The sequence below is a fragment of the Aquarana catesbeiana genome, linkage group LG04 (genome assembly GCF_042186555.1).
Source record: "Aquarana catesbeiana isolate 2022-GZ linkage group LG04, ASM4218655v1, whole genome shotgun sequence".
Taxonomy (NCBI): Eukaryota; Metazoa; Chordata; class Amphibia; order Anura; family Ranidae; genus Aquarana; species Aquarana catesbeiana.
This window is the reverse complement of record NC_133327.1, coordinates 296,914,566-297,158,358: the sequence shown is the minus strand read 5'-3', so window position 1 is coordinate 297,158,358 and position 243,793 is coordinate 296,914,566. Positions and strand designations below refer to the sequence as shown.

The 243,793-nt window shown below is 43.3% G+C and overlaps 3 protein-coding genes across 8 annotated transcripts; 1 reads left to right on the top strand and 2 right to left on the bottom strand.

Moving 5' to 3' along the window:
* Positions 1-1,126: 1,126 nt before the first annotated feature.
* PTP4A1 (protein tyrosine phosphatase 4A1) lies at positions 1,127-18,827 on the bottom strand. 3 transcript variants are annotated; one of them, XM_073626728.1, is made up of 5 exons: positions 18,399-18,827; positions 15,198-15,290; positions 14,109-14,239; positions 9,170-9,244; positions 1,127-2,400 (listed from the first exon to the last, which is right to left on the bottom strand). In XM_073626728.1, the coding sequence occupies exons 1-5, from the start codon at positions 18,501-18,503 to the stop codon at positions 2,280-2,282; spliced, it is 525 nt and encodes a 174-aa protein (XP_073482829.1). In that variant the 5' UTR covers positions 18,504-18,827; the 3' UTR covers positions 1,127-2,279. The 3 variants fall into 3 exon arrangements, with proteins under 3 accessions (XP_073482829.1, XP_073482827.1, XP_073482828.1); XM_073626726.1 differs by having other exon boundaries at positions 1,127-2,404; positions 18,399-18,818; XM_073626727.1 differs by lacking the exon at positions 1,127-2,400 and adding an exon at positions 3,227-3,293 and having other exon boundaries at positions 18,399-18,822.
* Positions 18,516-32,211, bottom strand: LOC141140015 (uncharacterized). Its single transcript, XM_073626729.1, has 2 exons — positions 31,862-32,211; positions 18,516-18,978 (listed from the first exon to the last, which is right to left on the bottom strand). The coding sequence occupies exons 1-2, from the start codon at positions 31,898-31,900 to the stop codon at positions 18,883-18,885; spliced, it is 135 nt and encodes a 44-aa protein (XP_073482830.1). The 5' UTR covers positions 31,901-32,211; the 3' UTR covers positions 18,516-18,882.
* Positions 32,212-33,090: 879 nt separating this feature from the next.
* On the top strand, positions 33,091-162,074 carry LGSN (lengsin, lens protein with glutamine synthetase domain). 4 transcript variants are annotated; one of them, XM_073626722.1, is made up of 6 exons: positions 35,510-36,348; positions 36,509-36,605; positions 87,736-87,791; positions 140,728-141,556; positions 154,752-154,942; positions 160,529-162,074. In XM_073626722.1, exons 1-6 carry the CDS (start codon positions 35,890-35,892, stop codon positions 161,726-161,728), a joined length of 2,832 nt encoding a protein of 943 aa, XP_073482823.1. In that variant the 5' UTR covers positions 35,510-35,889; the 3' UTR covers positions 161,729-162,074. The 4 variants fall into 4 exon arrangements, with proteins under 4 accessions (XP_073482824.1, XP_073482826.1, XP_073482823.1 ...); XM_073626725.1 differs by lacking the exons at positions 35,510-36,348; positions 36,509-36,605 and adding an exon at positions 35,381-35,494; XM_073626723.1 differs by lacking the exons at positions 35,510-36,348; positions 36,509-36,605; positions 87,736-87,791 and adding an exon at positions 33,091-35,494.
* Positions 162,075-243,793: the final 81,719 nt, after the last annotated feature.

Here is a 243,793-nt window from a genome sequence, read left to right as displayed (position 1 = left end):
ACACCTATGATAAAAATTATAAACCCTTCATTTCTTTGTAAGTGAGCAAACTTACAAAATCTGCAGGGGATCAAAATAATTTTCCCAGCTGTATCTGACTCATTACCTGTATACATGATCCCATACTTACTGATTACACCCAATAGCCAACTGGGCATATTTAGTAGGATGTATAAACCTAGGGATAGCTTTTAAGAAAAAAAAAACTTTACCCTTGATTCCATCTAAACCGTCTACCAACCCAACACCTCAGTTTCTCCACCCTGCTCTATAGTGGCGCCAGCAAGCACTTGATGGGTGAAGTCTCAACTTAAAGCTCCATAGTGTTGCTAGTTAACTCGGTAGATCCAGAATCTGGGCTTTCAAACAAGCAGCTTGCTCACAGCCTGGACAATATTCACCCTTGGAACAGCTTAAAACACTTAACTAGCACTGCATTCAGCCACAGAAGGCATTGAACAATTATAACAACTGAATTGAGATATTCAATTTCCATATGTTGCAATCTGAAACCAAGCTATAAATTTAAATCTTGGCAGTGCCTTCTCTTTTGTTCTACTGCTCTTGTGCCCTTGCATTGGAAATATGCACTGAACTCAGCATGTACTTTACAAAGCACTCAGGACTTATGTTTGCACTGCAAATATGTAACAGCAGCCCACAGAGCCCTGCCTAGCAAGAGGAGAAAAAAAAAACAAAAAAAAAAACTGATTTTTTTTCTCTGCTGAAGTTAAGATTTAGGCTGGGTTCACATGTTTGCAGCTGCAGGTTCATGCATGTGGACTGGAGCGCATGTTCACCGGTTCAGGTGCGATTCAGATTAAAATTTTTGCCTGAATTCACACCTGAACTGACCAACGTGCACCGGACCCTTTTTCAATCCAGAACGCAGCCACCCCAGATGTGTGAACTGGCTCCATTGATGAGTACTGTAATAAGTAAGACTCCATGTATGGCAACACAACAGCTAATTGAACTGGTTCCCATGGTTGGATCTCAGCTGAAGCAGGGACTGGAAAAGTGCAAAACAAAGTGAAATTCAGATACATCTCGCACTAGTATATTAAACCTAACAGTGAAAAACCAAGCTGCATTCAGAAGAAAATCCAACCCAACACCAAGAACAGCAGATTTAATATCCTTTATTTAGAGGTTTTTGCTTTCATACTACATTTTACAAGCTGGTGAACACTGGTAACTTTCTCCCAAAGTACTAACACCACACATTCCCAAGACGGTATAAATATATGGTTGAGCTAACATTAATACAGAACACCATTTTTTTTTAATAATCAATTACATATTAAAACAAATCAAGTATCCAAATATTAAGTTACACAGCTCAAAAGGCATACAAAATATTACAGACATTAAGCTCTGCCTTGGCAAAAGCAGAACCCTAGGGAAGGGTAAAATTAAAGTCACAAAGCAAATGTCGGAAAACTGTCTAAATGTACAGTAAAAGGACCTTTAAGAATCCAGCAACGTTAAAGCATCTACATTTTAAAAATATTTACGGAAGAAAAAAAAAAAAAAAAAAAAAAAAAAAAAAAAAAAAAAAGGGGGCATATTCTATACTTCCTGCACAAGACAAAGGCAACATTTTACTAGAAATAAAAAACACACTATAAAGGTCCTCCAATATCAAGATGCACCACAAGGTGCACACATTAAATTCAAACAGTAAGGCTTTGTCTGGAGAAATACTATGTTGTCTGTGTGCTTCTATAGAACAGAAAGATGGAGAAAAGGATACTAAGATGTATATGGCATTAAGCCTACTTAATGTCTGAATGATTGGCAATTTAGTAAAGGAAAAAAACAAAACAAAAATAATTCACCTGTACACCATAAATGTGTGCAAGTTCTGACATTGTGAAAGATGTAAACATACAGTGAGCAGCCAGCAAATACTGAAACCCTTCTCTTTGAAATTTGTCAGATGTAGTTTCTGGCAAGAATTAACAGGAAAGTGAAGTTGTGAGATGTGCTAAATCTTTTGGCATTATCAGCTGACACTAGCCTTAGGAAACCAAAATGACAATTTTTTAACTGCATGATTATACAGAATTAGGGACATCAATAAAAAAAACCCACAACAAATACGCAAATTCAAGCTCAGTTACATGATTTGACATCAGCAGTTTTTCAACTGCTATGGGCAGTGTCTCCTACACATTTTCCAAAGCATTACTTGACCTACAATACATTAAACTGGATGTTAGCATTGGATTTTGCCCAGGTTTTCATTTCTCATTCAGTTTTTCTGCAGCCAGAAGTTAACTTCTACTGAATGCAACAGTTATTCCGATGACCATTGGAATCTTTAAAACGTAGCCGCATCTTTGGACGATACTTCTCCAGATAGAGCAGCTGCTTGCTATTAAACGCTCCACGACGCTTTCTGTTAAACCAGAAAAACAAACATTGCTAAAACAAAAAAACGGAGTAGATTTAAAAAAAATAAAACCACAAGTGACATGCATTATGACTATGAATGCAACAGCTACAAGAACCAGGGTTGTAGATATTTTAAAATAGCCAGGAATCATGTTTCAGCACCTATTTGCATGAGCACAATACCAAGATGCCATAAAATCCTCAGTACACAGTTTTAATACATATTATATATTAACACTAAACAAGGGAGTGGCCACCCCTGCCATGCAGACTTCCACAAAGCACACACTAACATTCTTGCACTGAGCCCGATCAGGCCAACAGGGGCGCAGGCAGGTAGGCTGCACATGCAATTTCTAGTGTTCACATTATATATCTCCCCTCATGTCTGGGGCGCAGTGTCAGAAGAGTTACCTTCTACACGGCTGCAGATCTTGCCACCTGCATAGTTCTGCCTTCCGGCAGGAGGTCTGGCTGCAGACTCCTCACCCCAATGCAGTTGGAAGCGGATTGGTCTGCTGCCCTGTCACTCAATGCGGCACCTACGGCTTCTTTAACTCAGGGCTGTATATAGGCAAGCAGTAAAACGTCCAGCCTTGAAGAATAAATTGTTTTCTCCAGCAAGTATTGTAACATGCATGCAGAGGGGTACAGTGATGGGGTGAGCCGACATCTTAAGGCACAGGAACTGGGGTGATCTGAGGTCTAAACCAACCCAGTTGGTGTGTGCATCAGTAAAAAGGTTTTACTTTCCATTCTCTATGGCAACTTAGTACAAAAATTTTAAACTATATGACCACAGCATGCCATTGATCACTGGCACGCAGGTTGTCTAATGCTTTTAAAAATGGCACTCACTATGGAAAAGGTTGCTGATCCCTGAACTGATAAAACTGTAATAAGAAAAAGTTGAATTCACAAAATCAGAAGATCTAGAAAAAGAGCTGAAGTGATATGCAATTTAGCAACACTTGATGCAGCTCATTCCTTTAACTCCCAACCAGTCAGGTCAATTAAGACACTCACACTAAAATGTGTACTTATGAGGCAGATACACTTGACCAGTACAGGAAAAGTCAATGTTTGCATATACCTTAATCTTAGTTAGTTACTGGACACTGACATGTGTTTACTGAAGTTGGACTCCTTTTATGCATTTGTTTGGGCTGCTTAGACAACAGGTCAAGGATAAAAATTCTTTGACAAAACAAAATTGTTCATAGGGGGTTCAGTTTTAGAGAAAATCTTAAGTAGGTTTCTGGTGTTCTACTTCCCATCTGTTAAAGCCTGTGGGATTACATTTCAGAGTATTACTAGCAATAGGTTCACATTATCAGCTTTAAAAAAAAAAAAAAAAAAAAAAAAAAAGGAAAAATGCCAGCTAAAGCAGGTGGACTGCAGCAACTTGATAAACCGGCAACTCTGCAATATCAGAAGCAGAACGAATTCCACCACAAGAATGTCAAAAGGTGAATGCTCAGTGTACTTAGTAAATTATAGGTAGCTGTCAAAGCTGAAAAAAAAAACAAAAAAACAAAAACAAAAAAAAAAACAAAACAAACAAAAAAAAAAAAACAAAACAAAAAAAACAAAACAAAACAAAACCTAATGTTGCAATTGACATACCACTGAATAGGATTTTTTCTTATCATACTTACCTGTAAAATCCTTTTTATTTGAGTACATCATGGGACACAGGCTAATATTCTTTACCTGCTGGGTTATACTTAATCTCCAGGTGAATGGACACTGGTAGACCAAAGGTCTTTAAACAGGAAGTGATCAATTTAACCCATCCCATACAGGAAGTACTTCAGTTTTGTAGCAAGCACTGAATCCTCAAAAAGAGGGAGGGACCTCTATGTCCCATCTGAGGATTTTACAGGCAAGTATGCTAAAAAAAAAAAAAAAAAAAAAAAAAAAAGTGTTTTTATTTCATACATCATGGAACACAGAGTTAGGCTAAAATTCATTACCTGCTGGGACATCTCAGAGCAAAAGCCTTGAGGGGAGGGAGACACCCTGCCAAACAATAGCCAGACTTCATACGGCAACCCACAATACACTGCGGGCGAAAGCCAAATCCTCGGCTGCTTGAACATCCACTTGATAAAATTTAGTGAACGTATGCACTGAAGACCAGGTGGCAGCATTACAAATCTGAGCCACAGATACCTGATGATGAAAAGCCCAGGAATTTCCTATACTCCTGGTAGAATGAGCTCTCACCCTAAAAGAGAGGAGCTTTACATTTCAGACCATAGGCCTGAATGACCAGTTGACAGACCCAATTGGCAATGGAAGCTGCCTGCCCCTTGTGTCCTTTTGGTAAAACAAAAAAAAAAAAAAAAAAAAAAGAAGAAGAGGAGTCTGATTCTTGGATCTCTGCAGAGCTAGACAAACCTTGACTGCCCGAACAACGTCTAGGGCTGAAACAACTAATCGATTAATCGACAATCAATCATGTAATTAATCGATTACTATTTTCGATTAATCGGCCAGTAAAATAATGAACATAACATAAAACTAAAATGAGTCCTTTATATTGCTACTGTAAAAATTACTTTCACAGTTCTAAAGTAAAAAAATATGAACCCCTTACAGTAGTGATTATCTGCTTTTTTTGTACTATAAAGGGCTAATTTTCGTTTTTTTAACCCCATTATGTTACTAAATGTAAAAGCAAACTGCATAGGTGTCCAAGCCTTATGCTGGCCACACGAATCAATTTTCAGGCGAGAATATTCAGACGAAAAATCTTTGTACATTCGCTGAATGAAAGAATGTTTTCTGTTTTTAAAAAAAAATGTAAATGTAACCACATACACTGTCTGAAAATTCCTTTGACCAAGAAGTTTTCTATTTTCCCATCACTGTGGTTGAAAACGAATGTCGATTTGACCCCACTAACGATTAGAAAATCGAATGAACGTTCTTAAAATTAAATTTTTTTTGAAGGAAGACATTGTTTTTTTAATAAAAAAAATTTGATCTGAGTCTGATGATATTTACCAGATTCACCCTCTAATAGTATATACAGTATCTCTCCTCTAATAGTATATATCCCCTCTAATAGTATATACAGTATACCCCCTCTAATAGTATTTACAGTATATCTCTCCTCATAGTATATATCCCCTCTAATAGTACATCTCTCCTCTAATAGTATATAGAGTATATCTCCTCTAATAGTATGTACAGTATATCTCTTCTGTCTGTTATGCTCAGAGTGGATTCGATATTTTGCTCCCTAACCATATAGTTGGTTATTTATATTTACCACAGCATAGTGATATTTGAGAATAAATTGCCTTTTTTTAAAACTTTACATATTAACTAAAATTACACACTTTTAAAGGTTATTAACCAATTAATCGATTCTACGACACAATAATCGGCCAACTAATCGATTATGAAAATAATCGTTAGTTGCAGCCCTAATAACGTCCAAAGAATGTACTCTTCCGCCAAATGAGGCGGAGAAAAAAGGCAAAATAATGTCCTGATTTAAATGAAAGGCCGACACCACTTTTGGCAAAAGGGATGGAACAGGTCATAACACGACCCTGTCATGGCAAAGGATCAAGTATGGTTCCCTGCACAAAAGGGCCGCCAACCTTCTAGCCGAGGTGATGTCATCAGGAAGGCTAGCTTGTGTGACAGCAAGTCTAATGGAATTTCCTTGATAGGCCCAAATGGTTGTTTCTGTAACAGACAGCACCAAGTTCAAGTCCCAAGAACACATAGGTAACCTAATGGAGGGAAGCAAACGAGTTGCCCCCTGCATAAAGGTTCGGATCAGTGAATGGGAGGCTAGAGGCCTTTGGAAGAATACCGATAGGGCCAAAACTTGCCCTCCGATTGTACTCAAAGCCAAAATTTGATCTCCACAGCTGACTGTAGAAAAGAGAATTCTCTCAATCATATATTAGTGACAGTTTTTCTAGCATTTACTAGGGTAGACACCAGTCCTGTAACACCCTGGCTTCAATAGCCATGCTGTCAAATTTAGAGACTGTACATTGGGCTGTAATATAGGACCCTGAGACAGTAGATCGGACGATGTGAAAGCATCCATGGCCTATCTATTGTCAGTCTCACAATATCCAGGGACTTCTGGGCCAGGCTGGTGACCACCAGAATGACTGGATGAGCCCTCTCCGAATCCTGTGCAACAAAATGTGTAAGGAGAGGGATCGGAGGGAAAGCATAAACCAGGGAATACTGGTTCCATGAAACTACCAGAGCATCTGCTCCGACTGTGTCCCAAACAAGATCCTCTGGCAAACTGCTGTAGCTTCTTGAACCTGGATGCCAGTAGGTCAACCTCCGGCCATCCCCAATATTGGCACATTTCTTGGAACACCCCTGGGTTTAGGGACCATTCCCTCAGCAGATCTGCTGGCGGCTGAGACCATCTGCCTTCCAGTTCTCTACTCCTGGGATATGGACTGCCAATACAAAACCGGCACATGTCCCTCTGCCCAGGCTAGTATGTGGTTCACCTTCTTCAGAGCTGAACGACTTTGGGTACCGCCCTGGTGGTTTATATAGGCCACTGCAGTGGCCTTGTCAAACAACCCCGATATGGCAGCCCTGAAGCGACGCTGTCCAGGATCGTAGGGCTAGACACGCTGCCTGTAATTCCAGGATGTTAATGGGCAGGATCTGTTCTTGACCAGTTCCCCTGAGCTGTGAGCCCTTCTAGGATCGCTCCCCAGCCTGGGAGACTGGCATCTGTAGTCGAGACTCCCAGTTACTGAGAGGAAGGCTCTTACCTTTCGCAGGTGTTGATCCTGCAACCACCAGTTTAAGCATGCCCAGAAATAAGAACATTGGCTAATCCAGGGCTTGTCCTCTCCCAAGCCAACAAGAGGTCTTGTTGTAGAGGGCTGGAATGGAACTGGGCATAGGGCACTGCCTCGGAGGATACCATCCTCCCTAGAAGACTCAGAGCCAAATGGAGGGTTGTCTGGTGCCCCTTATGAGGCACCCGATCCCTCAGGGTAGCAAGAATACTCTTGCTTGGACCATATCTAGGATCAGAACTAAATACTTTGAGCTGGTCTCAAGGTTGACTTTTCTGTAATTATGATCCAGCCCAAGCTTTCCAAATATTGCACTGTGCATGTTACGCTCTGTTCTAGAGCCTGTAGTGAGTGATCTCAGAGCAGGAGGTTGTCCAGATACCCGAGCACCAGGATCCCTTGGGCCCTTAAAAGACCCAGTACTGCTACTAGGACCTTCGTGAACACCCAGGGAGCTGTCGCAAGCCCAAAAGGGTAGAGCCACAAACTGAAAAGGACGTTCCTCTACTGCAAATCGCAGGAACCTCTGAGGCTGAAAGATGTGTAAATATGCATCCTTTAAATCAATGGAGGCTAGAAAGTCTCCATCTGGAGTGAGGCCACTACTGAGCAGACAGACTATCCAAAAGAACTGAATCAGTAGATACTGGTTCAGGGATCTTAGGTCCAAAATGGGCCTTGTGTCCCAGTTTGGTTTTTGAACCGTAAATAGGTTTGAGTAAAACCCCACGCCCTTTTGGGTACAGGAACCTCTACAATCACTCCTTGATGCACTACATGATGTAGTGCCTGAAGTAATAAGTCTTTTGAGGATCCGAGGGAATGCTGGATCTTAAAAACCTGAGGGAACCCCCTGCAACTCCAGAGAGAAATGCATGCCGTTCCCAAAATACCAGGGTTATGGCAGCTATCCGCTGCCAAACCCGCCAAAGTACTGAAGTACAGGTACAGCAATTTGCATGAAGTTGTTAAAGCCTCAATCGACTGGGATTTAGTCACTGTCAGAGAAGAAATGGATGTGGCTGTAGAGCCACTGGGATCACATAAGAAAGCCAGCTGCAAATTTTCTTGACAAGAACGTGTAAATACACACACTTACGTCAGTCAGCAAGTGATTAAGACTACCAGTAGTCTTCACCTTCAAAGAAGTTTAGGGTGGGATTAGAGAAAACCATATACATGTTTTAACAGGGGTAGTTGGTGGATGGGTGCTGGGGGAATGACAGACCTACTGTAGAAGGTCTAGCAAGTGGCTATAGGTCACTAAACAAAAAAGGCACACACACACACACACACACACACACCTTGATGGTGCTCAGAGCCAGATGCTGGTACAGACAGCAGCAGAAAGAAGGAGTCCCATTGAGAAGCTCCTGGGGTGGAAGTGCCCCCACTCCAAAAAAATATAAAAAAAAAAATAAAATAAAAAATAAAAATAAAATATAAATATAAATATATATATATATATATATATATATATATATATATATATAATTAAAAAACCCAAGTGAAGTATGCCTTCCATGTTTACAGTATATTTACTAGCTTTAAGCAGCAAAGAAAGTCAGACTTGTCCCTCAAAACATGGGCTTCAAGAACAATGCTGTTAAAGCTAGAGACTCGATGGACAATGGGTCTTTGGGACAGAAAATCTGTAGAACACATAGCACCTGCCAGGAGTCTTACTAGGGTGGTTAACCACATTTGCCTGGGCCAGTCCTGAGCAATGAGGTTCACTTGTTTTGCCTCTTCGGCATGAGGAGATGAAGTTTCAAAGGAGGAAATGCATAGATCAGGGTGTTCTAATGCCCACAAAACCAGCATTCACCGCTGTAAACTGGACATCAAGAATTACTTTCAAACGTTGACATGAGGTCTGAAAATAGTGCACAATTTATTAACAGACACCTTGCACTTTTGCTTGAGCAACTGGATAACAATGCAGAGCACCACAAACTTACTGTCTTATAAATTGAACCGCATCTTCATATTTCATCCCACATTCAATGAGTGCAAGGGCGACAAGTACTGGCGCTCTGGAAAAGAGTTAAGTACACCACTGAAAATTTCAGCATAAGGATAATATACACATAAAATTATGATACTAGCAGTGCAAATTATAGTATATGTTCTAGACATAAACCAGACAGCTAATTGTGCCAGTAGTATTTTACTCCAGGTTAAAATAAATGCTGCACTACCAGTAGAAGACAGACTTAAGACAAACATTTTAAATCATAGTCTGTCACTTCATAGCACTGGCATTAAGTGTACAATATTAGGAGCACAAATATGGTTACTTCACCTCTAAAGAAAAGCTAAAGCTTTAGGCTGCAAACTAAAAAATGTGCCAAACACTCAATGAAGATTTTAGCCTAAGGATCGGTTCATACCTGACTCATTTGAATGGGCTTAAAGTCACACCAAATGTGGTACAGGCACCACATTTTCAAAAACACTCTCCACCACATGGCACTGCATTAGTAGTCTGGATTTCAGGCATCGTTAGGATTCTATTGACACCCACAGCAAAAAAAATATTATATATATATATATATATATATATATATATATATATATATATATATATATATATATATATATATATATATATATATATATCACACCCAGTGCGCTTTGAACATGGTGCAAGAAACTTGGTGTTTCCGGCAAAACAAGATGTTCCTGGTGTAAATTAGCCCTAGGAGATCATCATATGGAGGTATATCTGCAAACATGTTTATTAGCTGGGCAATCAGCATTTAAAAGCAAAAAGCTAGAGTCATTGTTTAGTTTACACTACAAGTTTAAGCAAGGCCATTAGCATGGGAGTTGCCACAAGAAGCTCATTCAATACTATGTTAGGGCTTGGGGGGAAAAAAAAAAAAAAAAAAAAAAAAAAAAAAAGATTTTTTGGAGAAAATCGCCCAGCTCTATGTGTAGATAAAAAAATTGGTGCTGTATATTTGACCATTTGGTTGTAGCGATCAGTATTCTAAAATGTGCCATCCAATCAGGTCTGCCTTTCAGTTTCAGGCGATCCTGATCGGACCCTTCAATCTTTTATAGAGAGTGGCGGATGTCAGCAGAAACATGTCCATTGACACCCGACGCCATCTGATCCTGTCCAGCAAAACAGCCCCCCAGCAGAGCGCTCCTCCACTGATCAAACGGATCCCACTTCATGGAGGCACCCATGTGAAATAGGCCTTAGTCATCTGCAATATCCTGAAAAGATGTATGAATAAAATGCTATACAATCTATAAACTCCATTCGAACAGTCATAATGAAAGACTAATATGCAAGGCAAATATTTTTCCATTGCATTTAGTAGATTGCAAAATTAGTTATTAAAACAGTTTACAGTGGAAAAAAAGTCCAAGGGCTTTTACATGTCAGGATCACTTCCTTTGATAAATTGTGAGGAAAAACCCCATACCACACAAAAATTATCTATATGGGTACACAAGTTCCCTACAAAAAAGGTAAATACAAGTATTGTACAGAAAAAAAAAAAAAAAAAAAAAAAAAAAAAAAAAAAAAAAAAAAAAAAAAAAAAGATAGTTATGTGTTAATATGCATCGCATACTAGCACATAACGTTAAACGTACCTGGAAATGAAGCCTTCCAGCACCACGCTGTCACCGCTGCAGGTGCGCCCATCTATACCTGGTCTTCCTTATGGGTTTGCTGACTCCAGCTGTGTGCCTGGCTGGAGCCACAATGACATCACTCCCACGCAGCTGCTGTTTACAGCACAGGACTCTAAACAGCCGGTTGACCGTTCCTTCAGAGCACATGCGCCAGTGACGTCACCAGCTGCATGTACAGTAAATCTCCTAAACAGTGCACGTTTGGGAGACAGTTGTGCTCACAAGTTTACATACCCAGGCAGAATTTATTATTTCTTGGCCATTTTTCAGAGAATGAATGATAGCACAAACTTTTCACTCATGGTTAATGTTTGGAGCCATTTATCAACTGTTTATTCAGAGGGCCCTGCTTGTTAGAGCTTACAATCTAGAAGGGAGGGTAACTGTGGGGGATGAGCTGATGGAAAAAGTGAAAATACAGTTGTTGTTAGGTGTGGGTAGGATAGGCTTCTCTGAAGAGAAAAGGGTTTTTAGGGATAGTCTGAAAGCTAATAAAGTAGGAGATAAGCGGACAGATTGGGCATTCCATAGGATTGGAGAGGAGCATGGGAGGAGGTGACGAGGGAGCTAGAGAGCAGGAGGTCTTGAGAGGAACGAAGAGAGCGAATAGTTTGGTATTTATAGACTAAGCTAGTGATGTAGCTGGGGCGAAATTGTGGATGGCTTTGTACATAGTTAGAATTTTGAATTTAATTCTTTGGCCGAGCGGAAGCCAGTGGAGGGATTGACAGAGAGGAGTGGCAGACAGAGCGATTGGTAAGGTGGATGAGTCTGGCAGCGGCATACATAATGGATTGAAGAGGTGATAGACTATGTAGAGGTAAGCCAATGAGAAGGGAGAAATCATAATGGCAACAGAAACTACCCAAATGACCCTGATCAAAAAAGTTTACATACCCCAGTTCTTAATACCGTGTATTGCCCCGTGTAACAGCAATGACAGCTTGAAGTCTTGTGGTATTTGTGGATGAGGCTCTTTATCTTCTCAGATGGTAACACTGCCCATTCTCCTCTTGGCAAAAAGCCTCCAGTTCCTGTAAATTGGGCTGTCTTGCATGAACTGCACGTATGAGATCTCCCCAGAGCGGCTCGATGATCTTGAGGTCAGGAGACCACAACGACCACTCCAGAACCTTCACTTTATTCTGCGGTAGCCGATGAAAGGTAGACTTGGCCTTGTGTTTTGGATCATTGTCATGTTGGAATGTCCAAGTACATCCCATACGCAGCTTCCTGGCTGAAGAATGCAAATGTTCCTCCAGTATTTGATAAAATTACTGCATTCATCTTGCCAACAATTTTGACCAAATTTCCTGTGCCTTTGTAGCTCACACATCCCCAAAACATCAGCGATCCACCTCCATACCCATCATCATAGGCCTTGTTGACTCCTCTCCAAGTGTAGCATTTATGGTTGTGGCCAAACAGGTCAAATTTGGTCTCATCACTCCAAATGACTGTGCCAGAATGTTTGAGGCTTGTGTGTGCTGTTTGGAGTTAAGCAGAATACTTTGTGGCATTTGTGTAGTAAGGGCTTTCTTCTGGCGACTCAACCATGCAGCCCATCTTTCTTCAAGTGCATCCTTATTGGCCATCTTGAAACAGCCACACCACATGTTTTCAGAGAGTCCTGTATTTCACCTGAAGTCATTTGTGGGTTTTTCTTTGCATCACAAACAATTTTCCTGGCAGTTGTGGCTGAAATTTGTTGGTCTACCTGACCGTGGTTTGGTTTCAACAGAACCCCTCATTTTCCACTTCTTGATTAGAGTTTGAACACTGCTGATTGGCATTCTCAATTCCTTGGATCTTTATATCCCTTTCTTTTTTTTATACAGGTCAACTACCTTTTCCTGCAGATCCTTTGACAATTCTTTTGCTTTTCCCATGACTCAGAATCCAGAAACATCAGTGCAGCACTGGATGAAAAATGCAAGGGTCTGTCAGCAGTCCAGAAACTCATTGACCTTTTATATACACACACAGCAAACAAATCACAGGTGAGGATGGTTGCCTTTAATAACCATTCAAACCCCTTTGTTTCAACTCATGTGCATGTTATCAGGCCAAAATCACCAGGGTATGTAAACTTTTGATCAGAGTCATTTGGGTAGCTTTTTTTTTTTTTTTTTAAATCATAATGGCAACAGAAAGTGTAAACAGTTGATCGATAAATTGCTTCATCCAAACACTGACCATGAGCAAAATAAAGGTTTGTGTTATCGTTCATACTCTGAAAAAGGGCCAAGAATTCAAATTCTGCCAGGGTATGTAAGCTTATAGGTACTGTAAATACAGTTGTGCTCCCACTTTAACCACTTGCCGCTTGTCATAGCAATATGACAGCGGCAAAGTGGTTTAGTTATCCTGATCGGACATCATGATATGATCAGGATAATAAGCCGGCGCTCGAAGGTGCTGTGTGTCAGTCTGCAACACCGCAACGCCGATCGTGGTATGGAGCCCGACAAAGGCTTCTTACCACATGATCATCTGTGACCAATCACAGCTGATTGCATGAACCAGGAAGTGCTGGTAAACTGCTTTCCTCAGTTCACACCGACAGGGAAAGCCAATCGGCAGCTCTCCCTGTCGGAGGGGAGAGGGGGGTCTGCACTGATAATCAGCACATTGATTACCAGTGCAGTCTATCACCTGCCAGCCTGTGCCCCACAGTGCCCATCAGATTTTTTTGCTTAAAAAAAAAAAAAAAAAAATTTAGAGAGCAAAAAATAAAAGCCGCAGAGGTGATCAAATACCACCAAAAGAAAGCTCCATTTGTGGGAAGAAGTATATAAAAATTTTGTTTGGGTACAGTGTTGCATGACTGCACAATTGTCATTCAATGCGCGACAGCGCTGAAAATTGTCCTGGGCAGGAAAGTGCCTGATACTGAAGTGGTTAAAGAAAAGATTTGGGGTACACCAAAAAAAACCCACACATTAGTAAAGATCCTCTGCATGGGTATAGAATTCCTGAAAACTCATCTATTCAGAGAAGCCTATCCTGCCTTCAGCTAATAACTGAATCTTCTATTTCTCCCATCAGTCCATCCCTCATTACTTTGTTCCACCAACCCCTCCCTATTAGGCTAAGCCCCCAAGAGCAGGGCCCTCCAAACCCCTTTGTATCGTCTCCCTTTATATTATAAAGTGCTGCACAAACTAAGGCTTTATTATACAGGATTTATATAGAGCCAACAAAGTGCTTCCATTAACACATACCAGGAATCCCCACACAGCCTACCTTCCAAGTCCAGCTACGCAATGTACAGCAATACAGCAGCCAGGTTCTTCACGAAATTTAGCTTTAAGTAGGTTTAGCCAATCATCTACGATCTGACTGGATGGTGGGGCTCCGTCATCAAACGGCCAGTCCTTTGAGAAGAGAAGAAAAACTCAGATTCTGAAGCATAGCATGACCAGAGCTTTATACATATAAAAAAAAATAGTACTTTGTGGATAAAATAAAGAGGGCTTTGCATTAAAAGTCAGTCTGTAAATACAACTTTAGTCAAATAAGCACACACCTATTAGTACTAGATTTGTTCAGATAGAACTGATTCTTTTGGTGCAGTGTCATACTGTAGTTAGCTACAACTCCAGTCCCAGAAATCGCAGACATCACTGCAGCCTAAATCCAGCGAGACTGCTGAGAAGGTGTGGTCAGCAGACCCAAGGCCCCTTGCCATTTCAACCAGTCAGCATATAGGATTTCCTTACAGGCAGCAGTGCATGTCACACATGCCTGCTGTAGCATGTACTTTTATAAGAAAGTATCCTGTTTTGTATTGCTTCTTGTATGTGAAATCCCTGGTGTTCCTGACAGTCCCTCTGCTTTCCTATTTAAAACTGACCACACTAAGCAGAACACTGGTCAGTTCTCTAGCTATGCTCTCCAATGAGCAGATTTGTTCTGACATGCCCCACACTGCACAGACATTCACTGGGAATCTCAGTGTGCTGCTGCTTCTCCCCCCAGCTTGTACGCAGCTGAGTAAAGAGGTAAAGTGATCAAAAATGAAAATTTTTATATCTATACACAAGTTTTGGTTTAATTTTTATTTTAAACTGAATGGGTTGTTTTACAAAGGTGATTGTTTACAATCACTTTAATATCCCACTGGCAGTCCATCTATACATATCTATAATATTGGTGGTAAAGTCCTTACCATCCTGTAAGTTTATCAACCAACATCTGCAGAAAAGCAAAGAAGAAATGCCAGGGGAGAGGAGCCGAAATATACTGAAGACCTTGTTCCACAGTACCACTACTCAGGGGCAAAGATTAGAACACCGACAACAATGCCTCAAAATGATCAATTCTCAGACTTACCAAAACCTGAATTCCTTCTTTTTCCACTAAAGCAGTGTCATAAGTAGCTTCACAAACTCTCACCACCGTAGTAACACCATACTTTTTAAGTTCCTGAAATAAATAAAAGTAAGTAGCAGCAAAATAAGCCAGAAAAGCAACAAGCATTTTCAGATGTTCAGAAAAGAGTCTTCTCTTGGAAATGTTAGAGAATGTGCCTCTTTAAACTTTCCAAGTACCATAAGCTGCCATTACCTTTACTGTCCCCCCTCCCCTAACCCCTTTGTTCCCTTTCTTGGTTTAGTCTGTCACCCATGTTTACTTCCTACAACTTGGCACCACCCAGTGAGCAAGGTGAGAATGACCAAAATCAGACAGTTCATTAACCACTTGCTGACCAGCTCACGCAGATATACTGCAGCAGGATGGCTCTCCTGTGCGAACCAACATACCTGTAAGTCAGTCCCTGCAAGGATAGCAGACGCCTGCCCCGCGGACTCCATGTCCGCCAGTGACCCGTGATTGCGGTGAGGCAGAACGAGGAACTGCATATGCAAAGACGATTCCCCATTCTGCCAGATGACATGACAGAGCTACTGTTCCCAGTGATCTGTCATTTTCCAGTAAGCCCATCCCCTCCTACAGTTAGAACACACATAACCCCCTTGATCGCCTCAGAGTGTTAGCCCCTGCCATTTTTACATTGATAACGCATTTTATAGCACTGATGTAATAATGTCACTGGCCCCCAAAGTGTCGTTTGGGGTCAGATTTGTCCTCTGCAATGTTGCAGTCCAGCTATAAATCAGATCACCAAACAAAAAAAAAAAAGTCCTTAAATCTATCCTGTAGTTTGTAGACTTGATAACTTTAGCAAACCAATTTACACCTATTGCAATTTTTTTTAACCAAATATAATATATACACACACACACACACACACCAGAAGAAAAAAAAAAAAAAAAAAGTTTAAAAATTGGTCTTTTGTTTATAGCACAAAAAATAACTGCAGAGGTGATCAAATACCACCAAAAGAAAGCCATTTGTGGGGAAAAAAAAAAAAAAAAAATCGTTTGGGTACAGCATTGCATGTCTGCACAATTGTCAGTTAAAGCGACAGTGCAGCATCGCAAAACATGGCCTGGTCATTAAGGGGGCAAATCCTTCCAAGGCTGAAGTGGTTAAAGCAGGAGTGCCAGCGTTTTTTTTTTTTTACTCACTACCCTGTTTCGACCTAAACCCATATCCAACAGGATTGGTGGGGAATGTAGGTTTTGAAAAGGGTAGCACCAATACCACTTTAAGACTGAGTACAAGTAGGATACTTTTGTCACGTGACAGTGGCACCAATATGCAGCACTGATGAGGCGTGGACTGTCAGTAATATTTAATTTGCAATGGATTTTTTTTGGAGGGAATGGATGGTGTGTTTTTTTTATCTATCATTTTTACAATCTTACTTTTAAATATCCATCTATCAACACTTTTATTTTAGGTCAACCCTGTTGAGGGGGGCGCTTTGCTGAGATATCAGGGATCCAAACAGACCCCCTGACATCTCTCCTTTGAGACGGAAAGGGACTGAGGGCAGAGTCTCCAGTCCCTCTTTGTGCAGCCTCGGCTGCACCAACGATGAATGGATAGGAGAGAGGCTCCGGTTCATTCATAAACTGAAGCACAGTTTACAATGCTCAGTTATGAACGGACAGAGACCGTGATCACTGACTGCATTTAGAAAAGGAAGGAGCCAGTAAATTACAGATTTACTGGCTCCTTCCTCCGCTCTCCATCCTGACAGATCCAGGTTGAAGGGGTTCTTGGTCTATTTTTTTGACTTGGCCACTTAGCAACAGTCTAGAAAATGGACATGGCAGCAATTGCTCGCTGCAAGGCTGGACCCTGCACAAGCAAATAAGATCCATAAAATTATTCAACAGAATCCTAAAAGCTGGTCCAAAGTAAAAATTGTTTACTTAATGGTCCCTGCATTAAAGCAGACCTATACTCAGCAGAGTAGTAACGTTCTTTCCAGGAAGTCATTTGATTCACAATTTGATTTTTAGCAACAGTTGTTTTAAAGGACTAATTCACACCACTAAAGTAAAACAGATTTTTGCAAAGCAGCACAACACACATGTATGTCACCACAATGTACTGATACACATTTTGTTAACCCCTTCCGGACCAGCCACTGCAGTTTTACAGTGGCAGGTTGGCTAGGCAAAAATCAGCGTTACCTTACGTCGCATCGCCTCTCGGCTACTTAGGGCGCACGCTCGCAGTGTGTGCCCTGAGTCGATGCGAGTGACCGCCAGGCACCTGCAATCGTTTGTGACAGAGCGAGAACCAGGATCTGTGTGTAAACACACAGATCCCAGTTCTCTCAGGAGAGAGGCGACAGATCGCGTGTTCATACATAAGTATGAACACGGATTGCTCTTTTGCCCCCCCTAGACAGAACACACCTAGGGAACACAGTTAACCCCTTGATTGCCCCCTATTGTTAACCCCTTCCCTGCCAGTGACATTTATACAGTAATCAGTGTATTTTTATAGCACTGATCGCTGTATAATTGCCAATGGTTCTAAAAAAAAGATAAGAATGCTATACATTTTTTTTTTACCAAAAATACATATCGGCCTAAACTGAGGAATACATTTTTTTAAATTTCTCAAAAAAGTGGGATATTTTAGCAAAAAGTAAAAGATGCATTTTCAAAAAATTGTCACTCTGGATTAGACCCCTTTCACACCAAGCTGCCTAGGGCATCAGCGGTAAGGCGGCGCCATTTTTAGTGTCGCTTTAGCGGCGCTATTCAGCCGATAGCAGGGTGGTTTTAACCTGCCGCTAGCAGCAGAAAAGGGGTTAAATCCGCCCACAAAATGCCACAGCAGCGGCGAGTTCACCGCTCCAAAGAAGCTGCTGACAGGGCTTTGACGCCCTGCCAGCACACCGCTCCAGTGTGAAAGGAGCCGTTTTTTTCAGGCGCCATTTTTAGCGCTGTAGCGCCTGAAAAAGGCCTGCAATGAGAAAAGGGGTCTTATAGTGCAAAAAATAAAAACCGCAGTTGTCAAAGTGGCACAGTGCTGTATCGCAAAAAATGGCCTGGTCATTGAGCAGCCAAATCTTCTGGGGCTGAAGTGGTTAACATGCCTCACTGTATAACAGGTTAGCATGCTGCAAGACAGTGTGACAACCAATAAAAAAGGGATTTAACTTACCTCTATGAATTTGTTTAAGGTTGCATTGGTGGGGTTGTGGGTAATAAGAAACCTCATGTTCTTGTAGGTTATCTCCACAGGAGCTGGGCGGTTCATTCGTGCCATTTTTATTAAAAAAAAAAAAAAGGAAAAAACAAAAAAACAAAAACAAAAACGTGCAATACTCAAAAGCGAACCAAAACAAAAAAGTTAATATGAAAAGAAATTATGTTGAACTGAAGTCAACTTCACTCTACTCCACATAAATTTCTCAGTGCTTGCATGGATGGAAGCAATGGATGTGCAATGAGCCTCCCCAAAAGTAGCAAATCTTCAATCCAGTAATACTGAGGCAAAAGAAATGCAGTGCACTGAGGTTTACCCCATCCAGATATCAGCCCCTTACATAAAGTGCGCTGCCAAATTAAATCCAACACTTCGTGAACAGGTTGACAACTCTTTAGGGGGGTTTCTTGGTGGAGTAGTAATGAATTTCTTCTACAGTTCACTTGTCTGCATATAGGTCATGCTGTGCCTGGCAGTAGTCTCCACTGCCCTTCAGAAACTCCATAAATGTGTGACCAAGAACACCACAGAACTGCTGTTGAAGACAAAAAACAAAGAAAGCAAACTGGAATTAGTATCAGGTTAATGCCCAGCTAAAGAAAAATGATCATAAATCAGTACAGATAATCTAAAGCAATACCAAAACCTCAAACACATTTTGGGAAAAAGAACACTAAACTTTTCCATCCAAATGGTAACTCATTTGGGCCTTGTTCATCAGAGTAACAATGGTGTGTTGACATCAACCTGCAAGATTGTACAGTTAGGCCTCATGCACACTGGGTGTTTTTACAGCTGTTTTTGGATTCATGAGTTTTTCTACAGTCAGTAAATGCATGTTAACCTATGTGTCAATGCACACAGGCTATTATCAGCCTAGAAATTGGTGAGTTTAAGAAGAGTTTTTTTAGCTGTAAAAATTCCAAAAAACAGTTAACATTTGAGCCATGAGCTTTTGTGGGAGTATTCCCCCCCCCCCCCAAAACTAAACACACAAGTGTCAAATTACAAGTGCTAAACGGGATTTTTAAAACAGCTTACCTGTAAAATCCTTTTCTTTGAGGTACATCACGGGACACAGAACCATAGTAATTACTATGTGGGTTATAGGCCACCTTCAGGTGATGGACACTGGCACGCCCTAAATTAAGAAGTGCACTCCCTATATAACCCCTCCCACTACTGGGAGTATTCAGTTTTGTAGCCAAGCAATACACGTGTATACCAAAGGGAGGGACCTCTGTGTCCCCGGATGTACTTCAAAGAAAAAAGGATTTTACAGGTAAGCCGTTTTAAAAAATCCTGTTTTCATACATCAGGGGACACAGAGCCATAGTAATTACTATGTGGGATGTCCCATAGCAATGGCAACTGAAGGGAGGGAGACAACAAAACAAAAAAAAAAAAAAACAAAAAACAAAAACAAAAAAAAAAAAAAGTAGGGCATTAAGAGGCTAGAGGACTTATACTGCAGCCTGCAGTACACTACGCCCAAAGGCAATATCCTCATGACCTTTAACATCTATTTGATAGAATCTGGTAAATGTATAGACTGAAGACCAGGTTGCGGCCTTGCAGATCTGAGCCATAGAGGCCTGGTGATGCACCGCCCAAGAGGCACCAACAGCCCTGGTGGAATGCGCTTTGACATGAGGAATTTTCTTCTTTAGACCATAAGCTTAAACAATCACTTGACGAATCCATTTGGAAATGGTAGATTTCAATGCCGCTTGTTCTCTTTTAGGACCTTCTGGCAATACAAACAAAATATCTGTTTTGCGAACCTGAGCGGTCGCCTTTAAATGTATCTTAACCGCTCTTACTACATCAAAGGAATGTAGTGCCTTCTCTTCCCTAGATCGAGGCTTTGGGAAGAAGGCAGAATATCCTGGTTCAAATGAAAACCTGTCACCACTTTCAGTAGAAATTCAGGATGAGGCCGCAATACCACCTTATCCTTATGCATGACGAAATTACAAGACAGAGCCGCCAATTCCGATACTCTTCTGGCAGAAGATATGGCGACCAAAAAGACTATTTTCCTTATCAAAAGAACTAAGGGAATTTCCCGTTTAGGTTCAAAAGGCCGAGTTTGTAAAGCCGATAAGACTAGATTCAAATCCCAAGGATTAAGAGGTGTCCTGACAGGGGGATTAATTCTTGTTACTCCCTGAATAAAACTACACACCAGAGAGAAGCAAGAGGCTGTTGAAAAAATACCGCTAAGGCCGAGACCCGGCCCTTGATAGTACTCAAAGCCAGCTTCATCTCTGGATCCACACCAGGAAACATATGCCTTCCAGACTATAATAAATGACTCTGGAGGCCGGCTTCCTAGCATTAACCAAAGTAGTCACTACTGAAGGAGATAACACACGATTCCTTAGAATGTGGGTTTCAATAGCCAAACCGTTAAATTTAGCGTTTGTAAGGCAGGATGGAATACCGGACCTCGAGCAAGAAGGTCTGGCCACAATGGCAGGGTCCAAGGGACTCCTATTGCCATTTTTATGATCTCGGCAAACCAAGATCTTCTGGGCCACCAGAATCACCTCTTTCCGTTCCTGCTTGATCCTGCGGAGAAGGCGCGGAAGTAGCAGAACTGGAGGAAACGCATAGATTAGTGAAAACTGATCCCATGGGAAGATCAAGGCGTCTGTTCCGCACGCTAGCGGGTCCTTCATCCTTGACACAAAGCTGTCGATTTTGTTGTTGAATCTGGACGCAAACAGATCTACGTCCGGAACACCCCATCTCTGACATATCGACAGGAAGATGTCGGGGTGAAGAGACCATTCTCCCGGAAACAACTGCTGGCGATTCAAGCAGTCCGCCTGCCAATTCTATCCCCAGAATAAAAACCGCTGACAGACAAGGGATGTTGCTTTCTGCCCAAGCTAGAACATGATTCACCTCTTTTTGGGCTGCACGACTTCTCATGCCCCCCTGGTGATTGATGTAGGCCACTGCCATGGCATTGTCGGATTGAATCCTGACAGGACAATTCCGCAGCCTGAACGTCCAGGATTCTAGGGCCAGACGTACTGCCCGAATCTCTAGATTGTTGATGGATAAGGTCCACTGACTTGGACCATCTCCCCTGGACAGAAGCTTCTTCCAGGACTGCTCCCCAACCTAGAAGGCTGGCATCCGATGTTACCACTTTCCAGGATACTGGTAAAAAAAGACTTCCCCTTTTGGAAGCATCTGGAACCACCAATTGAGGCTCAGACGCACCTGGGGGGATAAGAGCATTGGAAAGTCCAAGGCCTGAACCTTCTTGTTCCAGGCCGACAGGATGGCTTTTTGTAGCAGTCTTGAATGAAACTGCGCATAAGGGATGGCCTCGAAGGAGGCCACCATCTTCCCTAACAATTTCATGCACAACCGAATGGAATGATTTCTTTGTTCTGACAAGATGAATTTGTTCCTTTATGGAACTGATTCTTGCCTGGGGTAGGAATACCTTCTTTTGCACTGTATCTACGATTAGCCCCAAGTACTGTAATCTCCTTGATGGTGTCAAGGAAGACTTCTCTAGGTTGAGTATCCAACCTAGGCTTTCCAGGTAGCTTACAGCTGAGATTAGATTTCGGTTTAGACCAGAAACTGATTGATTAAAAGCAGATTGTCTAAATAAGCTAGGACCGTTATGCCCTGGGCCCTTAACCTGGCTAAGGGAGGTGCCAGGATCTTTGTGAACACCCATGGTGCAGTGGCTAGACTAAATGGCAGAGCCAAACTGAAAACGGCGATCTTCTACCACGAAGCACAGAAATTTCTGATGAGCGGGAAATATATCGGTACGTGGAGATATGCATCCTTGATATCGATTGATGCCAAACACGCTCCTCCTAGTAAAATGGAAACAACCGATCGGACTGACTCCATTTTAGATAACGAGGAGGTGGGAATTCTTGGAACTCTCGTTTGTAACCTAGAGAAACTGAGGAAGCCACCCATTTGTCTTGACATTGTTGCTGCCACATCCTTGAAAACTGCAGAAGCCTTCCCCCCACCCGCGCAAGCGGGGCGCCCCTTCATAATGAGGCTTTGTTTTGCAGGCTTTCTGCCCCAAGACCTCTTTGGGCCCTGGAACTGCCCCTGAGGTCTACCTCTTGAGCTCGATGGTGGAGGCCGCCGTGACTGCCTAGAGGCAGACATTCCTGGCACTGGAGAAGAAGCATGCATAAAAAGGAGAAATGTTTGAATTTCTTCTTTACCGGTAAAAGAACTTTTCCCATTAGAAATCCTTTGGATATATTTATCTAGATAGTCTCCTAAGAACCGTTCACCATGAAAAGGGAAACTTGCTAGAAGCTTTTTACACGGTGCTTCCGCTGACCAATTTTTCAGGCATAGGACTCTGAGTATGTACTAGTCCCAGCATAAGTCGTGAGGCTTGAATGATAGAACCTTTCATAGCATCCACCGTAAAACATAGTGCATCTGATACGCCAGCCCATTGCTGGGCCTGCTGATCAGGAAGAATCTTAAGTATCTCCACAAACTGGTCCTTTATGGACTGAGATACCCCAATTGCCGCAAGAACCAGCTGCACTACTGAACCTGCCAGAGACATGTTGTTCTTAAAAAGAAGTTCCAATTTTTTATTGGTTGGATCTTTTAACATTTGTGCATTGTCTTTTGGACAAGTGAGATTCTTATTCACCGAGGCGATTGCAGCATCAATTGCTGGAACCCCCCCCCCCCATATTTCTTATAGAATTCCTCCTCCATAGGATATATAGTGTAGAAAATTTCCTTGGAGGAAAAAACAGCTTATCCGGTTGTTCCCATTCCGAATACATCAGCTTTTTTAGCCAAGAATGGATAGGAAAAGCATCCCGAATGGGGTGGCTTTAGTGATCCCAAACCAGAGGTGGGCTCATCACTAGACTGCGCTACAGGCAGCAAAAAGGTTGAGCGAACCAATTTAGTAAGGGAGTACTAGATGGGGATCTGCTATGCTTGGACCTACTATGGAGAGTGATCATACCATCAATCTTCTTTTCCAAACTAGAAATGGTAGAAGAAAAAACCTCCTGAAGTGTCCAGAGCTGCTGCAACACCAGTCCTCCCTGATGGCTCATTCTGACCGACCACATCACTCTCAGAGGAGGATGACATTCTTTTTTTGGACATGGATTTAGGTTGTTGTAAAACACTCGGACCCTTAGAACCCTTTGAGGAGTTCCTGGTCCCTCTTCCACTCATAGCTTTAATGTACAAAACAGAGGAGATAGCAAAAAGAATACATACACTGCTAGGTTATAGTCCAGCAATATAATGCTGCTATTAACGCCCAGCCTGAAGCACCTCTTTGCTCTTGTGTCCCTCCACAGCCTGCAGTAGCACACAGTGTGCTTTTAAACACTTCATCCACGTGTTCCTGGCGTCGGAGGACGCGCCCCCCCCCCCGCGTTGCCTACGGCTCTCCCTCCCTTCAAAAAGGACAGGATTTCCCACGCAAGCAGCGGACTACAGGTACCTTCGGACCTAGAGCCACACTTGGGGTAAAAAAAAGGCTCCAGGCAGCCACAGCGATTTTTTTTTTTTTCTTTATTATTTTTTTTAAATTGAATCCGGGCTTAACCCCCCCCCCCCCCCGAGGGGGGAATCCCAGCATAGGGGCCACTGACGGGGAGACAATTCACCCCTTTTCTTACCAGAAGATCTGCTGTTTTGGCTGGAGGAGAAGGAGGAAGTGTTCAGCTCCTGACACCGTTTCTGTTTCCACCATGAGGCGGTGAGTGCTCAACACAGCCCCCAGTGGTGACACATAGGCATGACAACATTATTTAGTTAAAGGAGACTTTACATGAAAAATTTCAAAAAAAAAAAAAAAAAAAAAAAAAATCTCCACTTACCTTTTCCCCCACCGCAGGGTTATCTGTGGTAAACCATCAGACCCAATCTTCACCCTTCACGGTGGGCCCAGTAAAGCCTTCAGGAACAGGGGAACCTTGAGGTATCCCACAATCCTGGACCTGCAATAGCACCCTGCCAGTAAAACTTTATTGGCCTAACTATCAAAAGTACTGGATCCCAGGGTCCAGCTCTCTAGAAAGAAGCATTTGCAAGCAAAAAAACTCGTTTCTTCGGATACGAGGCCCGGGTACCATTCAACCTGGTCTAAAAGACACTCTGAATGGATCCGTCAGCATGGCTAGCCCCAGCAAGGATTGTTCCAGTGGAGCTCAGCACAGCACATCTTTACTCGTGACCAACACCTTAGACACTGGCGAAAAAACTGAATACTCCCAGTAGTGGGAGGGGTTATACAGGGAGTGCACTTAATTTAGGGCGAGCCAGTGTCCATCACCTAAAGGTGGCCTATAACCCACATAGTAATTACTATGGCTCTGTGTCCCCTGATGTATGAAAAGAAAACCTTGTGTTTTTAATGAAGCATTCTACAGCTAAAGCTACTGGCGTTTTAAAAAAAAAAAAAAAAATTCAGCGTGCATGAGGCTTTAAGATTACATTTTGAGAATGAGAATGTATGGCTGGCAACATACAAGTCTTAACCAAGAAGCTGATGAGGTGTCGCAGATCTATTGCCAGTGGAGTTTGCTTCATATCACTTGGACCCCTTTCACATTGGGGCCTTGAGCACATTAGCACTAAAGTGCCTCTCGCTTTAGGGCTGTTTAAGCAGTGCTTTTTGGCTGCTAGTGGGAAGCTTTTAAGACCAGGGAAGGGGTAAAAACTCCCGTGTTGCGGCGCTATTCATTGCAATTGGCAGGGAGTTTTGGCACCAAATACAGCCCTCCCAAACTGCCCCAAAGATGCTGCTTGCAGGACTTTTTGGAACATCCCGCAAGCGCACCACCCCAGTGTGAGAAGTCACACTTGAATGGGAGGCGCTTTGCAGAGGCTATTTCCAGCGCTAAAGCGCCTGAAAACCACCAGGGCCTTTTCTGGCACTTTGCTTACATGTACCAAATCAGTATTTTTTGCCATTAAATTTTAAGACACACTTAAAGTGGTTGTAAACCCTTATAGACCACTTTCACCTACAGGCAAGCCTAGATTAAGGCTTACCTGTAGGTGCTTGAAATATCTCCTAAACCTACACGGTTTAGGAGATATGTACTATGTCCCCAAACAAAGCTGTCTTCTGCACATGCGCCGATGTATTTGGCGCTTGGGCACTCTGAAAAGGACATGCTGTGCCGTTTCAAGCTGGGGTCATGCCGTGACTTGCAGATCCCGCACGCATGCGCGGAAGTGACGTCACACGACTCCAGCCAGTCAGGGCTGGAGTTCGCGGCCGCCGGAAGGAAGAGGGGTGAAGAATGAATGCTTCCTGCCAGTGAGAAAATCGGGGACGTCGCAGGCTTCGGTTTCAGGTAAGTGACACATAATGGGCTACTATGCGATGCATAGTAGCTTATTATGCTTTACCTTTGCAGGGAAACAGAGGAAGTAAAACCCATATCGGTCAACCTCTACTCACCATTGTGTGCACTCGACTGTGATAATGTGAAGAAGACTACCCTTAATCAGGGCACTACTATATTCTCAAAGATTGAGATCTCACAATAGCTTGGGGGTTAAGGACAAACAAAACAAACAGCTAAAGAGAAAAAAAAAAAAAAAGTCGAACCTTTAAAAGGATTAAGAAACAGACATCACAGATTGAATCAACTACACTAAAATTATTAAGCCCTAAAAACACTGCTGGGGCACTTTCACATGAGCCAATGTGTATCCATCCGTCAGGTTTTCAGATGGATCCAGACTAAGAACAATGTCTATAGGCAGAAGGCTGTAAATAAAATGTACATCTGCGTATACCCCAGTGAGTTTATGTTCAATAAAAAAAAAAAAAAAAAAGTGCATACAATTGGGTCATACTGGTTAACTCCCTTTTGTTGAAAAAAATATAGCAGTAAAAGTTATAGAACACAGAATTACTACACAAGCCATATTGGAATTTAATGTTGCAATTTGAAAAGGAAAGGTCATTTTTTGTAACACTAAGGCTACATGTACACTAGCCTACCCTGACCATGGCCGTGAGAAAATGCAAAATACAGCAAAAATGTAAAATGCGTTTTTCCGCGGCTGGTGGCCAAACCGGTTTTATCCTAAATGCAATTCTTCTGTGTCCAGGAGAGAGGTTAAAGTGGATGTAAACCCTATACTCAGTGAAGTGAACAGCCTCGGATGATACAGAGATTAAACATACCTCCCTACATAAGTTTTACATGTATATCTGCTCTCTTCCGCTTTCTACATTCTTTAGAAAGTGCACATTTCAGCAGTGGGAGGTGAGTCTGAGCATATACTGAGCTGATTGGAGGAAAGGCACACCACCACTCCACATAGGCAGAGGAATGAAGAAACATGCAGAGCTGTGAATAGACCATCTCTCTGCATCTCTTGTCATTAAGTTACCTCTCCAACACAAATTTCCAGCTTTTATCTCATGTGTCAGAAGTTATCATGCTGACAATAGAGCAGCAGAAAGACATGGGACTTAGGGCTTTGGAAAGAGATAAGTAAACACTGCAGATATATGTGCCCAGGTCAGATTTCATGAATGGGGTTTACATCCACTTCAAAGCTCACCTAAACACGGCAGCTCCTAAACTCTGCTAAAAGCCTATAGGGTTGATTTACTAAAAGCAAATCCACTCTGCACTACAAGTGCAGTCACTGAAAATCAGAAGGGAAGATCTGAATTGAGGGGAAGCTCTGCTGATTTTATCATCCAATCATGTACAAGCAAAAATTTGATTTTCCTTGCATGTCCCCTACGGATCTACAGCAAGTGCACTTGTAGTGCAAAGTGGATTTGCCTTTAGTAAATAAACCCCCATGTGTACATGGACACAGGCTTTTATGGAGTGGAGTTTGGGGGGGGGGGGGGGGGTAAAAGAGTGCCTAAACTCAAGTTTAGGAGCTGCCAGTGTGCATGAAGCCTAAGATAAAACAACTTGGATGCCTTCTGTACACAGTTGGAAGGTTGGTGTACAGAACGCCCACTGAAAGGCAATTTTCTGCTTGGGTGATATTGCACTATGATACAGATCTTATTTTCCATAAAAAAAAATAAATAAATCTGTTAAGGGAGCACAGTCTGCACTTTTCTTTGCCTGACAAAAGTGATAGCCCCAAAGCATCTTGGAATGGGGTATGTGGAATGCACTGCATATGCAGAGGTGGATCATTAGGGTAGTGGGGTGCTAGGACCCAGAGGCTTGATTTACTAAATATGTGTTTTGAAGAGAATTCAGGTAAGAGGAAAACAATTAGGATTGTGCACTGCAAGTTACAGAGCAATAGACACTGCCTATAGAGTTAAATGTATAAAACTAGGGATGCACCGAATGGGTTTTTTCGTGCCGAAATATTTTTATACAGGAGATGTCAGAGACTGGGGACATGGTACAGAAGATCAATGCAGCCTCACCAGTGCCCGTCAGATGCAGCCAGCCTGTGTCCCCATTGCAGCCAGTGAAGGGAGAGGAGAGCCGCCACCGCCTGTTTAATTACAGCTTTAATTTCAATAGCTGCGTGTTCCCCGCTGCGTGCCGTCACATACAGCCCCTCCCCCTTGTCCGCGGACTTTGATAGACAGATCACCCGTCCCATTGGACGGGTGATCTGTCTATCAAAGTGCCTGGACAAGGGGGAGGGGCTGTGACAGCACGCAGCAGGGATCACGCAGCTATTGAAATGAAAGCTGTAATGTTCCCAGCGCTGTAATCAGACAGGCAGCAGCTCTCCTCTCTTCTACGATATAGGAAGCCCCCGATAGGCGGCACCAGCGGCGGGGGCGGAGCCCCACCCCCACCCCATTCGGTATTGGCAAAAATTCTTTTGGCTTTTTGCAGAAAGAGCCATTTTCGGCCGACATGTTTCGCAGGCCAAAATTTCGTGGGAAATCCCTATATCAAACTGCTCCAAATAGAAAATTAAAAAATATTTTTTTTTGGTAAATCAATGGAGCAAACAGAGGAAATTTCTCAAATGTGACTGAAAAGATGCAAATACACCAACTACAACATGAGCAAAGTATTAGGCCCCTTTCACAAGGGCGGACCGTTGGGGTTCGCCATGTCAGTTTTTAGGTGGACCTGAACAGACGCTCCACGCAGGTCTATGGAGTGATGGATGCCAGCTGTGACATGTCCACTGACATCCGATCCGCTAAATTCGGAGGGATGGAAACCCTATTTCAGGGATATGCAATTAGCGGACCTCCAGCTGTTGCAGAACTACAAGTCCCATGAAGCATAGCAAGACTGACAGCCACAAGCATGACACCAAGAGGCAGAGCCATGATGGGACTTGTAGTTTTGCAACAGCTGGAGGTCCACTAATTGCACATCCCTGCCCTATTTTTTCCCCCATCTGTCCGGCGGATCGGATGAAGACAGGCAGTTCGTTTTCATCTGATCCCCCATAGAGGAGAGCAGCGCTCTAACAGGTCCGCCCCTGCAGTGTGCAGAGACGGACCTGTCATCCGCCTGCTCAGCAGGGATCAATGGAGCAATCCCTGCTGAGCAAAGCAGAGTCTGTGCACAGACACGTCTGTAAGGGACCTAAGAGGAAACAGACTCGTGTTAAAGGGCAATGCCACTCTCGCAGGAAAAAAATATAGCAAGAAAATTTGATATATAGTCAACACAATATGACACAAGTCATATTGTAAAAGGTGGTTAAAAATTGCTCTTCCTTTTCAAACAGCAGCTGCTGTAAAGTCAAAACATGGCTCCTGGAGGCATTCTACCCACAACGCCTCCAGGAATTTCATTTACTGCTTGCGTGAAGAACTCTACAAGATACAAGTCAGGTTTTTAGGCATCCTCCGCAACAAAAAAAAAAAAAAAAAAAAAAAAAAAAAAATAATTTTTGGTGGATTATCCTCAAATTTAAAAAGGGATAAAGACAGACATTGCAGCTTTCTGGTCAGATCACTAGCTTGTTAAATTTAGTTACTCACTCCTAGAAATACACAATCCTAAAGACAGTGGTCAAATCACAAAGCTTTACCGCATGTGATAAGGGTATCAGATTACTCATTTGCATAAATTGCATGCAGTAAATAAAATCCAATTCACAAAAAAAAAAAAAAAAAGTTATGCGGTATTCGTCAGAAAAAAGGAAATTGTGTCTGTAAATATCGCATAAAAAGCTCATAAGTCCAATTCAAAACAGACCAAAGAGCAAAAAAAGCATGAGATAACCAGGGTTTTGTGGGTGGTATCGCAAGCTGTATTTGTCAAAAACAGTCTGGGGGTCAGGGGACCTCCAGGCTGTTCTGACAAATAGCTGGTTGCCAAGCATCGGGCCGGGAAGCCAGCTGCCGCGTCCTTAACAACCGATGACACATCAGCTGTCACTAGCTTACCCACTAAAAGCCGATAGTGAATAGTGGCTCTGCCTCTTCAACAACCCTGGTTGGTGGTTGTCAGGGACTGCAGGTGGAGGGCTTATCGAAAACTTGAAACCCCCTACTGAATGCGTAGTAGTACCCTTACCCATTCAAAAAAGTGCCAAAGAAATACCAAGACCGTGACAATTCCTTTATATATAAAAAAGTCCGCTCCCAAAGACAGCTGGCTAGCCAAATGCCTCCTTCACAGTTTGATAGTTCTTATATCGGGAAGGGTGGAGCCACCTGGTGGTCCTACCCCCTCGCGATGTCAGCGACCTAGCATGCACCAGTCGGTAACATGAGGGAGTGAAGCCACTAGGTGACTCCGCCCTTACCTATATAAGAACTGTCAAACAGCAAAGGAGAGATTCAGCGGCCAGTTGTCCTCAGGAGTGGACCCCCCTTTTTGCTTAGTTTTTGGGTGCCAGCAGTGCGCAGGCGTCATGATTGATGGATTTACATAGGGGGACACTATTTTTATATCAAGGATTTGTCAAAAAATGTCTCAGGGTTTCTTACTTTTTGGTGACTGGGTAGCCATACTCACATTTTGGGGGGTCTTACTGAGAGCTGATTGAGTCAAAGTGGAGGTCCGCCCACCACTGCAAAAATTAAAAGCCAGCAGCTGCACATACTGCAGCTGCTGACTTAATAATGGGACACTTACCTGCACTGGAGCTGATGTTTCCATCAGCTGTCGGGTGCATGCCGCCTCCATTGCACGTAAAGGAACATGGCAGTGAAGTCTTACACCTTTACGCCGGGAACCCTAACTGATTTACCACATGTGGTATTTTAACACATTCTTCTGGCCATTAAAACTAAGTGAATCAACTCCTAAGTGGGACAAACAGCAGTTTCTTCCAAGCAACAAAAAAAAAAAAAAAAAAAAAAAAAAAAAAAAAAGTGTAGCACTTGGGGGGGGGGGATCCCAAAACCTGAGATGTACTGAAAATTTCAGCAGCTGAAAATGGTGTTATCACTATTTTGCTGAGAGAGAACACGATTTTACTGTGCTTATGGTGTGTTTTTCATAGGCCATGTGACTCAAAAACTGCAAAAAAAAAAAAAAAAGTAACTTGCGTTGAGGCATTCTTGCCGTGTTTTCAATGCATTTCAACTAGGTGCGTTTTTTTTACTGACCAAAAATGCAAGCAAGATTTACACAACAGAACTGCAATGGTCCAATTGCGAAAGCACATAGAATTTAAAGGAATGCATTTTTAGTGAATCTTTCTTGCGTTAAAAGGTGCCAATAACAGCCATGATACATGATATTTAAAAGTCAAATACAATTACATATTAAAATAGAAATATTTTAAAAACTCAATTGGACAAGTACATCTTGAATTTTCAGCACCAAAACCATTTGATGGGAGAAGAAAAAAAAAAAACCCCACACCTCACACAGTTCCCCAACCCAAGCAAAAATCTTGTCGTCCCCCGTCCAAGCCAAATTGCAAAACCTGGCGGCCCCTCTCCCTATAATCCCAGCCTGACTACAATAATTGAAATCCTGACAAGAGGCTCCACGGAATACTCAAACAGCAGCAAGAGGCAGGTTTAATTAGCAGTGGAATGTGGCCACTAGGAGACACGACCTTCCTATACACAATGGCGGTAATAGGTGTATGTACCATGGTGATCAGAACAGATAAATGAAGCAACAGGCAGAAGGAAGCCGCAGCAGGCTGTGAGGGCGAGGTGCTGACCTCCAGGAGGAGATCGGATTGTCCAGACAAGACCTGACATGTTCCAGGCACTCCATCATCCCCCATACACCGCACTGAGCTGGAATGGCTGAGCGATGTGCGCAACACCTCCCCCAGCAGTCACTAGGACATGGAAATCCCGACTGTGCCCCCCTTCATCACTATCACCATGTCGCATCGGATGAGATGTTATCAGCTGAAAATGGCCCCGGCGAGACACCAGAAAATGGCAGCGTACAGATTGCAGCCCCACAACGTAACACGACCAACACACACAGTGACTCCTGAGACCACAGCGCCGCGATACTTACAGGGCTATGCTTACTCATTGAAGATTGTATCTTAATCATACAGCCGGTCCCTAGGAAGAATCGCTGGAGCAACCAACGGGCGGTCGGTGATGTAGCATACAGCAGACGGCTGTTTCCCGTGCCTAGGGTGCGGTGTTGTGGGCTCCACAGACGGCTTGGACGCGGTCCCTACCTCCTCTCTCTGACTTCTCCTCAGTAACCAGTAAACAGCATGGGACGCAACGCACGCACACCATACAGCGACGCCGGTCTGCCTGCGTCACCCGACCTAGATTATATATGAGCCATGACGTGTCCAGCCCTTCCACCAATCTCCTCTCAGTTCGCGGCCATAATATGGAAGATGGGAGGGGTTACGGCGAGAGACGTGCTTCATTGACGTCAATCCGCTAGAAGCCGGTGCGAACCGGTTGATCAATCAAAGAACTCAAGTCGGGAGTGCTGAGGAGGCGGGGTGGGGCGCTGCGGAGGTGGCGGATCGCATTGGGCGAGTAGCAACCACAGTGGGGCTCTTGTGACCTATGATATTATTGACACGGGCATACGCTTCCCTCTACCATTGGCGTCCCTGTTCTCTCCTCAGACTGGATGGGGCGGGAATAAGCCGGTTGGCTTCATGGTTTGTTTATAAAGAGCAGGCTGTAAGAGGATTTTCCTTTGTCCTCAGCCTCACCTCTCAAAACTCTGTGAGGAAAGGTTCCCAGGCCCAGTAAAATACATAGACAAAGAGTATAATTTATATTTGGGTCCCCAGCCTGCTTTTCTAACCCCTTGGCCAGTTCTACAAGAGCTCGGTTACACCTCTACGGTTTGTTAACGCACTGGTGTGAATGGGCACGTCAGGCTAGTTTACACCTCTACGGTTTGTTAACGCACTGGTGTGAATGGGCACATCAGGCTCGTTTACACCTCTACGGTTTGTTAACGCACTGGTGTGAATGGGCACGTCGGGCTAGTTTACACCTCTACGGTTTGTTAACGCACTGGTGTGAATGGGCACGTCAGGCTCATTTACACCTCTACGGTTTGTTAACGCACTGGTGTGAATGGGCACGTCGGGCTAGTTTACACCTCTATGGTTTGTTAACGCACTGGTGTGAATGGGCATGTCGGGCTCGTTTACACCTCTATGGTTTGTTAACGCACTGGTGTGAATGGGCACGTCAGGCTCATTTACACCTCTACGGTTTGTTAACGCACTGGTGTGAATGGGCACGTCGGGCTCCTTTACACCTCTACGATTTGTTAACGCACTGGTGTGAATGGGCACGTCAGGCTCGTTTACACCTCTACTGTTTGTTATAGCACTGGTGTGAATGGGTGCGTCGGGCTCGCTTACACCTCTACGGTTTGTTAACGCACTGGTGTGAATGGGCACGTCAGGCTCGTTTACAGCTCTACGGTCTGTTAACGCACTGGTGTGAATGGGCGCGTCGGGCTCGTTTACACCGCTATGGTTTGGTAATGTACTGGTGTGAATGGGAGCGTCGGGCTCGTTTACATCGCTATGGTTTGGTAACATACTGGTGTGAATGGGCGCGTCGAGCTTGTTTACACCTCTACGGTTTGGTAATGCACTGGTGTGAATGGGCGCATCGGGGTCATTTACACCGCTATGGTTTGGTAACGTATTGGTGTGAATGGGAGCGTCGGGCTCGTTTACACCGCTATGGTTTGGTAATGCACTGGTGTGAATGGGAGCATCGGGCTCATTTACACCGCTATGGATTGGTAACTCCAGTGTGAATGGGAGCGTCGGGCTCGTTTAGACTGCTGTGGTCTGGTAACGCATTGGTGTGAATGGGCGCGTTGGGCTTGTTTACACCACTATGGTTTGGTAACGTACTGGTGTGAATGGGAGAGTTGGGCTTGTTTACACCGCTATGGTTTTGTAACGTGCTGGTGTGAATGAGTGCGTCAAGCTCGTTTACACCTCTACGGTTTGGTAACACACTGGTGTGAAGGGGCGTGTCGGGGTCGTTTACACCGATATGGTTTGGCAACGCACTGGTGTGAATGGGAGCGTCAGGCTTGTTTACACCGCTATGGTTTGGTAACATACTGATGTGAATGGGTGCGTCGAGCTCGTTTACACCTCTACGGTTTGGTAATGCACTGGTGTGAATGGGCGCGTCGGGGTCGTTTACACCGCTATGGTTTGGTACTGCATTGGTGTGAATGGGAGCGTCAGGCTTGTTTACTCCACTATGGATTGGTAACTCATGTGTGAATGGGAGTGTCGGGCCCGTTTAGACCGCTATGGTTTTGGTAACGCATTGGTGTGAATGGGCGCGTTGAGCTTGTTTACACCGCTATGGTCTGGTAAGGTACTGGTGTGAATAGGCGTGTCGGGCTTGTTTACACCGCTATGGTTTGGTAATGTACTGGTGTAAATGGGCGCGTTGGGCTCGTTTACACCGCTATGGTTTGGTAACGCATTGGTGTGAATGGGAGCGTCGGGCTCGTTTACACCGCTATGGATTGGCAATGCACTGGTGGGAATGGGAGCGTCGGTCTCGTTTACACCGATATGGTTTGGTAACTCACTGGTGTTAATGGGCGCGTCGGGCTCGTTTACACCATTATGGTTTGGTAACGTACTAGTGTGAATGGGCGCGTCAGGCTCATTTACACTGCTATGGATTGGTAACGTACTGGTGTGAATGGGAGCGTCTGGCTTGTTTACACCACTGTGGTTTGGTAATGTACTGGAGTGAATGGGCGCGTCGGGCTAATTTACACCGCTATGGTTTGGCAACATATTGGTGTGAATGGGCGCGTCGGGCTCGTTTACACCGCTATGGTTTGGTAATGTACTGGTGGGAATGGGCGCGTCAAGCTCCTTTACACCGCTACAGTTTGGTCACACACTGGTGTGAATGGGAGCGTCGGGCTCGTTTACACCGCTATGGTTTGGTAACATACTGGTGTGAATGGGCGCGTCGGGCTTGTTTACACCTCTATGGATTAGTATTGCACTGGTGTGAATGGGTGTGTCGGGCTCGTTTACACCTCTACGGTTTGGTAACGCACTGATGTGAATGGACGCGCCGGACTCATTTACACCGCTACGGTTTGGTAACGCACTGGTGTGAATGGGAGTGTTAGGCTTGTTTACACCGCTATGGTTTGGTAACATACTGGTGTGAATGGGCGCGTGAAGCTTGTTTACACCTCTACGGTTTGGTAACGCACTGGTGTGAATGGGCGTGTCAGGGTCATTTACACCGCTATGATTTGGTAACGCACTGGTGTGAATGGGAGCGTCGGGCGGAGGAGGACACACCCAAGGAGCTCTCTGTGAGAACCAGCCTTTTTTCAAGCCTGGGCGTTGCCTGCTAGCTTGGGCCAGGAATAATGCCTGATCCTGGGGGAGGTCCTGGGAGGGATTCCCCTGATGATACGGGGCCTAGTGAGGAGGAGGTGGAGGATCTGATTGTGGGTCCAGGCCCTGTTGAGAATGTGGATGTCTACAGACAGAAGATCATTGACCGTTTTTGGGCAATTGGAAGGGCTGAGGAGAAATTTAAATGTTTAAAAGCTGAACATAAAAACTTCAGGGCCAAGTATTGCCAGGCCTGGAGTAAGAATCGTTTGGCCATGAAGCCAGAGTTACAGCAGATGGAAGAGAAGGTAAAGAAACAATGTTTATTATTGGATAAATTGAAAGATAAAAGTGGAGCTTTTGCAGAAAAGTTTAAAAATGAGAGAAGATTTGCCAGCCAGACATTGGTGAGTTCTGTGGATCAGCAGCTGCAGGTAACAGACAACCCAGCTTCATCTGCCCATGCATCTCTCCCCCCATGTCAGGCTGGGGAATTGCCAGGGGGTTGAGCGTGAACATGGCACCCTAAAGTTCATCCAACAGATGGAGTTACCCATAAGAGCAGACAGGTCTGTTGGTGAACCATTGGAAGTCCCTGAGCATGAGCAGAGGGGTTACAGACTGGCAGAGCCAGCACTGGTGGAAAAATCCCAGTGCGCTGTGCTGCCTCTTTCCAACATGTGTGCCCCACTGGCTGTAGTGGATGGTAGAGAAACCTTCTGCAGACATGGAGGGAAAACCCCTGGTAGATGTGTCATTAGCTCACCAGAGCAATGTGGATGGATCTGCATCATACACCCCAGACATGGATTTTGCTGCTACTGCTGAGACCTGTAGTTCTACAAACAAGATGGCTGCCAGCTCCAAAGAGCCTGTTTCACCTTCACCTGGGCTGATTGATGCAGGTGGGGGAGGGGATCAGCACAGTGCAGCATGTGAAGTGGAGACAGCCATGGAAGTCTCTTGCAATGATTCACCTGTTGCTGTATCAGAACAACCTTCACTCTTCTCAGCTGAAAATCCTGTCCTGATGGAGGAGAAGAGTCTGCCTGGAGGTGAAGTGTGTATGGGGACAGCAGTGAGTGAGGGCATGGCAGGAACTATGAATGTGCCAGAAAATAATGACAGCAATAAAACTGATAAAGTAAAAGATGTGTTAGTGGTGAGTGGTGGTGAAGGGGTTAATGTGGCTGCCATAGGTAATGACATTTCTCCTGCTCAATAGAGCTGCACAATTAATTGTCAATCGTTATTGTGTTTAATCATCAAGAATCGTTATCGCGATCTTGACTAAGTTGTTTCACAATTCTTTCTATGCAAAGAATTCTCTCTGCTCTTCTGAAGCCACAGCCCTCAAAAGAAAGGAAGAGAAAAACCAGACAGTCTGCCAAGAAACAAAACATTATTTATCAGTTGAACGTAAGTATAAACATTGTAACAATTTGTCAATGGAATAGACTTCTTGTGTAAGTGAAAAAAGTTTAACCACTTAAACACAACCTTTTTCTGACATTTGTTGGTTTCAAGTTAAAATCATTTTTTTTTGCTAGAAAATTACTTAGAACCCCCAAACATATATATTTTTTTAGTAGACAACCTAGAGAATAAAATGGTGGTTGTTGCAATATTTTATGTCACACTGTATTTGCGCAGCAACCCTGTTCAGCTTTTCTGGGGAGGGATAGGCTGACCATTTTCTACCAGGGTCAGCCTAAGGTCTGTAATAAATGTGGAAACAAAGGCCATTTTGCATCAACCTGTACTCTCAAGAAGTGCTCACTATGCCAGCATTTGGGCCATTTGGCCAAAGATTGTACCGAGATTCGGTGCATTTTGTGCCAGAAGCTCAGTCATGCTTATAGTCAGTGCCTGGAGGCATTACATAACTTGCCAGGATTGGCGGCTGAGCTACAGAGGCTCGATAAAGAGGATGAGGCCGCTAAAGTTAGGGAGGAAACTGTTATTGCCCCTCCTGTGTCTGTTACATTTGTTCCAGATTCTGTTTCCCCTAGTGATGTGGTCCCTGAGTCTGTCCCTCTTGTGTCTGTTACATCTGTTGTTTCAGATTCTGTTTCCCCTAGTAATGTGGTCCCTGAGTCTGTCCCCCATGTGGTGGTCCCCAATCCTACTGTACGTATATCCTCCAGACTGCTGCTGGGGGGGGCAGGTTTAGCGGATCTTCCCTCTCGGCCTCCAGTCCCTGTCCCTCAACAGCGCAAATGAGGTCAAGGGAGTGTGGGGGTGTTGGATGGGGGAGGGGTTGAGGGAAAGGTGTCCATATCCTATGTCTCACCCTCTGTTGAGGGGGATTTGGATGATGAGGGGTGGGAGAAGTTTAGGAGGAAGTAAAAGAAGAAGAGGAAGACAAGTAAAGTGGTCATTTCTTCCTCAGAGTCAGACCCAGGAGGGGTTCCTCTTGGTAATACTTTTTCAGTTTTGTCAGGTGATGAGATGTCTGATCTATCTTTCTCTTTATTATCCATGGATGAGGGGCAGTCAAGTAGTCTGAACAGAGCTGTTTCTGGTGATGAGAGTGAAGCAAAGGTTAAGAAACGACTACCCCAATCATCCTGATGGCAGTTCCCACTCTGATAAAGGTTGCGACCATTAATGTCGCCAGCATTAAATCTGCAAGAGCTTGTGATATTGCCTTATTTTTGCTCAGCGAGTTTGGTGCCGAGATTTTATTTTTGCAAGAGACCTGGCTCAATACTTTGGCCGATGTCCATTTAGGGAGTGAGAAAAGTGAGTGGAGATGTGGTCCCTCCTTTTGGTCTCTTGCGGCTGAGCCCTGCAGCGGAGTTGCGGTCCTTTTTAAAACCGATATGGTAACATGCCAGCGGGTAATTGAGGTAGAAATGGGGAGATGCATGGTCTTAGACGTCTCTGTTAGGGGGCAGGACCTGCGCCTGATCAAAGTCTATGGACCGCAGTCAAAATGGGGCAGGAAATGCCTCTTCACAGAGATCAAGCCCTTCCTTTTTACGTCCCAGCAGGTTGTCTTTGGAGGTGATTTTTACACCATAATTAGGCCTGAAGACAGGAGAGGCTCCATAGACAGGCTGGGTTACGATAGCGTTTTTCTTAGAGATATGGTGAGACAAGCAGGAATGGTAGATGTGCATATTAAGCACTGCCCTGGCAGCACGGCATTCACATTTCAGAGAGGGAATAGTCAGAGTAGGATAGATAGGTATTTTTTTAAAGGAGAACTCTGCTTTCTCAGCTCCTGAGTTGAGGGCGGTGGAGTTCTCTGACCACTGTATGCTGTCTGTGACTCTGAATGCCTCAGACACTCCACGCAGGTGAAGGGGTACCTGGAAACTGAATTCGGCTCTCCTGGAAGATGTAGAGGTAAGACAATCCTTTGAGGATTTTTTTTTAGGCGCAGGTTTCTATTCTGGACTTTTGCAGCAGTAAGTCAGAGTGATGGGAACTTGTGAAACAAAGGACAATTGGACTTTTAAAGGCCATAAGCAAGAAGAAGCAACTTGGTATGTACATTGCCTACCAGCATTTGCAGAGGAAGCTTGATCGTCTTGTCTCGTATAGAGGAGATCCAGGGGAGATCTCTGAGGTGAAGTTTCTTCTTAGGAAGTGTCAATACGACTGGCATGCCTCCTTGGTTCTGGAGAGGGATTATGGAAAATATCACTCGCCTGATCCTTACCAGAACTGTAAGCAAGGCATAGCAGTGAAGACTGTCATAGGCCTGAGGGATAGTACGGGTACCCTGGTGAAGTCCAGATCAGGGATCCTGGAGATTTTCAGATAATATTACGCAGACCTTCTGGGAAGAAAGGATCTTTGTCGGGACAGAATGGAAAGCTTTCTGGATTCTACTCCAGGATTGGGAAATGGTACGTTGACTTTGATGGATTTGACAGAACCAATTTCAGTGGATGAGGTAGTTCATGCTATAGAGAAGCTGGCTACCAAAAAATCGCCTGGGCCAGATGGATTGACAGCTGAATCCTACAAGTGTTTTAAGTCCATTCTGGCTCCCTTTTTAGCAGAGGTTTATAACAGCTGTCTAGAAGAGGGTTTGCTCCCTCCCTCCATGAGGCAATCCGCTGTGATTCTTCTGTCAAAAGGTAAAGACCCCTCAATTATTGAGAACTGGCGCCCCATCAGTCTTCTCAATGTTGATAGAAAGCTCCTGGCAAAGATTCTTTTTTGGCGCTTGTCGTCAGTGGCAGGCGATTTGTTGTCCAGTCATCAGCACTGCTCGGTCCAAGGTAGAAGTACCTTTTCAGTGGGTTTAGCTGTCCAGGAGGCTTTGGAACGATGCAGGGCGGCTGGATGGAGAAAGTACTTGCTGGCATTGGATCAGGCGAAGGCTTTTGATAGAGTCAATCACGAGTACCTGTATTTGCTACTTGGTAGGGGAGGTTTATAGATTGGCTGAAGACATATAGAGGGGCTGAGAGCTTCCCACTGGTTAATGGTTGGGTTGGATGGCCTTTTGAGGTTGGCTCTGCTGTGTGCCAGGGATGTCCTCTGAGCCCCCTGTTATATGTATTCTTATGACCCCTTCATAAGAAGGCTAGAGAGTGGATCTTTGTGCAGGGTGCCTTCGGGCATTGCTGGTGTGCCGCCTTTGAAGGTCGTGGCCTATGCCGATGATGTGTCTGTTATTGTCTCTGGGACGGAGGAGGCGCAGGAGGTGGCCTCTATGATAGCGCAGTACATGGAGGCTTCTGGTTCTAAAGTCAACCGTGAAAAGAGTGAAGTTTTCTGGATGGGTGAGGAGGGTGAAAGCTTCGAAATTCCAGATGCCTTCCCAGAGCCCCAGCAGGAAATTAAAGTGTTGGGCATCAAATTTGGTCCTGGTGACTATGGTCATCGAAATTGGGAAAGCAGGTTGGTGTGTGCCAATGCCAAAGTAGCAAGCTGGAAGAAATGGAAGCTTTCCTTGAGGGAGAGGGTTGACTTGATCAAAATGTACCTGGTCCCAATCTTTTTATATGTCAGCTTCGTCTGTATCTTGCCAGCATCTCTCTATGCAAGGGTGTACAGCTGTTTTTTCCAACTGTTATGGGGAAATAGGCTGAACCTGATCAAACGCAATGCAACTTACCTGTCTAGGCGGGAGGCTGGCCTAGGAATGGTCAACCCAATAGTTTTCTTTTCTCTGCACGTTTTAAAGTACAATCTTGGTAACATGCTAGCAGAGAACCCGCCGGGATGGGTGGGCATTTTTCAATCTTGTTTTAGGCCTTTTTTGCAATGCTGGGAAGATGGTGGTGAAGTGAAAAGTCTGAGAGTCCGACATGGCAAGCTCCCGGCTTATGTTGCCCCGTGTCTGAAAATACTTCGGCAGTGGCAGGTGACAGTGGAGGATATCAAGTCCCTCCCCAGGAAGCTTCTGGAGAAGAGGATTTTGAGCTCTGCTTTCAGTGTGTCACTGGCCTTAAGGGATTGCCCAGGCTCTGTAATGAGGGAGAGTTTGCATTTAATCAATTTAGAAAGAATCCCCTTGAAGTTTAGGGCTCAAGCCTGGCTTGCTTTCTATGGAAGGCTTTATGTCAGAGGGAACTTGAAGCATCGCCCTGTGGATGATTAGGATTGTCCTAGAGCGGAGTTTGTTGGTAAAGTGGAGTCTATGGACCACTTTTTGCTGCCCCTTTAACATAGAAGTGTATAAAAGGGTGGGGAGGGCTCTAGGCATCCCCTTTTTCTATCTCATGAGTTATGCGGAGTGGGTGTACGGGGCATTCCCGACTCACTGGGATTTTGATTTGGATACACTCTTTTTAGTATAGTTGTCTGTTACTTCATGTGGAATGCACGGTGCCAGATTACCCTGCAGAAGAAAGTCCTCACTGTTGAGGTGGTGGTGCACGATGTTCTGGGTGAGGTTAGGAAAATTCGGGGTCTTGAGAAGGGCAGGGAGCCTTGGGCAATCTGGAAAAGGGCGTGGAGGAATATCAGACTTGCCTTTGGTGAACTGCCCATATCTGGGTGATGAGCTCTTTTCTTTTTCTGTTTGTTTCACTCCCTTAGCTTTTGTTGGTTAGTATCTTCTTTTTGAAGGGATGCATGTATAATGGGTGCGGGTTTGTTTCTTGACCTCACAGGTTTGATGTCTGGTGTAGTGGTGTGAGTGGTAGTAAGATTATCCCCAATAATGACATGTTCATGATGAGTTTTGTTTTTGCTGTAAAGTAATTTTTTGTTAGAGAGCAGATTTGCTATATTTATTTTAATTTGTGTAAATATGTATATATTTATGTATATTATATATAGTGATTTTATGCTTCTTAAATGCAAGACTTTTAATAAAGAAAAATTGGGAGCATCGGGCTCGTTTAGACCGCTATGGTTTGGTAACGCATTGGTGTGAATGGGCGCGTTGGGCTTGTTTACACCTCTATCTTTTGGTAACACACTGGTGTGAATGCGAGCGTGGGGCTTGTTTACACCGCTATGGTTTAGTAACGCACTGGTGTGAATGGGCGCGTCAAGCTCGTTTACACCTCTACGGTTCGGTAACGCACTGGTGTGAATGGGAGTGTCACGGTCGTTTACACCGCTATGGTTTGGTAATACATTGGTGTGAATGGGAGTGTCGCGGTCGTTTACGCCGCTATGGTTTGGTAATGCATTGGTGTGAATGGGAGCATCGGGCTCGTATACACCGCTATAGTTTGATAACACACTGGTGTGAATGGGAGCGCCGTGTCGTTTACACCGCTATGGTTTGGTAACGCACTAGTGTGAATGGGAGCGTCGGGCTTGTTTACACCGATATGGTTTGGTAACACACTGGTGTGAATGCGAGCATCGGGCTTGTTTACACCGCTATGGTTTGGTAACACACTGGTGTGAATGGGAGCATCAGGCTTGTTTACACCGTTATGGTTTTGTAACGCATTGGTGTGAATGGGCGCGTCGGGCTCGTTTACACTTCTACAGTTTGGTAACGCACTGGTGTGAATGGGTGTGTTGGGGTCGTTTACACCGCTACGGCTTGGTAATGCACTGGTGTGAATGTAAGCGTCGGGCTGGTTTACACCGATATGGTTTGGTAACACACTGGTGTGAATGGGCGCGTCGGGGTCGTGTACACCGCTATGGTTTAGTAACGCATTGGTGTGAATGGGAGCGTCAGAGTCGTTTACACCGCTATGGTTTGGTAATGCACTGGTGTGAATGGGAGCGTCAGGCTCGTTGCCACTGATAAGGATTGGTAACTCACGTGTGAATGGGAGCGTTGGGCTCGTTTACACCGCTATGGTTTGGTAATGCACTGGTGTGAATGGGAGAGTCGGGCTTGTTTACACCGCTATGGTTTGGTAACGGGCTGGTGTGAATGCGAGCGTTGGGGTTGTTTACACCGCTATGGTTTGGTAACGCACTGGTGTGAATGGGAGCGTTGGGCTTGTTTACATCGATATGGTTTGGTAACGCATTAGTGTGAATGGGATCGTCGGGCTCGTTTACACTGCTATGGTTTGGTAACATACTGGTGTGAATGGGCGCGTCGAGCTTGTTTACACCTCTGCGGTTTGGTAACGCACTTGTGTGAATGGGCGCGTCAGGCTAGTTTACACTGCTATGGTTTGGTAACGCACTGGTGTGAATGGGAGTGTCGGGCTCGTTTACAGCGCTATGGTTTGGTAACGCACTGGTTTGAATGGGAGAGTCGGGCTTGTTTACACCGCTATGGTTTGGTAACGCATTAGTGTGAATACGAGCGTCGGGCTTGTTTACACCGCTATGGTTTTGTAACGCACTGGTGTGAATGGGCGCGTCAAGCTCGTTTACACCTCTACGGTTTGGTAATGCACTGGTGTGAATGGGCGTGTCAAGCTCGTTTACGCCTCTACGGTTTGGTAACGCATTGGTGTGAATGGGAGCATTGGGCTCGTTTACACTGCTATGGTTTGGTAACGCACTGGTGTGAATGGGAGCATTGGGCTTGTTTACACTGCTATGTATTGGCAACTCACGTTTAAATGGGAGCATTGGGCTTGTTTACACCGCTATGGTTTGGTAACGCACTGGTGTGAATGGAAGCGTCGGGCTTGTTTACACCGCTATGGTTTTGTAACGCATTGGTGTGAATGGGAGCGTCGGGCTTGTTTACACCGCTATGGTTTTGTAATGCATTGGTGTGAATGGGCGCGTTGGGCTCGTTTACACCGCTATGGTTTGGTAACCCACTGGTGGGAATGGGAGCGTCGGGCTCGTTTACACCGCTATGGATTAGTAACTCACGTGTGAATGGGAGCGTCGGACTTGTTTACAACGCTATGGTTTGGTAACGGGCTGGTGTGAATGCGAGCGTCGGGGTGGTTTACACCGCTATGGTTTGGTAACCCACTGGTGTGAATGGGAGCGTCGGGCTTGTTTACACCGCTATGGTTTGGTAACCCACTGGTGTGAATGGGAGCGTCGGGCTCGTTTACACCGCTATGGATTGGTAACTCACGTGTGAATGGGAGCGTCGGACTCGTTTACAACGCTATGGTTTGGTAACGGGCTGGTGTGAATGCGAGCGTTGGGGTGGTTTACACCGCTATGGTTTGGTAACCCACTGGCGTGAATGGGAGCGTCGGGCTCGTTTACACCGCTATGGATTGGTAACTCACGTGTGAATGGGAGCGTCGGGCTCGTTACCACTGATAAGGATTGGTAACTCACGTGTGAATGGGAGCGTTGGGCTCGTTTACACTGCTATGGTTTGGTAATGCACTGGTGTGAATGGGAGAGTCGGGCTTGTTTACACTGCTATGGTTTGGTAATGGGCTGGTGTGAATGCGAGCGTCGGGGTTGTTTACACCGCTATGGTTAGGTAACGCACTGGTGTGAATGGGAGCGTCGGGCTTGTTTACATCGCTATGGTTTGGTAACGCATTGGTGTGAATGGGATCGTCGGGCTCGTTTACACCGCTATGGTTTGGTAACATACTGGTGTGAATGGGCGCGTCGAGCTTGTTTACACCTCTACGGTTTGGTAACGCACTTGTGTGAATGGGCGCATCGGGGTCGTTTACACTGCTATGGTTTTGTAACGCCTTGGTGTGAATGGGCGCGTCAGGCTAGTTTACACTGCTATGGTTTGGTAACGCACTGGTGTGAATGGGAGTGTCGGGCTTGTTTACACCGCTATGGTTTGGTAACGCTCTGGTGTGAATGGGAGCGTCAAGCTCGTTTACACCTCTACGGTTTGGTAACGCATTGGTGTGAATGGGAGCATCGGGCTCGTTTTCACTGCTATGGTTTGGTAACGCACTGGTGTGAATGGGAGCATCGGGCTTGTTTACACTGCTATGTATTGGCAACTCACGTGTAAATGGGAGCACTGGGCTTGTTTCCACCGCTATGGTTTGGTAACGCACTGGTGTGAATGGAAGCGTCAGGCTTGTTTACACCGCTATGGTTTTGTAACGCATTGGTGTGAATGGGAGCATCGGGCTTGTTTACACCGCTATGGTTTTGTAATGCATTGGTGTGAATGGGCGCATTGGTGGTGAATGGGAGTGTCGGGCTCGTTTACACCGCTATGGATTGGTAACTTACGTGTGAATGGGAGCTTCGGACTCGTTTACACCGCTATGGTTTGATAACGCATTGGTGTGAATGGGCGCGTCGGCTTGTTTACACCGCTATGGTTTGGTAAGGCACTGGTGTGAATGCGAGCATCGGGCTTGTTTACACCGCTATGGTTTGGTAATGCACTGGTGTGAATGTGAGCGGCGGGCTTGTTTACACCGCTATGGTTTTGTAATGCATTGGTGTGAAGGCATGTCGGGCTCGTTTACACCGCTATGGCTTGGTAACGCACTGGTGTGAATGGGCGCGTCGGGCTTGTTTACACCGCTACAGTTTGGTAACGCACTGGTGTGAATGGGAGCGTCGGGCTCCTTTACACCGCTATGGTTTGGTAACATACTGGTGTGAATGGGCGCATCGGGCTTGTTTACACCTCTAGGGTTTGGTAATGCACTGGTGTGAATGGGCGTGTGGGGCTCCTTTACACCTCTACGGTTTGGTAACGCACTGGTGTGAATGGGCACGTTGGGGTCGTTTACACCGCTACGGTTGGTAACGCACTGGTGTGAATGGGAGCGTCGGGCTTGTTTACACCGCTATGGTTTGGTAACATACTGGTGTGAATGGGCGCGTCAAGCTCGTTTACACCTCTACGGTTTGGTAACGCACTGGTGTGAATGGGCGCGTCGGGGTCGTTTACATCGCTATGGTTTGGTAACGCATTGCTGTGAATGGGAGCGTCGGGCTCGTTTACACTGCTATGGTTTGGTAATGCACTGGTGTGAATGGGCACGTTGGGCTTGTTTACACCACTATGGTTTGGTAACGCACTGGTTTGAATGGGAGAGTCTGGCTTGTTTACACCACTATGGTCTGGTAAAGCACTGGTGTGAATGCGAGTGTCGGGCTTGTTTACACCGCTATGGTTTTGTAATGCACTGGTGTGAATGGGCGCGTCAGGCTCGTTTACACCTCTATGGTTTGGTAACGCACTGGTGTGAATGGACGCGTCTGGGTCGTTTACACCGCTATGGTTTGGTTACGCATTGGTGTCAATGGGAGCGTCGGGCTTGTTTACACCGCTATGGATTGGTAGCTCACGTGTGAATGGGAACATCGGGCTCGTTTACACCGCTATGGTTTGGTAATGCACTGGTGTGAATGGTAGTGTCTGGCTCGTTTACACCGATATGGATTGGTAACTCACGTGTGAATGGGAGCGTCGGGCTCGTTTACACCGCTATGGTTTAGTAACGCATTGGTGTGAATGGGCTCGTTGGGCTTGTTTACACCGCTATGGTTTGGTAAGGCACTGGTGTGAATGGGAGCATTAGGCTTGTTTACACCGCTATGGTTTGGTAACGCACTGGTGTGAATGCGAGCGTCGGACTTGTTTACACCACTGTGGTTTTGTAACGCATTGGTGTGAATGGGAGCATCGGGCTTGTTTACACCGCTATGCGTTTGTAATGCATTGGTGTGAATGGGTGCATCGGGCTCGTTTACACCGTTATGGTTTGGTAACGCACTGGTGTGAATGGGAGCGACGGGCTCATTTACATCGATATGGATTGGTAACTCACGTGTGAATGGGCGCGTCGGGCTTGTTTACACCGCTACAGTTTGGTAACGCACTGGTGTGAATGGGAGCGTCGGGCTCCTTTACACCGCTATGGTTTGGTAACATACTGGTGTGAATGGGCGCATCGGGCTTGTTTACACCTCTAGGGTTTGGTAATGCACTGGTGTGAATGGGCGTGTGGGGCTCCTTTACACCTCTACGGTTTGGTAACGCACTGGTGTGAATGGGCACGTTGGGGTCGTTTACACCGCTACGGTTGGTAACGCACTGGTGTGAATGGGAGCGTCGGGCTTGTTTACACCGCTATGGTTTGGTAACATACTGGTGTGAATGGGCGCGTCAAGCTCGTTTACACCTCTACGGTTTGGTAACGCACTGGTGTGAATGGGCGCGTCGGGGTCGTTTACATCGCTATGGTTTGGTAACGCATTGCTGTGAATGGGAGCGTCGGGCTCGTTTACACTGCTATGGTTTGGTAATGCACTGGTGTGAATGGGCACGTTGGGCTTGTTTACACCACTATGGTTTGGTAACGCACTGGTTTGAATGGGAGAGTCTGGCTTGTTTACACCACTATGGTCTGGTAAAGCACTGGTGTGAATGCGAGTGTCGGGCTTGTTTACACCGCTATGGTTTTGTAATGCACTGGTGTGAATGGGCGCGTCAGGCTCGTTTACACCTCTATGGTTTGGTAACGCACTGGTGTGAATGGACGCGTCTGGGTCGTTTACACCGCTATGGTTTGGTTACGCATTGGTGTCAATGGGAGCGTCGGGCTTGTTTACACCGCTATGGATTGGTAGCTCACGTGTGAATGGGAACATCGGGCTCGTTTACACCGCTATGGTTTGGTAATGCACTGGTGTGAATGGTAGTGTCTGGCTCGTTTACACCGATATGGATTGGTAACTCACGTGTGAATGGGAGCGTCGGGCTCGTTTACAACGCTGTGGTTTAGTAACGCATTGGTGTGAATGGGCTCGTTGGGCTTGTTTACACCGCTATGGTTTGGTAAGGCACTGGTGTGAATGGGAGCATTAGGCTTGTTTACACCGCTATGGTTTGGTAACGCACTGGTGTGAATGCGAGCGTCGGACTTGTTTACACCACTGTGGTTTTGTAACGCATTGGTGTGAATGGGAGCATCGGGCTTGTTTACACCGCTATGCGTTTGTAATGCATTGGTGTGAATGGGTGCATCGGGCTCGTTTACACCGTTATGGTTTGGTAACGCACTGGTGTGAATGGGAGCGACGGGCTCATTTACATCGATATGGATTGGTAACTCACGTGTGAATGGGATCATCGGGCTCGTTTACACCGCTATGGTTTGGTAACGCACTGATGTGAATGCGCGTGTCGGGCTTGTTTACACCGCTATGGTTTGGTAATGCACTGGTGTGAATGCGAGCGGCGGGCTTGTTTACACCGCTATGGTTTGGTAACGCACTGGTGTGAATGGGAGCATCAGGCTTGTTTACACCGATATGGTTTGGTAGCGCACTGGTGTGAATGCGAGCGTCGGGCTTGTTTACACCGCTGTGGTTTTGTAACGCATTGGTGTGAATGGGAGCATCGGGCTTGTTTACACCGCTATGCGTTTGTAATACATTGGTGTGAATGGGTGCGTCGGGCTCGTTTACACCGTTATGGTTTGGTAACGCACTGGTGTGAATGGGAGCGACGGGCTCGTTTACACCGATATGGATTGGTAACTCACGTGTGAATGGGATCGTCGGGCTCGTTTACACCGCTATGGTTTGGTAACGCACTGATGTGAATGCGAGCGTCGGGCTTGTTTACACCGCTGTTTTGGTAACACACTGGTGTGAATGCGAGCGGCGGGCTTGTTTACACCGCTATGGTTTGGTAACGCACTGGTGTGAATGGGAGCATTTGGCTTGTTTACACCGCTATGGTTTTGTAACGCAGTGGTGTGAATGGGCGCGTCGAGCTCGTTTACACCGCTATGGTTTGGTAACGCACTGGTGTGAATGGGCATGTGGGGCTCCTTTACATCTCTACGGTTTGGTAACGCACTGGTGTGAATGGGCGCGTCGGGGTCATTTACACCGATATGGTTTTGTAACGCATTGGTGTGAATGGGAGCATCGGGCTTGTTTACACCGCTATGGTTTTGTAATGCATTGGTGTGAATGGGCGCATTGGGCTCGTTTACACCGCTATGGTTTGGTAACCCACTGGTGTGAATGGGAGTGTCGGGCTCATTTACACTGCTATGGATTGGTAACTCACGTGTGAATGCGAGCATCGGGCTTGTTTACACCGCTACAGTTTGGTAACGCACTGGTGTGAATGCGAGCGTCGGGCTTGTTTACACCGCTATGTTTTGGTAACACACTGGTGTGAATGCGAGCGGCGGGCTTGTTTACACCGCTATGGTTTGGTAACGCACTAGTGTGAATGGGAGCATCGGGCTTGTTTACACCGCTATGGTTTTGTAACGCATTGGTGTGAATGGGCGCGTCGGGCTCGTTTACACCGCTATGGTTTGGTAACGCACTGGTGTGAATGGGAGTGTCGGGCTCGTTTACACCGCTATGGTTTGGAAACGCACTGGTGTGAATGGGGATGTGGGGCTCCTTTACATCTCTACGGTTTGGTAACGCACTGGTGTGAATGGGCACGTCGGGATCGTTTACACCGCTATGGTTTGGTAACGCACTGGTGTGAATGGGAGCGTCGGGCTTGTTTACACCGCTTAGGTTTGGTAACATACTGGTGTGAATGGGCCCGTCAAGCTCATTTACACCTCTACGGTTTGGTAACGCACTGGTGTGAATGGGCGCGTCGGGGTCATTTACACCGATATGGTTTGGTAACGCATTGCTGTGAATGGGAGCGTCGGGCTCGTTTAAACCGCTATGGTTTGGTAATGCACTGGTGTGAATGGGCGCGTTGGGCTTGTTTACACCACTATGGTTTGGTAACGCACTGGTGTGAATGGGAGCGTCGGGCTCGTTTACACCGCTATGGATTGGTAACTCACGTGTGAATGGGAGCGTCGGACTCGTTTACAACGCTATGGTTTGGTAACGGGCTGTTGTGAATGCGAGCGTCGGGGTGGTTTACACCGCTATGGTTTGGTAACCCACTGGTGTGAATGGGAGCGTTGAGCTCGTTTACACCGCTATGGTTTGGTAACCCACTGGTGTGAATGGGAGCGTCGGGCTCGTTTACACCGCTATGGATTGGTAACTCACGTGTGAATGGGAGCGTCGGACTTGTTTACAACGCTATGGTTTGGTAACGGGCTGGTGTGAATGCGAGCGTCGGGGTGGTTTACACCGCTATGGTTTGGTAACCCACTGGTGTGAATGGGAGCGTCGGGCTTGTTTACACCGCTATGGATTGGTAACTCACGTGCAAATGGGAGCGTCGGGCTCGTTACCACTGATAAGGATTGGTAACTCACGTGTGAATGGGAGCGTTGGGCTCGTTTCCACTGTTATGGTTTGGTAATGCACTGGTGTGAATGGGAGAGTCGGGCTTGTTTACACTGCTATGGTTTGGTAATGGGCTGGTGTGAATGCGAGCGTCGGGGTTGTTTACACCGCTATGGTTAGGTAACGCACTGGTGTGAATGGGAGCGTCGGGCTCGTTTACATCGCTATGGTTTGGTAACGCATTGGTGTGAATGGGATCGTCGGGCTCGTTTACTCCGCTATGGTTTGGTAACATACTGGTGTGAATGGGCGCGTCGAGCTTGTTTACACCTCTACGGTTTGGTAACGCACTTGTGTGAATGGGCGCATCGGGGTCGTTTACACTGCTATGGTTTTGTAATGCCTTGGTGTGAATGGGCTCGTCAGGCTAGTTTACACTGCTATGGTTTGGTAATGCACTGGTGTGAATGGGAGTGTCGGGCTCATTTACAGCGCTATGGTTTGGTAACGCACTGGTTTGAATGGGAGAGTCGGGCTTGTTTACACCGCTATGGTTTGGTAACGCATTAGTGTGAATGCGAGCGTCAGGCTTGTTTATACCGCTATGGTTTGGTAATGCACTGGTGTGAATGGGCGCGTCAAGCTCGTTTACACCTCTACGGTTTGGTAACGCATTGATGTGAATGGGAGCATCGGGCTCGTTTTCACTGCTATGGTTTGGTAACGCACTGGTGTAAATGGGAGCACTGGGCTTGTTTACACCGCTATGGTTTGGTAACGCACTGGTGTGAATGGAAGCGTCAGGCTTGTTTACACCGCTATGGTTTTGTAACGCATTGGTGTGAATGGGAGCATCGGGCTTGTTTACACCGCTATGGTTTTGTAATGCATTGATGTGAATGGGCGCATTGGGCTCGTTTACACCGCTATGGTTTGGTAACCCACTGGTGTGAATGGGAGTGTCGGGCTCGTTTACACCGCTATGGATTGGTAACTCACGTGTGAATGGGAGCTTCGGACTCGTTTACACCGCTATGGTTTGATAACGCATTGGTGTGAATGGGCGCGTCGGCTTGTTTACACCGCTATGGTTTGGTAAGGCACTGGTGTGAATGCGAGCATCGGGCTTGTTTACACCGCTATGGTTTGGTAATGCACTGGTGTGAATGCGAGCGGCGGGCTTGTTTACACCGCTATGGTTTTGTAACGCATTGGTGTGAATGGGCATGTCGGGCTCGTTTACACCGCTATGGCTTGGTAACGCACTGGTGTGAATGGGCGCGTCGGGCTTGTTTACACCGCTACAGTTTGGTAACGCACTGGTGTGAATGGGAGCGTCGGGCTCGTTTACACCGCTATGGTTTGGTAACGCACTGGTGTGAATGGGAGTGTCGGGCTCGTTTACACCGCTATGGTTTGGTAACGCACTGGTGTGAATGGGCGTGTGGGGCTCCTTTACATCTCTACGGTTTGGTAACGCACTGGTGTAAATGGGCACGTCGGGATTGTTTACACCGCTATGGTTTGGTAACGCACTGGTGTGAATGGGAGCGTCGGGCTTGTTTACACCGCTATGGTTTGGTAACATACTGGTGTGAATGGGCGCGTCAAGCTCGTTTACACCTCTACGGTTTGGTAACGCACTGGTGTGAATGGGCGCGTTGGGGTCGTTTACATCGCTATGGTTTGGTAACGCATTGCTGTGAATGGGAGCGTCGGGCTCGTTTACACTGCTATGGTTTGGTAATGCACTGGTGTGAATGGGCACGTTGGGCTTGTTTACACCACTATGGTTTGGTAACGCAGTGGTTTGAATGGGAGAGTCTGGCTTGTTTACACCACTATGGTCTGGTAACGCACTGGTGTGAATGGGCGCGTTGGGGTCGTTTACATCGCTATGGTTTGGTAACGCATTGCTGTGAATGGGAGCGTCGGGCTCGTTTACACTGCTATGGTTTGGTAATGCACTGGTGTGAATGGGCACGTTGGGCTTGTTTACACCACTATGGTTTGGTAACGCAGTGGTTTGAATGGGAGAGTGTGGCTTGTTTACACCACTATGGTCTGGTAACGCACTGGTGTGAATGCGAGTGTCGGGCTTGTTTACACCGCTATGGTTTTGTAATGCACTGGTGTGAATGGGCGCGTCAAGCTCGTTTACACCTCTATGGTTTGGTAACGCACTGGTGTGAATGGACGCGTCTGGGTCGTTTACACCGCTATGGTTTGGTTACGCATTGGTGTGAATGGGAGCATCGGGCTTGTTTATACCGCTATGGTTTGGTAACGCACTGGTGTCAATGGGAGCGTCGGGCTCGTTTACACCGATATGGATTGGTAACTCACGTGTGAATGGGAGCGTCGGGCTCGTTTACACCGCTATGGTTTAGTAACGCATTGGTGTGAATGGGCGCGTTGGGCTTGTTTACACCGCTATGGTTTGGTAAGGCACTGGTGTGAATGGGAGCATTAGGCTTGTTTACACCGCTATGGTTTGGTAACGCACTGGTGTGAATGCGAGCGTCGGACTTGTTTACACCACTGTAGTTTTGTAACGCATTGGTGTGAATGGGAGCATCGGGCTCGTTTACACCGTTATGGTTTGGTAACGCACTGGTGTGAATGGGAGCGACGGGCTCATTTACATCGATATGGATTGGTAACTCACGTGTGAATGGGATTGTCGGGCTCGTTTACACCGCTATGGTTTGGTAATGCACTGATGTGAATGCGTGTGTCGGGCTTGTTTACACCGATATGGTTTGGTAATGCACTGGTGTGAATGCGAGCGGCGAGCTTGTTTACACCGCTATGGTTTGGTAACGCACTGGTGTGAATGGGAGCATCAGGCTTGTTTACACTGATATGGTTTGGTAGCGCACTGGTGTGAATGCGAGCGTCGGGCTTGTTTACACCGCTGTGGTTTTGTAACGCATTGGTGTGAATGGGAGCATCGGGCTTGTTTACACCGCTATGCATTTGTAATGCATTGGTGTGAATGGGTGCGTCGGGCTCGTTTACACCGTTATGGTTTGGTAACGCACTGGTGTGAATGGGAGCGACGGGCTCGTTTACACCGATATGGATTGGTAACTCACGTGTGAATGGGATCGTCGGGCTCGTTTACACCGCTGTGGTTTGGTAACGCACTGATGTGAATGCGAACATCTGGCTTGTTTACACCGCTATGTTTTGGTAACACACTGGTGTGAATGCGTGCGGCGGGCTTGTTTACACCGCTATGGTTTGGTAATGCACTGGTGTGAATGGGAGCATCGGGGTGGTTTACACCGCTATGGTTTGGTAACCCACTGGTGTGAATGGGAGCGTCGGGCTCGTTTACACCGCTATGGATTGGTAATTCACGTGCGAATGGGAGCGTCGGGCTCGTTACCACTGATAAGGATTGGTAACTCACGTGTGAATGGGAGCGTTGGGCTCGTTTCCACTGCTATGGTTTGGTAATGCACTGGTGTGAATGGGAGAGTCGGGCTTGTTTACACTGCTATGGTTTGGTAATGGGCTGGTGTGAATGCGAGCGTCGGGGTTGTTTACACCGCTATGGTTAGGTAACGCACTGGTGTGAATGGGAGCGTCGGGCTTGTTTACATCGCTATGGTTTGGTAACGCATTGGTGTGAATGGGATCGTCGGGCTCGTTTACACCGCTATGGTTTGGTAACATACTGGTGTGAATGGGCGCGTCGAGCTTGTTTACACCTCTACGGTTTGGTAACGCACTTGTGTGAATGGGCGCATCGGGGTCGTTTACACTGCTATGGTTTTGTAACGCCTTGGTGTGAATGGGCACGTCAGGCTAGTTTACACTGCTATGGTTTGGTAACGCACTGGTGTGAATGGGAGTGTCGGGCTCATTTACAGCGCTATGGTTTGGTAACGCACTGGTTTGAATGGGAGAGTCGGGCTTGTTTACACCGCTATGGTTTGGTAACGCATTAGTGTGAATGCGAGCGTCAGGCTTGTTTACACCGCTATGGTTTGGTAATGCACTGGTGTGAATGGGCGCGTCAAGCTCGTTTACACCTCTACGGTTTGGTAACGCATTGGTGTGAATGGGAGCATCGGGCTCGTTTTCACTGCTATGGTTTGGTAACGCACTGGTGTGAATGGGAGCATCGGGCTTGTTTACACTGCTATGTATTGGCAACTCACGTGTAAATGGGAGCACTGGGCTTGTTTACACCGCTATGGTTTGGTAACGCACTGGTGTGAATGGAAGCGTCAGGCTTGTTTACACCGCTATGGTTTTGTAATGCATTGGTGTGAATGGGAGCATCGGGCTTGTTTACACCGCTATGGTTTTGTAATGCATTGGTGTGAATGGGCGCATTGGGCTCGTTTACACCGCTATGGTTTGGTAACCCACTGGTGTGAATGGGAGTGTCGGGCTCGTTTACACCGCTATGGATTGGTAACTCACGTGTGAATGGGAGCTTCGGACTCGTTTACACTGCTAGGGTTTGGTAACGCATTGGTGTGAATGGGCGCGTCGGCTTGTTTACACCGCTATGGTTTGGTAAGGCACTGGTGTGAATGCGAGCATCGGGCTTGTTTACACCGCTATGGTTTGGTAATGCACTGGTGTGAATGCGAGCGGCGGGCTTGTTTACACCGCTATGGTTTTGTAACGCATTGGTTTGAATGGGCATGTCGGGCTCGTTTACACCGCTATGGCTTGGTAACGCACTGGTGTGAATGGGCGCGTTGGGCTTGTTTACACCGCTACAGTTAAGTAACGCACTGGTGTGAATGGGAGCGTCGGGCTCGTTTACACCGCTATGGTTTGGTAACATACTGGTGTGAATGGGCGCATCGGGCTTGTTTACACCTCTAGGGATTGGTAATGCACTGGTGTGAATGGGCGTGTGGGGCTCCTTTACACCTCTACGGTTTGGTAACGCACTGGTGTGAATGGGCACGTTGGGGTCGTTTACACCGCTACGGTTTGGTAACGCACTGGTGTGAATGGGAGCGTCGGGCTTGTTTACACCGCTATGGTTTGGTAACATACTGGTGTGAATGGGAGCATCGGGCTTGTTTACACCGCTATGCGTTTGTAATGCATTGGTGTGAATGGGTGCATTGAGCTAGTTTACACCGTTATGGTTTGGTAACGCACTGGTGTGAATGGGAGCGACGGGCTCATTTACATCGATATGGATTGGTAACTCACGTGTGAATGGGATCGTCGGGCTCGTTTACACCGCTATGGTTTGGTAACGCACTGATGTGAATGCGCGTGTCGGGCTTGTTTACACCGCTATGGTTTGGTAATGCACTGGTGTGAATGCGAGCGGCGGGCTTGTTTACACCGCTATAGTTTGGTAACGCACTGGTGTGAATGGGAGCATCAGGCTTGTTTACACCGATATGGTTTGGTAGTGCACTGGTGTGAATGCGAGCGTCGGGCTTGTTTACACCGTTGTGGTTTTGTAACGCATTGGTGTGAATGGGAGCATCGGGCTTGTTTACACCGCTATGCGTTTGTAATGCATTGGTGTGAATGGGTGCGTCGGGCTCGGTTACACCGTTATGGTTTGGTAACGCACTGGTGTGAATGGGTGCGACGGGCTCGTTTACACCGATATGGATTGGTAACTCACGTGTGAATGGGATCGTCGGGCTCGTTTACACCGCTATGGTTTGGTAACGCACTGATGTGAATGCGAGCATCGGGCTTGTTTACACCGCTATGTTTTGGTAACACACTGGTGTGAATGGGAGCATCGGGCTTGTTTACACCGCTATGCGTTTGTAATGCATTGGTGTGAATGGGTGCATCAAGCTAGTTTACACCGTTATGGTTTGGTAACGCACTGGTGTGAATGGGAGCGACGGGCTCATTTACATCGATATGGATTGGTAACTCACGTGTGAATGGGATCGTCGGGCTCGTTTACACCGCTATGGTTTGGTAACGCATTGATGTGAATGCGCGTGTCGGGCTTGTTTACACCGCTATGGTTTGGTAATGCACTGGTGTGAATGCGAGCGGCGGGCTTGTTTACACCGCTATGGTTTGGTAACGCACTGGTGTGAATGGGAGCATCAGGCTTGTTTACACCGATATGGTTTGGTAGCGCACTGGTGTGAATGCGAGCGTCGGGCTTGTTTTACACCGCTGTGGTTTTGTAACGCATTGGTGTGAATGGGAGCATCGGGCTTGTTTACACCGCTATGCGTTTGTAATGCATTGGTGTGAATGGGTGCGTCGGGCTCGGTTACACCGTTATGGTTTGGTAACGCACTGGTGTGAATGGGTGCGACGGGCTCGTTTACACCGATATGGATTGGTAACTCATGTGTGAATGGGATCGCCGGGCTCGTTTACACCGCTATGGTTTGGTAATGCACTGATGTGAATGCGAGCGTCGGGCTTGTTTACACCGCTATGTTTTGGTAACACACTGGTGTGAATGCGAGCGGCGGGCTTGTTTACACCGCTATGGTTTGGTAACGCACTGGTGTGAATGGGAGCATCGGGGTGGTTTACACCGCTATGGTTTGGTAACCCACTGGTGTGAATGGGAGCGTCGGGCTCGTTTACACCGCTATGGATTGGTAACTCACGTGCGAATGGGAGCGTCGGGCTCGTTACCACTGATAAGGATTGGTAACTCACGTGTGAATGGGAGCGTTGGGCTTGTTTCCACTGCTATGGTTTGGTAATGCACTGGTGTGAATGGGAGAGTCGGGCTTGTTTACACTGCTATGGTTTGGTAATGGGCTGGTGTGAATGCGAGCGTCGGGGTTGTTTACACCGCTATGGTTAGGTAACGCACTGGTGTGAATGGGAGCGTCGGGCTTGTTTACATCGCTATGGTTTGGTAACGCATTGGTGTGCATGGGATCGTCGGGCTCGTTTACACCGCTATGGTTTGGTAACATACTGGTGTGAATGGGCGCGTCGAGCTTGTTTACACCTCTACGGTTTGGTAACGCACTTGTGTGAATGGGCGCATCGGGGTCGTTTACACTGCTATGGTTTTGTAACGCCTTGGTGTGAATGGGCACGTCAGGCTAGTTTACACTGCTATGGTTTGGTAACGCACTGGTGTGAATGGGAGTGTCGGGCTCATTTACAGCGCTATGGTTTGGTAACGCACTGGTTTGAATGGGAGAGTCGGGCTTGTTTACACCGCTATGGTTTGGTAACGCATTAGTGTGAATGCGAGCGTCAGGCTTGTTTACACCGCTATGGTTTGGTAATGCACTGGTGTGAATGGGCGCGTCAAGCTCGTTTACACCTCTACGGTTTGGTAACGCATTGGTGTGAATGGGAGCATCGGGCTCGTTTTCACTGCTATGGTTTGGTAACGCACTGGTGTGAATGGGAGCATCGGGCTTGTTTACACTGCTATGTATTGGCAACTCACGTGTAAATGGGAGCACTGGGCTTGTTTACACCGCTATGGTTTGGTAACGCACTGGTGTGAATGGAAGCGTCAGGCTTGTTTACACCGCTATGGTTTTGTAACGCATTGGTGTGAATGGGAGCATCGGGCTTGTTTACACCGCTATGGTTTGGTAACCCACTGGTGTGAATGGGAGTGTCGGGCTCGTTTACACCGCTATGGATTGGTAACGCATTGGTGTGAATGGGCGCGTCGGCTTGTTTACACCGCTATGGTTTGGTAAGGCACTGGTGTGAATGCGAGCATCGGGCTTGTTTACACCGCTATGGTTTGGTAATGCACTGGTGTGAATGCGAGCGGCGGGCTTGTTTACACCGCTATGATTTTGTAACGCATTGGTTTGAATGGGCATGTCGGGCTCGTTTACACCGCTATGGCTTGGTAACGCACTGGTGTGAATGGGCGCGTCGGGCTTGTTTACACCGCTACAGTTTGGTAACGCACTGGTGTGAATGGGAGCGTCGGGCTCCTTTACACCGCTATGGTTTGGTAACATACTGGTGTGAATGGGCGCATCGGGCTTGTTTACACCTCTAGGGTTTGGTAATGCACTGGTGTGAATGGGCGTGTGGGGCTCCTTTACACCTCTACGGTTTGGTAACGCACTGGTGTGAATGGGCACGTTGGGGTCGTTTACACCGCTACGGTTGGTAACGCACTGGTGTGAATGGGAGCGTCGGGCTTGTTTACACCGCTATGGTTTGGTAACATACTGGTGTGAATGGGCGCGTCAAGCTCGTTTACACCTCTACGGTTTGGTAACGCACTGGTGTGAATGGGCGCGTCGGGGTCGTTTACATCGCTATGGTTTGGTAACGCATTGCTGTGAATGGGAGCGTCGGGCTCGTTTACACTGCTATGGTTTGGTAATGCACTGGTGTGAATGGGCACGTTGGGCTTGTTTACACCACTATGGTTTGGTAACGCACTGGTTTGAATGGGAGAGTCTGGCTTGTTTACACCACTATGGTCTGGTAAAGCACTGGTGTGAATGCGAGTGTCGGGCTTGTTTACACCGCTATGGTTTTGTAATGCACTGGTGTGAATGGGCGCGTCAGGCTCGTTTACACCTCTATGGTTTGGTAACGCACTGGTGTGAATGGACGCGTCTGGGTCGTTTACACCGCTATGGTTTGGTTACGCATTGGTGTCAATGGGAGCGTCGGGCTTGTTTACACCGCTATGGATTGGTAGCTCACGTGTGAATGGGAACATCGGGCTCGTTTACACCGCTATGGTTTGGTAATGCACTGGTGTGAATGGTAGTGTCTGGCTCGTTTACACCGATATGGATTGGTAACTCACGTGTGAATGGGAGCGTCGGGCTCGTTTACACCGCTATGGTTTAGTAACGCATTGGTGTGAATGGGCTCGTTGGGCTTGTTTACACCGCTATGGTTTGGTAAGGCACTGGTGTGAATGGGAGCATTAGGCTTGTTTACACCGCTATGGTTTGGTAACGCACTGGTGTGAATGCGAGCGTCGGACTTGTTTACACCACTGTGGTTTTGTAACGCATTGGTGTGAATGGGAGCATCGGGCTTGTTTACACCGCTATGCGTTTGTAATGCATTGGTGTGAATGGGTGCATCGGGCTCGTTTACACCGTTATGGTTTGGTAACGCACTGGTGTGAATGGGAGCGACGGGCTCATTTACATCGATATGGATTGGTAACTCACGTGTGAATGGGCGCGTCGGGCTTGTTTACACCGCTACAGTTTGGTAACGCACTGGTGTGAATGGGAGCGTCGGGCTCCTTTACACCGCTATGGTTTGGTAACATACTGGTGTGAATGGGCGCATCGGGCTTGTTTACACCTCTAGGGTTTGGTAATGCACTGGTGTGAATGGGCGTGTGGGGCTCCTTTACACCTCTACGGTTTGGTAACGCACTGGTGTGAATGGGCACGTTGGGGTCGTTTACACCGCTACGGTTGGTAACGCACTGGTGTGAATGGGAGCGTCGGGCTTGTTTACACCGCTATGGTTTGGTAACATACTGGTGTGAATGGGCGCGTCAAGCTCGTTTACACCTCTACGGTTTGGTAACGCACTGGTGTGAATGGGCGCGTCGGGGTCGTTTACATCGCTATGGTTTGGTAACGCATTGCTGTGAATGGGAGCGTCGGGCTCGTTTACACTGCTATGGTTTGGTAATGCACTGGTGTGAATGGGCACGTTGGGCTTGTTTACACCACTATGGTTTGGTAACGCACTGGTTTGAATGGGAGAGTCTGGCTTGTTTACACCACTATGGTCTGGTAAAGCACTGGTGTGAATGCGAGTGTCGGGCTTGTTTACACCGCTATGGTTTTGTAATGCACTGGTGTGAATGGGCGCGTCAGGCTCGTTTACACCTCTATGGTTTGGTAACGCACTGGTGTGAATGGACGCGTCTGGGTCGTTTACACCGCTATGGTTTGGTTACGCATTGGTGTCAATGGGAGCGTCGGGCTTGTTTACACCGCTATGGATTGGTAGCTCACGTGTGAATGGGAACATCGGGCTCGTTTACACCGCTATGGTTTGGTAATGCACTGGTGTGAATGGTAGTGTCTGGCTCGTTTACACCGATATGGATTGGTAACTCACGTGTGAATGGGAGCGTCGGGCTCGTTTACAACGCTGTGGTTTAGTAACGCATTGGTGTGAATGGGCTCGTTGGGCTTGTTTACACCGCTATGGTTTGGTAAGGCACTGGTGTGAATGGGAGCATTAGGCTTGTTTACACCGCTATGGTTTGGTAACGCACTGGTGTGAATGCGAGCGTCGGACTTGTTTACACCACTGTGGTTTTGTAACGCATTGGTGTGAATGGGAGCATCGGGCTTGTTTACACCGCTATGCGTTTGTAATGCATTGGTGTGAATGGGTGCATCGGGCTCGTTTACACCGTTATGGTTTGGTAACGCACTGGTGTGAATGGGAGCGACGGGCTCATTTACATCGATATGGATTGGTAACTCACGTGTGAATGGGATCATCGGGCTCGTTTACACCGCTATGGTTTGGTAACGCACTGATGTGAATGCGCGTGTCGGGCTTGTTTACACCGCTATGGTTTGGTAATGCACTGGTGTGAATGCGAGCGGCGGGCTTGTTTACACCGCTATGGTTTGGTAACGCACTGGTGTGAATGGGAGCATCAGGCTTGTTTACACCGATATGGTTTGGTAGCGCACTGGTGTGAATGCGAGCGTCGGGCTTGTTTACACCGCTGTGGTTTTGTAACGCATTGGTGTGAATGGGAGCATCGGGCTTGTTTACACCGCTATGCGTTTGTAATACATTGGTGTGAATGGGTGCGTCGGGCTCGTTTACACCGTTATGGTTTGGTAACGCACTGGTGTGAATGGGAGCGACGGGCTCGTTTACACCGATATGGATTGGTAACTCACGTGTGAATGGGATCGTCGGGCTCGTTTACACCGCTATGGTTTGGTAACGCACTGATGTGAATGCGAGCGTCGGGCTTGTTTACACCGCTGTTTTGGTAACACACTGGTGTGAATGCGAGCGGCGGGCTTGTTTACACCGCTATGGTTTGGTAACGCACTGGTGTGAATGGGAGCATTTGGCTTGTTTACACCGCTATGGTTTTGTAACGCAGTGGTGTGAATGGGCGCGTCGAGCTCGTTTACACCGCTATGGTTTGGTAACGCACTGGTGTGAATGGGCATGTGGGGCTCCTTTACATCTCTACGGTTTGGTAACGCACTGGTGTGAATGGGCGCGTCGGGGTCATTTACACCGATATGGTTTTGTAACGCATTGGTGTGAATGGGAGCATCGGGCTTGTTTACACCGCTATGGTTTTGTAATGCATTGGTGTGAATGGGCGCATTGGGCTCGTTTACACCGCTATGGTTTGGTAACCCACTGGTGTGAATGGGAGTGTCGGGCTCATTTACACTGCTATGGATTGGTAACTCACGTGTGAATGCGAGCATCGGGCTTGTTTACACCGCTACAGTTTGGTAACGCACTGGTGTGAATGCGAGCGTCGGGCTTGTTTACACCGCTATGTTTTGGTAACACACTGGTGTGAATGCGAGCGGCGGGCTTGTTTACACCGCTATGGTTTGGTAACGCACTAGTGTGAATGGGAGCATCGGGCTTGTTTACACCGCTATGGTTTTGTAACGCATTGGTGTGAATGGGCGCGTCGGGCTCGTTTACACCGCTATGGTTTGGTAACGCACTGGTGTGAATGGGAGTGTCGGGCTCGTTTACACCGCTATGGTTTGGAAACGCACTGGTGTGAATGGGGATGTGGGGCTCCTTTACATCTCTACGGTTTGGTAACGCACTGGTGTGAATGGGCACGTCGGGATCGTTTACACCGCTATGGTTTGGTAACGCACTGGTGTGAATGGGAGCGTCGGGCTTGTTTACACCGCTTAGGTTTGGTAACATACTGGTGTGAATGGGCCCGTCAAGCTCATTTACACCTCTACGGTTTGGTAACGCACTGGTGTGAATGGGCGCGTCGGGGTCATTTACACCGATATGGTTTGGTAACGCATTGCTGTGAATGGGAGCGTCGGGCTCGTTTAAACCGCTATGGTTTGGTAATGCACTGGTGTGAATGGGCGCGTTGGGCTTGTTTACACCACTATGGTTTGGTAACGCACTGGTGTGAATGGGAGCGTCGGGCTCGTTTACACCGCTATGGATTGGTAACTCACGTGTGAATGGGAGCGTCGGACTCGTTTACAACGCTATGGTTTGGTAACGGGCTGTTGTGAATGCGAGCGTCGGGGTGGTTTACACCGCTATGGTTTGGTAACCCACTGGTGTGAATGGGAGCGTTGAGCTCGTTTACACCGCTATGGTTTGGTAACCCACTGGTGTGAATGGGAGCGTCGGGCTCGTTTACACCGCTATGGATTGGTAACTCACGTGTGAATGGGAGCGTCGGACTTGTTTACAACGCTATGGTTTGGTAACGGGCTGGTGTGAATGCGAGCGTCGGGGTGGTTTACACCGCTATGGTTTGGTAACCCACTGGTGTGAATGGGAGCGTCGGGCTTGTTTACACCGCTATGGATTGGTAACTCACGTGCAAATGGGAGCGTCGGGCTCGTTACCACTGATAAGGATTGGTAACTCACGTGTGAATGGGAGCGTTGGGCTCGTTTCCACTGTTATGGTTTGGTAATGCACTGGTGTGAATGGGAGAGTCGGGCTTGTTTACACTGCTATGGTTTGGTAATGGGCTGGTGTGAATGCGAGCGTCGGGGTTGTTTACACCGCTATGGTTAGGTAACGCACTGGTGTGAATGGGAGCGTCGGGCTCGTTTACATCGCTATGGTTTGGTAACGCATTGGTGTGAATGGGATCGTCGGGCTCGTTTACTCCGCTATGGTTTGGTAACATACTGGTGTGAATGGGCGCGTCGAGCTTGTTTACACCTCTACGGTTTGGTAACGCACTTGTGTGAATGGGCGCATCGGGGTCGTTTACACTGCTATGGTTTTGTAATGCCTTGGTGTGAATGGGCTCGTCAGGCTAGTTTACACTGCTATGGTTTGGTAATGCACTGGTGTGAATGGGAGTGTCGGGCTCATTTACAGCGCTATGGTTTGGTAACGCACTGGTTTGAATGGGAGAGTCGGGCTTGTTTACACCGCTATGGTTTGGTAACGCATTAGTGTGAATGCGAGCGTCAGGCTTGTTTATACCGCTATGGTTTGGTAATGCACTGGTGTGAATGGGCGCGTCAAGCTCGTTTACACCTCTACGGTTTGGTAACGCATTGATGTGAATGGGAGCATCGGGCTCGTTTTCACTGCTATGGTTTGGTAACGCACTGGTGTGAATGGAAGCGTCAGGCTTGTTTACACCGCTATGGTTTTGTAACGCATTGGTGTGAATGGGAGCATCGGGCTTGTTTACACCGCTATGGTTTTGTAATGCATTGATGTGAATGGGCGCATTGGGCTCGTTTACACCGCTATGGTTTGGTAACCCACTGGTGTGAATGGGAGTGTCGGGCTCGTTTACACCGCTATGGATTGGTAACTCACGTGTGAATGGGAGCTTCGGACTCGTTTACACCGCTATGGTTTGATAACGCATTGGTGTGAATGGGCGCGTCGGCTTGTTTACACCGCTATGGTTTGGTAAGGCACTGGTGTGAATGCGAGCATCGGGCTTGTTTACACCGCTATGGTTTGGTAATGCACTGGTGTGAATGCGAGCGGCGGGCTTGTTTACACCGCTATGGTTTTGTAACGCATTGGTGTGAATGGGCATGTCGGGCTCGTTTACACCGCTATGGCTTGGTAACGCACTGGTGTGAATGGGCGCGTCGGGCTTGTTTACACCGCTACAGTTTGGTAACGCACTGGTGTGAATGGGAGCGTCGGGCTCGTTTACACCGCTATGGTTTGGTAACGCACTGGTGTGAATGGGAGTGTCGGGCTCGTTTACACCGCTATGGTTTGGTAACGCACTGGTGTGAATGGGCGTGTGGGGCTCCTTTACATCTCTACGGTTTGGTAACGCACTGGTGTAAATGGGCACGTCGGGATTGTTTACACCGCTATGGTTTGGTAACGCACTGGTGTGAATGGGAGCGTCGGGCTTGTTTACACCGCTATGGTTTGGTAACATACTGGTGTGAATGGGCGCGTCAAGCTCGTTTACACCTCTACGGTTTGGTAACGCACTGGTGTGAATGGGCGCGTTGGGGTCGTTTACATCGCTATGGTTTGGTAACGCATTGCTGTGAATGGGAGCGTCGGGCTCGTTTACACTGCTATGGTTTGGTAATGCACTGGTGTGAATGGGCACGTTGGGCTTGTTTACACCACTATGGTTTGGTAACGCAGTGGTTTGAATGGGAGAGTCTGGCTTGTTTACACCACTATGGTCTGGTAACGCACTGGTGTGAATGGGCGCGTTGGGGTCGTTTACATCGCTATGGTTTGGTAACGCATTGCTGTGAATGGGAGCGTCGGGCTCGTTTACACTGCTATGGTTTGGTAATGCACTGGTGTGAATGGGCACGTTGGGCTTGTTTACACCACTATGGTTTGGTAACGCAGTGGTTTGAATGGGAGAGTGTGGCTTGTTTACACCACTATGGTCTGGTAACGCACTGGTGTGAATGCGAGTGTCGGGCTTGTTTACACCGCTATGGTTTTGTAATGCACTGGTGTGAATGGGCGCGTCAAGCTCGTTTACACCTCTATGGTTTGGTAACGCACTGGTGTGAATGGACGCGTCTGGGTCGTTTACACCGCTATGGTTTGGTTACGCATTGGTGTGAATGGGAGCATCGGGCTTGTTTATACCGCTATGGTTTGGTAACGCACTGGTGTCAATGGGAGCGTCGGGCTCGTTTACACCGATATGGATTGGTAACTCACGTGTGAATGGGAGCGTCGGGCTCGTTTACACCGCTATGGTTTAGTAACGCATTGGTGTGAATGGGCGCGTTGGGCTTGTTTACACCGCTATGGTTTGGTAAGGCACTGGTGTGAATGGGAGCATTAGGCTTGTTTACACCGCTATGGTTTGGTAACGCACTGGTGTGAATGCGAGCGTCGGACTTGTTTACACCACTGTAGTTTTGTAACGCATTGGTGTGAATGGGAGCATCGGGCTCGTTTACACCGTTATGGTTTGGTAACGCACTGGTGTGAATGGGAGCGACGGGCTCATTTACATCGATATGGATTGGTAACTCACGTGTGAATGGGATTGTCGGGCTCGTTTACACCGCTATGGTTTGGTAATGCACTGATGTGAATGCGTGTGTCGGGCTTGTTTACACCGATATGGTTTGGTAATGCACTGGTGTGAATGCGAGCGGCGAGCTTGTTTACACCGCTATGGTTTGGTAACGCACTGGTGTGAATGGGAGCATCAGGCTTGTTTACACTGATATGGTTTGGTAGCGCACTGGTGTGAATGCGAGCGTCGGGCTTGTTTACACCGCTGTGGTTTTGTAACGCATTGGTGTGAATGGGAGCATCGGGCTTGTTTACACCGCTATGCATTTGTAATGCATTGGTGTGAATGGGTGCGTCGGGCTCGTTTACACCGTTATGGTTTGGTAACGCACTGGTGTGAATGGGAGCGACGGGCTCGTTTACACCGATATGGATTGGTAACTCACGTGTGAATGGGATCGTCGGGCTCGTTTACACCGCTGTGGTTTGGTAACGCACTGATGTGAATGCGAACATCTGGCTTGTTTACACCGCTATGTTTTGGTAACACACTGGTGTGAATGCGTGCGGCGGGCTTGTTTACACCGCTATGGTTTGGTAATGCACTGGTGTGAATGGGAGCATCGGGGTGGTTTACACCGCTATGGTTTGGTAACCCACTGGTGTGAATGGGAGCGTCGGGCTCGTTTACACCGCTATGGATTGGTAATTCACGTGCGAATGGGAGCGTCGGGCTCGTTACCACTGATAAGGATTGGTAACTCACGTGTGAATGGGAGCGTTGGGCTCGTTTCCACTGCTATGGTTTGGTAATGCACTGGTGTGAATGGGAGAGTCGGGCTTGTTTACACTGCTATGGTTTGGTAATGGGCTGGTGTGAATGCGAGCGTCGGGGTTGTTTACACCGCTATGGTTAGGTAACGCACTGGTGTGAATGGGAGCGTCGGGCTTGTTTACATCGCTATGGTTTGGTAACGCATTGGTGTGAATGGGATCGTCGGGCTCGTTTACACCGCTATGGTTTGGTAACATACTGGTGTGAATGGGCGCGTCGAGCTTGTTTACACCTCTACGGTTTGGTAACGCACTTGTGTGAATGGGCGCATCGGGGTCGTTTACACTGCTATGGTTTTGTAACGCCTTGGTGTGAATGGGCACGTCAGGCTAGTTTACACTGCTATGGTTTGGTAACGCACTGGTGTGAATGGGAGTGTCGGGCTCATTTACAGCGCTATGGTTTGGTAACGCACTGGTTTGAATGGGAGAGTCGGGCTTGTTTACACCGCTATGGTTTGGTAACGCATTAGTGTGAATGCGAGCGTCAGGCTTGTTTACACCGCTATGGTTTGGTAATGCACTGGTGTGAATGGGCGCGTCAAGCTCGTTTACACCTCTACGGTTTGGTAACGCATTGGTGTGAATGGGAGCATCGGGCTCGTTTTCACTGCTATGGTTTGGTAACGCACTGGTGTGAATGGGAGCATCGGGCTTGTTTACACTGCTATGTATTGGCAACTCACGTGTAAATGGGAGCACTGGGCTTGTTTACACCGCTATGGTTTGGTAACGCACTGGTGTGAATGGAAGCGTCAGGCTTGTTTACACCGCTATGGTTTTGTAATGCATTGGTGTGAATGGGAGCATCGGGCTTGTTTACACCGCTATGGTTTTGTAATGCATTGGTGTGAATGGGCGCATTGGGCTCGTTTACACCGCTATGGTTTGGTAACCCACTGGTGTGAATGGGAGTGTCGGGCTCGTTTACACCGCTATGGATTGGTAACTCACGTGTGAATGGGAGCTTCGGACTCGTTTACACTGCTAGGGTTTGGTAACGCATTGGTGTGAATGGGCGCGTCGGCTTGTTTACACCGCTATGGTTTGGTAAGGCACTGGTGTGAATGCGAGCATCGGGCTTGTTTACACCGCTATGGTTTGGTAATGCACTGGTGTGAATGCGAGCGGCGGGCTTGTTTACACCGCTATGGTTTTGTAACGCATTGGTTTGAATGGGCATGTCGGGCTCGTTTACACCGCTATGGCTTGGTAACGCACTGGTGTGAATGGGCGCGTTGGGCTTGTTTACACCGCTACAGTTAAGTAACGCACTGGTGTGAATGGGAGCGTCGGGCTCGTTTACACCGCTATGGTTTGGTAACATACTGGTGTGAATGGGCGCATCGGGCTTGTTTACACCTCTAGGGATTGGTAATGCACTGGTGTGAATGGGCGTGTGGGGCTCCTTTACACCTCTACGGTTTGGTAACGCACTGGTGTGAATGGGCACGTTGGGGTCGTTTACACCGCTACGGTTTGGTAACGCACTGGTGTGAATGGGAGCGTCGGGCTTGTTTACACCGCTATGGTTTGGTAACATACTGGTGTGAATGGGAGCATCGGGCTTGTTTACACCGCTATGCGTTTGTAATGCATTGGTGTGAATGGGTGCATTGAGCTAGTTTACACCGTTATGGTTTGGTAACGCACTGGTGTGAATGGGAGCGACGGGCTCATTTACATCGATATGGATTGGTAACTCACGTGTGAATGGGATCGTCGGGCTCGTTTACACCGCTATGGTTTGGTAACGCACTGATGTGAATGCGCGTGTCGGGCTTGTTTACACCGCTATGGTTTGGTAATGCACTGGTGTGAATGCGAGCGGCGGGCTTGTTTACACCGCTATAGTTTGGTAACGCACTGGTGTGAATGGGAGCATCAGGCTTGTTTACACCGATATGGTTTGGTAGTGCACTGGTGTGAATGCGAGCGTCGGGCTTGTTTACACCGTTGTGGTTTTGTAACGCATTGGTGTGAATGGGAGCATCGGGCTTGTTTACACCGCTATGCGTTTGTAATGCATTGGTGTGAATGGGTGCGTCGGGCTCGGTTACACCGTTATGGTTTGGTAACGCACTGGTGTGAATGGGTGCGACGGGCTCGTTTACACCGATATGGATTGGTAACTCACGTGTGAATGGGATCGTCGGGCTCGTTTACACCGCTATGGTTTGGTAACGCACTGATGTGAATGCGAGCATCGGGCTTGTTTACACCGCTATGTTTTGGTAACACACTGGTGTGAATGGGAGCATCGGGCTTGTTTACACCGCTATGCGTTTGTAATGCATTGGTGTGAATGGGTGCATCAAGCTAGTTTACACCGTTATGGTTTGGTAACGCACTGGTGTGAATGGGAGCGACGGGCTCATTTACATCGATATGGATTGGTAACTCACGTGTGAATGGGATCGTCGGGCTCGTTTACACCGCTATGGTTTGGTAACGCATTGATGTGAATGCGCGTGTCGGGCTTGTTTACACCGCTATGGTTTGGTAATGCACTGGTGTGAATGCGAGCGGCGGGCTTGTTTACACCGCTATGGTTTGGTAACGCACTGGTGTGAATGGGAGCATCAGGCTTGTTTACACCGATATGGTTTGGTAGCGCACTGGTGTGAATGCGAGCGTCGGGCTTGTTTTACACCGCTGTGGTTTTGTAACGCATTGGTGTGAATGGGAGCATCGGGCTTGTTTACACCGCTATGCGTTTGTAATGCATTGGTGTGAATGGGTGCGTCGGGCTCGGTTACACCGTTATGGTTTGGTAACGCACTGGTGTGAATGGGTGCGACGGGCTCGTTTACACCGATATGGATTGGTAACTCATGTGTGAATGGGATCGCCGGGCTCGTTTACACCGCTATGGTTTGGTAATGCACTGATGTGAATGCGAGCGTCGGGCTTGTTTACACCGCTATGTTTTGGTAACACACTGGTGTGAATGCGAGCGGCGGGCTTGTTTACACCGCTATGGTTTGGTAACGCACTGGTGTGAATGGGAGCATCGGGGTGGTTTACACCGCTATGGTTTGGTAACCCACTGGTGTGAATGGGAGCGTCGGGCTCGTTTACACCGCTATGGATTGGTAACTCACGTGCGAATGGGAGCGTCGGGCTCGTTACCACTGATAAGGATTGGTAACTCACGTGTGAATGGGAGCGTTGGGCTTGTTTCCACTGCTATGGTTTGGTAATGCACTGGTGTGAATGGGAGAGTCGGGCTTGTTTACACTGCTATGGTTTGGTAATGGGCTGGTGTGAATGCGAGCGTCGGGGTTGTTTACACCGCTATGGTTAGGTAACGCACTGGTGTGAATGGGAGCGTCGGGCTTGTTTACATCGCTATGGTTTGGTAACGCATTGGTGTGCATGGGATCGTCGGGCTCGTTTACACCGCTATGGTTTGGTAACATACTGGTGTGAATGGGCGCGTCGAGCTTGTTTACACCTCTACGGTTTGGTAACGCACTTGTGTGAATGGGCGCATCGGGGTCGTTTACACTGCTATGGTTTTGTAACGCCTTGGTGTGAATGGGCACGTCAGGCTAGTTTACACTGCTATGGTTTGGTAACGCACTGGTGTGAATGGGAGTGTCGGGCTCATTTACAGCGCTATGGTTTGGTAACGCACTGGTTTGAATGGGAGAGTCGGGCTTGTTTACACCGCTATGGTTTGGTAACGCATTAGTGTGAATGCGAGCGTCAGGCTTGTTTACACCGCTATGGTTTGGTAATGCACTGGTGTGAATGGGCGCGTCAAGCTCGTTTACACCTCTACGGTTTGGTAACGCATTGGTGTGAATGGGAGCATCGGGCTCGTTTTCACTGCTATGGTTTGGTAACGCACTGGTGTGAATGGGAGCATCGGGCTTGTTTACACTGCTATGTATTGGCAACTCACGTGTAAATGGGAGCACTGGGCTTGTTTACACCGCTATGGTTTGGTAACGCACTGGTGTGAATGGAAGCGTCAGGCTTGTTTACACCGCTATGGTTTTGTAACGCATTGGTGTGAATGGGAGCATCGGGCTTGTTTACACCGCTATGGTTTGGTAACCCACTGGTGTGAATGGGAGTGTCGGGCTCGTTTACACCGCTATGGATTGGTAACGCATTGGTGTGAATGGGCGCGTCGGCTTGTTTACACCGCTATGGTTTGGTAAGGCACTGGTGTGAATGCGAGCATCGGGCTTGTTTACACCGCTATGGTTTGGTAATGCACTGGTGTGAATGCGAGCGGCGGGCTTGTTTACACCGCTATGATTTTGTAACGCATTGGTTTGAATGGGCATGTCGGGCTCGTTTACACCGCTATGGCTTGGTAACGCACTGGTGTGAATGGGCACGTTGGGCTTGTTTACACCGCTACAGTTAAGTAACGCACTGGTGTGAATGGGAGCGTCGGGCTCGTTTACACCGCTATGGTTTGGTAACATACTGGTGTGAATGGGCGCATCGGGCTTGTTTACACCTCTAGGGATTGGTAATGCACTGGTGTGAATGGGCGTGTGGGGCTCCTTTACACCTCTACGGTTTGGCAACGCACTGGTGTGAATGGGAGCGTCTGGCTTGTTTACACCGCTATGGTTTGGTAACATACTGGTGTGAATGGGCGCGTCAAGCTCGTTTACACCTCTACGGTTTGGTAACGCACTGGTGTGAATGGGCGCGTCGGGGGCGTTTACATCGCTATGGTTTGGTAACGCATTGCTGTGAATGGGAGCGCCGGGCTCGTTTACACTGCTATGGTTAGGTAATGCACTGGTGTGAATGGGCACGTTGGGCTTGTTTACACCACTATGGTTTGGTAACGCACTGGTTTGAATGGGAGAGTCTGGCTTGTTTACACCACTATGGTCTGGTAATGCAGTGGTGTGAATGCGAGTGTCGGGCTTGTTTACACCGCTACGGTTTTGTAATGCACTGGTGTGAATGGGCGCGTCAAGCTCGTTTACACCTCTATGGTTTGGTAACGCACTGGTGTGAATGGACGCCTCTGGGTCGTTTACACCGCTATGGTTTGGTAATGCACTGGTGTGAATGGGAGTGTCTGGCTCGTGTACACCGATATGGATTGGTAACTCACGTGTGAATGGGAGCGTCGGGCTCGTTTACACCGCTATGGTTTAGTAACGCATTGGTGTGAATGGGAGCATTAGGCTTGTTTACACCGCTATGGTTTGGTAACGCACTGGTGTGAATGCGAGCGTCGGACTTGTTTACACCACTGTGGTTTTGTAACGCATTGGTGTGAATGGGAGCATCGGGCTTGTTTACACCGCTATGCGTTTGTAATGCATTGGTGTGAATGAGTGCATCGAGCTAGTTTACACCGTTATGGTTTGGTAACGCACTGGTGTGAATGGGAGCGACGGGCTCATTTACATCGATATGGATTGGTAACTCACGTGTGAATGGGATCGTCGGGCTCGTTTACACCGCTATGGTTTGGTAACGCACTGATGTGAATGCGAGCGTCGGGCTTGTTTACACCGCTATGTTTTGGTAACACACTGGTGTGAATGCGAGCGGCGGGCTTGTTTACACCGCTATGGTTTGGTAACGCACTGGTGTGAATGGGAACATCGGGCTTGTTTACACCGCTATGGTTTTGTAACGCATTGGTGTGAATGGGCGCGTCGGGCTCATTTACACCGCTATGGTTTGGTAACGCACTGGTGTGAATGGGAGTGTCGGGCTCGTTTACACCGCTATAGTTTGGTAACGCACTGGTGTGAATGGGAGAGTCTGGCTTGTTTACACCACTATGGTCTGGTAATGCACTGGTGTGAATGCGAGTGTCGGGCTTGTTTACACCGCTATGGTTTTGTAATGCACTGGTGTGAATGGGCGCATCAAGCTCGTTTACACCTCTATGGTTTGGTAACGCACTGGTGTGAATGGACGCGTCTGGGTCGTTTACACCGCTATGGTTTGGTAATGCACTGGTGTGAATGGGAGTGTCTGGCTCGTGTACACCGATATGGATTGGTAACTCACGTGTGAATGGGAGCGTCGGGCTCGTTTACACCGCTATGGTTTAGTAACGCATTGGTGTGAATGGGCACGTTGGGCTTATTTACACCGCTATGGTTTGGTAACGCACTGGTGTGAATGGGAGCATCAGGCTTGTTTACACCGATATGGTTTGGTAGCGCACTGGTGTGAATGCGAGCGTCGGGCTTGTTTACACCGCTGTGGTTTTGTAATGCATTGGTGTGAATGGGAGCATCGGGCTTGTTTACACCGATATGCGTTTGTAATGCATTGGTTTGAATGGGTGCGTCGGGCTCGTTTACACCGTTATGGTTTGGTAACGCACTGGTGTGAATGGGAGCGACGGGCTCGTTTACACCGATATGGATTGGTAACGCACTGATGTGAATGCGAGCGTCGGGCTTGTTTACACCGCTATGTTTTGGTAACACACTGGTGTGAATGCGAGCGGCGGGCTTGTTTACACCGCTATGGTTTGGTAACGCACTGGTGTGAATGGGAGCATCGGGCTTGTTTGCACCGCTATGGTTTTGTAACGCATTGGTGTGAATGGGCGCGTCGGCCCCGTTTACACCGCTATGGTTTGGTAACGCACTGGTGTGAATGGGAGTGTCGGGCTCGTTTACACCGCCATGGTTTGGTAACGCACTGGTGTGAATGGGCGTGTGGGGCTCCTTTACATCTCTACGGTTTGGTAACGCACTGGTGTGAATGGGCACGTCGGGATCGTTTACACCGCTATGGTTTGGTAACGCACTGGTGTGAATGGGAGCGTCGGGCTTGTTTACACCGCTTAGGTTTGGTAACATACTGGTGTGAATGGGCGCGTCAAGCTCATTTACACCTCTACGGTTTGGTAACGCACTGGTGTGAATGGGCGCGTCGGGGTCATTTACACCGCTATGGTTTGGTAACGCATTGCTGTGAATGGGAGCGTCCGGCTCGTTTAAACCGCTATGGTTTGGTAATGCACTGGTGTGAATGGGCGCGTTGGGCTTGTTTACACCACTATGGTTTGGTAACGCACTGGTGTGGATGGGAGAGTCGGGCTCGTTTACACCGCTATGGATTGGTAACGCACTGGTGTGAATGCGAGCGTCGGGCTCGTTTACACCGCTATGGATTGGTAACGCACTGGTGTGAATGCGAGCGTCGGGCTCGTTTACACCACTATGGATTGGTAACGCACTGGTGTGAATGCGAGCGTCGGGCTTGTTTACACCGCTATGGTTTTGTAACGCATTGGTTTGAATAGGAGCGTCGGGCTTGTTTGCACCGCTATGGTTTTGTAACGCATTGGTGTGAATGGGCGCGTCGGGCTCGTTTACACCGCTATGGTTTAGTAACGCATTGGTGTGAATGGGCACGTTGGGCTTATTTACACCGCTATGGTTTGGTAACGCACTGGTGTGAATGGGAGCATCAGGCTTGTTTACACCGATATGGTTTGGTAGCGCACTGGTGTGAATGCGAGCGTCGGGCTTGTTTACACCGCTGTGGTTTTGTAATGCATTGGTGTGAATGGGAGCATCGGGCTTGTTTACACCGCTATGCGTTTGTAATGCATTGGTTTGAATGGGTGCGTCAGGCTCCCTTTACAACGTTATGGTTTGGTAACGCACTGGTGTGAATGGTAGCGACGGGCTCGTTTACACCGATATGGATTGGTAACGCACTGATGTGAATGCGAGCGTCGGGCTTGTTTACACCGCTATGTTTTGGTAACACACTGGTGTGAATGCGAGCGGCGGGCTTGTTTACACCGCTATGGTTTGGTAACGCACTGGTGTGAATGGGAGCATCGGGCTTGTTTGCACCGCTATGGTTTTGTAACGCATTGGTGTGAATGGGCGCGTCGGCCCCGTTTACACCGCTATGGTTTGGTAACGCACTGGTGTGAATGGGAGTGTCGGGCTCGTTTACACCGCTATGGTTTGGTAACGCACTGGTGTGAATGGGCGTGTGGGGCTCCTTTACATCTCTACGGTTTGGTAACGCACTGGTGTGAATGGGCACGTCGGGATCGTTTACACCGCTATGGTTTGGTAACGCACTGGTGTGAATGGGAGCGTCGGGCTTGTTTACACCGCTTAGGTTTGGTAACATACTGGTGTGAATGGGCGCGTCAAGCTCATTTACACCTCTACGGTTTGGTAACACACTGGTGTGAATGGGCGCGTCGGGGTCATTTACACCGCTATGGTTTGGTAACGCATTGCTGTGAATGGGAGCGTCCGGCTCGTTTAAACCGCTATGGTTTGGTAATGCACTGGTGTGAATGGGCGCGTTGGGCTTGTTTACACCACTATGGTTTGGTAATGCACTGGTGTGGATGGGAGCGTCGGGCTCGTTTACACCGCTATGGATTGGTAACGCACTGGTGTGAATGCGAGCGTCGGGCTCGTTTACACCGCTATGGATTGGTAACGCACTGGTGTGAATGCGAGCGTCGGGCTTGTTTACACCGCTATGGTTTTGTAACGCATTGGTTTGAATAGGAGCGTCGGGCTTGTTTGCACCGCTATGGTTTTGTAACGCATTGGTGTGAATGGGCGCGTCGGGCTCGTTTACACTGATATGGTTTGGTAACGCATGGATGTGAATGGGAGTGTTGGGCTCGTTTGCACTGCTATGGTTTGGTAATGCACTGGTGTGAATGGGAGTGTCTGGCTCATTTACACCGCTATGGTTTGTTAATGCACTGGCGTGAATGGGAGCGTCGGGCTCATTTACACTGCTATGGTTTGGTAACACATTGGTGTGAATGGGCGATTCAGGCTTGTTTAGGTCCTGTTCATGCAGGCCTTAGAAACAGGCATTTGAGGCACATTTTTTGCTGCTCCTTAAGCCTAGGTTCATACTGAGTGCAGGTTTGAAATCGTGTGGGTTTTAAAACTGGCAAATTTAGCTGAACTCTCACAGTTTCATACCCGCATTTCAGTCCAACTTCAGGGGTGATTTGAGAGACATCTGTGCGTGTTCATGCACAGATGTCTATTGAAATCGCTCCCAAAGTCGCCAAAAGTAGTGCAGAAACTACTTTTGGGAATTGTTTGGTGCCGCAAAGTCGGCGTTGCAGCGTTTTGAATGGTGCAGTTGCTGGCAATAGATTCCAATTTGGCATGCAATTTGACCTGATCAGACTCTCCAGTTTCTTCTATGGAGCGGCTAATGTCAGCGGACACATGGGCACTCATTGTTCATCCGATTCTATCCGCCAAAGGCAGACAGATGGTGGTCCTATTCCCTATCTGGCAGATTGAATGGAAATGAACAGGCGGTCGTTTCCATCTGATTTCCCCATAGAGTAGAGCAGGACTGTGTCTGTGTCCACGCTGCATAGTGGAGGACACGGACCTGTCGCCTGCCTGCTCAGCAGAGAGATCCCCCGCTGAGCAACAGGACTCCGCTTAGAGGAGGTGCCCATGTGAAAGGGGCCCAAAGCAGGAACCTTTTCCCTGTGTTTTCAGGAGGCAAGGCAGTTTATTCAGATGAATAGGCCCACCCAAAGCGTGAACCTAGAGTAAAGCAGCCTGCAATGGATAATATGGACAACAGACGGAGCTGTTTACATTTGAAGAATATGTATAGTGACTGTGCGCCAAAAATGAAGCTTCATGCTGGAGTATTTGAAGCTTGTCACCTCCTTCTACTCAAGTCTATGGTAACATGCCTGTACTGTTTACTGCATGTTCGGCAAGCATTACTCAAATAACAGTGAAGTGGAATTTGGGATATTAATGAGGTGGGAAAAAAATAATTTGGAGGGCGTCTTGGGTAACACTATAGATGTGTTTCTTTGCGTCACTGTCAGTGTTAGTATCTTTAGCAACTCTTTTTAGCAACTGACTTTTTTTCTTTTTAACTTTATTGAATTGTCCCAAAATGACACTTTATTCAAATTTATGAACCTCAGCATTGTGATGAGGTGCAGTGCCTTGAGTACGAATGCAGTTTGCATTTTTTTTTTTTTTTGCAAACTGCCTCAACGCAGTTTTGGTATGAACAAGACACGCTTGTTTACTACAGTGCATTCATAAAGTATTCAGACCAACTTCACACTTTTTTCAGTTTTGTTATGTTACAACCTGTTACTACAGTTGTTTCATTGTTTTTTCATTAATCTACACTCAGTACTGACAGTCACCAGCTCTCTGCTCACAGAGGACTGAGCGATCAGTGGTGTTTGATCGCTCAGTCTCAGAACTTGTGATTGACAGATGCAGCATCGGATCGATGCGGCATCCACCTTGATAAGTATGATTCTTAAAAAAAAAAAAATAGCAAACTTCTCTTTTTAAGCCTTTTTATATTTAGACAGACTGACATTTCAAAGGGATTGAGCAGGCATCTGGAAAAATGTCTATAAAAAGATTACAGATTTGCACCATAGACAAGCTGCACTTTTTAAGCATTTGAGCTGCATATGGAAATAAAAATGAGTGTCTTTTTGTGTTAAATTGCAAAGAAAAAATATTTACAGATTCGCCAAATAACTTTTGAAGCCTATATTGGATAGACCTTCAGTTTAGAGGGAGCAAATAGATTGCATGTAGACATAAAAAAAAATAGTGTCTTGATTTAGAGACTGACAAGGGAAAACATTTTGAGTGTTGCGCCACAGATATTAAGCCTGTAATGTCAGGCTGCGATTTCTGAGCAATTCAGCAGGCATATTGCATTTGTAGATAAAAAAAAATGTGTTTCTTGATTCAGTGATTGACTAGGGGGTCTTTTACACTTGCTTCAAAACATGGCTTCAGACACGCTTTTTTAAAGCTCTTTGAATGCCAATCAAAGCTCCCGTCACTAAATAATTTGGTTAGTTTACAGTCCTGTTTACACCTTGCGTTTGCTTTGCTGCGCTTCAAAAATTTTACCCCATGTCACTTTAGTGGTGCTTTAAAGTGTCTTCAAAGCCTCCATATAAGTCTTTGACAGCTCCCTTGAAGCACCTGCAGCTTTTGAGAGGCTTTATTCAGCTTTAGCTTTGCTTTGTTTTGGAGGCATTGCAGGTATAAGATATCAACACACATTCAGGGAATCTGGCAAGCTTTATGAAGGCATCAAAACTGCACCACTGAAGCATCATCGAAGCACAACCGAAGCATCAAAAACACATAAAAAAAGCATGTTGATGTGGTAGACACTTTAATGTGTGTTGTAGTTGATAGGGTAAATGAAATAGCCATTTTATTTATCAAACATTTATTTATGATTAAGCAGATATATTGGATATATATTTTGTCAGAAGTCGTATTGCGTAAGAGCTGTATTGCTTGTGTTAAAATGCTAATTTACATCGCCAGCTGTGAAGATCGCTATCTTGGTCTTTGAAGACCTTTCCCCCCAAACAGCCACAGGAAGTGGCAATAAGTTCCACCAAAGACACATATAGAACTTGAAACAGAGTCAGATAGCTAGGTCCCACCTATCTTAGGCAATATAAATTGTATTAGATCTCCCAACCAGTTAGAGCAATACTTTTTGAAAACAACACTATGGGGTTATTTACTAAAGGCAAATCCACTTTGCACTATAAGTGCACTTGGAAGTAAAGTCGCTGTAGATCTGAGGGGGCCATGCAAGGGAAATAAAAAAAAGCATTTTAGCTTGCACATGATTGGATGATAAAATCAGCAGAGCATCACCTCATTTCATAGCTTCCCCTCAGATCTACAGCGACTGCACTTACAAGTACACTTTCAGTGCACTTGTAGTGCAAAGTGGATTTGCCTTTAGTAAATCAACCCCTATGTATTATGCTGCTCCCCCTGCGTGTAGCAGGTACAGCTAATTGCTTGTATAATAAATACATCTACTTTTCATTCTGGCTTCAGCAGTCAAAATGTTACTGAAATCTATAAGTTTTGGGGTTTCCCCTACAAAGTCGAAGCAAGTGTAAATGAGTTCTAAAGGAAAGAATGACACAGCTGTTAAGGCTTTATGGACAGGTTGCAATTTCATAAGAATTCAGTGGATATATTGCACCTGGAAATAAAAAAGTTATCCTTTCTTTGATAGGGCACAATTTCACAAAGTGAAAGAGCAAGAGCATTACAGCTTGAGAAAAAGTGTTACAGATTTGCACGCAGATATTAAGACTGTGTGGACAGGCTGGAATTTCTAAGTGACTGAGTGGGCATCTTGCATCTGGAAAAATAAATTCTTGATTCAGAGATTGATGATGCATTTTTTTTACAGTTTTGAACCACAGGGATTGAGCAGGTGTCAGGAAAGACGCATACATGTGCACAGGCGCATGGTTGCCGGAAGCTCTGTTTGAAACCATTTAGCAGGTGTGTGTATGCATTGGCGCCAGGTGGGCTATTAAAATTGCGCTAGTTCTTTGTGTCAGTTCCATTTGGTCTGTTATGTTCCTGAAGCATCTGTGTATCTGTTTCTGATATGCTCTTCCGTTGCTGACCCAATCTGCTCCTGACTTTGCCTGAACTCTGCCTGTAATGACCCCGGCTTACCTCTCGACTACGCTTCAGTCTTACCCTTCTGTTCATCTGCCTTGCTGTTACTGACTCCGGCGTTACTCCCGACTACTCTTCTGTCTGGCACCTGTGTCTGATCTGCCTGCTAGTTGCTGACCTGGACTGTCTGACCTTGCCTGGCTCTCTTACTACACCTGAAGCAGCCGTAGCTGTGCCTGACATCAGTTCCTGTTCTTTTGCCAGCGTGCCACCAGCCAGTTGCTCTTGCAAATCCCGATGCACATTAGCATTCTCCAGCAGAAGTCTTACCACGCACTCCTGCCACTCTGCTCTGGCATTCCCTGTTACTCTGTCAGGGCTCCTGAGCCAGAGCTGTAAGAGAGTCCTTCCTCTAAGCTTCGGGCACCAGGTATGTTGCATCTGGAAATAGAAAAATATATCTATAAAAAAGGTTAAATATTTGCAACTTAGATATTAAGCTTGTAAGTAGAGGCTGCACTTTTTGAGTGACTGAGCAGCAGTACTAAAAATATTGACTCTTTATTAGTATTCAGAGACTGACAAGAAAAACATTTGACACTTTTGCACCACAGATTCTAAGCCATCATGGACAGACTAATTTCTGAGTGACTGAATCTTTGGAAATTAAAAATTTGTGTCTTTTTATTTAGAGACAGTCAGGGAAGTCATGCTCAAAGGAATGCCTGTACTTAAATGAATGTGCATGCACCCACAGTCCATAGAATTGTACACCGCATTAGGACCCTGCACGCATCTCTACGGGTATGTGCGTGTGAGCATTAACATCATGCTCATGTGCGTGAGCATGTTTGTTTGATGGTCTTATTTAAAATCTTACAGGACTCAGGTTCATTGCTGAGTGGTCATCAGCTCCTTCTGCTTGTGGCCAGATGCTATGCTCATCTGTAACCTGACTAGGGATGAGCTTCGAGTTTGAGTCGAACTCATGTTCGACTCGAACATCGGCTGTTCGCCAGTTCGCCGAACAGCGAACAATTTGGGGTGTTCGCGGAAAATTCGAAAGCCGCGGAACACCCTTTAAAAGTCTATGGGAGAAATCAAACGTGCTAATTTTAAAGGCTTATATGCATGGTATTGTCATAAAAAGTGTTTGGGGACCTGGGTCCTGCCCCAGGGGACAAGGATCAATGCAAAAAAAAGTTTTAAAAACGGACGTTTTTTCGGGAGCAGTGATTTTAATAATGCTTAAAGTGAAACAATAAAAGTGTAATATTCCTTTAAATTTCGTACCTGGGGGTGTCTATAGTATGCCTGTAAAAGGGCGCATGTTTCCCGTGTTTAGAACAGTCTGACAGCAAAATGACATTTCAAAGGAAAAAAAGTCATTTAAAACTACTCGCAGCTATTAATGAATTGCCGGTCCGACAATACACATAAAAGTTCATTGATAAAAACGGCATGGGAATTCCCCACAGGGGAACCCCAAACCAAAATTTAAAAAAAAAATTACGTGGGGGTCCCCCTAAATTCCATACCAGGCGCTTCAGGTCTGGTATGGATATTAAGAGGAACCCCGGCCAAAATAAAAAAACAAATGGCGTGGGGTCCCCCTCAAAATCTATACCAGACCCTTCAGGTCTGGTATGGATTTTAAGGGGAACCCCGCGCCAAAATTTAAAAATGGTGTGGGGTCCCCCAAAAGTCCATACCAGACCCTTATCCGAGCATGCAACCTGGCAGGCCGCAGGAAAAGAGGGGGGACGAGAGAGCGTCCCCCCTCCTGAACCGTACCAGGCCACATGCCCTCAACATTGGGAGGGTGCTTTGGGGTAGCCCCCCAAAACACCTTGTCCCCATGTTGATGGGGACAAGGGCCTCATCCCCACTATCCTTGCCCGGTGGTTGTGGGGTCTGCGGGCGGGGGGCTTATCGGAATCTGGAAGCCCCATTTAACAAGGGGACCCCCAGATCCCGGCCCTCCCCCCCTGTGTGAAATAGTAAGAGGGTACAAAAGTACACCTACCATTTCACAAAAAAACTGTCAAAAATGTTACAAATGACAAGAGACAGTTTTTGACAATTCCTTTATTTAAATGCTTCTTCTTTCTTCTATCTTCCTTCGGTTTCTTCCTCCATCTTCTTCTTCTGGTTCTTCCTCCGGTGTTCTCACCTGGCATCTTCCTCCGCGGCGTCTTCTTATCTTCTCCTCGGGCCGCTCCGCATCCATGATGGCATGGAGGGAGGCTCCCGCTGTGTGACGCTTCTCCTCTTCTGACCGTTCTTAAATAATGGGGGGCGGGGCCACCCGGTGACCCCGCCCCCCCTCTGACGCATGAGGACTTGACCGGGACTTCCGCGTAGCATGCCCCGTGACGTCAGAAGGGGGCGGGGTCACCAGTTACATAACCCCGCCCCCTTCTGACGTCACAGGGAATGCCACATGGAAGTCCCCGTCAAGTCTCCGTGCGTCAGAGGGGGGCGGGGTCAAGATTGGATTGATGTGTTTTATTTGCGATATCTAGATCACCTTTAAGCACTGGCACTTTGTACGTTGTGCACCATTTATAAGGATATGTTTTTGATGGTTATTTCTGATTTATTCTATGTATTTTTATTTAGAATTATTCACATGAAGTAGTGTTTATGTCCCTTTGTGCACCTACACATGATTATCTAGATTTATATGTTTTTAGTGTCAACACTTATTTATGCGATTTTACATGCGATTTTTTTTTTTTTGTCATTTAGTATATACCAACTGAAAAGGATTTTTTATGCACTTTTTTTCACATACACATGATGCTGATTATTAAGACTTGAATGTTTTTAGTGTCAACACCTATTTATGCGATTATTATGCGATTTTATGTCATTTTATTAATTGACCACAGACAGAGATTTACAGCTTTCTTCTGGTTAGCGCAGCACCTCCCCCCTATACCTTTGTATGCACTACAGTTGCACTTTATTTATTCAGGCTCTCCGCACTGTGGTACTTATACCCTTTTTTTTCCAGAGCAATAGGGGTGCTGAAAATAATCGTAGCATCCATGCATCGTGATTCAGCCATCCATGATTCTGCATCGATGCTACGACTGGCTAAATCGATCGGCAGATGACATAATCCGGTGCGCTGCGCCCTGCCTCTCCTTACAGTAAGAGGAGCGCTTTGAAAAAGGAGCCGGAGGCTCTCGCTGATGTCATCCCAAGCCGCCCAACGTTGCCATGTTGCAGGCTGCTGCGGGAGACCCAAGCGTCCCGCACTTTGGGCCCAATTTTGACATTTTCACTTAGGGGAGTATTCACTTTTGTTGCCAACGGTTTAGAAATGAATGGCTGTGTGTTGAGTTATTTTGAGGGACAGCAAATTTACACTGTTATACAAGCTGTACACTCACTACTTCACATTGTAGCAAAGTGTAAATTCTTCAGTGTTGTCACATGAAAAGTTATAATAAAATATTTACAAAAATGTGAGGGGTGTACTCACTTTTTTGAGATACGAGGGGTTATTTACTAAAGGATAATCCACTTTGCACTGCAAGTGCACTTGAAAGTGCACTTGGAAGTAAAGTCACTGTAGATCCGAGGGGGGCATGCAAGGAAAGTAAACAGCATTTTAGCTTGCACATGATTGGATGATAAAATCAGCGGAGCTTCCACTCATTTCAGATCTACCCCTTTAGATTTAGAGCGACTGCACTACCAAGTGCACTTTCAGTGCAAAGTGGATTTGCCTTTCGTAAATAACCCCCACTGTATATCATCTGGAAATAAACAAGTCTTGCCTACTTGTTTAATATTTAAAAGAAAAAACATGCATTTGCAGCCAAATGTTTAAAGTGGTTGTAAAGGCAGAAGTTTTTTTTTTCTTGATGCATTTTATGCATTAAGATAAAAAGCCTGTGTGCAGCACCCCCCCTTAACACTTACCTGAGGCCCCTCTCTGTCCAGCGCTGTCCACAATTGTCTTGGCCATCCGAGATTCTCCCTCCTGAATGGCTGAGACACAGCAGTGGCACCATTACCTGCTGCTGCTGTCAAAGTCAGCCAGCCAGTCGTTGGAGAGAGGGCGTGGGGTCGGGGCCCAATGTCTGAATGGACACAGAGAGCTGTGACTTGGCTAGAGTGCCACCATAGCAAGCTGCTTGCTTGTGGGGGCACTCAACAGGAGGGAGGGGCCAGGAGCACCAAAGAGGGACCTTACAAGAGGAGGATCTGGGCTTCTCTGTGCAAATCCACCTCAACAGAGCAAGAAAAAAAATAGACTTTACAATCACTTTAAGCTTTTTCTTGGATAGCCCTCAATTTCTAAGAGAGAGAGAGCAAGCGCTTTGCATCTGAAAATAAATAAAAATAATGAATTTTTTTAGGAGACTGAAGACTGCAAAATACTACAGATTTGTACCATAGATATTAAAGTATAACTAAAGACAAACTGTTTTAGTTTTGGATAGAATAGAGAGGGATTAGAATGCTTATCAGTTTTTATTGCTGTCTGTGCCCCTGTTAAGAAGAGCCACTCTCTATTTGTGCTGTTTACCATTATCATTGAAAGTGAAAGTAAAAGAAAATCCTAAATTGTGAGTTGTCCTGAGAAAACTAATCTTCCAATAGGGACACTAGTACTGGTGACCTGGGGGTCCCCAAGGTTCCCTTAACTTGCAGGGATTCCCTCTTACTTCCTGTTTGGCTATGGGACAGCATGTGAAGAGAAATCTCCAAACTGGAACACAGATGGCGAAAAAAAGTGACAGGGGTTATAACAATTCCTTGCTCCACCCAAAATGAAAATGAGTGGAGTTTCCTGAACGTCCTTCAGAAGAAGTGGGATTGCGTGCCGTGCAGCCACGCGATCCCGATACGCACGTGTCACCCGGACATGCCTTATCTTGGATCGGCAGGAGGGCTCTGTGATTTGCCCTCCTGATCACATGATGGCTGTGTCTAATCACAGCTATCATGTGATGTAAACAGCCTGGGGGGGTGTCACAAGAATTGGGATCGCGCTGGCGCGTGCTCGTGCAGCGGGGTGATCCCAATGTGTGCCCGTGTTCCCCAGAGACAGGGCAATGTGGCCCGGCAGGAGGGCTCTGTGATAGGCCCTCCTGATCACATGACAGCTGTGTCCAATCACAGCCATCATGTAATGTAAACAAAGAGCTGCTGCCAGGCCATTGGCTCTGCTTCTCCTCACACAGAGTCAGTAAGGAGAAGGAGAGAGGATTTGCAACCTGGGGATAAGTGTGTATGAGTTTTTCTTTTTTACAGCTTTTTACACACTGATCACCCAGCTAGTGTCCCCAAACAGTGAAAAACACCAACACCCGTCGCACATCTGTCCCACTGAACATCTGTCCGTGATCATCTGTGCACATCTGCCCGTTTTCATCTGGTGCACATCTGTCCATGATCATCTGGCGCACATCTGTCCATGATCATCTGCACACATCTGTCCGGGATCATGTGCCACATCTAATTCCATTGGCCTTCAAAAATGTAATAGGTACTCAGGAAATGAAATAAGTAATTTATGCCTCTAGAAAGCCTGAAGGTGCTCTCCCTGCACGTTGTGCCTCTGTATGTGGCCAGGCTAAAAAAGTGTAAAAGTCTCACACATGTGGTATTGCCATATATTTTGGGGCGTGATTTTTACATGCTATGTGTTAGATAATATCTTATAAATTGACAACTTTGTGTAAAAAAAAAAAAAAAAAAAAAATTAATTTTCTTTTTACATTTTCAAAAAAGGGTGGAAAAAAATGACGTGTTTAAAAGACTCATTATGCCTCCTAGAATATACATTGGGGTGTTTGATTTCCAAAATGGGTTCATTTTGTGTGCATTTCTATTGTCCTGGTGCTCCAGAGCCTTCAAAAATGTGATAGGTTGTCACGAAATTATTTGTGTAATTTATGCTCTTAGAACACCAGACGGTGCTCCCTGCATGTTGGGCCTCTGTATGTGGACAGACTGTGAAAAAGTCTCACACATGTGGTTATGTCATACTCAGGAGGAGTAGCAGAATGTATTTTGGGGTATAATTGCAAGTTTATCTATGCCATGCGTGAGAAATATCTTGTTAATATGACAATTATGTGGAAAAAAAAATAATTCTTTATTTTCCAAACTATTGTTGGGTAAAAAATTGTAACTTCAAAAAACTCACTATGCCCCTTACTAAATACCTTTGACTGTCATCTTTACAAAAAGGGGTAATTTGGGGGGGGGGGGGGGTGTATCTGTACTGTCCTGACATTTTAGGGCTTCAAGAAATGAGATAGGCCGTCAGTACATCAGGATTAATTCATTTTCAGTGATACGTAGCATGGCTTGTAGATTCGATAACTTTCACAGAAACCTATTATCGTACACTTTTATCTTGATTTTTTTTTACCAAAGACATGTAGCAGAATACATTCTTGCCCAAATTTATGAGGAAATTTGATTTTATTGGATTTCTTTTAAAACAGAAAGTAGAAAATATAGTTATTTTTCAAAATTGTTGCTCTTTTTTTGCTTATATTGAAAAAAAAAAACCCAGTGGTGAATAAATACCCCCAAAGGAAAGCTTTATTTGTTTGAACAAAATGCTAAAAAAATTCATTTGGGTACAGTGTAGCATGACTGAGTAATTGTCATTGAAAATGTGAGAGCACTGAAAGCTGAAAATTGGTCTGGGAAGGAAGGGGGTGAAAGTGCCCAGTATTGAGGTGGCTATAGGCAGGCTGCATTTTCTCAGAGGGCACATTGCATCTAAAAATAAAAAAATAGTGTCTTGATTCAGATACTGACTAGAAAAAAAGATTACAGTTTTAAACCACAGCTAATAATCCTTTTTAGACAGACTACAATTTGAGAGGGATTTAGCAGGCATATTGCTTTTGGAAATAAAAAAATAGTGTCTATAAAAAGGTTAGATATTTGCACCACAGATAAGAAGCCTGTATAGGCAGGCTGTGATTTTTTGAGTGTATGACAATAGCTGTAATCGCCTTAGATATTGGTCTACACACTCCTGGCGTTTTTTTCCCCCCCTGCATGTTAGCCTATGTGTCCATGCACACATAAGCGTTTAGAGGCAGAAAAACCCACAGCCAGTGCGTGCAGGAGGAGCGGAGTTTTGGCAGAAAAAAATGCTTGACGTACCTAAACGTGTGAAAACTCATCAAAATGAGCCTAAATGCCCCAAGTGCTAATAAATTATTATTCAGGCCAGTGAAAAGCTTTAAAGGGGTTGTATAGGTGCGTTTTTTTTTTTTTAAAATAACAAACATGTCATCCTTACCTCCACTGTGCAGTTCGTTTTGCACAGAGTGGCCCCAATCCTTGTCTTCTGGGGTCCCTCGGCGGCTATCTTGGCTCCTCCCCGCAAGAGGTAACCCCCCACTGGGAAGCGCTCTCCCAAGGGGGTTAGCTTGCGGGCGCGCTCCGGTGTGATACAGTCGGTGGCCATAGCCGCCGACTGTATCACTTGGCCTCGGCACGCCGCGTCGTTGATTTGATTGACAACAGCGGAGCCGATGGTTGCGCCGCTATCAATCATCCAATAAAGAGCCCACAGGAGCTGGGGGAAAGCAACGTGGGATCATGCCTACAAAGATTCGGGGCTCAGGTAAGTAAAACGGGGCTCAGGGGGCCGGAGAGTGCAAGGTGTTTTTTCAACTTAATGCATAGGATGCATTAAGGTGAAAAAACACGAAGCTTTATAGCCCCTTTAACTTCCAAGCGCCTAACACACCTGAACGCATTACATGGGTTTACAAGCTTTAAGCATTTTTTCTGCCAAAACAATACTGTCAGGCGGAAAAGAGTCAAGGAGAGTTAGCAAAACATCCAGTGTGCATGAGACCTTAAAGTGTAAGTTCAGCTTTACAGAAAAATCAGGACCTCCTCCTCATCCCCTGCAGTCCCGCTGACCTACAGCGGCAATCTCCTGTTCTGAGCCCCAGTATAGAATTAGAATGCTCCGGGGATTTCTAAGCCCCGGAGCCGTGAGGTGGCTATAGCAGGGCTCAGAACGGGAGATCGCCCGCTCCAGGTCAGCCGAACTAGGGGGATGAGGAGGGGCTTCTGTGTAAGTTCACCTTATAGATTTTTCTGTAAAGGTGAACTTACACTTTAAAATATAACTAAAGACAAAACTTTTTTTTTGTTTTGGATAGAGTGGGGGAGAGGGATTAGAACACTTGTCAATTTTTATTGCTGTCTGTGCCCCCGTTAGGCCCCTTTCACACGATCGGATCGTTCAGGTCCGCCTGTCAGTTTTGACGGCGGACCTGAATGGGCGCTCCATGTTAGCCTATGGAGCGACAGATGTCAGCGGAGACATGTCCACTGACATCCGACCCCGTCCGATATGCTAAAAGTAGACGGATGGCCCTACGTCCAGATCCGTCACTGGCGGATCGGGTGAGATCTGACGAAAATGGACATGCTGTCCGTTTTCATCCGATCCCTCCATAGGCAGCAGCGGCGCCTGACAAGCCCCTCCCCGCTCAGTGAGCAGAGAGGGACCTGTCATCTGCCGGCTCAGCGGAGATCAACGGAGAGATCTCCCGCTGAGCCGGCGGACTGAGGCAGGCTCCGTGGAAACGGAGTCCGCCTCGTGTGAATGAGGCTTTAGGGAGATTCACCCTCTCTATTTCTCTGTATTTGTCCTGTTTACCATTTACATTGAAACTGAAAGTAAAAAAAAATCAAATTTTTTGGGTTTTCCCCAGAAAAGAAATAGGGGTAAATCTTCCAATGGGGACACTAGTTCTAGTGACCTGGGGGGGGGGGGGAATCCCTTAGTTTGCAGGAATTGCCTCTCACTTCCTGTTTGGCTATGGGACAGGAAGTGAAGGGAGATCTCTACAATGTGACACAGATGGCGAAAAAAAATCTGACATGGGTTATAACCCTCCCTTGCTCTATCCAAAGTGAAAAAAAGTTTTGCCTATAGTTCTACTTTAAAGTAAAGACTAATATACACGGGCAGAATGTCGGGCAGCCCATGTGTACTGCTGCTGGTGGAGGGGCATGACCAAAAAAAGTCTGCTGCCTGGCTCCCTATCAGCGCTCTCAGCCAATGCTAGGGGGGGAAGGCAAGTCAGAACACAATAGCACAGCAGGGGAGATTGCTGTACTAACATTGTATTGTTAGTACAGCGACTCCTCCTGAGCTGTCAGTTTTCTTTTTTTCAACCCGCTGGGTAGTAGTGTGTACTAGGCTGTAGGCTGTACACATTCATTTTTTTCTGCTAAGTATACAGAGATACAGATTTCCTAATTCTATTTAAGTCTACCTTATTGTCTGTAAATATTTGCCTTTGAATGTACATCTGAGTTCAAGTAACATTTAGCAATCAACAATTACAGGTTCCAGAGTTTAGTAACGTTACAAAGTCTATTGTAAATGTTATTTAGCAAGTAAGCTCTTTGCTGCCTTTTGTTCTCTTTGCTAGATAGTGGCTGTAAACATAGTACATGTCATCTGACCAATTCAACATCATTCTAGTACACTGTACTCAATCATGATCTGTTTTTTTTTGTTGTTTTTTTTTAACAGTCACCACACTAGAAAAAGCAAAGCTATGTTTACTCTTTCTAGATGGACAGTATTGTAGATTTAGCTATAAATATAGTTTAGATTGTATTTTTCTTTTTGGGGCTTATGAATCCTGTTCCAGATGGTGACCTGAACTGTTATAAGAGTGGAATGGACAATGACACTAACGCTGCAAAGGTAAGTCACAGTTCACATTTTAAAACACTAATTTATGTATTTTATACAAAATATATTCAAATGCCTAAAAAGTTATTATATAAGTGCATTACCATGCATTGTGTTGTGCAGATGTCCATTGCCTTAGGCCCCTTTCATGTGGGCTTCCCGATCAGGTTCGCCTCTAAGTTTTTCAGGCAATTCTAATTGGATGCTTCATGTAAGCCTACAAGTAGCTTACCTTTAAATCCGTTCAGGTCTGAAAAAAAAAAATGAAAAGGTCTGCGCAATTTTAAATTTTTCTGGACCCAAATGTGACAAATTATAGGTAGTCAGATGCAAACAAACAAGTCCTTTTGCATCCAGCTGCCCCTAGAACTAATGTCCTAAGGGCTGCAAGGGCTGGGACAGTGATAATAATGGGGGACTTTAACTACCTGTAAATTGACTGGAGTAATGGCACTGCAGGAACAGTTAAAGGGCAAGTATTTATAAACCTACTACTAGACAATTTTATGTCCAGTTCATAGAGGCCTGACTAATGCCCTGTACACATGGTCGGACATTGATCAGACATTCAGACAACAAAATCCATGGATTTTTTCCGACGGATGTTAGCTCAAACTTGTCTTGCATACACACGGTCACACAAAGTTGTCGGAAAATCCGATCGTTCTAAATGCGGTGACGTAAAACACGTACATCAGGACTATAAATGGGGCAGTAGCCAATAGCTTTTGTTTCTTAATTTATTCTGAGCATGCGTGGCACTTTGTGCGTCGGATTTGTGTACACACGATCGGAATTTGACTTTAACATGATTTCATTTAATGGTAGTTGTAAGCAAAAAGCTCATACTGGAAATATAAAACACTTAACATGTGGACCGTTCATTTCATCAGTTCTGTCACATCAAAACAAATATTCATCAGTTTTTCATCAGCTGCACATCCGTTTCTCATCAGTTTTTTTTACATCCACTACCGATGCAAAAATTGGTATAAAACGTTTGTCAGTTTACATCTATTTTTTTTTTTTTTTTTTTACTGGAAGCAAAATAGAGCTTTGATCCGTTTCAAAAAACAGATGTTGATGGATGCGGATGTGAATGGATGATCATCCATTCACATCCGTTTTAACATAGAGATGCATCGATGTACATTTTTCATTAATCAACGGATGGATGAATAACGGACAAACGGTCTGCATGTGTGAAAGGGGCCTTAGAGAACAAATTTTCCAAACATGAGGGCTGCACTCCAAGACTTAGACTGGGAGGGAATATTCACGTAGATGAACACAGAACAGAAATGGGAATTCTTCTTCAAAAAGACTGTGTGTGAACTCACTGCAAAGTATATTCCCATGGGCAAGACATTTAAAAGGCTAAAAATAAAACCTATGTGGCTCATGGCCAAAGTTAAAAGAACTATAAATAATAAGAAAAGAGTTTTTAAAAAATATAAAAATGAAGGAACACTATCATCGTATATTTGTTACAAAGAATGTAACAGAATATGTAAAAAGGAAATCAAGGATGCAAAAATTCAAAACAAATGACAGATTGCAAAAGATAGTAGGACAAACCCCCCAAAATTATTTATATATATTATTAGTAAAAAGGTCAGGTCTGAGCATGCAGGCCCTTTACAAAATAATCTAGTGTGGGTGACAAGGGACAAAGAAAAGGCAAATTTAATAAATACTTTCTTCAGCCCTGTGTATACAAAGGTAGAGCTCAAGTCCATTTTGCGTATGGTATTGACACAGCCCCAAATGATCCACAATGGCTCAAAATTAATATGGTCCAGAAATATTTAGACAGAATAATGGTGGATGAAGCACCTGGACTAGATGGCATACACCTACAGATCCTAAAAGAATTGAGCTCTGTCATTTCAAAGCCATTGTTTCTAATTTTTAGGGACTCTTTAATAACTGGCATAGTACCACTGGATTGGCATAAGGCCAATATGGTGCCCATATTTAACCACTTGCCTAATCAGCACTTAAACCCCCTTCCTGCCCAGGCCAATTTTCAGTTTTCAGCGCTGTCACACTTTGAATGACAATTGCGCGGTCATACAACACTATAATTTCACACAAATAGAGCTTTCTTTTGGTGGTATTTAATCACTGCTGGGTTTTTATTTTTTTGCTAAAAAAAAAAGACCGAAAATTAAAAAAAAACATTTTCATAGTTATAAAATTTTGAAAACTGGTAATTTTTCTCCTTCATTGATCTGCACTGATGCGACTGCACTTATAGGCACTGATAAAGCAGCACTGATGGACACTGGTGAGCACTGATGAGGTGGCATTGATGGGCACTGATAGGCGGCACTGGTAAGTGACATTGATGATGAGGCACTGATGGGCATTGATTGGCAGCTCTGGTGGGCATTGATAGGTGGGCACTGGTGGACACTGGCAGGTGGCACTACAGTGGGGGACCGATGTCCCTCTGACAGAAGCCAGTGATCGGCTTTTTTCTTCCCTTACGCTGTCAGCGTGAGGGAAAAAACCTTGATTACCGATCTTCTGTTTACATCTTGTGATCAGCTGTCATTGGCTGACAGCTGATCACGTCGTAAGGGGCTGGGATCGGCCCCTTACTCCGATCTGTGATCATCCAAGTCTCATAGACTTGGTGATCACAGAGCGCACCGTGTGCACCCCGCAGGGACCCGCTGACAACGCATGCTAGACGGCCTCCCACAATTAAGTATATAGAGAAAAAATTGTGCAAAGAGAAAACTAGGTGAGCGGCCAACACTCCACTGGACACAAAGTGCAAAACAAATAAAAACAAATAGTGTAGTGCTCAAAAAATGAGTGAATGTATACTTATACAAACAGTAAAACCTTGAGTGAAAGTGAATAAATCAAATGTATCATATTAGTCCATCATAAACAGGCAGTGTGAATATTGTGAAAAGAAGTCCATAATTTGTGGATCAGATACAGTGATGAATCTTGAGTGATACTTGATCATGAAATGCAGACGCCAAAAAAAATATAAAGTTGGCGCGCTAACCGGACAAGGTGGACACATACGTACTGTACAGCACGTGGGTCAAACAGGCATCGTTGAGGAAATTACCTCGATCAACCATACGAAGGCGATGACGGGAAGATGGACTTCAATATGAAACAGGTGATCCCACATCAAAAGATATACTTGATGTTCATCTCAGAGTTTATCTCATATATGAGGTTATCCCATGGCACTGGACAAGATAAGATAAATGAATCCACATAGTGTAACTCTATGGTCTTTTTATTCAAAAAAGAGGGGTTTACACTTACAAGAAAACAGATAAAACAAGCTTGCCTCCCAAAATGTATAGAGCGATTGCCACGAACGGCATCCAACGTAATTCGTCCCACAAGACGTGTGTCCACCATGTCCGATAAGCGTGCCAACCTTACTATTTTTTGATGTCTGCACTTCATGATAAAGTATCACTCAAGATTCATCACTGTATCTATCTGATCCACAAATTATGGACGTCTTTTCACATTATTCACACTGTTTATGATGGACTAATATGATACATCTGATTTATTCACTTTCACCCAAGGTTTTACTGTTTGTATAAGTATACATTTACTGATTTTTTTTTTTTGAGCGCTACACAATGTTTTTTTATTCCTGCCATTTAAGGCCCGTGCTGTAGCCATTTTTCGGCTATAGCATGGACGGGAGGTGGTTAAAAAGGCATCAAAGTCTTTACCAAGTAACTATAGACCTGTTAGTTTAACTTCTATAGCCAGGAAGATACTGGAGAGTTTAACCACTTGGCTACCGGGCCATAGTAAAATGATGTCCTCACTTTGGGGAGATATCTGAATGATGCCTGTAGCTACAGGCATCATTCAGATATAATTCTTTCCAGCCAGTGATTCTGTGCATGATAAGAATGATCATAGCGGCACTTCCACTGCTTGATCGTATTTATAGGCGACGAGAGGGGACGCCCCCTCCCGCCGCCATTCGGTGCTTCTCCGGGCTCTCCCGTGCCATCGGGGGCCCGGAGAAAGAATCGCCCGCTGCCGGATGACGAGAATAGAGATATCCGGTGACCAGATGGTCACCAGTCATCTCTATGACCGTCGGAGGCCCGGGCGTAACGTTATGACGTCACGCCCGGACTCCGCATTGTAAACAAAGCCGCAATTGCGGCTGTCAGCATGAGATCGGAGAATTTTTTTTTTCCGATCTTATTCTTTACAGCCTGGAGGAGAGATGTGGGGTCTTATTGACCCCGCATCTCTCCATAAAGAGGACCTGTCACAATAGATTCCTATTACAAGGGATGTTTAGTGATAAAAAAAAAATTAACGTAAAAAAAGTGTAAAAATAAAAAATAAAGTAAAATAAAAAAATAAATAAACATTTTTTTTTTTTTAAATGCACCTGTCCCCGGTAGCTCGCGCTCAGAAGCGAACACACACGTAAGCCCCACCCACATATGTAAACGCTGTTCAAACCACACATGTGAGATATTGCCGCGTGTGTTAGAGTGAGAGCAATAATTCTAGCCCTAGACCTCCTCTGTAACTCTAAACCGGTAACCTGTAAAAATTTCAAAGCGTCGCCTATGGAGATTTTTAAGTACCGAAGTTTCCATGAGTGCGCACAATTTTAAAGCATGACATGTTAGATATCTATTTACTATCTTCATCTTTCACATTATGCAAAAACATTGGGCTAATTTTACTGTTTTGTTTTTTTTAAAGCACAAAACTGTTTTAAAAAAAACGCATTTGAAAAATTGCTGCGCAAATACCGTGCGAGATAAAAAGTTGCAATGACCGCCATTGTATTCTCTAGGTTTTTCTAAAAAACATATATAATGTTTGGGGCTTCTATGTAATTTTCTAGCAAAAAAATTATGATTTTTACATGTAGGAGAGAAATGTCAGAATTGGCCTGGTAGGCAAGGCATAGATGAGTTCTTGCTGGAAAAAAATATTTTAAGCAACAGATAGCATGGATTCATGAAAGACAGAAGTTGTCAAACAAACCTGATTTCTTTTTATGAGGAGGTAAGTAAAACCTTGGACAGAGGGGTGGCTGTGGACGTGGCATACTTGTGTAGAACCCTGGAGTTTAGGCAGGGATGCTCCTCACAAATTTATGTGCTAGGAGTAATTATCCTGGTTTATTGCTAGAGATTAATTGATTTCTCCCTAAGTTTGGCCTTGTTGCACTTTTCTCTTCTACCACTAGGTGGCCGGGTACTTGGTGGTACTAGATATGAGAAGGGCAACCTAAGGTTAGGTTATGGGTATATGGGTTATCTCAGCCAATGGGCAGGGGTTTTCTTGAATCCCTTGGCCTGCTGGGAGAACCTATATATTCGGGTGGAGTCATGTGATCTAAGTTCTGTACCTGGACAGCTGTCTGGGTGGACGTGTGTCATATTACCTGGGCTGCTAGGCCAGAGATTGGGCATATCCCGGGCACATCTGGCTGCTAGGCTGTCTGAGGGCCTATCCAGAAGCAAGAGAGCAGAGCAGGGTTGGGATTGTGGCTTGCAATCCAACCAGAAGTGACAGTTCTGCCGGCCGGAGAACCTGTTATGGTCGGAGGTAGAGGGGAAGCTGTCGCTAGTAAGGGACTATCCGCCTTATTACCAGGGACTACAGTGAGTAACTGAAACAAGTATCGGAGCAGTATTCTGAACTGGGGACGGTGAAGAATTGGGAAACTTCAGTGGGAATCAAGCCAGCCAGCAGAGGTGACGCTTGCAGGGCAGCCTTATGTGTCAAGCTAGGGACCGAGCAAGCCAGCGTGGGTGAAGCTTGAGAGGTATCTAGAGTGTCAAGCTAGGGACCCATCAGAAAAGAGGGGGGTGATGCTTGAGGAAGATACCACTGTGAAGATTAAAGGACCTCAAGCGATTCAGTAACAGTGAATCAGTGGGTCTAGTGAGAGACCGGGTGCTCAGTGTATTGGAGAACTACAAGGTGCGATTGTAGTGAAAGTGTAGGAAATGTTAAGTCTTGTGTTTGGAACTGTTATAGACTGTTGCCATAGGAGACAGCATTCCTGCACATGCAGATGTGGCATCTTGCTGGATGCCTTTCCCTGCATGGCTTTCCTCCTACTGAAGTCTCCAATTAATCGTACAACTACCTAAGGGTGTCCTGGCCCTAACCCTCTCTCCTCCCAAAAATACAAAAAGGACTGTTAAGAGAAATAAAACCTCTTTTGCATCCAAGAAGTGTCTGGTGCCCAATAACTGCAACTATTCTGCACCCACTATGCCTCACAACCCACTACATACAGAAGGATATCAGCTATCCATGGCCCTAGAGGTTCTCAAACCAAAGGAGACCTGGGACCTTGCTACACTTGTTTTTTACGAAAGTGTTTGACATAGTTCTCCACAGATGGATAAAAAAAACTGGCTAAAAGACAGAATTCAGAGAGTAGCGGTTAATACATCATACTCTGAATGGTCTAAGGTTATCAGTGGTATACCCTAAGGTTCAGTGTTAGGACCCATACTTTTTAATATATGTATAAATGATATGGGATCTGGGATTAAAAGTACTATTTCAATGTTTGTAGATGACACCAAGCTATGAAGTATATAGAATAACACCCCTACAAGATGTCTCCAATTTGTGCCAACCTAAATGAACTGTTTTATTGGGCAGCTATGTTGCAAATGAGGTTTAATGTTGATAAATGTAAAGTTATGCACTTTGGGGATAAGAATATGTATCCATCATACATGCTAGGGGGAGTACAACTGGGGAAATCAATGGTGGAGAAGGATATGGATGTTTTTATAGATCATAAGCTTACAGTGGGGACGGAAAGTATTCAGACCCTCCTAAATTTTTCACTCTTATGCCCCGTACACACGGTCGGACTTTGTTCGGACATTCCGACAACAAAATCCTAGGATTTTTTCCGACGGATGTTGGCTTAAACTTGTCTTGCATACACACGGTCACACAAAGTTGTCGGAAAATCCGATCATTCTGAACGCGGTGACGTAAAACACATACGTCGGGACTATAAATGGGGCAGTGGCCAATAGCTTTCATCTCTTTATTTATTCTGAGCATGCCTGGCACTTTGTCCGTCGGATTTGTGTACACACGATCGGAATTTCCGACAACGGATTTTGTTGTCGGAAAATTTTATAGCCTGCTCTCAAACTTTGTGTGTCGGAAAATCCGATGGAAAATGTGTGATGGTGCCTACACACGGTCGGAATTTCCGACAACAAGGTCCTATCACACATTTTCCGTCGGAAAATCCGACCGTGTGTACGGGGCATAAGTTATATTGCAGCCATTTGCTAAAATCATTTAAGTTCATTTTTTTCCTCATTAATGTACACACAGCACCCCATATTGACAGAAAAACACAGAATTGTTGACATTTTTGCAGATTTATTAACCACCCGCGTTATAGCCGAAAGATGGCTGCAGCGCAGACGCTAATTGCCGGGAGGCCGTCCCTGCATGCGCACTCCCGTGGGCGCGCATCAGGGAAGTTCTGTGCTGGCCGTGTCCCTTGGACACAGCCAGTCATAGATCGCTGAAAACGGCTAATCATATCGGCCGTTTTCAGAGTGATCGGCGGTGCCAATGAGAAATGATCTCATATGTAAACATATGAGATCATCTCTCATCGCCGGCTCTCCCTCCTCACACAGAGACAGCGTGTGAGAAGGGAGAGCGAACCGCTGCAGCGTTGAGTAATAAAAAAAAAAAACGAAAAAAAGTGACGTCAGTGCCATCTGTCCCCACTGCCATCTGTCCCCAGTGCCACATATGAGTGCCATCTGCCATCAGTGCCACATATTAGTGCCATCTGTCATCAGTGCCACATATTAGTGCCATCTGTCATCAGTGCCACCTTTCAGTGTCACGTGCCATCTGTTATCAGTGTCATGTGTCATCAGTGCCATGTATCAGTGGCATCTGTCATCAGTGCCACATATCAGTGCCATCTTTCAACAGTGTCACGTGTCATCAGTGCCACGTATTAGTGCCATCTGTCATCAGTGCCACGTATAAGTGCCATCTGTCATCCGTGCCACGTCAGTGTCATTGTCCTGGTGCTCCAGGGCCTTCAAAAGGGTAATAGTTAGTCAACAAGTTAGATGTGTAATTTATGCTCCTAGAACACGTGATGGTGCTCCCTGCATGTTGGGCCTCTCTATGTGGCCAGGCTGTGAAAAAGTCCCACACATGTGGTATCGTAATATTCAGGAGAAGTAGCAGAATGTATTTTGGGGTGTCATTTGTGGTATATACATGCCATGTGAGAGAAATAACCTATTACAATGACAATTTTGTGGGGGAAAAAAAAATCTTCATTTTGCAAAGAATTGTGGGAAAAAAATGACAACATCAAAAAGCTCACCATGCATCTTACTAAATACCTTGGAATGTCTACTTTCAAAAAAGGGGTAATTTGGGGGGTATTTGTACTTTCCTGACTTGTTCGGGTCGCAAGAAATGAGATCGGCTGTCAGTACATCAGGTGTGATCAATTTTTTTATGATTTGCACCACAGCTTGCAGACTCTCTAACTTTCACAAAGACCAAATAATATCCACTAATTTGGGTTATTTTTACCAAAGATACAGTATGTAGCAGTATAAATTGTGGCCAAAATTTATGAAGAAAAATTAATAATTTGCTAAATTTTATCACAGAAAGAAAAATGCGTTTTTTTTTTCAAAATTTTCGGTCTTTTTTCATTTATAGCGCAAAAAATAAAAAACCCAGAAGTGATCAAATACCACCAAAAGAAAGCTCTATTTGTATGAAAAAAGGACAAAAAATTCATTTGGGTGCAGTATTACATGACTGAGTAATTTGTCATTCAAAGTGTGAGAGCGCTGAAAGCTGAAAATTGGTCTGGGCAGGAGGAGGGTTTAAGTGCCCAGTAGGCAAGTGGTTAAAAAAGAAAAACTGAAATATCACATGGTCCTAAGTATTCAGACCCTTTGCTGTGACACTCCTATATTTAACTCAGGTGCTGTCCATTTCTTCTGATCATCCTTGAGATGGTTCTACACCTTAATTTGAGTCCAGCTGTGTTTGATTATACTGATTGGACTTGATTAGGAAAGACACACACCTGTCTAATATAAGACCTTACAGCTCACAGTGCATGTCAGAGCAAATGAGAATCATGAGGTCAAAGGAACTGCCTAAAGAGCTCAGAGGCAGAATTGTGGCAAGGCACAGATCTGGCCAAGGTTACAAAAAAAATTCTGCTGCACTTAAGGTTCCTAAGAGCACAGTGGCCTCCATAATCCTTAAATGGAAGACGTTTGGGATGACCAGAACCCTTCCTAGAGCTGGCCGTGCGGCCAAACTGAGCTATCGGGGGAGAAGAGCCTTGGTGAGAGAGGTAGTAAGTTGTAGAAAGTCAACCATCACTGCAGCCCTCCACCAGTCGGGGCTTTATGGCAGAGTGGCCCTACTGAAGCCTCTCCTCGGTGCAAGACACATGAAAGCCTGCATGGAGTTTGCTAAAAAACACCTGAAGGACTCCAAGATGGTGAGAAATAAGATTCTCTGGTCTGATGAGACCAAGATAGAACTTTTTGGCCTTAATTCTAATTCTTTTTGTGTGGAGAAAATCAGGCACTGCTCATCACCTGTCCAATACAGTCGCAGCAGTGAAGCATGGTGGTGGCAGCATCATGCTGTGAGGGTGTTTTTCAGCTGCAGGGACAGGACTATTGGTTGCATTTGAGGAAAAGATGAATGCGGCCAAGTACAGGGATATCCTGGAGGAAAACCTTCTCAAGAGTGCTCAGGACCTCAGACTGGGCCGAAGGTTTACCTTCCAACAAGACAATAACCCTAAGCACACAGCTAAAATAACGAAGGTGTGGCTTCACAACAACTCCGTGACTGTTCTTGAATGGCCCAGGCAGAGCCCTGACTTAAACCCAATTGAGCATCTCTGGAGAGACCTAAAAATGGCTGTCCACCAAAGTTTACCATCCAACCTGACAGAACTGGAGAGGATCTGCAAGGAGGAATGGCAGAGGATCCCCAAATCCAGGTGTGAAAAACTTGTTGCATCTTTCCCAAAAAGACTCATGGCTGTATTAGATCAAAAGGGTGCTTCTACTAAATTCTGAGCAAAGGGTCTGAATACTTAGGACCATGTGATATTTCAATTTTTCTTTTTTAATAAATCTGCAAAAATGTCAACAATTCTGTGTTTTTCTGTCAATATGGGGGGCTGTGTGTACATTAATGAGGAAAAAAAATGAACTTAAATTATTTTAGCAAATGGCTGCAATATAACAGAGAGTGAAGAATTTAAGGGGGTCTGAAAACTTTCCGTCCCCACTGTAATAATAGCATGCAATGCCAAGCTGTGGTTTCCAAAGCAAGCAAAGTCCTTTCTTGTATTAAGAGAGGTATAGACTCCAGAGAGATATAATTTTCCTCTTGTACAAATCATTAGTAAGAACTCATCTGGAATATGCAGTTCAGTTTTGGGCACCAGTTCTCAAAAAATATATTGGGGAACTGGAGAAAGTGCAGAGAAGGGCAACCAAACTGATAAGAGGCATGGAGGAGCTCAGCTATGAGGAACGATTAGAAGAACTGAATTTATTCTCTCTTGAGAAGAGGAGATTAAGGGGGGATGTGATCAACATGTACAAATACATACTGTAAGTGGTCCATATAGTAAACTTCATGTTGAGTTTTTCACTTTAAGGTCATCACAGAGGACAAGGCAGCACTTTTTACATCTAGAGGAAAAGAGATTTAATCTCCAAATATGAAAATGTTTCTTCACAGTAAGAGCTGTGAAAATGTGGAATAGACTCCCTCAAGAGCTGGTTCTGGCCGGCTGAGTAGATTGCTTTATAAAAGGCCTGGTTTCTTTCCTAAATATAGATAATATAATGGATGTTAACATTTATAGGTAAAGTTGATCCAGGGAATATCCAATTGCCTCTTGGGGGATCAGGAAGGAATTTTTTCCCTTGCTGGAGCAAATTGGATTATGCTTTCCATTTTTTTTTTGCCTTGCTCAGGATCACCTGTGGGTGTAGGATTGTGCATATGGGATGTATGATTCCCCCCCCCCCCTTTTTATTGGTTGAACCAGATGGACTTGTGTCTTTGTTCAACCTAACTATGTAACGGGTGTGACCCACACGACACCAGAAGTGGCGCATGCGCTCCACCGCTGCTGGATCCGGAACAAGGCAGTGATTTTGGTCACTCCTTGGTTACACGGACGGAGTTATCAGATGGCTTAAACAGTGAAATGCACGCTTGATTACACTTTCTAAAGCTTCATTGGCTGCTATGTATTGTATGTATATATTTATAAGGGGATATTTTGTGTGAGGGGTTCTTTTTTTGTTATCGATAAAGGGGATTATCAATAAATGGGATTTTGGGGTGCGCTCTCTTTTGTTTATGATTTTTATTGGATTCCTTATCATTTGCTGATCTCCTGGAAAGGTGGTGACTGCAGTATATGGCTCAGAGGATTATTTCCCTTAGAGGCTTTTTTTCTATATAGCTCTGGTGAGTTTAACCCTCTGAGGAGAGTGTGTTTCACGTGGTGGAATTTGAAGGAACGGTGGAAGGTGCACACTGTGACAATCTTTAGGATCACCTATGAACACTTTCTGAACCACTGTAACATTCATCACTGTTCTTAAAGACTTTGCTGTGAAGTTGGCCACGCATTATTATTGCTCAACATTAGCGCTGTTTGTAGTATCTGACTGTTACAGTTTGCTTTGTTTAACTGTTTATATGTTTTTTATACTATTTTTATATTTTTGTATTGTTTTAAACGGCTGCTTAGTTAGGATTTAATTGCGTAAATAATTTGCGTAAATAAATGGGTGATTTGGATATTATTACCCTGTTTCTGGATTACCAGTTAGGTATTTTAGGAACAGTAATTAATCTCTTTGGCGCTGAGGGGTGTATTGTAGGCCTTTTAACATACATCTTTGTTTCTTTTGATGTAACTATGTAATGTAAGTCAGGAAAGACCATGTTTTTAAATAGATCTTAGCACTGAAGGGACACAGTTGTCAAAAAAGTGACATCGCTCCTGTTCTGCCTGCATGAAAGTGGCCTTAGTGCATTGGGGAGCCATTATTAATGGTTTAGCAATGCATTAATATGTATATACGCAGTACCAAGCATTGTGATACCATGCATGTTACTGCAAATGAAATGTGTGAATCCAGGATAAAGCCCAACTCTTGCGTTCCAGATGTCTTCAGATCTTCCCCAGCAGTGGATGGTCTTCAATGATGCAGGAAACCTCATGTCAGCGCCACTCTATGCATTTTATGTGAGTGCCAGACACTGTGGGTGGCCCCCTCAGGTAACTGGTCCATGACGCCTTGCTCTTATACTATGTCCTCACTCTTCCAGGTTCAGTGATGTTTGGATAAGGACATCTTGTAGCAGAAAATATGTGCTGTGATGGACAGCATTGTAGAGGAGATATTGCAGCAAGTGCTGCATTTTGGTTTTGAAAACTGCTGGAGCTCTTATTTTTTAAAGTGGAATTCCAGTCAAACCCCAACTACCCTTACAAATACTCCCTTCCCCATCCTTACACCTATTCTGACTAAGCTGTGTAAGAAAAGATCTGTATACATATTTTTAGGCCACTCCAGTCTGGTCAAGTGATCAGCTCCCCTCTATCAGCTGGTGCAGCTACAGGAGAGAGGAGGGAATGGCAACAATTGATGGGCCATCATAAGTCTATGGGTAACGTCACCACTCAGGCATTACGAGCCTTTGTCACTCCCTTTGTTCCCCTGTAGCCGACACTGGCTGACACAGAAAAGATCACGTGACTGGACCAGAGCAGCCTTAAAATAGGTATACAGATATTTTATTACACAGGTTAGTTATGATACTGTAGGTGCTAGGAGGGGGGGCATTTTTATTAGTAGTTAAGGTTTGGCTGAGTTCTACATTAAAGCATTTGTTAACCCAAAAAAAATGGATCCTGCTCCTTTAAAGCATGTTATATGACACAGCTCTTGTCCTGTGTCATTTGGCCTCCTGTAACACCTAAAAAACCTGGCTGATCCTGCCAGTTTCTCCCCACCCCTGTGTAAACTGACCACGGTGTATCATGGCTGCTGGGACCAAACACCGTGGTCAGTTTACGTGCCTCTGTCATCAGCGGCCTGCTATCTGCTCTCCTCTCTGCTCCTGTGTCCTCCTCCCCCCTCCCATCTGTGTCTGTGTGTGAGCTGCCCCTCCTGCTGCTCTTATAACACTAATCAGCTGTATACACCATCAGCACTGCCTCCTATTGCAGTGTCCCTCTCTGTGAATGATTCATAAATATAAATGCTATAAATACCTCATTTAAGAGCCGAGATTGCGATCACATGACCAGCCAGCTCTCTCCTCCTCCCCTCCAGACTGACATCAGCAAAGGAATTTTCAGCCCCTACCGTTGCATCTCTCAGAGGAGAAAAGGAGAATGCTGTCCAGTCATGTGATCACATTCTCAGCAGTGAAATTAGATATTTGCAGCATTTATTTTAATAAATCACACACAGAGGGGGAAACTACAATAGGAGGCGGTGCTAATGGTGTATACAGGTTAGAGTGGCTTAACAACCACTTTAACAAAAAAAAAATATATATCCTAAATTGAGCAATTAATACTTTCTAAATCACTGACCAGGCACATCCTTGCCGCTCTTATGCCCCGTACACACGGTCAGACTTTGTTCGGACATTCCGACAACAAAATCCTAGGATTTTTTCCGACGGATGTTGGCTCAAACTTGTCTTGCATACACACGGTCACACAAAGTTGTCGGAAAATCCGATCGTTCTAACCACGGTGACGTAAAACACGTACGTCGGGACTATAAACGGGGCAGTGGCCAATAGCTTTCATCTCTTTATTTATTCTGAGCATGCGTGGCACTTTGTGCATCGGATTTGTGTACACCCGATCAGAATTTCCGACAACGGATTTTGTTGTCGGAAAATTTTATATCCTGCTCTCAAAATTTGTGTGTCGGAAAATCCGATGGAAAATGTGTGATGGAGCCTACACACGGTCGGAATTTCCGACAACAAGGTCCTATCACACATTTTCCATCGGAAAATCCGACCGTGTGTACGGGGCATAACAGTAAAGAACCCTCTACGCAGTTTAAGGTTAAACCTCTTTTCTTCTAATTTTAATAAGTGGCCACGTGTCTTATTAAACTCCCTTCCACAAAAAAGTTTTATCCCTATTGTGGGGTCACCACCAGCATGGTTTTGTAAATTGAAATCATATCTCCTTTCAAGCGTTCAGCGTCCTCCAGAGAGAATAAGTTCAGTGCTTGCAACCTTTCTTCATAACTACTATCCTCCAGACCCTTTATTAGCTTTGTTGCCCTTCTCTGTACTCGCTCCATTTCCAGCACATCCTTCCTGAGGACTGGTGCCCAGAACTGGACAGCATAATCCAGGTGAAGCCGGACCAAAGTCTTGTAGAGTGGGAGAATTATCACTTTATGACTGGAGTTAATCCCCTTTTTAATGCATGCAAATATTCTGTTTGCTTTGTTAGCAGCAGCTTGGCTTTGCATGCCATTGCTAAGTCCATCATCTACTAGGACCCCCAGGTCCTTTTCCATCCTAGATTCCCCCAAAGGTTCACCCCCTAGTAAGTAGATTGTATTCATATTTTTGCCACCCAAATGCTTTATTTTACATTGTTTTACATTAAACCTCATTTGCCATGTAGTTGCCCACCCCATTAATTTGTTCAGATCTTCTTGCAAGGTTTTCACATCCTGTGGAGAAGTTATTGCCCTGTTTAGCTTAGTGTCATCCGCAAATACAGAGATTGCACTGTTTACCCTATCCTCCAGGTCATTTATGAACAAATTAAACAGGATTGGTCTCAGCACAGAACCCTGGGGGACCCCATTTCCCACCCCTGACCATTCAGAGTATTCCCTATTTATCACCACCCTCTAAACTCTCCCGTGTAGCCAGTTTTCAATCCATTTACTCAGCCTATGGTCCATGCCAATGGACCTTAATTTGTACAGTAAACATTTATAGGGAACTGTGTCAAATGCTTTTGGAAAATCAAGATACACCACATCTATGGGCCTTACTTTATTTAAGGCTGGGCTGGTTGTTATGCTCTGACCCCCCCCACCCCAAAGCACCTTGTCCCCATGTTGATGGGGACAAGGGCCTTATCTTGACAACCCTGGGCTGTGGTTGTGGGGGTCTGCAGGCAGGGAGCTTATCAGAATCTGCGAGCCCCATCTAACAAGGGGGCCCCCCGGGGGCATGAACGAATGTGCTCGAGTGAGGACGTATGTGACCTAGCTCCCGCCGCAGCTCCGGAAGAGATCCTGCTCACTGATGCTGAAGCAGTGGCGCGAAGACAGCTTACACTCTGATGATTCAGCTGCCTTAGCCCAGGGGATCCTGACCATCAGGCGGGGATTGGAGAGAGAGAAAAGCCACTGGTGCCTTTGATGATATTCCCGTCACCATTCCCAGCGTGCAGCGCATTGCACGGACAGCCAGTGTTTTCCAGCCAGCAGCTGAGTAGGGTAGAGCCCACAGAGACTGTGCAGTAGCAGCTGAGAAGTGAGGGGAGAGAGCCTTTCGGCAAAATGTGAGTGGATCCTGTATTAAGATGCTATTATAACTATAACTGTTAGAGGGAGTCCTGGCTTGTCCTACAGCGACATCTAGTGGACACTGATTCACCTGCAGTTGAAAGGGGGAAAAAAATGTGTCTCGGGGACTGTTGCAGGTATATCTCTCTCCCCTTCTCTTTCTTATCCCAATTTTTGGGGGAGGTTGGATTAATGGACATATGGAGAGTATGGAACCCCAAAGCTTGGCAGTATTCATGCTATCCAGAATTGATCTGGTTCTGGGGAATGAGGAAGCATTACATGTGATAAAGAACATAAGTTACATGCCAAGAGGTCTTTCTGACCATTCCTCAGTGACATTGTCAGTAGAACTAAGGGAGACACGCTGTCTCGGGGAGTAGAAAATAAGCCCTTTTTGGTTGGAACTAATGGGTGAGTACTGCCTCGGTGGGGGTGGTATGGGATACCTTGAAGGCCTTCCTCCGGGATATAATGATCCAGCAAGTATCAAAAAATGTAAAAACGGACCAAGGACTGGGAAAAGGGGGCTGGGGGAGAGGGTTGTAATAATAGAAGAACAATACGTAAATGACCCAACCCCTGATAGACTTAGGGCCTGGTCAGAGGAACAGCACGAACGTTAGAACCCCATTGACGTCTATGGGACTTGAATGTTCAAAATCAAAAGTGCTCATTTTAAAGGCTAATTTGCATGGTATTGTCCTAAAAAGGGTCTGGGGACCCGGGTCCTGCCCCAGGGGACATGTATCAATGCAAAAAAAACTTTTAAAAACGGCCGTTTTTTCGGGAGCAGTGATTTTAATGATGCTTAAAGTAAAAAAAAAAAAAAAAAAAAAGTGAAATATTCCTTTAAATATCGTACCTGGGGGGTGTCTATAGTATGCCTGTAAAGTGGCGCGTGTTTCCCGTGCTTAGAACAGTCCCTGTATAAAATGCCATTTTAAAAGGAAAAAAAGTCATTTTTGCTTTAATGTAATGTCGGGTCCTGGCAATATGGATGAAAATCAGTGAGACAAACGGCATGGGTACCCCCAAGTCCATTACCAGGCCCTTTGGGTCTTGTATGGATATTAAGGGGAACCCCGCAAAAGGAAAGGTATGGGGCCCCCAGGCCCTATATACTCTGAACAGCAGTATACAAGCGGTGCAAACAAGACAGGGACTGTAGGTTTGTTGTTAAGTAGAATCTGTTTGTAATTTTGAACTGGTACACTTTTAAGGTGTTTAGCTCCAGCCAAAAAATCTATTTTAAGCTTTTTAGGAAAACCTAGGAAAGGGTTATCACCCCTGTGACATTTGTTTTGCTGTCTGTGCTCCTCTTCAGAAGTTTCACCTCACTTTTTGTCCCAATGACAATTGTTTTTTGAAAATTTGGGGTTTTTTGTGAAACGAGGATTGGTGATAAAGCATCAGTGGAAAAGAGAAAAGTTTTTTCCCATATTAACTCTTACAGGAGAGAATTTCCCTTCCTAGGGGTAGATTTCATCTCACTTCCTGCTGTCTCCTTCCGTTTGCAAGTAGGAGTCGTTTGTAAGTTGGATGTTTGAAAGTAGGGGCCTGCCCTATATACTCAGCAGAAATTTGGGCCTTAGGTGTTGTTGTGACCACAACACTGTAAGCCCCCACAGGGCCCTGCTGTGAAATATTAGATCAAGAATTCTAATTACATGTCCCTGTTGATGAACAGGGGCTGAAAAATTGGGCCTTAGGCACTGGTGCTGGTGCCACAACACTGGAACCCCTCACAGATACTCTAGTTGGAGCACAGGAACTAGCCCTGCTGCAAAGAATTGCATCAAAAATTGTAATTACACGCCCCTATTAAACAGGGGCTAAAAAATTGGGCCTTAGGCACTGGTGCCTCAACACTGCAACCCCTCACAGATACTCTAGTTGGAGCGCAGGAACTAGCCCTGCTGCAAAGAATTGCATGAAAAATTGTAATTACATGCCCCTGTTAAACAGGGGCTGAAAAAATGGGCCTTAGGCACTGGTGGCGGGACTGGCTGCACCCAGAACCAAAAATGTTCTTACAAGCTATCATCATGATCATTGAGGAGGAAGAGGATAATTGCTCAGTATAACAGGATAGTCACTCAGCATCAGCATAGGCAGTCTTTGAAGGGATCTGACATTTCAAAAAAAATGTATTCGGTTACATCAGCATCAGGTGCTTGGTAGCTGGTGGTGATCCAAGACTGATTCATTTTTATGAAGGTCAGTCGATCGACCGAGTCGGTGGACAATCACACCCTGTGATCGGTTACAAAGTGTCCAGCAGCACTGAATGTGCGTTCCAAAAGAACGCTGGATGCAGGACAGGCCAGTAGCTCAATTGCATACTGTGCAAGCTCTGGCCAGTGATCCATCCTCAAGACCCAGTAACCCAGAGGATTTTCGGTGGGAAAGGTGTCCAAGTCAGATCTTGCCCCTAGGTATTCCTGCACCATGTAAAACAGATGCTGGCGATGGTTGCTGGAACCGATTTATACCTTGGGGCTGCGGACTAAAAAATTGTCTGAACAGAGCCTGCTTGCCCTCTTTTATTGGCTTGTGACTGTCTGCCTCTCCTTGTTGGCCTTCCAGACATACTAATGGCCTGCAGTTAGATGTAGCTGCACTAAGCTTGGATATATATATATATATATATATATATATATATAATATATTGATACTGCAGCTAGCAAAATCAACTGCCTGCCTGTAGTATGAGAACACCACCAATCTTCTACAGGTAGCTTTAGATGAACACTGTGCAGAGGTCGCACTACACTAACTTGTAGCTTTAGCTGACTACTGTGCAGAGGACGCACTACACCAACGTTAAAATAATGTAGCTGCCTGCGGTAGTGATAGGATCAGGAATACACCACCAACCTTCTACAGATAGCTTTAGCTGAACACTGTGCAGAGGACGCACTACACTAACTTGTAGCTTTAGCTGAACACTGTTCAGAGGACGCACTACACTAACTTGTAGCTTTAGCTGAACACTGTGCAGAGGTCGCACTACACTAACTTGTAGCTTTAGCTGAACACTGTGAGGAGGACGCACTACACTAACTTGTAGCTTTAGCTGAACACTGTGAGGAGTATGCACTACACTAACTTGTAGCTTTAGCTGAACACTGTGCACTACACTAACTTGTAGCTTTAGCTGAACACTGTGAGGAGGACGCGCTACACTAACATTAAAATAATGTAGCTGCCTGCGGTAGTGATAGGATCAGGAATACACCACCAACCTTCTACAGATAGCTTTAGCTGAACACTGTGCAGAGGACGCACTACACTAACTTGTAGCTTTAGCTGAACACTGTTCAGAGGACGCACTACACTAACTTGTAGCTTTAGCTGAACACTGTGCAGAGGTCACACTACACTAACTTGTAGCTTTAGCTGAACACTGTTCAGAGGACGCACTACACTAACTTGTAGCTTTAGCTGAACACTGTGCAGAGGACGCACTACACTAACTTGTAGCTTTAGCTGAACACTGTGCACTACACTAATTTGTAGCTTTAGCTGAACACTGTGCAGAGGACGAACTACACTAACTTGTAGCTTTAGCTGAACACTGTGCAGAGGTCGCACTACACTAACTTGTAGCTTTAGCTGAACACTGTGAGGAGGACGCACTACACTAACTTGTAGCTTTAGCTGAACACTGTGAGGAGTATGCACTACACTAACTTGAAGCTTTAGCTGAACACTGTGCACTACACTAACTTGTAGCTTTAGCTGAACACTGTGAGGAGGACGCACTACACTAACGTTAAAATAATGTAGCTGCCTGCGGTAGTGATAGGATCAGGAATACACCACCAACCTTCTACAGATAGCTTTAGCTGAACACTGTGCAGAGGACGCACTACACTAACTTGTAGCTTTAGCTGAACACTGTTCAGAGGACGCACTACACTAACTTGTAGCTTTAGCTGAACACTGTGCAGAGGTCACACTACACTAACTTGTAGCTTTAGCTGAACACTGTTCAGAGGACGCACTACACTAACTTGTAGCTTTAGCTGAACACTGTGCACTACACTAATTTGTAGCTTTAGCTGAACACTGTGCAGAGGACGAACTACACTAACTTGTAGCTTTAGCTGAACACTGTGCAGAGGTCGCACTACACTAACTTGTAGCTTTAGCTGAACACTGTGAGGAGGACGCACTACACTAACTTGTAGCTTTAGCTGAACACTGTGAGGAGTATGCACTACACTAACTTGTAGCTTTAGCTGAACACTGTGCACTACACTAATTTGTAGCTTTAGCTGAACACTGTGAGGAGGACGCACTACACTAACTGTAAATAGTCTAGCTGCCTGACTGTGGTACTAATAGGATCAGAAGAACACCAGCAATTTTCTTCAGGTAGCTGTAAATACTGTAACAACACAAGCCTGCCTGTCATTAGGAAGATAATAACAGGAACGGATCTAGCTAAACTGAATACAGTGTGTGTGTGTGTGTGTGTGTGTGTGTATATATATATATATATATATATATATATATATATATATATATATATATATATATATATATATATATATATACACACAAAACACCTGGGATGCATATATATACACAATACACTGTAAGTGCAGCTAACTGACTGACTGTCCTGCCTAATTTATCTAACTTAAATCAAATGACACTGTCTCTCTGTCTCTCAACGCCGGAACACACTACACAGGGCCGCCGTGCAGGCGGCCTTATATAGTGTGGGGCGTGTACTAAACCCCCTGAGCCATAATTGGCTAAAGCCACCCTGGTTTTGGCCAATTACAGCTCTCTCTACAGACGGCGCTGTGATTGGCCAAGCATGCAGGTCATAGTGCATGCTTGGCCAATCATCAGCCAGCAATGCACTGCGATGCCGCAGTGAATTATGGGCCATGACGCGCCTCACGAATTTGGCACGAACGGACCATATCGTTCGCAATTCAGCGAACCATCGAACGGACAATGTTTGAGTCGAACATGGGTTCGACTCGAATACGAAGCTCATCCCTAATTCTGATCAAGAAAGCAGAGAATAAACAACTTTTCCAGAAGCAGAGCACCTTTGGGGAGGGGGAAAGTGTGGGACGAATGCTGGTCCATTTGGTCAGGACAAACTCATCTCCATTGGTGGTCCCCACGATTAGAACAGGGGAAGGCGGGATTTCGTCACATACCCAAGAAATAGTTGATAAGTTCAAAGAATTTTGTGAGGATCTGTAGAGTACTCAGCAGGGTGAAATGAGGGAGGAAATGGATCTGTTTCTCAGGGGCTTGGCGATTCGAACTCTCTCTGAAATCGACAGGGAGGAATTGGATCTACCTATAACATTAGAGGAATTACAGCAGGTCACAAGGGAGATGGCGGACCAGAAATCCCCGGGACCTGATGGTCTCCCGGTGGAGACCTACAAGCGCTATGGGAAGGTGTTACTCCCAGAGTTGCTGAGGGTCTTGAACTGGTCGATGGCGGAGGGAAAGCTTCCCTTATCTATGATGAATCCACCATAGTAGTGCTACATAAGGAAGGTAAAGACCCACTTAACACATATTCATATAGACTCATTTCCCTGTTGGGCACTGATATAAAAATTCTGGCAAAGGTCTTGGCAGCTAGGTTAAACAAAATTATTTAGAAACTTGTCCACTTCGTTCAGTCGGGATTTATACCTGGAAAGTCTACTAGTATAAATATAAGACGTGTATTTTTGAACCTGCAGATCCCGATCGAGGGGGAAGGACCAAGGGCGGTCCTGTCTTTGGATGCCCCCAAGGCCTTCAAAAGCCTTGAATGGCAATATCTGTGGAGGGTTTTGGTGGGGTTCCAATTTGGCCCGATTTTCACCAGCTGGATAAAAATGCTTTGTAAAACGCCAAAAGTGAATAGTGAATACTCTGATAAATTTTGATTGCTGAGGGGGGCGAGGCAGGGGTGCCCTTTGTCAATGGCAATGGCCAATTCTCTGGGCTTACCATAAACTGGGTAAAATCTGTATGGATACCTGTAGATCCTCTAAAAAAAACCCTGCCTGAGGAGGTTGCCCAGATTGAAATAGTAAACAAAATGAAATATTTTGGGATAAATATTACAAGAGACCCTAAACAATATATTATAAATAATATTGTCCCGCTGCTAGCAAAATTTAGGGAGAAAATAAATATGGAACAGACTCCCATTATCCGTCGCAGGTTGATGTAATCTAATCAAAATGTTATGAATGCCGCAGCTTCTGTATGCACTGCATAATTCCCCAGTTTGGGTGTATAAAAAGTGGTTCCAAAAGATAGATATTATTTTAACCGCTTCTGGACAAGCCGCCGCAGTTATACTGCGGCAGGTTGGCTCCCCTGCGCGAAACCAGGTAGCTGTACGTTGGCTCGTGGGGCCCGGATAGCAGACGTGTGCGATGCCCGCTGGCCACGAGCGATCATGATTGGAAGACACAGAACAAGGACGAGGGTGTATAAACACACACTTCCCTGTTCTGTTCTGACAGGAGTGACAGATCGTGTGTTCCTATTAGCTAGGAACCACGATCTGTCACTTCCTGTAATTAGTCCCCTCCCCTTCAGTTAGAATCACCTCGTAGGGAACACAGTTAACCCATTTTTACAGTAATCAATTCGTTTTTAACCACACTGATCGCTGTATTAATGTCAATGGTTCCAAAATTGTGTCAAAATTGTTTGATGTGTCCGCCATAATGTCACAGTCATGATAAAAATTGCAGATCGCCGCCATTATTAGTAAAAAAAAAAAAAAGAAATAATGCTATAAATCTATCCCCTATTTTGTAGATGCTATAACTTTTGTGCAAAGCAATCAATATATGCTTATTGAAATTTTTTTTTACCAAAAATATGTAGAAGAATACATATCGGCCTAAACTGAGAAAAAATTAGCTTTTTTTTTAAAAAAAATGGGGATATTTATTATAGCAAAAAGTACAAAATATTGTGTTTTTCTTCAAAATTGTCGCTTTTTTTTTTTTTTTTTTTATTAAAGCGCAAAAAATAAAAACCGCAGAGGCAATCACATACCACCAAAAGAAAGCTCTATTTGTGAGAAAAAAAGGACATCAATTTTGTTTGGGTACAGCGTCGCACTACCGCGCAATTGTCAGTTAAACCAGCGCAGTGCCAAATCGCAAAAAACGCTCTGGTCAGGAAGGGGGTAAATTCTTCCGGGGCTGAAGTGGTTAAGAGAATTAATAAAGTGATGGGACCTCTGCGCTACTATATAAATGCGTTAAATAAGCAGGATGTGTGTAAAACCATAGGAGTGGTGCTGCAAAATCAAATAGTGCTCACTGAATCACCATAAAAGTAAACTGTATGAAAAGGATTTCGCACAAACACATAAAGTGAAAATTCAATGTATACTGATAAATCAAATAAATGATGCAAAACCAATAAAAATGTCCAATAATAGTGAAAGGTGTAGACTTCTAATTTCCTGTTGGACACTTTAGTGAAAAATTAGCTGGATGATGTATTTTCACATACAATCAATGATAAGATGGTTTCCTTCCCTTAAAACAAGTCTCCCATTGCCCTTACCTTAAAGGGCTTAAGATAAAGCCTTGATGTGGATACAGGTGATGGTCTTGGAGTAATTGGAGTATGTCCCCTGGTGGTGGTTCCTGGTGTGTTGATACTAAGAATGCTTCTAGTCCGGAACGATTCCGAATTCTGGGCTCCAGCCCAACCAAGTGGGGAAAAAAGAGAAGGGACAAGGAGGCGTCCAATGGTGTAGTTCGTTAAAAAATAATTTTTATTTTACCAAAAAAAACTTTCCAAACACTGGGTAAAAAGCAATACGCACTGTGGATACAGTGTGCAGCAGTGACAGGTAAAGATGGTGGCGGGACGCCGTCACCTGGTACAAAGCTTCCGGTTCACACTGACAGCTTCTGGGTTAGAGCAGTGTGTAATGTCGTGTGGGGTGGTTGACGGGATCCTATGCGTTGCGTCACGTGACCTCATGACTTCATCAGGGATCTTTTCCCCGCTTGGTTGGGCTGGAGCCCAGAATTCGGAATCGTTCCGGAATAGAAGCATTCTTAGTATCAACACACCAGGATCCACCACCAGGGGACATACTCCAATTACTCCCAGACCATCACCTGTATCCACATCAAGGCTTTATCTTAAGCCCTTTAAGGTAAGGGCAATGGGAGACTTGTTTTAAGGGAAGGAAACCATCTTATCATTGATTGTATGTGAAAATACATCATCCAGCTAATTTTTCACTAAAGTGTCCAACAGGAAATTAGAAGTCTACACCTTTCACTATTATTGGACATTTTTATTGGTTTTGCATCATTTATTTGATTTATCAGTATACATTGAATTTTCACTTTATGTGTTTGCGCGAAATCCTTTTCATACGGTTAAGAGAATTAATTTGGAAGGGTGGTCCGGCAAGAATTTGTTTGCGTACTTTACAACTACAAAGACAGGAAGGAGGGGTAGCACTTCCTCACCCTCGGAGTTATCTCATAGCGGCACAACTACCATACATGGGAGGGTGTGATAGGTTGGAAGAGAGATATGTAGGAAGGGAAATTTTTAGATCATTAGTGGAAACCATGGAAGACGCTGCTGGGGTATAGGGGATTCACAGAGTATGTCCCCTTTTGGAAGAATAGAAACCTGGGAGAAATCCAAAAGATGGGGACGATTAAGGAATGGGAAAGCTGCAGAATAAACTTCATTAACCAGTTATATGGGGATGGAGCTCCGAAATCCTTTCAGGAATTGAGAGAGCAATATGCTATACCAAATAAGTCCTTCTTTAGGTACCTACGGATTACGCATGTCTTGGGAGAACAATTTAGAGAGAGGACACTGGAATGGAGTAAGATCCCATTGCTTCAAAAGCCCTAATCTTGAGTTTATACCCACACATATATAGGGGGAGCCTGGAAGGGATAAAGGCCCCATCGAGTAGGAGGAAGTGGGAACAAGACGTGGGTACCATAACCAAAGTGCAGTGGAGTAGAATCCTGGAACTGGGGACGTTGGTCTCACTATGTCCCTCTCAAGGTTGTCACATTTGTTTTTGTTATACAGAGCATATTATACCCCTCAAAAGCTTTTTATGTTTGGCCTTAGATCAGATGCCAGTTGCCCTAGGTGTGGGGAGATAGAAGGGGATCTAATTCATATGTTCTGGAGATGCCCAAAGCTATTCCCGTTATTGGAAGGAGGTATCTGGAATTATAGGCCAGGTATATGGGAGGCCCCCAAAATTGGATGTAAGGTTATGTGTGTTGAGTCTTATGGGGGGGGAACCCTGGATTTACTGAGGTCGCAATCCTCAGATGCCTATTCTATGTTAGGAAACTGATAGCACAAAGGTGGCAGCCTTTTTTCCCCCCATCTAGCGGAGAGTGGGAACGTGGTATGAACGAGACAATATGGAAGGAAAAAATGGTATATTAGACAGGGCTGTATAAAGAAATATGAAGAGATCTGGAAACCCTGGTGGGATGTGAAGGGATACCCTTCTTAGATTAAGATGAAAGAAGTAAATGAGTAAGAAATCATCTGCATAGAGGAGGAAGGATAGGGAGGGAAGAGGAGATGGATCGGCCAGGGGTATTAACATCTAAAAAAGATAGAGAATAAGTATAACAATAATAAGGATAGGATGTGACATACTGAAATAGGTGGAAGGCGTGACTGAGAGTGAAAGGTGTGAAGTTTGGCGAGGCTTAGAGTGGTTTCTGGTTAAGGAAGTCGGAGGGGTGGGTAGAGTCGAAATGAATGGAGGTTGAAAGGGAGGAAGAAGGACCTATTCCGGAATAAACATCTGAGAAGGTCACTATGAACAGGTTCTATATCTTTTTTTAATTTTTGTATATGCAAAATGTAGGGGGGAGGGGGAGGGAAAGGGTCCAAAGGTTGTTTGAATTATAAAGATGTCTAATGGAAAATGTTTTAATAAAGATTATAACGTTTAAAAAAAACAAGTGGACCCCCAGATCTCGGCCCCGATCTATGTGAATGAGTATGGGGTACACAATACCCTTACCCATTCACCAAAAAAGTGTCCAAAAGAAATAAAAACACACACACAGTTTTTGACAATTCCTTTATTAAAAGTAAGAAAAAAAATGTCCCTTGATGTAGATCCATCGTCAGTCACGACTGCAGGCTCCGCAGTTTGACAGTTCTTACATAGGTAAGGGGTGTGTGCCACCTGGTGATGTCACCTGGCGGCACCGCCCCCACCTAATGTCACCGACTGGTGCATGCTGGGAGGGCAAAGGCTAAACCGCTGACTGCAGGCTCCGCCATTTTGACAGTTCTTATATAAGTAAGGGGCATGGGCCACCTGATGACGTCATCTGGTGGCACCACTCTCATGTGACATCACCAACCGGTGCATGCTGGGGGGACCCACACGCTGTTTTTTTAAAAAAAAATCTATTGCCAGCAATGTTTTCTTTCTCATTCAGCTGTCAGCAGGTAAGCCCGTTGACAGCTGATGTCTCATCCATTGTTAAGGACGCCGCGGCCAGCTTCCTGGCCCGCTCCTTAACAACCAGCTATTTGCTGTGCCCTGAAAGCACCGTGCAGCATGTAATGCATTGTGGGTAGCTCAGCAGGATGTTTGCCTGCCGAGCCCCCCTGCAAATTTGGGTGTTTGCTAAACAGACGAACAGGCAATATTTTGGCCAAACTTTTGCTTGGCTCAAACTGTTCGCCCAACTCTACTCTGATTTTATTGCACAATGTAAGCTTCTCACAGTGTGCATTAGAAGCTGCAGAAGTCATATAGAGCCCACCTCATCCTGGCTGCAGAATATTCAGCATCTATCTCCCCAGGTTTACTGTCCCTGGTCTGACAATTTCATTAATTGGATTTCAGTTCTTTCAGTTATAGGGCCTCAGCCTCACATGTGGGCATTACCTAGGGTTGTCTGCATGCAAATGCAGCTTGCCTAGGAATGTCCACTCCTCCAGACTGACATCCACCCTGTAGGATGGGTTCACACTTGTGCGATCACAGACATTGCATGTGATTCGCAATGCATTGCTTTGCAGATTACATGCAATGTCTGTGCAATACAAATTCAGCCATAAAAACTGTATGGCTGAAATCGCATTGCATTCGCACCAAAATGGTGCAGGACCCTTTTTTGGTCTGCACTATAATCGGATGTGTGAATGCCCATGCAATTCGATTCCTGCACTGTTTTCACTGCGCTCTGCAAACCGATCTAGGGGAGTCATTAACTTTACATTGACACCCATAGCGGTTCACAGATCAGTGTGAACCACCGGTGATTCAGGTGCCATGTGGGAACCTGCACAGGATTCCCAGGGTTTCCCGCATTGCATCAGTGTGAACTCAGCCTTAAAGGGGTTGTAAAGGTAAAAATTTTTTCACCTTAATGCATTCTATGCATTAAGGTGAAAAAACTTCTGACAATACCGCCGCCCCCAGCCCCCCCGTTTTACTTACCTGACGCCTCGAAAGTCAGCTTCGCGTTCCCGACATCTATTCCTCTGCTCACACTGGCCGCTGATTGGCTACAGTGGATGGATTGGAAGCAGCGCAGCCATTGGCTCGCGCTGCTGTCAATCACATCCAATGACGCGGCGCGCTGGGGGGCCGAGTGATACAGTGAGCGGCTATAGCCGCCGGCTGTATCACGGGAGCGCGCCCGCAAGCACTAACCACCATGCGAGGGAGCTCGCATTAAGGTGGTTAATGCTTGCGGGGAGGAGCTGAAACAGCCGCCGAGGGACCCCAGAAGACAAGGTTTGGGGCCACTCTGTGCAGAACGAGCTGCACAGTGAAGGTAAGTATAACATGTTTGTTATTTTTAAAAAATAAAAATTTTACCTTTACAACCCCTTTAAGGCATTTTAATATTTGCACAACTCCTCCCAAGAACACTCCCAATGTTTGCATCAGGACTGAGGGCTTTTGGGAGGAGTACTGAGACAGGTTGCTGTGATGTTCTCATGAAGCTATTTACATTACCCTGTCGGACCCTCCCATCAGCCACAATCTGCATGTATTGTATAAAGAAATACCAAGATGCAGGCATAATGTATCTGAGTCTGAAATAAAGTATGTAATGAAAATGGAAATGTTATTTTTAAATGGCAGTAGCAAGTTGACGAGGAAGGAAAGAAGGAACCATGAAAGGCGAAATCAATCAGATTAAACATCAGCTTTAATGTGTGATTGGCCAGAATGTAATAACAAATAGAATTTTCAAGAACTTGAAAACTACCTTATGGGAATGCATGTGTTTTGGTCTACGCTTAAGCCAGCAATACATGGATTGGAATTCGGCTGGTTCAGCAGGAACCAGCCAAGTTTCAATTCATGTGTGGGCAGACTGATTGTACCCAAGTCAATCCATCGATCGACTTGGGTACAACCAGCCTGTTGGATTTTTTACATTCGATTACTGCCGGATGCTATAGTCGCTAAAAGTGATCAAGATGTTCTCCTGGCCAGGAAGGCTTCCCACACCCCCTCCCCCATCCCCGCGGCAGAACAAAATAGCGCTGCAGGAGGCATCCCTCCATCAATACTGACTGTGTTGATGGGAGAATCAAGTGATTTATGGGCTGCTTTACATTAGTGCTTATCTTTGCAATGGCTGGAAGATCAGTAGGCTTAAGGGCTTTCTAATACAATCCACTGTGGACTTTAGTACCTTATAAACAGTATGACTGATATCTGAGTCTTTTAATATTTACAGCTTTATACTACAGGCATCAAGAACCAGTCAATACCATTTCCTATATTCCTGTATATTGCTTTTGTTAACCACTTGCTGACTGCCCTTTAGCGATTTTACTGCTACAGGATGGCAGCTGTGCGCAGGATCACATATATATATATATATATATCTGGTCTCACACTTCTGCCTGCAAGGGGGCCTGCGTGCGCCGCTTCTGCTGTGATAATTTACAGCAGAAGCCAATCTGCAGCTACCGGGCACTTGATGTCCATCAGAACCCGTCAATCATTGGGCAGAGACTCAGAATGGAGCTCTGCCTATGTAAATAAGGCAGAGTTTTGTTCTGACAGCGGGAAGGGATGGATTCTGTGTTACTGCAAAGCAGGGACTCAAATCCTTCTCTTTCCCTAGTAAAAGCAGCACCCATAGTAAACACAAACACTATCTAGGCACACCTTTAACCCTTTGATTGCCCCAGATGTTTAACCCCTTCCAAGCCAGTGTCATTGTATGTAGTGTCACTGGTTCCCGCAAAGTTTCAGCAATATCGCAGCCCCACTATAAGTCACTGATCCCCGCCATTACTAGTATAAAAATAAATAAGTAAATAAAAATTCCAGTATATTTCCCATAGTTTGTAGATGCTATAAAGTTTGCGTAAACCAATCAATATATGCTTATTGGGATTTTTTTTACCAAAAACATATAACAAATACATATTGGCCTAAATTTATAAGGAAATTAGATTTTTTCATTTTTTTTTAAATTGGATATGTTTTATAGCAGAAAGGAAAAAAAATATATATATACTGTATATATTTTTTCAAAATTGTTGTTTTTTTTGTTGATAGCGCAAAAAATAAAAACCACAGTGATGATAAAATACCATAAAAAGAAAGCTCTGTTTGTGACATAAAGTTTATTTGGGTACAGCATTGCATGACCGCGCAATTGTCAGTTAAATTAATGCGGTGCCATATCGCAAAAAGTGGCCTGGTCATGAAGGGGGTTAAATCTTCCGGAGGCCAAATTTAAGGTGCCAATAAGATTTTTTATGAAATTATCGGCACTTCCCACTGACACCACTGATTGGCCGTGTATCTTCTTCAGCTCCCTGAAACTGAAGTTTTCTCACTATGCTAGAATCACCATTTAGTTATTTTGTTATATATCACTATCATACCTCCTTTCAATTGCCTCTTCTCCAGGTAGAATAAATTTAATGCTTTTAGTTGTTCCTCATAACTGAGGTCCTCCATTCCCCTTATTAGCTTTGTCACCCTTCTCTGAACTCTATCCAGTTCCAGCTCATCCATCCTGAGGTTTTGTGACCAGAGCTGGACAGCATATTCAAGATGCGGCTGGACCAGAGTCTAGTAAAATGTTAGAATTAATGCATGCTAATATTCTGCTTGCTTTGATTGCTGCAGCTTGGCATTGAGTCTGTGATCTACTAGGACCCCCAGATCTTTTTCCATCCTGGATTCCCCCAATGGTTCTCCCCCTTGTGAGTAACTTGCATTCATGTTTTTGACCCCCAAGTGCATTACTTCACATTTCTCAATATTAAACCTCATTTGCCATGTAGTTGACCAGACCATGATTGATGCATGTGAGAATGGAGTGAGGAATGGAAGACTTACCAGAAGAGGTGTCCATGGAAGGGTATAGAGCCATGTTGAAATCACCGCCAAGAATGAAACAGGGGCAACCAAAAGAAAGCAGTTTGTGCAAAATGGAGGATAAAAAAAATTACCCTGGTCCTGGTTCGGTCCATACACATTAGCCACTGTAAAAATAAAGGAATCACATTTTAGTTTAAGGAAAATAAAGCGACCAATAGGATCAATACCTCCGGGTTAAAAGTTTAATGGAAGGCTATGGATACCCCTTTGGATTTGGACTGTGGATTCGTACTGTGGTACCATTTATGGTAATAGCGAGTACCGATAGCAGGGATTTCCGTGCCATGGAAATGCGTCTCTTGGGGGAACAATATTTTAGATCTTGCCTTATGGAAATTATACAAGATTTGACCCCTTTTCTCTGGAGAGTTAAAGCCTCTGCAGTTAAAAGATGATATTGTAAGGTTGTCCTGGGACATCATTGCAGTAACATAAAGAGGGAGCTGAGTAGGGAATCATTTGCCCAAGAATACTCACGTGATGCGAGTCTGATGAGGACTCTTGTCACGTGAGTATTCTTGGGCAAATAATTCCCTACTCAGCTCCCTCTTTATGCTACTGCAATGATGTCCCATGACAACCTTACAATATCATGAAGAAATAGGTAAGTAAAGAATCGAAGAGAGGAGCAAGTAATTAAAGGAAAGGGAGAAGAAAAAAGAAAACAAAAGAAAACAATAAGTAAAAATGACAAGCCACTAGGTGGCAGTAGTTGACCATGTATAAAAAATAAAAATATCCTTAATGGATGGAACTGTCTACAAAATGTATAGTGCATAATGACGCACTATAGGTCCTAAGGGGGGGTAACCGTGCAAGGCACAAGGAGCTACTTCCGATCCCGGGAGCCCACGGGGCAACTGTGTAGGTCAGCGCATAAATAAAAAAAATATATATTTCTTTATCGTACATCATAGAACACAGGGCCTCAAGTAATTACTTGGTGGGTTATGGGCCTACCTTCAGGTGTTGACACTGGTATAACCAATACAAGAAGTTGACTCCCCTATATAAACCCTCCTCCTTCCAGGAGTCCTCAGTTTTTTCGCCAGTGTCTAAGGTGTTGGTCATGAGTGAAGATGTGCTCTGAGGAGCTCCAGGGAGGGATCCATGCTGGATTTAAAAAACCTCCACAACCGGATCCATCCTCGCCACTGAGGCCATAGGATGGTACCTGGGCCTCGCATTGAAGAACGAGGTTTTGCCTGTAAGCTTCTCTTTGAGAGCTGGACCCTAGGAACCAGGACTCTTTTTGGTTTTTCATATTACCTAAAGTTGTTCCTGAGGGGTGCTATACAGGTCCAAAGGAACGGAACCCCTATTAAAAGGGCCCCAGTCTTTGAAGGTTTAACTACGCTGCCCGCCATGATGGGTGAAAGTTGAATCTGTCTGTTAAATCAGCAATAAGGTAAGGAGAGAAGCTTAGGAACTGTAAAAAGTCCACCTATGCCTTTTTCTCCAAAAAATACATTATATATATATATATATATATATATATATATATATATATATATATATATATATATATATATATATAAATATATAATGTATAACTGTATGCCTTAAAATGTCTCCTCTAGAGGGAGTATATTACACTTACCTAGTACGATGCTTTTCAGCATCTCTGTGTCTGGCTATAGCAGCGGGTGTGGTCCCTGCAGCCAGAGGGGAGTTCTTAATTGAACAGATGGTGTTCCTCTTCTGAGGGATCTAAAGGGGTTATAGCAGTAGTTTATGAACATACAAAACCAGCCATTTGCATTTTTTTTGTATAAAGTCTTCCTTTAAAACTAGGAGCTTAACAAACACTGCTGATAAAAATTCCCCTCCCCTCTCCTCCTGGAGAGGAGCGGCAACAGCTGACACTTATGTGTAATCAGGCTCTCACCTGAGGCTTAACACAGACACTCTCAGTTCATATGCTGAAGACAGAAGTCTGTCACACTAAGGGACACAGGAGCGCTGGGCATGTAAAGGTGTGTAAACAGGCATTTCCAGCACAGGAAATATTATGGTACTCAGCATCAAAGGCTGATCCTTATGGTGACATTGTTTTCTTTCTTTAAAACTATTGTTCAGCAAATACCATAATTTGTTAAAGTGCCTCTGCTGTTGTGCTTAGCACATCTGATTTCCAGTGTACCACAAAGGTACCAAGGATTCCACCCCCAGGCGCTGGGAACTCCAGTCATGCCTCCACACTGTCATCCTCTCCGGAGATACCTGACATGGCAAGCCAGGGTGAATCATTGGAAGCAATTGATGGTGCAACTGCTTCTCACACTTCAGCCCCTGTGTATGTGACTGAAGATGCATTCTCCTCTGCCCTGTTGGGCTTAGAAGGAAGTTTAGCGGCTTTAATCGCATTCTCTATCCAAGAGGATAGGAAGCATGCTAGATCCCCCTCCCCCACCTCAAACCCCTTTTTCCAAGGGAACAGTGGATACAGGATGAGGTGTTATCCTCAGGTGATCACGGGGAAAAACAAGCCAAATTTTCCTCTGTGGAGGAAACAACAGTTGATGAACCTTATGCAACCTCACAATCTGACAGATTGATGGTACAAACTCTTATGCCGCGTACACACGGTCGGACTTTTCGTCTACAAAAGTCCAACGGACGCTGACGGACTAAAGCTGGCTGGTAATCCGATCGTGTGTGGGCTTCTCCGGACTTTCAACGGACTTTTTTAGCCTCAAATCCGACGGACTTTAGATTTGAAGCATGCTTCAAATCTTTACGTCGTAACTACGACGGACCCCGAAGTCCGCTCGTCTGTATGCTAGTCCGACGGACAAAAAAACGACGCATGCTCATAAGCAAAAACTAAACGGAAGCACTCGGTCTAGTAAAACTAGTGTTCGTATTGTAGGTAGCACATTCATCACGCTGCAAAATCTGTGATCGTTGAATGCAGCGCATTTTATTTCTTCTTTACGAAGGCTCTATAAAGAACGAAGGTGTTTTGCTGTTCATAATCAGAGTTCTCCCAAACTGATTTCTGGATTCTTTTTCTCTTTGATCTCATGAATGATATAGTATGCATTTTAAAAACAATGTTTCCATACTAATAATACTTTTTCCCCTTTTTTTTTTTTAGGTTTGTAAAGTTACCACAAAGAACCCATTATTCTGTTTTTTTTTTTATAGTGATTATTTTTTAGTTTTTAGATAAAGTTAACCCAAAGCACCGTTTTTGGTTACGTAAATTTTTTGATTTTCAAGACTTACCACTTGAACATTATTAACATTAGTAATGTATTTTTGGTGTGTTTTTTTTCAAACTCAATGAGATTGTTGTCCCTTGTTAATTTAACATTGTGTGTAAAATCAATGATTTCAAAGAAAAAACATAAAGTCTTTTGCTAAACTCAAAAAATGATCCATTTATTCATGGTCAAAATAAAATAAAGAGGAAGTCAACGCTGGAAAAAGTCGGTGTACCAGAAAATTGGGATCTTGCGGAGTCCATATAAGAGGGAGCACAATCTGGTCCAAGAATCCCAGAGATCAACAGCACCAGCAGATGATCTAGATGTCCCCAGACTGTGGTCCTACAACAGCCTGCGTCTTCTGTCAGACCAGACTGAACCCAGGTCATCATTTTCTTCTCTTCCCTGCAGCCTTTCCTCCACGCTGCCCTGCAGCCTTCCCTGTAGCCTTCTTTTGAGGCTGTGGCTCTGGTGTTTCAGTTGTGGCAGGAGGAGGAGGAGGAGGAGGAGGAGGAGGGGCTGCCTCATGTAGTTGGGTGTTTTGTGTTAGCGTGCCCTGCAGCCCCTTATGGATTGTTTCCCCAAATAGGCGCTCACAAATGAGGCGCTGCTCCCTATTCATCTGAAGAAGCCTGCTGGCTAAGTAGCAGCCATAGGATTCTTCCGCTTCGGGGGGGCTCCTTAAAAAACGGGTGGCCTCTTGCATGAGGCGCAGGGATGCGTCCTGTGTGACCATCCCCTTCCTGGCCCTTTTTTTGGGAAGGTGGAGGGGAGGCACTTGGGATTCGGTCAGGCTCCTACTGGGCCCAGCCACCTCACTTGGCCCAGCCACCTCACTTGGCCCAGCCACCTCACTGGGAGCAGCCACCTCACTGGGAGCAGCCACCTCCTGCCTGACACTGGGCCCAGCCTCCTCCAGGATGATGGTGAATCCGGCCTCCTCCAGGCTGTCCATGGGCCTGGTCTCCTCCTGCCTGCCACTTTCCCCACATTCCTCCTGGATGGACTCATCCTGTGTATAAAAAAAGGACAATAGTTTGAGTATATTTTTTTGGGTTCATCAATGACACACAGTTTGCTTCTCATGAATAGCAAATTCAATGTGAATACTTCTCTTTAATAAAAGAGTCTAATCAGACACCCTAATTATTTCAAGCAGGTGCCAAACATATTTAGCCACTACTGTCAATTGATATGTATACACAATTTTGAGTGCCAAATTATTTTAGACAATTATAACATCCAGTTAACATCATTAATATTAGTACAGTAAATATTTGTTAAAATAATTTACCTGACTCCAGATGGTCATATCTGGTTCATCCAGGATGGAAGACCCAGCTTGCTCCTCATCAGCCTCTGCTGGGGTGGAGGGAAGGGTGGAGGGAAGGGTTGAAAGTGATGGCCTGGCTTCATTCTGGTCATCCAGAAAACGGAGTTGATTATAGTACCACAGCCTGGGTACATAAACATCATCTGCTGATGCTCCTGATCTCCTTGATTCCTGGATCTTCTTATGCTCCCTCTTATACATGTTCCTCAAGACCCCAATTTTCTTGAGCAATGTCTCCATTGTTGCTTCCGGGATGGTCGCCTGGACAAAGGCCAGAAGTCTCTCCAGCGTTGACTTCCTCACATGCTTAGCATAATACTGAGGGTGTTTCACCTCCCACAAATTCCTCATCTCTCGATATTTGGAAATAAAAGATGTAAGGAACTCTGGATCCTTAAATAGGGGATTCATTATATCTGGAAAAGATGAAGTCACAAGACAAAAAACACTTTTATTATAGGTTTCGGCTAACCCCTCATCATCTTCTCCCTATGTAGGCCTCATCAATCTATCAAGCCATATAGGCCGCTTGCTACAAAGTCATGACCATAAAAACCAAAAAAAAAAAAAAAATATCTAAAATTACCTTCGTTTTGTAACGTCCAGGTCCACTATCACCTACCACAGAACGTACGTACGACACGTGCGGAAGGGCCCTCTTTATACACTACGCATGTGTGAAACTCCGCCTGCGTCGCCCGCCCCTGACGTTCGAAATTAACTCATATTCTCCGCCCCCTAATTCGACGCACAGAACGTACGTACGACACGTGCGCAAGGCCCCTCTTTATACACTACGCATGTGTGAAACTCCGCCTGCGTCGCCCGCCCCTGACGTTCGAAATTAACTCATATTCTCCGCCCCCTAATTCGACGCACAGAACGTACGTACGACACGTGCGCAAGGCCCCTCTTTATACACTACGCATGTGTGAAACTCCGCCTGCGTCGCCCGCCCCTGACGTTCGATTTTAACTCATGTTCTCCGCCCATTTTTTGTTACGGCGCGTAGTGGAGTTAAAGAATGGCGGAGACACCTGAAATGTTGACGACCTCAGGTAGTGGAGACAGCCCGGAGGCTGGAACGTCAGCGAAATCTATGAGGCCTAGATTTAAGGCCTCTAATATGAGTTTTAAAGAGATGGTGGAGATGGTGGCCATTCTTCACAAAGACGACTATGATGGCAATTATGGGCCGTACGCACGGCCAAATTTGCGCAAGGCCAAAATAATGGCGAAGGTCGTGGAGACTTTGCAGGCATCTTTTGGGGTCCAGCGCTCCAAAGATCAACTGCGAAAAAGATGGTCTGACCTGAAACTCAGGGAGCCGGATCAATACCGACGTATCCGGAAAGTTCTTAAAAAAAGTAAGTACTTGTCGTGTTTTTCTCTTGTGTTTATTACCTTGTATACTGCTCCATGTGCTTTTCCTTCCTATCCGATTTTTTGTTCATCGTTTTAAACGATCTTTTAATAAACCTCGTTACATATCTATAGATATATATCTATATATATATATATATATATATATATATACATATACATATACATATACATATACATATACATATATATATATACATATATATATATACATATATATACACACATATATATATATATATATATATATATATATATATATAACTATATGTATATATATAACTATAGAGAGAGAGAGAGATATATATATATATATATATATTGAGAGATATATATAGATATAGATATAGATATAGAGATATATAGAGAGAGAGAGAGAGAGAAATATATAGAGAGAGAGAAATATAGAGATAGGTAGATAGATAGATATAGAAATGTAAAACATTCTTTTTGAAGATTTGAAGTTATCTTAATTTTTTGGCTTTACATTTAGTTAGATATTTAGAGATTTTGTTCCAGATATAGAGAGAGATCAAAAGATTATTAACTATATTTTGAGATATTGATATCTATCTATCCGATATGTCTTTCTAATTTTAAATATTGAGGTAAAATAGGAACTCTACACAAACCACTTCATTACAAATGTTGGAAAATTACTATGTACTAAAATATCTGTGTGCTAATTAGATTAATAATTTTTTGTTTCACATAGGGGAAAAATCACTCAGCCAACAACCAGAAGACAGTCCACCCCAAGCAAAACATGATTGGGAAATAAGCCCAAGTCCCATTGAGGATGTGGAGGAAGGAGAGGTGGGCGACATGGGCACCCCACCAGGTGAGTGTCTGACACACCAGCTTACGTTAATCTATGCATGGCTGCCTTTTGTTTAATGTAATTTGTCTACTCTATTTTAGGGGATCTGGTTGTGCTTCATTCAAGCAATAGTGCCACCCCCGAGGATGTGGAGGAATTAGGCTACATGGGCACCCCACCAGGTCAGTGTCTGAGACAACAGCTTTATTATGGTAAGGTAAAAACTATGTATGTGTGCATATTTCTAAAGACATTTTTTGGTTTCATTCCACTTTAGGTACAACAACAAGAAGTGACTATTTCACCTCTGAAAGTGCCCAACGGCTAATTGGTCAAATAATGGCCTGGAATAAGGACATGGATGAAATGCGGAATCGGCTGGATCGTATGCAGCAGGAAATGAAGGACATGATTGATGTTTTGGGTCGAATCTAAATGCCCTTTTTTAAACCCCAAAACATCAATCATGTCCTTCATTTCCTGTTTTGCTGACCCCATTCTGGGCCTTCTCTTTTTTTTTTTTGGCAGAACATAAATGGCTGTTTAACCTAATGTAAAAAAGGAGGGCTGTTTCTCGTAAATACCTCAAAAATCCACAAAAAAATAAAACTTGATTTTCAAAAAAACACAAAAAAAAAAAAAAAAAATTGATTTTAAAAAACCAAAAAAATTAAAAAACTTGATTTTAAAAAACCAAAAAAATTAAAAAACTTGATTTTAAAAAACCAAAAAAATTAAAAAACTTGATTTTAAAAAACCAAAAAAATTAAAAAACTTGATTTTAAAAAACCAAAAAAATTAAAAAACTTGATTTTAAAAAAACAAAAAAATTAAAAAACTTGATTTTAAAAAACCAAAAAAATTAAAAAACTTGATTTTAAAAAACCAAAAAAAATAATATACAAACTTTATTAAAAAAAAATAATAAAAACAAAAATAACTTGATAAAAAAAAAAACATAAACAAAAAAATTGCTTTAAAAAAAAAAAAAACAAAACAAAACTTGATTTTCCCAAAACAAAAAAATAAGCCTGTTTGTGAAAATCAAAAAGCCAAAAATATTTTTTTGTGGATTAGGTATAAATATTTAGATATAATTATATTTTGCTACATTATTAAGATATCATTCTATTTTTGTCTATGAACATTTTATACTAAATGCAGAACTGAATGCATAACAACCATTAATAAAAACATCTCCTTATAGGAATTAAATAAATGTGTGGTTTGTTATTTCAAGGCTCAGTATCATTTTAGTTATAATTGTAAAAAAGTTGTTTACAGTGGCAATGGAGCTTATTTAGACATTTAAAATTACAATACAGTTGGCACTACAACTGCTCGACCATAACCTAGGAGACAGCCCAAAAGAAAGGCAAGCAATAAATATAATGCAAGATTTCATCAATAATTTTTTTATTGTCAAAAATTATATATCCTGGCCCATTGCAATGGCCCCCCTACCCATAAAATAATTAACATATTGCTGTCTAACTTGACGGGCACTTTGGGGGGCCAAGCCAGTACGGACAGTATCCAGGCCTGTAAGGTTGGCTTCTATTTGTCCGGCCTCAGGCCCAACTGTGCCTATATAATTTGGAGAATGCTTATTTAAAAAGTTGTGCAGAATGCAGCACGATAAAATGATAAAATTAAGTTTGTATTCCGCCAAATTAATGGCTGTTTGAAACAGGCGGAACCGGCTGGCCAGAATTCCAAACGCATTCTCAACCACTCTTCTAGCTCTGGCCAGCCGGTAATTAAAAACCCTCCTCTCCGGGGTGAGGGTTCTTTGGGGGAATGGCCTCATGAGGTGCTTGCTGAGAGCAAAGGCTTCATCGGCAATGAAGACAAAGGGGAGTCCTTCCACGTTATCCTCATCAGGTGGCAATCCCAGGCCACCACTCTGTAGACGCTGGCAGAACTCCGTCTGGGCAAATACTCCTCCATCCGACATCCGGCCATTCTTCCCCACGTCCACATATAAAAAATCATAGTGTGCCGACACCACCGCCATTAAAACAATACTGTGGAACCCCTTATAATTAAAATAATATGACCCCGAATGGGGTGGTGGCACAATGTGGACATGTTTCCCATCTATAGCCCCTCCACAATTGGGAAAGTCCCAATGGCTGGCAAAATGGGATGCCACAGTCTGCCATTCCTGTGGCGTTGAAGGAAACTGGGAAATCAAACAAGAAAACCAAAATCAATTAATTTTGAAGCTAACATTGCAAGAAAATTAGACAATTAAAAACATTATTCCCCAGCATCAGTATAACATTCAATAATTTAATTGTTCTGGAATAACTAATATGGAAAGGCACACTTATCAGATTGCTCACCCCCTCTGATGGAACATTGATTACATTTTAGGGGGTTGTGAAATCCCTAAAAAAAATTACTTTTAGGACACGCAGGAATTTAGGGACTAAAAAGGCTACAAGACTGCAGTTGTCGCACTCTGCAGGTGCAGTTGCTAACCAGCTTACAGTAAATGAGGTAATGTAAAAAGGCATTCATGTTGCAAGGAGTACACAATCACATGCAAGGGCAATTAATGAAAACACTTTGAGGCTTGCATATGATTTGATGATGGAAATCAGCAGAGCTTCTGCTCATTTACTAAAGCACTGGAACAAATGCACTTGTAGAGTGCACATGCATTTTGCAAAGTGCAACATATATTTGCTTTAGACAAATCAACACCACAGAACATTCCAGCAAATTTTAACGAGGGTGGGGGTGGGGGGGGGGTTGTGAAATCTAGATAATTGCTCATTAGCAGCACACTATTTGGAGTGAGTTTAGGTGGGGGGGGTGGGGGGGTTGTGAAATCTAGATAATTGCTCATTAGCAGCACACTAAATACACTCCAACAAAATACATTCCAAATGAGTAGACTAGGTGGATATGTTCCCATCACTTCATGCTGGGAAGGTTATTGAAGGAAAATATACATGCATGACAAAAAATAACAGGAAAAAATTCCAGCATGTGTGAGGATAAAAAGGGGACATTCACACTATATTGCAATGATGGTAAGTAGTGTTTGAAGCAAGAAATACATCACATTATCAAAGATTACATAAAAGAACATGTGATGCTAATAAAAGAAAAATATCTTACCTTAATATAGTCCTTCTGCAGGACCTGTATGATGGCAGAACAGGTCTCTGGGATAATGATCCCCAGAGCCTGGGGGGAGATGCCTGTCGAGAACTTAAGGTCCTGCAGGCTTCTCCCTGTGGCCAAATACCGCAAGGTAGCGACCAGCCTCTGCTCCGGAGTGATGGCTTGCCTCATGCAGGTATCCTGCCTGCTGATATAGGGGGTCAGCAAAGCCAACAAACGGTCAAAAACGGGGTCCGTCATCCGGAGAAAGTTCCTGAAATCCTCAGGATTATTCTCACGGATCTCACGGAGCAAAGGCATGTGACAGAACTGGTCACGCTGAAGCAACCAATTCTTGGTCCATGAACTCCTCCTCGCCCTGTTCATGGACTGGTCTTGGGCTGAAGAATAAACTACAGCACCAAGCACATACAATGCACGAGCTCTACGACGAGTACGTACAGGTAACATGGCTTCAAAACGGTCGGCTGGTCAGAACGCACTAAACAGAATGCACTGAAGAACAGCAAGGCCTGTGAAGAACGACCTGAAAATCAGGAACGAGCGGCCAATAAAACAAAGATTTCTCAATGCCAACTGACCAAACGCACTGAAAAGCAGATACAAACCTCACAAGCACAGACTGAACAACAGTTAAAACGAACTGAAAAATACGAGTCTCACAAGCGCGAATCGTCTCTCACCAAACTTCTACTAACACGAGATAAACACGAGATTAGCAGAAGGAGCCCAAAGGGTGTCGTACGGGCTATTGAACTTCCGTTTTATAGTCTCGTCGGACTTGGTGTACGTCACCGCGTACTAGGCTGTCGTACTTTTGTGTGGTCGTGTGTGTGCAAGTCCGTTCGTAAGAAAGTCTGCCGCAAGTCCGCCGAAGGTACGTCGGAAGTATGTCGGACAGGCTGTCGGACTTTTGTAGACGAAAAGTCCGACCGTGTGTACGCGGCATTACAGAGATGGTTCATTCCACTTTTTATACTACTCCTAACAGAGTAAGCTGAAAGTCCAGGTCCCTTCTTTGTTTTTTTTAAAAAAAAAAAAAAAACCTTTTACAGCGCTTATTTATGCTGAATGGGATCATCTTGATAAGCATTTTTTCCCTCCAAAGAGTTTCTCAGTTCTCTATCATGGAGGAAAAATTCACAAATGTTGGAAAGTACCAGCAGTAGACGCTGCGATTTCCAGCATCAATAAAGATGCGTAATTGCTTAAGCATCTAACAGAAAAGGAGTTGGAATTTTTTTGTTAAAATCCTCCTACCAATGGCGCTATGTTTCGCCATAGATGCCATAAAAGACCCTATCCACCAGGTGTCTCGCCTTGCGCTTGTGCTAAAACATATGCTTAGGACCCTGTGGTTAAAAGGGTTGGTCAGCCGAAGCATCTTGCAAAAAAGGGTGTCTGACTAGTTTCCCTTTTCATTGGGGAAGGTTTGGTGAAATACATCCAAATGATTTCTAGCAGTAAAGCTCTTTTGTTCAGTAGAAGGTATAAATGTCCTTTTATTTAAAGTGAAGCCACCATAGCTCACAGGTTAAGTACTCTGACGGCCAGTGCAGCCATGGGAGACTTCCTGACAGACATGGGTTCAGATCCACATGTCGGCGTTCACTAGTGAAGAAGCCACTCCTCACAGGTTAACTACTCTGACGGCCAGCGTAGCCATGGGAGGCTTCCTGAAAGACGTGGAACCTTGTCCTCACGTTGGCTCCTTGTGACCTTGGACAAGTCACTTAAACAGATTCCTTCCCCTGCGCAGGGGCAGCTGCCTCTAGGCAGCGGTGACGGCCTCCACCGTCAGACTCTAGGACATGATTTCCAAGAAATACTGTTCAGAACTGTGCGACTTCAAGGTAGTCTCTGCACTACTTTGGTACCACTTTGATGTGACTTGAGGTCCATAAACCTCTAGAATACACAGGCATTGTTTCCTGTCGCATCAAAATCGCGCCCCGACGTGTTCTCGTGGAAAAAGATCACGGTAAAATCACGCAACTTTGGGGTTGCAATAGTGGAAACTGAGCCTAAGAGGAAAAAATATTCAGCCCCTGTATACATGATTGAAGATGAGTTTTTCCTCCGCCCTGCAGAGCCTAGAAGGAAAATTAGCGACTTTAATCGCACCCGCTATCCAAGCGTGTTAGATCCCCCACTTGAGATCCCTTATCAAGGGAACAGTGGGTAGAGGATGAAGGATTACCCTCAGGTAATCGGGAAGAAAGGCAAACCGAGTACTCCTCTGCAGAGGAGACAACTAGAGTTGAACTTTTTTTCAGCCTCGCAATCTGAGAAATTGCTGGTACAAACCTCTTGCAGAGATGATTTGTGCCTCTTTCAAGCTACCTCTAGTAGAGTCAGCTGATAGTTCTGTTTTTTCTTAGGTTCCTTGGAACCTTCACTGCCTTTTTCATGCATTTCCTGTACATGTACAGAGCCACGCAGAAATTCAACAGATCCATTCTAGATCTAAAAGAATCTAAATCAGTTCCTGAAGATCCGCTCCTTCTATGGAGTCAATCAAGTCAGTAGTTTCTATCCTGCAAGGAAGAAAACTTCTGGCACCTATCGGCATCAGGGATGCATATCTGCATGTCCATATATTTCCCGCTCACCAAAGGTTTCTGCGGTTCGAAGTAGAACAGCAGCATTTCAGTTTATAGCCTTGCCCTTCGGGCTAGCTACAGCACCTCGAGTGTTCACAAAGGTGCTAGCCCCGCCTGTAGCCAGGTCAAGGGCACAGGGCTTAAACAGTCTTGGCATACCTAGACGATCTATTGCTAATAGACCAATCGCTGTTCGGAGTAAGGTGTACGCATTACAACCAGTGGAAAGGTCTGGGTTGCGTTCTCAACCTAGTAAAGTCTCCTCCATTAAAATCGCTAAAAAAGGGCTGCAGTATTTGGGTCTGATCATAGATACAGCCCAGAAAAAGGGTCTTCTTGCCCAGAAAGAGAAAAACAAAACAAAAAAAACACAACTCCATAAAAGAGTTGGTGCGGATGGTCAGGTCAAAAGGAGGTCCCTCCATTCGTCTTTGCATGAGGTTGTTAGAAAGGATGGTGGCTTCATTCGAAGCAGTTCCTTTGCCCAGTTCCATTTGAGAATGTTGCAAAACAGTATTCTATTTGCTTGGAACAAAACGATCCAGGCTTTGGACTTGCCAATGCGGCTGTCCCCAAGGCTGTCCCAAAGCCTCAATTGGTGGTTACTAAAGAATGTCCTAAAGGGTAAATCCTTCAGACCACTTATCTGGTAAGTGATAATGACAGAAGACAACTGTCCAAGGACAGTGTTCAAGTACTGAAAGAGCCTTGCCCAGCAACATCCTAGAGATTCGGGCAGTGCGTCTGGCTTTAAAAGCCTGCACTTCCAGGTTAAGGGATTGTCCCAACAGGATCCAATCTGTCAATGCCACGGCTGTGGCCTATATCAATCACCAAAAGGGGCACCAAGAATCTCTCAGTGCAGAGAGAAGTGAACCATATTCTAACTTGGGCAGAAAGAAATATACCGTGCCCATCGGCAGTCTTCATTCCGGGAATAGAGTATTGGCACGCGCACTACATGTGCCGCCAGCAGATTATTCCCAGGGGAATGGTCTATTCACCCCGACATGTTTTGGGCTGTTTGTCAAGTATGGGGGACTCCGGATGTAGATCTTCTAGCATCCAGTGCAACATAAAGTTAGTCAACTTTGTGTCCACAACAAAGGATCTATTCGCATGCAGAACAGATGCGTTGGTGATACTGTGGGATCAGCTTTTACTGATCTATGCATTTCCCCCTATTCAGTTGCTGCCTCGACTTCTTTGCAGGATCAAGCTGGAAAGAAAACCGGTAATTCTGGCAGCATGGCCCAGAAGGTCATGGTATGCAGAGGTCGTAAAGATGACAGTGGAGGATCTGTGGTCCCTTCCACTAAGGCCAGACCTACTCTCACAAGGGCCGATATTCCATCCTACTTTACAAATGCTAAATTTAACGGCCTGGCTATTGAAACCCACATTCTGAAAAGACGTGGGCTTTCCAGGGCAGTTATTTCTACTTTACGCCTACTTGTAGAAAGGCAAGAATTCTGCCTCTAATATATCTCCGAGGGTGCCAACCCTTAGATTCACACCAGGAAACATAAGCTTTCCAGACTCTACAATATATAGCTCTAGAAGCTGGCTTCCTAGCATTAGAGATGAAGTTGGCCCTGAGTACTATTAAGGGCCAAGCCTCAGCCTTATCAATTTTATTTCAAACACCACTTGCTACGCATTCTTTAGTCCGGGGTTTCATGCAAGGAGTGATGCGGATTAATCCGCCAGTTAAATCACCCTTAAGCCCTTGGGACTTGAATTTAGTTTTGTCAGTGTTACAAAAACCGCCATTCGAACCATTACAGCATGTTCCCTTAGTCCTGACTAGGAAGCTGATATTTTTGTTTGCTATATCCTCAGCAAGGAGGGTTTCAGAATTGGCTGCTCTTTCCTGTAAAGAGCCTTATTTGATTATTCATGAGGACAGAGTGGTGTTAGGCCCTCGTCCAGGCTTTTTGCCAAAAGTAGTTTCAGGCTTTCATCTGAATGAAGATATTGTCCTACCATCGTTTTTTTTCCAAAACCATGTTCCAAGGTAGAAAAGTCACTACATTGTCTTGATGTGGTGAGAGCAGTGATGATCTATTTAAAGAAAACTGCTCAGATTCGTAAGACTGATGTCTTATTTATTCTGCCAGAGGGTCCTAAAAAAGGGACAGGCAGTGTCAAAATCCACTGTGGCTAAGTGGATTCGGCAAATTATAATTCGAACTTATGATTTAAAGGGAAAGATTCCCCCTTTTCAAGTTAAGGCGCACTCTACCAGAGCGGTTGGTGCTTCTTGGGCAGTGCGTCACCAGGCCTCCATGTCTCAGATCTGCAAGGCCGCGACTTGGTCTTCAGTGCATACATTTACAAAATTTTATCAAGTAGATGTAAAATGGAATGAGGATATCGCCTTCAGGCGCAGTGTGCTGCAAGCAGCAGTATAATTCCTCAAGGTCTGGGGGTGCCCTACGGGTTGTGTCTCCCTCCCCTCAAGTAGCATTGCTATGGGACATCCCACCAAGTAATTACTTGAGGCTCTGTGTCCTATGATGTACAATAAAGAAAATAGGATTTTTGAAACAGCTTACCTGTAAAATCCTTTTCTTGGAGTACATCATAGGACACAGAGCTCCCGCCCCTCTGTTTTATGGGGTGAGAGTATATTGCTTATATTGCTTGGCTACAAAAACTGAGGACTCCTGGAAGGAGGAGGGGTTAGATAGGGGACTCAACTTCCTGTATTGGTTATACCAGTGTCAACACCTGAAGGTAGGCCCATAACCCACCAAGGCTCTGTGTCCTATGATGTACTCCAAAAAAAGGATTTTACAGGTAAGCTGTTTCAAAAATCCTATTTTTAAACTGTATGTCAAGAATCAAACAACATTGTGCAATAAAACTTGTAAACCTCCAAGTTGTGTGACCAAAAAGGCCCTAAGACCTTCAGATATCTTATAGGAAAACAAAAGTATGGAGGGGGCAAGGGATTAGGAGGACAAACAACGTACACTGATAAGTACAAAACATGGGCCTCTATAGCAGCTAATGACAGAAACAGACATAAGTCAAAAATTACATGAAAATAACTTGAGATATCAAAGAAGCAGACCCTGAAAGGGTCACATATGCAGGGTGTCAATCCTGTGTGAGGACAGATGATTGTCCTGGACTAAAAAAACAAAAAACAAATATTTGAGCAAAAAAAAGTTAGTGTAGTGAAATGAGCCAGATTGGACTCAACCATCCGGAGGCAGCTGGGAAGAGGATCAGGAACGTTTGTTTTTGCCCATCTTCTGCCATTGAAGAAGAAATGGCAGGCCAGGGGTCGTAGTAAAGGGCCAATCAGGTAGGGAAACCTGAGAAGTTCCAAAGTGCTCTGGGAATTCGGCAGGTCCCCCAGAGTGTGAAATAGGGCTGTCTTGCCTTTATGATGTACCCGAAGCATGAAGTGGAACTGCCATTGATATCTGATGTGCATCTCCTGCAGGAGCGATGTCAGAGGTTTTAGAGATCCTCTCATAGCCAACATTTGGTGAGTGAGGTCCAGCAGGAGCATAACAGGGGGTCTCATTGGGCAAGATGGAGTCCTGCTTACTGGCAGCCCGCATGATTTCTTCCTTAATCTCATAGAAGTGCACCCTGCACAGTGTGTCATGAATGAAGGATGGGTCATGGTTTCTCGGTCCTGAGGTCCTGTGGACTCTGCCCGACTCAACAGGGGACTCTTTAGGCCTCTGGAGCAACTGGTTAAAGATGGTGGCAACAGCCCCTGCCAGGTCTTTATGTTCCACTGTTTCAGGGATGCCCCAGATATTGATGTTATTTTGCCTGTTCCTGTTTTCAATATCACCCTGCTGATACATAAGCTGCTATAGAATGACAGTGTGAGAAATCAGCATCTGCTCATTGGATTGAAATGCATTACATAGGCCATCAGTGGTACTTTCAATGTCCTCCATGCAGACCCCCAGATCTTTCTTGAGCTCAGTGATCTCCTGCCTGTAAGTTTTCTCTATACGTTTAACATAATGCTCAAAATCCACTTAAGTAGGCAGGGAGCGCATATAGGTGTGGAGGGATCTCATCTGAGACTCCATGTCCCATCCATCTGCTCAGCACAGTGAGGCTTGTGAGGGGCTCAGAGAGCGGGGTGTGGGGCGATTAGAGTCTGCAGGGGAAGCGGAGTGGTCTCTGGAGCTCACCTGCTCGGCATCCATTGCTGGGCCGGAAAGGAGGACGCTGGCGCCATCTTGGATGCGGCCTCGGACCCAGAGGCTGCTGAGGATTGGGTAAGAAAGTGTCCCAAATCGCTGCTGGTACGGCCTCCACTGGCTTATTGTGAGTCATGGGCTTGCCCTTACCCTTTTGGGTGCTGCTGGAGCTGTTTCTGTAGGATGTGGGTGATATATAGCCCAGAGGAGCCGTCAGGACCAGGAGCTCCTGTGAGTCACGTCCTTCAGCTCCATGCGCCAAGCCACGCCCCCTTATGTTACACTTTAGCTACCCAGGTTTAACCTTAGATCTTTTAGATTTGTTGCCCATTGGAATGCACTGGCTAATTCCCTTATTTATTTTTTGCTGCTGCCTTCAGGAGAATGGACATTTCAATCAAAAACTGTAAGGACAGCCTAGTATAACCCTTGCCATTCCTATCATGCCTTATGTTTTTGCTAGTGTCCTAGGAGACACTCCTCTCCTTGGTCATCAGAAAAGCATAACCTTTTATTTTCCCTTTATTAACTTTCTTTTTCTTCTAGCAAATCTCTTTAGTTGCTGTAAATCCAGAATGGGCTCCATTTGCAGCTTTACAGATTGGCTGATCCTCAGCATTGCCATGGGCTTATTTGCTGCCCATGGCCCTGCAGCCTGCCATTGCTGGCATGTCCATCTGTCAGACCCTGGGTGTTTGGTCCAAGGACATGTTGCACCTTAACTGATCCTGCTGTCCTGCATCAAGTGGAACTCATTCTTGTGGCCCTGCTCTACTGAGTTGATGGGCTAGTGGTTACTATTTGCCAAATATCCAGGATGGTCTCCTTTTGGTACACATGCAGAAGATGCTTTGGCTCAGATGTTGGTTTGCGGAGCATCAGTGCAAGGAACTTCTTTTTCATATGCCCTTTGATAGGGAATGCCTCTTTTGGAAAATCCCTAGACAATTCTATTAAGGAAGTCACCAGAAGGAAAAGTACCCCTTTGCTCCAGAAAAAAGCAGGTTATACCTCCGTCCAAAATGCTACTTTGGTGGTTAGCAAAAACTCGGAAAGGAAAAAGTTTCAGGGGTTTTATTTAATGGGGCATCTGCCCCATTCTGCTCAACAACTTTATCCAGGTACAGAAATTTTGCATGGAATCTGCCAAGTAAATAATTGCTTTCCTACATCTGGGAGAGCTTCTGGCCTCTATGGACATCAATAAAGCCTACATACTTGCATGTCCCCATCTTCCTGGTGTCTTGCGACCTATGGTTTGCATTGTGCAGGCAGTATTTTCAGTTTATAAATAAAATAGGTGGTACTGCGCTAATCCTAGCAAGAATACAAATAATAATAATAAGGATATACTCCTATTCGGCTAAATAGAGTACACTAAGGTATACACAAAAAAATAATAATACAAATTTTCTGAAACAAAGTATGTAATAAATAAGTGCTCTCTTAGGCGTGGAAGATTAATCACTAAAACAACAGAAAAAATCATGTATAAAGTGCACTCATATAGTTTAAAATAATTAATATCAGTGACTCTACATAACCAAAATATCACTATAAAATTACCAGAGTCGTAGCAGCAAATGTGGGAGTGCCAACTCCTAATAAAGTGCAAAGAATAAAGTATGTAGGTGAATTGCAACGTGTAGCATACATGCAACACACAAGGTGACTATGTGCAACAATATATAAACGTGATAATCAAGCAAAAATTGTCCAATCAATCAAAGTGCTTCAGCATATAAAATCCTCCTTCATAGAGTGACACTAACTTCCTAACATGCATAAATTGCAGTGCAGTGCTCAAATATAAAAAATAGTGCTCCTCTTCATGTTTACACACACACTGGTAGACAGTGGCCCCTTACCTTAAGGTAATGGGGTTAACGCATATGGCCAATATTGGGAGTACCATCCTTTAGATTTCTCCTCTATCCTCACGGTCCTAGTCCCAGAGCATAATTCCCTAAGATGACAGGGGGGCACGGAAATGAAAAGAAGGAAGGTCCCAGATAGTGTAATATTGTATGGCTAAAAAATGGCTTTTATTGATAAAACATGGGTACTCACAAAAAACAGTAAGAAAATATAGCTTATCTCCAACGAGCGGCGAGCTCGTGAGCCTCATTCTGCATAGATGCCTGTCCCGTCCCTACGCGTGACGTCACACCTCAGGGGATGAAGTCACGTGGAGGAGAAATCTAAAGGATGGTACTCCCAATATTGGTCATATGTGTTTACCCCATTACCTTTAAAGTAAGGGGCCACTGTCTACCAGTGTGTGTGTGAACACGAAGAGGAGCACTATTTTTTACATTTGAGCACTGCACTGCAATTTATGCATGTTAGGATGTTGGTGTCACTCTATGAAGGAGGATTTTATACGCTGAAGCACTTTGATTGATTGGACAATTTTTGCTTGATTATCACGTTTATATATTGTTGCACATAGTCACCTTGTGTGTTGCATGTATGCTACACGTTGCAATTCACCTACATACTTTATTCTTTGCACTTTATTAGGAGTTGGCACTCCCACATTTGCTGCTACGATTCTGGTAATTTTATAGTGATATTTTGGTTATGTAGAGTCACTGATATTAATTATTTTACACTATATATGAGTGCACTTTATACGTTTTTTTTTTCTGTTGTTTTAGTGATTAATCTTCCACGCCTAAGAGAGCACTTATTTATTACATACTTTGTTTCAGAAAATTTTTATTATTATTTTTTTTGTGTATACCTTAGTGTACTCTATTTAGCCGAATAGGAGTATATCCTTATTATTATGATTTGTATTCTTGCTAGGATTAGCCCAGCACCACCTATTTTATTTATCTACTTACCTACAGGGTCTGGTTGTACCCTATTTGGTGCAGGCAGCTTTTCCCATTAGCTCTGTCTCTTACACACATGATAGCGCAGGAATAATTATATACACAAGTATTTTCAGTTTGTTACATGGATAGTTAGGTTGAAAAAAGGCACACATTTGTCTAGTTAAATCAATAGAGAAAAACCCCCAACAAATAGAAACACTTCATGAACACAATTCTGTGTGTAGATTGATCCAGAGGAAGGCAAAAAAGCATGATTTGATTTGCTATAACAGGGAAAAAAACATCTTCTGAGAGAACAGTCCTTTGGACTGTCCAGACTCTACAGAGGTTTGGGTGGATCCTGAATTTCCAGAAGTCAGCATTGGAACCATCCCATGGCTTGAAATATCTAAGCATGGTCCAGGACAAACTCCAGCCTCTATGCTCCCATGCTTAAACTCTACAATCCGGGTACAAACCAATCCTCCGCTTTTGAATAAGGACTCTGAGCTTAATGGTTACCTCCTTCAAGGCGGTCCCTTAGGCTGAGCCCAATATTATTCCAGACCATTGCAACTCAGCATTCTGACAGTATGGGACAAGCATGTTTAGTCTCTGGACTGCCACATTCGCCTGACCAGGCCTGCCCTGACCTGGTGCATCATGAGTCTAGCACTGTAGTCTGTAAAATCCTCCTGGTATGGAAGGTTCTCAAAACAGCCTGTCTTTTTTTGATCAGTTTTTTTAATTGGTATTTTCCAAATCAGGCAAAAACACAACATAACATGTCAAACAAGACAGAGAGAAAGACATATACAAGATCAGTAAAAGTCAGATTGGGGAGGAGTCCTTTATATTCTCTCAGTGCAAGGGATGTCGTCGCTGGAGGAAGCTCATTAGACATGTGCAAAACCCCAAAAATCGCTTTGTTTCATTTTGTTTCGATAAGTTATTTAATCAATTTTGTTTAGCTCAGTTTGTTAAATTTGTTTAGTTTGTTTTTGGAATTTATTTTGTTTATTCGTATTCTAATTCGACCGCATTTGAAAACATGTTAACCGAATTTGAAAACATTTTAACCACATTCAAAAACATTTTAACCACATTCAAAAACATTTCAACCACATTACAAAACATTTTAATCACATTAATAAACATTTAAACCACATTAGAAAACATTTCAACCACATTAATAAACATTTCAATCGCATTAGAAAACATTTCAACTACACTAGAAAACATTTCAACCACATTAGAAAACATTTAAACCGCATTAGAAAACATTTTAACCACATTAATAAACATTTCAACCACATTATAAAACAGACCCCATTAGAAAACATTTCAACCAAATCTCTGTGTGACAAATGTTCTGGTGTGCCCTGGTACACACTGAGACAGATGTTAATGGGACACTAGTTGTACACTGGAACATGCCTGCTGTGACAACTGACTTGGTTGCACTGGTAAACTCTGACAACAAACTGAGCAGTGTAAAACAGCAAAACAATCATGCCAAAGATAAATAATAAATGCAGCAGCAGACACTATTAGAAAACCTAAGGCATAAATTATACACAATAAGGTGACCACCCTTCTACAATAATGGAATGGTGTACCTAAAACCATTTAATCATAACTGAAAATATAGCATCAAAAAATGTATTTTCAACATCAGTCAAATAAAAGTCCTCTTGTGATATAAAAAAAACACATCGAAAATGTTCATCCTTGTGATTATAATAAATACAATTTGCATAAAAAATCATAAACATAGATCTCCTATTGTAAATTCATAAAAAAATCTTGTGATGATATAAAGTGCAAAAAAGTGTATTGAAAGTTCCTCCATAACAAACTGAATATGCTGATCGGATACAATTCCATCGGACCGATATTGGATGGCGTATGCTGCCAATAATTTTGTTATTTCACAGCGTTTTTCTGGGTGAGTAACCCGTTTTCCTGAATAGTGGAGGACACTGGGTGCTGAACTTTGTGCACTAAAGTTTTTATATGGCACATATGAACTTTATTGAGCACCTATGCACTTTTTTCATTAATTCACTTTTTTTTTATTAATTAACTTATTCAGTTCAGTTTTTATATCACAAGAGGAACTTTATTTGTCTGATGTTGAAAATTTTTTTGATGCTATATCTTTGCCTTACAATAAATACCTTTTCTTGGAGTGGATCTTTTGATCTACTCTTACTATTGCTTTGCATCAAAACTGCATAATTGGAGTAGGAGGGGTTATACTATGCTGTCTTTACAGCTTTTGTTTGCCAGTGTCCAATCTTCTGAAGACAAGAGCATAACCCAATGTACCTGAATACTTCGCCCAATATTCCTTAATGTACTCCAAGAAAAGGATTTGATGATTGTTTGAAAATCCTATTATTTTTCAGCTTATCAGACCTTAGATATAATGGCTGCATTCGTTTTCCTTTTTTTTCAATGTACATACATTTTATAAAGGTAAAGAAAAATAACTGTTTATCTTGACAGAATCTCAGAGATCTTGTACCGTTCAGTATACTAAACTGATATCTCAAACAGTATTGTCAGCTTTCCAGCTATCTTCTATGAACTAAGGAACACCTTCTACCTATTTAATGAAGATGAGGAGAGAGGGAAAGTAGTTTGTGGTCCAGATCAGGAGAGCCACTTGGGGTAGCAACACTACTCCATAAATACAGTACAATTGGAGAGCATTGTCACATTAGTACAGAGAGTATATTACTGGCAAAGTCACCAGTAAAAATATAGACAAAAAAAGAAATCAAATTTTGCTGCTACATCCAAGACTGGTAAGTTGTAATATATTGCATTTTTGTTTTGGAGTTTAGATATGCTTTATTTAATATAATTGGCCAAATGATTAGATCTGTTTACAGTATGTTTGCATGCTTTCATTACATGAACAACATGTGCATTGCTATTCTGCAGATTTTGATTTCTTTCTTTGTAACATTAGTGAAAGAACTGTTCTCTGTTTAGAATGGAGTGGAAGTTTTAAAACAACTATCATGTTTTTATTGTTTTTTCTATTCCATCTGGAAAGAGTCACCCTCTCTGATTGTTCTGGTGACCATTGTCACTGGGGTAGAAAGTGAAAGGAAATCAAAATTTTACAGTTTTCACCGGAACAGTACAGAAAATCTCCCAATTGGGACACATCTCTGTATTCTGGTGGCAACTTCCCCTTACTTGTGTATTTTACGTGTGTATTTTACTCTTACTTCTATGTCTCCAGATATAGGCAGTAAGTAGAAATCCCCTCAGTAGGGGACAGAAGTAAAAATTGAACTTATAAAAATGTTGGCGTTATATGAACTTGAAATGACATGTGGTATGCTTGAAAAAAATGTACCTTGGTTCTTTTAGGAGGCAAGGAACACAGAAAATGATGAAGTAGATGGAAGTGTGATATCAAGATATAGAAGAAGAAGAGGAGTCAAGGTTACTGGGAGATACATTCCTCCTTTAGAGTGGGAGAAGGTAAATGCATCCCATTCTGTGAGTTCCTTGAATAATTCCTACTTTGAAAAGGTATATGATGATCTGGAAAATTATTTTCAAGCATCTGATATGTCTACTAAGCTACTTCTCAAGAATGATGGACAAGGTTCTACGCAAACAAATCACAGAGGAGACAACACACATAAAACAGAACAAGAAAAACAAAGAAGGGAACCGGTGGCATCTACACAAGCTTTTGGGAACATGCCTCAAGAAAAGATAAATGATAAAAAAACAGATGATAAAAATGAAACAGAAAAATCTGATGAGGATGTGTTACCTTGTGGTTCTGCAATACCTAAAGAGACATTAGAAGAGCTGAAATTGTTTCTTAAGGAGAGTCCATTAATTCATCATAGAAACAAACAAAATCCAAAAATCAACACCACTGTAACTCACATACATCTTCCAAAACGTGTTGAAAAAATAAGAGAAAAGCCTGGCTTAACTTTTGAAACATTTCGGCCACATATGGAAAAAGACATCCAGAAGCAACAAACTGCAAACATTTTTGAGGTAAAGCAAAAAGATGAGATGCTAATTGATCCAATGCTGCCAGATCCTGCAGGCTCACAGAAAGATGAGAAAATTATACAACCCATACAGACATTTAATGAAAACCAGATATTAATACCTGATCAATTAAGTATTGCCGCTGGATCCACGTTTGAACCTCCAGAAACTGAGTTTAAGGGTAAGGATACATTTCAGCCCATGTATAAGAAAATGTTTGTATGTGCGTATAAAAATATAGTGGTCATAAAAATCACATTAGGTGAAGGCTGTTTTAAGTCTGGGTTGTGTGCTATGAAATGTAAAAATGGGGTTAAAGAAAGTATTCAAAATGAACCCGTACTACATTTTTACAAAGAGAAGCACTGCCTAAGTAAAGAGAAACACAGTATACTGACTATTACCCCTATTAGCCAAAACATTTTCTCATGTGCCCCCTCTGACTTTCTTTTGATTTGTTAATAAAAATAAAACAGGAAAGGTTTTATTGCTAGCAAATGTAATATCAGCCTTCTTGTGATGCAGCTCTTTACTTTAAAAAAAAGATGGAGTACAAGGACACTTTAAAGATGTAGGTCAATCTCAGATCAGTGATTGCTCCTGGCGACACATGGCCAGCAGCAATATTTATAGAGCAGATGCTTTCATTTAACCAACTAGAATTGGTTCCTCACTGGCTTGGAACACTACCAAATCTCACACGATAGTGAGTGAACATTGAGGGACTGATATTTTGCTGGTCTGATTAGCAAAGGCATGACTCCAAAAATGAAGTCTTTTTTTGCTGCTGTTAGGCTCACATTGTGAAAATCACTACAGGAAAAGTTTGGAACTAATGATTAGAGTCTATATCTGGATCGGCTAATGTTGTATGTTTCATGCTCTCCGGATCCCAAAATGTTCTGCACTTGTGAAACTATAGTGTGCTTCCTTCCAACTTAGCCACCATTTTACTGGACTGCAGACAGTGCCTGTACACCATAAAAAGAGGAATAATCACTTCCTAACATATTCAAGTCTCTGTATACATTTACAAGCATTTCCCATACTCACACTCGGTCATTATCCCTCTGAAGTTCAGTGCCAAGTATCTACTTATAGCAAGCGTTGTTCAAATCTTTCACACAAGTTGCAAAAGATAGCAAGGTAAGCTCTAGGAAGCCTTCTAATAGAAAATAGTGTGACTAAATGCTGTAAAAACTATAGCTGCATTGTGATTAATATTTTAAAACATTTAGGGTCAACCCTACTGTTCAAAATGGGCAATAAATTGTACATCACACGTATCTAAATGAAACCGTTTGTCAATGTCATTGCTCAGTCCTAATTTTCATTATTTCCCAGTGCTTATTACTTTGACAAAAATCTTCATTTTTCTTATGAATTGCCATTTTCTTTAGTGCTTATTGTGTTTATGTCAATAATTTTACAGTGCCTTGAAATAGTATTCATACCCCTTGAAATTTTGGACATTTTGTCATGTTACAAAAATGTAAATGTATTTATTGGGATTTTATGTGATAGACCAGTACAAAGTGGCACATAATTGTGAAGTGGAAGGAAAATTATAAGTGATTTTCCAAATTTAAAAAAAATAAATATTTGAAAAGTGTGGGGTGCATTTGTATTTAGCCCCCCTGAGTCAATACAGCTGCAAGTGTTTTTGGGTATGTCTCTACCAGCTTTGCACATCTAGAGAGTGACATTTTTGCCCATTCTTCTTTGCAAAATAGCTCAAGCTCTTTCGGATTGGATGGAGAGCACCTGTGAACAGCAATTTTCAAGTCTTCTCAAAGATTCTCGATTGGATTTAGGTCTGGACTTTGACTGGGCCATTCTAACACATGAATATGCTTTGATCTAAACTATTCCATTGTAGCTCTGGCTGTATGTTTAGGGTGGTTGTCCTGGTGGAAGGTGAACCTCCACCCCAGTCTCAAGTCTTTTGCAGACTCAAATGCCTCATACACACGGTTGGATTTTCCGACGGAAAATGTTCAGTGGGAGCCTTTTGTCGGAAATTCCGACCATATGTATGCTTCATCAGGCATTTTCCATCGGAATTTCCGTTGCACAAAATTTGAGATCTGGTTCTCAAATTTTCCAACAAAAAAATCAGTTTGCGTAAATTCCGATCGTGTGTACACAATTCCGATGCTCAAAGTGCCACGTATGCTCAGAGTAAATTATGAGAAGGAAGCGTTCGGTCTGGTAAAACTACCATTCGTAATGGAGATAGCGTCATGTTGCAATTTTTTAAATAGTTTAATGCAGCGCATTCTCTTCTTCTTTAGAAAGCTAGAATAATGAAGTTGTTTTGCTGCTGATATTCACACAGAGTTCTCACAAACTGATTTCTTTATTATTTCTCGTGATCTCCTGAATAATATTATTCATTTTTTTTCGTCAGCTCTCCATGATAATGTTTAAAATGTATTTTTTTCTGTTTTTGTTTTTTATCAAGATCTACTATTTTTTTTTTATTTTGCTCTCCATAATATTTTTTCTCGTTTTGTGTGTCAAGTTACCACAACACCATTATTATCTTGTATTTTTTACTTCCTTTAATTTCTTTAAGGAGGTTGGTTTGTGTTGGTGTCCCTTGTTAATTTGACATTGTATTTTTTAAATGTACCTGCCTACTCACAAACAAACTGTCCTTTGTGAAGTAAAACACATAGGCAAGTATTTCTGTAAAAAAATATCCATTTATTATGGGTCATAACAAAATAAAGAGGAAGGCAACACTGGAGAAACTGCTGAAATTGGCGAAGCCTTTGTACCCCAGGGCACGCATCAACTATTTGCCAGCCAAAATTGGTGGCCTGAGGAGTCCATATAATAGTGAACACAATCCAGTCCAGGACTCCAAGAGATCATGAACAGCAGCAGATGAAATCCATGTCCCCAGGCTGTGGTCATACAACAGCCTGTGTCTTATGCCAGACCAGACTGAACCCAGGCCATCACTTTTTTGTCTTCCTTACACGCTTCTTTCCAGGCTGTGGCTGTGGTGTTGGAGGTGTGGCAGGAGGAGGAGGATGGTCCAACTCACACAGGTGGATTTTGGGTGTGAGTTGGCCCCTCAACCCTTTATTTTGGGTGATGACCATAATTTCCTCACACAAGAGGCATTGGCCCTCCTCCATTTGCTGCATTTTGTATGCAGTCATGCACGCAAAGGCCTTTTGGAGAGTGGGGGTGGTTCTGAGGGCCTCATTAGCATCCCTAATCAGCGTGAGTGCTGCCTCCTCCATGTTACTCCCCTTCCTGGCCCCTTTGGTCTGAAGGCGGAGGGGAGGGACCTGAGATTGTGTAAGGCTCCTACTGGGCATGGCCATCTCCTGGCTGCCACTTCCCCCTGCCACCTCCTGGCTGCCACTTCCCCCACCATCTCCTGGCTGCTACTTATCCCCACCACCTCCTGGCTGCCACATTACATAGCCACCTCCTGGCTGCCACATTCCACAGCCACCTCCTGGCTGCCACATTACACGCCCTCCTCCTGGCTGAGGCTTTCCTGTGTATGAAAAAGGGACATAGTTTTAGTTTTTGGTTCATCAATCACACACAATTTTCAGCTCATGACTGTTGCACATTGAATGTTAAATAGAAAAGACTATCATTCTGACTCGAGCATTTTTCATTCTTGTCCCAAACATTTTTGGCCACTACTGTCTATTGATATGTAAAACACTTTTATTAAATCAGCAATTAGTGATCAATAATAACATCTAGTTACCATCATTTAGTTTAAGACAAGAAATATGTTGAACAATGCTATACCTGGCTCAAGCTGGGCTCCTCCACATCTTCCTGGCTGGAAGGCCCAGGGTGGGCGTCAGATGCTGGAGTGGAAGGAAGCATGGAAGGTAGGGTTGAGAGGGATTCCCTGACTTCAGTCTGGTCTGCCAGAAAATGAAGTATCTCATAGTACCACAGCCTCGAGACAAAAACGACATCTGCTGCTGCTCCTGATCTCATGGATTTCTGGACCTTAGTACGCTCACGATTATATGTGCTCCTCAGGCCACCAATTTTTTTTTTTTAAATAGTTGTCTGCCATGGGGATCTGCAGCTTCACCAACCCCAGCAGTTTCTCCATCGCTGCCTGCCTCTTTATTTTGTTATTATAATGTGGATGTTTGACCTGCCACAGACAGGGCAGCTCCCTGTACTTGTCTATGAAGATTGGGAGAAAGTAGACATGTGCAGGATGAAAAAATTTGTTTAGTTTAGTTTCGTTTCGATTCGTTATTTAACTTAATTCATTTAGTTAAATTCGTTGCATTCATTACATTCGTTTTCGGAATTCGTTTCGTTTCGTATTCGAATTCGAAAAAATTCTACCGCATTCGAAAAAATTCTACCACATTCGAAAAAATTCGACCGTATTCGAAAAAAACTATCAAATTCGAAAAAATTCTAACACATTCGAAAAAAACTGTCAAATTCGAAAAAATTTTACCACATTCGAAAAAAACTATCAAATTCGAAAAAATTCTACCACATTCGAAAAAAACTATCAAATTCGAAAAAATTCTACCACATTCGAAAAAAACTGTCAAATTCGAAAAAATTCTACCACATTCGAAAAAAACTGTCAAATTCGAAAAAATTCTACCACATTCGAAAAAAACTGTCAAATTCGAAAAATTTCTACCACATTCGAAAAAAACTATAAAATTCGAAAAAAACAATAACTGAATTTGAAAAAGTAAAATATATATAACCATTTTGCGAAATTTGAAATTCGTATAGAATGAAATCGAATTCCAATAGAAAAGATTAGGATAGAATAGAAAGTATAAAAGAATAGCATAGAAAAACAATAGATCAGAATAGAAAAAAATATAATATATTGTATTCTAAGCTTTTCTATTTGAATTCGAATTCATTCTGTACCAAGTTCCAATTTTGGAAGATGGTTAAATATATATATTATATTTTTTTTCTATTCTGTTCCATTGTTTTTCTATGCTATTCTTTTCTATTCTATTCTAAACTTTTCTATTCGAATTTGAATTAATTCTATGCGAAATTCGAATTTCGGAAGATGGCTTCTAAAATTAGAATTTCGTATAGAATGAATTCGAATTTGAATAGAAAAGATTAGAATAGAAATAGAATAGACTAGAAAAACAATAGAACAGAAGAGAATAAAATATAATATATATATATTTTTTTCTATTCTGTTTCATTGTTTTTCTATGCTATTCTTTTTTTATTCTATTCTAAACTTTTCTATTCGAATTTGAATTCATTCTATACGATATTTTAATAATAATATTTTTTCTATTCTGTTCTATTGTTTTTCTATTATTTTCTATTATATTCTGATCTTTTCTATTTGAATTCAAATTCATTCTATACAAAATTCGAATTTCAGAAAATAGTTATATAGAAATAGAATGAAATCAAATTCGAAAAGAATAGAATAGAAAAACAATAGAACAGAATAGAAAGAAATATTTTTTTTTAAATATATATATATATATATATATATATATATATATATATATATATAAATAAATAAAATCATCTTCCGAAATTGGAATTTGGTACAGAATTAATTTGAATAGAAAAGATTAGAATAGAATATTTTATATTTTTTTCTATTCTGTTCTATTGTTTTTCTATGCTATTCTTTTATATTATTTTCTGTTCTATTCTAATCTTTTCTATTTGAATTCATTCTGTACCAAATTCCAATTTCGGAAGATGTGTGTGTGTATATATATATATATATATATATATATATATATATATATATATATATATATATATATTTTTTTTTTTTTCTGTTCTAGTCTTTTCTATTAGAATTCGATTTCATTCTATTTCATTCTGTTTCTGTATAACCATTTTCGGAAATTCAAATTTCGTATAGAATGATTTCGCATTCAAATAGAAAAGATTAGAATAAAATAGAAAAGAATAGAAAAGAATAGAAAAACAATAGACCAGCATAGAAAAAAATAAAAATAAAATATATATATATAAATATATATACCGTATTTATCGGCATATAACACGCACTTTTTTCCCCTCAAAATCAGGGGAAAATCATGGTGCGTGTTATACGCCGATCCCTTGCGATCCTGAGCTGACAGATCTTCAGAATCGCCGACCGCGATTTGAAAATGGCGCCGAAATACACAGAGCCAGTCCTCGGCTCTTCTCGGCCACTTTCGGCTTCACTCGAGCGCCGCCCGAACCTAGCCGAGTGTACTCGGCTAGGTTCGGATAGCTCCGCTCACAGTCACGCCCATCCCGGGCGGGACTACGAGTGGAGCCGAAAGTGAACGAGAGCCGCCGAGAAGAGCCGAGGACCGGCTCTGTGTATTTTGGCGCCGGCGGCACCATTTTCAAATCGCGGTCGGCGATTTTGAAGCTCAGGATCGCAGGGGATCATAGGATTTTCAAACTGCGAGCTGCAAGGCTGCACTGGGGCAAGGCTGCACTGGGATAAGGCTGCAATGGACACTGGGAAGGCTGCACTGACAAGGCTGCACTGACAAGGCTGCACTGACAAGGCTGCACTGACAAGGCTGCACTGACATGGCTGCACTGAGGCAAGGCTGCACTGAGAAGGCTGCAATGATGGGCATTTAAATGTAAGTTTTTTTCCCTTAAACTTCCCTCCTAAAAGTTTTTTTTTCCTTAAAATTCCCTCCTAAACTTGGGGTGCGTGTTATACGCCTGTGCGTGTTATACGCCGATAAATACGGTAATTTTTTTGTATTATTCTCTTCTATTGTTTTTTTATGCTTTTCTTTTCTATTATTTTATATTCTATAATAGTCTTTTCAATTCAAATTCATTCTATACGAAATTCGAATTTCGGAACATGGCTTCTGAAGTTTGAATTTCTTATAGAATGAATTCGAATTTGAATGGAAAAGATTAGAACAGAAAATAATAGAAAAGAATAGACTAGAAAAACAATAGAACAGAATAGAAGAAAATATAATATATATATATATTATATATTATATTTTCTTCTATTCTGTTCTATTGTTTTGCTAGTCTATTCTTTTCTATTCTATTCTAATCTTTTATATTCAAATTTGATTTCGGTCTATATGAAATTCGAATTTTGGAAGATGTTTTATATATATATATATATATATATATATATATATATATATATATATATATATATATATATATATATATATATATATATATATATATATATATATAAAATTTTCTATTCTGTTTCATTGTTTTTCTATGCTATTCTTTTCTATTCTATTCTAAACTTTTCTATTCGAATTTGAATTCATTCTATACGAAATTCGAATTTCGGAAGATGGCTTCTGAAAGTGGAATTTCGTATAGAATGAATTCGAATTTGAATAGAAAAGATTAGAATAGAAAATAATAGACTAGACAAACAATAGAACAGAATAAAATATAATATATATAATTTTTTGTATTCTGTTCTATTGTTTTTCTAGTCTTTTCTCTTCTACTCTGTTCTAATCTTTTCTATTCAAATTCGAATTCATTTGATAAGAAATTCAAATTTCGGAAGATGGTTATATATATATATATATATATATATATATATATATATATATATATATATATATATATATATATATATATATATATATATTTATTATACATATACATATATATATATTATACATATACACACACACACACATATATATATATATATATGTGTATATGTATAATATATAATATATATATATATATATATATATATATATATATATATATATATATATATATATATATATATATGTGTGTATATATGTATAATATATATATATGTATATGTATAATATATATATATATATATATATATATATATATATATATATATATATATATATATATAAAACCATCTTCCGAAATTTGAATTTCTTATCAAATGAATTCGAATTTGAATAGAAAAGATTAGAATAGAGTAGAAGAGAAAAGACTAGAAAAACAATAGAACAGAATAGAATAAATTATATATATTATATTTTATTCTGTTCTGTTCTATTGTTTGTCTAGTCTATTATTTTCTATTCTAATCTTTTCTATTCAAATTCGAATTCATTCTATACGAAATTCCACTTTCAGAAGCCATCTTCCGAAATTCGAATTTCGTATAGAATGAATTCAAATTCGAATAGAAAAGTTTAGAATAGAATAGAAAAGAATAGCATAGAAAAACAATGAAACAGAATAGAAAATTATATATATATATATAACATCTTCCAAAATTCGAATTTCATATAGACCGAAATCAAATTTGAATGTAAAAGATTAGAATAGAATAAAAAATAATAGAAAAGAATAGACTAGAAAAACAATAGAACAGAATAGAAGAAAATATAATATATAGAATGAATTTGAATTTGAATTGAAAATACTATTATAGAATATAAAATAATAAAAAAAACAATAGAAGAGAATAATAAAAAAATGTTTTATATATATATATATATATATATATATATATATATATATATATATATATATATATATATATATATATATACATACATATTCTATTGCTTTATTATTTTATATTCTACCTTATTGTTTTTTTTAGAAAAACGTTTTCTATTTTTTTTTAATTTGATTATGTTTTCGAATTCGATTTGAATATGTTTTCGAATATGTTTTCGAATTTGATTCGAATATGTTTTCGAATTCGATTCGATTATGTTTTCGAATTCGATTCGAATATGTTTTCGAATTCGATTCGAATTCGTTCGTTTTTTTTCGGATTCGTTTAAATTCTTTACTTTTGTCATTCGGAAATTCGGATGCATCCGAATTTCCGAATAATGAAAAATTCGTCCGAATTTCGATTCGGAACGAAACGAAATGCACATGCCTAGGAGAAAGCTGTGGTCTTTGAACCCATCCATTTTCTCTGCAAGACACAACACAAGACAAGCCCTAATGTCAGGATAAACTCTCATAATCTTGTCCCAATATAGGCCTTAATCTAGAAGCAGTATAGGCCACTGATGCACCATAATTGTACCTTCGTTATAACGATCGTCGCTTCCGATACTCCGTCCTCCGCTCACAGATTGTACGTACGATGCAGGCATGTTATGCTTTATATACACTGCGCGTGCATGAAACTCTGCCCCTGTCGTTTTTCTAGTCTATTCCCCGCCCCTTCTCTTTCGGTGCAGTGGGTAGAGAACATGACGGAGACACAGCAGGTGCATGCAGAGGAGAGCAGCAATGACGAAAGCCCAGAGCCATGAGCGTCCCGATCCCGGAGGAGATTTAAGGCCTCAAATATGTCCTTTGAAGAGATGGTGGAGATGGTGGACATCTTGAAGGGGGCCGACTATGATGGGAAGTATGGACCTTAACCCAATCCAAATGTCAGAAAGGCTAAGATCATGGCTAAAGTTGTGAAGAGACTGCGCCGGAATTTTGGGGTACGGCAATCCAAGGATCAATTGAGAAAACGATGGTCAGACCGCAAATTGAGGGAGCAGGATCAGTACAGAAGAATCAAGAGAGTTCTTCAGAAAAGTAAGTAGTTGTCTTGTGTTCCTATTCTTCTTCTTGCCTTCGTGCTGCTCCATGTGCTTTTCTTTACTGTTGTACAGTTTAAAATGGCAATTTTCATGTTCATGGGCACAGTAATCGTCATAGGAAACATTGTTCGTTCGCCCACTTATAAGATATTTTGGGCAGATGCAGGTTAACTACATTTGTTCAGGCCTATTTGTATTAAAAAAAGTTTGTTGTCTAGATGAGTTTGTACTAGAATGAAATGCAAACTTGATTCAGTGTAAGGAGAGGACCCTCAGCAGCTGTTTACACATCTGGACGGAGGAGCACTAGTGTGGGACACCAGAACAAACTTTTTAGGTACGCGTTTTTTGGGTGCAACCCCTTCCTTGCAACTGAAGTAGGTGAGAGGAAGAGGTTGCACCCCCAAAATGCGTCCATTGATCCCCCATGATGGGAGCTAGCACATGTTGACATTAGGCATGGGATTAGGAGGGAAATACCCTTTTTGAATCCCAATTTGTGTGCATCTTCATTTGGCTTTTACAGGGGTGATATCACCCCTTCTGATGAAGGCAATATCAACACAGTTTGGACATACTAATGACTGATATTGCCTACACTTTATCAAAGTTGAACTTTGTAAGTTCCTGAGTTGTGTGTTATGTTTGGAAACATGCCTGTTGACCTAAAAAAAAGGATATTTCTAATGTGACCAAAAAAAATGTAATACGCCAAAGATTTTGGTTTGTTCAAAAACCCTTTTCTAACACACATGTGAATGTGCTTTGAGTAAAATGTTTTCTGCTCAACAATGTGTGGCTTCTTCTTTCAATGCTCAAAAGCAGTTTTTGTTGTAAGTTGGTGTTTACAGTGACAATGGGGGTTATTTACTAAAGGCAAATCCACTTTGCACTACAAGTGCACTTTCATTGCAGTTTCAAGTGCACCTTTGCAGTGCACTTGGAGTGCAAAGTGGATTTCCCTTTAGTAAAAAACTCACACAGTGTTTTTTTTAATTTGCCACAATCATGCCATTTTCGTGACTACCAAAAAAATCACAATTTTTTGGACAGGTAACCGTCTCCACTTCATTGAGAGCTGAATGCATAAATAATGTGTGTTACTTTGGCCAGCCCCTCCTTACTTACACTATTGGCAGCCAACTGGACAGGTAAGAAGTGTCATAATACAAAAATATGAATGCACACTGTACAAATTGAAGCACTTTTTTACATTCTGCAATTACCTATCAAGATAATAGGTACCATTTGAAAGTATTGTGGCAGGCCCTTTCACTACATGCTTTGGGGAATTCATAGAGAAATCTGACCACAAAAGAGGTAGGTATATAGTGTGTATGGGTTTGGCAAAGTCAGCAGATAGAGGATTGGTATCAGATGACTTAGCGGTTGGGGGGAGGGAGGGTTCCAAATGATTTTGGGACCCCCCAAAAAAGCCTCTGGCACTCTGTATGAATTTAAAGACACAAATAACATTTGTACACATTTTAGGAGGTGTTTAGGGTAAAGCAGTACTATGGAGCTGACAAAATACATTAAGTGACTAGGCTAGGTGTGTATGGGCCCAGGATAGCATGCTGGGGAGGTTAGTGAAGGCAAATATGCATGAAGGACAAAAAAGAAAGTTTAAAAAATTCCAGCATGCATGAGGACAAAGGGGACATTCACAGCATATTACAATCATGGTAATTAGGGAATGATGAAAGAAATACAATACATTGGCAAACATTAAATACATATAATGTGATGTTAAAGGAGAAATATTACCTTAATATAGTCCTTCTGCAGGACCTGTATAATGGCAGAACAGGTCTCTGGAATAATGATCCCCAGAGCCTGGGGGGAGATACCTGTGGAGAACTTGATGTCCTGAAGACTTCTCCCCGTCGCCAAGTACCGCAAGGTGGAGACTAGCCTTTGTTCAGGAGTGATGGCTTGCCGCATGCAGGTGTCCTGCCGGCTAATATAAGGGGACAGCAAAGCCAACAGACGGTGAAAAACGGGGTCCGTCATCCTGAGATAAATCCTGAAATCATCAGGATTATTCTCGCGCATCTCCCGCAACAAAGGCATGTGAGAAAATTGGTCACGCTGGAGCAACCAATTCTTTGTCCATGAACTCCTCCCCTCCCTATTCATGGACTGGGCTTGGGTCAAAGCAAGAACCCCAACACCAAGCCCCTGCATAACACGAACTCTACGACGAGTATGTAACTGCAACATGGCTTCAAACCGGTCGGCTGGTCAGAACAAACTAACAGAACGCACTGAAAAACAGAAAGGCCTGAGAAGAGCGAGCTGAAAATTAGAATCGAGCGGACAAGAACGCACTGCAAATTCAATTACGTACAATAAAATACTCACTGAAAAACAAATGCGAACTGACTACACGCACTGAAAACCAGATACGAACCCACAAGCACAAACTGAAGAGCAGTAACGATTGGAAAAGCGTGAGTCTGAAAAGCACGAATCGTCTCTCACCAAACTTCTACTAACACAAGATTAGCAGGGGGAGCCCAAAGGGTGGCGCACTTGGTATTGAACTTCCTCTTTCTAGTCCCGTCGTACGTGTTGTAAGTCACCGTGTTCTTGACGTTCGCAAGACCGTGTGTATGCAAGACAAGTTTGAGCCAACATCCGTCGGAAAACAAACATGGATTTTGTTGTCGGAATGTGCGATTGTGTGTACGCGGCATAGCAGGTTTTCTTCTAAGATTGCCCTGTATTTGGCTCCATCCATCTTCCCATCAACTCTGACCAGCTTCCCTTTACCTGCTGAAGAAAAGTATCCGCACAACATGCTGCTGCCACCACCGTGTTTTATGGTAAGGATGGTGTGTTCAGGGTGATGTGCAGTGTTAGTTTTCTGCCACACATAGCTTTTGCTTTTAGGCCAAAAAGTTACATTTTGGTCTCATCTGACCAAAGCACCTTCTTCCACATGTTTGCTGTGTCCCCCACATGGCTTCTCACAAACTGCAAACAGGACTTCTTATGGCTTTCTTTTAACAATGGCTTTCTTCTTGCCACTCTTCCATAAAGGCCAGATTTGTGGAGTGCACGACTAATAGTTGTCCTGTGGACAGATTCTCCCACCTGAGCTGTGGATCTCTGCAGCTCTTCCAGAGTTACCATGGGCCCCTTGGCTGTTTCCCTGATTAATGCTCTCCTTGTTCAGCCTGTCAGTTTAGATAGACGGCCATGTCTTGATAGGTTTGCGGTTGTGCCATACTCTTTCCATTTTGGGATGATAGATTGAACAGTGCTCTGTGAGATATTCAAAGCTTGGAATATTCTTTTATAACTTAACCCTGCTTTAAACTTCACAACAACATTATCCCTGACCTGTCTGGTGTGTTCCTTTGCCTTCATGATGCTGTTTGTTCACTAAGGTCCTCTAACAAACCTCTGAGGGCTTCACAGAACAGCTGTATTTATGCTGAGATTAAATTACACACAGGTGGACTCTCTTTAATAATTAGGTGACTTCTAAAGACAACTGGTTGCGCTAGATTTTAGTTAGGGGTATCAAAGTAAAGGGGGCTGAATACAAATGCATGCCACACTTTTCAGTTTTTATTTGTAAAAAAAAATTGAAAACCATTTATCATTTTCTTTCCACTACACAATTATGTGCCACTTTGTGTTGGTCTATCACATAAAATCCCAATAAAATACATTTACGTTTTTGGTTGTAACATGACAAAATGTAGAAAATTTCAAGGGGTATGAATACCTTTGCAAGACACTGTAATTACCATTTTTAAATATTGATCTTTCGCTATTAATTTTACGAGTAATTTTTTTCAGTATAAGTGCATTTTTTCTTTTTTGTATCAGATTATCTACCTGCCAGTAGTAAAGATGCTGATCCGAGTGGCGATGGAACTGAGGATTCTGTTAGCTTAATTATCCTTGTTGAACGTATAAAGCAACAGATTGCTAGAGAAGATATACGATTTGTCCGGTTTGAAGCTACTGATCTTCATGGTGTGTCAAGGTCAAAAACCATTCCTGCACGTTTTTTCCAGGTAAATTTCATAGGTATTTGGGTGTTTTCAGATCTTCCGCCTATCAGAAAATGATCTCCTTATGCACCTTTAACATTTAACACACAATGAGGGGTGAGAAAAGATGTTAGTGAAACCCCCGTCTTGCCAGCTTGTGATCTGTGTGTGTATAATATACGTATATATGTATGTATGTATGTATGTACAGTATGTATGTATGTATATATATATATATATATATATATATATATATATATATATATATCTTTCTAATCTGCTTCTTTAGTGTGCTCCGTATTGGTCAGCACATTATCCTTTACTAATCACAACCCTTACTTCCCAATAGTTGTGACCTCCAGAATATTGAAAGGTCAAATAGGCCTGAAGTTAGAATCTATGGATTGGAAAACTTGTTGTCTCCCCAATAACTCGTGGTCATCACAAAAAATAAAAGGTCTCATATAACCTGATATTGTTTATTTATAAAAAAAGAGTTAAAAACAGACAACTATTCACATTGTACAAGTGCATATATAGCATTACACATCCTTGGGCATTTTAATATGGCAGATATTGTTGTGGTATTGTCAGAAACCATGAAATCAGACCAAGGCAGAAGTACAGTTAAATCACACTTGTTTAATAATAAAAGTAAAAAGAACAAACGTAGTCAAAACATAGCCAAAGTTCAGTAACTGGAACGGATAGTCAGCCAAGCCAGAAGTCAGGGATCAAAGTTGTGGAACAGCAACAGGATCTGGAGCCAGAAGGGATGTCAGCAAAGCCAGTCTTTAAACAGGAATGCAGGAGATAGTTTCTTGTGATGTGACCAAGGCGAAGGAAGACCTTCTCTGAACTGGACAGCTTTATTAAGCAGGACTGACGAGCAGGATTATCAACAGCTGAGTAACTGTGGAGAGAGATGGGAGCTGGCAATTAGCCGACAGCTGAGTGGCCAGCTCAGAGAAGGAAGGGCTGAGCCCAGCCCTGACAGGTATGGTACCAACGGAGAACAATAAACTCCTCACCCTTCCAACAGCTTGCAGAGCACTGATGGACCCCCACAGCATGCCAGGTGTAAAAAATGTATACTGCGCTGTGAAAAAATACAAAAAATAGCAGCCAGCACAGCTGTAGACAAATAAGCAATGTGTATATGTGGAAAAGTGCAGCGCTAATTCTGTAAAATAAACTTTTAGAAAAAAGCTATATTAGTGATTAAATAGCAGAAAAACAATAATTCAAAAACAATACATTTCTTTACACCTTATGTGAAATACAGAGAATATCGCTGTATAAATTTAAGAGTCCACATCACTCACAAGTGTGGAAAGCAATCACTCACAAATATGGAGAGCAATCCACATCATTGACAAGTGTGGAAAGCAATCATAAAAAAACAATAAATATTAAAGCCCAAAAGTAAAATGATGAAAAGTATAATGCGTAAAACTCCAAACAGGAAAGTGTAACCACCGATGTGACCCTTTAAATATTGAAGGATAGCCAGAAACACCACCGTTTATTGGAAGGAGGCTTACCAGAAAATGTTGACTTGAGAAGGCTTACACTGACCAAGTCACACAGGCTTGTTAATCAATAACCCGATTAGATACAACTAGTCCTGGGTCCGAGACAATTAACGGGCCGAAACATCATTAGATTGTAGAAGGTGTAAATCAGACTTTCACATAGAGGGCAGAGGCTCGGTACCGCATAGCATATATAAAATAAAAGAAGCTTAAATGTACCAAAGGGGGTCGCACACACCCTTTCAAAATCCTAAAGAACACATCATGTACACAGAGCCATCCATTCCCTGCCTCCCCTCCTCCACTGCTCATGTGCACAAGGGTGTGTGCGACCCCCTTCTATACGTTTAAGCTTCTTTTATTTTATGCATGCTATGCGGTACCGAGCCTCTGCCCTCTATGTGAAAGTCTGATTTACACCTACAATCTAATGATGTTTCGGCCCGTTGATGTGGATTAATTGTCTCGGACCCAGGACTAGTTGTATCTATCGGGTTACCGATTAACAAGCCTGTGTGACTTGGGCGGTGTAAGCCTTCTTAAGTCAACATTTTCTGGTAAGTCTCCTTCCAATAAACGATGGTGGTGTTTCTGGCTATCCTTCAATATTTAAAGGGTCACATCGGTGGTTACACATGCCTGGTGTAGCCATTTCATGCATTTTCCTACATGTTTCAACGTTGTGTCTTCATCAGGATCCCCTTGGCATCACACACGATGCATGAAATATTGCATGAAATATTGGGCCATTACACTTGTAGTCAACACTCTATGGCAAGCATTACCTGGCTGAATAACTAGATTAATATATTGCAACACCTGCTGGTTATTCCACAAACATCAATCACTATTTATTAGCCACTTTCCAATACTAAGGAGAATATTAAAAAGCAACACCAAGTGGTCATCCCTTAAAATACATCCCACTGCTTACAGCCATATTATTATGGTCTCCATATCATAAACCTAACATACTTTATAACATCCATATACATAAAAAAACTAAAAATAACAAGCATGTAAAAGGCAGATGTGGCATACTAAGTTCCTATGCACTTTGTGTATAAATCTATAGAATATAAAACAGTTGATATCAATCCCCACATTTAACCCCATAGGTTTCCAACTTGTAGATAAAAAAGTCCCACATCTGGATATTTCCCTAGTTAGATTGTAACCCCTCCAATGTTTGAATAAGCTATTTCACAAAATTTCAGACCGCTGGGGTTCCTCTGATGAAGCTCCCTAAAATGTAAAGGCAGGCTATGAGATTTAAGACCTTTTCTATCTTTCCTAATATGCTCCCCTAAATTTATCATCACTTTCTGTGTAGTACAACCATGTATTGTTGATCACAGGGGCATTCAAGTAGATATGTGACAAGTGTAGTGTCACACAAAATGAATTTGTGAATAGAATATTCATGCCCATTAGCTCTAGAAGTGAAATGATATTGCCTCCTACCATGTTGACAACTAGTTCTGCATGCCTGGCATCTCCCACATGCAAATTAACCAACCCTATCCAAGAAAATAGATCCCTTATTGGTGGTGGTGCTGGTGGGGGGAAGTCTATCAAATTAGGTCCAACTTGTTACCTTAATTCACATTCTTTTAATAAATATACTGTGTTCTGGTAATACTTAGCATTTTATCTTTAAGTGAAATATAGGTCAAGGTTTATGAAAAAAAATCCTTAATCATTTTTTACTAAATATTTTAAAGAAGCCTTGTTCTTCTTTTTTTGATCTCTAGTAAAATGATCCCTTTCCAACTGTGCCACTCTCTCTGTCTTCCTCTCAACTGTTCTAGGAGAATTCCTTTTCTCTCTCTCCCCTTGTGCATAATAGTCATTCTGGGTAGTACAGTTTCTTTTGATCCTAATAAAACGTCCCCTAGGTACATTCTTAATACAGTCTGGGCGATGTCCACTATGTGTGGGTATCGAGGTATTCTGGTCAGTCTCCTTAAAATATGTGCATATATACAATCTATTGTTGGATACAAATATCTCTAAATCTAACAGACATGATAACCTGTGTTTTATATTGTGATGCAAACCTAATATCCTTGTTTATCTTATACTGCTTATAAAAAAAAAGAAAAAAAATCAAAATCCTCCTGTGTCCCATTCCAAATGGAAAAAAAAAACATCATCTATACCACAGATGCCAGGATATCAGCTGCTCAGGAGTATTAGGAACAATATTTTCAGCCTCCCAAACAGACATAAAATCATTAGTAAGGCTGGGTGCACATTTTGTCCCCATCGTTACACCAGGCACCTGGTTCAATAAGGAATCTTTGTTCTACTGTCAAACCAGACTTATCTGCTAAAATCTTTCTCATAGAGTATATGGCATCTTCATGATTGATAATAGTATACAAAGAGGACACATCAATAGTCCCTAATATATAATCCTCATTCCTCATGATAGAGGATGTCATCCAGAAGCTATGTAATATGTATCATATCCATCAAGTATGAGTTAGTGCTTTTAACAAGAGGCTGAAAAAAAGAAATCAAGGTATTAATCCCATAGGTACACAATTCAATATATGCATAGTAAGAGTTATCATTAAATGCATGAATATATTGTATAATACCTCATTAGAAATCTGCTAAATACCCTTTTTCCTTCTTTTTAGGTCAGACACATGATGTTTATGCAGTATTTCAGTAATCCCATATGAAATTTCTGGTCAGAGCATGGGATCTGTCATTCACACATAATTGCAGTGCCTTTGCTTTGGTCCTTCAAGTGATTTTAAAGTCTTGTTTTTTTCTCCTATAAAAATAACAAACATGTTATACTTGCCTGCCCTGTTGGAGTGGATTTGCACAGAGCAGCCTGAATCCTCCTCTTCTCTGGTCTCTCCTCTGTGATTCTGGCCCCTCCCTCCTGGTGAGTGCCCACACAGCAAGCAGCTTGCTATGGGGGCACCTGAGCTACGTCACAGCTCCCTTTGTCCATTCAGACACAGAACCCTGCTCCGCCCCCACCCCCTTTTCTGATTGGCTAGCTGACTTTGACAGCAGCCAGTGGCGTCACTGATGTGTCTCAGCTGATCAAGAGGGAGAATCTCTGGCTGAGACACTCATGGACATCGCTGAACAGAGAGGGACCTCAAGTAAGTATTAGGGGGCTGAGGGGACTGCTGCCCACAGAAGACTTTTTATCTTAATGCATAGAATGCATAAAGATAGAATACTTTCTGCCTTTACAATCCCTTTAATGTGAAAAACAGTTTTTTAAATATAATATATGCAAACAATTCTAGAGTTTGTTTTTCCACACTGAATAGTAACATAACAAAAAACTTTACATTTCTTCTCTGCCACCCCACTTGACAATGCATGCACAGCCATTTGCTCTTATGGGGCACCCGAGCAGGCTCGTTCCTGAGTCGCTGCTCTGTGTTCATTCACACATGGACGTGGCTTGGCCCTGCCCCCGCTCCCTCCTTATTGGCTCGCTGGCTGTTATTGACAGTAGCGGGAGCCAATGGCTCCTGTTGCTGTGTCAGGGAATGAGAAGGAGGAGACCCTGGAGAGCCGCTGCTCTCTTGCACATCGCTGGATCGAGAGGAGGCTCACAGAAGGTTTTCTCTTGAGCCTTTACAACCATTTTCATTTCTGACTATGTTTTGTTTTCTTGCTCTGTTTCTACAGCGAAGTCCCTTGGCTATACTATAAACGCTACTACTGTATCTTTAGCACTGCCTATGCTTAATTGTTTCTGATCCTTGCCATTTTTCTGACTCTTTTATAGTGCCTGGCCCAAAATGGCTACATTATTATTATACAGCATTTCTATAGTGCCAACAGTTGGCACAGCGCTTTACAATAAAAAAGGGAGACAATACAGCAACAATACAATGTAATAAAGGAGGGTTAGGAGAGCCCTGCTCCTGCAAGCTCCTACAAGCTACATCATACAATCTTTTGATAGCTGGTCTACCCAATAGCTGGTCAACCAATATGTTGTGATTAGTGAAACAAATAGAGAATGTATTTTTTGATGAGCAACTTTCAATAAAATTGTAACAAAATATATATTTCTAATGTTTTGTAGGACAAAGCTTTGAATGGAGTTTGCATGCCAAGAAGTTATCTTGAACTAACTTTGGACCACAAAGGCAATGAAGTAGACCACATTAGTTCTAAACAATTTAATTGTGACATTTTGTTGAAACCAGATTTACAAACATTCCAAGTTCTACCATGGCATGAAAAAACTGCAAGAGTGATCTGTGATTCATTTACATTTTTGGGCAATCCTCTTCTTACTTCACCACGTTATCTAGCTAAACATTTACTTAATCAGCTACAGGAAAGAGGATTTTTGCTACATTCTGCTTTCAAATACGAATTTTGTTTATTTGGACTTGCTGAAATTATAAATTCAAAGACAATTTCATTCCCTGCTGCAACATTGCTGTCTGATCACCAGATGTTCATGCAAGAATTCTTAGAGGGGATGTATTACATTGGTGGGAACATTGAAAGCTTTTCACCTTCCATTTTCCCTGGACAAATGGAGGTTTCCTTCGTGCCTGAATATGGGTTGGCCGCTGCTGACAATGCCTTCACTTTTAAAACTAGCATTAAAGAAGCAGCTAAGAAACAAGACTACGTAGCAAGTTTTTATACTGACTCAGTGGGTTTTTATAATTCTGGAGTTTTATCACACAGCTTGTGGGATATTAGTGGAGCCAAAAATGTATTTCATACTGGATCTCATGAAGAAGTCCTGACAGACATTGGTAAACAATGGTTATCGGGTCTTCTGCACCATTCAGCTGCACTCAGCTGCCTAGTTGCTCCAGGAGCGGTAAGCCGCAAACGTTTCTTGAAAGATGACAAAAACCCTCACAGTAGCATCTGTACCACTTGGGGGTCTAACAACAATAACTTCACCTATAATTTTAAATCTCATGGTTGCAATGGAACTTATATAGAAAACATGTTGTGTTCAGCCACAGCCAACCCTTACTTAGTTTTAGCTGCCACAGTTGCCGCAGGCCTGGATGGAATCAGGAGAGGCCTTGACTTACTGAAAGTTACTAACAACCATACTTCACTTACTGAACAGAAAACACCCTCAATACCGTTGAAACTAGAAGATGCCCTGACTGCTTTGGAAGAAGACACATATATGACAGCATCCTTGGGTGAACCATTCATTCGCTATTTTATAGCAATGAAACGTTATGAATTAGAGACAGAAGAGGGAGACACAGAGAGAAATAAATTCTTGGAATATTTTATATAAATGAATCAGACCACATCTTAATTTATTCATAGAGTTACACATACAATAAGGTGTAATTTACATTTAGGCAGCAAATCTGGTTTACAAACTTTATTTTGATATTCTTGAAAAAGATAATGTTTAACTATTTTTACTATTTTATATCTAGTGAAATGTTTAATTAGCTTTTTTTGTGCTTTTCTGGCCCGCTGCCATTTTTACTCCCACACAAGGTTTCATAGAAAGATAAAGATGAAATAAATAAATAGAAAGTTATAATTAAATGTTGGTATGTACAGTTCATTTGTAAAGTATGTGGTATGCTTGAATTATATTGTACGTTAATAGAGCAATGCGTTAGTCAATACCTCAGACTCCTCATTTTGTTACTCAAACGACTCTTGAACAATTTTTGCAGCGTGACAGGGTGTGTTAGCCTGCTGAAAGGTGCCACTGCCTTTAGAGAATACCGTTTCCATGAAGGGGTGTACTTGGTCAGCAACAATGTTTCGGTAGATGGTAAGGGTCAAAGTAACATCCATATGAATGTCAGGACCCAGGCTTCCCAGCATAATATTGCTGAAAGCATTGCACTGTCTCTAGTGGTTTGACTTCTCTTACTTTATCCTAGTGCCATCTCTATTCCAGGCCACCTTTTTCCATTGCTCCATGGTCCAGTTCTGATACTTGTGTGCCCATTGTATTTGCTTTTGGCTGTGGACATGGGTCAGCATGGGCACCCTAACCGTTCTGCGGCTACACAGTCCAATACATAACAACTGCAAACTTACTGATTTCAACACATAAATTTCATGGGCAGCATGTTTTCTTGCTGCTTAATATATCCTACCAACTTTCAGATGCCATTGTAATGAGATAATCTGTGTTATTCACTTTACCTTGCATCTTAATGTTATGGCTGATCGGTGTATATTGCTGATCAAGCAATGGGGTGGTAAACTAAAAAAAATAGAGACTGTTCATTTAGCAAAGTGACTGTTGTCGAAAAGTGTGAATACCTTTTGCAAACATTACCTTGCAAACTTGTTCACTTAGTAAATAAAATGAAGCTGTGTTCAATGTGAAAATCCAATTATGTGCTAAGGAAAAAAAAAAAAAAAAAAACAGGGTTTCGCTTGCCTATGACAAGGTAAAACAAGTCCTTGTAAAACAAATAGAACTTCCCCTTATTCATTTACCGCTTGCTGACCGTATACTGTATATATACTGCGGCAAGGTAGCTCTCCTGTGCAGAATCACATACCTGTACATGACTCTGCACTTCTGGGTCCGGGGCGCTCACGTGTGCCACCGACTACCCGCTCCTGCTATGATGGGACACAGTGGGAGCAAATCAGCGGGCTGGCGGACTTGATGTCTGCTGGGACCCGCCAATCGATTGGGACAGAAGCAGAACAGCGGTCTGCCTATGTAAACAAGGCAGACTGCCATTCTGTCAGTAGAGAAGGTAGTGATCCTGTGTTTCTGCAAAGCAGGACACGCATCTCTGCCTTCCTATAGTACAAGCACCTCCCCCACAGTGAGTAGGCACATTTTAGGCACACATTTAACCCTTTCATCGCTCCTGATGTTAACCCCTTTCCTGACATATTTTTAGCACTAATCACTGTATTAGTGTCACTGGTCCAATTTGTGTCCAATTTGTTTGCTGCAAAGTCACAATCCCACTATAAGTCACTGGTGGCCGCCATTACTAGTATAAAAAATAAACATAAATTAAAAATTCCATAAATATATCCCATAGTTTGTGGACACTATAACTTTTGAACAAACCAATCAATATACGCTTATTGGGATTTTTTTAAAATTTATATTAATGTTTGTTTGGTATTGTGGGACATTATTTTATATGAATGCATATTTTTTTACTGTTTTGCTCACCAGTATATATTTATTGAAAAGTTATATATTGAGTTTTGATATATTTTGGTTGTTTATTGCACTTTTATTGGTTTATTCATATTTAAAGGTGAGGCGTAACAGGTTTTATGTATAAAAAGTGAATTTGTTGTTTTGCATTCAAACGATCACTGAATGTTGCTTCTGTATAACTTTGTAAGATTTTATTTTGGTTATTATCTAGAACAGATTGATTTTGTTTTTTACACAAATTAATATTTTGTGTTTAGCCTCTAGTTTCCTCCTACAAAAAATCACATCAAAAACATATAAAAAATGAGCTTGAAAACGTGAAAAACTTTTTGCAAAAATGCACCAAAAATTCATGACAAACATGTGCACAGGTGTGAACCTAGCCTTAACACATATCTATACCCAAAAAGAAACATTATATACATTGTAGCTTACCAGTCCTTATAAAACGTAACTGCTTTTGTTTTCTTTTTAGGGCCCATTCACACAGCCCTGCACACCTTGCTGACTTTCTGTAAGAACTCATCACATGTGATGTTAAGTGATAATCACATGCTGTAACATTTTACTTACATCATTATGATTTGCTTTTTTCTTTAAAGAGGAGTTCCAGCCTGTAAAAAATCAAAATAAATGTCAGCAGTTACAAATACTGTAGCTGCTGACTTTTAATATTAGGACACTTACCTGTCCAGGGATCCCATGATGTCAGCACCCCTAGCTGATTCGTCAGACGGCTTTGGGTGCAGGCGCCGGCATCTGTAGTAAGGGAAACAGGAAGTGAAGCCTGTTTCCTACTGGGCATATGTGCATCAAGCTGGGCTTTCTGAATGGTCTTGCCGACTTCTGAAACGTCTGTGTGTCAAAGAAGGCAGCGGGGGGATTGAAGGAGGAGGGACCGGAAATGTCGTAGATCGCCGATCTGCGATCTTTTATCCAGAAGTGGGAGCGGGTACCTGTCAAAACCAGGCACCCGCTCCCCCCCTAAATGTGGCAGTGGAGGGGGGAGGGTGCGATCAAGCAAAGCTTTCCTGTGAGCCCATGCTAGACCAGCTAATATAATTTTATATGTCACAAACTTACAAAAAAATAATTGACACATTTGGTATTTCCATTTTGTGTGTATTTGTTTTTGTGTATGTGTTGGGTGTAAGTTTGCATTAGAAAATTTGTGTGCTGACATTTTTTTCCTTACTCTTTCCTTTGTGAAGAATGGCTTCAGTAATATCTATAATTACGGAAGGATTTTCAATCACAGTATAGGAGTCATGTCATTGTACATTTTTAACACTAGATGGTACTCTTGTACAACTAATTAACAGCTTGAAATTCACTTTTAAGGTGTCACTTATGTAGTCAATTCATTTTCTGGATTTATTTAAAGATGGAAGTGGTAGGGAGCAACATTTATAAATATAAATCAAAGAAATTGTACACAGATTCCTAAAAAAAGACAGAGCTGGTCTTCTCTTAGACTATTTATATAACTTACCCCAGGAAACTTTTGTGCCCTTCAGACACCCAATCATATGTAGTGGAAAATAAAGAAGAAAAAACTTTTTTACATGACTGGATGTTTGAAACTAACACAGATTTGTTGAGTTCAGTTCATATTATTCTTGCACAGATCTTAACTTGAATAAGAGCAATTGTGGAGCTTTGAGCAAGCTTTTTGAAACCTTTAGGCCTCATGCACACGGAACTTTTTACATCTGCTTCTAGGGCATTTTTTTTCTTATAATATATAAATATAGCGCTCGCAAACACAATGAGTGAAAATATGTTGACCAAAAAAGAAACAAAGTCCAAATAAAGTGACTAAAGGTGCTCTAATCCAAAGTGAAGGAAATGTAAGGTGCTTCAGATAAATTCAGGTGTGCAACATCCCCTCATGTATCCCCACTCACCAGATCAGAACGTGCCCCAGCTTTTCAGTCTGGTGGGTCATTTAAAGCTTGGTAAAGATATCCTGGGATGGCGGATGGCTCCACAATTCCTTTATGAAGTTTCTCAGCCTGAAAAAACAGGTACCAACAAGTAAGATAAAACAAGCCTCAAACATGGAGCTGTGGGTGTAAAAACGCCGTTCCTGGCGTGCATTCCACAGGACCAGAAGTGACGTCGGTGATACCAGAAATAGCGTCAATGTTTCGCCCTCCCACAGGGCGTCATCAAGGACCATGCACATTAACAGTGTTAGCAGTGTTTAGGGACAGGAAAAAAACCCTCTGCCATGGCTTCCAGGAGCAGCAGAGTTAGGGCAGAAAAAACACTTGACGCTACTAAAAGCTGCTAGAAGTTGCTAAACGCACCTGCTAGTGCTTGGGCATTAATTAATTTCAATGGCCATAGTAAATTATTTGTTCTGGGCAATAAAATGAATTAACGCCCAAGAGCTTAACACCTGCAAAAGCTCTTAAAAGCTTGTAAAAGCTTTAGCCACTTTTACAAGCGTCAGGCATTTTTTCCTGCAAAAATGCTGCTGGCTTCTAGGAGAGTTAAAACAAACGTCCTGTGTGCATGAGGCTTTAGTGCCCATTTACTTAATTGTAGTCCATTAACCCACATTTGTTGATGTGGTGCAAACACACCTCGACGTGCTAAAATTGCAGTGCATTGCAGCCTGCTACAAAACAGTTGTGTTGCCTTGATGTGTTGGGGTGCCATTCAAAATGCATCGCACAGCAACATATGTAACTGCCGGTAGCGGGAATGTGCATGAAGAGTGAATCTGGCCTTAACCACTTCCCCACCGGGCGAATTCCAGCACTCCTCTCCTACATGTAAAATTTTTTTTTTTTTTGCTAGAAAATTACCCAGAACCCCCAAACATTATATATTTATATATATATATATATATATATATATATATATATATACATATAATTTTAGTAGAGACCCTGGGGAATAAAATGGCGGTCATTTCAACTTTTTTTGTGCAGAAATTTTTCAAACACAATTTTTTTGGAAAAAAAACACTTTCATAAAAAAAAAAAAAAAAAAAAAAAAAACTACAGTTAGCCCAATTTTTTTGTATAATATGACCGATGATGATACGCCGAGTAAATAGATACCTCACATATCATGTTTTAAAATTGCTCGCACTTGTAGTATGGCGCCAAACTTCAGTACGTACAAATCTCCATAGGCGACACTTTAAATTTTTTTACAGGTTAAATGTTTAGAGTTACAGAGGAGGTTTTGGGCTAAAATTATTGCTCTTGCTCTAACGTCCAGGCAAGAAAGGCTGAGATCAAAAAAAAAAGAAGGATCTCAGGTATTCTTGCTGAGTCCCCAGCTTTGTTTACTTCCACCGGCTCGGCTGTGACCTCATAATGTCGTGCCCGGGCCTCCGAGAATCATAGAGATTGGCGGGGACCATCTGTCCCTTGGAAATCTCTATGGCTAACTTCCGCCGGCGGTGGATTCCTTCTCTGGTTTGCCGATCGTACGGGTGACCCGGGAGAAGCACTGGAGGGCGGCGGGGGCTGCCTGTAAGCACCATCAATCAGCTGAACAGCTGCTATGATTCTTCTTAGGGTGAAGGGAATCACAGGCTGAAAATAATTATATCTGAATAATGCAAGCATCATTCATATAATACCACTGAAAGCCCAGGACATTATTTGGCGGCCAGCTGTCGGCAAGTGACTACCATCCAGCTCCAGCTTGGGAATATCAAACAGTTCTTATTGGGAGTACTGTCACTTTAAAAAAGCTGGAAGCCAGTTCAGTAAGCTTCAGCACTATATGACATTTGTTAAAAGCCAGATGAAGTCTTCTAGTAGCTTGTTTACAATAACAGTTAAGTCCACTTTTTAGACCATGTTTCATGTTAAACCAATATTTAGTGTATAAAGGCTCGTACACACTATAAGAAAATCAGGTGAGAATTTTTGTCCAAAGAACTTACGTACGATTTGCGTATAGTGTGTACGCAACTTTTTACAGCTGAGTACGAACCTTCTGAACATAAATTTCCAAAGGGACAAGCTCCAAATTTTTTGTTGTACAGAAGCAGAACGAACAATTTTTTCCTCATGTGTACCATTTACATACGATTTCCGTCTGAGAAAAATCAGAAACGAAAGACTGCGCAAGATCAGAAATAATAAGCAAAAAAAAAAAAGGCCTTTGTCGTACAAGAATTTTCGTACATGTTTTCTTTCATTGGTTCCGATTTGCTGTGAAACAAAGGGAAAAATCGGACAAACGTACGCCCAATTTTCTTATAGTATGTACCCCACATAACATATGGCGTGGTCACATGTAGACGAAACAACAACATAAAGAAAAATGGAATAATGGCAAAATCGTGACTTACTTGTTCCATAGGTTTACAGGTACCCCATCCTCTATTGTTAAATCATACAGTACAAATCCCTCCAAGAAAATATAAATAGGATTTAATGGTACCACACTAATAGCCCTTTTTTATCAAACATTAAAGCGGGGTTCCACCCAAATTTTGAACAATATCTGTATGTATTCTCTTCCTTGCCTAGATGCTGACATGCCGTTTAAAAAAATTTAAATCGCAGTAATTACCTTTTATTTTTCTATTCTTCTTTGCACTTCCTGGTTCTCCTCCCGTGGGAGTAGGCGTGTTTCTAGCCTCTCCCAGACTCTGCACAGTCTCCTGGGAGCTAGTCTCAGGCTTCCCAGTATGCCACTGAGCATGTGCGAGAACGAGCGGTGAATGCTGGGAGCACAGCATTCACCGCATCCAGGAAATAAATGCTTGTGGGCTTCAAATGCCCACAATGAAGATGGAAACTGCCTGCAGTGAATAATATAAGTTATTCTTTCTGACGAAATCTGACACAGGTGGACATATTACACACAATATGTGAGTATGTAATGCTGAGAAGAAAAGTTTGTGAATGAACTCAAAAAAAAAAAAAATGATAGATAGGTGGACCCCCGCTTTAAGAACAAATGTCTATTGCACATGTTCCCAGATAGCAAGAATAACTTGCTACAAATTAGTGGCAGTGTTGAATTGTAAGTCTTGTTAACTTGCTGCACATTTTTCACTGGGAAGTTTTGCAGAGCACTTGAAGCACAAGTTCTGGTTGACACTTTTCCAATTTGTAGCAAATGTGCGTGACAATTCTCTAGCAAGAGCATAGTTGCAATGGTGAGTCTACAGTAAGAGCTCTGCAAGTCACAGTGACTCCTGTGGTGGGATGACTATTGGACAACATAACCAAACCAGAACTTGCAGCAGACTTGCAGAATGTTTGAAAATAAAGTTGATCTGGAGTCATGCAATGAGGACTTGCTGCAAATGTGAAACAAACTTGTGAAGCCTGGCAAATCTAGCAATAGCTTAGCAAGTCATTTTCAAACTTGCAGCACAATTGCTTGCTATCTGGGTTGTTGATATTGCACATCTCTCATACACAGATATCACCCAGTATATACACAAGTTATTTAACCTCTTGATTATAATCAAGAAGATGGGGTATCCACATTTAACACATTTCACAGGTCAACGCTTGCTTCTTCAGGAAAGACAAAAAGTTTTATCCATGTCTGTAATAAAAACAGAATGGTTGTATACTCCAATAATACTCAATATATATTTAGTAACACCTCCATATTAAATGATATGAAACCTGCCCAAGATAACTGCAACATGTGCAAAATATTAAAACCAAAACACTCAGGAGAGACACTTTTTATGAATAGGTGGAACCAGGTGTCATTTACCACTGTGTATACACCCACATGTGTGACTCTATAGTCACATGGACTGCTCGGATGTGATAGGGAGGAAATGATCAGCATAGAAACTCTGCTACTAATTCTGCTACTGACCACCTCTATGAAAAAATCTCTCCCCTGTCCTGCCCCAACCAAGGGGGAAAAGAGGGGGAGAGGAAAGGAGGGAATGGAAAGGGGGGGGGGTTGGGGTTTAGGAAAGATAAAGGAAATACTTACATTGTGGAATATATATAAAATCATAAAAGAGATAATAATCCGCAAGCCCACACAGGCCAGAAAACCGGCAAGTTAATATATCTATGCACGTCGGGATAGATGTAAGCTGGTATTAGCTTATTACATAAGCCTGTTCCTAAAAGGAAAACAATAATTTTAGAATAGAGATATATGGATGTGTATGTATAGGTGGGTATCTGATGACATAGCCCCCGCCATGCTATATAACACTCACCAGTGTTAGTTATTATAGGTGTTGTTTTATATTCTATGTGCCCCTAGGTTCCACAGTGGGGCTCAGGTAATCCTAGACAGGGGGTGCCAACGGCCCAATGTCATCAAAGGCAATCTGCCAATAATATGTCCTATGATATAAACAGGCAAACAAGAAAAGAAGGGGGGGGGGGAAATAAAATGGTAACTGACTTGTGATATAGGTATCCATCAATGGTAGATGCCTAGTAACTAGTACTGCAACAAAAGAGGGGGGTACCTGAGTATAATAGGAAAAGACCTGCGACGTGCGATGTCCTCCTGTGGCTGGAGCGGAGTACACACAGTGATAGGACGCCGTCCTATTTGTGTGTACGTCCCGTCCATCGTCAACCAATCGGCGACGCCGACGTGACGTCATCCGGACCGGCCGAATGCTCACAGTGCGCATGCGCGCCGTCCAGCCAGAAGCGCCGCACATAACGGCGGCGCTTCCAGTGAGGAAAGCAGCGCCCGCCCACTACAAGCTACACCAGCCGGCACCTGATTATGTACCAGCTGATGTAAGCGCCACATCAAGAGGAGCTGATGTGACGCTGGGCGGCCGCATAGCAGCCAAGAACCCACCACCAGGTGGCGCCCGCACCAATTGCACTGCATGAACTCAGCAACAACATAGTGTATGACCTGTACAATGGATAGAACTTCAACGTATAAAAAGAAAAAAACCTTGAAAACATTTGAGAACATCCTATTTCTCAAGTGTGTATATACCTCAGAATCTATAGTATTCGTATGAGGAATACTTGCTCTGGACTCGAGCTCTAGTAAAACCTTCATTGTGTTTATATATATATATATATATATATATATATATATATATATATATATATATACAGATCTTCTGTACAAGCATATATACAAAATTGAAAGAAAATGGACTTCAAAAGCAGCAGCATGTTGGAAATCGTATATAAGGAGATATGTAAAAGGAGTAAATGCCATAGCAGAAAGGGGGAGGGGGAAGAAGCAGTCACTGGAGTAGGAAAAATAAAGATTAGAAAAAATTAGAAAAATAAATAAACAAACATGTTTCCAGACCATTGCTGTAAATCGTTAAACATTTAGCCTGAACTGACTATAATGCTAGCCTATATATCAAAAATACTGTCAAAGAAAGGGTTTGTAGGACTGTGATTCATTTATGCCAGGGGCTCGAGTCGCATTCAAGCGTTCTATCCAGAGTGTTTCTTGTTTCAAAATCTGTTTGTCCCAGTCGCCACCTCAGGGGCTCCTTGGAATCACCGCAAGGGCGATGAAGGAGACCACCGAGGTGTCGAATCTGTGATAAAGGTCCAGGTGCCTGCTCACTGATGTAATCATTGTCCCCCCTCCGGAGTAGTATATATGGTCCTTAATGCGTAAGCGAAATTGTCTAATAGTCTTTCCGACATAGAAGGCTTGACAATCGCATGTCATTAGGTAAATTATGCCTGGGTTTCACAATTGGCGTGGAAGTGAGGGGTAAATATTTCCCCATTGGGGAGTTTGAAGCAGGTACCTACACGGATCCAGGGACAAAACGAGCATCTCCCGCATCTGGTGATCCCCTTGGGACAAAGTTGTAGTGGAGGATCATTACAAAAATGACTAGATGTAAGTTTATCCCTGAGGGATCTACATCTCCGAAATGTAATAGCTGGAGTAGGGGTTACATATTTGGCCAGGATTGGATCCTCACGTAGGAGAGACCAATGTGTGGTTAGAATGTTACGTAGTTCTGAGTGGTGTTGGGAATACCTAGTGATGTATCTTACCATCGGATTGGATTTGGGAATTTTATTCTGATATAAAAGAGAATTCTGTGGTTGACGCAGTGCTTTGTTGTAGGCACGGCGAAGAAGTGATTTACTGTATCCCCTTGCCCTCATTCGGTCACGAAGTATATTAGCTTGTTGCTTGAAGTCCTCCGTGAACGTGCAATTTCTATGGAGTCTAAGGTACTGCGCGTAAGGTATACTTCGTATGAGGGCATCTGGGTGAGCACTTCCTGCGTGCAGCAGGGTGTTACCTGCTGTAGCTTTGCGGAACAAGGAGGTGGCCAGCAGGCCATCATTGTCCTTGCAAATTGTGAGGTCGAGAAATGTAATAGTAGAATAATCACTGTATACTGTAAATCTCAAATTGAACATGTTACAGTTCAATCTCTCCACGAAGGTGTTTAAACTCTCCATGGACCCTGACCATACAATGAAGATGTCATCGATGAAGCGCCACCAGCACATCACCTGACTTGTAAAGTGTGATAAACTGTCATCCGAAAACACTGTATGTTCCCACCCCCCCAGGTACAGATTGGCGTAGGTGGGCGCACAACAGGTGCCCATGGCCACGCCCTGCACCTGGAGGAAGTGGGACTCGTCGAATGTAAAACAGTTGTGCGTAAGGATAAAACGTAACAGTTCCAGAATAAATTCACAGTAATCCCAACGGTGGTGCGTTTGTTCACGAAGGAAGGTGCGCGCTGTCCTGATACCCTGCTCGTGAGGGATGCTCGAGTATAGAGCCTCGACATCCAAGGTCACGAGCAGGGCATCAGGAGGCACGACCATCCCTTCGATCTGCTTCAAAAGATCCAATGTGTCTCTTATGTATGAGGGTAAGGATAGTACATGTGGTAAGAGTATTGAATCAACCAATCGACTTGCATTCTCAGTTAGAGATCCAATACCTGACACTATGGGTCTTCCCGGGGGTCTAGTCTGGTCTTTATGCACTTTGGGAAGTGCATAAAATGTAGCCATCCTAGGATGGCGTACATTCAAAAAATTGTAGAGGTCCTGGTCAATGAGGCCTTCCTGATGGGCAGAACCAATGATAGTCAAAAATTCTGTTTTATACTGATCAATTTCTGTAGAGTCAATGCATCTATACCATGATTTGTTACATAGGATATTCATGACCATCTGTTTGTAGTCCGCTTTGGTCATGAGAACAATGTTTCCGCCTTTATCGGCGGGTTTTATCACCAGATCAGGATGGTTTTGTAATTGTGTAATTGCCTGTGCTTGAGCATAAGTCAAATTCCTATGTTTTTGTATTACATTCATTTTTTTGACATAGTTGATCGTGCCCATCAGGAAGGCCCAGATATTGGGATTAGTCATCAGATCGGGAAAGCGTTGAGATTTGGCTCTAAATGGGTTGTTTGATGTGGCGACTCCAAGATTGGAGTTAGGAGTCGTAGGAGTCTCCTCCTGGTTGGATTGATCGTTTTCATCAAGTAATAACATTAAATCTCGGAGGGCTCTAAAGTCCTCCATGGTAAAATTTTTGACTTGTTCGGAAATCTGCTTGTCCTGTATAGATCGAGCCCGATCCTTATCGAACAAAAATTTGTATGTGAGATTCCGAGAGAATAAATATAGGTCCTTAATGGTTTCATATTTATCAATCATAGTGGATGGACAGAAACTCAGACCAAGTTGGAGAACCTCCACTTGGTGGGCATTAAGAGAATAAGGGGTTAGATTAAGAATATCTAGATTGGTGTTTACGTGAGCGGTAGTTTGTACTCTGGTACCTGAAAATTTAGTGACGAGTTCCTTATTTGAGAGACATGTGGGTCTAGTGTACTTTGTCGGAGGTGTGTACCAGGTGTATTGTTACCAGGAGTATTTGAAGGTGTTGGTTGTATAATTTCAACGGCCATGGCTCCCTGTACTGAGGGTCTGCCTGTGTCGCTGACTGTGGAAGATGAGGTCGCATTCATTGACAAAGTGTGTGCCTGTGGTTGTGAATTGAGAAGCTGGATCGCTTGTAGGGCCGTGGCTCCCAGGTATTTACCAGGTGGGTGTCCATTTGTGTCAGCATTAAGAGAAGTGTCAAGTGAAGATTTAGTGTGAAAGGAAGTGTTTTCAGGGAGAGGACATTTTTTGAAATATGGAGTGTAAGACCCACCACCAAGATCCCGCTTACGTGCTCCTAGTTGAGAGTGATGAGTAGTGGAGTTACTTTTTCTGGAAGAAGGCTGTGAAGAGAAGAGAGAAGAGTCAGATTCTGTGTCATCATCTGTAGTATATGGTACATTCACTTGATTTCTCAAAGTGCGATGTCTAATTCTAGACCCCTTATTTTGAGAAGGCAATTGCCAATGATACGCAAAACCATCCATAAAGGCCAAACGGTCTTTCGATAGTTTGTTTTGTTTCTTGTAAATGATATCTTTAGTGATTTTGGTGACAAAATCTCTGATATCTTGCCATCGTTTGGTATATAGGGCATGGGTTTTGATGCTCTCATTAGAAGATTGTAGCGTTACGATCTCTTGATCGAGCGTGGTCAGTTCTGATTGGTATTGGGAGATGAGAAGTTTCATCAAATTAATACTGCAGGTTGTGAGAGCACTTTCCCATGCTGCCTTAAATTCAGGGGTTGTGGTCTGAAATGAAGGGTATACTTGTATCCTAAGTCCCAAGGGACTGATGTTCTCCCGGACATACTTATTCAGGAATTCTATATGCCAATAAAGATTGGCCTTCTTTTTCAAAAGGCGTTTCATTTTCGCCATATATTGATTGATTCCGATTTCTTGTTCCGTATCAACATTGCAATTGGTCTGAATTTCTGACATATATCCTGTCCATGCTGTACCTACAAAGTCCATAAGTATTCTCTTTTCAATCTTGAACAAAAATAAAAATAAAAAAGACAGAAGACTATAGATTCTAAGAAAGGAATATAAACTGTATACTGGTATAGGTAATAGGGGTCTATTGTGTCAGCCACAAAGTGGTTCCCATAAGCAAATGGTCACCGGGGGCCCGGGTGCTTCCACCCATATCAATCAATGCAAAAATGGAAGTGTATCATAACACGGAGTGGCACCGTGGATACACACAGAAAGTAAACCTGTGCCGCGTCCTATCAAATATACGAGAAACAAACAAGAGGGACTTTTGGACTTTCTAGGCACAACTACAACAAACTGGTTATATAAAATAACATTTTATTTACTTAGAAAAATACATAGCAAAAAAGAGACATTGCCTAAAAACCACAACATGTGTATATATTAAAGTGCTCGCTATACAACACCATCTATAGTATACAGTTATTCGGACGTCTGGATAAACATTCCACATAGAAATCAATCCGAAATGATGGCTCGATAGCAAATCTGTAGTCAATTCATGTCACGTAAATCTTTGATGCTCGACATGTTTCGCGTATCATTACGCTTCTTCAAGAGCGATACAGGATATGTTGTAGCTATCAGAATATATAACATAGCAAAGCATAGTAATTAATATATATATCCATTGAAAACAGGCATCTATAATGACGCCACATACATTTGTATTTAGAAATATATACTGGTTCAAGCAGAGCAATGATGGGTGCGCAAACCATAGGGGTGATGAAAGGCTGCTATGGGGGCGTACACAACATAGTCTAATGTGATACTTCAAAGGTGTGTCACAGTAAAGAAGGTACATAGGGTAAATAAAGATTTTATTCCCAATGCCTAAAGGGGTGAAGAGAAGAAAAAAGGAAAGAAAGAAAGGGAGGGGGAAAAAAGAAAAGAAAGGGGGGAGAGAAAGAACAAGAGAAAGAAAGAGGAGAAGAAAAAGGGGGAAAAGAACTGAAAAGGAGAAAAAAGAAAAAGAGAAAGAGAGGGAAATATTGGGGAAAGTGGGGAAGGGGGGGGGGAGGGGGGGGGGAAAGAGGGGGAGAGGAAAGGAGGGAATGGAAAGGGGGGGGTTGGGGTTTAGGAAAGATAAAGGAAATACTTACATTGTGGAATATATATAAAATCATAAAAGAGATAATAATCCGCAAGCCCACACAGGCCGGAAAACCGGCAAGTTAATATATCTATGCACGTCGGGATAGATGTAAGCTGGTATTAGCTTATTACATAAGCCTGTTCCTAAAAGGAAAACAATAATTTTAGAATAGAGATATATGGATGTGTATGTATAGGTGGGTATCTGATGACATAGCCCCCGCCATGCTATATAACACTCACCAGTGTTAGTTATTATAGGTGTTGTTTTATATTCTATGTGCCCCTAGGTTCCACAGTGGGGCTCAGGTAATCCTAGACAGGGGGTGCCAACGGCCCAATGTCATCAAAGGCAATCTGCCAATAATATGTCCTATGGTATAAACAGGCAAACAAGAAAAGAAGGGGGGGGGGAAATAAAATGGTAACTGACTTGTGATATAGGTATCCATCAATGGTAGATGCCTAGTAACTAGTACTGCAACAAAAGAGGGGGGTACCTGAGTATAATAGGAAAAGACCTGCGACGTGCGATGTCCTCCTGTGGCTGGAGCGGAGTACACACAGTGATAGGACGCCGTCCTAGTTGTGTGTACCTCCCGTCCGTCGTCAACCAATCGGCGACGCCGACGTGACGTCATCCGGACCGGCCGAATGCTCACAGTGCGCATGCGCGCCGTCCAGCCAGAAGCGCCGCACATAACGGCGGCGCTTCCAGTGAGGAAAGCAGCGCCCGCCCACTACAAGCTACACCAGCCGGCACCTGATTATGTACCAGCTGATGTAAGCGCCACATCAAGAGGAGCTGATGTGACGCTGGGCGGCCGCATAGCAGCCAAGAACCCACCACCAGGTGGCGCCCGCACCAATTGCACTGCATGAACTCAGCAACAACATAGTGTATGACCTGTACAATGGATAGAACTTCAACGTATAAAAAGAAAAAAACCTTGAAAACATTTGAGAACATCCTATTTCTCAAGTGTGTATATACCTCAGAATCTATAGTATTCGTATGAGGAATACTTGCTCTGGACTCGAGCTCTAGTAAAACCTTCATTGTGTTTATATATATATATATATATATATATATATATACAGATCTTCTGTACAAGCATATATACAAAATTGAAAGAAAATGGACTTCAAAAGCAGCAGCATGTTGGAAATCGTATATAAGGAGATATGTAAAAGGAGTAAATGCCATAGCAGAAAGGGGGAGGGGGAAGAAGCAGTCACTGGAGTAGGAAAAATAAAGATTAGAAAAAATTAGAAAAATAAATAAACAAACATGTTTCCAGACCATTGCTATAAATCGTTAAACATTTAGCCTGAACTGACTATAATGCTAGCCTATATATCAAAAATACTGTCAAAGAAAGGGTTTGTAGGACTGTGATTCATTTATGCCAGGGGCTCGAGTCGCATTCAAGCGTTCTATCCAGAGTGTTTCTTGTTTCAAAATCTGTTTGTCCCAGTCGCCACCTCAGGGGCTCCTTGGAATCACCGCAAGGGCGATGAAGGAGACCACCGAGGTGTCGAATCTGTGATAAAGGTCCAGGTGCCTGCTCACTGATGTAATCATTGTCCCCCCTCCGGAGTAGTATATATGGTCCTTAATGCGTAAGCGAAATTGTCTAATAGTCTTTCCGACATAGAAGGCTTGACAATCGCATGTCATTAGGTAAATTATGCCTGGGTTTCACAATTGGCGTGGAAGTGAGGGGTAAATATTTCCCCATTGGGGAGTTTGAAGCAGGTACCTACACGGATCCAGGGACAAAACGAGCATCTCCCGCATCTGGTGATCCCCTTGGGACAAAGTTGTAGTGGAGGATCATTACAAAAATGACTAGATGTAAGTTTATCCCTGAGGGATCTACATCTCCGAAATGTAATAGCTGGAGTAGGGGTTACATATTTGGCCAGGATTGGATCCTCACGTAGGAGAGACCAATGTGTGGTTAGAATGTTACGTAGTGAACATTCTATCAGGCCTCGACCCCTATAACCCTGGCAAACAGATGACACTAAAATTCTCAAAAAACGTAGTCGCGCTCTTGAGTGTCTGTGGCACAAGACTAATGCCCTGTACACACGGTTGGATTTTCCGACAGAAAATGTGTGATAGGACCTTGTTGTCGGAAATTCCGACCGTGTGTAGGCTCCATCACACATTTTACATCGGATTTTCCGACACACAAAGTTTGAGAGCAGGCTATAAAATTTTCCGACAACAAAATCCTTTGTCGCAAATTCTGATCGTGTGTACACAAATCCGAATAAATAAAGAGATGAAAGCTATTGGCCACTGCCCCATTTATAGTCCCGACGTACGTGTTTTACGTCACCGCGTTCAGAACGATCGGATATTCCGACAACTTTGTGTGACCGTGTGTATGCAAGACAAGTTTGAGCCAACATCCGTCGGAAAAAATCCTAGGATTTTGTTGTCGGAATGTCCAAACAAAGTCCGACCGTGTGTACGGGGCATTAGTCTCTCAAAGACTTCAACCAATACAAATCTGCCCTCCAAAAATACTATTCTTTCCTCCACACTGCCAAGCAAACCTATTTTACAACTCTTATTAACACCTTCTCATCCAATCCCCGTAAACTCTTCTCTACCTTCAACTCTCTACTTTGTCCTCCACCGCCTCCCCCCACTGACTTACTCACTGCCCAGGAAATCGCTAATCACTTCAAAAACAAGATTGATACTCAAAAAACCATTGTACTGGTGAATATATATGTACCTCCTCCATTTCAGGCCAAAATGTTATATGATCTTTTAACTAAAATAGCACCATTTGCTCATCTCCCTATGGTATTGTTGGGGGACTTCAACGCAGTTCTTGATGCGGCGTTGGATACTTCCAATCCAGCTAGGCGAAGCTCTGTTGATCTTAATGGCTGGAAATCGGTAGCGGACCTCACGGAACTGTGGCGCTGGAAACATCCAACTGTCACTAGTTTTTCGCATGTGTCGATAACCCACAAGTCCTCGGCTAGGATTGACCTAGCATTTGGTAATAACCTAATGCTGCCACTTGTGAAAGACATATCATATTTAGCAGGAGGCCTGACCGATCACAACCCTCTTGAGGTAATTCTGACCTTTGTATCAGGAAAAACAGGGGGGGGAATATGGCGCATGTCACCTGGTTGGCTGCAAAATGAACAGGTGGCTGCTCAACTGACAGGAGCCATGCAATCATATTGGTCGCTCAATGTTGACTCGGCAGACCCTCCACTGGTATGGGATGCCTTCAAGGCAGTGACCCGGGGGGAATGCATATCAGCAGTAAAGGCGGCACGGAAACATGACAGGGAAGAGATTGAGCTTCTACACCTTAGAGAACGGGAATGTGCGAAAGCCCATGCAGAGAACCCTACTGGGGCCTCGTATGAAGCCTTGCTGGAGGCGAGACGCTCCTTATCTATCTTTTTCACAGGTCAAGCTCGTGCAGACATGACAAAGAAGGCTCAAACTGTCTTTACAGAGGGAGACAAAAATGGCAAATTACTGGCCATGCTAGTCGCTGACTACCACCCACTTACAAATATCCCGATTATTAGAAATCAGAGAGGAGACCTAATTAGTGAACCCAAGAGTATTATGCAGGAATTTGTCAATTTTTTTGCATCTCTTTACTCCCCAATACCTTCTTATGAAACTGCAGACTTAGATTCCCTTCTAGGGGATTTATCTATACCTAGACTCTCGGACGATGACAAAAATAACCTTGAAGGGAAAATCACAACCAAAGAAATTGAGAAAGCGATTTACTCGTTCCCCCCAAACAAAGCTCCTGGACCTGACGGTTTCCCTGCTGATTTTTATAAGGCAAATGTTGAAGTCTTGGCCCCTAGAATTAACCTACTCCTGGATTATTGCCATGAACACGATACTTTACCTGACTCTATGTTAGAGGCATATATGGTTTTCCTTTTGAAACCAGGGAAAGACCCGAAGGACTGTGCATCATACCGACCCATAGCTTTACTAAATACAGACTTGAAAATTCTGACTAAGATTTTGGCCCTTAGACTATCTACTGTACTCCCATCTATTGTAAACATAGACCAGACAGGTTTTATGCCGGGGAAATCAACTGACACAAATCTAAGAAGACTATTCACCCATTTACAATTGCAGTCGAGGAACGCTAACTCCAGAGTTGTGGTCTCTATCGATTTTGAAAAGGCCTTTGACTCTGTAGATTGGAGGTTTATGTTTAAGGTCTTAGAGGCTATGGGGTTTGGCCCAAACTTTAGGAAATGGGTTGCCATGTTATACAGAAATCCGAAAGCGGCTGTTCGGCTGGGATCATCCATTTCGGATTTCTTTGTGGTGGGAAGGGGGACCCGCCAAGGTTGCCCGCTTTCACCCTTTTTGTTTGCTCTCGCCCTGGAGCCTCTGGCAGTAGCGCTTAGATCCTCAAATCGTATCAAATCTATAAGGGTGGGAACGATAGATGAATCTCTGGCGTTATACGCTGACGATATGCTATTGTTCCTAGACGACCCGGAAGAATTCCTAAGAGCGGCATTGGAAATCATAAATCTTTTTGCTACTTTCTCCGGGTTAAGAGTAAACTGGAGTAAATCGTCCATCTTACCAATTGGTGAAGGGGCCAGGGCAAGGGTTGATCCTAGTTTACCGCTGCAGTGGGTAACGACTATTAAATATTTAGGGGTACAGATTACAGCAAATGTTCAGGAATACGTATCCCTGAACTTACTGCCATTGTTAACATCCCTACAGCAAAAGATTTGAACATGGACCAAACTCCCACTATCCCTTATAGGTCGCATTAGTTTAATCAAAATGAAATTCCTCCCTGTCATCTTATATTTTCTGCGGCATGCACCTATTTGGATTCCGAAGACGTATTTTCGGAAGCTGGACAGCATCATCTCATCTTTTATATGGGCTCCGAAGCCTCCAAGAATAGGCCTTAGAGTCCTGCAGGAACCGGGGGATCAAGGGGGTCTGGCACTGCCTGATTGGCAAAAATACTACTTAGCAGGACAAATGGTGTTCGCTCGTAGATGGTTGATAGCGGAGGATGGGTATGCTGCCACAGTGTTGGAAGCGGCCCAACTCGGATCGTATGAAAGTCTTAGGTTTGCCCTGTTTAGAGGTTCTAGGTCTGAACTGCCCCTGACGCTGACAATGAAGGCCACTATTAAAGCATGGACGACCGCAGTGAAACTAGCATGCCCTAGTTATGGGGGGTTTTCGCCTTCAACCCCGATTTGGATGAATCTAACCCTACAACAATTCTACAACCTACCAGATCCTATGATTTGGGCGGTAAAAGGAATAAAGACATTGAGAGACATAACATCTTTTGGAGAGTTACTGACCTTCTCCCAACTACAGTCGAGACATGATCTTCCAAATACATACCTATTTAGATTTTTACAAGTTAGACATGCATTTCAGGAGCAATTTAGAGAACTGAAGGTAGAATCCTTGTCCTCGTCCCTTGAATCGCTATTGGCGGATGGAGATCTGGTCAAACCTCTTTCAGTGGCCTATAAAGAATTCTTTAAGTCAACCCCACCAGCAATTACCAAATGCAGAGAGAAATGGGAGATGGAGGTTCCAGAAATACAAGGGAAAGACTGGGATGAATTATGGATTCAACCATTTAGGCACCTGGTATCTGCCAGAGATAGGCTAATCCAGTTCAAATTCCTGCACAGAAGCTATCTTACTCCAGCTAGGTTGCATAAGATCTTCCCCACAGTTTCGGCAGAGTGTTGGAGATGCTCTCATGTAGCCGCAGATACAGATCACATTTTTTGGCGCTGTCCAAAGATTCAGGAATTTTGGACGGATGTTACTTCCTGTATCACGGAATTGATATCAGTACCAATACCGATGAATATTAAGGTATGTCTGCTGGGACTAGTGGATGACATAGTACCAACACGTGCCATGCGAACACTGCTGAATATACTTATGTTTTACGGTAGAAAAGCTATCTTGTTGGCCTGGAAAAAGCCAGAGGCACCGACTATTTCAGCCTGGAAGGGCCTGGTGAACTCCATGCTTCCCTTTTACAAGGCTACATATGAATCTAGGGGGTGTGTAAAGAAACTATGTTGATAAAATCAATAAAAAGAATTTAAAAAAAACAAAAAACAAGATTGATTCAATCCGTGATGAAATCTCCACTCTACAGGTATCTCCCCCAGCTAAGACCCCATGTCAACAGGTACAACTGACACTCCCCCTATTCAAATCTGCTACTCCAGACGAAGTTGCTAAACTCCTTTCTATCGCCCACCTAACCACCTGTCCTCTGGACCCTATTCCCTCTCAAATGCTACAGTCACCCTCTGACCCCATCCTACACTCTCTAACCCACATCTTCAATCTCTCCCTCACCTCTGGCATCTTCCCCGATGCTCTAAAACATGCACTGGTCACTCCCATACTCAAAAAGCCGTCCTTGGACCCTACCAATCTTAACAACCTACGCCCTATCTCCTTGCTCCCCTTTTCCTCTAAACTCCTTGAACGCTTGGTTTACAACCAACTGAGTGACCACCTCATTAAAAACAACCTTCTTGATCCCCTTCAATCTGGATTTCGCCCTCAACACTCCACAGAAACTGCTCTTTTAAAACTCACAAATGACCTACTAACTGCAAAAACCAACGGACACTCTTCTGTACTCCTACTTCTGGATCTTTCAGCTGCCTTTGACGCGGTTGACCACCCCCTCCTCCTCAAAAAACTTTACTCCCTTGGTCTCCGTGACTGTGCTCTTCAGTGGCTCTCATCCTACCTATCCCAACGCACCTTCAGTGTCACTTACAATTCTACTTCCTCCACTCCTCTTCCCTTCTCTGTCGGGGTCCCCCAAGGTTCTGTTCTTGGACCTCTTTTATTTTCAATCTACACCTCTTCCCTGGGTCAGCTGATAGCCTCTCACGGCTTTCAATATCATTTCTATGCTGATGACACACAAATCTATCTCTCCACCCCTCAACTCACTCCATCAGTCTCTTCACGCATCACTAACTTACTAACCGACATATCTGTATGGATGTCACACCACTTCCTTAAATTCAACTTGTCCAAAACCGAGCTTATAATATTTCCTCCCCCACGTGCCTCTTCCCCTGACTTCTCTGTGAAGAGCAATGGCAAAACCATCCACCCGTCCCCACATGTCAGGGTGCTAGGTGTTATCCTAGATTCTGAACTCTCCTTTCAGCCCTACATCCAATCACTTTCCAAAGCTTGCCGCCTCAACCTCCACAACATCTCTAAACTACGTCCCTTTCTAACCAGTGAAACCACAAAGCTCCTGATTCACTCCCTGGTTATCTCTCGCCTTGACTACTGCAACTCACTCCTCATTGGCTTACCTTTAAATAGACTATCCCCCCTTCAGTCCATCATGAATGTGGCTACCAGACTCATCCACCTTACAAACCGCTCAGTGTCTGCTATCCCTCTCTGCCAATCCCTCCATTGGCTACCACTCGCCCAACGAATTAAATTCAAAATACTAACAATAAGTTACAAAGCCATCCACAACTGTGCCCCCAGCTACATCACTAACCTAGTCTCAAAATACCAACCTAATCGCCATCTCCGTTCCTCCCAAGATCTCCTGCTCTCTAGCTCCCTCATCACCTCCTCCCATATCCGCCTCCAGGACTTCTCCCGAGCCTCGCCCGTCCTCTGAAATTCCCTACCCCAATCTGTCAGACTGTCTCCAAATTTATCCACTTTTACGCGATCCCTGAAAACTTTCCTTTTCAGAAAAAGCCTATCCTGCCTCCATCTAACAACTGCACTATTTTCTCCATTAGCTCATCCCCCACAGCTATTACCCTTTTGTATAACTTGACCCTCCCTCCTAGATTGTAAGCACTAACAAGCAAGACCCTCTGATTCCTCCTGTATTGAATTGTACTTGTACTGTCTGCCCTAATGTTGTAAAGCGCTGCATAAACTGTCGGTGCTATATAAATCCTGTATAGTAATAATAATACTTAAATTGGTTACACATACCTCATGTCCTCCGTCGTGTCCTAAAGCATTGTTCCCATATTTTGATTCCACATATAGCATTGCAGTATATGCGCAATAAGCTCACCGCCATATACTGTATATCCCCTCATTGCCACCAGACACCTCCCCCTTCTCATAATGGTTTGGCACTCAAAATGGTGCCGACACAATGACACCACTGTGCACGAATGCGTGGTGATGTCACTGCATTGCACCATGCTACATCATGACTCCATCATGTGTATGTTGCTCCAAGCAGGGCTGGTGCAAGGATTTTTGACACCCTAGGCGAAACCTCATTTTGCCGCCCCCTGGCTCCACCCCTGACTCCACCCCCTTTGCCTGGCCCACGTATACCCCTCCTTTTTAATGAGCATCAAATGCAGTCTCACCAGCACCCATCAAATGCAGCCTCACCAGCGCCCATAATGCAACCTCACCAGCGCCCATCAAATGCAGCCTCACCAGCGCCCATCAAATGCAGCCTTACCAGCGTCCATCAAATGCAGCCTCACCAGCGCCCATCAAATGCAGCCTCACCAGCGCCCATGAAATGCAGCCTACCAGTGCCCATCAAATGCAGCCTCACCAGCGCCCATCAAATGCAGCCTCACCAGCGCCCATCAAATGCAGCCTACCAGTGCCCATCAAATGCAGCCTCACCAGCGCCCATCAATGCAGCCTCACCAGTGCCCATCAATGCAGCCTATCAGCACCCATCAATGCAGCCTACCAGCACCCATCAATGAATGTTTGCTTGGTTTCATTAATTCGGGAGTCGAAACACAGACACAGTCCTCTGCTGCCGCTGCACCTCTGACACTATGTGCGAATGGAGCGGCGGCTGCCTGCTGATTCTGAAACTTAGTTAGCTTGCTGCAGAGAGAAGAAAGTAGATACGCAAGTGGCCGGGTGCCCTAGGCAGCAGTGCGCCCTAGGCGGCAGCCTAGTTTGCCTAATGGTAGCACCAGCCCTGGCTCCAAGGATGCTGGGAGTGCTTATCTGGTTTCTGGGCGACCAGAGCACTCCAGCAGTTCAGGGTGACAACAAACAGAGCATGAGGCTGTGCAGGATGTAATAAACAATCTGGGTCCACCACTTCCACATCCAGCATCCCTCCTGTGTACAATTCCAATTGACAAAAACACGGCAAATAAATACATATGTAATACGTATAGTGGAAGAGAAGCCCAGACTGTGTGTGCTATATGTCCACATCCTAGCAAATCATATACAACTATGAACAGAATATGTAGTCATGGACCTTGTGAGGACATATAGAAGAGAACCTGAGTACCATAAAAACAACTTTATGATGTACCATTAAAAATGTATTACACAACATTAAAAATTATTCTTCACATATGGGTTCACAACATGCACAGATTGCAATTACAGTTCACATGTGGATTCAAGGCGTTTCGGGAATCCTTCTTCAGAACATGTGACAGAATCTAGGAGGTACAATTACATGTATTAAAGTGTTACTAAACCCAGTACCCTGCATTCAATATATCTGGTCTCCCACAGAACATGGAAATGCAATTATTTTAGTAAATTTTAACTGCTAAATACCTTTTCTCATCAACTGTATATATAGTAGTCTTGTGACTTCTATCAGTGTCTGGTTAAAACTTGTTGGAGGAGTTTTCATTCTCCTCTGACTGTCCTAGGAGGCTGCAGAACCCCTGAACCTCTGTTTGGACAGTGCTGATTGGCCCTGTGTCGATCACATGTACCCTCCCAAGAAAAAAAACAACTATCTAGCAATACACACCTAATTGAGCATGTACCAAGTGCCCCCAAGGCTCTGTTCTATCAGGGGATGGATTGGGAACAGTGGAAGAAGGGGAGGATCAGAGAAGACAGGATCAAACAGCCTTTTTTCACAATGCAGAGGATTAACCCTTTAGGTTACACAGTGAGTATAACAAGCATGCTTTACTGCATAAACAGACTGATTGTACTGTTGTGGGTTTAGTAGCACTTTAAGTAACACACTTCTCAATTGCAAAGTTACAATGTGATACATGGATAAATACATAATATAACATACCAGTGTACTGGTACTATCCTGGGTTACATGGACTGGACTGTTTTGCTGTAAGTTGCATGATGAGGTGTAAGTTACATACTTCTTACCACTGTATGCTGGACTGTATGTTACATACCCCTTACCATACCATACATACCATGACCACTTTACTCTGTACAATGGGGCTGTATGCTATATTCTCCTGACCACAGCATCCCTGCCCAGGGGTGCCCCAGATCATTTAAGATCTTAGAAATGTCCCTGTTATCATGATGAAGCTTATTTGGAATGTTAGTGTTTGGGGTCACATATGCATTATGACAATCCCGTGATTAATCCTTAACTGTTGTCATGATTTAGCTATCTCCATTTTTACCATAGTGAAAGTCTTTTTTTCTTGTTATAAAGCAGCACTAAATAGAAATTGAGGAACTAAGTTGGGACTACATTGCAGAGAAAATTACTGTTAAAATAAACATGCCAATATGTAGGGCTAAATGTACAGTAGATTACACGTTATTTCATTTTGCTTTTGAATATGTTAACATCTAAAACTGCAGAAGTGTAATAAATATAATAATTTACAATTTTCTTTTTATTATTGTAAAATGTACTGGCTTCTGGTGATATGCAATGTTATATAACCACCACTAGATGCTACTATCATTTCACTATTATTTTACCATTTTCCTACATTTTAAAGAAATGATATCAGGTTGAGATTGAAAGTTAGCAATTTAGCAGAATATTTTGTGATTGTGGTGTCTGTTTAATAAATCACAATATTGTGATTTTCTTCTTTTCTCTGTTGTTTTGGTGTTTCATTGCTGCCCTGAGCTGTTAAATAAACAATGAAGCTCTGTGCAGAGCTGTGATAAGCAGCGGTGAGACATCACCACGATAGACACAGAAAGAAATGCTGGGAATGTTTCACCAGCTGCACAAAGTCCATCCCTGTTGGAAAACCTATCATCCATCCTATGGGTCAGTTCACATCAGAACAGGGTGCGGGAAACCCCCGTTCCATGCACGTTTCCCCCACTGGGTTCAAAACGCACTGCAGTTGCCATCTGCAGCAGGTAATCAATATTTTGTTAATGACATCTGAAAAGCAGGTTCCAAATGCAGTGAGACGTGATGTGGTTGCAGTCATTTTCCAAACGTAGTGCATGCGCTATGAATGGGCTGAAATCCCACTGCACAGAAATGCATGTGAATCACACAGGAATGCACAGCGCATACCAGCGCAATTCCCGATGTGAACCAACCCTAAAGTAAAGATTTTTAAAAAGTCACGTTAAAGCACTTACACACCTTTATTTATATAACACAGTATACTGTATATGTATATAAAAATGTTTTTTCTATTTTTATTAACATTCCCTGTTACCATACTCCATCCTAAAGGATCATTGGTTAATTCTCAGAACTGAGTTAAAATAGAATAAAAAAAAAGAAAATCACATGTAAGTCATACAAATATTCATATAAAAAATCTCAGTACTTTTCATGATTAATGTCAAAAGTACTTCAAAATCTTGTTTGCCCCATGCAGCCCAATGCAGTCCAATGTGTTTTTAACCACTTGCTTACAGGGCACTTAAACCCCCCTCCTATCCAGACCATTTTCAGCTTTCAGCCCTGACGCACTTTGAATGACAATTACGCGATCATACAACACTGTACCCAAATGAAATTTTTATCATTTTTTCCCCACAAATAGAGCTTTCTTTTGGTGGTATTTGATCACCTCTGCAGTTTTTACTTTTTGTTAAAAAAATTTAAAAAACTGAATTTTTTAAAAAAAATTTAATTTTTTTATATTTTGTTATAAAAAATTTAAAACAAGTAATTTTTCTCCTTCATTGATGTACGCTGATGAGGCGGCAGTGATGGGCACTGATAGACAGCAATGATGGGCACTGATCAGTTACTGATCAGTTACACTGATAGGCAGCACTGCTAGGTGGCACTGATTGGCACTACTGGTGGGCATTGATAGCTGGCACTTGTGGGCATTGATAGGTGGCACTTGTGGGCATTGATAGGTGGCACTTGTGGGCACTGTTAGGTGGCACTGTGGGCACTGTTAGGTGGCACTGTGAGCACTGTTAGGTGGCACTTGTGGGCAGTGTTAAGTGGCATTATTAGATGTCACTGATGAGGCAGATGTGCCTCTTCCACTTCGGGACCGATGTCCCTGACATCTGAGTCGGTGATCGGCTTTTTTTTCTACTCACGCTGTTAGCGTGAGTAGAAAAAAAAGAACGATTACCGATCTTTTGTTTACATCATGTGATCAGCTGTCATTGGCTGACAGCTGATCACATGGTAAGGGGCCGGGACCGGCCCCTCCCTTAGATCGGTGATCACCCGAGTCTCAGTGACTCGGTGGTTACAGCGCGCTCGGCGCACGCCCTGTAGGGCGCGCGCAGAGCGTGTGCACAGGGGAGGCCGTCATATGATGGCCTCCCGGGAATTCAGGTCCGTGCTGTGGCCGTTGATATGACTGATTTCTGATTGGGACTCTAAAACAAAGTTAATACTGCAGCTGCAGGAACAGATTCACAGGACTCAATCACTGTGTTTAAAATGTCCGTTCAGTGAAAAATTTATTATTACATGTTATTTTATACATAGATAAGAAAGGGGTGGTGTGAAATGTTATTAAAAGCTAACAAATAGAAATATATTATTAAAAACTAGCGAATAGAACAATTGCAAAAGTAAAACCTTGAAAAGGGAAGGGGGAGTAGAGAGCGTTTAGTAGGAGAAGTGTCTGTGTGTTAGGTGAAGGTTACAGAACACATTTCAACAGTGAGAACAAAATGGATTCTCTTGTGCTTAAATGAACAGTACAATGAATGTCCATGTCATTTGCCCCCTTTTGTTTATTTGACACCATTCTTTTCCGCGTTATGTTCAGCCGATTGCTGGTATCTCCTGTTACATTGGCGCAGAGAGACGGCGTCCTGTTCAGCTCTCTCCTAGCTTTCTCACAATAATGGGTTCATCAGGGCTGGTGGTACATTTGTTGGTACAGCGGGTAGTCACACAGAGGCATAGCCTGATGAGGAAGTAAATAACAAACATGAGAAATAGGAACATCACAATGTAAGCGCCTAGTTTCTGTAACCATGTTGCTATGCCATATAAAAAATCACCAAAACCACCTAAACCCTGAAAGGGGTTCCATCCATCTTTAGCAATATCTCTGGCCTTATTCTGTAGTTCTCTTATCTTAGCAAGATGCCCTTTAATAATGTCCTCATTATCAGAAATGTATATACAGCAGTCAGTGCGAAATACCTTACACATCCCACCTTGAGCTGCAGTGAGATAATTTAGCGTTAATCTGTGCTCTAATACTACTTTTTTAAGCTGAGCCATTTCTTCATTTAATAAACCTATATCAGTGGTAGTAAGGTTAATAATCTCATCTACAATTCTAGTGTAATTATTTAGTCTTTTCATTGCTTCAATTCCCCATCCTGTCCAGGAAGGGAACCATGACCATGCCATGTCACCTTCAGTGAACAGCTCCCTTTTGAACACTAAAGGGTATTCTGGACTTTGATCTGGTCGCACTGTATCTTTGCGAACAGCCAAAGCAGGTACTAACTTCCCAATATAACATGTACCTGTAACATTAGTAGGAAGCCAGGCGTAAGCTTTATTTCCACATATATAATATAACCCTCTACGTATGGACGGTATGCCTGCTCCTAAAAAACTGGAAGCAATAACATGGAATCTCAGGAAACCGATATTTTCACATATTGGAAACTGTGAGCAATTTGTACTATAAAGGGTTCTATTTAGTTCTGGATCTGGGATATAATAATATTGACCATAGTTTCCTCCATAAACTGTAATTTTTGCTCCAGTGCAATCTGAATTGCCCAACCGTGTACATTTAGTGTTAAACGGGCATGTAATGTTTAAACAAATCTGTGGAGTGTTTATCTGTTTCGAAACCATCAAAGTTACTGATCTGTGCTCATTAGCTGTGGAGACTATGTATGAGCCATTTATTCTGGTCCTGTTTAGATCAGTGAAATTGAGAGGCATTGCTATCATGGGTATTGTTCCTGTTTGGGGATGTAAGTGAGAACACACCCAGCAGTTACTAGCGTTGCTATGGGTTGCATACAATTTTAACATTTGGATGAAAGGGTTATTTTTCCATGTCTCAGTTCTCACAAACAACAAAAAGAAAAGAAACATTATCATCTTTTTTTCAAAGGATATCATCACTTCAGGATTTTCTTGCAGTGACTGGCGTGAATCCAGGTGGGCTTTCCTTCCAACTTGACAGCAGAACCGGTTGTCAAAAGCACCAAATGTGGTCCGTCAAATTTTGGTTCTAGTGGCTTTCTGACGTGTCGCTTGACCACCACCCAGTCACCTGGTTGGATTCTGTGAATACCTGAAACAGAATCTGGGTCGGGGATAGATTTATAAACACCTTCATGTATTTTATTCAATGTTCTTTGCAAAATCTGAACATATTCTAACAGATTAGAGTGAGAAGCCTGCAACTGTTTTGGGTGGCCCTCCAAATAAAATCTCATAGGGGGACAGCCCATGTGGTTGTTTAGGGGTTGTTCGTACAGAATATAGGGCTAATGGCAAATCTTCCACCCATCCTTTTCCTGTATCTGCTTTAATTTTTGCACATCTGTTTTTCAAAATTCCATTAAGTCTCTCAACTTTACCACTACTTTGTGGATGATAAGGTGTATGGAAAGCTTGCTGTATGTGAAGTGCTTCCATTACCTCTTTCATTACTTCCCCAGTAAAATGGGTTCCTCTGTCACTCTCAATAGTTTCAGGAACTCCATATCTACAAACTATTTCATTCAAAATTTTCTTTGCTGTTGTTTTTGCGTTTGCTTTGGCTACTGGCCAGCTTCGGGCCAACCTGAAAACATGTCAACACACACTAAAGCAAACTCATAGGTGCCTATTCTGGGCATCTGAATGTAGTCTATTTGAATTCTTTGGAAAGGGAAATCTGGCTTTGGAGAATGCCTTTGGGGAACATGAACAGGCCTCCCTGCATTGTACAGAGCACTAGTGAGACATGAAGCACAAAACCTGGCTGCAAATGCACTAAATCCAGGTGCTATCCAATAGCAGTCAGTAAGTGCCACCATCGCGCCCTTAGCAAGATGACTGACGCCATGTGCCAGCTGTGCTAAAACTGGGTACAAACTCTTGGGTAGACACCACCTGTTGTCAGCGCTCCACAGGCCCTGCTGATTTTGGGTAGCATTACATTTGATCCACTTATCCTTCTCTTCATCAGGGGCCTGGTTCTGCAACTGAATTAGAGTTTCTACATCCCACTGCTCTTGATGAGGGGAATCTGTCCCCGCTACCTGGGCGACCCCTACAGTGGATGTGACTCCAAATGCCATAAGGGCAGCATCCTTTGCCGCTTGGTCCGCTAAAACATTTCCTCTGGCTGTTATGTCACTTCCCCTTGCATGCCCTTTTACCTTCAAGATGGCAACTTCTGCTGGTTTCTGAAAGGCATCAAATATCTGCTCTATGAGTTTTGCATGTCTCACTGGCTTCCCTGCACTAGTCAGAAAGTTCTGTGCTTTCCAGATAGGCCCAAAATCGTGGGCTATTCCAAATGCATATCTGCTGTCAGTGTAGATGTTTCCCCTTTGATTCTCTAGGAGATGACATGCTTTGACTACAGCATACAACTCCACTTCCTGTGCTGACATCTGGGGTTTCAATGCTTCCTGATGTAAAATGGTGTCTGTAGTGGTTACAGCAAACCCTGTGTGTGGCTGACCATCATCAGTGTAAAATCTGGAACCATCTACGAATAAGTGTGTGTCACAATTAAGTACCATTTGTTGCATCTTCCTCATCAATTATAGGAAGAAGAGTAGCTGGATTTAAAGTAACACATCGTTTGATTGTTAAATTCGATGGAGCAAAAAGAGCAGACTGGTACTTGTCAAATCTACTGGCAGACACATGTCTAGTATTTACTTGATTCATGATTTCCTGTACTGCATGTGGCACATACAGGATCAGAGCAGAATCTAGTACAAGCTCCGTTACTTTGTCTAGCAGCAAAATGCAGGCTGCTATGGCTCGCATACAACTGGGGAGCCTTTGATGACAGGGTCTAATGAGGCTGATACATACATCACAGGCCTCTGTTTGTCTCCATGTAGCTGGGTGAGTACACCTGCAGCAAATCCATTGACTTCATGACAGAACAACGAGAAAGTCTTAGTATAGTCAGGAAGTCCAATGGCGGGAGCTTCAGACAAAATTTTAATAAGCTCCTTCATCTGCAATTCATTGTCCCATGTGAGTTTGAAAGGGTTTCTAGTGGTAGCCTCATATAGAGGAGCCATAAGTTCTGATGCATTTGGAATCCAGTCCCTACAATATCCCACTAACCCCAGGAAGGCACGTAGTTGCCGGACATTTCTTGGCTTTTCAAAGTTTTGTAGAGTTTTAACTCGATCTGGGGTTAGGTGATGGATTCCATTTGAAATGCAGTGACCCAGGAAGATCACTTTCTCTTGACAGTATTGTAGCTTATCTTTGCTAACTTTGTTGTTTCTGTTATAGAGAAACATGAGAAGGTTTACTGTTTCTCTGCTACAAATGTCCTTTGTATCAGAACAAATAAGCAAATCGTCTATGTACTGAAGCAAAACTGTGTTTGGGTGTAAGGGGGACCATTGGTCCAATACTTGCTTTAACGCAGTATTATATTCAGAGGGGCTACTCACACAGCCTTGGGGCAATCTTGTCCATGCTAACTTTTGGGCATCATGGGTAAATGAAAAAAGGTGCCAGCAATCTGGGTGCAGGGGCACCGAAAAGAAAGCATTTGCAAGATCAATCACTGTAAAGCAGGTGCTGGAGGCAGGTATTCCACTTAGTAAAGTGCGGGGGTTGGGCACGATCGGGGTATCTGCCTCTATTATATTGTTAATGGCTCTCAAATCATGCACCATGCGATATGTCACCTGCCCACCCTTCTTGTCTGGCTTCTTTGCAATTGGGAACAGGGGTGTATTGACCTGGGACTTAATTGGTACAACAACCCCTGCTGCTTTCAGTTGAGTGATTTGATCCTTTATCCCCTCAGTCTGAGCAATACTCAGTGGGTACTGTTTAATCTGTGGGAGATGGGCTCCTGGTTTAATTTTTATCATGACTGGGGTGCAATCCAGCAGACCTACATCATATTTGCTGGTGGCCCATAATTCAGCGGGAATCACTTTCAATTCTGGTGGAAATGGCAGAGTGGAGTCTTGGATTAAAAATACTCCACAGGCAGAATTTAAAACTTCTCCTGATAGACTACTGACCACTTGGACTCCTGTAGGAGTGTAGTCTATGTTTGCTAAAATTTGGTTCAAAATGTCAGCTCCCAAAAGATTGGTAGGAACTGTGTCTGAAACTAACACTTTAGTGACAATTTCTGTTTGCTGTCCTAGCCTGAGTTTAAGTGGCTTGGACTCAACCAAATCAGTAGAGGTTCCGGTTAGGCCAACACCAAAGATAACATTTGTAGATAATAATCCTGGAGGTAAGTCCTCTATATTAAAAACACTTCGGCTTGCACCAGTATCAATTAAACAGGTTAATTCTGTTTCTCCTCCAGGATAGGGGAGTTCTTGTAAAAATACTTTTACTCTGGCCTCGGGACCATTGTCTCCCCTATTTAACATGATTGATACTGGCATGCCATTTTCCAATGCCTGATCCACTGCTTTTGGCAGAGAACTGGGATCAGCATGAGGGGCCTCTAAGCTCTTTTCTAGTCTACGGTCAGGAAGATGGCAGAATTTGGCTATGTGTCCTTCCCCATCACAATTGTAGCATATAATTGGTCCCCGATTGCCATGATTTCTGAAATTGCCTTTGCCTCTTCCTCTTCCTCTCTGCTTCCCCATGTACATTACCTTGGGTTTGCTGTCTTTTTGGTTAATCCTGTTTTCTATGGATAACAGGATAGGCAGGACGTCTGGAATAGACATATTGCCTGCCTCAGGCCTTGCTGTGAACAACTTTTCTTTCAACTGGGGTATTAAACCATCAAGAAACCTTTGTTTCACCAGTTGTGTAGATGGACTTGCAGTTTCTCCTGCCTTCTCTTCCTCTATTTTAATGCCTGCTTCCTCAGCCATATCACTTAACCGCCTCCAATAAGCCCCTGCTGCTTCCTCTTTCCCTTGCTTAGCATTCATAAATTCAGCATGTCTGGTTTGTCCATATATTTGGGGCAATTTTTCCTTCAATTTCTCACAAACCTCCCGTCCACTAACCATCTTACCTAGATTTTTGACGTCTACACCACATTCTTTAAGTATATAGCCAGACATGTTGCTTCCCACTGCTTTAATAAGAAGCTGATGAATGTCAGTAGCAGAAGCCTCATATGCTTCCTGTGCAGCACTAAGTTTGTTTGCAAACCCAATTGGATTCTTTCTAGGATCTCCCAATCCCTCTAATATGGCTCTCATATCTTGGGGACTAAAAGGTACATGCCATTTAATTTGAGACTTACTGTCAACAGCATCACCTTCAAAAACTAATTGGGTTCTGACAGGATAAACTGCAACAGATTTCTCTATGCCAGGGGCAGAAGGGCTGGCATCTCCCTTCCTTCTCTCTTCATCTTGCTGCCACAATTTGGAAATTATGGTTTGCTCTGGAAGTTCAGACTCTATCTCTCTTTCTCTGGCCAAAGCCTTAAGTTCAGAGAGATCTAGGTTTGCATATGTGCCTTTTGATTTATGCCAATCATCTGTTTGTAGGATACGAGCCAAATCCCTCTTTGTAGGTTGATATGGGGCTGTTAAACCTCTGCTCTCTACTATATTGCATAGCTCATCTTTTGTGTGTTCCATGTAATCTAATTCTTTTGCTTTTGTGCGTGGACCCCTTAAAGCCAAACTGGCAGCCACATAAGGTGGGGGGTCCTCCTCTACAGAGTCTTCTGGCCAAACGTAGTAAATTTGGGCAGTACTTTTATTAAATATCTTCGTCAAGCCAGTTTGATTTGCTACTTTAGCTTTTGTCTCCCATGTGCAAGCTATTCTCCGCGTTCCTTCACTGCACAGTAGTGGGCCATAATCGTGCAGAAAAGTTTGCCATACTTTTAAATCAAAAGTCCCTTCAGATTTTAAAGGTTTAGCTGTTCCCTTTGTCCATTCTACCCATTTATCTAGGGGCTCAGTATAGGCAGAACCGTACCTTCGGTTCATATATTCTCTAGCGCTCATCTTGCGCTGGGCATTTTCTGAAGGCCTCTCTCCCTTCATTCCCTTAATTAATTTAATGCCCATAATGACTGGTCAGTCTTCTCTCTTCTCTACTTGTGCCTATACCCTCTTGCCTCTAAAACAAATAGTACAGCAAATCTGCAGATTTACAAGAATAGTCTCCACTTATCTACGTGGATAGAAGGGGTTTATGACAATAGACAAAACACTCATTAAGAGACCCTCCTCGTCTCTCCCCTTCTCTGTGAGTTTTATCTGACCCTACCATGCGCCTCTGACCCAGGTCGCCCACAAGGAGTCAACGCAGGGAACTGCAGAGGATTTTCCCTATCCACACACAGTCCAACCCGTGAAGGGGGACACAAACACATTCACACACACACGTTACAAAACCAGAAAGGTCCGAGAGTGGTCTGGTTTCCTTGAGAACCGACAGATAGGATACATAGGAAAAGGCAGAAATATAGCAAGCTTAAGGGCAGCTTACCTAGCCGGCATTTGAGGTCTGCGTTTCCCGATGATCCCGATCGAAGCGCGGTTCCTTCTGCAGACTCTGCCAAACTCCTGTTATGGCTCGCCAAGACTGATATGACTGATTTCTCATTGGGACTCTAAAACAAAGTTAATGCTGCAGCTGCAGGAACAGATTCACAGGACTCAATCACTGTGTTTAAAATGTCCGTTCAGTGAAAAATGTATTATTACATGTTATTTTATACATAGATAAGAAAGGGGTGGTGTGAGATGTTATTAAAAGCTAACAAATAGAAATATATTATTAAAAACTAGCGAATAGAACAATTGCAAAAGTAAAACCTTGAAAAGGGAGGGGGGAGTAGAGAGCGTTTAGTAGGAGAAGTGTCTGTGTGTTAGGTGAAGGTTACAGAACACATTTCAACAGTGAGAACAAAATGGATTCTCTTGTGCTTAAATGAACAGTACAATGAATGTCTATGTCACCGTCATTTGGCCATAGCATGGATGCCAGGTGGTTAATCTGCATAAAAACTCATGGACAGTAGTCAACATGGATTCCAATGGCATAGATCACACCAATGCAGTGCATTCCAGTGCAGTCAACAAAAGTAGAAAATGTTGCAATTTTTGTGCATGGAACTGCACTGGAAAACGTTTTTGTCTGCGATTTCTGTTGGTTGTTAGGAACCAGCACCTGCTGGAGTCCTAAAAACCAGAGACTCATCCATGAGTGATTCGTTGTTAAGAAGCAAGCGCCCATCAGCTTCCTAGCAACAATGAGTCATCCCTGTTGTCAATGGGGATTCCCTGCTGACTGCAGAATGTAAAAAAAAAAAATAGTTGGCATTAAAACATCCTTTTGGGTCTGGTATGGATTCTGAAGGGGACCCCATGCCACATCCCCCCAGCAAGGCACCTTGTCCCCATGTTGATGAGGACAAGGTCCTTTTCCCCACAACTCTGGCTTAGTGGTTATGGGGGTGGGGGGTAGCTTATCAGCATGTGTCGTCACCAGATGGCTCATCGCGGGGATAGGGCCGAGTCTCCCAGTGACGTCGCTGAGTGACCCTACCCCCTTATGACATCACGGGGCAGGGCGCCGAGTGCTGTCATGAGGATGGATTCACCCGCAGATGTCACTAGGTGAGCCTGCGCCTTTGTTTACTTAGCGGCGGGGGAAGCTGTCATTTGATGAGTGTCAAGCGACAGGAGCAGTCATGTTCAGTGTGCAGCGGGGGGGGGGGGGGGGGGGGGGGAACGATGTTTACTTTTAATTTTTTTTTTTTTTTTTTAATATCTTTATTTATTCAAATAGTTTTCATTTTTAACATTACAACACCTACAATAATAAAAACAATCATACTAAGAACACATATACACCATAGATAATGATTATTTACTATGCTCTAATCCATCACTGATCGCCTATGCTCGAACATCAAACATCCTAACAGTCGATCCCATCTATTTAATCATACTATGTCATTCATACCTAACCCACAGAAAAAAAAAAAAAAAAAAAAAAAGGGGAGGGGCATATATTCCGATATCCCTATGGGTACCTAGCCTCCTATGGATCACATAGTGATTCTGCCGAGGCGCTATATGTTACCCACCCCTTCCAAATATCCGTTGTCCGTTTAATCTGTTTATTGGATCCTTCCTCTCTCACCTTTCTTTCTTCCAGGGTCCGCATCTCCGTCATCTCACACTCCCACTCTGCCATAGAGGGTGCATCTATACATTTCCATTTTCTGGCTATACATGTACGGGCAGCCGTTAGGAAATATTTTAATGGGCTTTTCTTTATACTTTTCAATGACCCGGGGATCATGGATAATACTGCCATTTGTATATCTGGATATATTTCCCTCGCTGTCATGGCTCTAAAGATTTCGAAAATTTTCCACCAGAATGGAAGGATTTTAGAGCAATAGTACCAGATATGGGACATTGTACCACGCCTTTCCTGACACCTCCAACATATTTCTTTATTCATAGGACTTATCCTATAGAGGTCTACAGGGCACTTATACCATCTAGCTAAAATAAATCTTATAGTTTCTTTCTTGATGTTTAGTTGAAACAGAGAGTTTGTGCGTGACTACTAAGGCTTTTTCCCATTCCTTCCTGGGGATCTCCATCCCCAGCTCCTCTTCCCACTTCTTAATATATGGTAACTCCAACTCCTGGCCGTTCTCAATTAAGATTTTATATACTTTCGATAGCACGTGCGAGGGTCTTTCAGCTTGAATAAAGATTTCTTCTAGCGCCGTTAGAGGTCTGGTTATTTCTGCTTCTTTGAACAGGGATATAACATACTTTTGGAATAAGCCATATTGCAACCAATCTTTTCTATGTTCCTCCCCCATGGACTCTAGAGGAAGAACCTTATTTCCCACCAGTGTTTCTATTACCCTTGTATCCTCATGACTGTACCATTTAAGGAATGATTTTACCCCGAGTGAAAGCGGGAATTCTGGGTTGTCGAAGAGAGGGGTCATGGGTCCTCTAAAGGTGGAGACACGCCCCATTTTAATCAGAATGTCCCACGCTTTCATTGTTGAGGTCACTAAGAAGGGTGTATAGCCATACGGTGAGCTATATGTCCTTTTGATCCATGGTAGAGATTTCAGTTTCAACCCTGCAATCTCTTCCTCCAGTCCCACCCACTGTTTTTTGTTCCTATTATGGAACCAGTCAACTAGCCTAGTGACCATTACCGCCTTAAGATATACTGCTATATCAGGGAGGGATGGGCCCCCATTTGCTTTGGTCTTATTTAGCACTTTTCTTCTAATTCTGGGGGTCTTACCTGCCCATACAAATTGTCCAATAATCCTAGAGACCTTTTTCAAAAAACCCAGTGCAGGAAACACGGGGATCGTTTGTAATATGTACAGTATTTTTGGGAGAATGTCCATTTTTATGACGTTTACCCTACCCAACCATGAGAAGGTACCCCTGTTATATTGCTGGAGAGTTTTTGTTATTTTTTGCAACATGGGGGCATAGTTATACTCTTCTAATTTCTTTAAATCCGTAGGGATATAAGTGCCCAGGTATTTAATAGCCTTTTCCTGCCATCTAAAGGGGAAGTCCTTCTTGAGCAATTCCACCATACTTCTAGACATATTGATATTCATTGCCTCAGATTTATTATAGTTGACTTTAAAATTACTCAGGATGCCAAAACGATTAAATTCCTTTATCAGATTTGGTAATGTTATCAACGGGTTTGTGACATACATCAAGATGTCGTCTGCATAGACAGACAGCTTGTATTCTGTATCCCCCACTCTTATACCTTGTATATCTTTATTCGCCCTAATAGCATTTAATAAGTGTTCCATAATTAATATATATAGTATTGGGGACAGTGGGCAGCCTTGTCTGGTTCCATTTGCTATTATTATTTCTCCGGACAGGTTACTATTCGCCCGGATCTTGGCCGTTGGATGTTGATACAGGGTCATTATCTTGTCTATCATTACAGTTCCCAGCCCCCACTGTATAAGGGTCTCTTTGAGAAAGCTCCATCCCACCCTGTCAAAAGCTTTTTCAGCGTCTATTGCTAACAAGCAGGATGGGATGGAGCCTCTCTGTACATATTCCATTAGAGTAAGCGTTTTCAGGGTATTGTCCCTGGCTTCTCTCCCTTTAACGAATCCCACCTGGTCCAGATGGATATAACGAGGTATTATAGGGGTAAGTCTGTTGGCGATGATTTTGGAGTATATTCTGAGATCAAGGTTTGTCAGAGATATCGGCCTATAATTCCCACATAGAGTATGGTCTTTATCCATTTTTGGTACGAGGGTAATATAAGCCTGCATACTCTGAGAACCAAAAGGTACTGCCGTGGAAACTGCGTTAAACGTCTGTTTCATTATAGGCATAAGTTCCGTTTTGAATGTCTTATAGAACCTAGGAGTGAATCCGTCCGGTCCTGGGCTTTTCCCAGGTACTAATGAGTCAATTACTCTTTGTATTTCTTCCATAGAGAAATCACACTCAAGCTGACTTGACTCTGAGGATGTTAACGTCGGGATTGCGGTTTCCTTAATGTACTGTTGTATTTTTTGCTGGGCCATCTCAGGGTTGCCATACATCTTCCCATTAGGGATATTGTACAGCTCTGTAAAAAATATTTGAAATTCTTTTAGAATCCCTTTTGGATCATATCTCATGACTCCATCAGCTGACTTTATTTTAGCAATGGGTAATGTAGAGCTTCTGTTTTTTAGGGCCCTTGCCAGTAGATTACCTGGCTTGTTGCCCTGCTGATAAAATAGGGCTCAATTTTTATCTCTAACATACAGCGTCTTTTCATTCAATAGTATTTGCAATTCTGCCTTTAATTCTGTTACTATCAATAGTGTTTCCCTCGTTAAGCTTTGTTTATGTTGTGTTTCTGCCGTCTCTATTTCTTTAAATAATTGAGTAATTCTACAGCTTTTCTGTTTTTTCAATCTAGACCCATGTTTTATAAATAAGCCTCGTAGCACACATTTCAATGCTTCCCATTGTGTAGGCAATGATGTAATATCTCCAATATGATCAGCAGCAAAGTCCGTTATTGCTTTTCTTATTTCTACTACACACATCTCGTCATAAAGTAAATTATCGTTAAGACGCCAGTTGCCCCTACTGTTCTCCCCCGTATGTAAGCCTACTTTTAGAAACACGGGTGCATGATCGGACCATATTGAGTTGCCTATTTCTGCCGCGAGGATGGCATTTATCCCTCTCTGATTTATTAAGAAAAAATCTATACGGTGATATGATCCATGCACCTTAGAGTAAAATGTAAAGTTCTTCTCAGTTGGGTGCAGTAACCGCCAGATATCCACCAATTGACGTTTAGCCAATAAATCCTTAAATTTCCTCTTGTCTTTACTACACTGCACTATCGTTGATGCTGTGGTGTCAATCCCTCCATCCATAACGAAGTTGAAATCACCCCCGACTATTATTATACCTTCTGCTTTATCCAACAGTTGATTAATCAGTTGTATGCCTACTTTGATCTGGTTTTGGTTAGGTAGGTATATGTTTATCAAGGTGTATTTTTGGCCATATATATTAAGCTTAAGTAGTATTGCTCTACCATCCCTATTGCGCCATTCCTCTAGCACTTGAATTGGAATTGTTCTATGGATTGCGATAGATACCCCTCTCGATTTAGAATACCCATAGGAATCATGGAACCAAGTGGTGTAATATTTATTTCGTAGGTTAGGAATATGATCCGACCGGAAATGCGTCTCCTGAAAGAAGATAATCCCCACCTTTTGTTTGTGAAGAGAATATAGCACCTGTGATCTTTTTGATGTCGAGTTGAGACCCCTGATATTATAGGAACATATATTCATTACTAATCAAGGCTTACGGGAACTGAACCCACAAAGAGAAAAAAAAAAAAAAAAATTCAAAAATTAACCCTCCCAAGAACTATCCTACCCACCCCCACCCACCACACACACACCGATTCGTACCTAATTGACTTATAAACAGTCTATCTTACTTTAACGTAAGTTCCCTATACTAGGGGGAACGGAGCGTACCCTCGAATTACCGCCCACCAGCCGGTGACTACACGCTGAATTTTTGTGTATTATCAACCTTTTTAATTCCTTAGATTTCCCCTTGTCTGGTTGATTCCGATGGTTACGGGAGAGAACAAACTTTCATAGAGGATAATATACTTCACCGAAATCATATCTATGTCACTCTATATCATGTTTAAGAATATACATACTATCTTAATGGCCTAAATAAGCCATACCTAAATAAAGGGGGGGAGAAAGAGAGAAAAAAAAAAAAAAAAAGGGGAAGGGGGGGGGAACCTCCACCTCCCCCTATACCCTATCGTCTAACGCGTAATATTTAGTACAGTGCTTATCCCTATGCAAAAACAAACCATTACATCTTACTTTTGACCAATGTTGGTGCTCAAAATTATAACCAAAACCTATGCGTTTCTATATACAAATCGAAACAAAATAAGCAAAAAAAAAAAAAAAAAAAAAAGGGGATCCCCCTACTTACCCCCTCTCATATGCGTACATCATTCAGTGCACAAACTAACATTATGCATAGTGTTATCACAACAAAGATACCCTCATCATCGGTGCTACTATTAAATATGCAAATATTAAATATTAAAACCATCATCTGTGAGAAACCTATAATCCAGAATCTGACATATCCTCTAGTATTGATATAAAAAAAAAAAAAAAAAAAAAACCACCCTAACCCCACCCGTCACCCAGACCCCCTACCCTCACCCTTACCCGTCATCTTTAATACAGTGGTAAAGCAGGTGCATAAGCTAATAATAAAATATTCAATATGGACCAAGAGTGGCCAGAACAAATATGGTGAAGATCTTTGTGCTCATGTATATTCGTATAATAGAAAAAAAAAAAAAAAAAGAAAAAATTATAAACCCCCCCCCCCCACCCCCAAACCCCCTACCATCACACCTACCCATCATCTTAGATACACAGTGATTAAACCAGTGCATTGACTATAAAAAAAAAAAAAATCATATGCATACAACATTAAGTGTAAGACTAACAATGTGCAAAGTGTATCAAAAAAAAAAAAAAAAAAAAGAAACCCCCCCCCCCCCCGCACCCAAACCCCCTACCCTCCTCCATATCCATCATCTTTGATACAGTGGTTAAGCAAATGTATTAACAATTAAAAAAAAAAAAAAAAAAACCCACCTTTACTTCCCTTTTTTCCCCTTTGCCTTCATCTCTATTCAATTCAGGCCATAGGTGGCCAAAACAAATATGGTGAATATCTTTGTACTCCTGTATATATACGAAAAAAAAACACAGAACAACAAAAAAAACCCGAAAAATTTGCTCCCCCCAACAAATAATATTAGGAACTCAACCTCCCCCTACCACCCTCCTCAACCAAAAAAAAAGAGAGAAAAAAAAGAAGGGAAAAATAACCCTCCCCCCGGATTTATCTATACATTTTTATATATGGGATAGGCCAGTCCGGTAGTTCTATTTCTGGCAAACTGAGGGTTGACACAAACTGCGGCAAGTCCTCTAAATCTCTAAATACAGCAATATGTCCTTCTTTCTGTGCTTGTAATTGGAATGGGAATTTCCATCTATACTGGAGATTACTCTTCTTTAGTTGTTCCAGTAGGGGTTTCAACGCCCTTCTACGGTCTAAAGTAAATTTGGACAGGTCCTGAAAGAATTGTATTGGGGCCCCTTCAAATAGAATAACATTCTTTAAACGTGCTGCATGCATAATCCTGTCTTTTATATGCGCATAATGCATCTTGCAAATGACATTCCGTGTCTTGTTAGGATCCAATCTTCTTATTCCTGCTGTTCTATGGGCCCGATCGATTATCAGTTCCTTTACTTCTATCCCCGGAATTAACTCTTGGAAGATCTTTTGTAGGGTATTCATTAGCTCTTTAGCCCCCACTTCCTCTTTTAATCCTCTTATTCTAATATTAGATCTCCTGCTTCTATTTTCTTGCTCGTCGATGCTGTTAATTAGGTGATGAATTTGCCTTTCTTGTTTATGTATATTTGCTTTTAGTTTCATTGATTCCTGCTCGACATTCGAAAGTTTGGTGTCTAGCGTAGCTGTTTTTTCTTGTGTGTTTTTAATAGACACCTTAAGCTCTAGCACCTCCTTTTTATATAAATTCTCCAGTCTAAACACATATTGGTCCATATCTTCCCTAGTTGGCAGGGATTGGATATATTTTCTCATGTCCCAATTCTCTTTTTCCACTTCTTTTGGATCACTACCCGAGCCTGTGGTATCTATTAGTGAGCTACTTCTGGGGTGCTGGGGTTGAATTTCCCCTGAAGATCTGGATCCCCCCGAGATTTCTGCTATGTCTGAGACATCCTGTGGCATTTGTAAGGCTTGTATTACACGGGGAGATTGTAGCTGTAATTGTTGAAATATCTCCTTGATATCTGTCGTTTGTGTAGTTTGTGACCCCGTGGGGTTTTTACTTTTATTTTCTTCCTTATCTTTCTTATTCTTCTGGGGTTGCGGTGTTTTATTTCCCTTTTTAGGCGCCATAGCTATGTATCTTTTACTGATTTTTACACACCCCCTCCCTTTGCGTTACACCTTCCAACCACCTACACTATCAGGACTTATATATGGTCCAAGGGTTAAAAAACCCTTTTCTGCTCTTTAATATATGTTATAAGGGAGTGATATCGGATGTTGCCACTGTCTTGGATAACTTTTCCTTCTCGTATCACTTTCTCGTCACTTCTCCTCCAGGTCAGCTTACGATTTATAATGTAATTTAATTATATATATTGCTTATCTTCCTTTGGCCATTAATTTGAGCACAACTCTCACAAGCCACACAGACAAGTCCATATAATCAGCTAGCATATAATTACAGGCCGAGTATCCAACCAGAATTATCAGTCTTTTGAACTATAAGGGTTACCACAGACTTCCTATATATTAGCTATAGGTATCATGTATAATATATCCATACAGTTCCGATTCTGGCTCATTTATTCATCTTACCAGTTCCCCGTACTGATAATCTTGTCTGGTACTATTTTCCTTATCTTACTTGGCAAGATGTTGAAATCTCCTCCTCCTCCTGGATCACTGCCGGCTTGAGGACCTGGAACCTTCCCGTGCTGCGCGCTCCCGCCAACGCGCCGTCTGCGTGTGCAGACCCGTCAGTCACCCGTATGGCTATGCGCCTTCCCGCAGTCCGGTCTCCGGTCCCCCACTCGGCACTCCACAGGTAGGGCTTTGATCCGCAATCCTCCCTCTTTTTGTTTTATATGATGTCCATATTTAATGGGACAGACTGCAGCTATGTGTCAGCTCCCCGCAGTCCGCCAGCTCACAGCGTCTCCGGTCTCAGCAGCATGTCAGCGTGTCTGCCCGTCTGGTTTACTAAGCGGCCATCTTGGGCAGCAGCTCCTCCCCCTCACACTGTCACTTTTAATTTTTTTAATAAAGAACTTGTCAAAAACTTTGTTCGTGTTTTCATTTACTTTTTACTTCTTTTGGTAAATGAGTAGAGGTAGTATGTAGTACTCCATACTTATAATATGGGGACAAAGTGCTTTGCTGGGGGACATGTTGAGGGCATGTGGCCTAGTAAGGTTCAGGAAGATGAGACCCTCGCCCCCCCCCCCCAATAGGGCCTGGCATAGATTTTGGGGGGGGCTTACACTGTTGTTTTTTTTTTTTTTGTTTCACAAAAGTTTTTATTGATTGAACATGTAATGACATAACACCATTGTAGTAGTACATTTGCATGAAAGTGGTACATATGACAATTGGTTTTAATACAGTTAAGGACAGTATATGGATACAAAATGATTGTATATAGTTACAGAAATGAACATTTTTTTTTTTATGCTAATTATATTTTCAAGTAGCATCAAGGAAATCTTGAAGTGAAGTAATAATTATTAACTAACTCGAGTTATGACTTGAAGGGGAGGGAAAGAAGATGGGGGGGAAAAGAGAGAAAAAAAAAAAAAAGGGGGGGGGGAGATGGGAGTGATTAAATTATATATTATTTCCGTATCATTTTCTTGGACCTTCTTATGAGCCTTATTTATTAAATGTAGTTTTGTTATTAAATATTGATTGCTTTGTATGCCTGAGAGTTTTTGAATTCTATCCATTTGTACCATGTTGAAGCAAAATAAGTTATTTTCTCCTGAGATATACTTATGAGTTCTTCTATTCTTTCTATATTGTTTATTCTGCGGAACCATTCTTTTTTTGATGGAATGGAGTTCGAGCGCCAGTGACAGGGGATACAATGTCTTGCAGCGTTTACCATAAACATGGTTAGAGATTTTAGGTATTGTCTTTTGGGTATTGAATTGTAATGTAGCAGGTATTGTGCTGGGTTAAAACTTAAGTTTTCTGAGGTGATTGACGTGACGGTTTCGTGAACCATTTTCCCAAAATTTTGGATAAGCGGGCAAGTCCACCAGATGTGTATCATCGAGCCTTCCTCCTGTTTGCATCTCCAACATCTGTCCGAGGTCTGAGGGGAGAATTTGTGCAATAGGGTGGGGGTTCTATACCATCTAGTGATGATTTTAAAGCCACATTCTTGAGTGGCGACATTAAGAGATCCTTTATGTGCGTACATAAAAATTCTTTCCCAATTTTCCTCTGTCAGATTTAGGTTGAGGTCTTGTTCCCAGGCTTGACATGACGAACTGGAGAATTCAGAATTACTCACAAAGAGCGAGTTGTATAGAATAGAGATGATATGTCTCTGTGGGGTTGTTTTTGTGCAAAGGTCTTCTAGTGTCGTAAGAGGTCTAGTCCAGTGTTGGGTTGTATCGTTGCTAGTCAAGTAATGTCTAATTTGTATGTAATTCCATTGCGAGATCTGGGGAGGGTCACTGTCTTTGTTTATTTCTTCTCTTGATAAGAGTTTACCATTCTCTTGCTGTTGGATCTGAGTATAGTACTTTGATATATGATCTCATTTGGGGTAGGATCCCTATATGTTTTAACGTTGCATCAATTAAGTCCCAGGCCACTCTGTCAAACAGTAGAAAATAGTAAAAACCTTCGCGCCAGTGGTGTCGATAGCAGATAATATATATGAATTACATATACTGGTGATACATCTAGTAAGAAAACATTCCCAACAATAAAGAAAATTTGTGGAAATATATAAACAATCAGTGTAAGCTGCTCCCCAATTTTTGAATAATCAAAAAAATAGATAATCAAAAAAAGGAATGTAAGGAAGATAGGGGGCGCTAGATACCATATTATTCAAGTGCTCTAAATAAATAAATCTCCTGCATTACCAAAAAAATGGAAATGTAAGAAAGCTAGGGGGCGCTAGATACCATACTATTCAAGTGCTTTAAATAAATAAATATCCTGCATTACCAAAAAAATGAAAAACATAATAATGACAAATCATAATTAGATTACACATTGAAGTGCCCACAATAGTGAAAAAAATATATAGTGATTGATTGTCCACATAAAAAAGTGATTTGAAGTGGTTGAAGTGATATCTTTCAATAATATCCCAATCTTGTTGCTGTAAACAAAAGGTTTTCCATCACCAAAGGAAAATAAGAAAAGGAAAACACCTCGAAGTAGTAGATATCTGCTTACTAGATACCAATGACTCCTTTAGTTAAAAAGAGAGTCACTAGCGCTTGTGCAGGGTTGTGCCTGCTCACATGGATGGCCGGACTGTGGTTGGTATTATAGGCATGGATCGTTCCCGTCAAGCTCATTCAAGATAGGATAAGGATACATAGGAAACAAAAACAGTCTCCATAGCGTAAAACCATTTATTAAAAAAGTAAACAAATTAAAAAGCCAAATGGCCGCTTACATTGGTGGGTGCCTACCCGGCACTGGGGCTGCTTGCATATCAGGGTGACTTCGCAGTCAGAAAAAGCCTTTCATGTCTCCTCCACGCTGGCGTGCGTTCCAGCTTACACAGGGGGGCAGCCAAAGGATCCGGATGTTGTTAGGTGATAGGACATGTGACCACGTACCGCTCCTGCCCCCCTGTGTAAGCTGGAACGCACGCCAGCGTGGAGGAGACATGAAAGGCTTTTTCTGACTGCGAAGTCACCCTGACATGCAAGCAGCCCCAGTGCCGGGTAGGCACCCACCAATGTAAGCAGCCATTTGGCTTTTTAATTTGTTTACTTTTTTAATAAATGGTTTTACGCTATGGAGACTGTTTTTGTTTCCTATGTATCCTTATCCTATCTTGAATGAGCTTGACGGGAACGATCCATGCCTATAATACCAACCACAGTCCGGCCATCCATGTGAGCAGGCACAACCCTGCACAAGCGCTAGTGACTCTCTTTTTAACTAAAGGAGTCATTGGTATCTGGTAAGCAGATATCTACTACTTCGAGGTGTTTTCCTTTTCTTATTTTCCTTTGGTGATGGAAAATCCTTTTGTTTACAGCAACAAGATTGGGATATTATTGAAAGATATCACTTCAACCACTTCAAATCACTTTTTTATGTGGACAATCAATCACTATATATTTTTTTCACTATTGTGGGCACTTCAATGTGTAATCTAATTATGATTTGTCATTATTATGTTTTTCATTTTTTTGGTAATGCAGGATATTTATTTATTTAAAGCACTTGAATAGTATGGTATCTAGCGCCCCCTAGCTTTCTTACATTTCCATTTTTTTGGTAATGCAGGAGATTTATTTATTTAGAGCACTTGTATAATATGGTATCTAGCGCCACCTATCTTCCTTCCACTCTGTCAAACGCCTTTTCAGCATCAAGGGAGAGGAAGAAACCCTGTTTATTTTGGGTTGATAACCAGTGGTTTATGTTTATTGCTTTAATTGTGTTGTCTCGACCTTCTCTTCCCGGGATAAAGCCTACCTGGTCTAAGGAAATGAGGGAAGATAGCAAGGGTAGGAGTCTATTTGCTAGTATTTTGGCATATATCTTGATGTCGACATTAATTAGGGAAATTGGTCTATAATTAGTAACCTGAGTTGTATCTTTGCCTTCTTTTGGTATAACCGTTATATGTGCTTCCAGTAGTTGCTTGGGGGGATGTTGTTCCGAATATAGTGATTGAAAGGTTTTCAAGAATCTTGGTTTTAGTATGTTGGTAAATGTTTTGTAATATTGAAGGGGTAGTCCATCTGGACCTGGTGCTTTGCCTATTTTCATATCTTTTAAGGCTTTATCAAATTCTAGGCCAGTTATAGGTGTCTCTAGGTCTTGTGCTGTGCTTTTTGATATTTGGGGTGGGCAATATTTCTCTAGGAACTCTTGAATAAGCTTTGTTCTTTTGTCTGAATTTTGTGGGCATTTGGGATTAGATGGAATGTTATATAGGGATTGGTAGTAAAGTTCGGACTGTTTGGCAATCTCCTCATTCGAAGAATGTGGTGTGCCTTGTTTGTCTCTTATTTGGTGAATTGTTGAAGCAACTTTCTTGTTTTGGACTGCTTTTGCGAGCAACCTTCCACTTTTGTTGCCTTGCTCATAATATATCTTGTATCTTAAGATATAATGTCTTTTAGTTTTCATGTTCAACTCTTCTGATAGTAGAGTTCTTGCTTTAGTTAAGTCTTCAAATGTAGAGAGTGCCACAGTTCTTTTATGGGTTATTTCTAGTTTATGAATTTGGTCTAGTAACGATCTAATTTTGGATTGTTTTTCCTTCTTTAGTTTGGCTAATTTATTTATAAATTCACCTCTCATGACACATTTGTGTGCTTCCCACTGAGTAATCAAAGATGTCTCCTCATTTTCATTTAGTGAAAAGTATTCGTTTAGTTTGTCATTGAAATGTATTACATCTATAGGATCTTTCAAGACTGTGGTGTTGAGTCTCCACGTTTTAGTTATGGTAGATTTTTCTGGGAAAGTTAATGTTATGGTAATCGGATGATGGTCGGATAAGGTCATGGTTTCAATTGTTGAGTCTGTCAGTAAGTCTGGTTGCGAGATGAAAAAGTAATCAATTCTAGAGTATTTTTGGTGGATTGTAGAGAAGTAGGCAAAGTCTTTAGTTTGAGGGTTTAGGGTTCTCCAGATGTCATGTAGCATTAGCTCCTGTAGTTGGAGTTTGATTTGTTTCAACGCTTTATAAGGAAGGCTCGATGTACCATTCGAGGTGTCTATGAGTGGATTTAATGGAGTATTGAAGTCTCCCCCTAAAATAATTATACCTGCTGCGAAGTTTGTTAATAGGTCCTTTATTTTATGAAAGAAGGTTACCTGCTTTGAATTAGGGGTGTATATGTTAGCTATTGTGATGGGATGAGGTCCCAACTTCCCTTTTAAGAATATGTATCTTCCCCCTGGGTCATGCATTGTGTCGTGAATCTGAAGGGGAGTCTGTTTGGAGATCAAAATAGAAACTCCTTTGGATTTTCCTTCAGGATTGGTGGCGTGAAATGCCGTTGGAAATCTTTTATCCTGCAATTTGGGAACTTTATTAGATTTAAAGTGAGTTTCTTGTATGCAAATGATATTTGCTTTGAGTTTATGAAATTCATTGAGGAATTTGGTTCTTTTTTCGGGGATGTTGAGTTCTTTAGCATTTACTGAAATTAGCTTAATTGATGTTGAGATGGTCTGCTGTTTATGAATAGGCATTTTGAATATACTCCTGTATCCAAAAGAAGGGGTATCTGGACCCAGGAATACAGAGAGGTTTACTTTATTTGTATGTCTTGTTTTAGGTCTGTTAAACTTTCCCTTGGTTTCAAGGGGGGTAAGGAGAAAGATAAAAAAAAGAAAAAAAAAAAAAAGAGAGAGGATGGGGGAAGAGGTTTTCCTTCCTCTAGGAAAGGATGGAGAAGTGTTCCGGAGGTAGGATTAGACCAGCTAGTCTACACTGTTAGAGAGGTCCGGTAAGTTCAAAGAGCGAAAATTATTTCACTCCTTGTGTGGGAGCAAGGTCTAAGTAGGAACAGTTGGATTTCGATTTGACTATTTATGTTCTCTTCTCTTTTTTTCCTTACTTTGTTTACTAGGACTCTTAGCACTCCGGAGCAGCTATCTAATTATATTGATCAGATATTACAGGATATATGTAAAACATTTTGAGCGTGGGAGATTATGAAATATTAAATGCAATTTATATGTGAGTTGAATTTTTGGAGCAGTCAGATATCTGTGTACAGAAATGTGATTATATTGAACCCTGTTATATAAAGACATATCTTGAACTCTAGATTGTGTTGGGATTAAAGAGTGGGTCCAGCTATCTATCGTTTTTTTTTTTTTTTTAGTTCATTCACAAACTTTTCTTCTCAGCATTACATACTCACATATTGTGTGTAATATGTCCGCCTGTGTCAGATTTCGTCGGAAAGAATAACTTATATTATTCACTGCAGGCAGTTTCCATCTTCATTGTGGGCATTTGAAGCCCACAAGCATTTATTTCCTGGATGTGGTGAATGCTGTGCTCCCAGCATTCACCGCTCGTTCCCGCACATGCTCAGTGGCATCCTGGGAAGCCTGAGACTAGCTCCCAGGAGTCTGGGAGAGGCTAGAAACACGCCTACTCCCAAGGGAGGAGAACCAGGAAGTGCAAAGAAGAATAGAAAAATAAAAGGTAATTACGGCGATTTAAATTTTTTTAAACGGCATGTCAGCATCTAGGCAAGGAAGAGAATACATACAGATATTGTTCAAAATTTGGGTGGAACCCCGCTTTAATAGGTGCAAGCAAAATATAATAACCCAGATAATTATACTTAATAGCCCCTAGGGGGAGTCCTTGTCATAGGAATTTAGAGCTTCTTGTATTTAAAGGATTTGTTCTGTATGTCCTATGGAAAATTTTTGTGTAAATTAAGTAGTACCATATTGTTTGCATACTCTATTAAACTTTAAATGTAACAAACAAACTTGTAAAAAACTCTTGCTTCAAAAAAGTTTTCTTCAAAGATAGGTAATGTGAGTATAAGGCATTATGGTGGTCGAAATGACTCATATTAAATGTTTCTTTTTTTTTTTTTTTTTTTTTAATTGATCATGTATTGTCAAAAATTCGACTGTTGTTAGGAGTGTTATTTAACAGTGTTAGTTTCCTCCTAATCAGTTAAATTTGGAAAAAATATTGTATTTTTGTGAAGGAGAGTTACCTTATGTAAATTAAATTAAGGTAAGTCCAGAGTGGTCCACCATCATGCCTATTACTTATGTTAAATATAAACATCCTCTGTATTAACCGTAACATGTATTGGTTGTAGTTCAGCCTTTTTTAAGAAAATCAAAGCATTATTGAACCTTTTTTAACCTAAATGAATCTAAGATATTCATAACCACGATAACATTTGCTCATTCTGTTATTTTAAACTATAAGTGTATTACCACTTCTGTTATGTTCAGTAATATATATATATATATTTCTCTCTTTATTTCTTCTTTTTTTTTTTTCCCTTCCCCTTTTTTTTTTCTTTTTTTTTCCCCCTCCCCCCCTTTCCCTTCCCCTCCCCATTCCTCCTATTCTATCCTATAGGGATTATTGGATGTTCTTTATGTATATCATACATTTTGGAGAAATTTGACTCAAATATATATATGCACTGAAGATACTGTAGATCCTGAATATTCAGGTATGGCTAATGGTCAATAGTAAAAGAAGTATAAGGTATAGTCATAACTTAATATACCTCTGGGTAACAAGATAAATGTGCTCTAAAAATCGTACTTACAGTCATACATTCTTTAGTTCAGACACATCTAGCATACCCTTATGTTGATAGTTCTGACTAGGAAATCTGCATATATTCTATTTGACTTGGGTGTATTGATTTGTTTCTGTTCTTGTGTAACACTGTAACTATAAAAAAGAATAAAATGGAAAAGAGAAAGAGAAAAAAAAGAAAAAGATGCAAACATGGGGGGGGGGGGTAAAAATAGGAAGTCAGTTAGCTTTTAAGCTAAAGCTTTTATCTCTGTGGTTGAATAATTTCTTGTTGGATGGTTTAAAGCTGTTTCATCTGAAAGAAAAAAGGATGTATAGATGACTGGTAGTTGATTGAAGATAGGCGTACGTAGATTGACATCAGTGTTCGTTGTGGATGTTTGAGTTTCAGGTGTCCATTTGGTCTTGTCTATCCATGCGATCTCTGCGTCTAGGAGGGGAGAGTCCTGGACTTCCTTGGTTAGCTCCTCTTCTGTTTTGATGAGATGAAGGTGATCTGCGGCGTCTATCTCTGTTTCTCTGAGCTCTGGGAGTGTAGTTGTTTGTTACTTCGATCCACGTGTCATTCAGCATGAATGAATTATACCAATCTGGAACTTCAGTTGGGGGGATGTTTAGTGTTTCGCAGAAAGATTGCAAGTCCTCTGGTGTGCGTAGCAGTGCTGTGTGACCTCTCCAGGTGGCTGAGAGACAAAAAGGAAACTTCCACCTGTATGGTATACCTCTGGTACGCAATTGGTCGAGAATCGGACGCAGAGCCCTGCGTTGCTGTAATGTGATGTTTGATAAGTCTTGGTATAGTTTTATCTCATTTCCATTAAACAGCACTCTATTTTTCTCTCTCGTCTTTTTTAAAATGGCTTCTTTTAGGGGGAAGTTTACCAAGCAACATATTATGTCCCTGGGGGATCAGTATCCCTTCCTCTCGGTCTGAGGGCTCTGTGAATCCTTTCAAAGTCAAGGGGGGAGTCTGGAGGTCTATCAAGTAAATCGTTAAATATGGTTGTAGCAGTGTGTTCTACAGGGTTTTGGTCTGCTGCTTCTGGGACCCCCCTAATTCTTATATTATGCCTCCTTCCTCTATTATCGAGGTCTTCTAAGTGGCGATGAATTTCAATTATATGGTTCAGGTGTATGTCAGAAGATTTTTGTACCTGTTTTATGGCCTCTGCATGGCGTGATGTGGCCTGCTCCACCGATCCCATCCTTGCTGCAATGCCCTGTATTTCTGTCTTTAGATCTGTGATGGCTGCAGACAGCGTGGCTTTAATGTCCAGGGCCACTGCTTGTAGGTCTGCCAGGCATAGGGTTTGTGAGGCTGGAGGGTTGTAGGTTAGGGGAGATGCAGGCTGAGTTGTAGCCTGTGATGTTGAGCTTTGAGCGCCGAGCGTGCCGTCTATCATGAGGCCGGAGCCGCCGAGCGGGCCGGGTAGTTTAGGCAAGGCCGCGGCTTTGAGGCCTTCTCCCTGCGATGTCCGGAACATCGCGGGGATGTTGTTTTGAGAGATCTGGCTTGGATCAGGGGGTTCACGGGCTGATGAGGAGCTCCGATCTGCCTTTCCCATGGTTGGGATTGGTGTAATGTCTCCTGTGCTCTTTTTTAGCTGCTCCTGTGTGCTGGAGAGACCGGATTAGGCATCCATTCTGGTCCGGAGTTAGGCCACGCCCCCCCGTTTTTTTTTCTGGCTTGGGGTCTCCTTTAAAATCCATATCAGACTTAATAGGCCTGATATGATTTTTTTTGTTTAGATTCTGCTGTCAGCGGGGAATCCGGCTTCTACAGTAACAACCAAAACTCAGGAAGCTTTGGCAAAAAAAATGCACTGGAACGCGTTAAAATCAAAAACTCATCAGAACAGTGCATGAAAAACGCACCTGGATCACAAAGGTGTGGTGTGAACATGACCTTAACATTTGATTTTGGAACAAATGGACTTTCCCTAAATGAAAACTACATACACTGTTAGAAATTTGTTCGAGAAAAATCTTCATTTGTCAGTAAAGTCCATTTGACTCAGCTAAGGATTGGAAGACTGTAAAAACATTCTTACAGTGGAAAACTTCTACCAAAATTTTACTAATCTATGGCCAGCTTACAGTGATTGTAAAGCTTGAATTATTTTTCAAATAACAAACATATTATACTTACTCAGTGCAATAGTTTTTGCAAAACTTTTGCACAGAGCAGCCCCGATCCCCATCTTCTCGGGTCCCCCCCCCCACCACTCCTAGCTCCTCCCTCAGCCGAGTGCCCCCATAGGAAGCCATTTCCTATATTTCCTATGGATGTACTAATGTGTGCTCAATCTGGAGCCATCTATTTGCATCTATTCAAGCACACAACCCGGCTCAGCCTCGCCTCTGCTCTCTATTTACAGGTTTTGATTGACAGCAGCAGGAGGCTGGGGAAGCCCGCTGACAACTGATGGCTCATCGGTTGTTAAGGATACAGCGGCCAGCTTCCTGGCCTGCTTCTTAACAACCAGCTGTACGCAGTTTGTTAAACGGTTCCCGACCGGCGCACACCGATGTACGTCGGCAGAATGGCACGGCTGGGCAAATGGACTTACAGGTACGTCCATTTGAATTCCCTGCTGTGCCATTGCGTGCGCGCCGGCCGGGAGCTCCATGAGTTGGGTCGCGGGTCCCGCGGACTCGATCGCTGCGGGGATACCCGCGATCGCCTCACGGAGAAGACGAACGGGGAGATGCTGATGTAAACAGCATCTCCCCATTCTGCCTAGTGACAAGTGTCACTGATCACTGCTCCCTGTCATCGGGAGCAGTGATCAGAGTAATGACACTGCTAGCCCATCCCCCTACAGTTAGTAATCACTCCCCTAGGACATACATAACCCCACCCCGCCCCCTAGTGGTTAACCCCTTCACTGCCAGTGTCATTTACACAGTAATCAGTGCATTTTTAATCGCACTGATCGCTGTATAAATGACAATGGTCCCAAAAATGTGTCAGAAATGTCTGACATGTCCGCCATAATGTTGCAGTCACAATAAAAATCGCTGATCGCCGCCATTACTAGTAAAAAAAAAAAATATTAATAAAAATGCCATAAAACTATCCCCTATTTAGTAAACGCTATAACTTTTGCGCACACCACTCAATAAACGCTTATTGCGATTTTTTTTTACCAAAAATATGTAGAAGAATACGATCGGCCTAAACTGAGGAAAAAAAATTTTTTTAATATATTTTTGGAGGATATTTATTATAGCAAAATGTAAAAATTAATGCTTTTTTTCAAAATTGTCGCTTTTATTTTGTTTATAGCGCAAAAAATAAAAATCGCAGAGGTGATCAAATACCACCAAAAGAAAGCTCTATTTGTGGGAAAAAAGGACGTCAATTTTGTTTGGGAGCCACGTCGCATGACCGCGAAATTGTCAGTTAAAGCGACGCAGTGCCGAATCGCAAAAAACGCTCTGGTCAGGAAGGGGGTAAAATCTTCTGGGGTTGAAGCGGTTAAAGAGAAAAAAAAAATGCAAAATGCATGTAAAAACACATAAAAAAGCAACACTTGCAACACAGCCATTGAAGTCTATTGCATGCAAAACGCAATCTGCTTTGGGGAAAAAAAAGTCTCTGACCCTTTACAAAAACGCATGAAAAACACATAGGAAACCATGTTAAATGGACTTTCGTGCATTTCTAGATAATAATAGAATCGCACTATAGCATTGGCTAAATAATGCATAGTCAATTAGTGATATTACCCCTAAACCATAAACAAATATAGCATGAACAAATACTCACAAATGGTATATTCATAAATTATGAAAAGTAAAATGAATAAATGCAAAAATGTGTAATAAAGTGTCCAAACATGTAATCAAACACCCGTGAAAAAAAGAAAAAAAGAAAAGAACTGCCACATTAAAAAAGTCCATCAGTATGAGAGACATATGAAATCTGTCATGACGTGGAAAATGTTGCATGCAGTCCACCACCAGTGATAAAATTGGCCGCTTACCAGAGCCCCATGACCCCCCACTACAGAGGATCAGGGGAAGCTTGTGTAAAATTAGCCCTCCGGAGCTGAATAAATGGACTCAGATACAGGAATCGTAGGTGGTCAAAGACATCCAAGGACACCAAATGGATTTAAAGAAACTCAGATCCCATCGTATCTCCCCCGCAGCTGGCTTTATATCTGTAGAATGATTGATTGAGGGTTTCTTCCGTGGTGATCACCTGAAGTCAGCGCGTGTTCCCGCTCCTCTGGGGGATGAGCAAGCGCCCTCCCCTTCCTGAACATGTTTATGGAGACATCATGGGCCTCTTCCTGACAAGAGCCTCTTCCCAACAACCCTGGGTCCGTGGTTTTCAGGGTCTGCGGGCGGGGGGGGGCTTATCACCCCCACCATGTGAATGAGTATCATGTACATAGTACCCGTACCCATTCACCAAAAGAGTGTAAAAAATCAATAAAAACACAGAGACAGTTTTTGACAAATCCTTTATTAATAAAAAAAAAAAAAGTGTCCCCTGATGTAGATCTGTTGTCAATCATGCCGCCCGCTGACCCGAAAAAAAAATCGCTCTCGCCAACACAGGGTGCTATGCCTACTGCAGGAGCTTTCGTTTGACAGTTCTTTTAAAGGAAAGTTATAAAAAATTTGTTTGGGTATAGTGTAGCATGACTGAGTAATTGTCATTCAAAGTGTGCACTGAAAGCTGAAAATTGGTCTGGATAGGAAGGGGGTATAAGTGCCCTGTATTGAAGTGGTGAATTAAAAAGTTGAAAATAATACAATTATATATATGAAAAATATAATTTTTTTTAAAACAACTGTCCATTTCTGTTTTGGGTTTCGGCAAAGTGCATCCTGAATTTCCGGTTTTGTTTTCGGTCCAGAATTTCAATTTCGGTACACCACTAATACTTTCAATGTGTAAAACTACTCCACACTGAATTATTTTTCTTTTTTTCTAAAAATGTTAATTTTTTCCAGAAAAAAACCAGGGAAAAATATGTTTCTTTTTCCATGGCTTCAACATTTCCAGAAATTTGACATCTCTAATCAACATGCAGAGCATGTTGATTAGAGATGTCAATCTACAGGTAGATTGAAAACAATGGGCTGCATTTAGATCAGTTAAAAAAAAAAATGCATGTATGCCTGAATATGAAAACTAAGCATTTTCAGGCAGCAGTGTGCAAGAGGCCAGAGAGATATAGGTGACCCTGTCAAAAAAGAAAGTGGTGTGAAATCCCAACAACCTTGGGATCTTCTTTCTAATTGTGTGTGGTTTGGCCTCCCACCCAGAGAGCAACCGTGTGTTTATGACTACAACTCTGTATTTTATACATATGACTACCACTTTTTGATTTTATTCAAGAAAATGTTTGTGCTATTGATGTTCACATCTAGCGATTTTATATTTATATTTGGATAAAATTTTGTACCTTTATTATACTCTCTTATCTGGTCACAACCACTGCCTACAAAGTCCCATGGGCACTCTCTTGTTTTTCTTTCTACATGGCAACAGAAGCGACACATTTGTGGCAAATGTGTTTCAGATCCTTTATTGTAATGTTGTTGCATATTCCAAAATTAAACTGTTGTGCTAGGCAGGTGCCCTGCAGATGCTGCTTACTGTTTCTGGTACTTCAACACATGTGGAGGATTGTAGCAAAATGCGATGACCAAGAGCACCTGAACAGAGAAGTGACAGCCCACATCACAGGACACACTGACAGCTATAACCTGTTGTACCCCCTGTATGTGTTACATCACACTGACACTTATAACCTGTTATACCCCCCCCCCACTGTGTATCCAGGGCCGTCTTTAATATTGATTGGACATTTTCTTGCCCCCTCATGTAATTTTGCTCTCCACCTGCTCTGAAACAAACAATAAATAGCACCTAGACTCTAAATCAGTTTACTGAATCAGATCGTGATTGCAATTGGTTGCCAAAGGTTACAGCGTAGCATTACCGTTCACTGACTGGCTGCTAGATTTTACAGCACACATTATGGCTCACTGTTTATTTGCTAGAGGCACATGACTTCTGCTTGTTGATTTTTTTTAACAGAAGAGTTATTATTAGACAAACAAAGACAGTACAAAACTTAACAAGGTCAGCAAATAAAAATCTGGCATTTCAGATCATAACAATAGTTAAAAGGGAACAAATGTCTGAACCATAGGCCCTAAAGGTGGGGTGACAGATAGGTTATCTGGAATCGGCCACAGGCATCGATCCAATTCGACTATACCTTATCAAATTTCCCCAGACAATTTATACTCTCATACGTGATTCGGTGGAGTGGTAACACGCTATTAATCATATTAATAAAAATAATTGATGCGCTGTAATTTGAACTATCAACTTGTGCGATAAGCACTATAAATATAATATATTATGCACAAATCCAAACATCAAAAATAAATATAAATAGTATTCCAGAAATATGATTGGTACGTGATACCTAATTGCCCTCTCTGTTCCTCCCAGGACCTCCTGCTCTCTAGCTCCTTCATTACCTCCTCCCATATCCGCCTCCAGGACTTCTCCCGAGCCTCGCCCATCCTCTGAATTTCGCTACCCCAATCTGTCAGACTGTCTCCAAATTTATCCACATTTAGGCAATCCCTGAAAACTTTCCTCTTCAGAGAAGCCTATCCTGCCTCCATCTAACAACTGCACTATTTTCTCCATTAGCTCATCCCCCACAGCTATTACCCTTTTGTATAACTTGACCCTCCCTCATAGATTGTAAGCTCTAACGAGCAGGGCCCTCTGATTCATCCTGTATTGAATTGTATTGTATTGTACTGTCCTCCCTAATGTTGTAAAGCGCTGCGTAAACTGTTGGCGCTATATAAATCCTGTATAATAATAATAATAATAATAATTCCAATAATCAACAACTACCACTTTAGTGAATAGTGCATGATAATATTAATAATAAATCATTTATAAATACATTTTTTTTAAAACTAACTGGGAGGAAAAGGAAGAAAGCAATTAAAAAAATATATAAATATATATAATGGAATATTCCTCCATCAATATTCACCCATTAGTCCAATTGCAACTGCATTGAAAGGGTTAAGCTCAGTAAAGTTGGTGTTCAGCCTGATAGCAACTTTACTGAGCTTAACCCTTTCAATGCATTTGCAATTGGACTAATGGGTGAATATTGATAGAGGAATATTCCATTACATATATTTATATATTTTTTTAATTGCTTTCTTCCTCTTCCTCCCAGTTAGTTTTTAAAAAAAAAAATTTTGCAACTAATCACATTTTATTTATAAATGATTTATTATTAACCAGTTGCCGACCGCCGCACGACGATGTACATCGTCAGAATGGCACGGGCAGGCAAAAGGACTTACAGGTACGTCCTTGCCTGCCCGCGGGTAGGGGGTCCAATCGGACCCCCCCGGTGCCCGAGGCGGTCGGCAAATCTTCCCTGGCGGTGAGGGGGAGGCCATCCATTCATGCCCCCCCCTCGCGATCGCTCCTAGCCAATCAGATCATTTCCCTGCCTCTGTATTGTACACAGAGGCAGAGGAAATTATGTCATCTCTCCTCGGCTCAGCATTTTCCGTTCCGGCGCCAAGGAGAGAAGACTGTAATGTGAGTGCACAAACACTACACACACACAGTAGAACATGCCAGGCATACATTACACCCCCGATCCCACCCGCTCCCCCCCTAATCACCCCTCCCCCCTTTCACACTGACACCAAGCAGTTTTTTTTTTGATTACTGCATTGGTGTCAGTTTGTGACAGTTAGTGTGGTAGGGCAGTTAGTATTAGCCCCCTTTAGGTCTAGGATACCCCCCTAACCCCCCCAATAAAGTTTTAACCCCTTGATCACCCCCCCCGTCACCAGTGTCGCTAAGTGATAATTTTTCTGATCGCTGTATTAGTGTCACTGGTGACGCTAGTTAGGGAGGTAAATATATAGGTTCGCCGTCAGCGTTTTATAGTGACAGGGACCCCCATATACTACCTAATAAATGTTTTAACCCCTTGATTGCCCCCTAGTTAACCCTTTCACCACTGATCACCGTATAACTGTTACGGGTGACGCTGGTTAGTTTGTTTATTTTTGATAGTGTCAGGGCACCCGCTGTTTATTACCGAATAAAGGTTTAGCCCCCTGATCGCCCGGCAGTGATATCCGTCGCCCCAGGCAGCGTCAGGTTAGCGCCAGTACCGCTAACACCCACGCACGCAGCATACGCCTCCCTTAGTGGTATAGTATCTGAACAGATCAATATCTGATCAGATCAGATCTATACTAGCATCCCCAGCAGTTTAGGGTTCCCAAAAACGCAGTGTTAGCGGGATCAGCCCAGATACCTGCTAGCACCTGCGTTTTGTCCCTCCGCCCAGCCCAGCCCAGCCCACCCAAGTGCAGTATCGATCGATCACTGTCACTTACAAAACACTAAACGCATAACTGCAGCGTTCGCAGAGTCAGGCCTGATCCCTGCAATCGCTAACAGTTTTTTTGGTAGCGTTTTGGTGAACTGGTAAGCACCAGCCCCAGGCAGCATCAGGTTAGTGCCAGTACCGCTAACACCCACGCGCGCACCGTACACCTCCCTTAGTGGTGTAGTATCTGAACAGATCAATATCTGATCTGATCAGATCTATACTAGCATCCCCAGCAGTTTAGGGTTCCCAAAAAAGCAGTGTTAGCAGGATCAGCCCAGATACCTGCTAACACCTGCGTTTTGCCCCTCCGCCCGGCCCAGCCCAGCCCACCCAAGTGCAGTAACAATCGATCACTGTCACTTACAAAACACTAAACACATAACTGCAGCGTTTGCAGAGTCAGGCCTGATCTCTGCGATCGCTAACAGTTTTTTTGGTAGCGTTTTGGTGAACTGGCAAGCACCAGCGGCCTAGTACACCCCGGTCATAGTCAAACCAGCACTGCAGTAACACTTGGTGACGTGGCGAGTCCCATAAGTGCAGTTCAAGCTGGTGAGGTGGCAAGCACAAGTAGTGTCCCGCTGCCACCAAGAAAACAAACACAGGCCCATTGTGCCCATAATGCCCTTCCTGCTGCATTCGCCAATCCTAATTGGGAACCCACCACTTCTGCAGCGCCTGTACTTCCCCCATTCACATCCCCAACCAAATGCAGTCGGCTGCATGAGAGGCATTTTCTTTATGTCCTCCCGAGTACCCCTACCCAACGAACCCCCCAAAAAAGATGTTGTGTCTGCAGCAAGCGCGGATATAGGCGTGACACCCGCTATTATTTTCCCTCCTGTCCTGACAATCCTGGTCTTTGCATTGGTGAATGTTTTGAACGCTACCATACATTAGTTGAGTATTAGCGTAGGGTACAGCATTGCACAGACTAGGCACACTTTCACAGGGTTTCCCAAGATGCCATCGCATTTTGAGAGACCCGAACCTGGAACCGGTTACAGTTATAAAAGTTAGTTACAAAAAAAAGTGTAAAAAAAAATAAAAAAATAATAAAATAAAAAAAATAGTTGTCGTTTTATTGTTCTCTCTCTCTCTCTATTCTCTCTCTCTATTGTTCTGCTCTTTTTTACTGTATTCTGTTCTGCAATGTTTTATTGTTATTATGTTTTATCGTGTTTGCTTTCCAGGTATGCAATTTTTTATACTTTACCGTTTACTGTGTTTTATTGTTAACCATTTTTTTGTCTTCAGGTACGCCATTCACGACTTTGAGTGGTTATACCAGAAAGGTGCCTGCAGGTTTAGGTATCATCTTGGTATCATTCTTTTCAGCCAGCGGTCGGCTTTTATGTAAAAGCAATCCTAGCGGCTAATTAGCCTCTAGACTGCTTTTACAAACAGTGGGAGGGAATGCCCCCCCACCGTCTTCCGTGTTTTTCTCTGGCTCTCCTGTCTCAACAGGGAACCTGAGAATGCAGCTGGTGATTCAGCCAGCTGACCATAGAGCTGATCAGAGACCATAGTGGCTCCAAACATCCCTATGGCCTAAGAAACCGGAAGCTACGAGCATTTCATGACTTAGATTTCGCCGGATGTAAACAGCGCCATTGGGAAATTGGGAAAGCATTTTATCACACCGATCTTGGTGTGGTCAGATGCTTTGAGGGCAGAGGAGAGATCTAAGGTCTAATAGACCCCAATTTTTTCAAAAAAGAGTACCTGTCACTACCTATTGCTATCATAGGGGATATTTACATTCCCTGAGATAACAATAAAAATGATTTAAAAAAAAAAATGAAAGTTTAAAAATAAGATAAAAAAGCAAAAAAATAATCTCGCGCTAAGGCGAATGCAAGCGTTGGTTTGGCGTCAAATGTAAACAGCAATTGCACCATGCATGTGAGGTATCACCGCGAAGGTCTGATCGAGGGCAGTAATTTTAGCAGTAGACCTCTTCTGCAAATCTAAAGTGGTAACCTGTAAAGGCTTTTAAAGGCTTTTAAAAATGTATTTATTTTGTTGCCACTGCACGTTTGTGCGCAATTTTAAAGCATGTCATGTTTGGTATCCATGTACTCGGCCTAAGATCATCTTTTTTATTTCATCAAACATTTGGGCAATATAGTGTGTTTTAGTGCATTAAAATTTAAAAAAGTGTGTTTTTCCCTAAAAAATGCGTTTGAAAAATCGCTGCGCAAATACTGTGTGAAAAAAAAAATGAAACACCCACCATTTTAATCTGTGGGGCATTTGCTTTAAAAAAATATATAATACATTTTTTCATGTAAACAAAAAGTGTCAGAAACACATGTCTTCAAGTGGTTAGAAGAGTGGGTGATGTGTGACATAAGCTTCTAAATGTTATGCATAAAATGCCAGGACAGTTCAAAACCCCCCCAAATGACCCCATTTTGGAAAGTAGACACCCCAAGCTATTTGCTGAGAGGCATCACGAGTCCATGGAATATTTTATATTGTGACACAAGTTGCGAGAAAGCGACAAATTTTTTTTTTTATTTGCAAAAAGTTGTCACTAAATGATATATTGCTCAAACATGCCATGGGAATATGTGAAATTACACCCCAAAATACATTCTGCTGCTTCTCCTGAGTATGGGGATACCACATGTGTGAGACTTTTTGGGAGCCTAACCACGTACGGGACTCCGAAAACCAAGCACTGCCTTCAGGCTTTCTAAGGGCGTAAATTTTTGATTTCACTCTTCACTGCCTATCACAGTTTCGGAGGCCATGGAATGCCCAGGTGGCTCACCCCCCCCCCCAAATGACCCTATTTTGGAAAGTAGACACCCCAAGCTATTTGCTGAGAGGTATAGTGAGTATTTTGCAAACCTCACTTTTTGTCACAAAGTTTTGAAAATTGAAAAAAGAAAAAAAAAATGTTTTTTCTTGTCTTTCTTCATTTTCAAAAACAAATGAGAGCTGCAAAATACTCACCATGCCTCTCAGCAAATAGCTTGGGGTGTCTACTTTCCAAAATGGGGTCATTTGGGGGGGGGGTTTGTGCCATCTGGGCATTTTTTGGCCTTCAAAACTGTGATAGGTAGTGAGGAGTGAAATCAAAAATTTACGCCCTTAGAAATCCTGAAGGCGGTGATTGGTTTTCGGGGCCCCGTACGCGGCTAGGCTCCCAAAAAGTCCCACATATGTGGTATCCCCATACTCAGGAGAAGCAGTTGAATGTATTTTGGGGTGCAATTCCACATATGCCCATGGCCTGTGTGAGCAATATATCATTTAGTGACAACTTTTTGAAATTTTTTTTTTTGTCATTATTCAATCACTTGGGACAAAAAAATAATATTCAATGGGCTCAACATGCCTCTCAGCAATTTCCTTGGGGTGTCTACTTTCCAAAATGGGGTCATTTGGGGGGGGTTTGTACTGCCCTGCCATTTTAGCACCTCAAGAAATGACATAGGCAGTCATAAACTAAAAGCTGTGTAAATTCCAGAAAATGTACCCTTGTTTGTAGACTCTATAACTTTTGCGCAAACCAATAAATATACACTTATTGACATTTTTGTTACCAAAGACATGTGGCCGAATACATTTTGGCCTAAATGTATGACTAAAATTGAGTTTATTGGATTTTATTTATAACAAAAATTAGAAAACATCATTTTTTATCAAAATTTTCGGTCTTTTTCCGTTTATAGCACAAAAAATAAAAACGGCAGAGGTGATCAAATACCATCAAAAGAAAGCTCTATTTGTGGGAAGAAAAGGACACAAATTTTGTTTGGGTACAGCATTGCATGACCGCGCAATTAGCAGTTAAAGCGACGCAGTGCCAAATTGTAAAAAGTGCTCTGGTCAGGAAGGGGGTAAATCCTTCCGGGGCTGAAGTGGTTAATATTATCATGCACTATTCACTAAAGTGGTAGTTGTTGATTATTGGAATTATCACGTTCTCACTAATCATATTTATGGAATACTATTTATATTTATTTTTGATGTTTGGATTTGTGCATAATATATTATATTTATAGTGGTTATCACACAAGTTGATAGTTCAAATTAGAGCGCATCAATTATTTTTATTAATATTTCACTTAAAGGTGTCTGAACACTCACAATTGATTGCAGCTTAATTTTTAGGTTCTATCACATTATAACAATTTAATTATTATTTATTTTCATTTCAGCGCTTGAGTTTTTCACCACATATTTATACGCTATTAATCATCTTTTGCCACAATTCTTTGGGAGGAACCTCCTTCAATTTCCACCTTAGCAAGATTTCCCTTCTGGCATAAAATAGGGAATAAGTAAGACACAATTTGGCATAACGGTCTCCCTCAATGTCTTCTAAATGGCTCAGTAGTAAGATCAGAGGATCCAAAGGTATGTCTATCCCCCAGATGTCCCCCACAGTGTCTGCCACCGCTCGCCAGTACGGACAGAGCTTGGGACAGGACCAGACCATATGGAAGAAGGTACCCGGAAAAGGGCACATCTAGTACACAGCGGGCTAAGATTGGGATAAATGCTAGCTAGCCTCTGCGGAGTGTAGTATGCTCTGTGTAGAAATTTCAACTGGATGAACCTATCTTTGGCCGCAATCATGTAGGGAATAAACGATGAAATGCAGTCTTCCCATTCCTCGTCTCCCAGAGAGGGAATATATACTCTCTATCTGTGCAGTGATCGAGTGAGTTTAACGTCATATGCCACTTTCAAATATGGGTACAGGGAGGACAAGGGTTTCTCCAGTACCCCAGAAATCAGGAGACAAACAATCAATCAGGTTTGAGCGTCCCCTGAGTAGGGAACTTGGCTCTAAGGGCATGCCTCAGCTGCCAATATCGGAATTGAAAGGATCCTGGAAGGCGATGGGTCCATCGCAGCTCCTTAAACGAGGCAATTTCACCCCTTGGCATCATCTCCCTGAGGGTAATAATTCCTCTCATAGCCCACATTGCAGGGTCAGGGATTTTATAAAGGTGAGGAAGCAAAGGATTGCCCCATAGCGGGGTATGAAGGGAGATACAAGATGGTTTCAGGACTACTGCTCTGGAGCATCGCCACATCCGGATCGTGGTTTTCATGGGGCCCGTCACAGAGGGGTGAGCCCTACAGCCCCGGTACACCAGATTAGATAGTGCTGCATAGGAACTCAGGAGAGCCACCTCCAATGTAACTGCAGGGTTCTGCCAGGGCTGGGAGAACCACCATGTCACAGTGATAAGCACCGCCGCCCAGTAATACATTAGGAAATTGGGAAGTGCCAATCCGCCGTCAGACAATAGAAGGTAAAGTATATATAAAGTAAGGCAATCACAACGCTTGCCAGGAGTTGGAAAAAAGACTCAGAAATAGGGGTCGGGGTATGCCTAAAAAATACAAAAGTTTCGGCAGATAGATCATTTTGAGGAGATTACCCCGACCGACCGGAGTCAGAGGGAGAGTCCACTGCGTCGTGCACCACTGAGTAAGCTGTGTCAAGACCGGGTATATATTCCGTTCGAGGTAGCCAGCCGCCATGTCACCCACCCTCACACCCAGGTATGTAAATTCGTCCACCCAACATAGAGGTGTATGTGTGTCTATGCGGGGCAATGACAGGTGAAGTGGGAACAGCACCGATTTGTTCCAGTTTATATGGATACCAGATTATCCACCAAATCTATCAAAAATGGGCAGTGCCGAATGTAGGGAGTAGGAAGCATTAGTCAGTTAGAGTAATGAGTCATCGGCATACAGGGAGATTTTCTCTTCTATTGTACCTACCCATATGCCCCTAACCGTTGGGTCAACTCTGAGGAGAATGGCAAGCAGGTCCAGTTCCAAGGCAAACAATACAGGGGAGAGTGGGCAACCCTGACGTGTACCCCTCCCTAGAGTGAATACCTCCGACAGGTTCCCGTTGGTACAGATACGAGCTTGAGGGTGGGCATACAGCATCCGCAGCCAGGACATGAACCAAAACCCAAATCTGCATAGGACTGCCCACAAGTAGTCCCACTCGACCGTGTTGAAGGCCTTCTTGGCATCAAGTGATGCCACTATGCCCGGGTCATTAGGTTCAGCTATGCCAATGTGGGTATGAAGTCTACGGATATTGATGTCAGTGCCACGGCCTGGCATGAAGCCTGTTTGGTCAGGGTGTATTAAGGCCGTAATGAGTGTATTTAATCAGTTGGCTAGGATCTTGGAAAATATTTTAGCATCCACGTTAAGGAGGGAAATAGGGCGATAAGAAGAGCATAGAGTAGAATCTGGTTTGAAAATGACCACTATCACTGCATCATGCCATGCATGGTGTCAGGAAGTGTTGCCATTTCCAGGGATTCAGCCAGTAAAGATTGGAGCTTAGAGGCCAGATCTTCTGCGTGCATCTTATAGAATTCCACAGGTATGCCACCTGGGCCAGGGGTCTTGTCCGTCTGAATCATATTTAGTGCTGTCAATCTCCTCTACCTTAATGGGGGCATTCAGTTTATCTACATAAATTGAGGTAAGGACCAGGATATCTATAGCATCTAAATAAGCTGTCAGTTCATGGAGTTCATAAGCAGCCCGGGAGCTATAAAGCATTTGGTAGTAGGAGGTGGAGAGGAGGGTACTGTCTGGGGCAAGGATCTGACCAATGGTCATTCTGCCCAACTGCTCCCTGGAGAGCCAGGCCAGCAGGCGCCCTGTCTTTTCCCCCTGCTCAAATATTCGTTGGGTCTGGTGGAGTTACTTCTTTTGCGTCAAGGTCGTCCTTAGAAGGAGAATCTCTCTGGTCAGGGATTGTAAGAGAGGGTAACAATCGGGGTCTTGGGATCTGACATATAAAGCTTCCTGCCTAGCAGCCTCAGCCTCTAGGCCGGTAAGTTCTGCTCCACACAACCTGTGAACCCCAGCTATGATGATCTGGTACTGTCCCCTGGAGTACGCCTTAAAAGCATCCCAAACAGAGGATGCAGAGGCCGAACCAGCATTGATCCTCCAGTACGTATCCATCTCGCCCTTAAATCTTGACTCCACCTCCGCATCCGAGACCCAAAACCTGGAGAGCCACCTCCGCAGTCTGTCCGAGGGGGGCGACAGACAGGTCCAGGGTCAAAAATAGCGGATCGTGATCCGAAATACCCCGTGGCAAAATTAAATTATCGCAAACTCTGGGCAGGACAGATCCCCCAGCATAAGCTATGTCTATGCAGGAAAAAGTCCTGTGCGAGGCGGAGTGACAAGTGAAGGCACGAGTTTGGGGGGTTTTTCCACCTCCAAATGTCACTCAGGCCATACATGTCAGCCCAAGTCACCAAACCTTGGCGGGTGGTGCCAGTAGACACTAAGAAGGTGGTAGGTAAAGACCCACTATGACCCATGGTAGACAGTGGATTAGTGCATGGATTATCACATATCTGCCCTCCGGATCCAAGGCCAGGTCATGGAGTTTAAAAGGGAGTGTCTTGAGGACCAGTACACTTACTCCCCTTGCAAAGTTAGAGTAAGTATAATGGTAGTGGTGTCCCACCCAAGGCTTCTTTAGGCTAAAGGTCTCCTTGCCAGTCAGGTGTGTCTCCTGGAGCACACAGATATGAGTGCCAAACATTTTGATAAACTGAAATACCAAGGATCTCTTAATTGCAGAGTTCAGTCCTTGTGTGTTCCAGGAGAGTATTTTAAGAGAAGACATTATATCGCATTGGAAGCAAGGGAGAATGGAAGAGAAAATCAAGCCTCAGTGGGCTGGACTCCCGGATCCAGAGAAGGCAGAAGAGAAATCCAGAGAAGCATGCAGTGTTAGGCCTAACAACATAAATAAGTACTGTCAGACAAACTAAAACGCTCAACTTAGAGCCAGCAAAGGTGGCCCAACGCGACCAACGGTCCCCCACCCACCCCCCAACACTGGAAAAGGGTTTGTATCCCCGAAAAAACACCTGCTCCCTGGCTGGACATGGCGGCAAATATGCAAGAGGTGGTAGGTTGTCATTCTTGGATCGTTTCAGCCCACGCGGCAGCTTCTTTATGTCAGGAGAAGCACTATACACGGTTGCCATCTTGGACCTGTAATTTGACAGGGAAGAGCATACTGTACTTGATCCCTTTCTGCCTCAGCATGGCGCGCATGTGGTCAAATGACTTGTGTTGGCGCTGTGTCTCCTCAGTAGGGATGAGCCGAACACCCCCCGGTTCGGTTCGCACCAGAACCTGCGAACGGACCGAAAATTCGCACGAACATTAGAACCCCATTGGTGTCTATGGGACTCGAAAGTTCAAAATTAAAAGTGCTCATTTTAAAGGTTAATTTGCATGGTATTGTCCTAAAAAGGGTTTGGGGACCCGGGTCCTGCCCCAGGGGACATGTATCAATGCAAAAAAAGTTTTAAAAACGTCCGTTTTTTCGGGAGCAGTGATTTTAATGATGCTTAAAGTAAAAAAAAAAAAAAGTGAAATATTCCTTTAAATATCGTACCTGGGGGGTGTCTATAGTATGCCTGTAAAGTGGCGCGTTTCCCGTGCCTAGAACAGTCCCTGCACAAAATGTCATTTTTAAAGGAAAAAAAGTCATTTAAAACTGCTTGCAGCTTTAATGTAATGTCGAGTCCTGGCAATATGGATGAAAATCAGTGAGAAAAAACGGCATGGGTACCCCCAAGTCCATTACCAGGCCCTTGTATGGATATTAAGGGGAACCCCGCACCCAAATTAAAAAAGGAAAGGTGTGGGGCCTCCAGGCCCTATATACTCTGAACAGCAGTATACAGGCGGTGCAAACAAGACAGGGACTGTAGGTTTGTTGTTAAGTAGAATCTCTTTGTAATTTTGAACTGGTACATTTTTAACGTGTTTAGCTCCAGCCAAAAAATCTATTTTAAGCTTTTTAGGAAAACCTAAGGAAGGGTTATCACCCCTGTGACATTTGTTTTGCTGTCTGTGCTCCTCTTCAGAAGATTTCACCTCACTTTTTGTCCCAATGACAAGTGTTTTTTGAAAATGTGGGTTTTTTTATGAAACAAGGATTGGTGATAAAGCATCAGTGGAAAGGAGAAAAGTTTTTCCCATATTAACTCTTACAGGAGAGAATTTCCCTTCCTAGGGGTAGATTTCATCTCACTGCCTGTTGTCTCCTTCCGTTTGCAAGTAGGAGTCGTTTGTAAGTTGGATGTTTGAAAGTAGGGGCCTGCCCTATATACTTAGCAGAAATTTGGGCCTTAGGTGTTGTTGTGGCCACAACACTGTAAGCCCTCACAGGGCCCTGCTGTGAAATATTAGATCAAGAATTGTAATTACATGCCCCTGTTGAACAGGGGCAGAAAATTGGGCCTTTGGTGGTGGTGCCACAACACTGTAAGTCCTCACAGATACTCTTGGTTGGCACAGAAAAGGGCCTTGCTGTGAAATATTAGATCAAGAATTGTAATTACATGCCCCTGTTGAACAGGGGCAGAAAAATTGGGCCTTTGGTGGTGGTGGTGGTGCCGATGCCATAACACTGTAAGTCCTCACAGATACTCTTAGTGGGTGCAGAAACAGGCCCTGCTGTGAAATATTAGATCAAGAATTGTAATTACATGCCCCTGTTGAAAAAGGGGCTGAAAAATTGGGCCTTAGGCACTGGTGCTGGTGCCACAACACTGGAACCCCTCACAGATGCTCTAGCTGGAGCGCAGGAACTAGCCCTGCTGCAAAGAATTACATCAAAAATTGTAATTACACGCCACCTGTTAAACAGGGGCTGAAAAATTGGGCCTTCGGCACTGGTGTTGGTGCCATAACACTGCAACCCCTCACAGATACTCTAGTTGGAGTGCAGGAACTAGCCCTGCTGCAAAGAATTGCATCAAAAATTGTAATTACACGCCCCTGTTAAACAGGGGCTGAAAAATTGGGCCTTAGGCACTGGTGCTGGTGCCACAACACTGCAACCCCTCACAGATACTCTAGTTGGAGCGCAGGAACTAGCCATGCTGCAAAGAATTGCATGAAAAATTGTAATTACATGCCCTGTTAAACAGGGGCTAAAAAATTGGGCCTTAGGCAGTGGTGGCGGGACTGGCGGCGCCCAGAACCAAAAATGTTCTTACAAGCTATCATCATGATCATTGAGGAGGAAGAGGATAATTACTCAGTATAACAGGATAGTCACTCAGCATCAGCATAGGCAGTCTTTGAAGGGATCTGACATTTCAAAAAAATTTATTCGGTTACATCAGCATCAGGTGCTTGGTAGCTGGTGATGATCCAAGACTGATTCATTTTTATGAAGGTCAGTCGATCGACCGAGTCGATGGACAGGCGCACCCTGTGATCGGTTACAAAGCCTCCAGCAGCACTGAATGTGCGTTCTGAAAGAACGCTGGATGCAGGAAAGGCCAGTAGCTCAATTGCATACTGTGCAAGCTCTGTCCAGTGATCCATCCTCAAGACCCAGTAACCCAGAGGATTTTTGGTGGGAAAGGTGTCCAAGTCAGATCTTGACCCTAGGTATTCCTGCACCATGTAAAACAGACGCTGGCGATGGTTGCTGGAACCGATCATACTTTGGGGCTGCGGACTAAAAAATTGTCTGAACGCATCGGTCAGATGGCCACCTTCTCCACTGCTCCTTCTTTGACTGACTGAAGCCTCAGCAACACGTTGTCCAGAAACAGGAGTTTGTAACCTCCCAGTCTCTGGGAACGCATTGCACAGACCTTTCTGCAAGGCCTCCCGAAGATGTTTCATCCTCTGCTCCCTCTGCGATGGCAAGATAAGATCCGCAACCTTACCCTTGTAACGTGGATCAAGGAGGGTTACCAGCCAGTATTGTTCCTTCTCCTTGATACCACGAATAAGAGGATCCTTCCACAGGCTTTGCAGGATCAGGGAGACCATGCAGCGTAGGTTTGCTGAGGCATTCGGTCCGGAGTCCTCTGGGTCACTAAGGACGACATGATCCACAGCCACCTCCTCCCAGCCACGTACAAGTCTATGTGTTTCTTGGGACTGTAAATGATCCATTAAAGACTGCTGCTGATGCTGAGTGCCAGGCTCCACCTCCATACTGACACAATCCTCCTCCTCGTCCTCTTCCTGTGTGATCGGCGGGCATGCAGGAACACTATCTGGATAAAGGGGGCCTTGAGAGCTAAGGAAGTCCTCCTCTTCCTGCCTCTGTTCTGCCTCAAGTGCCCTGTCCATTATTCCACGCAGCATGTGCACCAACAGGTGGACAAGGGGGACAATGTCACTGATGCATGCACTGTCACTGCTCACCATCCTCGTGGCCTTAATAAATGGTGACAGGACAGTGCATGCATCCCTTAACATGGCCCACTGGCGTGAGGAAAAAAAACAAGCTCCCCTGACCCTGTCCTGGTGCCATAGTCGCACAGGTACTCATTGATGGCCCTCTGCTGCGTGTGCAGCCGCTGCAGGATGGCCAACGTTGAGTTCCACCTGGTGGGCATGTCACAGATTAGGCGGTTCTTGGGCAGGTTAAATTCCTTTTGGAGGTCTGCCAGCTGAGTACTGGCATTATATGACCGGCAGAAATGCACACAGACTTTCCTGGTCTGCCTCAGGACATCCTGTAAGCCCGGGTACTTGCCCAAGAACCACTGCACCACCAAGTTAAGGACGTGAGCCAAACAGGGCACATGGGTCAGTTGTCCCTGTCGGAGGGCGGAGAGGAGGGTGGTGCCATTGTTGCAAACCACCATTCCTGCCTTAAGTTGGCGTGGCATTAACCACCTCTGAACCTGCCCCTGCAGAGCTGACAGAACCTCTGCCCCAGTGTGGCTCCTGTCCCCCAAGCACACCAGCTCAAGCACCGCATGGCATCTTTTGGCCTGCATACTTGCGTAGCCCCTTGAATGCCTACGGAGCACCGCTGGTTCCGAGGACAAAGCACAGGAAGAGGCCATGGAGGAAGAAGAAGAGGAGGGGGTGGAGGAGAGAGGTGTGTCAGAATCATTAGTAGTTATTTAGGAATACAGCTCCCTGCCAAACTCTCTGACCTCTACGCAAAAAATTACATGCCCATCCTAAACAAACTAACCTCTGACTTTAAGCGCTGGAAGAATCCATCATTCTCATGGTTTGGCAGGGCAGCTATACTGAAGATGAATGCCCTACCGAGACTTTTGTATATCCTCCAAACAATTCCTATTCTAATCCCACCGTCCTTCTTTAAAACATACAACTCAGCCTGCTCCAGGTTTCAATGGGGGACCCAAAAACCCAGAGTTAATTTTAAACAACTCACAATGCCTAAACACCAAGGAGGCATAGGGCTCCCTGACATCCACAATTATTACACGGCTACACATCTTACCAGAATAGTGGACTGGAACATTCACTCAGGCCACAAAGACTGGGTTGCCTTGGAGGCATCCTTCACGACACTACCCCTGGCCTCTCTGCCCTGGATGGATCCACATCACATACCTACGTCACTCCTTACCCACCCATTAATGGGACCTACTCTCAATTGCTTCCAAAAATCTTGCTCCCGAACCAACCTTTCTTCCATCCCAAGCCCACTAACTCCGGTGAATCTAAACCCAGGCTTCCCTCCGGGAATGCACAATCACTTTCTAGCAGACAACTTCCCGCAAGATAACATTAGAGCCCACCAATTCTTTCACCAGGGGAAAATCCTCACTGCCTCCCAAATCACTACCCAACAGAGGAAACCGCCTATTTCCCCATGGACATACTTACTATTAGCCCACTACTTGCAATCCTTAGATAAAGAATCCAAATGCTCAAGGTCGCTCACCCCATTCGAAATACTCTGTAACCAAGTAAACTCCCAACCTCACTTATTGTCTACCACACGCAACCTTTTTTTCAAAGATAATCAAAACGACTCAGATTTTAGCCTGCCGAAAATGGGAAAAGGATCTCTCCATTTCGCCTTCAACAATACAGTGGGAACAATAATTTATGAATATACATAAAGGATCGAGAAATGTCACTACACAAGAAAACGGTTACAAAATTACATCTCGGTGGTATCGTACACCATCCCTCTTACATAAAATTAACCCCGCATTATCCAACATTTGTTGGAGATGCCAAGCAGATGAAGGCACCTTACTGCATATTTGGTGGTCCTGCACCTCTATACAAAGGTTTTGGAAAGAGGTACACAGAATCACGTCTCAGGTCACCTCATACGATCTAGAATTCTCCCCAGCTCAATTTCTGCTCCATCTTTCCCCCCTATCACACAGGTCTTACCATAAATCTTTAGCGATGCATATGATAAATGCTGCAAAACAATGCATCCCTATACACTGGAATTCGACACGGACCCCCACGATCCGAGAATGGTTTACTAGAATCCGAAAAGTTTCAGAAATGGAGGAATTAATACATATTGCTCAGGATAACCCTACCAAATTCAATAGGAAATGGAGCTGCTGGATACACTTTCAAACAACGCCTGAATATCGCATTCTCAACTAACCTACTAACCAAAATAGTCAAACACACACTTGAAATTCATCATCCCATCCCCCCCGTAGGACGTTCACCTCTAACTAAGCTTCCAAATTTCACAAACTACACAAATTTTACAAATGAACTGAGAAGGGAGGTCAGAGAGGACCCCGCGCCTCCCCACTTTTTCCCCCTCGCCCTCCTTTTCCCCTCCCCTTCCCCACTGCATGACTACTCTCCCTCCCCCCTCTCCCTTCCCCCAGCCCCCTCCCCTTTAGAGATACTTGGCCCATTTACCAACCTCCCATACAGGCTCACACACGCTGACACATTCATCTTCATCCTGTACTACGATAGAGCTCACACTGAGTACCAAATAAACATCCTACATTTACCTCATCTCTGCTTCCCAGAGCAGTAGATACTAGGCCTGAAAGATATCTAATAAACGAATCCCTCTTTTTACAATGCCATCAGCCCCAGATAACTACTGCTTCTTTGGTCATCGAACCGTTTGGGATTAGTTAACTAAAATATACATGTACTAAGAGAAACACAGATCAGGCCCAAATACTTCATATTTAGGAATTTTAGTTGAAGAATTTGTGTCTTTAAGTTTATGGTATTTTGGTGTCGCATGTATCCTCTTTGGTTATTTGTCTATAAAATTTTCTGTAAATGCTGATTTTGCATATAAATAAAAGAAATTATTTGAGAAAAAAAGAATCATTAGTAGTGGCATTTTGGAGGCGTGGTGGCAGAACAACCTCCAACACTACTGCACCTTGTCCTGCATCCTTCCCAGCTGCCAGCAGAGTCACCCAATGCGCGGTGAAACTTAGGTAACGTCCCTGTCCATGCCTGCTGGACAATGAGTCAGCGGTAATATGCAGCTTACCGCTGACCGCCCTGTCCAGCGAGGCATGGACATTGCCTTCCACATGCCGGTAGAGAGCCGGAAATTCTGTCCGTGAGAAAAAGTGGCGTTTGGGTACCTGCCACTGAGGAACCGCACATTCCACAAACTCAAGGAAGGGGGCAGAGTCTACCAACTGAAAAGGTAGCAGTTGAAGTACTAGCAATTTAGCCAAGCTAGCATTCAACCGCTGGGCATGTGGATGGCTGGGAGCGAACTTCTTCCGGCGGTGCAGCAGCTGGGGCAGGGAAATTTGCCTGGTACAATCTGACGTTGGTGTACCGAAAGCAGATTGCCCACAAGTACTTGGCTGTGACACATCTAATTCTACACCTTCATTCCACTCAGTGCAGGTCTCAGAGAGGACTGAAGGTATAGTGAGGTTGGAGATCTCAGCTGATGAGGAGCAAGGAGAGGTCCTCTTTGTTCTTTGGTGTGGGTCTTTTAGATATGCCTGCCAACGAACTGCATGGCAGGTCAACATATGTCTGGTCAAGCATGTGGTTCCCAAGCGGGAGATTTTTTTGGCCACGCGAGATACGCTTGAGACATATGTTGCAAATAGCAGTGGTGCGATCTGATGGACTTGTCTCAAAAAAGGCCCACACCAAAGAACTTTTGGAATAATGCGCAGAGACAGCAGCGCCCTGCACATGCGGAGCTTTACGGTGTGATGCAGTCAGTGTGCTGCCCTTAGGCTGGCCCCTGGAGGGTATCCTGCCTCATTGGTGATGTGCCTCCTCCTCCTTCTCCTTTCTCCTATCAGTCACCCACGTTGAGTCAGTGACCTCATCACCCCCTCCCTCCTCATCACTGGAGCAAACCTGGCAGTATGCTGCAGCAGGGGGAGCATGACTGCCAGATTGCTGTCCTTCTTGGGCACCCCTCTGTCCGTGCTCACGTTACTGCCTTCATCTATCTCAGTATCATCATCAGAGCCTTCTAAACACTGGGCATCCTCCTGGAGCATGTACGCAACACTGTGGTCAAACAGTTCGAGGGACTCCTCAGGAGGACATGGTGGGGCTAGGGAAGGAGTCACTGATGCCAGTGAGCCGAGGGAAGAGGCCGTGTTGGCAGCTGCTTTGCCTGACAAGGTACCCTGAGCATGGGTGAGCATGGGTGAGAGAGGATGAGGAGGATGAGGACGGCTTGGTCATCCACTCGACCAAGTCTTTTGCATGTTGCGGCTCAACACGGCCAGCTGCAGAAAAAAAGGCCGTGTGTCCCACGGCCACGTGCTGATGAGGATGCACCGTCTCCACAACCAGCACTGTTGCCTCTAGACACAGAGCCTGCTTGCCCTCTTTTATTGGCTTGTGACTGTCTGCCTCTCCTTGTTGGCCTTCCATACATACTAATGGCCTATATATATATATATATATATATATATATATATATACTAATACTGCAGCTAGCAAAATCAACTGCCTGCCTGTAGTATGAGAACACCACCAATCTTCTACAGGTAGCTTTAGATCAACACTGTGCAGAGGTCGCACTACACTAACTTGTAGCTGTAGCTGAACACTGTGCAGAGGACGCACTACACCAACGTTAAAATAATGTAGCTGCCTGCGGTAGTGATAGGATCAGGAAAACACCACCAACCTTCTACAGGTAGCTTTAGCTGAACACTGTGCAGAGGTCGCACTACACTAACTTGTAGCTTTAGCTGAACACTGTGCAGAGGATGCACTACACCAACGTTAAAATAATGTAGCTGCCTGCGGTAGTGATAGGATCAGGAAAACACCACCAACCTTCTAAAGATAGCTTTAGCTGAACACTGTGCAGAGGACGCACTACACTAACATTAAAATAATGTAGCTGCCTGCGGTAGTGATAGGATCAGGAAAACACCAACCTTCTACAGGTAGCTTTAGCTGAACACTGTGCAGAGGTCACACTACACTAAGTTGTAGCTTTAGCTGAACACTGTGCAGAGGACGCACTACACCAACGTTAAAATAATGTAGCTGCCTGTGGTAGTGATAGGATCAGGAAAACACCACCAACCTTCTAAAGATAGCTTTAGCTGAACACTGTGCAGAGGACGCACCACACTAACGTTAAAATAATGTAGCTGCCTGCGGTAGTGATAGGATCAGGAAAACACCACCAACCTTCTACAGGTAGCTTTAGCTGAACACTGTGCAGAGGTCGCACTACACTAAGTTGTAGCTTTAGCTGAACACTGTGCAGAGGACGCACTACACCAATGTTAAAATAATGTAGCTGCCTGTGGTAGTGATAGGATCAGGAAAACACCACCAACCTTCTAAAGATAGCTTTAGCTGAACACTGTGCAGAGGACGCACTACACTAACGTTAAAATAATGTAGCTGCCTGCAGTAGTGATAGGATCAGGAAAACACCACCAACCTTCTACAGGTAGCTTTAGCTGAACACTGTGCAGAGGTCGCACTAGACTAACTTGTAGCTTTAGCTGAACACTGTTCAGAGGACGCACTACACCAACGTTAAAATAATGTAGCTGCCTGCGGTAGTGATAGGATCAGGAAAACACCACAAACCTTCTACAGGTAGCTTTAGCTGAACACTGTGCAGAGGTCGCACTAGACTAACGTGTAAATAATGTAGCTGCCTGCAGTAGTGATAGGATCAGGAAAATGCCACTCACCTTCTAAAGATAGCTTTAGCTGAACACTGTGCAGAGGACGCACTACACTAACGTTAAAATAATGTAGCTGCCTGCAGTAGTGATAGGATCAGGAAAACACCACCAACCTTCTACAGGTAGCTTTAGCTGAACACTGTGCAGAGGTCGCACTAGACTAACTTGTAGCTTTAGCTGAACACTGTTCAGAGGACGCACTACACCAACGTTAAAATAATGTAGCTGCCTGCGGTAGTGATAGGATCAGGAAAACACCACCAACCTTCTACAGGTAGCTTTAGCTGAACACTGTGCAGAGGTCGCACTAGACTAACGTGTAAATAATGTAGCTGCCTGCAGTAGTGATAGGATCAGGAAAACGCCACCAACCTTCTAAAGATAGCTTTAGCTGAACACTGTGCAGAGGACGCACTACACTAACGTTAAAATAATGTAGCTGCCTGCAGTAGTGATAGGATCAGGAAAACACCACCAACCTTCTACAGGTAGCTTTAGCTGAACACTGTGCAGAGGTCGCACTACACTAACTTGTAGCTTTAGCTGAACACTGTGCAGAGGACGCACTACACCAACGTTAATATAATGTAGGTGCCTGCGGTAGTGATAGGATCAGGAAAACACCACCAACCTTCTACAGATAGCTTTAGCTGAACACTGTGCAGAGGTCACACTAGACTAACGTGTAAATAATGTAGCTGCCTGCGGTAGTGATAGGATCAGGAAAACACCACCAACCTTCTAAAGATAGCTTTAGCTGAACACTGTGCAGAGGACGCACCACACTACGTTAAAATAATGTAGCTGCCTGCATTAGTGATAGGATCAGGAAAACACCACCAACCTTCTAAAGGTAGCTTTAGCTGAAAACTGTGCAGAGGTCGCACTAGACTAACTTGTAGCTTTAGCTGAACATTGTTCAGAGGACGCACTACACCAACGTTAAAATAATGTAGCTGCCTGCGGTAGTGATAGGATCAGGAAAACACCACCAACCTTCTACAGGTAGCTTTAGCTGAACACTGTGCAGAGGTCACACTAGACTAACGTGTGTAAATAATGTAGCTGCCTGCGGTAGTGATAGGATCAGGAAAACACCACCAACCTTCTAAAGATACCTTTAGCTGAACACTGTGCAGAGGACGCACTACACTAATGTTAAAATAATGTAGCTGCCTGCGGTAGTGATAGGATCAGGAAAACACCACCAACCTTCTACAGATAGCTTTAGCTGAACACTGTGCAGAGGTCACACTAGACTAACGTGTAAATAATGTAGCTGCCTGCGGTAGTGATAGGATCAGGAAAACACCACCAACCTTCTACAGGTAGCTTTAGCTGAACACTGTGCAGAGGTCGCACTACACTAACTTGTAGCTTTAGCTGAACACTGTTCAGAGGACGCACTACACCAACGTTAAAATAATGTAGCTGCCTGCAGTAGTGATCGGATCAGGAAAACACCACCAACCTTCTAAAGATAGCTTTAGCTGAACACTGTGCAGAGGATGCACTACACTAACGTTAAAATAATGTAGCTGCCTGCGGTAGTGATAGGATCAGGAAAACACCACCAACCTTCTACAGGTAGCTTTAGCTGAACACTGTGCAGAGGTCTCACTACACTAACTTGTAGCTTTAGCTGAACACCGTTCAGAGGACGCACCACACTAACTTGTAGCTTTAGCTGAACACTGTTAGGAGGACGCACTACACTAACTTGTAGCCTTAGCTGAACATTGTGAGGAGGACGCACTACACTAACTTGTAGCTTTAGCTGAACACTGTGCAGAGGTCGCACTACACTAACTTGTAGCTTTAGCTGAACACTGTGAGGAAGACGCACTACACTAACTTGTAGCTTTAGCTGAACACTGTGCACTACACTAACTTGTAGCTTTAGCTGAACACTGTAAGGAGGACGCACTACACTAACTTGTAGCTTTAGCTGAACACTGTGAGGAGGACGCACTACACTAACTTGTAGCTTTAGCTGAACACTGTGCACTACACTAACTTGTAGCTTTAACTGAACACTGTGAGGAGGACGCACTACACTAACTTGTAGCTTTAGCTGAACACTGTGAGGAGGACGCACTACACTAACTTGTAGCTTTAGCTGAACACTGTGCAGAGGTTGCACTACACTAACTTGTAGCTTTAGCTGAACACTGTGAGGAGGACGCACTACACTAACTTGTAGCTTTAGCTGAACACTGTGCAGAGGTTGCACTACACTAACTTGTAGCGTTAGCTGAACACTGTGAGGAGGACGCACTATACTAACTTGTAGCTTTAGCTGAACACTGTGCACTACACTAACTTGTAGCTTTATCTGAACACTGTGAGGAGGACGCACTACACTAACTTGTAGCTTTAGCTGGACACTGTGCAGAGGTCGCACTACACTAACTTGTAGCTTTAGCTGAACACTGTGAGGAGGACGCACTACACTAACTTGTAGCTTTATCTGAACACTGTGCAGAGGTCACACTAAACTAACTTGTAGCTTTAGCTGAACACTGTGAGGAGGATGCACTACACTAACTGTAAATAGTCTAGCTGCCTGACTGTGGTACTAATAGGATCAGAAGAACTCCAGCAATTTTCTTCAGGTAGCTGTAAATACTGTAACAACACAAGCCTGCCTGTCAGTAGGAAGATAATAACAGGAACGGATGTAGCTAAACTGAATACAGTGTATTTATATATATATATACAACAGCTGGGATGCATACAGTGGGGGCAGAAAGTATTCAGACCCCCTTAAATTTTTCACTCTTTGTTATATTGCAGCCATTTTCTAAAATCATTTAAGTTCATTTTTTTCCTCATTAATGTACACACAGCACCCCATAGTGACAGAAAAACACAGAATTGTTGACATTTTTGCAGATTTATTAAAAAAGAAAAACTGAACTATCACATGGTCCTAAGTATTCAGACCCTTTGCTCAGTATTTAGTAGAAGCACCCTTTTGATCTAATACAGCCATGAGTCTTTTTGGGAAAGATGCAACCAGTTTTTCACATCTGGATTTGGGGATCATCTGCCATTCTTCCTTGCATATCCTCCAGTTCTGTCAGGTTGGATGTAAACGTTGGTGGACAGCCATTTTTAGGTCTCTCCAGAGATGCTCAATTGGGTTTAAGTCAGGGCTCTGGCTGGGCCATTCAAGAACAGTCACAGAGTTGTTGTGAAGCCACTTCTTCCTTATTTTAGCTGTGTGCTTAGGGTCATTGCCTTGGTGGAAGGTAAAGCTTTGGCCCAGTCTGAGGTCCTGGGCACTCTGGAGAAGGTTTTCGTCCAGGATATCCCTGTACTTGGCAGCATTCATCTTTCCCTCGCTTGCAACGAGTCGTCCTGTCCCTGCAGCTGAAAAACACCCCCACAGCATGATGCTGCCACCACCATGCTTCACTGTTGGGACAGTATTGGACAGGTGATGAGCAGTGCCTGGTTTTCTCCACACATACCGCTTAGAATTAAGGTAAAAAAATTCTATCTTGGTCTCATCAGACCAGAGAATCTTATTTCTCACCATCTTGGAGTCCTTCAGGTGTTTTTTTAGCAAACTCAATGCGGGCTTTAATGTGTCTTGCACTGAGGAGAGGCTTCCGTCAGGCCACTCTGCCATAAAGCCCCGACTGGTGGAGGGCTGCAATGATGGTTGACTTTCTACAACTTTCTCCCATCTCCCAACTGCATCTCTGGAGCTCAGCCACAGTGATCTTTGGGTTCTTCTTTACCTCTCTCACCAAGGCTCTTCTGCCCCGATAGCTCAGTTTGGCCAGACGGCCAGCTCTAGGAAGAGTTCTGGTCATCCCAAACATGTTCCATTTAAGGATTATGGAGGCCACTGTGCTCTTACGAACCTTAAGTGCAGCAGAAATTTTTTTGTAACCTTGGCCAGATCTGTGCCTTGCCACAATTCTGTCTCTGAGCTCTTCAGGCAGTTCCTTTGATCTCATGATTCTCATTTGCTCTGACATGCACTGTGAGCTGTAAGGTCTTATATAGACAGGGTGTGTGGCTTTCCTATTCAAGCCCAATCAGTATAATCAAACACAGCTGGATTCAAATGAAGGTGTAGAACCAACTCAAGGATGATCATAAGAAATGGACAGCACCTAAGTTAAATATATGAGTGTCACAGCAAAGGGTCTGACTACTTAGGACCATGTGATATTTCAGTTTTTCTTTTTTAATAAATCTGCAAAAATGTCAACAATTCTGTGTTTTTCTGTCAATATGGGGTGCTGTGTGTATATTAATGAGGAAAAAAAATGAACTTAAATGATTTTAGAAAATGGCTGCAATATAACAAAGAGTGAAAAATTTAAGGGGGTCTGAATACTTTCCGTCCCCACTGTATATATACACAATACACTGTAAGTGCAGCTAACTCACTGACTGTCCTGCCTAATCTATCTAACTTAAATCAAATGACACTGTCTCTTTGTCTCTGTCTCTCAACGCCGGAACACACACTACACAGGGCCGCCATGCAGGTGGCCTTATATAGTGTGGGGCATGTACTAAACCCCCTGAGCCATAATTGGCCAAAGCCACCCTGGCTTTGGCCAATTACAGCTCTCTCTACAGACGGCGCTGTGATTGGCCAAGCATGAGGGTCACATGCCCTCAACATGGGGGGGTGAGTGAGGGCACAAAGCACCTTGTCTACATGTTGATGGGGACAAGGGTCTCTTCCCCACAACCCTGGGCTGTGGTTGTGGGGGTCTGTGGCCAGGGGGGCTTATCGGAATCTGGAAGCCCCCTTTAAGATCCCTCCCCCTATGTGAATGAGTATGGCTTACCTATTCACCATACTCATTTACATAGGGGGGTGGAATCTGGGGGCTCCCTTCTTAAAGGGTCCTTCCAGATTCCGATAAGCCCCCTGCCTGCAGGTCCACACAACCACAGCCCAGGGTTGTGGGGAAGAGACCCTTGTCCCCAAAACACCTCCCCATGTTGAAGGCATGTGGCCTGGTATGGTTCAGGAGGGGGGACACTCGCTCGTCCCCCCCTTTCCTGTCCTGCCAGGCTGCGTTCTCGGATAAGGGTCTGGTATAGATTTTGGGGGATACCACGCTGTTTTTTTTTTACATTTTGGCGTGGGGTTCCCCTATAAATCCATACCAGACCTGAATGTTCTATGCATTCTACAGATGCGCCACTTTACAGGCAGACTTTAAATATAGTCCCCCAGGGACTATATTTAAAGGAATTTTTCATTTTTATTGTTGCACTTTAAGCATCATTAAATTCACTGCTCCTAAGGCTGGGTTCACACTGCAGCACGGAGCGGCTCACAGCAGGGGTCCGGTGTGTCCCTGTTTTTGGCTGAATTTGGACCTGAAACAGACCAGAAGATGCACAGGACTGTTAAAAAAAAATTATATTTTTTTTACTTTTGCTATAATAAATATCCCCCCAAAAATGTAAAAAAACGAATTTAATCGAATTCCTAAATCAGTTTAGGCCAATATGTATTCTACATATTTTTGGTAAAAAAAATCGCAATAAGCGTATATACATTGGTTACGCAAAAGTTATAGCATCTACAAAATAGGGGAAAGGTTTATGGCATTTTTATTATTTTTATTTTTTTTTTACTAGTAATGGCGGTGATCAGCAATTTTTAGTGGGACTGTGACATTGTGGCGTACAGATCGGACACTTATGACACTTTTTTGGGACGGGTGACATTATTATTATTACTGTTCCACCATCAGAACCAGTTGGTCCATTGTCTTGGGTTCCCTATGTCTGATCCAATGCTGGAGCTCACCTGGTAGCGCTCTTCAGTAGTGGTCGATGAAGACCCAATCCACTATCTGCGGTCCAGTTAGTTTCTCTGTTTGCAACCATTTCATGGCCAGTTTTAGCAGGTCATGCATTTGGGACTAAGGGGACTGATCGACACAAAACCTCCAGAAATGTATGCCGAACTAGGAACAGTCCCTCCCAAGACAAGCTAAGAATTTACTCTTCAGCTTGGCATAGCTGATCATAATATTCCTTCTGCTGTTTCCCTGACAGAAATGGAGCACTGAGGCTTACCTACTGGTCCTTAGGCCATCGCTCTCTGTTGGAAACAAGTGTGATGGGGGGCACTAGGCCACTATTATTGCTTACTTAAATACATAGTGAATAAACATATCCATAAATGAAAAAAATCTTAAGTGTATCAGTGCCACTGAACCACTTGAAAAAACTTGTGTGCATCTATATTGAATACCTGTGTACAAATAGTGCATATGTCAAAAAGTTGAGTTTGCAACCATATATTCACTACATATGCTGAAACAAAAAATTAATAAAAAAAAAATTCAAAAAATAATAAAAAATCACAAAAGAAAGTCCAATGTGCAAAACAATCATCATACCAAAATTATCACCAACGGGGGGGGATCGAGGGGATGGAAGGAACCCTGCAGGATTCCACCTACTGCACCACAATACCCCAGAGAATATTTAGAAAAAGAGGCAGAAGAGTGAGGGGGGGAACGAAAAAGACAGCGAGACAATTAAACACAGGTATTTTTAATTTGACTGATAATGTTTTCTCGGAGGAGGAACTGGAAGTATTGGCCCTAAGTTTAAAATTTGCACCAGATAAAAATGTAAATAAATTTAAGTTATTTATAGATATCGAAAAATATATTTGTAAATTGAACATTAAGAAGCACTTTGCATCTCAGTTAAAAAGCCCACGGCCACCAGAGGCAGTTACTACCTACCAACATAGTGGCTTGAAAAATAACTCAGTTTTCAATTCAAAAAAAGGCACACATCACCATATCGAGGTTTTC

Excerpts from the sequence above, each read along its gene's own strand:
- PTP4A1 (XM_073626728.1), bottom strand. The coding sequence starts at position 18,503 with ATGGCACGAATGAACCGCCCAGCTCCTGTGGAGATAACCTACAAGAAC. Across the intron at positions 15,291-18,398 it reads CCTTAAACAAATTCATAGAG|GAACTTAAAAAGTATGGTGT; the intron begins GTAAGTTAAATC and ends TATTTATTTCAG. Across the intron at positions 9,245-14,108 it reads TGCGTAGCTGGACTTGGAAG|AGCGCCAGTACTTGTCGCCC; the intron begins GTAGGCTGTGTG and ends ACTCTTTTCCAG.
- LOC141140015 (XM_073626729.1), bottom strand. The coding sequence starts at position 31,900 with ATGATTAAGATACAATCTTCAATGAGTAAGCATAGCCCT. Across the intron at positions 18,979-31,861 it reads CAATGAGTAAGCATAGCCCT|CAGTTCTGTGGTGTTCTTGG; the intron begins GTAAGTATCGCG and ends TGTCTTCAACAG.
- LGSN (XM_073626722.1), top strand. The coding sequence starts at position 35,890 with ATGGTAGAGAAACCTTCTGCAGACATGGAGGGAAAACCCCTGGTAGAT. Across the intron at positions 141,557-154,751 it reads TCCAGAAACTGAGTTTAAGG|ATTATCTACCTGCCAGTAGT; the intron begins GTAAGGATACAT and ends TTTTTGTATCAG. Across the intron at positions 154,943-160,528 it reads TTCCTGCACGTTTTTTCCAG|GACAAAGCTTTGAATGGAGT; the intron begins GTAAATTTCATA and ends AATGTTTTGTAG.